Source organism: Schistocerca nitens, chromosome 7 (assembly GCF_023898315.1).
Source record: "Schistocerca nitens isolate TAMUIC-IGC-003100 chromosome 7, iqSchNite1.1, whole genome shotgun sequence".
Taxonomy (NCBI): Eukaryota; Metazoa; Arthropoda; class Insecta; order Orthoptera; family Acrididae; genus Schistocerca; species Schistocerca nitens.
The window spans coordinates 259971429-260259786 of NC_064620.1; the positions used below are offsets into that span (position 1 = coordinate 259971429).

Below are 288358 nucleotides of genomic sequence, written 5' to 3' on the forward strand. Positions count from 1 at the left end.
GGCCGCCACTAACATGGGGGACAGACGCCTTTTTTAGCCGCCCACTGTGGGAACAGACGCTAGAGTCTGTTGCTTTTATGCAAAAGCCTGCCTCTTCCGCCAGTTCCGCCGTTCTGATGATCTTCATCGCCGCCTTCACTGCCGTTGAGGTCTTCACCGTTTCCCTGGCAAGGGACCCTCACAAGGTACTATCACCCAGGCCAGGTGAACCAAGGTTTTTCACGAGGTGTTACTCCTCCCCCTCCTCCTTTTTCAACCGGGCTTGGGACCGGCTTTGGCGTTACCGCGCTGGATATATTTCGTAAACCACATCAAATACTGACGAACCGATTCCACAGACCGAACGTGAGGAGAGGGGCTAGTGTAATTGTTTAATACAAACCATACAAAAATACACGGAAGTATGTTTTTTAACACAAACATACGTTTTTAAAATGGAACCCCGTTAGTTTTGTTAGCACATCTGAACACATAAACAAATATGTAATCAGTGCCGTTTGTTGCATTGTAAAATGTTAATTACATCCGGAGATATTGTAACCTAAAGTTGACACTTGAGTTCCACTCCTCCGCTGTTCGATCGTGTGTATCGGAGAGCACCGAATTACGTAGGGATCCAAAGGGAACGGTGATGGACCTTAGGTACAGAAGAGACTGGAACAGCACATGCTAACACCTTTTTATTGGTCTTTTTCAGTGACGCACATGTACATTACCATGAGGGTGAGGTACACGTACACACGTGGTTTCCGTTTTCAATTACAGAGTGGAATAGAGTGTGTCCCGACATGTCAGGGCAATAGATGTTCAATGTGGTGGCCATCACTTGCTGCACACAATTGCAATCTCTGGCGTAATGAATGTCGTACACTCCGCACTACATCTGGTGTAATGTCGCCGCAGGCTGCCTCAATACGTTGTTTCATATCCTCTGGGGTTGTAGGCACATCGCGATACACATTGTCCTTTAACGTGCACCACAGAAAGAAGTCCAGAGGTGTAAGATCAGGAGAACGAGCTGACCTATTTATGCGTCCTCCACGTCATATGAAACGCCCGTCGAACATCCTGTCAAGGGTCAGCCTAGTGTTAATTGCGGAATGTGCAGCTGCACCATCATGCTGATATCACATACGTCGACGCGTTTCCAGTGGGACATTTTCGAGCAACGTTGGCAGATCATTCTGTAGAAACGCGATGTATGTTGCAGTGCTCTCCGATACACACGATCGAACAGCGGAGGAGTGGTACTCAAGCGTCAATTTTAGGTTACAATATCTCCGGATGTAATTAACATTTTACAATGCAACAAACGGTACTGATTACGTATTTGTTTATATGTTCAGATGTGCTAACAAAACTAACGGGGTTCCATTTAAAAAAAAGTAGGTTTGTGTTAAAAAACATACTTCCGTGCATTTTTGTATTGTTTGTATTAAACAATTACACTAGCCCCTCTCCTCACGTTCGGTCTGTGGAATCGGTTCGTCAGTATTTGATGAGGTTTAAGAAAAATATATCCAGCGGTAACGTTAGGTGACTCGCCCTGTATATATTTCTTTTTAAATTCTTCATTTTCTTTAGCTTTGGTGGTCTACGTCCACTAGATACTGTGTTCGGGTGAGGTGAGTGTATTGTTTTTACTTGGAATATCTATTTAGATGATTTTCTTTGAGCTAACACACTGCCCTCTGTTGATCCTGGAACACATTGCCCTCCACGCTTCCTGTGTAAATTCCCATTTTTGCGGGCAAAAGGCTCCACAAAAGTGTTCCTTTCAGACAAGCTTGGCCACTCGCGAATAACGGTAATGAAAGTAAACTAACAACATACCAGAACCTAGTCTTATTAAATTTGACAAAAGTAAATGAAATAAACTTACAAATAAAATATTTTAAAAATTTAGTGTAGGAGGACATAGCTTGTTAGCGCAGACATTTGGGAGGCCGCAAGGTAACGCTAAGAACAAGAAAGAAAAATAAGGTACGCGAACGATACTGATTCCTCACAGTGTGATACCAATCTATCAGTTACTCATGCAGTACAGTGTACAAATAAAGAGATATGTCCATGATTATAAACGTTACCCTATCTCGTACTAGCATAAAACAGTGTGGGAGCTGCTAGAAGCGATACAAAGTCCGGGTGGGACACGGCAAACAGCGGCGGGAGCGCTTACATGTGAGAAAGCGGAGCTCGCTCTCTCCATCTGCAGTTCCGGGGGTCGCCGTGTTTGAGTCTGGCTAAAAGCCCCGGACTTGTGGGTGGTGAGGGGTTTTTAAGAGCCGCCGCAGCTGCAGCCGCACCGCCACCCTTCTGATGTAGATGGGCTCAGCGAACGCCTAGTCGACACCCTACTCCTACACAGCAGCCGTAGCCCTCTGGTATTTCACACTGAGCGGCGGTTATCTTCTCCCGCTCCAATAAAATATTTCACCAACGTAGTAGGGTAAAAACTATCATCAAGACTGTTGGAATATATCGATTTATCTCTGCCTTGGCTGCTTTGACATCATAAATATCTTACTTGTGACAGCAGGCAGCTGACGACACACGAGTGTATTGATCGGTGTTTGCGACCAAGGAAAGCATGGTATCGTACAGAGATCTTGTTGCCGAACCAAGTTGTCAACGAGAACTGATACGCCGGTCATTAGCGAGGATTCACTGCATTCCCCAACGATATGCGGAAGGCTCTCCTAAAGACAGCCGGCCTGTGTTGCCGAGCGGTCCTAGGCGCTACAGTCTGGAACCGCGTGACCGCTACGGTCGCAGGTTCGAATCCTGTCTCGGGCATGGATGTATGTGATGTCCTTAGGTTGGTTAGGTTTAAGTAGTTCTAAGTTCTAGGGGACTGATGACCTCAGAAGTTAAGTCCCTTAGTGCTCAGAGCCAGAGCCTAAAGACACCATCTGTGATCACAGCGTAGCAGCGCCCTCACACTGAGGTTAATATAGTGCCGAGCTAGCAAGAGCTCTCCCGAATTCGTGACCTCATCTGAAAGAGTCAGCGTCGGAGTATAGGACAAAAGTGACAGTTAAAGTTTCTGATGGACTTGTTCATTTAAGTGCCGTACTTTTTACTACAAAAGAATAGTTTTTAATCTTGCTTTGCTAGTCACGAACAGGCGTAACTTATCACACAATTCTGTGGCAAAAATCAGTGTCGAAGTTAAGTAATATTAATTTACGTAAAAAACGAACTAAAATTTCATGTGTTCCAGTATGGTGAGCTTTCTCCCACAGAAATCAAAGAACCCACAGTTTTGGCTGGATGAAAATAGTTTTGCCTGGTCACGGAAGAAATCTGCCATTGTAGGTTTGTACACCGTACTTAATTCTAACCTTCAGTTGACATGGAAACAGCGCAGCATGTTACGCTCTGATTGGCTTCTGGGCACGGCTTGCCCGCCAAAACCTTTTGACTCAATACTGTTCATTAGTTACACAAGGTGTCAAGTGAGACTTTTTAAATGGATGAAAAGTGTCTATTCATTGAAATCGTTAGGATGTGCTTGTTGAAACAATCTAAGAATAACGTTTGAGAAATGAGAACTATTAATAGGACGAATCACTTCGTCCGTCGTCGGGTTGTCACCAACAATGCCCCAGAATATGGTCTGTGCTGGCGGTGACTAAATAGGGGTGCTGGCCTTTCTAGCAGGCAGTCTGAATGGGTGTTGGAGTGAGTGTACTTACTTGTTAGGAAACTCATGGCAAATATTTTGGTAACACAGATTGATTATACCACATGTGGTTTATTGATCGTCGATCATAGTCAGCACACGACTCTATGATTTCATGTTTTGTAATTTAACCAAAGTCAGTGGCGTAAAAACCTGCCATACTTTGTGATATTCCTATTACTTACAATTAGTATTCTGCCTAAGCGTGAATATACGAGGCACGCATTGCAGCAGTCCATTACAGACAACAACACCTAATCAAGAGCAGATGACTCGCCTATGACTGCACTAGGACGATTTAACTAGAGTGAAGGAGCAATCTTTTCGATCTGGTAAGATTCCACTTTGTCTCGAACATGGACTACAGTTTCATTACAAATAGGATCAGTACCATGGAGCCCGCATCTCGTGGTCGTGCGGTAGCGTTCTCGCTTCTCACGCCCGGGTTCCCGGGTTCGATTCCCGGCGGGGTCAGGGATTTTCTCTGCCTCGTGATGGCTGGGTGTTGTGTGCTGTCCTTAGGTTAGTTAGGTTTAAGTAGTTCTCAGTTCTAGGGGACTGATGACCATAGATGTTAAGTCCCATAGTGCTCAGAGCCATTTGAACATTTTAGCCAGTACCATGGATACGGTGTAACATTTGAAGGGGGTATATGTGACTTGTAGGAGGTAGTTTATTCCTTTTCCTTAACTTGTAGTATTATTTTATCACTACATTTTCATTTTTATTCTTTTCGGTATAGAAATATGAGAAGTGTTACAGTTTATTGCGTAAATGTCAATAATGTTTAGTGAATCAAACCATCAATCAAAATAATGTCCTCTGTGCACAGTACTTACGGTAACGATTAGAAAGCTGCTACTAAGTGTTAGCAGAGGTTGCTTCTAAAATAGGTGGTGCCAGTGACATGACACAGCCTTGGACCTCTGATGTCTTCAAAAAAGGGTATTTTCGCTATGGGCTCAAAAATGTTCAAATGTGTGTGAATTCCTAAGGGATCAAACTACTTAGGTCATCGGTCCCTAGACTTACGCACTACTTAAGCTAACTTATGCTAAGAACAACACACACACCCATGCCCGAGGGAGGACTCGAACCTCCGGCGGGAGGGGCCGCGTAATCCTTGACAAGACGCCTCTAACTGCGCGGCCACTCCGCGTGGCACTATGGGCACAACCAAGAGTCGAGAGATCAAGAAATGTCTGAAGACGCCAGACCATGCCATATGGCGAACGATGATGTCAGTACGCTGCGCACTAATACCACAGCATGGGGTTTGGCGTTCTCGTGTAGTAGAACCCACTTTCAGTCCTGCACTACCCTTTGTGCAGGATTTAGTTCAGCCTCATTCTGTTAGCAACTAAATACAAAAGTCTAGTGGATCACTCTATTGTCTTTTCAACTAAATAAGCCTCGCTGATATGAATGAGTCAGAAGGAAAAATCATGGAGGTGCAATTACATGAATTGAAGTAACCCAAAACCGATCAGAAATTTTGAACCAGCATGATAATGAATACGCCGCGACCAAAGCAGGAAATTCTGAATCGACAGAAGGGCTGGAATAAATTTTCATTCATCGTCAAAAGGTGTTCTTTCTATTGACGAGTTCCTGACACCATTCTTGTCTCCAAGTGATCCTGACTGTTCCATGCCAATTGCTTTGTAGTCTAGTGTCTTCCTCTTTTCACTCCAAGCAATATATACCCCAGTGGGATATAAACGCAGTATAGCAAAGTTTACCCAGTCTGATTACCTCTTCTTAACCAGGTTTTCCCTTTCCAATACCTCACTGTTCTTCACTTTATACGCCCGTTTCATTTTCCCCATTCTCCACTAAACGAACATGTCTAATGCTAAATGCTTCAATTCTCTCTCTCTCTCTCTCTCACCTTCAGCATCAAGTTTTCACATATGTATAGAAATACACTTCATACGAAGCATTTAAACAGCAGTTTTTTTAGTTCCAACGCAAATATTCCAAATCTTCTGCACAAAAAACGTTTCTTTTTCTGTGAAGTTTGATTTGCCCTTGCAATTATTGATCTAATTTCTCCGTTACTCGTCCAATTGCCACCTACCATGACTCGTAAATATCTGTTCTGTGCAACCTGTTCATCAATTTAGTCTCCTTTGGGTTGATTTTCATTCCGTACTCTTCCCATCCTTCAAGTCTGGATAATGTTCTTCGGAGAAGTTTTGTTTTCTCTCCAAGCACTGTCACATCATCAACAACTATGATGCGCCTGATCTTCTGGCATGGTTTGCTTACTCCTTCCTCTACTTCTAGTATCTTGAATATCAAGTTTTTATATAAACGGTAAACACAACATCACCGTCTTACTACTATCGTGATTTTAAACTACTCTATCTTGGCATTTCTTAGGTTTATTGTTGCTTTCATAATTACTTAAAAAGTCTCATAAACCTCCCGTTCTTGGGCTTCTGCTTTAAAATATACTACTCGGAATTAAAACTGCTACATCAAGAAGAAATGCAGATGATAATCGGGTATTCATTGGACAACTATATTATACTAGAACTGAAATGTGATTACATTTTCACGCAATTTGGGCGCATAGATTCTGAGAAATCAGTACCCGGAACAATCACCACTGGCTGTAATAACGGCCTTGATACGACTGGGCATTGAGTCGAACAGAGCTTGGATGGCGTGTACAGGTACAGCTGCCCATGCAGCTTCAACACGATACCACAGTTCATCTAGAGTAGTCACTGGCGTATTGTGATGAGCCAGTTGCTCGGCCACCATTGACCAGACGTTTTCAATTGGTGAGAGATCTGGAGAATGTGATGGCCAGAGCAGCAGTCAAACATTTTCTGTACCCAGAAAGGCCCGTACAAGACCTGCAACATAGGTCGTGCATTATCCTGCTGAAATGTAGGGTTTCGGAGAAATCGAATGAAGGGTAGAGTCACGGGTGCTAACACATCTGAAATGTAACGTCCACTGTTGAAAGTGCCGTCAATGCTAACAAGAGGTGACCGAGACGTGTAGCCAATGGCACCCCACACCATCACGCCGGGCGATACGCCTGTATGGCGATGACGAATACACGCTTCCACTGTGCGTTCACCACGATGTCGCTAAACACTGATGCGACCATCATGATGCTGTAAACAGAACCTAGATTCATCCGAAAAAATGACGGTTTGCCATTCGTGCACCCAGGTTCGTCGTTGAGTACACCATCGCAGGCGCTCCTGTCTGTGATGCAGCGTCAAGGGTAACCGCAGCCATGGTCTCCGAGCTGATAGTCCATGCTGCTGCAGACGTCGTCGAACTGTTGGTGCATACGGTTGTTGTCTTGCAAACGTCTCCATCTGCTGACTCAGGGATAGAGACGTGGCGGCACGATCCGTTACAGCCATGCGGATAAGATGCCTGTCATCTCGACTGCTAGTGATTCGAGGCCGTTGTGATCCAGCACGGCGTTCCGTATTACCGTCCTGAACCCACCATTTCCATATTCTGCTAACCGTTATTGGATCTCGACCAACGCGAGCAGTAATGTCGCGATACGATAAACGGCAATCGCGATAGGCTACAATCCGACCTTCGTCAAAGTCGGAAACGTGATGGTATGCATTTCTCCTCCTTACAGGAGGCATCACAACAACGTTTCACCAGGCAACGCCTGTCAACTGCTGTTTGTGTATGAGAAATCGGGTGGAAACTTTCCTCGTGTTAGCAAGTTGTAGGAGTCGACACCGGCGCCAATCTTGTGTGAATGCTCTTAAAAGCTAATCATCTACACATCACAGCATCTTCTTCCAGTCGGTTAAATTTAGCATCCGGAGCACGTCATCTTCGTGGTGTAGCAATTTTAATGGCCAGTAGTGTATGATATGGTCTCAATATCAGAATTTTTCAGACAACTATTTTTGAGAAGTCTTGGATCCTGGGTAGGTCTTGTATAGTAACCTGGATTATGCAGCAAAGCAGTACCTCCCGCTTGAAAGAAAAATATGTTCTGATCGCATAAGTTAATTAAATTTCCCACAGTTCCCATTCACAATACATATTATAGGCAGCTAATCTCTACAGCACAAATCGGGTATCGTGGAGAGATCTGCCATGTTCTCCAGACTTGTGAGTGATAATGTCATCAGTGCCCATGTTAAACTGCAATTCCGCCGACATCAACCTGAGAAAAAAAATTGCTGATATTGCATCAACGTCTTATACTTTGCTTGTTGGCCATCATCTCCGACTTGCCCCATACGTCTGTAATTTGCTAGAATAGTCGCAGTCACACTTGCTGCTCGTAGTGTGTACTCCGTGCACTTCTAATACCGTCTCTGTGGCCAATTTTAAAAAAGAAACAAAAAAAGAAGCAAAATTGGTTTCTGCAGTACCCCAATGTCCTCTGACACGATTCGTCACAATAACTGTGTTCGACTGTTCGCAGATATTGGCTTCAACTTAGTATGCAAGGAGTGTGCCTCAGCAGCAGAAGCAGCGTTCTCCTGAAGATGGCGAACAGTTGGATCGCCGAAACATTGGATCGAGTTGGTTTTAATATCCGGCAGCAAACCCAAACAGACTTTGAAGACTTATTACGCCGGCAAAGTTTATGCAGTTTATGTGACAGAGCCTTCCTGTAAAATAAATACTTAAATAAATAAATAAAATTAAAAAACCTTCCAAGTATGAGTCACAGAACTGTGCAGCTGAATTTCACAGAAAGTCTCAAACTTTCCCGTTTCGGTCAGTGCCACCCTATTTCCGATAATTTCCCGCAAGTACAGAATAGCCAGGCGTAACTTCACTGTTATATACTCAGTGACAGTGGTCTGACATAATAAAATCAGTGATCGACAGAAGGAAAATAAGATTTCATTTAATTTGTTTTTAGACTCATGGATAACGCCGTGCCGACGAATACATACAGTCTCGATAAATTAATGAAATATGTAGCTACGTTTTAGTAACTTTTCTTGTGCTGAATATAATCCTTCAGGTGATAGCGAATCGCCAACAAACGGGAGGCTAGTAGCCGGCCGGTGCGGCCGTGCGGTTGTAGGCGCTTCAGTCTGGAATTGCGTGACCGCTACGGTCGCAGGTTCGAATCCTGCCTCGGGCATGAATGTGTGTGATGTCCTTAGGTTAGTTAGGTTTAAGTAGTTCTAAGTTCTAGGGGACTGATGACCACAGATGTTAGGTCCCATAGTGCTCAGAGCCAATGGAACCTTTTGAAGGCTAGTAATTAGAGAAAAGAAAACATTAAAACAAAAATCAGTTGTATATAGAAACGTCAATTATACAACTGGTGTAGGTATATGATTTTGTCCATCGGCTTTCAGTAACTCGACGTACCGGTAAGGCTCATTATTCCTTACCGTCGAAACGGAACGCTGTTTCCCGTGACGTCACAACAGGAAGCGGAACGAGTATTCGGCTGGCACCTACTACCGGTGAACTGAGTCATGAAATACAGTCTGCGCAGGCGAAACGAGCCAAAGGATGGACCCCGCTCCTTTCGCCATTTCGATGCAAATCCGGATGAGACAAGCCCAACAACTCGCGCTGCTTCCAGAGTTCAACACTGCGTGAAATAGCGGAAGCTGAAAAGAAACATTCTTAGGGATACCGCTAGTTGCTGGGATTTCAGAGACCATTGCCACCTTGCTGCGGCTCTTCCACCTTCCACTGCCGCAGAGCAATTGAAACGCTGAAAGGCTTTTTTTTTTAGATGCAAATGAGAGGACGGAGGAGGCCTTCCAGTGTAATAGTCAAGCGATGTAGTAGCACTCCTTTACGGTAGACGTACTGCGTATCACGGGCCAAAATAGCTTGAGAAAGACAAGTGGGATGCAATCGGTGTGTGCTGTCTTCCTCATGGGAAGATATGTAGTTGAGCCTGAAGTAAAACATAACACAGCTTTTCTTATTATCAGAGATGTAGTGTTGTAAGTTACTGTCTGGAGTAAAGTTGGAAATCAGGTATAGACATATTTAAGTTCACATTTGAAGAATAATTTCCGCAAAAGTAAAAAGCTTCACAAAAGTCACAATGTTAATTATTGATATTAGCCGCTACCCTTGACTACAAATGTCACCAATGATTTATTATTTAATGCTTTATTTTGAAATACAAACTACATCAAATGCTGTATTGACATTCCTGCCAAACATTGGTGAGAACGGAAAGAGAAGAGCGTGAAAGCGACGTGGTGGTTGGTTGCTGTTGTTGCGCTGGTGCTGTCCGGAGAACAGTGTGGCAACTTTCTTTGGCTGTGGGTTTGTAGTTACAAGCGCAATAAAGCTGCCACGAAACTATGGTATTTTTTTAAGTCATGTGCGTAGTGTAGGACTTCTCGAGACGCCCTATTGTAAGTGTTAAATGAAACGTGTAACAATTTCAGCCTCTTATTATAATTCAACACGCAGACGTAATAGAAATCTAGTAAAAGGAGTGCTCCTTTCCCTATGTCCAGTTGTGTTCGTTTGGGTTCAAGAGAAGTTATTATCAATGACGTAATTTGTAAACTTATGGTATCCATCATAATAAGTACCTGAAGACTTACGCTACAATTAGTACAACTAAAATGTAAGAGATAGTGTTGTGGAAAGTATACGTGTTAAATGTAATTGTTCCTCTATCGACTTAGGAGTTAAATTTAAAAGATTACCGTCCTTGCTTTTTCTTAAGAACTTTCCTTTAACACGTGGACAGGAAACTGAAGTTGTTCCGACAGTTCATTTCAAAGATTCAGTTACAATTTGTGTATAATTTAACGTTAGTCGTTCCATGGAATAATTTTTATTGCTTATCATGTGTGTTATGTTAGCGTGTGTGTAATTATCACTGCGTAGTTCTCTAATTTCCATTTTAATTTATCAATAAATTTATATTTCGTTTTATAGGGTAATTGATTGTGCTCAATGTCTATTTTTCATAGGTACCGAATAGTTGTTTATGTAATCAGTGGATCTAACGCCAACTAATAAACGATAATTTACTTCTACAGTTGAATGACATAGTTAATTTGATGTTAGGGTCATTTTCACATGCAAATCTGCAAGCGCCGATAGTCAGCACCTTGGGCTCAACACAAAACCGACAGCAACGATAACAGCTGAGAAACGATGGACTTCATTTCCTTTCACTCTTGTCTCATTCCATCCTTACCCTTACCAACCTAATTATCATTGTAGCTCAAATCCCACTTACATTTATTTAAATAGCTGCTAATTTGTGATACATGGACACACACATACACGAACTGCACTTGGTCGAATCTAAATTTACAATAAGACTCTGTATCTACAAAACTAACAAGGCAGTACTACAAACTAAACAATTTATACACAAACAATGGTAATCTTGATAGTGCTCGCTTACAGTGATTTACAAAGTCGATATCTCCAACAGCTGTAGGCAGAGAATACTTTTAGCCATGGAATGACAAGCGATCTGTTACACGACTGCCAACACCTGACTCTTGAATACGATTTAAACGCTACATTAAATATTAATAAAATATTAAAATGAAACTAAATATCTCATTATCGTTGGTGCTTTACATTTTTACGAGTCGTAGTGGTAACCATAAGAATTTGAAGATGTAGTCCTCCTCATACGTAGATCGTGAAAATTGAAATCGGTCTTCCAAAAGATCGCTTTGGTCAGTACCGATGCTACACAGGCCACAATGCACATCATAGGTGTTAAGCAACCATTGTTGGAAGAAAAACATACGTCTGCGCGGATGATACCTCACGGTACACGAGTGGTTCTAAAGGTATTCCTACTGTTACACCAACCTATGGTGCCTACAGCTTCTGCGGACTTTACTGTTCAGCTTGGTGGGCTGCTATGCAGTTATCTCAGCGAAACCCTTGTAGTGACTGTGTGATCGTTAATAGTGTTTGTTTATAGTTTCCTCTACGGGGAGGTTACATGTACGCAGCTTGGCTATTCCAATACAACATTCGGTTAATATCTCCTCTTTTTTTTCAGAGTCGCAGTCAGTTTGGTGTACACACTGGATAAAGTGCAAGCCCAGTAAGAAATTACAATGAGCTGCTCGATGGTCTGGGGAGTTTTAAATTTTCTGTATTTTACATTTCCTGAAAGAAACAGATACTGTTCTACTGTTTTTGAGTACACTGTACATTTCTCGGCGCCCTCTTTTCATCTTTACCTCCACAACTTATTTCCAGCAGGAGGACATATACATATAAACACACTGCCTGACAAGAAGATGACAATCGCCAAGAAGGAGAGGAGGTGACGCAATGAAACTTCACGGGTCAAGAGGGCATGTGATGTTATTTAGTGATTACAATATCGAAAGAAATTTACAAACAGCTTGGCAGTATGAGCCCTCTCATTAGTATACTACTGGCCAAGAAGAAATACAGATCATAAGCGGGTATTCATTAGACAAATATATTATACTAGAGCTGACATGTGATTACATTTTCACGCAATTTGGGTGCATAGATCCTGAAAAATGAGTACCCAGAACAGCCACATCTGGCCGTACTAACGGCCTTGATACGCCTGGCCATTGAGTCAAACAGAGCTTGGATGTCATGTACAGGTACAGCTGCCCATGCAGCTTCAACAAGATACCACAGTTCATTAAGAGTAGTGACTGGAGTATTGTGACGATCCAGTTGCTCGGCCACCATTGACCAGACGTTTGTAATTGGTGAGAGATCTGGAGAATGTGCTGGCCAGGGCAGCAGTCGAACATTTTCTGTATCCAGAAAGGCCCGTACAAGACCTGCAACATGCGGTCGTGCATTATCCGGCGGAAATCTATGGTTTCACAGGGATCGAATGAATGGTAGAGCCACGAGTCATAACATCTGAAATAAAACGTCCACTGTTCAAAGTGCCGTCATTGCAGAGAAGAGGTGATCGAGACGTGTAACTAATGGCACCCCATACCATCACGCCGGGTGATACACCAGTAGGGCGACGAAGAATACACGCTTCCAATGTCCGTTCACCGCGCTGTCGCCAAACACGGATGCGACCATCATGATGCTGTAAAGAGAACCTATTGCTATTCGTGCACCGAGGTTCGTCGTTGAGTACATCATCGCAGGCGCTCCTGTCTGTGATGCAGCGTCAAGAGTAACCGCAGCCATGGTCTCCGAGCTGATAGTCCATGCTGCTGCAAACATCGTCGATCTGTTCGTGCAGATGGTTGTTGTCTTGCAAACGTCCCCATCTGTTGACTCAGGAATCGAGACGTGGCGGCACGATCCGTTACAGCCATGCGGATAAGATGCCTGTCATCTCGACTGCTAGTGATACGAGGCCGTTGGGATCCAGCAGGGCGTTCCGTATTACCCTCCTGAACCCACCGATTCCATATTCTGCTAATAGTCATTGGATCTCGACCAACGCGAGCAGCAGTGACGTGATACGATAAACCGCAATCGCGATAGGCTACAATCCGACGTTTATCAAAGTCGTAAACGTAATGGTACGCAATTCTCCTCCTTACACGAAGCATCAAAACAACGTTTCACCAGGCAACGCCGGTCAACTGCTGTTTGTGTATGAGAAATCGGTTGGAAACTTTCTTCATGACAGAACGTTGTAGGTTTCGCCACCAACGCCAACCTTGTGTGAATGCTCTGAATAATAATTTGCATATGACAGCATCTTCTTACTGTCGGTTAAATTTTGCGTCTGTAGCACGTCATCTTCGTGGTGTAGAAATTTTAATGGCCAGTAGTGTATGATGTAGCAACCCCCTTTCGCTTCGTCGGATCCCCTGATGCGGTTGGGTGTCATAAAGGCTTTGTGTCCTATGCTCAGGCAAGGTGGCTTAAGTGTCATAACTGGTCGTTGTTTTCCAGGATGCTCCCACTTGGATAGAATTGACGTCTAAGCTGATACCGCACATGTCGTATCAGGGAAAGATCTTGGGGTCTTGCTGGCCACGGGAGTATAGGAACGTCACACAAACAATTCACAGATGCATGTGGCATGTAGGAGGAAGCATTGTCCTGTTGGAAAATGGCACCATCGTACATTCACATGAGGCGTCACAGGTGAGTACGCCAAATATCCGTAACATACCATGAAAGGGTCCTGTAGCCACCTTTCATTAGTCCGGTAGCCCATTTTCTTTACCATTTGTCTTTCTTTTCCTTGTTTCTCTTTTCTCTTTAATCTCATAGTGGCGTGATTGAATCAATGTGGTTGTGTGTCACGTTGCTAGACGGTGGCGCAGTCTGCTGCAGAAAGTCTGGTACAGATTCAGCAGCAGTTGTACAGAACAGCCAACTTGCGTAGTGGTCAAGTAGGCAAAGAGGTTTTCGCTACTTGTGAGAAATCCATCTGCGTTAGGTTGGTGGCGGAAATAGCTTCTTTGGGTTTTCCGGGCCACGCGGAGCGTGGAAGAGGCTGGAGAAGAAGCGGGAAGGCAGTCTGCCGCCGGTACGGGAAGCGTTCACAGCTGTGCTCCAGTCGAAGAAGAGTGAGTTTGACTGACCGCGTGGCGCGCTGTTATTGGCGAGTGGAGAGCTGTTAGCTTTTGGTCTCACTTTTCAAATCTGGAAGATTGCTTTGCCTTGTCGCAGCAAGGAATGTAAAACTTTGGCAGATTTTTGTTTTAGCAAATTTCTGTAGCAGACTTGGATCCGCCGGAAGAGCGCCACACAAAGGTGTCGATAAGAAGTGAGCACTCTCTTCTGTATGAATGTCTGTTTGCCTTCAGATGTGCCTGCATAAGCTTTCACCTTTCTAAATATTTAGAGCCTTGCCTTCTCGTAAATTTTCCTTGCTTTATGTGTCTTTCGTCCGTGGGGAGCCAACCACGTGGTAGAACATTATAGTTGTTGGGCTACCGGCATCACTAACTGTCCGATCGCATGTTTGTTTTAGATAATGTTAACATGATTGTGTGAGGTTATATTGTTGGAATTTGGCACTATACCTAGAAATTGTGTCTCCACAAACCACGTGTTATCAGGAATCGTGTACATGCCTCACATCCTTATCTTAGGAATAAATAATTTCATCTACAATTTTCTCTTGTGTTCCGAGATTACGTTTTTGCACCTAAGCCACTCACCTCGTAGCTTTCCCGTTAGCACATCCAATGCGTTTCCTTATGCACAGGTCCAGTGATTAGTCTCTCCTTGTATTTTATAACAAATGCTTTAGATTAAGTCTTATTTTCAGGTGTGTTGCTGGGAGCTGAGCTTCTGCACAGTGTTCTTGCATGTGCTATTTTATTTTCAATGTTTGATTGTCGTGAACAGTGCACGGGGAACACTATTAATTACATCGTATCCCCTATGAGCGACATCACAACGTATGCATTTTTGTGAGTTTTTGGTCTGTGAGCAAATTAATTTATTTTCCGACTCGACCAAATCTTTGATTAGTTGTATGGTTAGAGTCGGTGGCGACCCTACTCTTCCCACGTTAATTTCATAAGCAATAAGTATTTCCATTCCCAATAATAAGGAATAACCCCTAGTAACAGGTTAGTTACAACCATTGTGCCGTCAGAGTTCCGTCAGTCGCGTCCAGCCGTAACTTACAGTCATTCCCGTTCGCTTACACACTATGACACCATGAGCAGCTCCTCCGTGCCTCTCCAAAGTGTTGGAAGAATGAATCTTCGCCCCAGATCGCTTCGGCGCTGGTTATAAAGGGTAGTGCAGAAAAGCTATTCACTGCTAAAAACAATACGATGCCAATCATCTGCATTCCCGGTGATCGTGCCACCCTAAATGCAACCAAAATTTGGAAATTTGTGCTAAGGTCTTATGGGACCAAACTGCTGAGGTCATCGATCCCTAATCTTAATGCACTACTTAATCTAACATAAAATAACTTACGCTAAGGATGACACATACATCCATGCCCAAATGCCCAAGGGACCTCCGACGGGGGGAGCCGCACGGACCATGCAAGACGCCGCGTGGCTACCCCGCGCGGGTAAATGCCACGCTTTGTGTTGTGAAGCCTACGCATGAGGCGGTAATTCCCTGCTTTCGGCGGAAAACTACGTCATTCCAGATAATCATTGGCGCCTACAGAATGTCTAAGGAGATCTGGCTGTGAACAAAAGCATGGTGAGTCGCTGGGCGCAGCGTCAGTCATGATCGCGACAAGGCCGCGTAAACTTGCCCGATCTTTCGTGCGCCGGCCGGCTGAACACAGCTGTAACTCCAGAAATGTTGGAACGCGCGAGCACTCTCATTAGAGGTGATCGACGGATCGCAATCAAATACCCCGCAGCACAGCTGGACGTTTCTGTTGGTAGTGATGATACACCCATCCACTATTTTGTTTCTGTAGCTAGAAAAATGCGAAATGATAGAGCGTTTCGCAATTCTTTCAGAAGAACGCCCCTCGTAAAACTCATTAGGGAAGGATAAAACGTCTTCGATTTGTTGGGAGGGTTCAAGGAAAATGCAAAGCGTTTTTGTTGGAAATATACGAGACACTAATGTAAGAAATTCTTGTGTAATGTTTCAGTGTATGGAGCCCTTATGATGTAGCATTCGCAACAGACGCCGAACGAAATTAGAGACATGGCTCCTGGATCGGGGTAAATTTAGAGAATCTGTATGGGAAGATAAAAGGGCGGGACAAAAATTTGAAAAGAAAGTGTCTAATACAGTATAAGAAAACCGTTGGTTCAAAAGAAATTCAGCTCGTCTCGGAGTGCATAAATACAGATCCTATTTGGTTGTAATGGGTATCTTATACGATTCTCACTGCCAAATAGTGGCAACTTCTCATAACGATGATGGAGGTACACAGCGGTCATGAACCCTTCTCTCCAAAGTAAGCCACGAGGGATCAGTAATATTACAATCTAGTTACTTTTGTGGCAGGGTACATGTCACAATTCTATACTGTGCTCATAGAAACAAAAAATGGTTCTGAGCACTATGGGACTTAACATCTGTGGTCATCAGTCCCCTTGAACTTAGAACTACTTAAACATAACTAACCTAATGACACCACACACATCCATGTCCGAGGCAGGATTCGAACCTGCGACCGTAGCGGTCGCGCCGTTCCACACTGTGGCGCCTAGAACCGCTCGGCCACTTCGGCCGGCCGTCACCATTGGGGAACAAACGTTGTACCATGGGATGGACCTAATCAGCCAAATGATCACATAATCTTAGACAGTAGTTCGACCTTGCAGAGTAACCATGGTGCCCACGGAATACCAGCATATGGCTGCCCAAAACATCACCGAAACCCCGCCATATTGCACTCCTGAAACACAAACTAGGGAAGAAGTTGGAAAAAGCGGGCAACAAGATTCATCCGACCGAATGACTCGCTCCGAAGTCCAGTTATATGGCTCCAGCACCCCGTTTACCTGTTGGGAGTATTTGTATCAGTGATGAGTGGTTTTGAGATTCCAGCTCGTCCTTCTATTCCGTGCTCATGGAGCACCCTTCGTGTTGTTCTGCGCGAGTGCGATATTCAGTTCTATACTGACTTGGCAGCTGTTCCTCTCCTGTTTTTTGTCACAATTCTTTTCATTGACTGTCTGTCACGATCTCTCAGCACACACTTTTGTTCACGTTGTGATTTAGTGGATCGTGTTTTTTTTTTTTTATTTTACCTGTATGGTGACTCTTGAAACACAAAAACTTCTGCCACCTTGGCTACGGAAGCGCCCACCATACGAGCACAAACAATTTCGCCACGTTCGAATTCACCTAGCTCTGACGTAATAAACCAACAACTATACTGAACACGCTCAAATCCAACAGCGTGAAGTGCAGGTTTGTCTAGCATATGCACTTGTATTCAAGCATGCGTTTTTGCTGTGTTTTCATATTTCTGTTCAGCCATGTAACAGTACGGCTTCTGCGTTGCCACCATCACATATCTCCCACGGGACTCATGAGAATAACATATAGAGGCACATAGGTACTCATTTTTCCATCACACAATATGCGAACTCAGTAGGAATTAAAACGATACTATTGGTACGAAATACTCTGTCCCATGCACTATACAGTGGCTTACGGATAAGATATGTAGATTTAGAACACTACGGCCATGACGTCACAATTTCTGTCTGATTGGGGACTGTCATGGCCCATTCGGGCTTATGGGTTACCTTACTAAGACAATGAAGCTGACGTTGACGAAATTCCTCATGCGTCAGAGTCTGTAAGAACGGATTGAGTGGATTCGGACAAAATTGACATCAGGACGTAAGTAATACTGTCGTGTCACGGACTCAAGGCGTCTGCTGGCGGAACTGTTACAACGACCATCTTCACGGTTTGTGAAGTGTTTCACAACTATCTGCTATATCAAGTTTGTTGACACTGTCACCAGGAGATACGCGATCTGCTAGGAATTTTTTTTATTTACGTTAGGGACTGAAAACTCAGGAAGTCAAGACAGCATGTGAAATCTTCTTTATTTGAATAGATTACTACTTTTGCTGACAATCTGTCTATCTCCAGGTCTTAAAACATTTTTGATTAGTGTTGCTGCCATCACGGCATCACTCATCGTTTACATCTTTCTTAAAATTACCGCATCCTTACAAGACATATATGAAAACAGCTTTTCATCACTAGTGGCCAGTTTAATTGAACGATGGTCATAAAACGAAGGCACTGTGATTAAAATTGCTGCACCAAGAAGAAATGCAAATGATAAACGAGTATTCATTGGACAAATATTTTATACTAGAACTGACATGTGATTACATTTTCACGCAATTTGAGTGCATAGATCCTGAGAAATCAGTACCCAGAACAACCATCTCTGGCCATAATGACGGCCTTGATACGCCTGGGCATTGAGTCAAACAGAGCTTCGATGGCGTGTACAGGTACTGGTGCCCATGCAGCTTCAACACGATACCACAGTTCATCAAGAGTAGTGACTGGCGTATTGTGACGAGCCAGCTGTTCGGCTACCATTGACCATATGTTTTCAGTTGGTGAGACATCTGGAGAATGTGCTGGCTAGGGCAGCAGTCGAACATTGTCTGTATCCAGAAAGACCCGTACAGGACCTGCAACATGCGGTCGTGCATTATCCTGCTGAAATGTAGGGTTTCGCAGGGATCGAATGAAATGTAGAGCCACGGGTCGTAACACATCTCAAATGTAACGTCCACTGTCCAAAGTGCTGTCAAGAGACGTGTAACCAGTGGCACCCCATACCATCACGCCAGGTGATACGCCAGTATTGCGATGGCGAATACACGCTTCCAAAGTGCGTACACCGCGATGTCGCCAAACACGGATGCGACCATAATGGTGCCGTAAACAGAACCTGGATTCATCCGGAAAAATGACGTTTTGTCATTAGTGCACCCAGGTTCGTCGTTGAGTACACCATCGCAGGCGCTCCTGTCTGTGATGCAGCGTCAAGGGTAACCGCAGCCATGGTCTCCGAGCTGATAGTCCATGCTGCTGCAAACGTCGTCGAACTGTTCGTGCAGATGGTTGTTGTCTTGCAAACGTCCCCATCTGTTGACTCAGGGATCGAGACGTGGATGCACGATCCGTTACCGTCATGCGGATAAGATGCCTGTCATCTCGACTGCTAGCAATACGAGGCTGTTGGGATCCAGCACGGCGTTTCGTATTACCCACCTCAACCCTCTGATACCATATTCTGCTAACAGTCATTGGATCTCGACCAACGCGAACAGCAATGTCGCGATACGATAAACCGCAATCCCGGTAGGCTACAATGGGACCCATATAAAGGTCGGAAACGTGATGGTACACATTTCTCCTCCTTACACGAGGCATCACAACAACGTTTCCACAGGCAACGCCGGTCAACTGCTGTTTGTGTATGAGAAATCGGCTGGAAACTTTCCTCATGTCAGCACGTTGTTGGTGTCGCCACCGGCGCCAACCTGGTGTGAATGCTCTGGAAAGCTAATCATTTGCATATCCCAGCATCTCCTTCCTGTCGGTTAAATGTCGCGTCCGTAGCACGTCATCTTCATGGTGTAGCAATTTTAATGGCCAGTGGTGTATTTGTGATCTGAAGATAGGTAGATAGCCTAAACTAGCTAACTACCAAAATAAAGAACATTTCATGTCCGATTTTGATTTTCCAGACACTAACATAAATAAAAAAGGCGACCACCTTTCCATGTGCCAATTTGTGATGCTGCAGTTGGCAAATAAACGCCGGCGCCCTCATCTGCAGTGACGTCTCGAACATCGCGCCTGTTGTGACGAGGTATTTACTGCTACGTTTGTCAAGGAATCTGCATGCTGCTACAGAGCCGTTATTACAGTAACACCGCCTCGCCGCACCGCAATGCACACATGGCCAAGTCCTGCGTAAAGCGCACTCATTCCGCCGCTGCACCTGCAGCTGTGGAGCGGGGAAGAGCCGGCGGTGGGTTGCAATCGATTGCCGTTGCGCCAGTACCCTGGCCACGTTTTGTGATACGCAGATCGGCAGCCGCTAAATTGCAGAGGGAATGGGATTCTGCTCCGCTCTGCGTCAAGGTTTATCCTGGGGTCGTTACACAAAATGTCTTCCAAAACGACAAAGAGAGACATATGATGCACCCAGCATCTGATACTAAATTAATAACAACTGAGTGCCAGCAAGCAGAAGAATTTATTTGATGACTCTTTTTAAAGATACTCTTTGGTCCGTTCCGGATCTGAAAAATCTATCTCCACTCGTTTTTTCTCATGTATGGTCCGTTAATGTCAGGACGTCATATGTCGCCATCTACTAGTACGAAATCGCAAATGGACACTGGCACGACGATTCAACAGATAATTGTATTAAAACAACCCTGAAAACATTGAAATCGGTCAAGGTGCGTAATCAAATAAAAATTCGAAATAATTTGTGGCTAGTTACCATCTGAAAGATAAATCTTTGTCAGTATACAGCCACGTTCTTGAACATGAATTTTATGACGGATTTTCTATCTATTTCGTCGTCGTGTTTAAAACGTTATTTACAAATTAATATCATTATTTACAAATTAGTGATTTTCTGGAAGGGAATAGGGAACAGGAATGTCATCCGATCATCCTCTACCACTAACATTGCCAACTGCATAAATTAAAAGGCCGAAACACGAATAGGGAATAAGAACAAAGATATAGAAAACAGTTTCTTAGTAACAGAAATAGATTAAATATTGTGTAACGTGAATTTGTTAACTATTTCTTACCGTTATCCATTAACGCTTTTGTTTTTTAAAATAAATTTTTGTTAGAATCGAAGTGCATTCTTTCTTCTGGTGCTCCCACTCGCTTTATTTATTGTGCAGACGCGAAAGTCAAGTGCTAAAATCAAATTAAATATCATGATAAATAAATTTTAACTCAAATAAATGTCACTACCACTACGTCTTGGAGGATGTGTTTTGTGTTTCTCTGGGACAAGCGCATTTACTTCACAGCATTGTGTCAAGTGGTTTTATTTCTGTCACCAGCACACCTTGAAGGAGGTTGTCCTGGATGCATGCCCGCAAGAGATTGGAATATTTCGGATAGTTATGAACGTCCTTCATCAAACAGACCTTAGTCGTTAGCCAGACTGTGTGTCAAGAATTTAACAGTTCAAAAAATAAAAAACAGACGTGGCAGAAGAGGGAGTTGATTAACACATATTCTTATCAAGTATGTGTCAGAGAGTTTACTCCAACAGTGAAAGAACAGCATCAGTAAGTAACTCATACTAGCACAGAGACTGCAAGATGTGATTTAATTAGCTTCATTTCACTGGTGAGCTAGCAATTTCAGATAAAGATGAAAAGTAGTATCGATACGTCGAATACACTCAAGGGAACAACCGCGACGATAAGGCTACAGGTACTCTTTGAGGAAACAGAAGACAAACATCACATTCATGGAAATATCTTACGACCGAATATAGGAAAGTTAACAGAGTGAAGACAATCATCTAAGTGACACGTTGAGGAAGGAGGTTAATCAAACGAGGATCACGAATTAGAAGCCACGCTACAAGTGACTTTAAAAGTGATCTGCTACACAACCTTATTAAAACAGTTATTTGATTCTACTGTTTAGTATTCAAATAAGGGCAGTTATGTAAAGCAAAGTATTGGAATAAGAATCGGAGTACTAAATGAAATAAAGAAGAAAGAAGGGACTGTTTGTGTGAAAACTGTTGGTCCTAGGACATACTAAGATTAAAGTATGTTAAGCCGATAACTAATTTGCAGGCACACAGAAAGAGCTACAGCCTGTCAAGGGAAAGGAATAATACTTTCACAGCCAAAAAATTAATTACACCTAGCTGATATTTTAACTCACGAACAGTACGTTGCTTCACGTCGGATTTGAGCCAAATGAGACGGGGATGTAATGAGAAGGTGTACATTTTAGATACAACTGCAGTAACAGGGACCACATTTTACACTGAAAATTAGTGTCCACTAGTAAAAGCACACTCAAAATTATGTCGTAAATGTCTGGTTTGCGAACGAATGTTTATTACAATGTTTTTATTTCTGTTACCGTAGAGTTGCAAGCTAGTCGGTTTTCGCTATTCATTATGATGCCCTCCAAACTACCCGTCTCTCTCCACATTTTATTCGGGATTCCGATTATGTCTGATACAACCGGCTTTATGTTGTATCGCTTTTTTTCCACGCCAGTTTAACCTGGCTGTTAAAACCACCCAAAATAACCGGTTTCTGAAGTAACAGATTTTAGGGCTTTTTATTTCTATTCCTTCCTATAACAGACGTAGAAATCGATCAAAGACTGAAGAATCTTTATCAGTTTCAAGACACATAGAAAGGTAGTATTATATTAAACAGGTAAATAAAAGAAAACTTAGTCCGTCCAATGTTCGCTGTTGTTCTTGAAAAGTGATAAGCGGTTGAAAACTGCCACCAGTATTCTCCTATTGATCCATATCTTTTGAAACTCTGCTCAAAAATCCTTTCACACTGTTGGGGTATTATGCTAAAGGGTGAAATCTGAAGTTCAAAAACTCTATTTTTCGTGTTAATTTGTCCGTTTCCAGAGGCTAAAAGCAGATAAACGTATATTATGTAGGAACAAGCAGCATATTATATATTATGAATGAACAGTTGTTAAGTTTTTAATTTATAACTGTTACCATAATATCCTTCCTCTCTTATTAATTCTTATAAATGACAAACAGGTATTAATCTTTCAAAGCAAATGAAGCACTGTACTTTCTTGCTACGTCACTTCGTAGTAATGTTTAGACACTAGGGTTGGTGCCTTTCAGCAGTATAATGGATATCAGGCGACGCCAGCAAGAATCTATCTTAGAGAGCAAATGGGGGTAATAAGTCGTATCAGTCGTACACACGTAGCGTAAGACACCAGGCACGACAACAGGGACATCATTGTCTCAGCAGGCCTATATCAATTTTTATGCCTCGTCTTCGTCGCTCGTTTCTGCAGAAATTGTTATTAACACAGCACAGATCGCTTTTCAGATATTCCATGGTAGCGCATTATTCCAAACCAATGCAAATCACGAATAAAAATTACTACCTTTTAAAATAAGATTTGTTTAAAAACGAAAAATTTTGTCAATTCTGCTTTGGATAACGGATATTTCGTTTTTTTTTTCACTCGGTTATCAGTAAAATAAAAAACACTTGTTATAACCGAGACCAAACAAATACCGAAAAAACCCTGTTATTCAGAACTATATTACCGGTATCGGTTTTAACCGATACGTTTTTCCCATCCCGACAGTGTCTATCTATTTTTCTGAGCACTTCAAAATCCTAGAATCACGAAAGCGTGTTTAACACGTTATCTAGGTCGACCAGTCTTAAGTCAGTCTGAAAACGTAAGCAAGTAGCAGGTTTAAAAATGGACCAAAATTCTATCTCTGTGGGATGCAATAGCGATTAATGTTGACTGCCTGCTCTCTCTCTCTCTCTCCCTCTCCCTCCCCCCCCCCCCCCCCCCTCTCTCTCTCTCTCTCTCTCTCTATCTCTCACACACACATTTTCTGCTGTGAGGCGTATAATTGAGGTTGGAACAGCACGCAAAGCTGCACCGGGTGTATTGCTCGTCTGCACATTATCTGGCTGCCGCCCGCGCCGCCGACTTGACACCGGCCTCAGAGCGGCAAAGACGAGGCAACAGGGGCGCCTGTTTGCCGCGTCCTCAATGCCGGCAGCTAATTACGTTACGGAAGCGTGGCAGCTCTGACTGGGGCGTGCGCCCGATGACGCACGCGGCCAATTGTCTCCGCCTGGTGACGCCCTATGCGCCGCCAGCCGCGCTACAATGCCGCTGCGCGCCCGTCCTTCCTCTCCGCAGGCCACGTCTGCTGAAACGGCCCAGCCGACGACAGCGTTTGCCTCGTTGCGAGCTGGAACTCATGCCGGTTTACAGAAACACACTTCCCTTACACACGCACATCTCACTTTTTTTCCTCGTAAACTTAAAAGTTATCGACGTCAAACTGGAAGAGGTCTGAGAATGCCTTGTAAATTTGATAAACAACACACTTCGCACACTCAGTCCCATTTAACAGCTGTGTTTGCTATAGCACGACGCATTTATGCAGCATGTATTAACCTCTCATACGCCGGCTTCATCGGACTTGGAAACATTCGTTAGTTTCAAGAAGGGAACATATCCCAGTTTGGAGACCGTTCACCCTCAGCGTAGGTGGTCGTATCTGCTGTTCAGTTGCTTAAAACCTCGTTTTTGCAGTGTTTCGGAGTGCTGTTTGGTGATCAATGTTGTACGTCTGAGTTTAGATAATCTTCATTAAAGGTAAATAAATAATAGTTATCGATATAGTGTCTATTGTAGATATTTTAAAAGCCTGTTAGTTTGACGTATCTAATGTGATGTCGTGCTTTTTGTTATAGGCTTACGTTTCATCATGAATTATGTTGCATGCTATTGTTGAAAATAAACAATATGGATACTGAGACTAAATTTTGGGACGGCGACAAGGAAAATTAGAGGCCTAGGCAGAATGTAAACACCACAACAATAAACTGATTTGATTCAATTCTCAATGACGACAGGATTCGATGTTACTCAAATCTCTGTTTAAAGTACCCTGGATTACAAGAAGCGGTGGCCTGAATTCCGCAAAAAATTCACAGAGTTCCTAGAAAGCTTCTTATTTCAGATTTCCAAATGCAGGCAGCAAGAATACTTCTTACCTAAAGGTTTCTAACGGTAACTGTGTTGATTGATGGTGTAGTGAAAAACACTTACTTGCTGCAAAAGAACAATTTAGGTGTGCCCCGCATTCCAACAGAAATGACGTACAATAGAAAAATTCCAATACAAGACAAGAAGCTCCAGGACGCACGCGAGAGAGTTACATACATCCCATATGAGTACAGACCATTTTATGAGGAACTTTGATGTGACCAACAACAGGTACTGCAGAGGACGGAGAAAGTGAAGGACGGTAGTGATCTTCAGAGTAAATACCATAGATAATACTTTCAAAACGGGTGAAAAGTATAGCCATTTCCTGTATGAGTCGTATTACGAATATTTGTGAAAAATGTAACTATTTAGGGTGTAATAAAAAGTTTTAATGCCTAATTAATAATAACTTTGAAGAAGGAACATATCCTCGGATTTTAACATCGTGATTCCTCCTTCAGGACAACCGATCTTTTAAAGTTACTGAGATAGCGGGTAGCGTAAAGAATCTCACACAACAGTCTGGTTAAGAAAAACATTAAGAAATGAGAACGGTAAAAAGTTTATGTGTTTCATTACAAAAGAAAGTTTTTGACTCGTTTCATTCTTAAAACTACCGATTCAATTATTATGATGACATTAGTTCCACAAACATGTTCTGTCATTACCTTATTTTTTAGAATATTAGGTTCTGTCGGACCTTATTTACATTATTGCATACCTTATCATCTGCAACTAATTTCTGTCATTATGAATCCGATTGGCGAGTTGAGAAATCATTTTTACCTATAAATGTAATATTGTTATAAAACATAATTTACTTCAGTATTTCGTGACTCCCCACAGCGGTTTTTGTAGGATCTATCTTCATCTTCATACTCATCTGTTGTGGAAACACCACAAACAAGGCAGATTTTTGAAGGAAATATTGTGACGATTTTCACTCTTTTGAACTTCACAAATCTCATTGTTTGTTTCTGTTCAGTGTTCGGTCTTCGTTGAGGTTCTTCTGTTTTTGTACTAGGTCTGGCAACTAATTTGAGCTTTACTTATTTTCTGTCTCTCGCTCCTTTGTGTGTGCGTGCATGTGTTTGTATTTTCATTATTTCGTCTGTTTCTATTGCTTGTATAATTCTTTAAAATTGTTAAATGGTGAACCATTGTAATGTAGGTTATAATGTGTTTTCCAACTGTTATCGCTTTCTGTGCATCAAAGGTTTCTTCTATATCAGCTGTTTGGTATAGCCAGTGGTTGCATTTCAGTGTATTTAAATCAGTGTCTACTTTAGTTATGCGATCAGAAAATGTACTCTGGGGCAATTAATTTTTGGGGCTCTTAGTTCTTTGCGTAATAGGTGTTACTGAAATCCAGTAACTTTGTATGCAGACTCGGATGCTCATGGATTAGAGCTTCAGAACCAAATTAAGATTAATTAATCACTATTATGTATCACTCCGTACACCACAGGTGCAATGTTTGTTGTTGCTGTCGTCGCTGTTGTTGCGTGTGCTAGTGAGAGTAGGTGGTGAAGTTCTGTCGAGCAATTTGCTTCTCAATCTGCAACTGTTGCATTTTGTGTAACATATACTCAATGAAATAGCCTCTCATTTGAATATAGAGCATTAAACAATAAAATTTCTTAGACTTCCGCAGATCAGCGATTATTATAGAGTCAAACATGTTTGTAAAATTATAAGCTATTCAGCTTTAACAAAGATGCTATTATATTCGCGTTACACAGAATGTAATTTAACTTGCAGTACAGATATCACATTAAAGTATTTCATATGTTGATATTCACCTATTTTTTATCAATAAAAAGCTCAAGAAACGCACTGGTATTTATTATGTTACTTAAAAACGAATTCTAATGAGGAAATTCTTTTACTACTGAAGTCGCATAGTTGCCTTCAGTTTTGTTGTTTGGAAACATAATCCAATATTTCCTGGTACGTACGAAAATTTCTAGTTCTTAATACAAATTTAACACCTCACTCGTGTGGATGGTCCAGTAGTTGCTGTAAAATTACGTAATTTACTTCAGTTACGTCTATGCAGCTACGAAATGTGTTTATTTCACTATACGTGTTTCACAGATTACTAAAGGCATTTTAAATCAACGAAACGAAACACGTATGGTAAAATAAATACCAGTACGCATTGTTAGTTGACACAAACATGGATTTGAAGTGTTTGAAGGAAACATAGGACATCCATTGTCCATTTTATGTAATACTAGTGAACTCGGAATCGCTCCGCAATTGCTAAATATATACGGGAAAGCGATATACGTCCTGATCTCCTTCTATCTCCTCTCCCCTCTCTTCATCCTATCGTCCTTCCTCTCTCTGTCCATCTTGTTCTTCCCTCTATCTACGTCCATTTCTTTCCCCTTCCCTCTCTGTCCATCTCATCTTCCCCAGCTCGCTGACCTTGAGCTTTGTTCATTGTCACAACCAATGAAAACTTGATTGGAAGCTGGAGTAGCTTAAAATAAATGGGCAAACTGGTTGGGATTATAGGTATACATGGTATCAGAGATCTCTCCTGCTGCTGCAAACAGGTAGGATTACAAAGTTTCGGACGATATATGTTCCGCAGTAGTTTCTAATGATAAGGAACTTTCATTCGTCAGCGCCATCTACCGTGGCAACGATGGAGTTACGGACCCATGTTCATAGAACCTTTCCTCCTCCATTTCCTGTGAGGAGATCTCATTTACGGCAGCCCTGACCGGACTTAACCGTTAACATTCAGATTTGTTGCGGCGTTCTCCTGATCTCTTACAACACTCGGTTTTACACACCGGAAGTCTCATACCTTACTTTCATGAAACAACGTTCCGAAGACCGACTTTAAGAAGGATATTGCCATCTGACGTACTCCACGCAGTAGTTAAAATTGATTCTCTCCAACTTTAAATGCACTTCGAAGATTTGATGGCCATTTCCATTCTACAACACACAGTTTCTACAGGTAATATTAATCGCAATTATCCCTACATCCACACATTCGTAAAAATATCAGAAACCAGTTTTAGTTCGATGACACAGTATTTGTTGAACTTCACTGTGCAAAAAGTGACACAGTCGTAATAGCTCATAACAGACAGTGTCGTGTAGAAAGTTTACAACATCATTAAAATGTACAATCAGTATGTTTAATGAAACAGTCAAATTTAGATATTACATGTTTACTACCGCTCCTGAAATTTGAAGATGCATAGATGTTACGCAGTTACTTGTGAGTGATACAAATACCTAAAGCGGTAGTTACACGAGTCCAGAATTTCGCGGATATGTTAACATCACGACTGGACCCCATATGCTTAGACGTGAACCCCGATATTGACTTTACACGATTTCTCACCGGTCGCGGACTGGCAGTTGTGGACTGTGGTTGGCTACTTAAAGACTGGCGTATAGGTATTTGATAATTTCGCAAACTAATTATTGTTTTGAAAGTCGCCTATATTAGATTTTGTTGGTTTGAATGCACTGTAGGGCTTACCCTGTTATCTGGTTTATGGAAAATTTTAAAATTATAAATATATAAATATGAGGATGGCATCCATCTTGAAAGTAATTTTACATTGTGGTAAATTATCAAAAATTTTAATTATCGGCTTAGTTGTTTGGTGAGGAATGACATCTGACTAGGAAAAAAATTAGAGGAACAAATGTACAGTATCGAAGTTCGGAATCCAACAAGCTTTAGGCAGAATCTGCCGTGGAAAGTCCAAAAAAATTAATCGTTAATTATTTCACGTAAAATGTAATATGCTGTTGCAAAGTGAGGTTCCCAGTCTTCATAATGGTATATGTAATATTATCAAAATACGCATATTAACTCAAAATGTTTTCCTGTTATGTGCTGTCGTAGAATTTTCAATTAGACACAAATTTTAATTAACGCTGTTCAATGCAAACTATGTATCTCATTGGAATCAGTAAATCGAACTTAATCGCTTGAATAGTAAGTTTAACTTTACCTAAATATTATTTTTACATATCCACCAGCACAGTACATTTCTTGTGGGTTACTATCTTGAAAATATAACGAATAATCAGAAAAAAATGTGAAACTTCCTGTTAGATGAAAACTGTGTGCCGGACCGAGACTCGAATTCGTTACTAGGAAGTTTCATTTTAGTGCACACACCACTGCAGAGTGAAAATATCATTCTAGAAAAAAATGAGTTATTAGTGGCAGGAGAAGACGTATCATATGTAGAGATTTATAGCGTCCATACGTATTTAGCAGACAAAATAATTGATATTATAATTGCCTATCCTATCTGGTGGTACTCGGCAAACAGTTATTGTAGTAGGTAATTTCTGAAATGAATTACAAGGCTGCAGTTTCCCTTCTCTCACTTTATTAGTCTGAACGTATATTGCCTCTAGCCACTGCATTTCCATAAAAACAGAAATACTTAGTGTACTATAAATTGTCGGAAAAAGCTTCCCGTTACTTGGCATTTAAATTATTTCTCTCGTATGATACGCAATTCAAGGACCGAAGGAACGCAATGAAGACGCAGTCTGCCCATATAGTGTTAGCCGGCCGGAGTGGCCGAGCGGTTATAGGCGCTTCAGTCTGGAACCGCGCGACCACTACGGTCGCAGGTTCGAATCCTGCCTCGGGCACGAATGTGTGTGATGTCCTTAGGTTAGTTAGGTTTAAGTAGTTCTAAGTTCTAGGGGGTTGATGACCGCAGATGTTAAGTCCTATAGTGCTCAGAGCCATTTGAACCATATAGTGTTAACTTCCCCATACCTTATTTCTATATAAAAACACGTTCCTTTGAAATAAGTAACTAACGTAAGCTAGCTAGGACACAACTGAGGATTTAAGTTGGCGGCACTGACTTTTATAATATTTTTCAGCAACCAGTGACTCATGTCGCCCTTGTGAGGCCAACTGAGGAGCTACTTGATTGAGAAGCAGCGGCTCCGGCCTCGTAAACTGGCATATGGCCGGAAGAGAGGTGTACTGACCACATGCCTCTCCATATACGCATCCAGTGACGCCTGTGGGCTGAAGATGACATGGCAGCCGGTCGGTACCGAATAGGCTTCGTGTCCTGTTGAGGTGGAGTTTAGTTTTAGTGAGTGAAGCCAGAAGACGACTGTGTTTCATATATAGCGTTTCAGGCGGCTATGCAACGCAAAGTTATCGATGACTAAGGTTAAATGCAACTCGAATTAAAGGCATTTCTCTACAATATATTATAGTTTACATCTTGCTAGCTCTCATTGCCTGTGGGGATGACAACTGAAAAGCAAGACAGACTAAAACATAAGCTCCATTAGCAGTGACTTCAGTATAGTCGTAATTCCTTGTGAGGTAACGGGCGAGTTGTGGCGCCCTGGACATATTATATGTTCGGAATTGGGGCGGCCGCACAAGACGCTCGTCAAAGCCGGGGCCGGCAGCAAACACGTGGTGGCAAACGCTAGCCGGACGAGAGGGGTAGCCCCAGCGCATGGTCCAGCCGTGTGGCTAGGAATTCCGCCGTGACGAGGACGGTTCTTTGTGTCGATGAAGAGACACGCCAGGAGTGCCAAAGATGGCGGACTTTGAGAGCCTTAATGGCGCAACATTTCACAGTTCGTATAGAAATTAATAGTAGCCAGATGAACCATGATACCTCAAAAATAAACATGTACACTACTATTATTTTCACGACGATTCTGACGGTGTAATCAGATTTTCAATATCTTTATTAGTTGAAAGTGTAGTATCGGACGGTAAATTATACAAGTAACACGCAGCAACGAATTTCCAAAATATAAACGCTTCATCCGATTCTGTTGATCGCCGTGTCTTTAGAAAGCTATTAGTGTAAACCTAAATTGGTATTAATTACAGGCATGTAACTTGAATAGTACATGAGTTATTGTAGGTCAAAGTGGCCGATTACTTTCGATCGCGTCAGGCCATAAGTACCCCACAGTTACACGAAAAAACGGTAGCAGCGTGTTTATAAATATATTAATTCATCCATGTCTTAGTTAATATCCGATATATGCCATTGGTGAAGAAATTGGAATAACGTTTACTGTGTGGTAGAAAGCACAGAGACATTAGGCTCCTGGCCCCCCTTTGGCTTCTTTTATTTTGATATATGATTATTTAATTATTTATTTAATAATGTGTGTTAGAGCGTGTTTATGGTCCAACCGTAGGAGTACTTATTTAATTTTAAATAATTTAAATGTAACTCCAGTATTTCGTATGTGTTTAAATATGTTTGTGAGTGGACATTAGATTGAAGACATGGCGCGAGCGCTCTAGCCAATCACAGCGCTCGTGAATGGAGAGACTGGATGGTAGCGAGTTCCGGCACGGAACACGGGAGTGAGTGCTGGGCGTGGACGGTACAGCGCGACATACGGTCGCGACAGACTTGGAGAGTGTGGAGCGGTTTTGCGCGTGGTCCCGGGAGATAGAAATACTTTGGAGTGCCGGCTTGTGCACTTGTCAGATTTCCGTGGCTTCTATGGTGAAGACGTAGTGTGCATTTAGAAGTAAATATCTCGAGAGTTGTGTTGTTATTCATAACTAATTACGTGCGGTAGGAATATATTGTTTCCCTGTTGTTGTTGTTGTTGTTGTGGTCTTCAGTCCTGAGACTGTTTTGATGCAACTCTCCATGCTACTCTATCCTGTGCAAGTTCTTCATCTCCCAGTACCTACTGCAACCTACATCCTTCTGAATCTGCTTGGTGTATTCATCTCTTGGTCTCCCTCTACGATTTTTACCCTCTACGCTGCCCTCCAACACTAAATTGGTGATCCCTTGATGCCTCAGAACATGTCCTACCAACCGATCCCTTCTTCTAGTCAAGTTGTGCCACAAACTCCTCTTCTCCCCAATCCTATTCAACACCTCCTCCCGGCCGTTGGTGACCGAGCGGTTCTAGGCGCTTCAGTCTGGAACCGCGCGACCGCTACGGTCGCAGGTTCGAATCCTGCCTCGGGCATGGATGTTTGTGATGTCCTTAGGTTAGTTACGTTTAAGTAGTTCTAAGTTCTAGGGGACGGATGACCTTAGATGTTAAGTCCCATAGTGCTCAGAGCCATTTGAACCCTTTTGAACACCTCCTCATTAGTTATGAGAGATCTATCCATCTAATCTTCAGCGTTCTTCTGTAGCACCACATTTCGAAAGCTTCTATTCTCTTCTTGTCTAAACTATTTATCGTCCATGTTTCACTTCCATACATGGCTACAATCCATACAAATACTTTCAGAAACGACTTCCAGACACTTAAAATTAATACTCGATGTTAACAAATTTCTCTTCTTCAGAAACGCTTTCCTTGCCATTGCTAGTCTACATTTTATATCCTCTCTACTTCGACCACCGTCAGTTATTTTGCTCCCCAAATAGCAAAACTCCTCTACTACTTTAAGTGTGTCATTTCCTAATCTAATACCCTCAGCATCACCCGACTTAATTCGACTACATTCCATTATCCTCGTTTTGCTTTTGTTGATGTTCATCTTATATCCTCCCTTCAAGACACTATCCATTCCGTTCAATTGTTCTTGCAAGTTGTTTGCTGTCTCTGACAGAATAACAATGTCATCGGCGAACCTCAAAGTTTTTATTTCTTCTCCATGGATTTTAATACCTACTCCGAATTTTTCTTTTGTTTCCTTCACTGCTTGCTCAGTATACCGATTGAATAACATCGGGGAGAGGCTACAACCCTGTCTAGCTCCCTTCCCAATCACTGCTTCCCTTTCATGCCCCTCGACTCTTACAACTGCCTTCTGGTTTCTGTACAAATTGTAAATAGCCTTTTGCTTCCTGTATTTTACCCCTGCCACCTTCAGAATTTGAAAGAGAGTACTCCAGTCAACATTGTCGAAAGCTTTCTCTAAGTCTACAAATGTTAGAAACGTAGGTTTGCCTTTTCTTAATCTAGCTTCCAAGATAAGTCGTAGGGTCAGTATTGCCTCACGTGTTCCAATATTTCTACGGAATCCAAACTGATCTTCCCCTAGGTTGGCTTCGACTAGTCTTTCCATTCGTCTGTAAAGAATTCGTGTTAGTATTTTGCAGCCGTGACTTATTAAACTGATAGTTCGGTAATTTTCACACCTGTCAACACCTGCTTTCTTTGGGATTGGAATTATTATATTCTTCTTGAAGTCTGAGGGTATTTCGCCTGTCTCATACACCTTGCTCACCAGATGGTAGAGTTTTGTCAGGACTGGCTCTCCCAAGGCCGTCAGTAGTTCCAGTGGAATGTTGTCTACTCCCGGGGCCTTGTTTCGACTCCCTGTTATCCAACTTATATTTTATTTAATTGCTGGACCATCGACACCAATAAGTGGTTTACAGAAATATACCACATTCTCAAAAGTACTTCTGTTATCGTACTCATCATTTAAAGTCGTTAAGATAGTACCGGCAGATTTTATTTAATTGCAATCTTTGATTTATAAATTTATGTTACTTTCACAATTCGCAATTTCCGAGTGATAGAAACCTTAGACCATTCGATTCGTGTGTGTATTCTTATCGTATACTGTAGACGCAGCAGTATTCGGCCTGTAATGCGGCAACTACGTATCCCAGCCCCTAGACTACGAAACCAGCCAAAACCATTAATATTTCATCGCTGAGTCGGAGGGTACGTAGTTATTTTGGATGCCCACATCCTTTCACTCGGGAAATCCTATTTCTGACAACCGTGCCAAGATTGGAATATGGAACATATCCTTAGGACCGGCACCTGCAGAGGATGACCCGAGTGGCACTGTGCGATGTTACAGGCGGTGTCGGGGCCGGCAGCGCGGGATGGCGGCCGGCTGTGCGGCAGCGGCCGCGAGATGACGGGGGCGGCGGGCCGCCCGCTGGTGGCGCTGGCGCTGGCGCTGGCGCTGCTGTCCGCCGGCGGCGGGGGCGGCGCGGGGGCGGAGACGCCGCCGCCGCCGCTGTGCCCGCCCGCCGCCGCCACCTCCTCCTGCTCGTGCTACAACTTCGAGGACGGCCTTTACCTGGAGTGCCCGGCCGCCAACGCCACCTCGCTGCGCCACGTGCTCGCGCTCGTCGCCGCCCCCGTGCAGTCGCTCAACGTCTACGACCTCGACCGCTCCGTCTCCTCCGTGAGTGACCTCATTTTCCATTTGATATTAGTACCCCCTTACCATGTGTCAATGATCACTTTACATCTACAATTAAGCAATGCAACACCTTTTTTCTCCACCAATTTTGCTTGAAAATATGCAGAATATATTGTGGGACATCGAGGAATAATACCGCTTAACTCTCTATAGTTTCACGAAGGACCGATAGATTGCGATGCTATACGAAGCCTTCAAAATGGCTTCTGTACTGGAAGTGCGTACCAACCTTCGACCATAGGTACTAGTAGACTGGCCTTGCTGTGCAGAAGCTATAGGGCTGGTGTGGCTTCAACATAAACCACGTGACTGTTGGAGAAACGTGGCGGGATTTAAAATCAGCGGTCTGCCATCCTATGTTTGTATCGTATTTTACCCACATTTCTCAATTGACTGCCAAACGCTTCCAACAAAAATTAATTTTTTACTTGCGAAAAATTATGTCAGAACTACATTTGACGTGGATTTGTTGACAGTACCATTTATAAAATCTAACAAATACATCGAACGCCCCTCTGGTGGTCAGCGGGACGAAATTATTATAAACTATCAATTAAAGTAAAATGTCGATGAAATTCTTTTATACAGTAAGAGTGGGCTCGTGTCAAAACTTTACACATTGGATTCGCCGCGTTTTGAGCTCTAGTCACTTATAAAAGGAAATGGGATATTGGAATTATGTCAACTATAGGTGCCAAATTTCTCGACTTTAGGAGCAGGTCCATTTTAATCAATTTTAGGTGCACTTCAAAGGTTCAGTTCCTACTATTTTTACAAAATTGTAAACTATCAGTTTTAAAAAAATGATATTTTAGATGAAAGGTGAGACTTTGAAGTTTCAGAAAATAATTTTGGAGCCTACATTTATTTAATAGTATTAGAAGGTAGAAAAAAATTCTCTTCATGTGTCGACTACAGGTGCTCTTACGTTATTATAATCTCACTTGTATATACAAAAAGGCGCGTATGTGCAGTTGGCTTAAAGTTTTTCCGTTTCAGGGCCTGTATCCAAAGCTGCCTTCGGTTTTCATCCTTAGGCAACCTATGAGACGAGAAACTGTTATACTTCTGTAACCGAATTATCACAGAAACTTTCCAAAATGTAATATGAGTGTGACTTTAGAGGCATCACTTTCAACACTTTAATTTGCATGATACTTATTTCAAGTGTAAAAACATCTAAAAGTCACTTCAGCAGATTTCAATAAACGCATCTGCACTATCATAGAAACGCTTACACGTGAAATGTAATGCCATTTATCCCGACAAAACGCTGAGTACAGCCATAAGCGAAACACGATACAACCATGTTTTGCCAACATTCACGTGACTTTAGCTCAGAGATGTTGGAGCTACGAAAATGACGTCAGGGCCAGTCTATTATATTTATGGTCGAAGGTACCAACCAGAAAGCTGTCATTGAATTTCTTTTGACGGCAAACAAGAGAATTGCAGATATTTATGGACCCTTGCAGGATTTCTACAGAGTCCTGGCAATGAGCAAAAGGAAGATCAGCCGCAGGGCGTGTTATGATGACGACGAACGAGTCGTCGCCAATGTGAATGACATGTGGCCAATGCTAAATAGTAACATACAAATCTCTTCTTTGCATATACAGCAGGTTTTTCAGTGAAGTCGATAAGGAGCTGGCTGCATGGTCTGGGTCTACAACGACTAAAATAATTAGATGTTTTTGTTAAAAATAATAGGTTGTACTGTAATCAGGAGGAATATAATTTGCAAACGAAGAGCTATAGAAGCATCACATAGGCCATACATTAAATAAGCGCCTTGTTAGAGGTTGCTTCCTATCAGCTGAAGGTTATACTACTTTCCTACTTGTCCCGAGCAAGAGTGGTCGAGCGCTTGCTAGAGACTTGTACAAGCCGCGGAGCGGCGCTAGTCGCGACTTGTGGGTCCAGCGATAATAGTACGGACCGCGGTCGATAACTGCAAAACCTAACAAGTATGGTATCGAACGTTGATACCACAGGGCGAGGCGCCTGTCATAATCGCAGCAATTTGCGAGCAAACCTGTCCGATTTCACGCGTGCCGGCCCACAATTTTGGAACGTGCGGGCACTCTCATTCGAGGTGATCAAGGGAACACTATCGCCACAGTCCAAAAGTTTACTTTTCTGTTGGTGACACACTTCTACACCAGTTGAAATACTCAAAGGTTTGCGCCCTCCGGCTTCTCGTCACCTAACAGAATACCATAAAGAGCAACGGAGGACCATCTGCGAGAAATTTCTTAAGGCTGATCGTGACATTTTTTACCGAACATAATCATTGGCGATGAAACAGGCATTCATGTCTTCAAACCGGAATCAAAACGGCAGTCTGTGCTGTGGAGCAACGGCACACCAGGTCTCCTCCGAAAAAAAAGTTCAAAGCCGCGCCCTCAACCGGTAAAGTCAATGCCATCGTCTCCTCAGCTCTGAAGGGGCTATCCTGTTTGAAGCCCTTCCTCACAGTGTAAGGATCAACTCTGAAGTTTATGGTGTTACCTTCAGAAAAGTGAAGAAACGGCTTCAGCGTGTTCCTCGCCAGAAAACTGCAAACGAATTTCCTACTCCGTGGTAATTCCTGGCCTTACACAAGTCTGCGCAAACGAGAGGAGCTCACAAAACTTCATTGGACTGTTCTTCCTCATTCACGCTACAGTCTGGACTTGGCATGTTCCGACTTCCATCTGTTTGGTGCAATCAAGGATGCACTCCGCGAGAAGCGTATGTGGATGATAGAAAGGTTATTAATGCAGCAGACGTAGGCTACGACGTCGACGTGTAGAGTGCTATGGTGCGGGTATAAGGCGTAAGGCCGTCCCATCGAACAGCGAGAATAGTGTTTTCCAGCCAAGAGATTGGGGAATACACTGTAGAGCCAAATAAAACAAGCACACCTGCCTAATATCTTGTAGGGCTAGAATTTTGATAACTATGTATATGAACTCGACTAATGTCTGAAGTATTACTGGAGGAAATTGACACCATTAATCCTGCAGAGCTGTCCATAAATTCGTAAGAGTATGAGTGGGTGGAGATCTCTTCTGAACAACACATTGCAAGGCGTCCTAGATATAATCAAAAGTGTTCATGTCTTGGCAGTTCGGTGGCCAGCGGAAGTGTTTAAACTAAGAAGAGTGTTCCTGAAGCTACTCTGTAGCAATAATGGACTTGTGAGCTGTCGCATTATCCTGCTGGAATTGCCCAAGTTTGTCGGAATGCACAATAGACATGAATGGATGCAGGTGAACAGACAGGATGCTTACGTACTAGTCACCTGTTATAATCGTATGTATCAGGGGTCCAATATCACTCCAACTGCACACGCCTCACACCATTACAGAACCTCTACAAGCTAGAAGAGTCCTCCTGACGTGCAGGATCCACAGATTCATGAGGTTTCCTCCATACCCGTACTCGTCCATCCACTCGATACAATATGAAAAGGTACTAGTCTGACCAACATGTTTCCAGTAATAAACAGTGCAATGAGGGTGTTTAAGGGCCCAGGTGAGGCAATGAAGCTTTGTGTCGTGCAGTTATCAAGGGTACACGAGTGGCGTTCGGCTCCGAAAGCCCTTATCGATGATGTTTCGTTGAATTATTCGCACACTCACACTTGTTGATGGCCCAGCTATTTGTGGAAGAGTTGCACTTCCGTTATGTTGAATGATTCTCTTCAGTCAACGATGATACCGTTCATTCAGGGCCTTTTACCGGCCGCAGCCGTGTCGGAGATTTGATGTTTTGCCGGATTCCTGATATTCACGGTACAGTCGTGAAATGGTCGTACGGGAAAATCCCGACTCCATCGCTACCTCGGAGATGCTGTCACATCGCTCGTGCGCCGACTGTAACACATTGTTCAAACTCACTAGAATTTTGATAACCCGTCATTGTCGCTGCAGTAAACGATCTAATAACTGTGCCAGATGCTTGTCTTATATAGGCGTTGCTGACCGTAGCACCGTATTCTACCTGTTTACATATCTCTGTATTTGAATACGCATGGCTGTATCAGTTTCTTTGGCGCTTCGTGCAGTATGGTGTACTGAAATACTGAATAAAATCAAACTGCTTTCAGAAAAAAATGTGTTGCACAATTTATTGAATGCGCCTCGTAATCTAATGTATCTTAATGTGTGTGTCCGAGGATACTACGGTTTTCCTCCCTTTCCTCTTCCACTAAAGATGAACTTTCTCACGAGATCTAATTTCTCTTATTGTCTCGTCCTGGTCATTTCGGGAGATGCATTTCGGAAGAAGTGATACGTTGCTCGAGTCTTTTTTGGATCATTGGCTATCGGAATAATTTCTACAATATATGTGCAGGGCTTCTCTTAATGCATCTACTGCAGAAGTGTGTTGAGCATCTCAGTTACATTCTCGTGCATACTGAATTATCCGCTGACAAAGCTCGCCCCTCCTCGCTATATCATCTCCATGTCTTTCATTAATCCGTGATAATGATCCCCGACTTATGGAATACTGAAGAAGTGATCGAAATGCTGTTTTGTAAGCCTTTATCGAACATGCTTTGCAGTTAACTGGCGTCTTTTAAAACCCCGCCTTATGTAGAGTACGATGTATCTATTTATCCAGAAAAGTTTTCACACCTATGTACCATCTCCTGTGGGTCTCGATTTATTTCTGTAAAATATCATGCGAAATTCATGGCTCTTTTTTTTAACCTTAGGCCTAAAAAATTATCACATTTGCATTTTGTTTAATTTCTTTCGATTGCGCTAGTAGAATTGTGCTACTCGGGATAACTGAATTTTACAAGTCGAATTTTTTTGTGCTTTGATACCGTTTTGACAGCATGTCGCCTGCAAAGTAATCGGGAAGAAATCTGCTTACTTTTTAAATAGTTTTTCCAAAACAGTGTTGTCAATGTCGTTCTTCCATCTTCTACCAAATCGAGTAGAAAATCCATTGAGACACAGAACTTGACCGAAAATGTAAGTTCAGTGACGTACACAAACACCACTCAAGAAAAAGTATTTTTTCACGACTACGTAATCCGTGCGAAACCTATTTGATATTTCGTGCACGTAGGAACACTCAAAGTATTTTAACCGCAAAATGAAGAATATCTAGTCCCATTTAGAAAGATTTTCCTAAGTACTGCATCCGTCTTCTACCGATCTTCAACACTTATTTCCTTTATATACAGTGCACCCCATATTGCTGGTGCCACCACATTTCCTTGTCAACTCATTATAAATATCAGATACGTCAAGTTAACTCACGGTTTAGGAAGAAACAGTTAAAAGAAAACTACAGGAAACTGTTGTGTACAGTCGTGGACAAAACGTGCGAGACCCCTCGCCGTTTCGTTATGCTGATCCGCACAGCTTTAAAGTCTCCTACACAGCATAACAGCCAAGGCGACGAAGTGCTACCAACATACTATGCACAGGTGTGAAACTGAAAAACTATCCGAACTTTGTCAGACTGTTTTCAATCATGTCTAAGACTATATTAATGCTGATTAGTGTGTTAAACACAACACGTAAATATAAGATATAAATGAAAGAAGAAACGCTAATTAGTATGAACTGTAGTAATGAAAATGAATTTCAGCTTATCGAGATAACATAACTGTTTTAGTAAGACAAAGTATCCCAGATCGTTACGAATTAGCAAAATATTATGCGCATTCGGCCGCGAAACAGTCTGTGTCAATGATCAGACCAGTCTTACGTTTTGTCCACGACTGTACATCTTCGCACACAATACATATGTTTTAGAATGGGGTCCGCCTTTAGCAAAACACAATTCTGTTTTTCATTGCGAACCTTTGTTTCACTGCATTATCAGTTGGCTTTTATTTTATGGCTATTGAAGGTAAATAATATTCTTCACTGTTTGTTTACATGTAAATATTAGTTTTTAAAATGGTAACTACAGATTCAAAAAGTAAAGAATACTCTTTATCTTCTACAGCCATAAAATAAAAGCCCACTGCTGATGCTGCAACTGCAATGAAACACGTTAGGGATAAAAACAAAATTGTCATCCATAAGCGTACGTATTGTTAAAGCAGACACAGAAAATAGAGCTTCAACCCCAAGATAATTGTTTGTACACAATGGTAAGGATAGGTGGGCTGCACAGTGGTACAGCACTTGTAGCAAAGCTGGACAGAAGCTGAAGTAATTGGCTCACAAGCTGAAACAACAAACAGAGGATTTACTTAACTTGTATTTCTCCAAGTGCACGAACACTCATTACAAATAGTGCTTCAAGAAATAGAGCTGAGCTATCAGTGTCAAAGAGCTAGAGGCTCTTTGTACTAGAGCACGAACGTTGGAGTCGGATCAATGAATAGGCGGCATCTGTGAAGCGTAACGTAGCGAAGTGGCTCCAAGCACAAATGGGCTGAGTGGCTGCAGCTTGACGGCTTATAGTGCGGCGGCTGAGTGCGCTCGTAGTCCAGAGCCGCTGGAGTCATGGCTCAGCATGCATGCAATATTGGGTCCGCTGAGTCCCGCACGAACGCTAGTGGCGTCAGACGGCAACTTGCAAGTCCCACGTGTTGTGCGGTGTCGATACATGTTATCACATCTCCCCCTCCCCACCTCCTCACAGTCGTCGCGTAGTGCAGATGAGCGAACGACGACAGATGGGAGGGCTGGATGCTGGTGGCTATCAAGAGTCGATCGTCGAAACTGTTTCCGAGCTTTCGTCTACAGACTGGCATATACCCTGAGCCCGCAAAGGAAAGCCACCCACAAAACTGGACGAGAGTGCGCAACCGCATTCAGAGACGGAGCAAACGAAGATGGAGGCATCTCGACGGTTGCAGAGGGACACGATGCTGCACTTGGGTCATCCGCTGGGAGGAGGGCTCCATCCACAGACAACGGTAGCTGTCGAGACGACGACGGCGACGACGACCACGTAACGGCGTCGACCTCCATCGGCTCTGGGACCGCCGTTGATGGCATGAGTACCGTGGGAGCCGGTTGCAGCAAAGGCTGATGCGTCCATGATGGTAGTGAATCTCAAAGCATTAACTCTGTGATAGGTGCACGCAATCCACTTGGATGAATTTAATTCTGGTGGCTTTGCATCAATCCTATCGGTCTGTGCAGGATAAACATAGAACATGCAAGAACACGTATAATGGTGCTTCGCTCCCAGTGCCTCTGTCCGCGATACAATCTGCAAAATACCGAATCGTTAATGTCTATCTGGGTCGAGCCATAGCGGGTGCAGCAACTGCAGCAAGGTGTGGTGGCGCCGTCTATGTAATACCTCCGCCGGAGATGGCTGTGAGTTATTGGAAAATAAGTATAATAACAGATCTCGCTTGCTCCTATGTGGGAGAGGCACGTGATTTGTACATCTGTTGCATAAATGTCAGTGCATAAAGTTCTGCTTCGCCACTGGATTGTGGGTGGAACGATGCGCTAGTGATGTGGTTGATCCCAGAGGCGGTGTAAAACTGTTTAGTCTCGATGGCTACAGACTGAGATCCGTTGTCAGTTACAATTACTTCAAGAAATTCCTCGATGCAAAAAATTGACGAAGCCTGGATTGTGGAAAGAGCCGTAGTAGAGTGTATAGGAACTACAAAGGCAAATTTGGTGAAAGCATCAGTGACGATGAGCCAAAGTGTATTCCAGTAAAGACCCACAAAATCCAAGTTCAAACGTTACTAAGATATTAAGGGTAGAACCGCTGAGGCAGAGCTGACGGTCAGCACAGGCTTGGCACTGAGAAGTCAACTGTTCTTTCTGAACACCCAGACTGGCCAGCTGCAGTGAGACATTGCGCCAGCTGCTTGGCACCAACGACGTCCCATTGACCGTCGTGTAGCGAACGAAGCACGTCAGGCTAAAGAGTACAGGGATCCACAACTCGTGACTGGCCATTATACCTGTGTGTGCGAGGCAAAATGATACCTTGATGAACTGCAAGGACGTGCCGTCCGCCAAAATATCGGGGAACCGTAGAAATACGGATCTGCTTGGCTGGACACGGCCCACTAGTGCGGATTGCAACAAAATCTGCAAATCAGGATTCACTGCTGCGGCCTCGTCAATTTTCCTGTTAGCAAGCGGAAAGCTATGCAAAGCATGTGCGTTTTGTTACTCAGTGTAACATCAGGAAGCAGAGGGCTTATCGAATGCGGCGTTTGGGCCAACAAGGAGGCGAGAAAGAGCACCTCCATTGGCATGCTTAGAAGTTGGCTGATATAGAATCTCACAATAGTAATTTTACAAAAGACGAGGGCACCGTTCAGCTTCTAGGTTGTGCGAGTTGGGACTGACTGAGAGGCTAAGCAAAGATTGCACAGATTTATGATCAGTCACCAAGTAAAATTTTCTTCCAAAAAAGTTCTTGTGAAATGTAAAGACACCATGGACAATGGCGGGAGCCTCCTTTTGAATCGGCAAATAATTACACAGAGTTTTGTTCAACAACTTCAAAGCAAACACAGTCGGCATATGAACAGAAAAAAATTTATCTGACAAAACAACACTCGTACCGCAAAAGGGAACACCCACCACCAAGACCCAAGATTTGGCTCGATCAAAAATGAACAAGGCATCGATCACTAGGGAAAAAATTTTTCTCTTTGTAGAAAGCAGACTGGCGTTCTTGCGACCAAACAATAGGAACTTTGTTCCTTCACAAGCGATTCAAGGGTGCTGCTATCTGAGTAGCGTTAATAATACACCGGACGTAATTCGTGAACTACGTTAACACAGACTGCATTCCCTCAGATTGCGTGGGGGTGTAAGGTCACGTATAACAAGCAAATATGATTGGAATGGGTCAACACCTTGTTGGGCGTGGAAGGTTATGGATAGCAAGCAAATTTGATTGCAATGGGTCAACACCTTGGCTATTAAAGGCGTGACCTAAGTACTCAAGCGAAGTCTGAAAAATACGTACTTGTCTCACTTACATTTGAGACCAGCAGCAGAAAACATCTGAAACAGAATGCGAAGCCTGCTGATGTGTTTTTGAGGATTGCGACCTGAGACGACAATGTCATGTAAATAATGCGAGCAAAAAGGAACTTTTTCTGGGAGCTGCTCAACAAAGAGCTGAAATACGGCGGGTGCGGAAGCACTGCCAAAAGACAATTTCAAAAATTCAAAGAGACCTAGATGACTGTTAATGACAAAAATCTCTTGCGACTGCTCATCCAGAGGAATCTGCAAGTAAGCTTCGCGCGAATCGATTTTGGAAAAGTAATGAATGGCACCCAATTTGTCCATCAGTTGTTCAGGGCTTGGCAAGGGATAACTATCAACGACTGTTTGAGGATTCACAGTTTTCTTGAAATTGGCGTGGAACTGGCTTCTTCCAGACACCTTCTTTAAAATAACGAAAGGATACGCCAACTGCCTGGCAGTAATGGGTGTTACGATCTCACTGTCTTGCAAAGCAGTAAGCTCCTGGGCTACCTGCTCTCGAAGAACCTGAGGGAGAGGACGAGCTGAAAAGAAAAGCGGCTGTGCGTTGTCCCTTACTATAAAAAAAAAATTGCTCACTTGGCCTAAGTCCTCAGGAAAAAAAGTTCCGAAATTCAGTACACAACTCAGTGACAATGTCCCAAGAATCAAAAGAAGAAACGGGGAATACATTGTCCTGAACGCTTAATGTAAATAAACCAAAAGAGTTTCGACCGAAATTATTAGCACTGTCTTCGGGAGAAATCTCTGTAAATATCACTGCCTTTGTAAAGTTTCGGGAAGTTGCTGGAAGGCTACCAGTGCTTAAGACAGTAATGTCTCGACTATTTACACTGTCAACGTATTGCGCAATGAGCACAGCTTAGACATGCCAAGCAATTCGTATGTGCTACGGTTGAATAAAGTCACTGAAGCTCGAGTGACAAACTGCAAACTAACTGATTGTTCATCTATAGTAAGAGGTACATGAAGTTCTTTGTCCTCGCGTACGACTGCAGATTAATTGGGAGCCTTTCTTAAGTAGTTGTTACACTGTTGTGCACTAACGACACTGTGATGCTTTGAAAACCCAATGCACAATGTTTGTGACTTACATTAGCAGAAGGAGAAGTATCACTCTTCTGTAAGCACACAGACTGTACATATCCCCTTTTGCCGCAGAAAAAGCAAGTCTATTCACGCAGGGGACAAGATCGGCGATCATGTTTCGTGTTACAGCGAGGGCACGATTTCACACGTAGTGCCGGACGCGAGACGTGTTTACGTGGGCGCTGTGGCTGTGGCCGGCGGGACCGCTGTTTGCCAGACCTGTTTGCCACGACAATTCACAGCAGAGACAGACGCTACCTCAGAACTGTGTCCTGCACTTTCGCACTAATCTTGATAGTCTAGAATCTGCAGGACCTGTTGCAAGGAAGGGTCCGGGTATTTACGAATAGGTTCCCGAGCTCGAGAGTCAGCTACATTGCGTGTGATGGCATCACGAATCATTGCATCACTGTAGTGTTTTCCACAGTCACATTTGAATTTACACTGTCTAATTAGGCCTTTCAATTCAGTCACCCACTGATGGTATGTCTCTTCCTTGTCCTTATGCAACCTAAGGAATTCATAACAACCAGCCACTACTTGTAGCCTGCTATCATAATATCAAAAAGAATCATTCTTTAAACAAATTCTAACTATTATGTTATTTGATAGACGTACGTGAACAACATACTGCTGGAAAGAGCGAACCGTCAAGTTTTGCATGGTTCCCGCTACGTAGCAGCAATGTGGGCCCACTTCAGTTGTAGTAAAAATGGTGTCGTGACAACAGAAAGCCTTTTGAGTTCTACGTTTCGTGCAGTGCGTGTCAGTAATAACTGTTCAGCGTGACTTCCGTACTAGTTATGGTGTTGATCCTCAAGCAGCACAAAACATTAGACGCTGGCATGAACAAATCAGAGCAACAAGTTGTTTGGGTAAAGGCAAATGGCTGGGCCGTCCCCAAGTGTCTGACACAGAATTGGGTTGATTTTAGGGGAGTAGAGCAATCTGCGATGTCATCGGTCTCATCGGATTCGGGAAGGTTGGGGAATTAATTCGGCAGTGCCCTTTTAAAGGACCCATCCCGGCATTTGCCTGAAGTGGTTTATGGAAATCACGGAAAACCTAAATCGGAATGGCCGGACACGGGATTAACCGTCGTCCTGCCGAATGCGAGTCCTGTGTGCTAACCACTGCGCCACCTCGCTCGTTGTTTCTGACATAGACGTCGAATGCATTCGTCATCCGCCATACCTTCAAAAGGAGTCCGCAGAAATCCGTTCACCGTGCAGCTCGACAGCTCAACATGCCCCCGATGTCCGTCTGGCGTGGGTTGCGTCGACGTTTACACATAAAATCATATTCAACTACTGCACTGTCTTCGTGAAGGTGACAAACAACATGTGAAGTTCTGTACTTTCGTTCTTGGCAAGATGGAGCATGACTTTTTCTTCCACTCTTAGTGTTTAGTGACGAGGCAACATTCCATTCAAATGGAAAGGTGAACCGTCATAATCTGAAAATATGGAGAACGGAACAACCACAAGAAGTTGTACAACATAAGAGGGACTCTCCATAATGTAATATCTTTTGTGCACTTTCGCAAAAGCTGTATGGTCGATTTTTCTTTGCCGAGAAAACTGTTACAGGTAGCATATATCTCGATATGCTTGAGAACTTTCTTTTCGCGAAGTTAGAGACTGATTCAGGTGACTTCATTTACCAACAGGATGGGACATCGCCAGACTGACATCTGGAAGTGCGGGAATTTTTAAATCAAAAGTCTACTGATTCTGCCATACATTACTGACCTCCAAGGTAACTGGACCTGACTGTATGTGATTATTACTTGTGGAGGTTTATAAGAGATTCTGTTTATGTGCCTCCGTTACCAATAACAATGAATGAACTGAGACATCACATAACAGCAGCTGTGGAGTCTGTAATTCAAGACATGTTCCCTAGAGTTTGGGAACACTTTGAATACCACTTTGACATATCACGTGCATCTCAAGGGAAAATACTAAACACCTATGAATAGGTATGAAAGAAACATTTTGAATTTTCCGTTCGTCAAAAAACAAAATTCATTGTATATGTTTATTAGTTCAGAAATATAGACGTGCCAAATAGAATGATTCTTTTTTATACATCCTTTACTTTGTAAGCGTCTACAGTAGGTCCTCATATTGTACCTGTTCAGAGCATGATGTGGGAAATAATCACGAACTCGTGGTCAGGAAATAAGATAGTTTGTCACTACCTTGTATGTGATGCTACACGATGTGCGCATCGAACTGTGTAGGTACTGCGTCCAGTCCCACTTTGCCTCGTAACACTCGCAAAATGGTGGCACATATGCAGGCGGTACAGCTGGTGGCGCTGCCATGGAATCCGGCGTCTTGTGCTGAATTCATCTTCTCAGTGATGAAGCGATTCATTACTTCAAGTAGGCCGGCCGCGGTGGCCTAGTGGTTCTAGGCACTTCAGTCCGGAACTGCGCCACTTCTACAGTCGCAGGTTCAAATCCTGCCTCGGGCATGGATGTGTGTGATGTCCTTAGGTTAGTTAGGTTTAAGTAGTTCTATGTTCTAGGGAACTGATGACCTCAGATGTTAAGTCCCATAGTGCTCAGAACCACTTCAAGTAGTAGCACCATTTGTTGACTGAAACAGAATTAATTGGGTTAAATCAGCTGCAGGGGGCGCATCAGACGATTGAGGCGGACTATCCGTATTTTACTAAGGAACGTGCAAAAGAACAACAGAAATAAGCACAAAGAAAGGAAATAGGGCGGGGTGTAAAAGCAGCAACCTGGGAATCTAGATCATAAAGTGTGAAACCAGTGCAAACAAAGGACAAGCAACTGAAGAAACCAAGCAGTAACAGCAAAATCCAATCCAGAAGCCAATAGAACAAGAAGAAGTCTACCTGAAGACTGCCACACGCCAGGCACAACTCTTCGGCAGGTACGTTGTGTACGACTTCGTATACAACAGTAAGGTAAGGTAAGGTGAGGTGAGCTACGGTGTGGTGTGGCAATTGTCACCGATGAAAACATGGGCAGGAGTAGAACTGACTAGCAAACATGTTGACACAGCGAACTGAAGGCTTACTTAACTTCTAGTTCTCCAGTTGTAAGAAGACACATTACAAATAAAAATAGGAAGAGATCTGAGTGTCATCAAGGAAGAGGCCCTCTGCTCTAAAACATGAACGATGGAGTCAGAACGACGGATAGGCGGCGTCTACGTTGTGTGACATAACGAATTGGCTTCAAGTGCGAATGGGTTGAGTGACCGCCACTGACCCGTCTATATTGTGGCGTCAGATGGCGTTCGTAATCCAGAGCCGCTGAAGGTGGGGTCACTGGGTGTAAACCGATGGGTACGCCGCTATTGGCGTCCAACAGAAACTTGCAATTCCGTTGCTTGTTTTGAAACCCATGTGGTTGGTTGGTTTGTGGGATTAAAGGGACCAGACTGCGACGGTCATCGATCCCAAAGCCCATGTGGTGGTATCGATATGCGATACCATAGAAATGTATTCGCAATTAAGAATAATTCCAGGAATTACATTTTTTATGGAGACCCGATTGCCTGGCACTGGGGAATAAATACTGAATAGCATCGCCTGAGTTATTAAGGAGTACAATGCAGTTCTCCCTCGTGTGATATCACATTTCGAAATCACTCTACCGGCATTTATATTGGAGTGATTACAATGATAGTTTATGCCTGACCAATACTCGAACCTAGATTTCCCGCATTACACCAGCGTTTGACTGAACCGCTTCGGCTAGCCATGCACAAATCATGTCCAGACTCAAACTTCCATAGGTCTCCACCAGTGCGTCACAACATTTACTCATATGTTACATATATTCAATTCCAGGAATTACATTTTTTATGGAGACCCGATTGCCTGGCACTGGGGAATAAATACTGAATAGCATCGCCTGAGTTATTAAGGAGTACAATGCAGTTCTCCCTCGTGTGATATCACATTTCGAAATCACTCTACCGGCATTTATATTGGAGTGATTACAATGATAGTTTATGCCTGACCAATACTCGAACCTAGATTTCCCGCATTACACCAGCGTTTGACTGAACCGCTTCGGCTAGCCATGCACAAATCATGTCCAGACTCAAACTTCCATAGGTCTCCACCAGTGCGTCACAACATTTACTCATATGTTACATATATTCAATTCCAGGAAATACATTTTTTATGGAGACCCGATTGCCTGGCACTGGGGAATAAATACTGAATAGCATCGCCTGAGTTATTAAGGAGTACAATGCAGTTCTCCCTCGTGTGATATCACATTTCGAAATCACTCTACCGGCATTTATATTGGAGTGATTACAATGATAGTTTATGCCTGACCAATACTCGAACCTAGATTTCCCGCATTACACCAGCGTTTGACTGAACCGCTTCGGCTAGCCATGCACAAATCATGTCCAGACTCAAACTTCCATAGGTCTCCACCAGTGCGTCACAACATTTACTCATATGTTACATATATTCAATTCCAGGAAATACATTTTTTATGGAGACCCGATTGCCTGGCACTGGGGAATAAATACTGAATAGCATCGCCTGAGTTATTAAGGAGTACAATGCAGTTCTCCCTCGTGTGATATCACATTTCGAAATCACTCTACCGGCATTTATATTGGAGTGATTACAATGATAGTTTATGCCTGACCAATACTCGAACCTAGATTTCCCGCATTACACCAGCGTTTGACTGAACCGCTTCGGCTAGCCATGCACAAATCATGTCCAGACTCAAACTTCCATAGGTCTCCACCAGTGCGTCACAACATTTACTCATATGTTACATATATTCAATTCCAGGAAATACATTTTTTATGGAGACCCGATTGCCTGGCACTGGGGAATAAATACTGAATAGCATCGCCTGAGTTATTAAGGAGTACAATGCAGTTCTCCCTCGTGTGATATCACATTTCGAAATCACTCTACCAGCATTTATATTGGAGTGATTACAATGATAGTTTATGCCTGACCAATACTCGAACCTAGATTTCCCGCATTACACCAGCGTTTGACTGAACCGCTTCGGCTAGCCATGCACAAATCATGTCCAGACTCAAACTTCCATAGGTCTCCACCAGTGCGTCACAACATTTACTCATATGTTACATATATTCAATTCCAGGAATTACATTTTTTATGGAGACCCGATTGCCTGGCACTGGGGAATAAATACTGAATAGCATCGCCTGAGTTATTAAGGAGTACAATGCAGTTCTCCCTTGTGTGATATCACATTTCGAAATCACTCTACCGGCATTTATATTGGAGTGATTACAATGATAGTTTATGCCTGACCAATACTCGAACCTAGATTTCCCGCATTACACCAGCGTTTGACTGAACCGCTTCGGCTAGCCATGCACAAATCATGTCCAGACTCAAACTTCCATAGGTCTCCACCAGTGCGTCACAACATTTACTCATATGTTACATATATTCAATTCCAGGAATTACATTTTTTATGGAGACCCGATTGCCTGGCACTGGGGAATAAATACTGAATAGCATCGCCTGAGTTATTAAGGAGTACAATGCAGTTCTCCCTCGTGTGATATCACATTTCGAAATCACTCTACCGGCATTTATATTGGAGTGATTACAATGATAGTTTATGCCTGACCAATACTCGAACCTAGATTTCCCGCATTACACCAGCGTTTGACTGAACCGCTTCGGCTAGCCATGCACAAATCATGTCCAGACTCAAACTTCCATAGGTCTCCACCAGTGCGTCACAACATTTACTCATATGTTACATATATTCAATTCCATGAATTACACTTTTTATGGAGACCCGATTGCCTGGCACTGGGGAATAAATACTGAATAGCATCGCCTGAGTTATTAAGGAGTACAATGCAGTTCTCCCTCGTGTGATATCACATTTCGAAATCACTCTACCGGCATTTATATTGGAGTGATTACAATGATAGTTTATGCCTGACCAATACTCGAACCTAGATTTCCCGCATTACACCAGCGTTTGACTGAACCGCTTCGGCTAGCCATGCACAAATCATGTCGACTCAAACTTCCATAGGTCTCCACCAGTGCGTCACAACATTTACTCATATGTTACATATATTCAATTCTTGGAATTACATTTCTTATGGAGACCCGATTGCCTGGCACTGGGGAATAAATACTGAATAGCATCGCCTGAGTTATTAAGGAGTACAATGCAGTTTTCCCTCGTGTGATATCACATTTCGAAATCACTCTACCGGCATTTATATTGGAGTGATTACAATGATAGTTTATGCCTGACCAATACTCGAACCTAGATTTCCCGCATTACACCAGCGTTTGACTGAACCGCTTCGGCTAGCCATGCACAAATCATGTCCAGACTCAAACTTCCATAGGTCTCCACCAGTGTGTCACAACATTTACTTATATGTTACATATATCCAATTCCAGGAATTACATTTTTTATGGAGACCCGATTGCCTGGCACTGGGGAATAAATACTGAATAGCATCGCCTGAGTTATTAAGGAGTACAATGCAGTTCTCCCTCGTGTGATATCACATTTCGAAATCACTCTACCGGCATTTATATTGGAGTGATTACAATGATAGTTTATGCCTGACCAATACTCGAACCTAGATTTCCCGCTTTACACCAGCGTTTGACTGAACCGCTTCGGCTAGCCATGCACAAATCATGTCCAGACTCAAACTTCCATAGGTCTCCACCAGTGCGTCACAACATTTACTCATATGTTACATATATTCAATTCCAGGAATTACATTTTTTATGGAGACCCGATTGCCTGGCACTGGGGAATAAATACTGAATAGCATCGCCTGAGTTATTAAGGAGTACAATGCAGTTCTCCCTCGTGTGATATCACATTTCGAAATCACTCTACCGGCATTTATATTGGAGTGATTACAATGATAGTTTATGCCTGACCAATACTCGAACCTAGATTTCCCGCATTACACCAGCGTTTGACTGAACCGCTTCGGCTAGCCATGCACAAATCATGTCCAGACTCAAACTTCCATAGGTCTCCACCAGTGCGTCACAACATTTACTCATATGTTACATATATTCAATTCCAGGAATTACATTTTTTATGGAGACCCGATTGCCTGGCACTGGGGAATAAATACTGAATAGCATCGCCTGAGTTATTAAGGAGTACAATGCAGTTCTCCCTCGTGTGATATCACATTTCGAAATCACTCTACCGGCATTTATATTGGAGTGATTACAATGATAGTTTATGCCTGACCAATACTCGAACCTAGATTTCCCGCATTACACCAGCGTTTGACTGAACCGCTTCGGCTAGCCATGCACAAATCATGTCCAGACTCAATCTTCCATAGGTCTCCACCAGTGCGTCACAACATTTACTCATATGTTACATATATTCAATTCCAGGAATTACATTTTTTATGGAGACCCGATTGCCTGGCACTGGGGAATAAATACTGAATAGCATCGCCTGAGTTATTAAGGAGTACAATGCAGTTCTCCCTCGTGTGATATCACATTTCGAAATCACTCTACCGGCATTTATATTGGAGTGATTACAATGATAGTTTATGCCTGACCAATACTCGAACCTAGATTTCCCGCATTACACCAGCGTTTGACTGAACCGCTTCGGCTAGCCATGCACAAATCATGTCCAGACTCAAACTTCCATAGGTGTCCACCAGTGCGTCACAACATTTACTCACATGTTACATATATTCAATTCCAGGAATTACATTTTTTATGGAGACCCGATTGCCTGGCACTGGGGAATAAATACTGAATAGCATCGCCTGAGTTATTAAGGAGTACAATGCAGTTCTCCCTCGTGTGATATCACATTTCGAAATCACTCTACCGGCATTTATATTGGAGTGATTACAATGATAGTTTATGCCTGACCAATACTCGAACCTAGATTTCCCGCATTACACCAGCGTTTGACTGAACCGCTTCGGCTAGCCATGCACAAATCATGTCCAGACTCAAACTTCCATAGGTCTCCACCAGTGCGTCACAACATTTACTCATATGTTACATATATTCAATTCCAGGAATTACATTTTTTATGGAGACCCGATTGCCTGGCACTGGGGAATAAATACTGAATAGCATCGCCTGAGTTATTAAGGAGTACAATGCAGTTCTCCCTCGTGTGATATCACATTTCGAAATCACTCTACCGGCATTCATATTGGAGTGATTACAATGATAGTTTATGCCTGACCAATACTCGAACCTAGATTTCCCGCATTACACCAGCGTTTGACTGAACCGCTTCGGCTAGCCATGCACAAATCATGTCCAGACTCAAACTTCCATAGGTCTCCACCAGTGCGTCACAACATTTACTCATATGTTACATATATTCAATTCCAGGAATTACATTTTTTATGGAGACCCGATTGCCTGGCACTGGGGAATAAATACTGAATAGCATCGCCTGAGTTATTAAGGAGTACAATGCAGTTCTCCCTCGTGTGATATCACATTTCGAAATCACTCTACCGGCATTTATATTGGAGTGATTACAATGATAGTTTATGCCTGACCAATACTCGAACCTAGATTTCCCGCATTACACCAGCGTTTGACTGAACCGCTTCGGCTAGCCATGCACAAATCATGTCCAGACTCAAACTTCCATAGGTCTCCACCAGTGCGTCACAACATTTACTCATATGTTACATATATTCAATTCCAGGAATTACATTTTTTATGGAGACCCGATTGCCTGGCACTGGGGAATAAATACTGAATAGCATCGCCTGAGTTATTAAGGAGTACAATGCAGTTCTCCCTCGTGTGATATCACATTTCGAAATCACTCTACCGGCATTTATATTGGAGTGATTACAATGATAGTTTATGCCTGACCAATACTCGAACCTAGATTTCCCGCATTACACCAGCGTTTGACTGAACCGCTTCGGCTAGCCATGCACAAATCATGTCCAGACTCAAACTTCCATAGGTCTCCACCAGTGCGTCACAACATTTACTCACATGTTACATATATTCAATTCCAGGAATTACATTTTTTATGGAGACCCGATTGCCTGGCACTGGGGAATAAATACTGAATAGCATCGCCTGAGTTATTAAGGAGTACAATGCAGTTCTCCCTCGTGTGATATCACATTTCGAAATCACTCTACCGGCATTTATATTGGAGTGATTACAATGATAGTTTATGCCTGACCAATACTCGAACCTAGATTTCCCGCATTACACCAGCGTTTGACTGAACCGCTTCGGCTAGCCATGCACAAATCATGTCCAGACTCAAACTTCCATAGGTCTCCACCAGTGCGTCACAACATTTACTCGTATGTTACATATATTCAATTCCAGGAATTACATTTTTTATGGAGACCCGATTGCCTGGCACTGGGGAATAAATACTGAATAGCATCGCCTGAGTTATTAAGGAGTACAATGCAGTTCTCCCTCGTGTGATATCACATTTCGAAATCACTCTACCGGCATTTATATTGGAGTGATTACAATGATAGTTTATGCCTGACCAATACTCGAACCTAGATTTCCCGCATTACACCAGCGTTTGACTGAACCGCTTCGGCTAGCCATGCACAAATCATGTCCAGACTCAAACTTCCATAGGTCTCCACCAGTGCGTCACAACATTTACTCATATGTTACATATATTCAATTCCAGGAATTACATTTTTTATGGAGACCCGATTGCCTGGCACTGGGGAATAAATACTGAATAGCATCGCCTGAGTTATTAAGGAGTACAATGCAGTTCTCCCTCGTGTGATATCACATTTCGAAATCACTCTACCGGCATTTATATTGGAGTGATTACAATGATAGTTTATGCCTGACCAATACTCGAACCTAGATTTCCCGCATTACACCAGCGTTTGACTGAACTGCTTCGGCTAGCCATGCACAAATCATGTCCAGACTCAAACTTCCATAGGTCTCCACCAGTGCGTCACAACATTTACTCATATGTTACATATATTCAATTCCAGGAATTACATTTTTTATGGAGACCCGATTGCCTGGCACTGGGGAATAAATACTGAATAGCATCGCCTGAGTTATTAAGGAGTACAATGCAGTTCTCCCTCGTGTGATATCACATTTCGAAATCACTCTACCGGCATTTATATTGGAGTGATTACAATGATAGTTTATGCCTGACCAATACTCGAACCTAGATTTCCCGCATTACACCAGCGTTTGACTGAACCGCTTCGGCTAGCCATGCACAAATCATGTCCAGACTCAAACTTCCATAGGTCTCCACCAGTGCATCACAACATTTACTCACATGTTACATATATTCAATTCCAGGAATTACATTTTTTATGGAGACCCGATTGCCTGGCACTGGGGAATAAATACTGAATAGCATCGCCTGAGTTATTAAGGAGTACAATGCAGTTCTCCCTCGTGTGATATCACATTTCGAAATCACTCTACCGGCATTTATATTGGAGTGATTACAATGATAGTTTATGCCTGACCAATACTCGAACCTAGATTTCCCGCATTACACCAGCGTTTGACTGAACCGCTTCGGCTAGCCATGCACAAATCATGTCCAGACTCAAACTTCCATAGGTCTCCACCAGTGCGTCACAACATTTACTCATATGTTACATATATTCAATTCCAGGAATTACATTTTTTATGGAGACCCGATTGCCTGGCACTGGGGAATAAATACTGAATAGCATCGCCTGAGTTATTAAGGAGTACAATGCAGTTCTCCCTCGTGTGATATCACATTTCGAAATCACTCTACCGGCATTTATATTGGAGTGATTACAATGATAGTTTATGCCTGACCAATACTCGAACCTAGATTTCCCGCATTACACCAGCGTTTGACTGAACCGCTTCGGCTAGCCATGCACAAATCATGTCCAGACTCAAACTTCCATAGGTCTCCACCAGTGCGTCACAACATTTACTCATATGTTACATATATTCAATTCCAGGAATTACATTTTTTATGGAGACCCGATTGCCTGGCACTGGGGAATAAATACTGAATAGCATCGCCTGAGTTATTAAGGAGTACAATGCAGTTCTCCCTCGTGTGATATCACATTTCGAAATCACTCGACCGGCATTTCACAGTTGCTAACAGAATTTCACGTTTCCGTTAGACGCCGATATCGGTCACGTGGGATCGGATGGAGCCAGTGGTGCCTGCCCGCTGAGCCATGCCGCCAACAGTGCTGGACTGTGAGCGCCCTCTACCGGCGCGATACAGGATGGTCCGTGGCAGCCAGCCACTCAGCCCTCTTGCGCTTCCGGAGCCTCATCGCTACAACCCCTACGTTCATGCTTGATACAGCAAGTCCCTTTCTAGTTGCTATTGCTTGAACTTCATTCTGTTTGTTGCTGGATGTTTGTACGTCCGCAGCTCGTGGTCTTGCGGTAGCGTCCTTCCTTTCCGCGCACGGGGTCCCGTGTTCGATTCCCCGCAGCGTCAGGGATTTTTCCTGCCTCGAGATGACTGGGTGTGGTGGTGTCGTCTTCATCCCCATTACGGTCACAGGAAGTCAATGGCAAACCACCTCCACTAGGACCTTCCCTAGTACAGCGGTGTGGGTCTCCAGCATCGTCCCCTATGCTCTTCGGAGTGTGGGACTTCATCATTTGTAAGAAACATTTTTTCACTTGGATAAATACAACTTCGGCAAATTTTATGTTTATTGTGCCAACTTCTTCGCCAATGGCCTTGCCGTAGTGGTAAAACCGGTTCCCGCCAGATCAAGGAAGTTATACACTATCGGGCTTGGTTAGCACTTGGGTGGGTGACCATCCGGTCTGCTGAGCGTTGTTGGCAAGCCCTTTTGAGGCAAATTAAGGAGCTACTAGATTGAGGAGTAGCAGCTCCGGTCCCGGAAAGTGACATAACGGCCAGGAGACCGGTGTGCTGACCACATGGCCCTCCATACCCGCATCCAGTGACGCCTGTGAGGTGAGGATTACAGGCGGCCGGTCAGTAGCTTTGGGCCTTCATGGCCTGTTAGGGACGAGTGCAGTTTTTCAGTGCTAACTTGTTTGCTAGTCACTTCTGCTCCTGTCCAGCTTTTCTACGACGACAGTTGCCACACCACTCTGTAGGCTACCTCTCCTTACTGTTTTGTATAATGTCGTACACAACATTTCAAACGTGCATGCTTGCCCGAAGGAACATTGAATTGAACATATTAAACACAGTTACTGCTGTTTCATATCATAAAGGAAAACTGATTGTGGAAGGTATAGGCATCGAATATACTCTAGTATTTAACACTTTGCAACATGTTAGGAACTTGAGGTCACCTGTAGTTCTCTTCTGCAGAAATTGCATTATATCTGTATCAGCAAACTCTGGTGTATGTACTGCCTTGCTGTAAAGATTCCTGTAATGATTAATACCACCATATTGCATGGCTGGTATTCTCCAATATATACCCTAATACTTTGTCGGATGGGGAAGTACTCTTAAACACTGCACTGCAGTTTCGTTTAACTGATCGAACAAAGCGTCATATGTACACTTAGTATGAGTGTGGGTGTAGTGGCGTGTTTTTCATGAGCTGTAGCTGCAGTGGTAATGGAAGTTGCTTAACCCGCATACATAGTAATGGTAACTTTTATTAACGGTATACGATTAAACTATCGGATTTCCACTGCCCATTCTGTTATATTCAAGCAATTAACAGCATGTATTGTGTCCCTTCGCGTCTAAAGCAACATGTCTGAAATTAGTGTGACTGTTCTGTTCTGTCGATTGCTTTAGGTGTTACACCCTCTGTCCGGTTCGGTCAATATAAAAAAAAAAAGAATCGGAGTCAAGACAATGCTAAGACGAGTGCAATTTAGGCAACCGTCTAAATCTAAAATTACATTCGTCACTGTGGCAGTAGAGTGGCATAGCCAGCAATTACTCACAGCAACGGACTACGCATCAATCGCCGACAACAGTCGATAAAAATTTACATGAAACAACGGCAAACTAATTAAGCTCGCCACTGCCCTTGATATTGTAGAGAAAAGAATAATTATAAAACAAAATATTAGTTGCAATCCAAAAGCAAAACTAGATATGCCTATACCAAAATTGATTATCGTAAAAAGTCACTAAAAGAGAATAATCGCTTGTAAATAAAGGATTAGAAGAGTGCATCTAGTTTACTCTAAAAGATCAGAAAAATCTCTAAAGGAGAGAAATCTCTTGTAAATAAGAAATTCAAAGATTGCAACTAGCTACAAAATCTGAGCAAGAACGTCAATAAGTAACACATGAAATAGTAACACTGTCATTAGTTCGTATTTTATGTAATATCGTTAAAAACCCAATTTAAACTTCATTTGATCCAAATATTAATTTGAGATGTATAGAAAAGACTATAAAATTAAACTGATAATAGGAGGAAAGAAAGAAGACGTTTAAAAGTCGCGTGAAAAGCCAATTTTCGCTATTTCGTTAGGAGCAGAAACGTAACGGCTGAACCGCGAAAGTAATAGTCCTTTTAGCAGAGTGAAAGTTTATGTTACCACACAAGCTAATCCAAACTTTATTGGGTACTAAACTTGGCAACTAATAATTAGCAACAAAAGTAGAACAAATATATTTGTCATGTTGGCTTCTGTAGCTTTTGTAGATATTTAAAAGAAAATACCTGTCACCGACATTTCTGAATGAGCCCCTCTGCTGCCGTGAGCCAAGTTTCACTCAAATACGGCATTTTAGAAACGTTCGTGCTACCGAGAGATCTCTGTTCCATGTTCTGAGACGATATTGCAAAAGTACGAGATGTGTGCTAATTTGATATACACCGAAGCGCCAAAGAAACTGGTATACGCATACGTACTCAAATACAGAGGTATGTAGACAGGCAGAATACGGCACTGCGGTCGCCAGCCTGTATAAGACTAAAAGTGTCTGGCGCTGTTTCTAGATCGGTTACTGCTCCTATAATGGCAAGTAATAAAAATTTAAGCGAGTTTGAACGTGGCGGTATAGTCGGCACACGAGTGATGCGGCACAGCATCTCCGAGGTAGCGATGAAGTGGGGATTTTCCAGTACGACTATTTCACGAGTGTATCGTGAACATCAGGAATCCGCTAAAACACCAAATCTCCAACATCGCTGCAGCCGGAAAAAGATCCCGTAAGAACGGGACCAACAACGACTGAAGGGGGAATCGTTCAAAGTTACTGAAGTGCAGACCTTTCCCAAATTGCTGCAGATTTCGGTGCTGTGCCATCGACAAGTGTCGGCGTGCGCACCATTCAAGGAAACATCATCGATATGGGCTTTCGGAGCCTAAGGTCCACTCGTCTACCTTTGATGACTGCACGACACAAAGATTTGCGCCTCACCTGGACCCGTCAACACCGACACTGGTATGTTGATGACTGGAAACATGTTTCCTGGTCGGATGACTCTCGTTTGAAATTGTATCCAGCGGATGAACGTGTTCGGGTATGGAGACAACCTCATGAATCCATGGCCCTGCATTCAGCAAGAGACCATTCAGGATGGTGTAGACTCTGTAATGGCGTGGGGTGTGTGCAGTTGGAGTGATATGGGACCTGTGGTATGGCATGTGACACGTACGTAAGAATCCTGTCTGATCGCCTGAATCCATTCATGTCCAATGTGCACTGCGACGGACATGGAAAATTCCAGCAGAACAGTGCGACACCCCACACGTCAAGAATTGCTATATAGTGGATCCAGGAACACATTTCTGAGTTTAAACATTTCCGCTGACCACCAGACTCCCCCAGCATGATCATTATTGAGCATATCTCGGATGCGTCGCAACGTGCTGTTGAGAAGAGGTTTCCGAGCCCTCGTACTCTTACAGATTTATGGACAGCCCTACAGGATTGATGGGTCATTTCTCTCTAGGACTATTTCAGGCATGTCTAGTCCATGCCATGTCGTGTTGTGGCACTTCTGCGTGCTCGCGGGCGCTCTACATGATATTAGGCAGGTGTACCAATTTCTTTGGCTCTTCATTGTATATCACTTGAGAATAGCCTCAAGCCAAACATGATACGATGAAAAATGAAGTTTATCACATAGTGCCAAATACATCGTGATCTGAGTATTAAGAAGCTGGCATATGTGACGGATATATTTAAAGTTATCCTTTAAAACTGTTAACTATGGCTAACGAAGTCTATCTTCTCATTTAAAATAGATTAACGTTTTTTGATTGAGTATAAATATATTTCCAGATGTTGTAAGTGATTCAGGATCTTACCATTGGCTTCATTGTGTAGTACTACCAAACCACCGAGCGAGATGGCGCAGTGGTTAGCACACTGGACTCGCATTCGGGAGGACGACGGTTCAATCCCCTCTCCGGCCATCCTGATCTAGGTTTTCCGTGATTTCCCTAAATCGTTTCAGGCAAATGCCGGGATGGTTCCTTTGAAAGGGCACGGCCGATTCCCTTCCCTAACCCGAGCTTGCGCTCCGTCTCTAATGACCTCGTTGTCGACGGGACGTTAAACACTAACCACCACCACCACCACCACCACCACCACTACCAAACTGTTTTATATCCTTTTGATTACGTTTTTTGTTACTAGCATATTCTGCAATAACTATTTTTTCAATGTGTTTGATACTGAAATATTTGTCAGTTCTTGGAAACAGCTTTTGAAATTTCTTCCTGTTTTCCCTAGACAGTGTTCAGGACAACTTGTGCGCGACACTTCATACACTTCACTGCTGTTGCATTTTTGATTATCTGTTTTTATGTTATCGACTGTCTGGCATCCTAGCTTATTATTAGTGAAGAATGCAACTGGTGAATGTTATTATTTTTGTAATAAATTAGCAATTATTTGTGATCTGGGATCAAAGTATGAGATTACTTTATTCAGATTTCACAGTCGTGGCATTTTTATTATTTACTTTCCTCCCATCATAAACTGCTTTGGGGGTATTATTTATGATTACTTGTGTGTTTCACGTCTATTCTGTTTGCAGGGTTTCTCTCTCCATAAACTGCTTTGAGTTACTCTTCATGATTACTTGTGAGTTTCTGAGATATTTGTCTGCATCTTATATCTAGGCACCATGTCATAAAACATTGTTAACCTATTCGAAGAAATCAATCTGACAGTTGCATTTTAAACTAATAATAAGTTAGAACACTTGCTACTCCACAATATAAAGACAGCATTGCAATGCATAATGTATCACGTCCCAGTGTCCTGCCTATTATGTGGGAAAACAGGCAGAAATTACAAAACTCGTTTCCAAGAACAAGCCGACCGCAGTGGCCGGGCGGTTCTAGGCGCTACAGTCAGGAACCGTGCGACCGCTACAGTTGCAGGTTCGACTCTTGTCTCGGGCATGGATGTGTGTGATGTCCTTAGGTTAGTTAGGTTTAAGTAGTTCTAAGTTCTATGGGACTGATGACCAGCGAAGTTAAGTCCCATAGTACTCAGAGGCATTTGAATTTTCCAAGAACAAGCAAATACTCTCACACTCGGCCACTTTGAAGAATCAGTTGTTGCACAGCGTGTAGTACAAACGAAACACTTAGTAATATGCTAGAAAACAATTTGCTAGCAATAGACAATGAATAAAATGGTAAGACCTTCAATCTGTTGGAATAGTACAAAATACACCCCTCAAAAATCCTAAAACCTGAACCTGTGTTAGATGTGCAGACAGACTTCACCAGTCATAGTTATTTTAGTAACTTCAAAGACTTATTTTAAATTTATTCCTTGCATATGACATCTCATTAAACTCAGATCTACGACCACATCTCTGACACAATGTGGTAAAATTCTTCTTTGATCTCATCATGTTAAACTTTATCTGTGAATTGTTTCAAAACGTATAAACGTATTTTCGCCTTGAGTTAAGCGATGTGCGACGGCAGAACGCATTAACTAGCGTATGCTGTCCTCAGAAGGTTAAAAGTGTTCTTACTTGTTTGTTCGCTAAATTTTTCATTGTTTTCACCTACTTTTTAGCACTTGTTTCGCGAAATGCAAAATTGATACCTAGCTTTCTTATAACGCGCGCTTCACCTCACTCGAGAACAAATATAAGTTATGTTTTACACGATTTGCACCTGAAGATGAAACCACACGGTCCGAAATGCGACGTGTAATTTAATAAAAGACAAAAATTTTTGACTGAATACAGATTTATTCACACTTCCTGTGTATTGTGGAATTAAAATACAAATCAAGTCTCCGTGCTAGTTGACGATGGAACTGACATCACGCCAGCCTCGTTTGAATTTTGACGGGAGAGCATGGCCCAGTCGCTGTCACCCCGTCCAGTCACGTCGCCTTTGCGGACCGCTGACACGCCCACAGCTGCTCGTCCGAGGCGCGCTTGACCAGAATCTGCGTTACTGCGCTCGCAAATGAAATGCCAACCAAAATCTATCGCCCATACTGTGATATGGTACATCATGCATCATGTCATAGTGCCCTCATATTTTATGTTCACTGCTGACCATTAAAATTGCTACACCAAGAAGAAATGCAGATGATAAACCGGTATTCATTAGACAAGTATCTTATACTAGAACTGACATGTGATTATGTTTACACGCAATTTGGATGCATAGATCCTGAGAAATCAGTACCCAGAACAACCACCTCTGGCAGGAATAACGGCCTTGATACGCCTGGGCATTGAGTCAGACAGGGTTTGGATGGCGTGTACAGGTACAGCTGCCAATGCAGCTTCTACACGATACCACAATACCACAGTTAATCAAGAGTAGTGACTGGCGTACTATGACGAGCCAGTTTCTCGGCCACAATTAACCAGACGGTTTAATTGGTGAGAGATCCGGAGAATGTGCTGGCCAGGGCAGCAGTCGAACATTTACTGTATCCCGAAAGCCCCGTACAGGACCTGCAACATGCGGTCGTGCATTATCCTGCTGAAACGTAGGGTTTCGCAGGGATCGAATGAAGGGTAGAGCCGCGGTTCGTAACACATCTGAAATGTAACGTCCACTGTTCAAAGTGTCGACAATGCGAACAAGAGGTGACCGAGACATGTACCTATGGCACCCCATAACATCACGCCGGGTGATACACCAGTATGGCGATGAGGAATACACACTTCCATTGTGTGTTCACCGCGATTTCACCAAACACGGATGCGACCAGCATGATGCTGTAAACAGAACCTAAATGCATCCGAAAAAATGACGTTTTGCCATTCGTGCTCCGAGGTTCGTCGTTGAGTACACCATCGCAGGCGCTCCTGTCTGTGACGCAGCGTCAAGGGTAACCGCAGACATGGTCTCCGAGCTGATAGTCCACGCTGCTCCAAACGTCGTCGATCTGTTCGTCCAGATGGTTGTTATCTTTCAAACGTCCCCATCTGTTGACTCATGGATCGAGACGTGGATGCACGATCAGATACAGCCATGCGGATAAGATGCCTGTCATCTCGACTGCTAGTGATACGAGGCCGTTGGGATCCAGAACGGCGTTCCGTATTACCCTCCTGAACCCACCGATTCCATATTCTGCTAGTAGTCATTGGATCTCGACCAACGCGAGCAGCAATGTCGCGATACGGTAAACCGCAATCGCGATAGGCTACAATCCGACATTTACCAAAGTCAGAAACGTGATTGTACGCATTTCTCCTCCTTACAAGAGGCATCACAACAACGTTTCACCAGGCAAAGCCGGTTAACTGCTGTTTGTGTATGAGAAATCGGTTGGAAACTTTCCTCATGTCAGCACGTTGTAGGTGTCGCCACCGGCGCCAACCATGTGTGGATGCTCTGAAAAGCTAATCATTTGCATATCACAGCATCTTCCTCCTGTCGGCTAAATTTCACGTCTGTAGCACGTCATCTTCGTGGTGTAGCAATTTTAATCGCCAGTAGTGTATATTCCTCGTCCCTTGAAAAATACTTCGGAAGTGATGGGTTTCTGCAGGTTGCTGTGCACAAAGAAAAGATATTCGTGATGGACCATAGATTGCTACATTGATAACTTGTAAACAAAACTTGAGAGACATTTCAACAGTCCCAGTCCATAACCGTCTGAACATGCATCATATGTAAAGAGCGCCACCATGTAGCTGAACATGACAAGTGAGATGCTCAGTAATTGTGTTTCGGCTTATTCGTACACTGCCACAGACGAATAGCAAAGTGTACCACGACTCATCAGTTGCGATATTTGGAACATCCGTTGGTGGTATTTCTTGCCCATGCTATGCGCTGTGGCATGTCACTTGTGAGTTATGTCTGTGTCTTGTCTACCTCATAGTGAGGATGGTATGGCATCTCACCAGTTCCTGTCAGAGGTTCCCAATGCATTGTGGCCCGCGTATTCGTAGTTCCAACCTGCGATATCAACAGTCACCCATGACATCACTATGAAGTGGCCCACGGCAATTACTTCTGGCAGCAAAGGAATCTCGGAGTCGAGGTATTCATGGCACAGCCTTCATATGAAGGCAAATGAGAAGGCCAGTTCTTGTGAGAAACTGAAGACGCATTGGCCTATGATTCGAAGCCACATTCTCACAGCAGTTGAATACGATAGCCCAATCTGGTGCGTCCTGTGGGGATGTTTTTGCTGTCTGTTGCGTCGTGAAATTTCTTCCACTCTGCGAAGCTGATTTTTCTTGCTTTAGCCAGGAAGATATAAAGTTCCTGAATCCACAGTTTCTGGGTACATTTATAAGGTTCCATTTGATATTCGGCGTCCAAGTTAAAAGATTAGATTACGATGGCTAGATCGTCTACATAGCAGAATTTCTGACATACGCTAGATGGTGTATAGCTCCTTTGAGAAATTCATTTTTGATTTCGCGTTGCGTCCTAATATCGGCCCCAAATGTGACTTTCAGAAATGAGTTGTTGATTTGGCATTACGTCTTAGTGTTACTGGCTTATTAATGCGATTGAGTTATTAATATGTTTTTCACCAGATTTACTTCTAGTTATTTATGAGTTGTTTGAGCATTGAGTAAGGCCTTGAGAAATCCGTATTTTGCAATTACACTGAAGCAGCTTCGCAAGAGTGGAAGAAATTTAACGACCACGAAGGTGTTGTAGTGATGGTGAATACAGCAAAACCCAACCCCCAAAAATAAACTCCTAATATATATATTTAAGAAAAAAAGAAAAAACAGATAAAAATTTGCTTGATGCATTCGTAAGATACAATCTCCTTTACTGGCGGATTAAATACGTAGATGTAGACCAAATGTGGCATATATTCAAAGAAGTAGTGTCGACAGCAATTGTGTTACACCAAGCAAATTAATAAGAGGCGGGCGGAAGAAATCCACCATGGGACACAAAACCGCTCAGATCACTGCAGCAGAAACAAACAAAATCGCTAAGATTGGTGAAGTACTACAGAAGCTAGAAATTTAGCGTCGACTTCAATGCAAGATACTTTCAATGCTCTCTACAACGAAACTCTGTCTCGCAGTGTGGCACGAAACCTACAGACCAACTGGTCGTATTTAAAGTACACCAGCGTCCAGATATAATACCTTCACTAGGGATAGCGATGTTAATGCTACAAGTGGAATGCCACTAAAGAGAAGTTACTAAATAAGGTTTTCCGAAACTCCTACAATAAAGCAACTAAATAAATGTTCCAAAATTCGAATGAAGAACTGCTGCGAACATGAATAACTTAGAAGTAGGTACTGTCAGTGTAGCGAAGCTACTCAAATTACTTAACAGAGGCAAATCTTCCGGCCCAGATTGTTTACCACTTAGATTAATTTCAAAGTATGCCGGTAAAAGAACTCCATACTTCGAATATACAACCGCTTGCTGGACAAAAGATCGGTACGTAAGGACTGGAAAGCTGCACATGTTACGATAATACTCAAGAAAAGAAATGGAGTAATCCTCTCAAATACACACCCATATCACTGACGCCGATATGCAGTACGATTTTGGAAATTATACTGCGTTCGAAAATTATGAATTATACAGTTGACTATCGTTCACTAACGTCATTCAGCGGTTCCTGCTCCATGCTCAGCCACTGACCATCGATTTGTTTAAAAGTCTTAAAACTATCATGTAATTAAACGTACTTTGCAATCTACACTGTTTTAAATTACACTGAGGTGACAAAAGTCATGAGATACCCCCTAATATCGTTTTGGCCTCCTTTTGCCCGACGCAGTGCAGCAATTCGACTTAGCATGAACTGAACATGTCGTTGGAAGTCGCCCTTTAAAAATACCGACCCTTGCTGCCTGTATAGCCGTCCACAACTGCGAAAGGGTTGCGTGTACAAGAGTTTGTATACACGAATTGTACTCTCGATTACATCTAAATGATTCAAATGGCTCTGAACACCATGGGACTTATCATCTGAGGTCATCAGTCCCCTAGAACTTAGAACTACTTAAAAATAACTTAAGGACATCACACACATCCATGCTCGAGGCAGGATTCGAACCTGTTACCGTAGCGGACGCTCGATTCCAGACTGAAGCGCCAAGAACCGCTCGGCCACACCAGCCGGCTTGATTACCTCTCATCAGTGGTCGATGGGATCCATGTCGGGCGATCTGGGTGGCCAAATCTTTCGCTGCAATTGTCCAGAATGTTCCTCAAACGAACTGCCAACTGTTATCGCCAGGTGAAGTGACATATTGTCATCCATAAAAATCCCATGATTGTTTGGCAACATGAGGTCCACGAATGGCTGAAAATGGTTTCCAAGTAGACAAACATAACCAAGTCATTGATCGGTTGAGTTGGACCAGAGGACTCAGTCCTTTTCATGTAAACTTAGCCCACACTATTACGGACTCACCACCAGCTTGCACAGTGCTTTGCTGACAACGTGGGTCAGCGCCACACTCTAACCCTACTATCACTTCTTACCTAATGAAATCGGGCTTCATCTGGTCAGGCCACGGTTATCCAGTCGTCTAGAATCCAACCTATATGGTCACGAGCCCAGGAGAGGCGCTGCCATAGCGCATTAATCGCAAATTTCGCCGCAGTTTCTAACGGATAAATTCTTCGTACGTCCCACAATGATTTCTGCCGCTATCTCACGCACTGTTGTTTGTCTAATACCACTGAAAACTGTAGGGAAACGTCGCTGCTCTCGGTTGTTAAGTGAAGTCTGTTACCACTGTCAGCTCTACGTAAACGCCGCTGCTCTCGGTCGTTAAGAAGAGACGCATGCTGAGAGGTGAAACCTGACATGTGGTATTCTCGGCACATTCTTGACATTGTGGATGTCGGAATATCGAATTCCATAACTATTTCCGAAATTGAATGTCCCATGTGTCTAGCTCCACCGACCATTCAGGGTTCGACGTTCGTCAATTCCCTTCGTACTGCCATAATACTTGGAAAACCTTTTCGCATGAATCCTCTGAGTAAAATGACTACTCCGCCAATGCACTGACCTTCCATACATCATGTACGTGATACTACCGCCGTCTGTATACACGCATTTAGGTACCCGTGACTTTTATCATATCAGCATGTCGGAAAATGACAGAACTCTCAGTTGAACGTACAGTGTTTAGTACACAGGGTGAAGCGAAATTCCCGCACTCGGGCTTCGCAGCGTGACTCCTCACATGCCAGCGATAAAAAACTGTCTGTCACAAAATTTTGTCCTGCGAGGACATCCGGCAGAAAAAGAACGTTAAATAGTGGCAGTCTGGCAACACTGTAAACACATATTGGGTAACTACGTCTGTCAACATATATTAGATGTGGTGTGCAGTTGATGCAGTCGATAGTGTTCTGGGTTAGCAAGCAGGAGGTTGAGGGTTTGATTCTGGATTGAAACATATGTCTTTTATTTGGTAAATGTAGTCCAGGTGGTACGGTATGGAGCATCGCTTACCTACTACAATCGTACAAGTGGAAGATTGGTCAGCTTTGAAAGAAGCCCTTTCCACAGCGTGGGCTCGAATTTATTCGCACTTCATCTACTAATGCGAAACGTGATTTCATTGTACCCTCCTCTAAAGGTCACATAGATTGGTACCAACTATTATTGATGCCTCGTTCAGGTCCATTACATTTCGTTAGGGCCTTATGTTGCCAGTAGGACTAGCAACTTGTTTTGTGAATAATGTCCAAACTCTGTTACTATTTGTATGTGTTATCACCATGGTCCCGTTAATTGTTTCTAGTGTCTATTTCTTATCAGCCTAACCACGTATTTGTTGTGTTCAGCGTTACACAATGATGTAAATTTAGGGTACATGTGACATACGAAATGGTGTATATTGCAGTATAAAATGTCAGAATGAAATTAGCAAATAACAAAAATGCTGCCCAACCCAGGATTGAACCCTCGACCTCCTGCATGCTAACACAAAACTCTGTCCACTGCACCAAGTGTACAGCACATCTAATATATGTTGACAGACGTAGTTACCCAATATGTGTCAGAGGTAGTTACCATACATTTCGTTGTTGCCAATTGGCACTCGTTAACGTCCTTTTTCTGCCGGAAGTACTCGCCGGACTCAATTTTGTGAGAGACACTTTTTTGTCGCTGGCATGTGAGGAGTCGCGCTGTGACGACCGAGTACCCGAATTTCGCTTCACCCCCGTATAAAACACACACTGATGATGCGTTTCAGAAAATAAATACAAAGCACGTGTGGCATTATGAAATCTATATGGCTAAAAACGTGAATGTTCGTTTGATACAAAACCTTAAATCTCCGAAAGTTCTTCACCGATAACTTAGAATTGAACGAAAGAAATAATACATAAATATATGTGTAATATGTAATATTTACACGACACTCTAATGAACATTCGTACAGACATACAAGGTTTATTTTTTAATGTAAATAATATATAAAGACATATTTAGTATGGAAATAGTGAACACGCTGCTACCAAAAATCTCGAAAAGGCACTGGGTGATGTACTTCATACTTTAATGAATATTCCGAAAGGCAGAGGGTATTTTTGAATTATATAGTATATAAAAAATACGTAATATATAAAGATGAAAAGTTATTACAAAAAATCGTAAGAAACCGTTCAGTAATTTACTTTATATTTTTGTGCTTTACTCTACTAGAACTTTAATTAGCATGGACTATAATTTTTTAAATATGTATAACAATTAATTATACACTCCTGGAAATGGAAAAAAGAACACATTGACACCGGTGTGTCAGACCCACCATACTTGCTCCGGACACTGCGAGAGGGCTGTACAAGCAATGATCACACGCACGGCACAGCGGACACACCAGGAACCGCGGTGTTGGCCGTCGAATGGCGCTAGCTGCGCAGCATTTGTGCACCGCCGCCGTCAGTGTCAGCCAGTTTGCCGTGGCATACGGAGCTCCATCGCAGTCTTTAACACTGGTAGCATGCCGCGACAGCGTGGACGTGAACCGTATGTGCAGATGACGGACTTTGAGCGAGGGCGTATAGTGGGCATGCGGGAGGCCGGGTGGACGTACCGCCGAATTGCTCAACACGTGGGGCGTGAGGTCTCCACAGTACATCGATGTTGTCGCCAGTGGTCGGCGGAAGGTGCACGTGCCCGTCGACCTGGGACCGGACCGCAGCGACGCACGGATGCACGCCAAGACCGTAGGATCCTACGCAGTGCCGTAGGGGACCGCACCGCCACTTCCCAGCAAATTAGGGACACTGTTGCTCCTGGGGTATCGGCGAGGACCATTCGCAACCGTCTCCATGAAGCTGGGCTACGGTCCCGCACACCGTTAGGCCGTCTTCCGCTCACGCCCCAACATCGTGCAGCCCGCCTCCAGTGGTGTCGCGACAGGCGTGAATGGAGGGACGAATGGAGACGTGTCGTCTTCAGCGATGAGAGTCGCTTCTGCCTTGGTGCCAATGATGGTCGTTTGCGTGTTTGGCGCCGTGCAGGTGAGCGCCACAATCAGGACTGCATACGAACGAGGCACACAGGGCCAACACCCGGCATCATGGTGTGGGGAGCGATCTCCTACACTGGCCGTACACCACTGGTGATCGTCGAGGGGACACTGAATAGTGCACGGTACATCCAAACCGTCATCGAACCCATCGTTCTACCATTCCTAGACCGGCAAGGGAACTTGCTGTTCCAACAGGACAATGCACGTCCGCATGTATCCCGTGCCACCCAACGTGCTCTAGAAGGTGTAAGTCAACTACCCTGGCCAGCAAGATCTCCGGATCTGTCCCCCATTGAGCATGTTTGGGACTGGATGAAGCGTCGTCTCACGCGGTCTGCACGTCCAGCACGAACGCTGGTCCAACTGAGGCGCCAGGTGGAAATGGCATGGCAAGCCGTTCCACAGGACTACATCCAGCATCTCTACGATCGTCTCCATGGGAGAATAGCAGCCTGCATTGCTGCGAAAGGTGGATATACACTGTACTAGTGCCGACATTGTGCATGCTCTGTTGCCTGTGTCTATGTGCCTGTGGTTCTGTCAGTGTGATCATGTGATGTATCTGACCCCAGGAATGTGTCAATAAAGTTTCCCCTTCCTGGGACAATGAATTCACGGTGTTCTTATTTCAATTTCCAGGAGTGTATGTATAATACGTAATAGGGAAACGTTATTACGAAAAATCTCGAGAACTTCTCGACCGATTTACTTCAAATTTCTACTTCTTACTCTAGCAAACGTTCGGATGGACATTGGCTACATACAGGGTGAAAATTATTGAACTAAATGAAGAATCCATAAATTAGTTACAAACCACGGGGTGCACACACTTCATGCAACATGTAAACGTCACCACAGGTATTCGGATTTAGGTTGTGACATCTTCGATATGCCTGCCATCATAAATCATGATGGGGTGGAGACGAATACCGAAATTGTGCATGATTCGCTGTAGTGTCAGAACATCGATGCTGTCGATAACCTCCTAAACGACTGTTTTCAGCTCAGCGATGGTTTTGAGTTTATTGCTGTACATCTTGTCTTTAATATAGTCCCACAAAAAGGAGTCGCATGTGTTCAGATCCGGAGAATATGGGGGCCAATCGAGGACCATGACAGTGGTCTCTGGGTACCCCAGAGTCATGATGCATTCCACAAAGTGTTCCTCCAGGACATCAAACATCTTCCTCCTTCGATTGGGTCGAACTCGGACTTGCATGAACCACATCTTGTCTAAATCAGGGTCACTTTGGATTATGGGGATGAAATCGTTTTCCAAAATTTTCACGTCCCACTCGGTAGTCATCGTGCCATCAAGGAATACGGCACCAATTATTCCGGGACTGGACACTGCACATCACATAGTTACCCGTTGAATGTGAAGATACTTCTCGATCACGAAATGCGGATTCTCAGTCCTCCAAATGCGCCAATTTTGCTTATTGACGGACCAATGCTGGTGAACGTGGGCTTCGTTGCTAATCCAAATCTTACAGCGCATAATAATTTCCATCGTGCTTCGCTGCCTATCGTGCAGTTTGAACGTCCGAACGGAAACCGTTAAGTAATTGTCGAGTTACTCAGGAAACAGAGATGTTATGATTAGATTTAGTCTATGGAATCTGATTTGCAAAAACGTTGAAAAAAGTCGCGAGGTCATAGAAAGGGGAAAGAGGTGTCAAATAGGGTGGTGGTGGTGAGGAGGGTGTGAGAGGAAATTTACATAGAGATGGAATAGAAAGAGATTAGGGTATACTCATTTCTCATACACATTTAAGAATAGCGAAACTATGCCGGGTTCGCTAGTTATTAGCTTAATAGCGTCTGTAGTTATTATGCAGTTAATCGTGAGCCGGTGGTGTGGCTGATGTAGTGAGAACACAGCGCGCTGTGCGTCTGCCTTGCAGCTGACGGCGGAGCTGTTCCCGGCGGGCACGTCGGTGCGGCACCTGCAGATCTCGCAGTCGGCGCTGCGCGACATCGGCGAGGACGCGCTGGCGGCGGTGCGCGCCTCTCTGGAGTCGCTGAGCGTCATCTCCGGCCGGCTGGCGCAGGTGCCGCAGAAGGCGCTGTCCGGGCTGACGCGCCTGCGCGCGCTCGACCTCGAGGCCAACGAGGTGGCCGACCTCACCAGCTACTCCTTCTACGGCCTGTCGCTCGTCAAGCTCAACCTCAAGGGCAACGTCGTCGAGAAGATCTCCGAATACGCTTTCGCCGGACTCGAAGCCACGCTCACCGAGCTCGACCTCGCCGAGAACAAGCTCAAGGTTACTAATTACTGCACATTAAAACTGTGTTTAAGAAATAACCAGCTGTGTATTAAACAAACAGTAAACCACAGAAATTTTTCATTTCCATATATCTGGAAGGGTGTGCAACTGATACAATACGGGTAAATATTCTTCTAGAACCACATTAAGTAGATTTCATCTAATTGCACACCTAGTTTTACAAAGCTCCATTTATTACTCAAATTCACAGTTTTATACTTCCCATCTGCTGGCTGTATGGTGCATTCTTATTGTTACTTACGGGAAAATGCTAACTACACACCAGTTGTTAAGTTTTTAGCTGCACAATCACCGATAGAGGTGGCGCAGTGGTTAGCAAACTGGACTGGATGACTGTTCCAACCCACGTCCGGACATCGTGATGTAGGTTTTCGACGATTTCCCCAAATCGCTTCAGGCAGATGCTGGGATGGTTCCTCCTTTGAAAGGGCATGGCCGACTTCCTTCCCTAATCCAATGGGACCGACGTGCTTGCTATTTGTTACCAGCAACCTCCCCCCCCCCCTCCCCGCCATCAAAATCAACCAACCAACCTGCCGCACCTTTATGAATTAAGTTGATTTAAGTGATGCACACCGCTGGTACTGGACCACGTTGCTACACGCATAAAAAATGTTTTTCACTACCCCGGTTCCGAGAACTCCTCAAGGTAGACGGTGACTGTGGATATTGTACCACACATACAGTCCCTTTGACTCTTCAGAGATGCCTCTAAATCCGCCCAAAAATGTAAACAAACATGCATGGTTCAAATGGCTCTGACCACTATGCGACTTAACTTCTGAGGTCATCAGTCCCCTATAACTTACAACTACGTAAAGCTAACTTACCTAAGGACATCACACACATCCAAGCCCGAGGCAGGATTCGAACCTGCGACCGTAGCGGTCGCTCGGCTCCAGACTGCAGCGCCTAGAACTGCACGGCCACTCCGGCCGGCAACCATGCATGAGCAGCGCCTATTAGGCGAATGAAGGTCCGACAGCCGATCAGTTACAGTCATTCCACCAGGAAGGAGGTACATGGCCCGTGTTGTCTATAGTTCAACCCTGCCTAGACGGTCAATACCGCAGTTCGATCGTTTCCGCATGGTTATATTGTACCAGGAAGGGCTCTCCACAAGGGAAGTGTCCAGGCGTCTCGGAGTGATCAAAAGCGGTGTTGTTCGAACATGGAGGAGATAGAGAGAGACAGGAACTGTCGATGACACGCATCGCTCAGGTCGCTAAAGGGCTACTACTGCTACGGATTGTGGCTCGGAGGAACCCTGACAGCAACGCCACCATGTTGAATAATGCTTTTCCTGCAGCCATAGGACGTCGTGTTACTACTCAAACTGTGCGCAACTGCATGATGCGCAACTTCGCTCCCGACGTTCTTGGCGATGTCCATCTTTGCAACCACAACACCATGCAGCACCGTACAGGTGGGCCCAACAACATGCTGAATGGACCGCTCAGGAGTGGCATCACGTTCTCGTCGCCGAGGAATGTCGCATATGACTTCAACCAGACAATCGTCGGAGACGTGCTTGGAGGCAACCCGGTCAGGCTGAAAGCCTTAGACACACTGTTCAGCGAGTGCAGCAAGGTGGAGGTTCCCTGTCGTTTTGGGGTGGCATTATGTGGGGCCGACTTACGCCGCTGGTGGTCATGGAAGGCGCTTTAACGGCTGGGCGATTCGTGAATGCCATCTTACGACCGATAGTGCAACCATATCGGCAGCATATTGGTGAGGCATTCATCTTAATGGACGACAATTCGCGCCCTCATCGTGCACATTTTCTGAATGATGAAAATACCTGAAAGAGATTGAAAAGGGTTGTTTATGGACGACGTGACCCACCAAACACCCTGAGGGGTCTACGCCGAATCGCAGTTCAGGAGTGGGCTAATATGGACCAATAGGGCCTAGATGAAGTTGTGGATACTATGACACGACGTATACAGACATGCATCAATGCAAGAGGGTGCGCTACTGTGTACAGAATATGGACCGCCACCTCTGAAGGTCTCGCTGTATGGTGGTACAACATGCAATGTGTGGTTTCATGAGCAATAAAGAGAGCGGAAATGATGTTTAAGTTGATCTCTATTCCGGAACTGTCGGAACCGAGGTGATCCAAAACTTGTTTTGATGTGTGTATATTACTCGTAAAACGATGATCTAGAATGGGACTTGACTTCCGTGGATAATGCTGTCATGACAAAGCTATTCATGTACTCCTGCTAATACTGGAAAATGTACTGACAGAAACGGATCTGTACTTGCAAGTCTTGAGGTGTAAAGACTCGGAGGAAGTGAAATTACAGATTCATGTATAACTACAGCTTCAGCTCAGCTTATACTCTGCAAGCCACCATTAAGTGCGCACGTGTGAGTACTTACCAATATTAGCAGTTTGCTTTCGTATTGCCTTCGCAAATGCTGCGAGAAAAATCGCTTCATGCGTCTTCTGTTCTCATAATCACAATAGAAAGTATAGGGTGCTGACAGCACACCCTTAACACATGATTCTTCGAATACAGGTTCTCTACATTTACCCAACAAAGTTTCACGACCACAACGCCCTATTCCTTATGAAAACACCCGTTAAAGTCTGTCAGAATCTCTTGTACACTGTCTTAGCGACTGTACTGGCCGTATTAGATCTCCGCTCTGCTTCTCAGATTGTTTTCGATGTCATGGATACTTGATAAGAATACTACTTTAAAACTGTACGCACTAAGACTTGGCGAGCGTTATCTTTACAAAATGTTCAAATGTTGGTGAATTCGTAAGCGACCAAACTGCTGAGGTCATCGCTCCCTAGACTTACACACTACTTAAACTAACTTATGCCGAGAACAACACACACAGCCATGCCCAAGGGAGGACTCGAACCTTCGGCGGGAGGGACCACGTAATCCGTGCATGGCTCCACAAACTGCGCGTCTACTCCGCACGGCATTCCTTACAGATAATTTATTCTTTCCCAGGGCTCTCCCAAAAAGTCCAAAGTGTCCAGCATTCCCTGATCTAATTTTATGTGTTTGTCCTATTTACAAGGCCCAGATCTTCTTCAAAGATTAAGATTTAGGTGAAATTATCGAATAGCTCATTGCAAAACAATCGTATTCCACGGAATACAGAAAGTGTCTTTTGTATGTATGGGTCAAAGTGCTGTGAATTTCTTTGTGTAAGTGATTAAAACATGCGCAGCAAAATGTCCTTCTTTAAGGAACACAGGAAGATTACAGTTTGACTTGTGATCATCTTTCCTCAATCACTAACTTTGTTTATAAATCACCATGTTTGCTACCACTGTCATACATGTACTGGTATGCTTTGTTGCTGCAAGAACACATGAGAATTTTCTAAACACTGCGATCTTGCTTAACAGAGATTTCCGTAATCATTTCTTTCGTATTTTCAGTATTTGTGTTAACTATCAATTACACGATACCGAAATTTATTAAGACCAGATTCGTGTAGCCACAGCCATCTACTGAGCTGCTTCTGTGTTTAACTTTTGACAATGCCACTACGGCTCTGTTGTACTCGTATTACGACATGTTTTTAAAACATATCTGAAGGTGACTGAAACGGGTAGTCTGAAGACCTAATAGGTGCGTGATCATAGTCGGAAAAAAAAGAAACTTATTCTACACTTTCTCGATCACTGTTCGAACTGCGACCATGTAGCAGCTTGTAAAATTATGATTTTTTAGGTAACTCGCGGTTGTGAGAAAAACATAAAACAATAAAATCACACATTATTGATCGGATTTGTAATAAGTACATGTTAAGGACTTGGCGAAGCATATGCAGTGTTGACAGTCCCAATTATACAGGGTGATTCCTCGAAGTGTACGGAAAGGGAAACGACCTGCGGATAATGCCGAAATGCTATGTGCGATGTTCCAAGCAAACTAATATTTCCAGACCTATTGCTTTTGTCTGCAGCTCACAAACATAAGTTCAGAAGAAAATAATACTAATTCATAAGTAAAATGATCACATTAGAACGACTTGATGATGCTGATTTGTGTAAACGACGCACATTGTTTGGGAAATAAACGAAACATTTGAGCATTAAACTAATTAATGAAACACTTCAGGATGGAAAGACTATACTTCTCTGGCCCTGCCACAGAGAACTACTTGACAAAACAAATGTGGTATACTTTCTCTTGTATGTTTCCGGTGAGTATTATCAACACGAATGACGAAGAAACTTAATGATTACGGCTCGTATAAACAAAGGCATTGACACTAGCTTTTCTTTTAGCTACTGTCCGAACAAAACAAAAGGTAAAGTTATTTTTGTTTGAAGATCTTCTGTAGTATCTGCTGACGATATGTTCATGTCTTTGCGTTTATGAGTCTTCTAAATGGTTTGACGTAGTACGTCACGTATTGCTCTCCTGCGCCACTACCTTCATCTCAGCGTAGAGCTTGCATCCAACGTCCTTATTTGTGTACACATCCAAAAGCGTACTCTGTGTATGAAACTTGTGCAAAAGAGAGTCTCAAGATGGATTTGTCCAAACGTGTTTGATTTCCTATGGTTACTACACCTACTGAAAGAATTGTGTTTTAGAGGCTACAGCGTTTGTATGTTTCCCACTTTGTACTACCTCTAGAACGCAAAGTACCAGGTCTAGATGATGAGGGTTACTATACGTCTGGCGAGCCTTACATCCAGTTTCCTCCCTGTGTACGACAGATGTTCCCGATGCCGGCGCTGAGGCGACTGGAGAACCTGCGCTCGCTGCGGATGGCGTGGAACGAGATCGGCGCCATCCCGGACGACGGCTACTCGCGACTCGGCGCGCTGCTCTTCCTCGACCTGAGCTCCAACAACTTCGAGCTCATCCCCGCCGACTGTTTCCGACCGTTGCCCTCCGTGCGGACGCTCTCCCTCTACTACAACGCCATCGAGTCGGTGCACGCCGAGGCGTTCATATCGCTCGTCGACCTTGAGTCCATTGACCTCAGCCACAACAACATCGTCTTTCTGGACGCCGTAACGTTCCAGGCGAACAAGAAACTGCGAACTATAGACCTCAGCCACAACCACATACACTACATCAGTGGGGTGTTCGCCAACCTGCCGGAACTCAGGGAACTGTTTCTGTCCGAGAACAACATACTAGAAATTCCCAGCGACGCATTCACCGCTTCTTCACAACTGACGGTTATCTACCTGCAGCAGAATGCCATTAGGCGAGTTGACCCGTCAGCGCTCAATACGCTAGTCAATCTGGTGCAGCTCCACCTAAGTGCCAACTTCATTCGAGTATTTCCAAAGGATCTGCTGCGGAATGTGACGAGTCTTCAGTCCCTCAGTCTCGACAGTAATAACATAGCAGGGCTGGAAGTGGGTACTTTCGAGACAGTGAAAAGCTTGAAGGAGCTCAGGTTGCACAGCAACCGCATCGTCGACATTACGAGAGGAGTGTTCGACCCGCTTCCGTCCCTGTTGGAGCTCCACCTGCAAAACAACCTAATCACAAATATCGAGTCAGGAGCATTTCGCAGTCTACAGAGCCTCCAGCATGTCAACCTACAAGGCAACCTGTTGGCCCAGCTCGGCGACGTCTTTTTACACGAGTCACCGTCCCTCGTATCCATACAGCTCGATTCCAATACGTTGGTTGACCTGCACAACGACTCTCTCCGCGGACAGTCCAGTGTTCAGATCATGTGGCTAGGGCACAATCGTCTCACCAGGGTGGATCGCGCCATATTCCGGGATCTGATGCTAATACAGCGGGTCTATCTCACTAATAACAGTATATCGCACATCGAGGACAAAGCCTTCGAGCCGATGCAGGCACTAAAGTTCCTGGATTTGAGCCTCAACAGCTTGAGGCACATCACCATCAACACATTCGCCGAACTTCATGAACTGGAAGAGCTGTACCTGTCTGGTAACGGCATTCTCCAAATCGATCCCAGGGCGTTGACATCGCTGAAGAAACTTAGGGTTCTCGACTTATCCACCAACAGTATCGCCGTGCTCCATGACGATATTTTTCAAGAGGGACTTCCTATCAGAATACTTAATCTCAAGAACTGCACGGTAACAAAAATTGAGAAAGGTGCTTTCAGAGGCCTCAATAACTTGAACGAACTGAACCTGCAAAACAACCGACTGAAAGCGAGTTCTCTCCGCCAGATAGATATTCCCGGGCTGCGAATACTGTACGTGTCTGGTAATAATTTTAGTGATATACAGAGTAACGCTCTGGAAGGACTGCCATCTCTACAGACTCTCGCGATAGATAATGCTCAAATAGTCAGACTACCAAAGAATATTCTAAGTAAAAATAAAGACATTATTAGAATAGATATGAGTGGTAACCGACTGAAACAACTTAGCCGCGAAACATTCTCCGGTTTGAAAACGTTGAGAGAAGTCAGGTTACACAGAAATTCATTCCCAGACGTTCCATACGCAGCCATATCGAACATCTCTACAATAGAAGTACTCGTGCTTTCAGGGAACTCCCTTACGAGTATCGATATGAGCAAACTGAGTGCTCTTAACAGATTACGGGAGATCGACCTCAGAGATAATGCTGTATCATCCCTTTCCGGATTTGCTTCAGTGAACTTCACGCACCTTCTCAAGGTGGATATGAGTTTCAATTCCTTATCGGCGCTGCCGGCTAACTTCTTCCACTTGTCGACCTCGCTGCGCCGGCTCGACCTGTCGTATAATCGCTTCAGGCAGATACCTACGGTGGCGCTGTCCGACCAGAACCTGCCCAGTCTGGGCTGGCTCAACCTGACAGGTAATCCTCTGACCCTCATCCACGACCTGTCCTCGGTGCAGCGTTTCAACAGCCTGCAGGAGGTGCACATCAGCGGCACCAATCTGACCATCGTGACCAGCAAGGACTTTGAGGCGTTCCCCACGCTGCTGCACCTGTTCCTCGACCAGAACCGGCTGTCGCGCATCTCGCCAGGTGCCTTCCGCAGCCTGTCCAACCTGCTGTCGCTGGACCTCGGCGTCAACGAGTTGGAACTACTGCCACAGGAGAGGCTCACCGGCCTCCACCATCTGCGACTCCTCAACGTCACCCACAACAGGTTGAAGGAGCTCGAGGAATTTCCGCAGGACCTCAAGTCACTCCAGATTCTCGATCTCTCCTTCAATCAGGTACGCATGTTCTTAATTATTAAACAATTCCAATAAATCACGGGATATTGTAGTTTTCTACAGTAATTTATTTGAATTTGTTACCTCAGTTTTTGGCAACATAATTTTCGTTTTTGCTCATTAAACGAAACACGGTTCGACTAGATCTGGTTGAATACTCTTGTCTTTTTAACCCAAAACACTTCACTTTTGCACGTAAGAAGAGAGAGATTGTATATGGGCTACTCTTAAAGAGACTGGGCTCGATCCACGATGATACGCTGCGTTATGGAAAGCTAAACTGTCGTAGGACTACCCAGTAACACGTGACAAGTAACAAATTCACGGAGGAAAAGAAATACTTTCTATTTTATTACTAGATGGCGAACTCGGTATTGCTCGTGTACACATTTTGTCAGTTTGACAAACAAAGACAAAAAATTAACTGAGTTTTTAGTGTAATTCCCAGGACAGTTTCTGTATGCTGGGCACAGCTGCTTCGCGTGTCTACAATGCGATTTTGTAAACGTCTCTACGGTAACGACTCTCTATAGCTCTGTATATTGCAACACTTTCAGTCTATTTACATGGATATGGCGTCTGTTCTTTCAGACATGTCCGAAAGAACAGTCACTATATACATATGACTTTCTGGCAATACCGGCCATGACCTTCTTCTGTGCGGATGCACACATATTCCCCGAACTCTTACGGGACTTGTTAAGAATGTCTTCCACGAGTAATAAGTGTGTTGGGTAGGGACACTCGGAATGTAGTGTGTGGACATATATGGTGAGAATGTGGGTCTCGCGGGAGGCGTGAGCGAGATAGTCCCTGCAGTCGCACTCTCCTCTGTTCCGTCGGTGGCTCACATGGATTGAGCGTCTGTCATGTAAGCAGGAGATCCCGGCTTCGAGTCCCGGTCGGGGCACAAATTTTCACCTGTCCCCGTTGATACACATCAACGCCCGTCAGAAGCTGAAGGTATTAATGTATAATTCTAATTTCTTTGTCTATAGCCGTCTGCACTTTGCAGTTGAAAGCTGTCAAATGCGCTGCCAGCTGTCAGGTATTTCCTTAATTTGATTCGACCGTAGAAGCGTCTTATTAGCCGGCCGTTGTTAATTTTCGTGACCGGTGTTGCTACTTTTCAATCAAGTAGCTCCTACACTGGCCTCACAAGGGCTGAGTGCACTCTTCTTACCAACAGCACTCGGCAGACACGAACGGTGACCCATCCGAGTGCTAGCCGAGCCCAACAACGCTTAACTTCGGTGATCAGACGAGAATGCGTGTTGCCACTGCGCCAAGGCCATTAGCAGTAGTAAAGGACAACTGTATTAGAACTTCATTAACGATGCATAATTTTTTCACGGATCAGCGTGTTTATAACCCCATATCTCTTGAACTATGTCTTGCACAATGATATATTCATGTACACTGCTGGCCATCGTAAATGCAACACCAAGAAAGACAAGAGATAGCACAACAAAATTTATTTTGTAGATAACATGTTGACCAAGTATCAAATGATTACGTTTACAGACGTCTGTGACATGTGGTTCCTGCCAGAATCAGTAGCCAGAGTAGCCGCCATTGTTGGAGATCACCGCTGCCACACGTCTCGGCATTGAGTCAAAGAGACGTTGGATGTGTTCCTGAGGTACAGGAGCCCAAGTAGCTTCCACACGTTGCCAAAGATCATCTGGTGTGGCAGCTGGGGATGTAATCTGGGTCACTCGTTGAGCAACCATGGACCACATGTTTTCTATCGGCGAAAGATCCGGAGAGCGAGCCGGCCTGGGAAACAATTCAATCTGGTTATTGACGAACAACCTTTGGACAATGCGTGCCACGTGTGGTCGCGCATTATCCTGTTGAAATATGGCTGTGGCCGAGCCCTGAAGGTAAGGAAGGACAACTGGTTCCAGCACCTCGGATATGTTGCGCCGGCTATTTAAAGTACCGGCAATGCGTACTAGAGGCGTGCGAGAGTAATATCCAATACCGCCCCATACCATAATACCCGGTGCAAGACCAGTGTGGCGGTGTATAATGCAGCTGTCCAGCATCCTCTCTCCACGGTGTCTGCACACTCGAATCCGACCATCGTGGTGCTGCAGACAGAAGCGTGCCTCGTCAGTAAAGACAACGTCATTCCATTCTGCCGTCCACATCCGTCTGTCATCACACCATTGGCGACGGAGACGTCTGTGGTTCTGCGTCAATGGTAGACCGAGCAATGGACGTCTTGCGGACAGACCACTCTGCTGTAAACGGCGTCGAATGGTACGCACAGACACTGGATGATGCGTTACAGACGCAATGTGCTGTGCTATGGTTCGGGATGTCACTGAGCGATCCGTCACTGCCAAGCGCACAATTTGCCTATCAGCACGTGCAGTGGTGCACCGAGGTGAATGCGATCGACCACGTCGGTCCGTCGTACCCTCCTGCATCCAACGGTCACATATCCGCATTACAGTTGTTTGGTTTCGTCCAACACGGCTAGCGATTTCTCTGTATGATAATCCACAATCTCGGTAAGCCACTATCCTTCCTCTGTCGAACTCGGATACTTGATCAAAGTATGTTCGCTGTTGTCTACGAGGCATAACTGATCGTCTTGTGAAACAACCACAAGGTAAACACACGTGCCGAACGTACACTCGTCGAAATCGCCAAGCCTTAAATGGCGCTATGAGGTGGCGCCACAGGCGCGCGTGATGTGCGTCTGCGCTGAATTTCTAATCAGTTGCATATCTCATCGCTGCAAACCCATGGTGTAAATTTCACTTGATTCGGATGCTTCCTTCAGGGTGTTGCATTTACGGTGGCCAGCAGTGTAGATACATTCAGCAGCTTATGTGGATACTCTGTGTAAAGTGTGTTACGAATAGATTTAGCAGAAAATATTTTTAAGCGTCATACACAACACGGCAGTTCTTCACGCATGTCAGTGTATACGACGTACTATCTCCTGCACTATGTGTGGACCACGATATAATTTTGTAGCTACATTTAGCAGTATTTGAGGATAACGTATGCAAAATGTATTCCGAATAGAGTCAGTAGCGCGGATGTAATTAATTTAAACGTTATACATGATGCGGCAGGTTTTAACCTGTCTCATTGTTTATGACGTCATATCTCCTGAACAGACAAAAAAATGTTCAAATGTGTGTGAAATCTTATGGGACTTAACTGCTAAGGTCATCAGTCCCTAAACTTACACACTACGTAACCTAGATTATCCTAAGGACAAACACACACACCCATGCACGAGGGAGGTCTCGAACCTACGCCGGGACCACCGTAGTGGCAGCGCGGTTCCGGACTGAAGCGCCTAGAACCGCTAGGCCACAACGATCCAAATTATACTAAGGACTAACACACACACACACACAAACACACACACACACACACACATGCCCGAGGGAGGACTCGAACCTCCGCCAGGACGTGCCGCACAGTCCATGACTCTGAACAGATAGGTAGATGGTTCTTATCCCGATAGTGGTTGTTACTAGACAGGATAGGATGTGTGTACTGAGGTTGGCTGATATCGATTGAGTGGTTTAGGAGGAAATGTGGAATAGACACGCACACACAGATACATACATATGTATTATTATTATTGTTACTTATTACGCACGTTACAGGCCTTTATCAGACCACGTGAAGCATTTACGACTACTTGTTCTTACTGTTCTTCCAGTACTCTTTCATTCGTTCGCTAAAGGCCATCTTCCTTTCTTAGGTCGACTTAGTCTATGGGCTTTAGGTGCTGTCTTCTCTGACAATGCTTCCCACTAGAGTGTTTTGTGGCTATAGACACTTTTGTCTGTGATGTTCGCTGAATCTACCTGTGTTTTTTCTAGATCAAATTTGATTTGTGCCATCCAAGGTGTAGTGGTTTTGAGCCTCTGTATGTATCTGAGAATTCTGTTGGTGAGTCTGGTCTGTGGGAGTCTGCAGATGTGGCCGTAAAATTTTAGTCCCCTTTTTCTGATGTCCGCAGCGACGTTCGACAACTTCTCTGTGTCATCTGTGGACGGAATCCCGTCCTTCGTCTGTGAGATTTGGTCCAATAAATTTCCTGATAATTTTTCTTTCCTCTGTGAGGATTTTCTCTAGGTCGCCGTTGGTGTGTAGCGTCTGTGTCTCGCAGGCGTATAGCACCACAGGTTTGATTACAGTATTCTATTGACGAATTTTGATGAAGGTGGACAATTTTTTGTTGTAGATACCCTGTGGTTTGTATAAGGCTCTCTACATCTTCAGCAACTTGGTGTTCTGGGTGAATTTCTCCCTTCCAGTCGGTTCGAACACTTTCCCTTGATACTTAAAATGTGTTAGTCTGTTGATCTTGCCGTATTTTGTGTTTAAATTCAGTATGTTTTATTTCGTGCAGAAGAACTCTGTTTTGGAAGATCTGTAGCCCTACTTTTTCTGCGCACTCCTTGAGCACTTCGACCTGCCTGATTGTTGTGGTTTCGTTGTCTGCAAGTAGTGCCACGTCATCCACGAAGGCTCAACAGGCAACTTCCAGTTCATCCTCGGGTTGTTCTAGTCTCACTGGCTTCCAGTATCTTTGCAGTTTCAGCTGTTTCTACCTTTCCTTACTGACTCTGTTCAACACTAGGTTGAAGAGGAGTGGTGAGAGACCATCACCTCGACGCATGCCTGTCCTGACCTCAAAGGGTTCAGAGATTTCCCCCATAAATTTCACTTTTGATGTGGTGTTTGTCAGTGTCTGTTTCATCAGTCTCAGTGTCTTGTCGTCCAAACCTTATTCGTATAGGATGTTGAACAATGACTGACGGCCAACGGAGTCATACACTTTCTTACAGCCAACGATAGTGCATATGACTATCGTACATCTGAGGGTTTTGATTTTCAGCGTGGTCTTCAAATTCAAGATTCCTTCTGCGCAGGAGCGACCAGGACGGAAGTACGCCTGATACTCGCCGATCTTGTGTTCCACCTAGTCCTCTGTTCTTTTGAGCAGGCATGCTGATGCTGTCGCCTTTTTTATGAAATGGATGAATCAGTGCGCATTTCCAGTCACCTGGCAGCTTTTCTGATGTCCAGATGTCTGTGATAACTAGTGTCAGTTCTCTAAGTTAGTTTGGTCCGATGTTTTTATTAGTTCGGTCGTTATACCGTCTCCAGCAGATGTTCTGTTCTTTTCGAGTTAAAGGATGTGTCTGTGGACCTCCTCTTGTGTCGGGGGTAGTGAGTCTGTGTGCTTCTGTGTCGGTTCTTTCTCCAGGCACCTCTCTGTCGGTTCTGGGCAGTTCAGCTGTACTGAGAAATACTGTGCCAGCACCTTGCAGTTATCCACTTTTTCAATATGTGTGGATTCTTAATCCCTTACTCACACAGTACTGCGAACTGCTCAGAATTGCTATCTACAAATATAAAAAAAGTTTTGCATAACCCCAGTTCCCAGAACTCCAAGATAGACGTTGACTGTGGATATTGTATCACAGACTCAGTCCCTTTGACTGTTCAGAGATAAGCCACCCAACAATGTAAACAACCATGCATGAGCAGTGGCTACTAGACGGAGGGGGTCCCACAGCCGATTACTTCCAGTCATTCCACCAGGAAGGAGGTACACGGCTCGCGTTGTCTGTAGTTCAGCGATGCCTAGAAGGCCAATGCCGCGGTTCTATCGCGTCCGCATTGTTACTTTGTGCCAGGAAGGGTTCTCATCAAGGGAAGTGCCCAGGCGTCTCGGATTGATTCAAAGCGATGTAGTCTGGACATGGAGGAGATACAGAGAGACAGGAACTGTCGTAGACATGCCTCGCTCAGGCCGCCCAAGAGCTTCTACTGCAGTGGATGACCGCTACCTACGGATTATAGCTCTGACGAATCCTGGCAGTAACGTCAAAATGTTGAATAATGCTTTTCGTGCAGCCACAGGACGTCGCAAACTGAGCGCATTAGGCTGCCTGACGCCAACCTTACTCCCGACGTCCATGGCGAGGTCCATCTTTGCAACCACGACACCATGCAGCCCGGTACAGATGGGTCCAACAATATGGCGAATGGACTGCTCAGGATTGGCATCACGTAATCTTCACCGATGGCTTTCGAATGTGCCTTCAACCAGACAATCGTCGGTGACTAGTTTGGAGGCAACCCGGTCAGGATGAACGCCTTAGACTCATTGTCCAGGGAGTGCAGCAAAGTGGAGGTTCCCTGCTGTTTTGGGGTGGCATTATGTGGTGCCGTCGTACGCCGCTGGTGGTCATGGAATGCTCCGTAACGGCTGTACGATACGTGAATGTCATCCTCCGACAGATAGTGCAACCGTATAGGAACCTTATTGGCGAGGCATTCGCCTTCATTGATGACAATTCGAGACCCCATCGTGCACGTCTTGTGAATGACCTATTTCAGGATAACGATATCGCTCGACTAGAGTGGCCATAATGTTGTCCAGACATGAATCCTATCGAACATGTATGGGATACATTGGAAAGGGCTGTTAATGGACGACGTGACCCAACAACCATCCTGAGGGATCTACGCCGAATCGCCGTTGAGGAGTGGGACAATCTTGACTAACAGTGCCTTGATGAACTTGCGGATAGTATGCCACGACGAATACAGGCATGCATCAATGCAAGAGGACGTGTTACTGGATAATAGAGGTACCGATGTTTACAGCAATCGGGACCACCACCTCTGAAGGTCTGGCTGTATGGTGGTATAACATGCAATGTGTGGTTTTCATGAGCAATAAAAAGGGCGGAAATGATGTTTATGTTGATCTCAATTCAATTTTCATTACAGGTTCAGGAAGTCTCGGAAGCGAGGTGATGCAAAACTTTTTTGATGTGTGTATTTCCAATCCACGTGGTTCCAGCTGCAGGCCCGGGTAGGCGGATATCCGCAACGAATGATTTGGCATTTGCCTTGTTGTTGGAGTTGAGTACCAGTGAGAACACTAAATTGACTATAAGGAATATCAGTAATTCTTGATTAGCTAAATTGGTTTCAACAATTGTGTCACTCTCCATAGTCGTATAAAACAAGAAGCAATACACAAAAATATTTCAGTATTACGTAAACAATTAACCCGACTACATAAATCAAAACTGGTTGTACGTTCAACCGACGGCCTTGCCAGTGTGTAATAGGACGCTAGCTGCGTTTCTCTGAATATATCGCTGATTTTTCATGCACGCTGGCCATCCTTGAAATTACGTCACTTGTTTACACGCCATTGACGGCGTGCTGCCTCGCATGTGGCGAGGCTGCGTAGTTAATTAATAATTTTTAAAAGAGTTTTAGTAATTATTGGCAGAGGTTTAGTAATGTAAAACACTCTTCTGTATTATTTCACGTCTGATTAATTTTAATCAAGCATCCAAATTGAATTGCATTACGTTTAACTGTTTAAGTAGTTCCACTGCCTAGACCCACTCAAAGCTCTGGTGGAAGACGTGGGGAGACGCACGTTCCTACTACACACTGACGAGTACATCGGCTAAGGAGTTATATGTTGTCACTTTTAATTTATATTTTGTAGTTAAGTGTTTATGCAAGGCTCACAAATGTGTTTTTCTGTATGGTTTCTTGTTCCATAAGGCTACTGAGAATAACATAGCTGTCGACGCAACTAATAAAATATGCATGTGATCATTGACAGACCCTCTGTAGACCACAACAAATATTTTCCTTGTGTCTGATGATCCAGCCTTGCGATTTTAAAATTGAAAGCATTTAAACTCGTCAACAACACGAATAGCAAATGGACAAAGCATTAATTGGATAGAAAATACTTATTTTTCCCATGCAGTCCTGAGCAGCTAAAGTTACCACCATCTCTCAGCACTATCGAAGCTACAAACATAAAATTCTTGGTATCTCAACAAGTCGTGTGATATTTAAATCGTGATTTGAGACTATCTCGGCGTATTCCATTCGTGAAATATTCTCGGGTGATCAGCCGAGTAAAGGCGTCGTCTTCTCGCAACGTTTCGAAGGGTTTCGTACCCATCATCTTCAAGCGAAGATGATGGGTACGAAACCCTTCGAAACGTTGCGAGAAGACGACGCCTTTACTCGGCTGATCACCCGAGAATATTTCACGAATATTTAAATCGTCCTAAATTTGCTGCCTTCTGACTGATTAAGCACAACGATTTTTTCCGAATAGCTTAAGATAGGTAGTAAAGGATACAGCAATCTGTTTACTGAAAATCCTGATTTTTGTCATTGAGTGGCCATCTTCAGCCCTATGAGACATACGAATAACGAGTTATAATAATGTAACATGCATGAGTGCTGCGCTGTACTGATTCACGTTTTAAACTTGTACAGCTGTAGATACAATAAGCCATGCATGTTAACTTACAGTAATTGTTTAGTTATATGCGTTTTTGGCTGACTATGGCCACACAGCGGCCGAAATCTGGATTTCAAATATTTACAACTAACTGATATACAGTTTTCTACTTGAAGTAAATACAGTCGCTGGTACATTTGGTTCTACATGGAATCAAAACTGACAGGTGATCTTGTAACTATAGTCGAGTGTTGTTACAGCTCTTTAGACGGCTACTATATGCGCCTGCAGCCGTTAACGCTTCGTAGGTGAAATCTGATAACAGCGCTGCGAGCTGTCAGGGATCAACTTACACCCTGCTTGACGTGCTCTACGATAATTAACACGTATGAGCTATATAAATATCCTTCGTACGCGGCACATCTTAACTCTGATAGGTGGAGTACACTATACTGTCGTAAATATGTAATGATTGCATATACAACATGGACACAACAATAGTTTATTGACTAAATATAACTTAAGATGCCTCACCCCTTTTATAAGATTTAACTTAAGGCAGAAAGCTTCCAATCTGTACCAATTTATTTTTGGTAATACTTGGGAGCCAACTTTTGTCCTTCCATCCCACGGAAATGATTAGTAAGACACAGAGAGACAGCCACAGTCACATTTAAAAAAGTAATGAACAAAGTGAAACGCATAAACAGACAAAAACGACAAACTATTATAGGTACTGCTGTAGTATCAACTTCTCTCAATTAAGGGTACTTTACTAAAAGTAGATGTGTGAACAAGTTTCTCAAGTTCGTTTTCCTGAATAATCACGCACAGGGTAAGTGAAGAGAATAACTTTGCTGACTTCTGTGAACAGATCAGTGCAGTAAAAGTTGACATCTGTCGTATTGACCAGATGTTAATTATTGTATGGGCGAGTAACGCAGAGCGTTGTGAACCATTACTGGAGTTAAATGATTTATAGAACTAATAAGTACTTGAATGCAAAGAATTGTAATAACACTTCGGTATGGAATCTCAGTTTGAAGTCACTATTGGTTAGATGCAATCTACCGTTATGCTTCACTACAGTCTCTGTGTTGAAAGTTTAAGTAAATAAATAACGCCTTCAGTCTTGTATATAAGACTTCGAAAAACACTTTGGTGAATTATAGTGAGGAGTTGTCAAGCAAAGTGATAGTATGACTTTCGTAAACTACGATGTTATCACATTACTACTACTTTATATCTTCTGCGAAGCTCTCTGGGACCGACATAAATTTGATATAATGTTCGTAATCATCTTAAGGACTATTGGTACTGTTCTTTATATGTAGCGCACTATAATATGATGTTCAGTTGGAGGTTTGTTTTGTACGACACAGTAACACAAATGACGGAGGATTGTTGAACACTGAATCACATGTGTAGCCAACCTCGTGATGATTGTAACGTGATTCTATGGAGACGACACTCTGCTCTTCTTAAATATCGCCGAGGTGGAGCAATTAAATTTTGAGGCTGTCTCGGTGCATCGTTTGGTGGCAAAACACACTACAAATAAATGCTTTGATCTGCTACTAAATGTTGCAGCATAGGATAAGTCTGGTTAATGTTACGAACACAGATGTTCACCTCTAATGACGAGAGTTAATTACAACCTCAAAATTAATCGACGAGATGACTTGTCTCACACATAGTTTAAAGCTCAGTTCTGAAAAAAGCAAAGCACAGATCGGTGTACGGAACTCGATCATTCGAAGCAATGAAGTTCACAGTCTCTAGTTCGTCTTAAAAACCACGGAAATTAGTTTGGCTGAAAGCTTGAAATATTTAACGAAATAACAGCGCCATCATAATCTGATTGCTGTTGATTGTAGAAGTTCTACCTACATATTTTGTGTCTTTTCTCCCTTTCATCGTCTTCAGCGATGATCTTCCAAGCTATGCCTGGTTGAATCTCTTCTTTTTTCTGTCGATGTCTTGTAAACTTGCGCTTTTTCGTCTGGGTCGATCCAAAACAAATTCTTCCTTTGAAGTCCTAGCAGTAGTGCAACAGCCTTCTTGAATATTCGAAGTTCGATTCACGTTTTCTCACAACAATGGCATTGCCCGTCTCAAAATTTCTACCTCGGATTTCTCTCAAATCTTTTCTTCTTTCAACACTATTCAGCAACAGTTTCCTACTGCGCTCGCAACAGATCGACGTAACATTTCCACTGACCCGCTTTCAACTGTTATTCCTCACATCTATATATTATCATCTTCCAAACTTCACCTTCCGAGTCGTCCATTGTGGCGGAGCGATTCTAGGCGCTTCAGTCCGGAACCTCGCTGTCGCTACGGTCGTAGGTTCGAATCCTGCCTCAGGCATGGATGTGTGTGATGTCGTTACGTTTAAGTAGTTCGATGTCTATGGGACTGATGACCTCAGATGTTATGTCCCATAGTGTTTAGAGCCATTTGAACCATTTTTGAATCACCTTCCGACCAATACTGTTCAGAAACACCCATATTTACTAAATATAAATGCCTTCTCTATCAATAATTCAACTTATCACGACATCTTAACGCTGTTGGGTCACTTATTAATTACCTCAGTTGTATCTTATCTATTGTTTCTTTCGCCATCGTTAAATTTTTACATACACTACTGGCCATTAAAATTGCTACACCACGAAGAACACGTGCTACAGACACGAAATTTAACCGACAGGAATAAGATGCTGTCATATGCAAATTATAAGCTTTTCAAAGCATTCACAGAGTGTTGGCGCCGGTGGCGACACCTACCACGTGCTGACAGGAAGCTTTCCAGCCGATTTCTCATACACAAACAGCAGTTGACCGGCGTTGCCTGGTGAAACGTCGTTGGGATGCCTCGTGTAAGGAGGAGAAATGCGTACCATCACGTTTCCGATTTTGATAAAGGTCGGATTGTAGCCTATCGCGATTGCGGTTTATCGTATTGCGACATTGCTGCTCGTGTTGGTCGAGATCCAATGACTATTAGCAGAATATGGAATCGGTGGGTTCAGGAGGGTAATACGGAACGCCCTGCTGGATCCCAACGGCCTCGTATCACTAGCAGTCGAGATGTCAGGCTTCCTATCCGCATGGCTGTAACGGATCGTGCAGCCACGTCTCGATCCCTGAATTAACAGATGGGGACGTTTGCAAGACAACAACCATCTGCACGAACAGATCGACGACGTTTGCAGCAGCATGGACTATCAGCGCGGAGACCATGACTGCGGTTACCCTTGACGCAGCATCTGAGACAGGAGCTCCTGCGATGGTGTACTCAACGACGAACCTGGGTGCACGAATTGCAAAATGTCATTTTTTCGGATGGATATAGGTTGTGTGTACAGCATCATGATGGTCGCATCCGTGTTTGGCGACATCGCTGTGAATCCACATTGGAAGCGTGTATTCGTCATCGCCACTCTGGCGTATGACGCGGCGTGATGGTATGGGGTGCCATTGGTTACACGTCTCGGTCACCTCCTGTCCGCATTGACGGCACTTTCAACAGTGGACGTTACATGTCAGATGTGTTACGACCCGTGGCTCTACCCTTCATTCGATTCCTGCGAAACCCTACGATTCAGCAGGATAATCCACGACCGCATGTTGCATATCCTTTTCGGGCTGTTCTGGATACATAAAATGTTCGACTGCTGCCCTGGCCAGCACATTCTCCAGATCTCTCACTAACTGTAAACGTCTGCTCAATGGTGGCCGAGCAACTGGCTCGTCACAATACGCCAGTCACTTCTCTTGATGAACTGTGGTATCGTGTTGAAGCTGCATGGGCAGGAAGCTGCATGGGCAGCTGTACCTGTACACGCCATCGAAGCTCTGTTTCACTCAATGCCCAGGCGCATCAAGGCCGTCATTACGGCCACAGGTGTTTGTTTTGGGTACTGATTTCTCAGGATCTATGCACCCAAATTGCGTGAAAATGTAATCACATGTCAGTTCTAGTATAATATATTTGTCCAATGAATACCCGTTTATCATCTGCATTTCTCCTTGGTGTAGTACTTTTAATGGCTAGTAGATATCATTTTCCCTACTGAGCTGAAACATCCATTCTCACAAGACTATATACACAAGTAAATCGAGGATGCTAATAAAATTCAAGGCAACAGTATTAATTTACATAACGATTTCAATCCAAGTATGCAAAACATAACATCACTAAAAGGCTGAAAAATTTGAATGAAATAAAATGAAAAATGCACATACGGTTTTATAATTATTCCCACGGGATATCAAATTAGCGGGGAGGCTGTTATATAAACATCAAAGCGGACTAAAACACGGTTGTCCTAATAACTTGTGGAGTGATCATATGTGTTGTGTGTATAACGTATACACTGACTTACCTGAGTCATAGAGGAACATAATGGTACTGAATACACATCTGATTGGCATTAGACATGACTGGACCAATGGAAAAATAGATTCGGATCATAGTTGATATTTCGTCGTACGTAAAATTTTGTTAACAGATCATCTGCAACAGAGCATCCTGGAGTTACATAATAAACCATAACAAATCGCTTGAGGTTTAAATAGCTTTCTTGGTTGAATCACGGCGATCATAAGCCCATCTTCAGATGAACATGAACAATGAGGGGCGTGGCCGTCGAACACTGGACACGAGGCTGCGGGCAGGTGACAGCTGCAGCTGTAGCCGAGATATGCATGCGTCCGGAATTGAATTTCGATCACAGTGTCATTTTGGGGCTATGGAGAAGAGAGAAGCTTTGCGTACAACATTGTGGACGATGTCGACCATGTGCTACATCCTAGCGCCAGCGTAATTAACTTGCCTTAAATACTCGAAGCTGTCCAGTCTTTGCATCTCCGCAGTGGTTTCGATGGGGAACTTACAGCAGCATTAGGTCACAGATTTTAGTCAGATTGGTTACCATAGACTTCGACAGCTTTCTCTGCATGCCTCAGGTGCTTTTCTCTCACACAGAGACAGAATCGTTGAAATGATCTATGGAACATGTAACCAACCAACTACCCTAAAGGCATGAAACGTGAAAGCTACCGAAATTAATTGACATCTTAGTGAAACATATGGAATGGCTATAAAACCGTGTAGAGCACTGAAAGATGCCCACACAAACATGCTACATTACTAGCGATCTGGAGCGGAAAGTCATTAAAAAAAATGTGAAGACATACACTACACGATTTTGTCATTATTTTCTGCTTTCCCTCAGGTTTCAAGATGTGTTTGAAATAGTGTCAGAACTGTTACGCTATCGGAAACTGTGCACACATTGGGTTTCAAATATGCTGATTGAGTTGAAGAATGCCAACCGTTTAGCCAACCCAATGACTATCCTCTAGAGTTTTTGTGTCGAATGAAATGGAATACGTTTATAAGCCAAATTGCCACTGGGAAAGCAACATGGATTGTTCGCACTGCAGCGGAATCAAAATAACAGTCGTAGGAATGGAGGAACTGAGCGCATCAAAGAAACTAAAGTTCCATCTAACAGATTCAGTCCGAAAAATCATGTGTGCTTTGTTTTGTACATTTTGTATGCCGATTTTTTTGCCTCGGGAAAGCACAGTCAATGCAGACAGTTGTGTTAATGAAACTGTGCGGTGAAAATCAAAACAGGACGTAATGCTTGCTCTGTAGAGGAATCGTATCTCTGCACAATTCCTGTGCACATGTCGTTCATCGTACTCGGGATCTCATCGTGTCGTATGGTGGGGAACCGTTCTATCATTCCCCGTACAACCCTGAATAAGGTGGGGAACCATTTCATCATTCTCCGTATAACCCTGACCTAACATTTGTTGTCGAGAAAGAAACACCTTTCCGGACAGTTCTACTAGGAAGATGGTAGAACCAAAACATCAATACAGTACTGCTAAAAATTAGGATTTCTGTGAGGATGGATTTCAGAAGCCAGTCTTACGATACAGTAAGTACTTTAACGTATGTAGAAATTACGTTGTAAAGTACATTGAAATTCAGGCTTTCGTAAAAACATAAATCTGTCGTGATATTGAAGCGATGAATTAAGATTTGTACCAAAGGCAAGATTCGAATCCAGATCTCCTGCTCACTCGGCAGATGCGCTAACCATTACACCACCCTGGTACAGTGGCTTTGCACAACTGCAAGGGCTATTCTAGCACACCTCCCTCCTCAACCATATCCCCTTTCACGCCTCAGCCCCTTTAGTTTCCACCGTAAACAAGAACAGTGTTGTAGAGGCAGTCCAGCTCTATTAGAACAGCATACAGCACCCTCAGTGGCATTGTAGCGAGAGGGAAGTACTTCTCTGGGTGGTATCACTAACATGGTGTCGTGCTGTAAGTCCCTCGTCGCACAGTAGTGGCGCTCAGTCGCCAGATTCCATGTAAGTGGTGATCCTGCTGAAGTGGAATGTTTAGGGATGGCAGTTGTTAATTGTCAACAAAGTTTGTACAATACTTGTTTTAATACTGAAATTGCTTTGTCACACCCGTCATAGAATCAGCATTTGCAATATGGCGGCTCTGGACTACGCCGTTCTATTCGACCCTTTACACACATTAACACCGTTTTCTGACTTTACGTAATCATAGACACTGCCCACTACACGTGGCGTTCTGATAACTAATAACTTCACTTTGTAGCTTGTTTAACTGCTGAAATATGTACTCGCAACCATTCTTTTAGAGCCGGCCCGGTCACTCGACCTTGCGTTTTGAGTGGCTCCTCGCGACTAACTCGCCCTGCCTTCCCGAATGACAAGAGAGGCCACCCCAACGTTCTCCCTCTGCCAATAAGGACACTTCTCTCGTTTCCTACACATATATATATGCAATCTTTCAGCCAATGGCCGTTCAGATCGCTGTTGCTAGGTGGATCTGACGTCACGTTTGCAGACATTGTGACGGAGGTTTGTCTCGGAACACTCTCCCAGATAGTAAGATCCTACTCCCGAATAGTCGGATCTTGTCCCTACTAAGGTTGCACAACATTGCCTCCTATGATTTCATCACGAATACTCCTTGCTGACGCTTAATTGTCAAACGTACATGTAGCATAGATGTTTGAGACTTGGAAAGGTCTTTGGAACCATGTAGTTTCATATGATTACAGCACCTGTGCCTGGTATTCAGGGAGGATCCCCCAGTACGTTCGATACTGAGGTGCCATTCCAGTGCAGTTGGAGATCTTTTGCAATGCCGTTCAAGCTGAGAGGAAATACCAAGTGGACTGAGGCCTGACTGAGAAATTGGATTGAGGAGGGAGGCGTGTTCGGATTGTCTGTGCAGTTGTGCAAAAGCCACTTCGCCATGCTGTCGTAGTGGTTTGCACATCGGCCTAGTGAGCAGGAGATCTGGGTTCGAATCCTGGCCTTGATAGAAATTTTCATTCGTCGCTTTAGTCTACATATCATACATGTTTGAGACTTGAAAATGTCTATAGAAACATATAGTTTCATTTGCTGTAATATTGTTTTTGCATCTTATTTTATTTTAAACGGTACTTACTTGAAGAGAAAGCCCCTGATAATTCGTTTAATAAACGCCTGTATTGATCACGGTACCATGGCAACTTACTTTCTTCTTTGTGATGAAGGTAATTCCTCTACGCACCAACACGGCCTCAGCATTACGAGTGACACACACCACGATGCTTCTGTGGCAGGTGACGCGCGTGGGCAAGCACACGTTCCGGCACCTGGCCAACCTGGCGGAGCTGCACCTGTACGGCAACTGGATCTCGGCCGTGGCCAGCGACGCCTTCCGGCCGCTCAAGAAGCTGCGCCTGCTCGACCTGAGCCGCAACTACCTGGAGAACCTGCCGCTCAGCGCCTTCCGCCCGCTCGAGACGCAGATACGCAGCCTCAGGACCGAGGGTACGCACTTCTCCTGCTCTTGTTGCATTGCTCGATAACATTCTGGCTCTTCAAGGAACTTAGTCTTTCTTTCTCATTATTTATTTGGTTATCCTGTCAACATTGTGGCTATTAAGAATTCTTTTTCATCCAACCAGAAGTCCTTATGTTTTACAATACATCCATTATACAGGGTGCATCAAAAACGACTTTACAGTTATGGAATGATGTAGAACTTTATTGAGATAACACACAGAATCTGTAGACATGTCATTTGTAGCAAACAAATTCAAGTTTCACATAAAATTGTGACTACCGTTTGTGGTGCGGCAAACATCCCACCGGTAATCAATTTCTTCCCACATTCGTTGCAGCAAACCTGGCGTAATTTTGCGTGATGGCACCGTAGATTCGATTTTGCTGGTCGGCTAAATTGTTTGCTAGAAGAAGAACATACACACGGTCTTTAATGAAAGCCCAAAGAAATTAATCCACTGGTGTCAAGTTCGGGGAGCGAAGCGATCCTGCGAGCAAGCTGTGCACCAGTGAAAGCAGTCATTTCAACTGTGCACTACGCTGGCACTCCTGGCGGGTGAGTGGAGTACTGATGTGAATCAAACTTGACGTTGTTGCTACAAAATGACACACCTACCGATTCTGTAAGTTACCTCAATGAATTTCTATATATTTCCAAAGTTGTAAAGTCCTTTTTGACTCATTCTCTATATGGCCCATGAAGATGACCGCTATAAGTTTTTTACGAAATTTTTCGTTGGTTCTTTGCTGCGTAAGGTCACAGTGTAAGCCGACGTTTTGGATTGGCTACTGTCCCTTACAGATGGCGGTTATCGCTGAAACAATTGGTTTTCGGTTAAAAGGGTTCCTTTGGTCTCCAGTTTGACCAGACAGTTAAAACTGCTCAGAAATAACCATTTCTAAAGCAACCAAATTTCGGTTTCTTTGTTTCTATTGTTTCCAGTAGTAAACGTTGACTTCGAACAATGACGGAAAAATTGTAATGGATGTGATCAATATGGGGTTAAGTTTACTACTGAAATTAGTCTCAATTTCTCCAGGAAGAACTGCGAAGATGAAGGAGACGGACGCGGCGACATCGACAGCGAAAGATGGCGAGTTGATCACTTTCCTTTATTGTCACCTTTGGATGGTATCAGTTTTTCACAATGAAGCTAACACAAATAAGGGTTCAGTTATTATCCTAAGTTTATAGCACGACATTAAAGTTGTAGGTAGGCCTATATTCATTAAATTTACCCTGTCTTCCAAGGAACATTGTAGATGATTTCTCCTTATATGGTGTTGCAAATTTCTTGTGGCTTCTGCCCTTTTAATCTTTTAAAGCAATTGGAGCGCAATACATCATAGTCGCTGTTCTTTGTAAAATAACTCCAACTAGGCATGGTTCCATTGTGCAATACATCTTATGTTCGAAGACTACACCGAACAACCACCATATAGACCGGGGGTGGGGGGAGACAAGTCTTGCACTATGCACTTGCACAAGTACAGGGTGCGGCAAAACCACCTAAGCAGTTTTAAGGAGCAATAAAACGTAAACCTGAATGTATAAACAAAAATGTTTTTATTTTGGAAATTAGTACAATATGCGATTTCGCATTCATTTAGTTTTGAAAATAATGTCCTCAAGATGGCGGCCGTTTGCATTAATACATTGTTGTAGGCGATTCCTGAAGTTTCGAGCAGCTTTAGCACTTATACCGCGGGATATGGCATTCACTTCGTCAATAATCAGCTCTTTTAACTCTGGTAGGGTGTGAGAATAGAGATGGGGCCCCTCCACGCCCGCACCAACGTGGTGACCAAACCAAAAGTTCTACTGTCACCTCCGTAAGCATGTTAGTTATCTAGTAAGTGGATCACAGGGTGCTGGGCTGTGATGTTGTCCGTGCGTCTGGGTAAGGCTACGCCTTAACACGGTCCATCAGGTGATAGATAGTGGACGAAACGCGAGTGAGGGTAGCGATTTGAAGAGCAGAGGGAAAAAAGTGCCATGGCTCGTGCCGTGGGAAAGAAACCTCTGCGACAGTGGGATGGGTAGTAAGAGCAGTAGTGGCTTACTAGCTGCGATAGCTCATGCAAGGTTGGATTTGTTAGTATGGGTATCATGCATCATTACCGTGACAAGCGATGGCGATGTGTCCCAGTTGCTGCAGCTGCTACATTCCTGGAACAATCAAGATCGTTATACAGTAGTGGGAGATCGGCCATAGATCATCTCACTGTGTGGGGGATGTGTGGAGCTTGTTTTCATGCAGTGTACGGTACGGCTTCCCTGTGTGGTGCCAGTTATTCGGCAGTGTATTTCAGCTGGATATCCAGTAAATGCGTCTGATTAACAGGGGCTCGCCTGTGCCGTTATGTTTGCGTATGCTTGGCCATAGATGAGAGTGGCTTTTGAAAACTTTTTCCTCCAGATATCCCCAAATAAAGTAGTCACAAATTCTGAAATCTGGTGACCGCACAGGCAACCCTACATCACCCCTTAAAGAGATTAGGTGTCCAGGAAACATTTCTCTCAAAACATCAAGTGAAATTCGAGCCGTGTGAGCAGTAACTCCATCTTGTTGGAACCACAAGTCCCCAATACATCTTCTTCAACAATATCATCCAATCAGGGTTGCAGAAATGTGATTTTGAACAGTCACCGAAAAGCTCGTTGTGTAGCAATCACATATATGTTGTTTTCATAATAGGCGCGAGCGGCAAAACCATGATGTGCGCCGGTCCAGACCTTGTTGGCTACTGAAATGGAGTCAACGACTGAACAAATTCAGGCCACGTGCCTACCCCCACCACAGCCCCAGTAATCGATATAAACTGCTTAGTCGGTTCTGCTGCACCTTATACGTCCATGCCACACGGCAACAGGTATATCATTGTTCCTGCAATACTGTAGCGGTTCTTATATCATGTGTTTTTTGCTAGTTTCTAACTGTTGCTGTTGTTATAAAAGTAGTGCTGATTCGTTTTCCCAGTTTCTACCATAACCAATATTTCAAATCAGTGGACATTTTAAAAATGAACATTACTCGATGAAAACGATTTTTGTTTAAAAAACAAAAATATCTGCACTGTTACTAGGGCAAGTCGGTTATTAGTAAAAAATCTGTTATTAGTAAAAAACGAATAAAATCTGTCATAACAAAGACCGAACCAATATCGAGAAACACCGGTTAATCGGAACTAAAATACCGGTATTGGTTTTTCCGGTCGGTTTTTTTCCAGCCTTACTCTATCTTTCCATCTTCTGGCTAACCAAGATTCGTAGAAACAGTAAAGTTTGTCAATAAGCGGTCTGAGTTGCTACCGACTGAAGGAAGGGCGCTACAACAAGTGGACCGCGTATTTTCGCGTTTATTTGCTGCTTAGTTTTTCCAAACTAAAATCTGTGTTTTTTATTGCAAATGTAAACAAATAGCATATTAAATACACGATATTATTTAATTTATTTTTCAAACGTTAAAAACATTTAAAGCACAAACGAAAATTTATGAAAACTAGGAATAAAAATGTAATTTGCCAAAGAGTCAGAATCGATAATTAAATACGTTGTCAAGAGCATAAAGTAAATTAGTCTCACGAAATTCATCATATAGTGATCCAAATACATTTCTTGCACTGTCAAAACTGGAATACATATTGTATTAAAAAATTTCTTACCATCGTTCAATTGCCTTTACAAAAAAGGCAGTATTGATGAATTGCCTTGAACTCATTCATTAAAATTGGAATATTATCTCTTTATTGAATAATACAAGTATTTGATTTGCTGGCACGTTAGTAAATCCGGTAAAGCACTTAATATTGTTGTACAATAACTTTCAGCATGTGCAATTACTTAAGATTGGATATATTCATTCAACGGTGTCTTCTTTCGCATATAATACTAAAAAAAGTGAAATTGTTTTTCAAAAATATCGTGCTGGGAGGGAGGGGGTGGGGGACGGGGAAGGACATGTACTCTTCCATTCATTCTTCTGTTGTATGCGCTGTGGTATCACTCACGCTACTTAAGGCAAATTGCACGATAGAAAAGCATCAGTTTTAAGCACTCAAAAAATGGCTCACAACACTATGGGACTTAACTGCTGAGGTCATCAGTCCCCTAGAACTTAGAACTACTTAAACCTAACTAACCTAAGGACGTCACACACATCCATGCCCGAAGCAGGACTCGAACCTGCGACCGTAGCGGTCGCGCAGTTCCAGACTGAAGCGCCTAGAACCGCTCGGCCACTCCGGCCGGCAGTTTTAAGCATTCCTTCGGTTTTAAATTTAGGAAGTTTAGCAAATTACAAGGAAAATCAGTTTCTTAGAAATGACGAGAGCGTATTACAGCATTTACAACACTAACGGCATCTTGTGTACTTAATTTCGACAGCCCGAACCTTAGCAAATTTGCATTGCGAGAGAAGGCTTCTGCAGTGCGTTTTGTCTCAACTTTGTTAGCATTATAGCAACAGCAGCACAACCTGGCATTGCTTACACATCTTCGAAACTATTTTATTTCCAAACACTCACTGAACAAATGTAAGTAAGAGTAAACAATAACACTCACTGTAGTGTTGGCTGAAGTGCCAACACCGTGTTACTAGTGGAGGCCGAAATGCACGCGTTTTAGCTCACGCAGGCTGGCGTGAGGAGGGAAGAACTATACTGACGTGAGGTCTGGAACATGACAAGGAATGAGAATTCAGAAAGCACACGTAATTAGTTTGATACTTAACTTTAATCCATTAATGATGAACGTCACTCTTGACGGTACATGATTCACAATATCAATAGTAACTGAATATGGCGCCTTGCTAGGTCGTAGCAAATGACGTAGCTGAAGGCTATGCTAAACTGTCGTCTCTGCAAATGAGAGCGTATGTAGACAGTGAACCATCGCTAGCAAAGTCGGCTGTACAACTGGGGCGAGTGCCAGGCAGTCTCTCTAGACTAGACCTGCCGTGTGGCGGCGCTCGGTCTGCAATCACTGATAGTGGCGACACTGGGGTCCGACGTATACTAACGGACCGCGGCCGATTTAAAGGCTACCACCTAGCAAGTGTGGTGGCTGGCGGTGACGCCACACTCACAAAGTCACATAGCCTACAAAAATGGGCATGAAGAGGTCCTCAGTAACGTCATGCACAAAACAGCAAAAATCGTTTCTTATGCACAACACGTGTTGCTCATCCCTGTAGCTAACTGCCGTTGTACCACAATCACTCTTCTTATACGAGGTGCGTAACGGAGGCGAGAGTTTGAATCTCACAATGGCCACCCCACCTCAGTTTAATACCTGTCCATCTAATTGTTGACGTACCTTGCAACTCGCGTCCTTCTTCCAGCGCTGCTCTACTTGCTGCAGAATGCTGCCCTTCCCGTCCTATGGCTTCGAAGGCTAGCTGCCAAGCTGCGCTGAGAGCAAAACCCTTATCTTGCTTAACAAGATTCGTCGACATTCGTATCACCACTGTCTCCTTAATAATACAGTCCCAGGAAAGTGGGAGGCTTGTCGACAAATCTTGTTAATCGAGTTAAGGGTTTTACTCTCAGCGCTGTTTGGCAACTAGCCCTACAAGCAGTAACACGGAAGAGCGCCATCTTGCGTCACGTGGAGTCGTGGTGAACAACGGACGCGAGTTTCTAGCGACGTAAACCATCGGCTTGGCTGCTGTTAAACTGTTGCGGGTCGGCCGTTTCAAGACTGAAATGCCCGCTGCCGGTATCCACCGCATGCAAGGAGACGGACTTGATACGATGGCCGCTCGACGGTTGCGTCTTCCAAATTTCCATCTTTCCAACTACAACTAACTCATCCATCCGACTCACAAAGTAATTTAGGACTAACTTTCGATAAAAAAACTAACATGCACCTCGTTATCATAGTATTCACAGTTCGAAACTGTCTAAAGCAACCAACAGGCTTCTCCTATCATTAACTCCATCTGTAAGTTCCTCTTCTGTCCCATCCTCACCGACGCCGGAACGACATGCACTCCGCCTCGCCTTCCGAAATCGTGTGCCTTCTCCTACTCACCCACTTTCCTCACAATCCTCTCTTACTAAACTTTCTTCGGAAGCAATACATCAATCGCAAAACCCAATGCCAGTACCCAACATCGCAACTACTAATGAGTAATACTGGTACCCCGCTGCGCTGCTATATTCTTCCATGCACCTTCAAAGCTTTACCCATCTCCTCCTGCCAGAATTTCAACCCACATTTCCACTCCCCACCAATAAAATCCGTCCTAAGAAATACTCTTCTTCACAACACTAATCACAGGCGCCACCTTGCATTATCCATTTCTCTTCCTTTCCCTTTCTCTACCCTGCTGAACTTAGTCGCCACCCGCGGATCCGAAGCGTTTCATAGTCATAATCATCAGTACACCTCCGTTATGGGCGTGAATATTTTCATATATCATCAGCATCACCATTACGTCAGTCAAATTATTATTAGTGATTATATTTTAGCTGTAATATAAAATTGTATATAAAGTTCAAATAACCCACCCATATATTAAAAAAAAATCCAGTGTCATTTGCTTTACGTACAGTCATAAATATTGCCCAACAGTATTCTTTTGTTAATAATTTATTGTCATTTTTTCTTATGTATTTTAAAACATCTTCCAAGTTGCTTCACTTTTTTACAATGACCTGTTTCTCAGTTATTAACAGCTATTTTATGACGTTGATAAAGAAAGTGTTTGAGCTTTTCTTCAGTGTTAGAGGACTGTGAATTGTGGACTGAGTGCAGAATGGCTCAAGATCAGCTTTATCTGTTATCAGCCCTCTTTTCCGAAGGTAACTGAAATAATAGTGAAAAAAAAGCACTCCGTCACTTCGTCAGAAGATGGAAAGTGAGAACAGTCGTTCCGAAAAATCGCGCTCGCACTGCGTCGTTATACAGCATGAAACCCGTAAAGACTTAACTACTTTGATTGTATCAGAGGTTACACAATGAAGGCTTTCACGATCGGATGACATAGCTGCTGTTAAACCTGTCGGGATGTGAGGTCGTGGTCCAAGAAACTCTTCTGTTCCCGACGTTTCGTCCATGACTGCGCTGGACATCTTCAGAGGCGTTCCTCCGCTGAGTCTTGCCCACTGACTGGTCGGACGTCCGAGAGCGACATACATACTGTAGGAAAGGGGGCGTGGTCGAAGTAACACATGATGAGCAGAGATAATCCTTCTCAAAGATAAAACACTTAACTAACGATTGTCGTATTGTCAAAGATAAAATTTCTAGCGATTCTGCAGAGCTACTGTCCATATGTCGCTAAGTTTCATTGGCTCTTCTTTTTTATTAAAATTATCCTGATGCTTTTAAAAATTTCATTGGCTTCTCTGCATAGTCGTGGATAATAATTTGACGTTGAAGATAAAATTTCTGTTTCCTAAAATCGAAAGTTAACTTTTATCTTTGAAAAGCATTATCTCTGCTCATCACGTGTTACTTCGACCACGCCCCCTTTCCTACAGTATATATGTCGCTCTGGGACGTCTGACCAGTCAGTCAGCAAGACTCAGCGGAGGAGCGCCTCTGACGATGTCCAGCGCAGTCCTGGACGAAACGTCGGGAACAGAAGAATTTCTTGGTTTACCAGCAGTTATGTCATCCGGTCGTGAAAGCCTTCATTCTATGATCAGAAGAGTCTATGTCGAGGATTTCTCAAAATCAGTCAGATGTCTGGAATTTTTACATAAGAAGAGATCACATTTAATTTGTACTTCAACCTTCTTGTCACATTGTAGACACTCGTCTTCTATACCGAACTTTTTAAAGCTGAAGAGCATGTTTCGGATAGCTCGGGAGCATCGGATTTATGATTGTACAGAAAGAGCACTGCTCCGAGAAAGGATACATTACACAAGACGAGAGATCGATTCTGTTGACCGTAAATTACTGAAACGGCATTTATTCCTTGCTAGTAAGGTGCAGATAGATATGTGGAATAAATAGATTAGGGTACGTTTACATCTATGGAAGCTGTGCTGGAAACGAATACTAGTAGACATAAGAAAATGTTCAGAAAGTTACAAACCAATGTAGCAGCTGCAAGCAATACGCTGATGTCTGATACTGTTGTTAACAAGTCGGAGACAGTGTTATCTCAAGACGAGATTTCCGTCCTTGCAAAAGGAGGACACTACTCTGTAACACCTAACAGAGCACTAGTTGAAGATATTATTGCGAATGTAGAAGCAGGTATACGAAATGTCCCCAAGGAAACTGCAAAAGCAATTCGAATCGAAACCACCAGGGTCTTACGCCACAGTAAACCTTTGGAAAGTAATTTAACAAAAGACGAGAGGAAGGCTCTCAGAGATTTAAGTGCAGATTAAAAGATACTGGTTCTTCCTGCTGATAAAAGAAATACAACTGTTTTTATGAATACAAAGGACTATCGAAGCAAAATTTTGAACCTTTTAACCTTATGACGGTACAAAAAACTTAAAAAGGACCCTACAGCCAGCCTACTGAGGAAAACAAGTAATGTGATTAAGCCATCTACCTCTATTCAAAATGAAGATAAAAGAGTTTTGTTGAAGAGTGAAGCTATGTGTTCTAGACTGTATGGTGTAGCCGAAATTCACGTGATGGCTGGGTGTTGTGTGCTGTCCTTAGGTTAGTTAGGTTTAAGTAGTTCTAAGTTCTAGGGGACTGATGACCATAGATGTTAAGTCCCATAGTGCTCAGAGCCATTTTTGAGCCGAAATTCATAAAACAGATTTTCCTTTGAGATCCATAGTTAATGCCATCAGTTCTCCCACGTACAAAATAACGATATATCTAGCAACTCGTTTATAACCATATATCGGGAAACTGACGTATATATAAAAGACTCGCGTTATTTTATTGAGAAACTTTAAGGACTAATTCTGGCTCCTAAAGATATTCTTGTAAGTTTTGACACGGTGTCCTTATTAACTATGATTCCAGTTAACGAACTTATGATTTCAATAACGGATATTTTTCCAGGAGATTTGACTGCTCTTTTTAGACATAACCTTACATCGAGTCAGTTCCAGTGGGACAATGAATTTTATGAGCAACTTGACGGTGTAGCAGTGGGTAATCCATTACGTCCTGTCATCGCTAATTTGAATATGGAGAAGTTCGAACAATTGGCCTGGACAAAGCAAATAAGAAACCATCTCACTGGTATCGGTTTTTAGATGACACATTTGTGGTTTGGTCCCACGCTAGAAAGGCTTTGGACGAATTCTGTGATCATCTAAATAGAATTATTAAAAAAATCCAGTTTATCATGGAAATGGAAAATGATAATAGAATATCTTTCTTGGATGTTTTAGTTATGAGACGGTCCGATGGAAGTTTGGAACATTTTTAGGAAAGTATGACATACCGACTGGTAATTGCATAAAAACTCCAATCACCATCCAAAACAAAAGAGTGTTGTCATTAAAAATCATGTAGATAGAGCTGAGCGGATATGCACTTTGGGACACCTGGACGCTGAAATAAAACATTTGAAGCTGGCCTTCGAAAAAATGGTTACTCAGGGAAAGAGATAAAGAGAAGTTTGTGATCAAGGAACAGAAGACCGAAGGACAAGGATGAACCACAAGGACGGAAAAATACACTTTCTCTCGCTTTTCTAAAAAACGTAACGGATCAGATAGGTAAGATTTTACAGAAACATGGCATCAGACCGGTCTTTAGACCAACAAAGAAACTCAGTCAAGTACTCCAATCTTTGAAGGACAGGCTGTTTATGAACGACGTGACCCACCAACCACTCTGAGGGATCTACGCCTAATCGCCGTTGAGGAGTGGGATAATCTGGACCAATAGTGCCTTGATGAATTTGTGGTTAACATGCCACGACGAATACAGGCATGCATCAATGCAAAAGGATGTGCTACTGGGTATTAGAGGTACCGGTGTGTACAGCATTCGGGACCACCACCTGTCAAGGTTTCGCTGTATGGTGGTAAAATATGCAATGTGTGGTTTTCATGAGCAATAAAAAGGGCGGAAATGATGTTTATGTTGATCTCTATTCCAATTTTTTGTACTGGTTCCAGAACTCTAGGTATCGAGGTGATGCAAAACCTTTTTTGATGTGTGTATGTAATTATAAAGTTTACTTTAGTGAATGCTCTTAAGAATTTAAGGTTGTGTAGTGTGTCTACTTTATCGAAAGGAATTGTTGACGAGCCCTCATAGAAACGCTGGGGCCTAATGTGATCTGACGTAGCCATAGACCAAGAAGTTCGTATGATATCACTTTAAAATTTTATGTAGCGTTGTTAGATGTTTCTTTGTTTTATTAATATCGATATTCACTTCCTGACCAAAAAAAAAACTAAAGCAACAAGGACATATGGTCGGATGTCACTGTAACTTGGTACGCGCACGCACCTTCGGCAGATACGTAAATGATTCGAGTTGCAGTTGTACGCGACAGGCAGAACTATTGCCAGAGCGCGTTAGTGTTGTTTGCGTTTGGCATTGTTAGCAGGCTTGGTAGGATATGTAAGGGGCCTGAACAGCTATAGATTATGTGTAGCACTGTGGAGGACACGTAGACGCCGCATACTCGTATGAGACAGCGTTGTCAGCACGGGACATAATTTGAAAGGGTCTTCACTGTGAACCTCCATATTTCCGGATGATCGAAACGTGAGATATGCATTGGGATGTGAGAGTGGCCCGATGTTCGACTGCTCGGGAATGTGAGGGCGTACGTACATAGAATCGCCGCACTGTGCAACTCGCATATCGTAACCCCTTGACATCTGCACCTGCCATTCGGGAACAAGTTACGGACTCCATGCTACATTCTGTGCTGCAGCCGGGAAACGGAATTGCTGCTTCACCTGCAGGCTGCGGTAAACACAGTGATACAAACGGCTGCGTTTTTAGTGGTTCCGTCACCGAAAAGCGTTAACTGCTGATGAATGCTGACACGCTGCGTTCCGCGATTAATCGCGATTCTACGCGGCCTTGGATGACCGTCATCGGCAAGGATGAGGACAGGTCCCAATATTTCAGTGTTTTGGAGCGGAGCGGCATAGCGGCGTTAATCCTGACATCATGTTTTGGGCAACTATACGGTAGGATATAAACTCAGGGCATGTAGTGACGGAATGGTCTTTGACGCCACACCGGTACATCGCGGACATCCAGCGTCCTGAGCACCCTCAGACGTCAGTACCATGGCGCCCTTTTTCAACAGGAAAATGACCATCCACGTATTCCATGTGTCTCCACGAATTTTCTGCGTGATGCTGAGGTTCGTCTACATCTACATATACATCTACATTTATACTCCGCAAGCCACCCAACGGTGTGTGGCGGACGCACTTTACGTGCCACTGTCATTACCTCCCTTTCCTGTTCCAGTCGCGTATGGTTCGCGGGAAGAACGACTGCCGGAAAGCCTCCGTGCGCGCTCGAATCTCTCTAATTTTGCATTCGTTATCTCCAAGGGAGGTATAAGTAGGGGGAAGCAATGTATTCGATACCTCATCCAGAAACGCACCCTCTCGAAACCTGGACAGCAAGCTACACCGCGATGCAGAGCGCCTCTCTGGCAGAGTCTGCCACTTGAGTTTGCTAAACATCTCCGTAACGCTATCATGCTTACCAAATAACCCTGTGACGAAACGCGCCGCTCTTCTAACTACTCTTGCGGCCAGCAAGATCTACAGCTCAGTACCTGGTAGAATATTTGTGTGACCAGCTCGGACGTCAATTCCGGCCCAGTCCCAGTATCGAGGATACCAAAGACCAATTGCAATACTTTCTTGATGCAATAATTTACAATAGTTGTGGATCAGCTTGCGTCATCAGAGAATACAAACGAATCTCTGCATGCGTCGTGGCCAGATGGGTGCTATATCGTAATGATAAGTGGGTTCGGATTGGTAAATTGACTGTAAATTTGATTCGATAATGTAATCACTGAAACATCATCATATATCATCTTTTTAATCAATATTAGATCAAACAGGACCTGTCGGAATCATACCGTGTAGTTTTTCACGGCCAGAGTCTTCATTAGTTAAAACTTCCGGGCTGAGAGGCAGTGGTCGTCGATCTGTAAAACTACTTCTTCCTGACGTTTCGTTGCCAACTGCGGGTAACATCTTCCGAGGTGAGTCGACGACTGGCTACCAGGCCGTGGAGGTCCCGTTTATGTAGTGCGCATACAGGGCACCGCCATACGTCACATGGCGCCGACTGTAAGTCTATCTCTGACTAAAGTCATTATTCTCGATTGAAGGTAATCGATTGTCACAACGTTGGTGCAGAATCGGCCGCCATATTTGGCTAGCTTCAAGCCTTCCTCTTTTCGGTTAAAATTACTGTGGTGTTCCTGAATCTCTATAGTTTCCCTATAAATAAACCTCTATAGCTTCCCTATACATAACGGCTTCAAAAGTATCTTGCAACGAATGTGTTACGATCAACCAATGGATTAATAAAAAAGTGTTCCATTCCTACAGAGGATAAAAATTATCTATGTAAAACGGAAGCTTATCCTTCTAGAATATATGGGATTCCGAAGATATACCTTCTGTGGTGGGTAACTCATCAAAGTATTCAACTCACAATATACCAAGAGATAATTCGATGTTTCCTGGACTATGGTTGTATGGTGTATCGCAACGCGTCTAAGATTTACCTCTCCAAATTACTCATTAGTTCAGAGCCATTCGTACCTGCCTTGGATCCATTGTTCCATGCCTACAAACGTTCTTTTAGTGGAGACAGAAAAGATGCCCTAAACATTAGACGCCATATGCGGTCAGTCATTCAAGAAATAGCCCCCGTAGAAAGTCGAGTGTATAAGAGTAGAGACTGCATTCATTAACTACGGAAGAAGAACTAAAAGTTCGTCCATGTGCACAATCGTTAACTCTTGGCATCCTATCATATGTTATATGTGATGTTCTTCATATTTGCCTTTATTTGAATATGATCTTGATGGACTCAGCTGCCAAGTTCCTAACTGTAATTATAATATGACAAGCTCGCTGAATGTTAACGTAAATTCGAGATTCAACTGTCTCACTGAACGTCTGTGGCCTGGTTATATTTGTATATGTACTAATGGATCGAAAATTCTTCAGGAGGAGTATACCGAATGTGCTTTTCTATGCCCTCAGATCCAAATCAGTAAAGCCTACAAACTGCCCAAAAATGCTTCGGGTTTTACCGCGGACACTGGCAATTTTCGAATCAATTAAGTTTGTATCTTCAACTTTTCTCTTAAAGATATTAATCATTCCCAAATCTCATTTTGTTCTTAAAAGTATTCAACACCAGAGTTGGAATATAACAATCAACTGTTATATTTTGGATGTGATACTTGAATATATTCGCTGTAAACAGAGGGGGTAGACAATAATTTTGAAGTGTGTGCATTTTCAAGCTGGCGTACGGTGTATCAGGGAGTTGATGTCCTAGCGAAGCAAGCTCTATCTACAGCAACTGTTCTCGATGCAGGCTACTTACGTGAAGTCAAGAACTACAGAAAACAGCAATTGCAAGACGCGTCGAATATCTCGCAACAAACAAAAGGTGAATATAATGTTGCATTACAGCTAGAAATTCCTACAAGGTCGATATCCACCGTCATTCGACTCCGCTTTAAACATGCCTCTTTTTACTGCCGGCCGAGGTGGCCGAGCGGTTCTAGGCGCTTCAGTCCGGAACCACGCGGCTGCTATAATCGCAGGTTTGAATCCTGCCTCGGGCATGGATGTTTGTGATGTCCTTAAGTTAGTTAGATTTAAGTAGTTCTAGGGGACTGATGACCTCAGATGTTAAGTCCCATAGTGCTCAGAGCCATTTGAACCTTTTTTTTTTCTTTTTTGCCGCACGGACTGGGGCGCCTTGCCACGGTTCACGCGGCTCACTCCTTCAGTGTTTCGAGTCCTCCCTTGGGCATGGATGCGGGTGTTGTCCTTAGCGTAAGTTACTTTGAGTTATATTAAGTAGTGTGTACACATAGGGAACGATTATCTCAGCAGTTTGCTCGCATGGGAACATCATCACCGCCATGCCTCTTTTCCTATACTTATGTATTAGAAACAGTATTTACAATTTCCCTATATGTGGGTGTGGGTCGAGTCAGAAGCTGTGTAAGCCACATCTTGTTTTCATGTTCCAAATTTGTCAATGAACGATCTGAATTTCAGAAGACTTTGATGAATACGGGTTACCTCCTGCCTCTAACACCTTCTGTTCTTTTGATTTATAAAAACATTCGCATGTATAAAGCGATTGTCAGTTTTCTTAAGCGCGTAGGAAAAATCTGTAGGACCCATAGTTTCATTCATCTGTATCACTTACCATTAAATTTAAGAAGTAGTGTGAATTGATAACATCAATATCTCGAGTTAACTTATCATTCTGTTTGTTAAACATTTCTTGTGGAAGCTTGAGCTCTGAATTCTGCAAACATGCATTTACGTATTTATATGTTCTATGTAGAGAGACAGGGTGGCAATTACTGAACTATATGAATAAGAAACGTAAATTATTAAGAAACAACGGCGTACGCACACTTTATTCAACATGTAAACGTCACTACAGGTATTCGGATTTAGGATATGACATGTACGATATACCTGCCATCATTGGGGATGATGTGGCGCAGACGAGTAGCGATATTCTGCGTGACCCACTGAAGAGTCAGAACATTGATGCTGTCGATGACCTCCTGAATGGCTGTTTTCAGGTCAGCAATGGTTTCGGTGTTATTGCTGTACACCTCGTCTTTAATATAGCCCAACAAAAAGGAGTCGCGTGTGTTCAGATCAGGAGAATATGGCGGCCAATCGAGGGCCCTGCCAGTGGAGCCAGAATGTGGTCCCAAGGTACTAATCCCGGACATCAAACACTCTCCCGCTTCGATGCGATCGAGCTCCGTGTTGCACGAACCACATCTTGTCGAAATCAAGGTCACTTTGGAAAATAAGGATGAAACTATCTTCCAAAACTTCAGGTACCGTTCGGTAGTCACAGTGCCATCAAGGAATATCGCACCAATTATTCCGTGACGACACTACACACCACACCTGTTGGGGGTGAACAGACTTCTCGATCGCGAAATGTGGACTTTTAGTCCCCCAAATGCGCCAGTTTTGCTTATTGACGAACCCATCCAAATGAAAGTGGGTTTCGTCGCTAAGCTAAACGGTACATGCGTATACTAATTCCCGTGATGCCCCGCGGCCAAGAGTGCAGTTTGAACGTCCTAATGCAAACCGTTCAGAAGTTATGACGATTTTATTTCATATAGTTCAATAAGTGTCACGTTGTATGTTGTCCATAGTTAAATAGAGTACAAGCTGTGAAGGCCAAACGAAACAAACAAACTTCGTAAAGACTGAAATGCTTCAAACAGTCTGCTGCACGCTCCTGCACCGCGTCTGCCCGCAGAGAACCCGCTGCACTGCGGCTGCGAGTCGCAGGAGATGTGGCAGTGGCTGCGCGACCACCAGAAGCTGGTGGGCGTGACGACGCGCTCGCTGCGTTGCGAGCAGCCGCCCGAGCTGCGCGGGCTCGTCTTCATGGAGCTGGAGCCGCCGCGCTTCTGCTCGACGCCGCTGGTGCTGAAGCTGGCCATCCAGGACATCCAGCCGTTCAGCGTGCTCGTCTCGTGGCAGAGCCGCGAGCACTCGGGCCTGCTCGGCTACCGCGTCGCCTACCACGCGCTCGACCGCGACGACGCCGTGAGTTCCCTGGCGCCGGCCGCGCGCCTCGCACCGGCTCCCACCTGTTGTGACGTATCTTATAAAAGATTTCGCCGTAGCCTCCTTGAGTTTGAAATTTCCCCAATTCCTTGCGACCCGATTGCACCTGCTGCGTATTCTTTTTTAGGCTTCTCCTTCACAGTCGCAGTTTTACTGCAAACATGGGAATTATTCTATCTTTTGCACTGTGTAGAGTCTCATCTGGAGCAATTTCCATATTCAAAAGACAATCGTACAAATGAGACACATATCACATAAGGAAACAAGTACTAACAACCAAAGGTTATTTTATCTAGTGATATGCCCTGCTTACCCGCACGACAGGACAGATAGAGTAAATTGTGGAAAGGGGCCAAAATAAGGCGCTGTCAGTTACATTCGAACATTCAACTTTATTGTGTGACCAAACGTTACAAGAGCCCAAAAAAGTTTTTAAACACACAAAACACCCATCTATAAAATTTGGGACTTAATTACCCACTGAAAGCCACTGTAATTTAAAACGACTGAAGCCCAATAACTTAAAACGCAAGCCAAACCAGAAATGTAAAGGCAAGCCTTATCTTATAACAGTTGTTTAGTTAGTCCGAAGTAAACAAGTTAAATTCAAATCGGCTGAAGGCCGAACACTTAAAACTCCAAAACATATATATATATACATATTAAACACCAAGGTCCTTACATGAAACAGTTCTTTAATTTAGGTTGAAGGCCTTAAGAACAAACACCTGAAACTCAAACCGGCTCAAGGCCGAAGACTTAAGTAATCAGTTGGTTGAACAAGTTAAATTCAAATCGGCTGAAGGCCAAATACTTAAAAATTTAAAAAAAAAAATTCTTTTAATACCAAAGGGCTTACGTGAACCAATACTTTAAACTAGGCTAAAGGCCTCAAGAGTAAAACACCTCTAATTTAAAACACGAAACCGTGTAGAAGCCCCATAAGTACCAACAACAAGTACAAATTTAAAAAATTAGGCTGTACACACAAGGACGCCGAGATGTTCGAGGGTCGGCCTGTAATTCAAACACAAACGCTCGCTTAGGTGAGACAGAAAGCCGGGCCAACCAATCATGATCCGACGACAACTCAAGTGACCGACAGTCAGCAGACCCACCGAGAAGATGACTTCCACTTCACCTGACCAGGGCACAACAGGGAGTTCAAAGGCACAACGTAGAAGATGCTAGCGCCACCAACCAATCGTACACGGAGTTGTCAAACTAAACACCGTCCTGGACAGCAACTACACAATGAGGAACCTACACTGCCCGAAATTTACGTCAACGCCCAGGGCACGTAACAGGAACGTTAACGGCCACAAGGCAGAAGATTCCGCTGGCATACTTCAATTCAAATAACCAAATATAGTGAAACTCCACCTGAGGATGGCTAGAATTTTCCAACTTTGAAACCAAGTTGTTGCTCGCTGGAATATCCCAACAGCCGACAACGAACTCCAAACGACACAATGTGAACAGTCTTGACTTGTTGGTAGGTTAAATCCAAACTCAACTTTGGTGTCCAGTGTCGGTGAGCCACGGTCCGCGTAGAAATGGGAACAGCGCCACACTCTCAGACACCGCGTAGAGACCGCTATCGGGCTCCGGCATAACTACGCCCCGCCGAGAATTCCTCACTGCTCCACGCCAACCAACCCTCCGAGCCAGTACGCCGACAACATTTAAAATAACTTTCCAGCCAAAATCACACCAACAACACAAAACTCACGAACACTTGCACGAAGAACTAGACAATGCTAACGGGAGTGGCTGTACAATAACAGGGACGAGCACGCGTCGGCACACACAGCCAAACCATAAGCGATCGCCAGCCAAATACACGTCGTCCGGCAAGACGACCTACCGATGACCAACCAAAGTCGTTCCCGCTCCTATCATGTGTGTCGGACACCGTCGGGCGAGTCATGCGTGTCCAGACCTCACTCCTGCCGTGCCTGGACTGAAGTTGTGCTGTGTGCCAACTGAAACATTGCCAGGTCCGAACTAACTCACAACACACGACGACCGGGAAGTAATAGCAGTCCAGCAAAGATAATACGGGAGTGCTGATATCGATAAGCGCTGCTGCTGTCGCTCAAGGGCAGGCACAGCAGCAACTCAGTGACACCAGTAAATGAAAATTAAGAAAACGAGGCGGCAGTACGGTAAAAAAACAAGGTGTAAAATAAGAAATGGCACGAACATGAGCTACGCACAGCTCAGCTAGTAAAACATTTAGTAGGTAAATAATAACCCTCCACCTGTAGCCACCACTAAAACGGTATCACATAAACCAGCAAACAAACTCAGGTATGAACACCCACCCCTGGACCATTATAAAGGATTTAACTAACAATAAGTATATACAGATACTGTATATTGTTACTAAAGCTAGAAAACCCCGAAGGGATATAGATGACACTGAGACAAGTACTTTAATATGAGACACCAGCGGTTGCAAATATCGGGAAATAATCCGAACATGGACTACAAATTATGAACATGAGACGTCACCAGATAACGTACCTTGCCGCACGCTCAGCGGTGGAGCCTGTCGGTCTGTCGCACTTGATCACCTCAATCTGTCAAGTACTTATGCCGGTGTGGCTTCGAACTTACGTGCGTGACTTAAGGGAGTGGTTTTTTTTTTTTTTGACTGCCTTACACAGATACGTGTTTCCATTAAGGTAATATTAGTTATTTTATTTACAGATGTCGTGCTCTCCACTGGTCAGCTGCAAAGTACGTTGTTGCAAAAATCTACCATATTAGGTCACAAGTGAATAAGTATAAACTTCAGAATTACACCGCTGCCAGTAGACGACCTACATGTTCCTTACTGAACAAAGTCTGTAAACAAGAAAAGATGGAACAAAAGGAAAGAAACACAAAATAAGAATACCTTCTGTTTGGTTATAGTAAGAACAATAATATTGTAACGTCTACGTTTGCAGTATATCATACGAGGGGTATTCAAAAAGTAAGTTGACTTTGCCCGCCCGGTTAGCCGTGCAGTCGGCACGAATCCGCCCGGCAGACTTGTGTCGAGGTCCGGTGAACAAGCCAGTCTGTGGATGGTTTTTAGGCAGGTTTTTATCTGCCTCGGCGAATGCGTGATGGTTCACCTTATTACGCCTCAGCTACACTAAGACGGCGATTGCTGCGGGGGTCCACAGGGGCCGAACCGCACAATAACCCTGAAAGAGTAGTTCGGTGGGGGGCGGTGGAGAGGTGGACTGCAGTAGTCGTCGTGGGATTGTGGACCACTGTGGCTGCGTCGGGGACGGAGCTTCTCCGTCGTTTCTAGGCCCCTGGTTAACATACATCACAATACAAGGTGACTTTTCAAATTGCGCGGGTAACGTACATTCGATTATCGATCTTTTTCTTTGTCATGTTGGTACACATGTTCCGAACATATGTTCACAGTTTCAAGTGCACAGCATACTTCGTTTGTTTTTGACAGATTGAAAGGTTAGACATGTTTTAGTCTGCTCGGCGATTTTCGATTATTATAAAAATTAGAGTAAAGAATTTGCATCAAATTTTGTGTGAAAAAAGGATTAAAGAGCACTAAAACCCTTGAAATGTAGGCAGTGACACACGATGAGTCTGCTCTAAGTGAACAGAATGTTTACAAGTGGAACAAGCTCTTCCAACGTGGCCAGGAAGATGCCAATGGCGAGCCTTGCTCTGGGCGCCCCAGCATACCAACAACAGATGATAATGTCGAAGCTGTGAAGAAAATTGTTTTGGAAAATTGTCGAATTACCGTAAGAGAAATCGCTGAGGATGTTGGCACGTCGGTCGGCTCGTATCATGCAGCTTTTTCTCATGCTTTGGGTGTGAGACGTGTGTCAGCGAAAATTGTTCCAAAACCTCTCAATTTTGATTAGAAGAACCGTCGCATGAGCATCGCTCAGAAGCTCTTGAATGACGTCATTGATGATCCTGATTTGTTCAAAAGGGCCATAACTGGTGACGAAACATGGGTTTACGGCTGTGACGTCGAAACCAAAGCCCAATCGTGACAATGGAAGCATCCCAGAGAGGCAAGACCGAAAAAGGCACGCCAAGTTCGATCAAAGATTTGCTTACTGTTTTTTCAATTACCATGGCGTAGTACATCATGAATTTTCTCCTCAAGGTCGTACGATCAGTAAGCAGTATTATCTTGACGTTATGCGCCGTTCGCGAGAAGGAATACGCAAATGACGTCCGGAATAGTGGAAAAACAGTTCATGGCTATTGCATCACGACAATGCACCTGCTCATTCATTATTGCTTGTAATACAAAAACAACACGACAATCGTGTCTCAACCACCATATTCACCCTACTTGACCCCCTGTGATTTTTTTCTGTTCCCAGATCTGAAGAGATCTATGAAAGGATGAGGATTTTCAACGATTGAGGAAATAAAAACTGCATCGCTGGAAGTACTCAAGGCTGTACCAGAAAGTACTTAGGAGAAGTGCTTCGAGGATTGGAAGAAGCGTTGGCACAAGTGTATTGTATCGGATTACTTTGAAGCGGACAACATGAATATTGATGAATAAATAGATATTTTTTCATAAAAATATAATGCTCTCTTGCTTTTTGAACACATCTCGTATTTGCAAAACATATTCGAAAGCAGATTAGTCTAGCGCAACGATATGCACCACTCTATTGGCGACGGTACGATCGAGAAGCCCACTCGTTGCACAGCGGTAAGGTACGTCGCCTGGTGACGTCACGTTTTCAACGTTTGTCCTCTACTTCTGGGGTACTTCCCGACATTTTCAACCCCATGATCTTATATTAAATTACATCTAACGGTGTCATGTACGTCACTTCACGACTTTTAAACGTTAAAAAAAATTATCCTTTATACAACAGTAGAGAGTGCAGGTATTGCCTGCTGGGGAATAGCGACCGTTACAAATGAAGATTGCAGAATCCACGGCTACATAGCTTCTGAAGACACTTGCATTGGTCAAGTGAAACATGTCAAAATAAAGAAGTCTCATCCGATTTGTGCCTGCTCTGCAGTTTTAATATGCATGTAAGTTAGGACATATCAACCTGCTACCCCCTCTGCCCCCCCCCCCCCTCTTCCAAACCCTACCTCAACATACATACACATTTCGAAATACAGTATATGTGCAAAGATGACAACCTGGTCCTTTCAGTTACTTTCCACTAATCAATATACGCAATACACTCAGTAACGCTATCTGGAGGCGCCCAGAGCTATGAATCTCACAAGCAGTACATCGGAAATGCGACTCTAATGTCGGTAATTAAACATTAATTTATTCAAATTAAAAATAACAATCATATAATACATACGTAAGTAAAATGCAGTACATAATGAACAAACAGTGTTGAAAAACAAAGTGACCTTGTTCACTGGCTTGCACAGTTATAGACTGCTGAATAATTAAGCCTTTGCAACGAAGTCCTGACTTTCAGCACCGTTAACTTCAGTTCAGCTGCACGAAATATAATGTCAAATTACAGTGACTGGACACTGTGATGATATCCGCAAACCACGTGCATTCAGCAGAGCTACTGTGGATTCGAGGCAGAAGCCAGTCTATGACATAAAATGTTTGGACGACTGAGTTTCCCAAAGCGCCGGTTGTGCGAATTACGCTCAGTGTGTGCTGAAATGACGCCACTGACGTGCTACTGGCTCTGCCGCAGAAGACGATGCCGCCATCGCAGCTTGAACACTGCACATCTGTGCAGGAGCCGACTTTCTCGTCTCAAACCGAGCTTCAAAACGTGAGTCTGTGACAAGACACAGCTACAAGCACAGTCCAGAATGTCTAACCTTGCCCCATACGGCCAAGCTCAACCTGTCTTCATAAATCGCCGTGGCGAAATCTTCACCTTCCCGCGCATATTCGCGGCCTCTTACAGATTCCCGCCAATGCACATTAGTCCACCAATGGTTAAAAGTACGGAGAGCACAGCTCCCACTGCGTAGAGACCCATGTCACCAAAAATGCCGCCAAGACAAAGCATCTCTAAACGTATCCAATGTACACTCGGAATTCAGCCCCACTTCTAAATAACAGGAGTCACAGTACCGTCACTTTGACGTCATTGGCTCCTCTACCAATGCGACCTTCTTGTGTTCTCCTTTAGCTTCGCTACAGAAGTGCTGAAAGCGTGCGCCAACAGAGTTACGAAACTAATCTAATCACATTATTTCATCCCACTGTGTTCTTTTCGAAAGTGGCCAACAGCTGTCAGCAAAGGCGCTTCCAAAAAAACATCTGAAGCGGCTCTTCCCCGCCATTAGAAACCTGAGCTGGTCAGTTTCGGCGTTCGACCGGTCGCTATTATACTGTGCACAATGCCCTTCATTGCTCTTCATCACCTCCGAGCCACACTTTCGTTACAAAGAGACGCTCGCTGGCCGGATCGAGCTCTCCACGAAGACTATCCCCTTATTTTTTTAATTTTTTTTAGCTGCCTGCCCAGTTTCCCTCACACACAAACGCACCATGCTCAGTGTTTCCCATGATCACACAGACTTACGAAAATAATCGTAACGTCATCAGTTTATAGACAAAAAGTAATCATGCCTTCTAAAGTAGTACGTCCAGTCTATGTAATTATAAATATTGACAAGGTGAATTGTTTTAATGTAGATCTCCATTAATACTGTAATTAAAAATATAATAGAAAAAAGGCTTGCCCCCTATCATTATATGTATTCAGATACGTGGAAACACATTTGTCCTCTCGCCTCCCCCCCCCCCCCCCCGTTCCAATCTCGTCGCAATATGCAAGGTGTTACAGAACGACTTTTTAAACATTTGAGAGATTGTAGAGAAAATTATGGATGTTTTAAAATGAACCTGTGGTCGGAAATGTGAAACAAAGATTCTACAGTAGTATGTACAGACCCAGTCGGTAGGCTAAATGAAATACGAGAGTATTGTAATTTAAAAACCATTTATCGACAGAAGAGTACAATCAAATACCGTAAACCGGATCCGTGGCTTCATACTGTAGAGTAAATGTTCCATCTGACCACCATTATCTTAATTACATAACATGCAACGACAGACTATGTTTTATCTGATTCGCCGTAAAATTCCGCGCTCCCCTCTAATGGTACAAAACGCTATAAATATTCAATGAATAAACTCAGGTACTGTTCTGTTCCTACTGGTGGTGTGTATACGGGAGGCTTTATATAACCTTAGAGGAAAAAGTCAAGTGGTGATGTCAGTTGAGCACATAGGTCAAGCGACTGGGCATTCCCTTCCAGTTACTTTCGTCATGAACTTTTCTGTGAGATATGCGCTGGCCTAACGATAAAAGTGTGCCAGATCACCATCCTTCGGAAAACCCAAATTAGTGCACACGTAGATAGGTATATCCTTCAAAAGTTCAGTACGGCATTTTCCGGGAGCTTCAACGATCATAAACAATTCAAACGATCTGATAAGACATGTGGTTCAAGAAGGTGATCTCCAAGAATTCCAGTCCAAATGTTCACAGCGAATCCTCCTGGTAAATGTGTGTACGTATGTGTGTATTTGACCACATCTCCTCCTAGACCACTTAACAAATTTCAGCCAAATTTGATACAGGTATCGCCTACTATCTGGAGAGAATACCAGGCAAAGGGTAGGGGTGGGACTGAAAAAGCAGTGTAGCCTAAGATGCATGAATACCCATACCTACGTCATGCAGTATTTGAGAGTGAGAGCACTCGGAGTCTTTAAGCAAACGCTACAAATAATTTTAAACATTTACGAAATTTTTCTCCCTGACGATCGCAAGAAATGATGAAAGGAAAACAGTTTAACGCCTAGTACGATTTCGTAATAAAATTGCCACATGATGCTCGATGTTTTAAACTACTACTAGTGGGAGAAGTTGTTTACTACTAACTGAATTGACGACACAGTTCGCTGATAGTTATTTTGCGTGTGGTGTTATCGAAAAAAAGTTTAGTAAAGGTTTGAAATTATGTGGAAAGTTTGTTGCAAGTCTATAAGTGCTGGTATTTTCAAATACTGGATGAATATAATATGGGTATTTTCCTCAAGACACGCGTGCAGTCCTGAACTGTCATACTTTTCTTTCTGTATCGAACCTTTCGCATAAAATTACACCTCTTGCTGAGAAGATTGCATCAGCATTAAAATTTTTAAATCCGGTCACTATTTACATAAAGTACTGAAAATAATGTTTTTTTTTTTTAATTCCGGGAATTCGCTAGATTGGCATCCTGCGACTGCGTCTGGGTTCCGTGTCCTGGGATAGCCGCTCACTTATACAGATAGAAATACATAATCGGAGACAAAAGCTGCTGTGCGTAATGCGAGACACATTTTCATAATGAAAGAAAGGCTGCATTGTTTTCTTGGTAATGTTTTAATATAGCATGTAGAAATTTTGTTTAATGCGTAGCTGTATTGCTCTTGAAAGCCTATAAATTGTGTCTGGTGGTGATCAAGTGGGAGGAGCGGTTGACGTCATTACGGTTGATATAATTCGACTTCTTGGGGAGAACAACAGCATTGGACCATACAGTGCTGTGCCGATGGCTTTCCTTTATACACTGCTCCGTTTTACCTGGCTGTGGTTATTTATTTTTTAAACTTGGCGACTGATTGGCCACGTGTACGTGGAGACACAGTTTTCGCAGCAATCGCTGACATAGTGTAACTGAGGCGTAATAAGAGGGACCAGCCCGCATTCGCCGAAGCAGATGGAAAACCACCTTAAAAACCATCCACGGGCTGTCCGGCACACCGTACCCACAGAGCATGGAAGGATACAAAGCGGCCTTCCCCACGGCAGAGGCGCGGCCGGCATGTGCTCGCCTGCCTCGCCCCCCTGGGAACCTACCTGGCCGGCTGGGCACAGGCCGCGCTCCTGTTTCCTTCCAAATTTTTTGCTTACTACCTTATCTCACCTGATTTTCTCATCTCTAGTTGGTAGTTATTAACGTATTCATGGAGATGAACAAATAAACTAAATAATATAGGCGGCGAGATAAAAAAAACTTAAAAACAAATCAAATTGCATGGCATTACTTTCACTGCAAAACTTACTTTTTTTAACACATACTATAATTGCTTGCTAATTTAATTACTTTCGCACGGCAATAAGCATCAAAAATTACCCGTAGATTATGGTTATGTTTAATATACTCACAAAAGAAATAACGGAAAAAGCAAATAGTTTATGCACAATTCTTTTTAATTGTCTCTCTGCACCATTCTCTTCCTAGAAATCATAACGGGAAAGCTGTTTTTTTTTAATCCTAGCATAATTCAGCATTAATGTCTTATTAATTTGAACATTAGCATAAATTAAAATGAGTAAATAAATAAAGGTTCATATGGTTCAAATGGCTCTGAGCACTATGGGACTTAACATCTATGGTCATCAGTCCCCTAGAACTTAGAACTACTTAAACCTAACTAACCTAAGGACATCACACAACACCCAGTCATCACGAGGCAGAGAAAATCCCTGACCCCGCCAGGAATCGAACCCGGGAACCCGGGCGTGGGAAGCGAGAACGCTACCGCACGACCACGAGCTGCGGACAATAAATAAAGGAGTAAGCTTAATTATTTCTAACAAATTTGTATTATTGGCCTTTGAAATTAACCTTTTTTTAAGTTTTTGTGTAATTGTTTGTTCCTCAATATTCTGGTTTTTAACACATATATATTTCTTAATTCTAATACTAAAATAAATTTTCCCAATGCTGTCAATTATCCAGTTTCTGTGATCGTCTTCCCCACCATTTGAGAAGTGTGGCGAGTCGACAAATAAATTGAGATTTGAGCACTGGTTGAGTAAACTGTTGCAATAAAAGGTAAGATTGCTCTTTGGTCTCCCTTTCAATGTGCTTGTCTTAAAAATGTTTTCACAAATCCTACATGAGCGATTCACATCAGACGAAGGCTGCACCTACCCTCCACGGTTTTTAATTGAAACCAAATTGATAGCTAAGTTCAAAGGCATATTTTCGTCATGTCATATTTTCGTCATGTCCACTGATTGCCGCCAAACATTCTTCACCTTTTATTTTCCGCCCTAGGCTCCGCACAACGTATCCTCCAATGTATTCCACAACACCCATACTTAACGTGGAAAAAACTGGCTCCATTGGTACGAAGGGTTCATCTTCTTACTTCCCCTTGAAACTTCTGCGTCCAACAAGCTTGATTTAGGCGTAGACACATTTTTTTTATCTCCACTGCTTAATTTAATTCCAAGTCCCAAAAGGTCAATTTTATCAAGTGGTATTACATTTCCACTGCTAACATCACTTTCATGCAACTGCTTATGCACAATAATTATCCTGAACAAGTGGCAAAACTCGTAAGCACTTGGGTTGTCATTGTTTCCGCCTCTCCTTCTGATATAGCAGAACAATCTCTCCAAATGGTCTTGACTTATTTTATACATGGGTATATATTTCAGCAACTTCTCCTCCTTTATAAGTCTGACATACATTCTGCACATGCTGTTGACGCATATCAGAAAAGCCATAAAACCAGTTTTAGTGGACCATTGAGTACTAATCTGCCGTTTTTTTTTCTTTTAGTTGCAGAATGTAAGTTTCTGCTCTCTAAAGTTAGACAAACATCAAGTTCATTATTTTCATTTATTGCTTGTTTTAAATATTTTCCTCTAATAGATCTGGAACTTAGTACATCAAATAAATCATTAAAAATATTTACGAATTTGATAGTTCCATCACAGCCTTCGAATCCTGGAATGCCTTTCATTTAACAATATTTCAGTGCATCTGCCACACTCCTACTAAGCAACTGAGCTGCTACGGTTGTTACAACTGTACGCCACACACATACCCATTCGAAAGCAGGAAAATTTTCGCGCACAACAGCAAAATATCACACAATAACAACTCGTCTCCGAATCTACACCCAACCAACACTGGACTGAACAACGAAAAGCTCTAGACTGCATACCTGTTCGCATAAAGGAAGGAATTAACGGTACCCAGGCGGGAACGGCAGCGCAGAGTTCCAGCGCGGTAGGTGCCCAGGGAGGCGGGGTTACCTGGCACATCCCGCGCCGGCCGAAGGCCGCTCTATATCCTTCAATGCTCTGTGACCGTACCTCGACACTAATCCGCCAGGCGGGCTCATGCCCTGGACCGGCATGCCTTTACGCTCAGGAAGCAGCGCGTTAGATCGCGCGACTATCCGGGCGTGCTGACTGCTGTATTGTTGGTTTCTTTTAATACGTGTAAGGGCGCTGGTAAACTCGCCATTGAGCGCCCTTGAACTCCAACGACACACACACACACACACACACACACACACACACACTGGGTATAGCTTAGTTTCTCCGCTCCTCGCCCCCTGTGCTGTTAGCTACAAAAAAATCTGTAATTATACGATCGGTTGACTCGAAGGTAGTACAGAAAGTTAAGAATGTTACAGCTAGCAAGATGAAACACTAACGTAGAAGCACAGAAAGACTTTTGAACTTTATTCTTAATGATGAATAGTTTTATTGAACCGTAACATATTTAACTGAAAAGAATTTTTTGAAATGGTACACTATTTAGTAGCGTAGTACAGTTTAGAGAACGGCTTCGTAACAATAGTGCAGTGTCACAGCTACTATTTACAAGAGCTGCAACCAAGGCAGTGGCTACATTCTTCCTGCGTTCAAGTTATTAGTACTCACACATGTTTTTACTAATAGTAAAATATATCGACTACCTCCGAACACCCGTTGTTTCAAGCAGCATCAAAATAGGAAGTCAATGAGTTTAAAATCGCGATACTTATAGAAAATCTCTAACGAAGCGAATAATCGCTCTTAACTGGAAAAGAACGCGGACGAATTTTGTTGAAAATAGGGCGAAAAAAGGTAAATGTGTCTGTTAGTTGGAGAATCCTAGCGCCTTTTTAAGTCTTTATAAAGAAGCTTACCTCAAAGACGTACCACGAGTTAAGGAAGAATCACTTCTGTAAAACAAATCTCGTTCTGAAAGCCTGTCATTTCTCCAAGAGATGAAAATACCGAGAAAATTCGTGAACTTCTGTTTCGACGACGGACTCAATTATATTGAAACACGGTTCGGTGAAATCTAACCGGTGACTTGGAAAGAGGACGTATCACTGCGAAATTTTAGCCTTGGATTCTGAATGACCAGTGAGTAGAGCATCGAATGGACGCATGCAGTGACCTGGGGACACGGCTCTATACGTACCCAGGCGCGGCATAACATTCGGAAATCAGAGAAAATCTAGCGAATGGAAGACGTCATTGTCGACTCGCTCAAAACATCTTGCCAAGAGAAATCAAAAACCTCCCCTTTCTCTAATTTTTACGGGGATACTGCTTTCAGAATTCCTTTTCCTATGACCGACACCTCTTTTTCCCCTTGGAGTCATCCCATGATCCGACGGAACCATGTTAATCTGTATTTGGCAATGTTGGTATTGGAGGGTGTCTGGATGCCCAACCCGTCGCCAACTCTTCTGCCCCGCCCCCACCCCCTCCCCTTCCTGCCCCCTCGGACGGTAATTGCATCTAGTGTTTCCCTACGTCAAAGTGTGAGAACGATTTCGAGATGCTTGCAATGGGGGATGTGGGTACCAGCCCGGTATCCACGTAGTGAGACGTGGGAAACCATCATGTAACCACATCCAGGCTCGCCGGCACGCCTAGTCATTCGATCCGGGACCGATATGCCACCCTGATTTCCGGAAGCGACGTGCTGACGTGCGCGGCTATCCAGGCGGGTTCACTAGGTCAGACTGTTACTACAATTTTCTGTTTATTTCGGACAAGATTACACCGTGATATACACAGAAAACGCTCTGCCTGTAGCAGATAGGGGACTGAATTTTCTATCATGACAATGCTCCTGCTCTCACAGTTGTCTAAATTTTCTAAGTTTTCGTAAATATTGCATGACTCTCTCACCACATGCACCTTACTCACATAACCGATCCCTGTGCAATTTCTTCTTGTTTTTGTCCATGAAGGGGAGTATAAGTGGATTTGATGACCTGTAAGTGACCATGGAAAAGGAATGAGGGGTTAGCTGCTAGCCATCGCTGCTAATATCCTATGTTGTATTCAACGATTGGACAACTGTATTATGTGCTATAGAGAACGATTAGAAGTAATAAGATTTATTTTGAAATGAAGAGAATATAATAAATAAATGAAGAAAGAAGATCGTCTGGGCTACAATTTCTTTTATTTACGACCACCGGTGTCGATCCGCACTGCAGATCATCGTCAGCTATGGACCCACAAGGTGTAGTTGGCGCCGCAAAACCAACTACATTCGCACCGTAAAATCCAACTCCGACATTATCATGCTCAACGGTGATACGAATGCCGACTAACGTCACTCGTAACACTGTCGGCAAACAGTACCTGACGGCAGACTTGAAGAAGATGTGCAGGGCAGATCCAAACTGGTAGTCATCAACAAAACAAATTGTGATCCAGTCGGACATTTTACCATTTATTAAGTTAACGGAGATCGCGGAACCTTTGACATGGAGTCAATGAAGAAATACATACCAGGTGGCTATAATTAAAGCGTAGCTACTCACGGAATTCCAGTGAGAGCTCCAATAATCGTATGGCAGTCAAATTAGGTAGATACGCTAATACGTTAATGCGCAATCACTTTACGACGGAAAAGATTTATTCTAGTTGTGGCCACTAGGTGCAAATCTTAAACTGTGAGTGCAAGAAGGACGTACAGCAATGTTTCCGTGTGTAATGGATTAGGAATAGAATGTGGAAAGAAAATTTCAAACAGGTGAGAAAAGCATAGTTTTGATTTTATTATTAATAGTGGCTTACAAAATTTTATTCAATATGAACAGCAGAGATGTCGACAAGATGCTGCATCCTTAAAACGACATGATTGACAGTTATTTGCACCAGCTCCAGTGGAATCTGAGCAATGTGGCCTTCAAATCAGGTATAAACCGAAGACGTCCCTGGTAGACGCATTCTTTTAGATATCCCCAGAGCCAAAAGTCACGTGGATTCAGATCAGAAGACCTTGCATGACATGAATCTTGGAAACCTCCGGAGATTACATATTTGAGTAAAGTTTCATTGAGAGAAGGAAAACGACAAGTGTTGCCCCATCTTGTATGAAAACAGTGGTTTTCACACAGCTGCGCTCTTTCAAAGCAGGAATCACGTGCTGTACAAGGAGGTCTCGGTAACGTGCAGATGTCACAGTACGTCTGACCAGTCCTCTGAGTATCTTCCTCTCAAAGAAGAACGGGCCGAGAATAAAGGAGCTTGTGAATCTACACCACACCGTCACGTACGGCGAGTGCAAAAGCTCTTCGCGTACACCACGTGGTTGAACAGTACCCCACATTTGGCAGTTCCGTGTATTCACTGCATGCTGTAGTGTAAAATGTGCCTCATCACTCCATAGTACATTCCCGGGCACATGTCGTCAACTTCGATCCGTGCCAGAAACCGAAGGGCAAATTCAGAACATTGCTGCAACACCGTCTGTAACTTGTATGGATACTAGTGTAAAACAGACCGCAAAATCTTCCGGAACGTTGACATTGAGACAAACCATTCTTGTGACACACAACGGGTATTAGCACTGCCCAGGGCAAGTGCTGCATTCTTAGTTATAACAAGAGCAACCTCGTCAGTAACTTCCACTTGGATAGGACGCCTTCCTCTTTAAGGTGCCACACAAGTTTCACCATTGTTTTAGAATTTCATTACCATCTACTTTAAACCATGAAATGACATCAAACCTTTCCTCATACCCTTTAGTCGGCGATACTCTCTCGATGCTGCACTGTAACTGCTGTCATTTACATAAAACAGTTTCACTAACAGCGCATGGTCTCTCTTCTCGACTGCCATACAGTTCAGGCAAGTCATGGCTTGGAAAAAGACAGCGTGGATGTCATACCGTCATACAAACAGTGTACGAATACAGCGCCAGATTTGCACCTGTTGGCCAAAACTGGAAGTATATTTTTAAGCTGCAAATCGGTTACACGTTACCGCATTAACATATCTACCTAGTTTCGCACCCATACGCTAATTACAGCCCACAGTGGACGTCCGTGAGTAGGTGCACTTTTATTATAAGTATTTTCTAAAAAAAATCTTTTTCTTTTGTTTTCACCAACTCGTGCCCTGACTTCTATAGATCTGCCCACATCAGAGCACGGCCTCCAACTCGAGGCAACCCCTCTACGCTAAAGTATTCCGCAGACTTCGCATCAGAGAACTCCATCAAGAGGTCAGCAAGTTTAGACGTGGCCATAAACAAGCGCGTGTCAGAGCGGCTCCGAGAACACGAGAGGACGAACTACACAAACTCGTGGGTTCGGCGACTCTAAGTTAAGCGGCGAAACTCTAAGCGCAGTATGACGCAACATTACCGCGTGCTCCATGGTCCACTGGATTAGTTTATCACGTTTAGCAAACAATTCACCGAACCACTGCAGTGAAGTTTGTTAAACTCAGGAAGAGCGAAATGGTTAAAAAATGTAACTGGGGAGATGACGAGTTACTATTTCAGTGCGCTTTACTGGAACAGGCATCTCTCGGATATCCAGTGTACAAGAAAATACGATGTACACGCATACTTACACCTGCAAGCCGGTTGCTTACATCATGCTGCTCAAAAACAAACCATTCTCAAAATACTAACGTTAATATAAGGATGGTTTGGATCTTGCAGCGAATCCAGAATCGAGAAGCTCGAGAGTCTTTTAAACGTTTGTCGCCTCAAAACCATGCATTAATATGTCAATACAGACTGTAAACACTATTTTTAAGCACAGCCATAGACGATTTTCGCAGCAGACGTAAACATTTTCCTGTTCTCACTACAGACAAGGAGTAACCAATCACATCCTTTTTATTCTGAGGGGAAATTCAAGCAAGTTAGATAGAGTAATAGAGAGAATTAGTGTTTGTACCACGTCATAAAATTAAGGTTGAGGTAGGACTAGTCAGTCTGTGAGTTTCTAATACACCCCGAGAGTGTTGTGTTGATCACATGGTGTTGAGTGCTTTCATTTCACTCACAGCACATAAATTACAGAAATCGGGAAACAGTTTGTGACTGCCGAAATGTCACAGTGTAAAATGAAAATATTATGCTCAGAGAGTGCACTCGACTATTAGGCGGAATAAGAGACGTCGTAGAAAAGTATGAAAACACCTGTGATGTAAATCAGTATTTAGGGACTTCATTGAAATAGATATTCCAGTTGGACCGTGAGTACCATGAAGGAGAGAAATTTTACAGTACGAAATTAAGGAAAGTATCAGAGTGAGTTTCGAGTCTCCCATCGTCACTTCATAATAACATCGAGTGGTTGGAGTAATACGGTGAGGCCGTGCTACTTCTGTCAATGTTCGGCGCTATGCTCATGACAGTCGAGCCAACTTCTCCGCAACATGAAGACGCGACCAGGCAATATACATGATTATGAACTGAAAGAGACATGCGGATCAACAGAAATTTTACTTCTGTGGAAGAGGATGGAGGTAGTACTTGATCCGTCTAGTATTTTCTCTATCTCATTTCGTGGAAAATGTCAAGGATAAAAAAATCTCAGCTACTGAAAATTAAGTACTTTTACCTACGACAGTTCAAAAAACAAATAAATGAATTCACCAGTAAAAGACGACTCTGCCGAAAGGACTATTTGATCGTATTGTCACTTGCTTCAATAAACGCTTCAATATTTGCAGTATCGAATCAGACCCAAAGTGTTCCTGAAAAACGTGCAGTGAAACACGGTTGATAAACACGTCCAATCACACTAATGTGACCACCACCTATGATCGACTTCAAAGTGCAATAACCACTTACAGACGCTAGGTGGTAGCATTGGGAATGAAGGGTATATGAAGTGTGCTTAGGGGGACTTGAAAAACAAAGTATTTGTTGTGGTAAAGCGGAAACGGGCGTGATCATCGGCTTTCGGGACAAGGATGGAGGCATTTCCAAAACAGCCAAGTTCGTTAGCGGTTCACGCGCCGCCGTCATTAAAGAATACCATGCGTGGCAAAATAAGGCTATCCAGATCCGACACAGAGGCAACTGTGGAGCACCACAGCCAAGGATGACAGGGGTAAACGACGGCTGCGGAGATGTGCACGGGCGAATAGACGTGCGACTGTTGAATAATTGACCAGCCAGACGAACTAAAGAGCTACCGACAGTGTCTTCTGAATGACCGTTCAGCGAATGTTGCTGCGTATGGCTTCCGCAGCAATCGCCTGGTTCATGCATGCATGCTGACTGCTGTTCTCGGCGACGAAGGTTGAAATTAGTACGCCTATACCGCAACTTGAGTTTCACTGAGTGGCACCAGGTGGCCTTTTCAGATGAATCGCGTTTTGTGCCCCATCAGATACATGGCCGTTGGCGTGTAGGGCGTGAAATGTCTGACAGCAAATACCCGGCTGCCAACCACCAGAAGAGTTCACCGGAGGCCATTCCGTGGACAGTTTCGTCATTTTGGAAGACACAATGGATCAACACAATGCGTCTACCATTGGGAACCATGGATATGGCAATTTCATGTTTCCTCGACGCAATTATGTCTACCAGCAGGTCAATGTAACGCGTCAAACAGCTCGCAATGTACCTCGTAGTGCGAAGAGCTCCGGGATAAGTTTAACGTTTTCCCCTGCTCTCCCAACTCCGCGGATTATACCAGATCGAGAATGTATGAGACCACCTCATCATGGATCCTGCAAACCTAGCGCAGCTGACCACGGCAGTGGTGTCAGCATGGCTTCACACCCCCGTCGGTACCTTGCAGAACCTCATTCACTCTTTCTGCACGTCCGTGCTGTAATAGGTGGTTTGAGTGGACTGTGTGTAATAGATCATAGTTCTACATCTACATGGATACCCTGCAAATCACATTTAAGTGCCTGGCAGAGGGTTCATCGAATCACCTTCTCAATTCTCTATTATGCCAATATCGTATAGCGCGCGGAAAGAACGAACACCTATATCTTACCGTACGGGCTCTGATTTCCCTTATTTTATCGTGGTGATAGTTTCTCCCTTTATAGGTCGGTGTCAACCAAGTATTTTCGCATTCGGAGGAGAAAATTGGTGACTGGAATTTCGAGAGAACATTCCGTCGCAACAAAAAACGCCTTTCTTTTAATGATGTCAAACATAAATGCTGTATCATTTCTGTGACACTCCCTCCCATTTTTTGCGATAATACAAAACGTGCTGCTCTTCTTTGAGCTTTTTCGATGTATTCCGTCGGTCCAATCTGGTGAGGATCCCACACACCGCAGCAGTACTCTAAAAAGAGGACGGACAAGCGTCGTGTAGGCTGTCTCCTTAGTAGGTCTGTTACATTTACTAAGTGTCCTGCCAATAAAACGCAGTCATTGGTTACTCTCCCCACAACGTTTTCTATGTGTTCATTCCAGTTTACGTTGTTCATAATTGTTAAACCCAAGTATTTAGTTGAACTTACGGCTTTTAGATTAGACTGATTTATCGTGTAATCAAAGTTCAGCGAGTTCCTTTTAGCACTCATGTAGATGACCTCACACTTTTCGTTATTTAGGGTCAACTGCCACTATTCGCACCATTCAGAAATTCTTTAAAAATGGTTTGGCATTTTTGTTTTGATCTTCTGACGACTTCATTAGTCGATAAATGACAGCGCCATCTGCATACAGTCAAAGACGGCTGTTCAGTTTGTCTCCCAAATCGTCTGTATAGATAAGGAACAGCAAAGGGCCTATAACAGTACCTTGGGGAACGCCAGAAATCATTTGTGTTTTACTCGATGACTTTCCGTCAATTACTGCGAACTGTGACCTCACTCACAGGAAATCGCAAATCCAGTCACATAACTGAGACGATATTCCATAAGAACGCAATTTCACTACGAGCTTCTGTGGTACAGTGTCAAAAGCATTCCGGAAGCCGAGAAACACGGAATAGATCTGAAATTCCTTGTCAATAGCACTCTACACTTCATGCGAATAATGAGCTAGTTGTGTTCCACAAGAACGTTATTTCCTAAACCCATGTTGACTGTGTGTCAATACACCGTTTTCTTCGAGGTAATTCATAATTTCCGAATAGAACATATTTTTCAGAATCCTGCTGCATATAGACGTTAACTATGTAATGTTGTTGCTTTAATTTGTTCTGATTACGGTGCTGATATTCAATAAAAGCGGTTTAAAAGCTGTGAGCTGTCTGGGGAAGTTAACCTTGCATTACTGCGCAACTGTTTCACCTGTGTATCCAGTCTAGCTTACCAAATTCCCAACCAGACTAACATTAATTATAATCTTTTAATAGTCATACGACAACCGGTGATATATATATATATATATATATATATATATATATATATATATATATATATATATATATATAAAAGACAATTTAATAAAACGAAATAAATCAATTTATATTTGGAAATTTATTTTAACATTGGTCATTGAAATTTCAGCATATTAAACTTGATTCATAACTAAACTGGAGCCTTATTTAGGATTGTGAAAATGTGAGTTTGTAATCTTACAGAACACATCAAATATGGAGCCAGGATTGGGAGACTGCATACAATACTGCATTCATAAAATAACACACAAAGAACGTTGAAACATACGCAAGAGGAAATTAACCACAACCAACCGATTCAATTTTCACCCAAAGAAGTTACGTTCGTAGCGCAATCCTGTCCGTCATGAAATTACCACACACTGGTATACTAAATTCATACTAACTCTCTGTGAAATCTTCCCGAAAAGAATAGCTGAGGGCTACATTGATGCTTACGCCACATGTTTCACGTGGTCAACTTGGATTACACAAAGAGTGTAACTCCACAATAATTTTGATAATTAAAATAAATTACATCGAAACGCAATTTACTAAAGAAAAACCTCGAACTGGTTACTATATTCTTACTATTAACCTGATGAGTCAAACAGTTGTATAAGCAAGTGGTACTCGTCTCACAAAGTACACCCCACGTGGGTTGAACATAAAAAAAAGTTGCTAAATTGAAAAATATTGTCAAGACGAGACGTTATAATCTCACGCACATTCGCATTTAAGATTGATGATCTTAGAGTTACTGACCAACACGTGGTTCCACTTTACTCACAAAGTAGTGACAAAGCAACTACCGGAAGATATTCTGAACTTCACACGCGAATTACACTGTGTTGCAATTTAAGATAACATTAGATATTTTAGAGCTAAACCTGAAATAAAGGTGATTAAATTTTCAATTAGGCTGAACTTAAGAAATCCATTGTCCTACGGACTTAGCAGACACGCGCTTAGCCGGAGATCTTACCACTTCAGACGCTCGCCGTGGACAGACTGCCCTGGGCTCCTGCCAAGGGTGCTTCCGTATACAAAACGGAAGTGACCAGAGAGGCAGCTTCCTATACCAACATGACAAGGGACGGACAGGACCATACTAAGGATAGAAACCTCTCTGCCTTTAGAAAGCGTAGCTACCTTTTCCGACGTTGGTCCTACTGTTCTCTAGCAGACAGGCTTGTCTGCCACCATCCAGCATGCAACTAGAATTACATTTGCTCATTCATCCTCTCACACAGAAGGGAAGGGGGATGACAATATCTTATCATATACAGCATACAAAAGAAAGCGGATGTAGGTTCCGTATGAGACTGTGTGACATGAGTTACACATAAACTGTGTTTTAAAGTGTAGAAGTGTGACAGATCGTTCTTGTTTATGTGTAAAAGTAACACGTTCCACTACTCAGTCTCCTCCCAGATAGAAACGCCACAGTAAATTTAGAAGAGGAATTTATGCCGTAAATGACAACAGATTTAAGAAATTAACATGAAAGGAATCCAACAGAGACCTTTCATAACCCCAACGCTCCGGGAAAAAGACTGTGCAGGGAATTTTCTGGCCATGCTAGGATATTCCCAAGCAGGCTTCTCGCACCCAACTTAAACCAAAAATGTAAAGAAAAGCAAAAGGTCACCAGCTACTTGCTAAAACACAATAATTTCAACACATCTTTAGAATCTACCAATTTCAAAGAGAAAAAAATAATCTGTGACACCTATTTAAAATATTGTGTAGACCTAATTCGGTCAGCAAGTAAAACAATGGTTCCTGTGTCATTAATATGAAAACAGTTTCTGGTTGTTACCCCCATGAAGTTCACCAGTATTTGTTCATTACTAGAGCCAACTGATCACAGGAAAATTTATGACTGTTTATTAACAAGTAAAATTTATGAAAATAGCATTAGTATTATAAAGAAGAACATTACAATGCACAACCCGCAAAAGCAAAAAAAAAAGATAAGAGAAAAAACATGTTTTAAAAAGTGGTTATTGCAAAAAAATTCTATATCTTATAAAACTAATAATTTGTAGAATTAAAATAACTTTGTGGCACTAATTTAATCACTCTACTATATTTCAGTTAGTTATCAAACAATGATCACTGTGTCATTATACTGAAACTACAATGAATTGTGTGATTGTTACCCTTAAGGGGTTCCTCACTATAAATATGCCCCATGCAAAGGCTAATCGATCACAGTCCAATGAGAATGAATAGCTATCTGACTGATAAACGAAGCAATGCCACAGGAATGAATTTACGAAACAAAATATCACAAATCTAATACATTACACAAGAACAAACATTGATCAATAAAACAGCTCTGAAAGAACAATAGTCAATGTCTAAAAAAAAAACCAATAAATAAATCACCTGCAAAATACAAGAGTCAAAGTCTAAAAAAAAAACAATAAATAGAACACCTGCCAAATACAAGAGTCAGTCTAATAAACACCAGTAAATCGAACCCCTGCAAAACACACGAGTCAAAGTTTCTCTGTACAGGAACACACGTACATGCATTGAACTAAGAACCGTATAATCACTATTCACTGACACACTCAGTAGTTCCACTGTTCCGTGGCACAATATAAGGGGAGGGGGGGTTCGTCGCCGCAGCTGTCAGTAGGGATTTTTGTCCATCTGTTGCGTGCAATCCCGTCGTCTCTGCCCTCTCATGAAGTTTCTCTTGGTGGCCCATGTCACGTACATCTCGATTTGGTTCCATGTTTGTGTTGTCAAATTAGTGCGGTATCCTCGTTTGACACGCCAGGTTGATATTCCTGGGCAAGGATGACACTTAATGGCTCTTCTTTGTGCCACCCTTAGCCACCAGAGAACATCGAACCATGATTTACTGTCGCTTGACAGTGGGCATCCGTCAGGAAATGTTGATAGGCGTCGTTGAAGTCTGCCAATTTCTCTGGGCAGTACGTTTCAAAAGGCTCCACGCCCCTTGTTAAATTCTTGAGTTATCCTCAATTGGCTTGCCGGTTTGATATTCCTGGGCAAGGATGACATTTAGTGGCTCTTCTTTGTGCCACCCTTAGCAACCAGAGAACACCGAACCATGATTTACTGTCGCTTGACAATGGGCTTCCCCCAAGAAATGTTGATAGTCGTCGTTGACGTCTGCAAGTTTCTCTGGACAGTACCTGTCAAAGGGCTCCACGCCCCTTTATCCCCTGTCATCTGTCGTTTCAGCGCGGCCGTCTCGTCACGGTCGCGTGGATGTGGTGCGTTGCCAGATGATGGATTTCCACGCAGTGGACCGCTCGGCCATCTCAGGTCATCGTCTCCACGTAGGGTCGCACTGGTGCGGCCGGCCTTTAGCCCCGGGTGTAAGGGGATGTGTTTGCCGCGTATCCTTCTTTTGTGGTCGACCGCGCTCCCGAAGTGGCCCGGTTGACAGTGTGTCCTGCTGGGAAACCCGCCAGTTTACTACTAGTCCACCTCCTCGCTGATCCCGCTGCCTCGTAATAGTTCAACCGGTTCGTTTTCACGTTCAAATGGTTCAAATGTCTCTGAGCACTATGGGACTCAACTGCTGTGGTCATCAGTCCCCTAGAACTTAGAACTACTTAAACCTAACTAACCTAAGGACATCACATACATCCATGCCCGAGGCAGGATTCGAACCTGCGACCGTAGCAGTCGCACGGTTCCGGACTGCGCGCCTAGAACCGCGAGACCACCGCGGCCAGCTTGTTTTCACGTTCTCAACTGCATTCACAGAAATTGTTCATCATAGTTATGTGATTACAAAATGTCATACATAATACCACTTAGTATTGTATTTCACAATTTTTAAGAACAAAAGTAAGACTTAATTTTTTTTAAAATAAAAGAGTTACATGAATCGACAATATAAAAATAAAAGTTAAATGACTTGAAAATATAAAAAGAACAAAAGTGAAATGACTTAACAGTATAAAAATAAAAATTAAATGAACTGACAATATAATATCTAAATCCACATCACTAATGTGGTTCACTTGCGTTTTAAGAAATCAAATGCTACTTATTAATTCACTAAAATGAATAGGATTATGCCATGTGGAAGTATAGGCCAGGACAGCATAGGGTTCACATGTTATTTACACACACACACACACACACATGCACACCTGTTGTCTATACTACAAACTAACTACCCATAAACATGTATTACTCAAAATTCTACTTCAATCCACTACTAGTTAATCCAACAAGCTACTTCAATGCTACTTCAACACATTGTTTATACCACTACAACATTGTTCTAATTCGTCCCCTTCCTGACGCTCGCGGCATACGTCTTGTCACATGATAAATATGGAGAAACCTTCCTTAAACATACACAGTAAAAAGAACAATGGTTATTTACACGCCAAAACATTTATACCAGTTGACACACCTGATAAGAGACTCGCAATTATACATTTATCATACTCATATATTCACACATAAAACAGTAAGAAAATTTCATCTCAAATTACGTTATCACAAGAATTAATCACACAGATGACTCTGAGAAGGGTAAAAATATTTTCATTATACAGGTTATACTACATTTTCTTACCCATTTCGTTCCTTCTTTAAGTTACCTTTCGCTTCGAAATCAGTTATTTCGCTTGTGGTGGTTATTCTGGATTCATTTCTCATAAATGGCAAAATTGTCGTCTCCTCTATTCTGTAAAACAGTTTCATCTTAACATGTTGAACTTACAACAGGCACAAAAGATCCGAATCCTCCTGTAGTTTAAATGACAATTGTTTTGCTTCATCCTTATTACCTTAAACCAAGGTTTCCTTCGGTCCCATAATCAAAATTATTTAATCTTCCTCTACCTTCAAGAGGGAAATTTCCTCAGTACAAATCATATAGGCTGCAGTGCATCCCGCACCAGCGAAAACAGTAAGCTGTAATGCTCACAGCATCAGCAAAACACATAAACGTCGCTTTTCTAGGACAAGTATTAACGCAGAATAAATTTTCAGGCTCTGGCTCAACATCAATCAAGACTACAGAGAGGATCCATATTTCGGTTCCATTCTCCATTTGCTGAGAAACTGCTCGTATTTGACTACCACAATAATATTTCAGGGCCACGTAAATTACACAAACCACAATTCTTCTTTCACCTTGAAGGGAATCAATATACTGTCAAAATCCACAGACAGCACTTTACATACTTAGCTATAAAGAACAAAAAGGACATATATCATCAATATTAACATATGATCGCTTATTGGGAAACCAATGGTTAAACAATCGTATTATCGCATCCTGTTTTCAAGATTCCAAACTTACTCATTCCTTTCTCAGAGTTCTCCTATCTTAAAATATTCATACAGCACGCATACTACAGTAAGAGATCCTCATTTATACTGACAGATATAGAATAGTAATAGATAGATAGTAGCACTGAAAGCAGAAAATCGGAAACAAGGCTACTAACAGCTGGGGACCTGGGTTTGCCAGACCCATGATACCCACAGATCGGATATTCCCCTGAGTTTTGCATTAATTCAACACAGATCTTGCTTCTCTCAGGAGCGACTCTCTTCAATTTACACACAAAAAAAAAAAAAAACATAACAGCATTTCAATCGTTCACAAAGAAACCTTTTATCTTCACATTTGAACCAACCTAAATCCTAATTGCACAAGGAAAGAAAAAAAAATTAAAAACATCACTTCAATCAATCACATAGAAACATCTTTATCATTATTTTTACCAACATATTATTCAAAATGCATTTATCACAAATGTAAACTAATCAATTGTTTCTCTTCACCGTCCTCTCTACTCCTCACTGTCCTTTCTACTCAATGTATGGTTTTACGTTTGACACATGGTGTAGCCCTTTTGATTTCTTCGATCGAAGAGTTTCAACTTCTATGGCGTTTTCGTGGGGAATCTTCCTTATCCGATACGGGCCGTTAAAGAGATTAAAAAATTTGTTGCAGACACCTGACCGTTTGAAACTTCCTGGCAGATTAAAACTGTGTGCCCGACCGAGACTCGAACTCGGGACCTTTGCCTTTCGCGGGCAAGTGCTCTACCAACTGAGCTACCGAAGCACGACTCACGCCCGGTACTCACAGCTTTACTTCTGCCAGTACCTCGTCTCCTACCTTCCAAACTTTACAGAAGCTCTCCTGCGAACCTTGCAGAACTAGCACTCCTGAAAGAAAGGACATTGCGGAGACATGGCTTAGCCACAGCCTGGGGGATATCCTGGGGGATATCAGCGCACACTCCGCTGCAGAGTGGAAATCTCATTCTGGAAACCTGACCGTTTGTTAGACAGCTTGTGTGACCTGATAAGAACTTTTTGTCCTACATGAAACACTGTTTTTCTCACGTTTTTCTTATACGCCTTGACTCTGGCTTCTGCTGCACGCTTGATGTTGCGTAAAGCTAAGTCAACAATTGCGTTCCGGCGTAGTCTCGGCTCTAGTGGCCAAGGCACCACCTCTTTGATTTTGCTCGGGAGCTGCTTGTTTTTTAGCACAGTGATTGGCGGAAGCTTTGTTGACGTATTAGGCAACTCTTTAATTATGTTCTGAAATCCTTTTAGGTGTATGTCCCATGATCGGTGATCATGACCGCAATATAACCTACATAATTTTCGTAATTCATGCATAATGCGCTCAATGTGGTTCGAGCTGGGGTGATTTAATTCTTCGCCCTCGAAGCATCCTCTGCCAGTATTGCGATCTAAATTGTGGTCCATTATCCCAGATAACCCTTTTCCCACCCCCAACTTCATGCACAAACTGCTTTGTAAGTGCAGTTGACACTGCCCTTCCTGTGGCTCGCCTCAACGGAGTCAGACACACAAACTTGGAGGTTAGCTCCACCGCTACGAAAACATATGCAAAACCTGCTTTAGATCGTATTAGTGGCCCAAATAGATCCACGGTCGCGAGGTCACAATGTTTGCTTGGTATTATCGGGTGCAATGATGCAGCATACGTTACTGTGGCCGCCTTTGCTCGCTGACAAGGTCCGCACACTCTAAGTACACAACGAATACGCCGTAGCATGTTATTAAAATAGCATGTCTCCTTCAGTTTTTCACAACATTTCTGTGCTCCTAAGTGACCATAACTCAAATGTATGTACCATATAATTTTGTTTACGAGTTCCTCCGGAATCACCAACACCCATTTGGAGTCGTCCGGGGCTCGTTTCTTGAATAGTATTTTATTGCGCACTAAGTAGTACTGGCGTATTCCTACATTCTCCTTGTCCTCCCACTTCTTCTTTATATCTTTCAATACTGCGTCCTTATCCTGTTCGTCCGCTATACTCCCTAAAGAGGTGGTAACAAAGTTCTCGAACGCTACATTCTGTAAGTATAGGATGCTAAAATTGTTTTCACCGAGTTCCCCTTCTTCTGTGTGAACCAAACCTATACGAATGCGCGATAAAGCGTCAGCAATTACATTTTTCTGTCCCGGAATGTATTCTACAGTGAAATTATATTCCTGTAGGTATAGTGCCCAGCGTCCTAGTCTCCCATGCTTGATTTTTGTGCTCATAAGAAATAGGAGTGCACGATGGTCGGTGTACACCCTGGTGGTCCTCCCAAATAAGAAATACCTAAATTTTGATAATGCCCAAACTATCGCGAGTGCTTCGAGTTCTGTCACGGAATAATTTTTTTCACGTCGAGAGAGCAACCTGCTGCCAAACGAGATTGTTTTCCAAGTTGTAATATCATCATTTCCTTCCGTTTGAAACAGTACCGCACCTGTCCGTCATTAAACAGAATTCTTGTGTCAGGTCGGGATGCACGAGCATTGGAGCCTCTACCAATGCCTTTTTCAATTTACAAAATTCATCCTGTGCCTCTTGATCCCAGACCCACAAAGCGTTCTTCCCTGTTAGTCCACATAGACGGGGTGTACCAAGTACACTAAAATTTATAAATCGCTTATAAAAATTACACAGGCCTAAGAATGCTCGCAACTGTTTTTTATTTGTAGGCATTGCACACTCCGCTATCGCCGCAATTTTCTCCGGGTCAGGTTGTATTCCATTTGCTGAGACAATATGGCCTAAGAATTTTATGTTCTCTCGTCCGAACTGTGACTTATCTAAGTTGACTGTTACATCTGCCTTCTCAAAAACATCCAGTAGTCTATTCAGAACGTCATTATGATCCTCCCAAGACTTTTCCGCAATTAATATGTCATCCACTTAAATTGTCACTCGCTGTTTCAAATCATCAGGCAAAATGCTATTTAATGTCCTTATAAAAGCAGCTGATGAGACGTTTAGTCCGAACGGGAGACGCCGGAATTGGAGGAAGAGGAGGAGATTAGTGTTTAACGTCCCGTCGACAACGAGGTCATTAGAGACGGAGCGCAAGCTCGGGTGAGGGAAGGATGGGGAAGGAAATCGGCCGTGCCCTTTCAAAGGAACCATCCCGGCATTTGCCTATAGCGATTTAGGGAAATCACGGAAAACCTAAATCAGGATGGCCGGAGACGGGATTGAACCGTCGTCCTTCCGAATGCGAGTCCAGTGTGCTAACCACTGCGCCACCTCGCTCGGTCCGGAATTGGAAACAATTTCCATAACACAGGAACGCTGTATATAATCTGCAAGATGGGTGTAGCACGATTTGCCAAAAACTCGAACGGAGGTCGACAGATGATAGTACCTTTACCCCGTGGAAACGATGTAAGAGTTCCTCAAAGCTCTCAGGCCTGTCCGTTTCCGACATAATAATTGTGTTTCTCTGTCTCGAGTCTAGTACCAAACGAACCGAGTTATCGCGTTTTGGTACGACAAGCAAGGGTGAGTTGTACGAGTTTACTGCCCGCTCAATTATTCCTTGTTCTAACATCTTGTTTATTTCCTTCTCCACCTGGGCTTTATACGCCACGGGAATAGGGTTTGGTCTAACAGAAAACTTCTGATGGTCACGTACTCTGAATTGGTAAGTAAAACCCTTAATCGCCCCCGGAGTCTCAGAAAATACGCGTTCATGATTCCTAAGTAGGCAATACAATTTCTCCTTTTCCCTGTCCGTGGTTCTAACGCCCGTATGGGTCGTATAGAAATTGATTTGCCTGCAGCATGTGGTCGAATAGGCGTGCTGGGCTGCCGAAACCAGACTGGTTCAAATTTGGCAGCATAATTATGCCATGCTTGACCCTATCTCGTGCCGCTTCCGACCAATAGGCGGACAGAAACGATTGTCGAAACTTCCGAGTGGAGTTGCAGTGACGCGCTGCCGACCTCATGCGAATCGCCGGTTCGCCTTCCAAATAGCCACACATATATTCTATCTTATGTGAACTTGCCCAGTCGTGGGGAAGACACAACTCAAATTGCTCGAGCCATGTTCGTGGATGTATTCCTTTTTGCGAATTTCGAAATATCTCAAACTTTCTCACCGTAAGGAAATGTTTGAAATCAAATCCCCGCATTTACTCCCGGCGAGGCCCTTGAATGTTTCTATTTTTCTCATGTCTGCCCCTTAAAATACATTCTTCCCTGTCGTCAAAATCTCCCTCATGGCCGGAGTCCCTCTCTGCACTGTTCGTACGGCTATTTTTAGTGCTATTGGCGAGTCCAGAATCACACCCAATGTGGCTTTCCAGATGCGCCACGTGTTCTTGTAATTCGCCTGTTACAGCTTTGTGCCGCCTGTTCACTTCGAACTGTACCTTCTGAAATCTAAGAAGCGAACGCACTTCATCGGTCTCTGCAACTGCTACCTGTGTAGTATTGTTATCGCTCTCCATCACCTTCATTGTGCCTACGATGTCCGGTAATGCCGCAATCTTATCATGTATTTGTCTGTTGTCCTCCGCCCCAGTCTGCTTCAATTGTTCTACTTGCTGTTCGAGTGCGTGAATCGCTTGACTGTTGTCCGCTACCGTGTTGCTAACGGACGCGGGACAATGCGTTTCTGCCTCCTGGACCCTCGAGAGTACCTGCTGGCGTTCCCTTTGACATTCTTCTCTCAGCGCTTGGAAATTCGCTCTCTTTCGATTCCGCATCGCGACTCCGCTTGCCCTGTTCTAAGGCTTGCAGACGATCATCGATTTGTTCAAATGTACGACCTAATTCTTTCATAATATCACTTTTTATTTAACTTGCCACATTGTTTATTCTTTGTGAGATATCATCGGACACTCTCTGCATCGACTTGTCGACTTTATTTGTCTGCTGAATTAGTTTTTCGTCTATTTGTTCGCCTAGTTCGCGAATCGATTCTTTAGATTTCTGCGTCATTTGTTCGCCTAGCTCACGGATCGATTTTTCAGATTTCTGCGTCATTTGTTCGCCTAGCTCGCGGATCGATTTTTCAGATTTTAGCGTCATTTGATCGCCTAGCTCTTGGATCGATTTTTCAGATTTCTGCGTCATATGATCGCCTAGCTCTCGGATCGATTTTTCAGATTTCTCTGCGTTTTCTTTATTTTGTTGCAATAAGGCTTTCATGAGTTCTGCCAAATCAATTTTATTAGTTGGAGGCAAATTAATTTCTGGCTCTGATGTGAGCCCATTCGTCCTGTTTTGCGTTACCTCTGAAGTATTCCCCAATGCATTTTCGGAACCGTCCGACGCGTTAATATTCGAAATCAAATTATCCCCTTGGTCCATGTTGCTTAAGTTGTTGGACCGCCTACTTTTAGCTTGGTTATGTGTCTGCATTAGTTCAAATTATACCCGGTACGCGACACACTAATCAAAATAAATGTATCCCCCCAAATTTACGACAGTCACACGAAAGGTACCCAACCTAGTACGCACTTTTTCACACGCAAAACAAATTTATATCTTTGATCGAAGTCAGTGCAATTTACAAGCGAGAAAAAAAACACATACATATAAAACACACAAATATAGAAAACAAAACAGGACAAACAACACAACGCCGCTCAACAACGCGGTGAATCTTTTGAAAGTCTCCTCAGAAACAACGCAGAAGTTGTTTGAGCGCTGCAGGGAAAAAATTTATATTATACAATGCTCACAATCTAACGTTTCAGAGATTCCAGAGTCTAACAGAATCACAGAACAGGGTCGCCATGTGTAATGTTGTTGCTTTAATTTGTTCTGATTACGGTGCTGATATTCAATAAAAGCGGTTTAAAAGCTGTGAGCTGTCTGGGGAAGTTAACCTTGCATTACTGCGCAACTGTTGCACCTGCGTATCCAGTCTAGCTTACCAAATTCCCAACCAGACTAACATTAATTATAATCTTTTAATAGTCATACGACAACCGGTGATATACATATATATAAAAGACTATTTAAATACAACAAAATAAATCAATTTATATTTTGAAATTTATTTTAACATTGATCATTGAAATTTCAGCATATTAAACTTGATTCATAACTAAACTGGCGCCTTATTTGGATTGTGAAAATGTGAGTTTGTAATCTTACAGAACACGTTAAATATGGAGCCAGGATTGGGAGACTGCATACAATACTGCATTCATAAAATAACACACAAAGAACGTTGAAACATATGCAAGAGGAAATTAACCACAACCAACCGATTCAATTTTCACCCAAAGAAGTTACGTTCGTAGCGCAATCCCGTCCGTCATGAAATTACCACACACTGGTATACTAAATTCATACTAACTCTTTGTGAAATCTTCCCGAAAAGAATAGCTGAGGGTTACTTTGATGCTTACACCACATGCTTCACGTGGTCAACTTGGATTACACAAAGAGTGTAACTCCACAATAATTTTGATAATTAAAATAAATTACATCGAAACGCAATTTACTAAAGAAAAACCTTGAACTGGTTACTATCTTCTTACTATTAACCTGATGAGTCAAACAGTTGTATAAGCACGTGGTACTGGTCTCACAAAGTACACCCCACGTGGGTTGAACATAAAGAAAAGTTGCTATATTGAAAAATATTGTCAAGACGAGACGTTATAATCTCACGCACATTCGCATTTAAGATTGATGATCTTAGAGTTACTGATCAACACGTGGTTCCACTTTACTCACAAAGTAGTGACAAAGCAACTACCGGAAGATATTCTGAACTACACACGCGAATTACACTGTGTTGCAATTTAAGATAACATTAGATATTTTAGAGCTAAACCTGAAATAAAGGTGATTAAATTTTCAATTAGGCTGAACTTAAGAAATCCATTGTCCTACGGACTTAGCAGACACGCGCTTAGCCGGAGATCTTACCACTTCAGACGCTCGCCGTGGACAGACTGCCCTGGGCTCCTACCAAGGGTGCTTCCGTATACAAAACGGAAGTGACCAGAGAGGCAGCTTCCTATACCAACATGACAAGGGACGGACAGGACCATACTAAGGATAGAAACCTCTTCGCCTTTAGAAATCGTAGCTACCTTTTCCGACGTTGGTCCTACTGTTCTCTAGCAGACAGGCTTGTCTGCCACCATCCAGCATGCAACTAGAATTACATTTGCTCATTCATCCTCTCACACAGAAGGGAAGGGGGATGACAATATCTTATCATATACAGCATACAAAAGAAAGCGGATGTAGGTTCCGTATGAGACTGTGTGACATGAGTTACACATAAACTGTGTTTTAAAGTGTAGTAGTGTGACAGATCGTTCTTGTTTATGTGTAAAAGTAACACGTTCCACTACTCAGTCTCCTCCCAGATAGAAACGCCACAGTAAATTTAGAAGAGGAATTTATGCCGTAAATGACAACAGATTTAAGATTTTAACATGAAAGGAATCCAACAGAGACCTTTCAACTATATGGGACTGTAATGTAGTGGATTACTCCTACTACCTTTCTTGAAACTTGGTGTGACCTGCGCTACTTTCCAGTCTTTGGATACGGATCTTTCGTCGAGCCAACGGTTGTACATGATTATTAAGTATGGAGCTAATGCATCAGCATAGACCTACTCCGAAAGGAACCTAATTCGTATACAGTCTGGACCAGAAGACTTGCTTTTATTAAGTGATTTAAGTTGCTTCACTACTCCGAGGACATTTACTTCTACGTTACTCATGTTGGCAGCTGTTCTCGATTCGAATTCTGGAATATTTTCTTCGTCTCCTTTTGTAAAGGCATTTCGGAATGCTCTGTTTAGTAACTCTGCATGGTCAGCACTGTCTTCGACAGTATCTCCATTGCTATCGTGCGGAGAAGGCATTGATGGTTTCTTTCCGCTAACATACTTCACATAAGACCAGAATCTCCTGGATTTTCTGCGAGGTTTTTAGACAAAGTTTCGTTGTGGAAACTGTTATGAGTATCTCGCATGAAGTCCGGGCTAAATTTCAAGCTTCTGTAAAAGGTCGCCAATCTTGGGGATTTTGCGTCTGTTTAAATGTGGCATTTTTGTTTCGTTGTTCCTGCAACAGTTGGTCGTAGACTGTACGACGAAGGTGACATTATTTGGACAGGGGACGCGTTAAGAAAATTGTAGGTCGTAGTGTAACTGAGGTCATTAGATATCACATTATTAATGTTCATTTGTACAGGTGATGTAGAAAGATGTCTGAGAAAATCCTTCCAGTGGAACATGTAATTTGTTCTATACACAGATCTGTCTGACATCATTTCATAAGTCGTTACAACTGGAAGCAGGTTGTGGCCATAATCAACATATATCATTACGACGATTCCTTTGGCACGCTCAGAAATCTGGGATATACCGAAACACAATCTGGACCGTATTGTACATTATGATACCCACACCAGATTTTGTGTTGTATGTCTTTATTTTTGTTTACGGACTACTTGATTTTGTTCGTGTAATTCATGGAAAGTAGGGACGCATTAGATAAATAGGTAGATGTATTATTTCCAGCGATACTGCATCTCACCTCCGTACGTTCGAGTTATTTTCTGGCCTTCTTCAGGGAGCAGTGAAAGTCCGTTGGAGTAAATTTAGACGGCGTCGGCTCTGTGCGCGCAGAATTTCCGTGTCTCGCATTGCTCCACGAACTGAGCTAGCTTTCGTTATGCAAACAGAAGTCAGTTTTAATCCTCTCGGAGTCGTAATCTGAAAAACTAACACGCAGTTACCAGGGGAAAATAAACAGAGGATGTTATTTAAGTCCACCGCCGTGTTTTCGGATTATAGATGAGTTAAAAATCGTCGCAAATGTAGTTTGCGTTTCATTTCATTGGACTTAACTGTTCTAAATTTCGTTAACGTCGGAGTAAATTTCCGTATTTTTATGTCAGTCACATAAAGCGCTACGTTGAGTAACCTTTTTGTAATTAAACTCTGATAAAGTCTTTTTGGGTGTACTGACGCATATAGTTTCATTAGTAGAAAAGGCCTGAAATAATACTGAATTTTTCATTTTAGAGTCGTATCAGTAATAACATCTACAGCTAACGGAAGTATTACTTTGAAAAACATTGAAGGATCAGACAGTACAAGTAACAAAGTACCTTAGATGAGAACATAGAAATAACTGGAAGTCGAAAACATTTTCCCGAAGGACCTTCGGTCAGATGAAACAAGAAAATGAAATAACACCTGTCGTTATTAATGTCTCTTCATTGCTTACGTATTGTTTCAACAGTAGCTGTTCTACCGCCCTACCATCGCCAGGCAAACAGAAAATATGTCTTCTGAGAAGGCACTATAGTGTTCGATTTAAGCTTCCTGGAATGTCGCCGACAATTATAACGCTCGCTGTAATGTCATACACTCGATCTTCTACGGAGCCTTGGTTTATGTCCACCAAGCTCTTCACGTCTGCACGCACAGTAAAGTACACTACTTGCGAATCTCGAGACCACGGCAGTACAACTCACAACTACTGCGGTCTGCGGACAGTTAACGTGTGTGACCAAAGCAAACATTTCTAAGTTGACAGTCGTGCGGTGGGTACTCTGTCGTTGCTGGAAATCTGTAAATGGGGTAGTCCCCCACGTAAACCACACGTACTCTGCTGTAATTTCCAGTGACATAACACGTTCATAGTTACTTAAAGAAGTCTCATAGCGAGCCCCATTTTCTTCTTAACTGTAACGGTACTTAAAGCTAACTAACTGTATCAATTGAATGGAGAATTCGAGTAATTCCCTTTAGTTAAAATACGGTGAAGCTGTGGTACGCACCTCAGTACCCGTTATCCTTGTCTTAATTCACTCCTTGTCACTTATTGCTAATATAAGAAAGTTTGTACAGGAATTAACTTCTTGATAATTGTTAAATTACCTATCCGTCTTATACGAATTTAAACCATTAGGAAATGCGTTTCTAGCAGTTAATTCTGATTTAGTAACAATACGTTAGGATTCTATAATGGTGCATGAACACCCACGCCCGGGTTCCCGGGTTCGATTCCCGGCGGGGTCAGGGATTTTCTCTGCCTCGTGATGGCTGGGTGTTGTGTGCTGTCCTTAGGTTAGTTAGGTTTCAGTAGTTCTAAGTTCTAGGGGACTGATGACCATAGCTGTTAAGTCCCATAGTGCTCAGAGCCATTTTTTGCATGAACAAATCCTTTGTGTACTAGCATTTAAAATAAATTTATTAGTCACACATTGAAGTTAATTCCTTAGCTCTGTCACAACACATTTGACAACCAAGATGTTTAATGGGTTACGTTTGTATGTATCAGAATTGTAACATTTATGTGTTGTAGAGTGTAAAACTTTGAAAAAATGAGACCGTAGACGTCATAGAGAATTTCGGAATACATCACAATGAATTCACAGTTGACTTTTGAGACGCTTTTTAATTACTGAAAATCGAATTGATCACAATTACCATTTATTATGTATCATATATTTATCAATACACCATTTATATAAACCTAATTTCATCTGGAAAATTTTAGCAACTGCTATCTAACGGAAAACACATAACTATAAAATGTTAGTTTTGCAATAAACAGGCAGATTTACGCGCCTTTTCCTGTGGTGAACTTTGCAGACTGATAGAACATTGCTCCAGAAACATGCTCTTGACGGTAACCACTTACTAAATACCCTTGGTCAATAAAGCTTGTATTCTCCCTAAGCCCCGATTTTTATTGTTTTCGTAATCTGGTAAATATTCCACATTATATTTCGAATGTCTTAAAAGTAAGTAACGTTTGCAGCGAAATTCAAACTATTTGAGAAGAGAAAAAAATAAAAAAATCTACTTTATAGGTCTAAGTAACACTTTATGGAGAGATTGGATAGACATATTCATGTCAAACCGTAAATTCTGTACATTATTTGTAGCAAACGCCTGTATTATACTTCGAAGGCTAGGGCTATTACAGCAAGATAAAGGAAAAATATAGAACACAGATATATGAAATGCCAAAATATGAAAAGAGACTCAGAAATTTAGATGCAAAACGATCATCATCGTTTGCCATCAGGAATTCGCCAGGACCGACGGCATGTGATCCTTTCGGGATAACTCCCAGCACTACGTTTAATTTCTGCTGCTCCGGGCAATAAAGGTTAGTTTCACCATATACACAGTATATTGACAGTTCCCCTTTTCATACTTTACTGTGTTCAGCAGATACCATATGTTGCTTGATAAGTTGTTGGGAGTCGTAGTAGAACATTGCAGTTCGCTGAACTTGAAGGGGAGAGCGGAGAGCCGGCCAGGGTGCCCGAGCGGTTCTAGGCGCTACAGTCTGGAACCGCGTGACCGCTACGGTCGCAGGTTCGAATCCTGGGTCGGGCTTGGCTGTGTGTGATGTCCTCAGGTTAGTTAGATTGAAGTAGTTCTAAGTTCTAGGGGACTGATGACCTCACAAGTTAAGTCCCCTAGTGCTGAGTGCCATTTTTTTGGAGAGCGGAGAATGTCCAGAATGTTCCAAAGACAATTATCTGGAAGAGTTTTCACGTATTGCTGACGTCGAGGGGCTCCATTGTAGAAGACATTTTGTATTGGTTCACAATCACATTCTTAGTGCGTGTTTCTTGTCAGGCACCGAATTTAGGAGAAGGACAAACTGCGTTGCACTTGACCTAACATTACGTGCAATATTCTGTCTTGATTTATTGAATTACTTGTTGACTAGCTTTGAGTGAGGGCTTTCAAGAGTACTGTAAATCAGTAAGAGAGAATGCAGTTTACCGACGCTTCCCGATTATGATCGCAAAGTGCAGTCAGAAGAGGACCATAGTAGATCCGGATACCATTGTCTGTTACAGTGATAACAGAAAACGAATATCAGAAGAGAGAAATACTTGACATCCTAAACCTTAAATAAACAGGAAACACATCGTCGAAGTGGAGGGCAGCACTTCTCTCATGGTATACAGACAGTATGAGAAAGCCACACCACTCCTTTTGCGTAATTGCTGCAAAGCAGACATTATATCCGCAGAGAGGCAGATGTTTACTGAAACATGATGCCTTGAAGATCATACCTCAAGCCGTCAGTCCCAAAACCTCGAGAACTATTGGTGGTGGTGGTGGTGGTTAGTGTTTAACGTCCCGTCGACAACGAGGTCATTAGAGACGGAGCTCATGCTCGGGTTAGGGAAGGATTGGGAAGGAAATCGGCCGTGCCCTTTCAAAGGAACCATCCCGGCATTTGCCTGAAGCGATTTAGGGAAATCACGGAAAACCTAAATCAGGATGGCTGGAGACGGGATTGAACCGTCGTCCTCCCGAATGCGAGTCCAGTGTGCTAACTACTGCGCCACGTCGCTCGGTAAGAACTATTGGTAGCATGTTAAGTCTATCTATAAAAGTAAATGTCTTGTCAAAACGAAACAGAAAACCGCAAGTCAAAGATCGAGAAGCTCAATTCTATCTTCAAATGCTCCCTCACACTTGAAATCAAGATCCCTTCATTGTATATCGTACCTCTGCAGCAATCAAAATTACTGGTTAAATGTTGAAATGTTGGTAAGGCTCCAGGCATAAAGAACCAAATTCAGTACATAACTGACGAGTAAATTAACTCTACTTCTGATATTATGACCTCTTGATAAGTGAAATTCTCCCACCTGTCAGCAGAAGAGTCAGCTCGCACCTGTCAAAAACCATGCTAACTAATCCACAAAACTACCGTCTTAAATACTCAAGTCTCTCTCTACCTGAATGTTACAACATAATACTATTACTAGCATAATGACTAGTCAGGAACGAGAACAAACTTTTCCAGTATTGATTCCGGAAACGTTGATCATTAGAAATCCATTTCAGGTTCTTGATACTAGACAGCATAAATGCGAGAGATAGAGGTGCCCAGGTATAATGGAGCTTCTATACAACGTCGACACCTGAGGAACTTAAATGCCTTTGAGGTTCTATGTCGCATTCGCGTCAGGATAACAATTTCTTGACATGTAAGATACCACACATTAGCGTGGATGACGTCATCTACAGACACCGAAGTAATATATGTGGTGCCCTACAATGGAGCAATTACTGTACACGTTAGAGGTTAATCAGTCATCGTACACCATAATTTCTATCGCAATTATTTCGCAGTTGATGCAGTTATCATAGAAAAATTTTAATAAAATCCAGTTACATATCAACAAAATATCAGTTTCGATAAAAGAGTGGAAACTACTCAGTTTAATACAGATACGGAAATGAATTATTATACTCTTCGACTAGGGTGTAAACATGTTGAGGGATACGAAGTAGAACGCCTACGTACCTTAGGCTGTAACTGTAACAGATGGTAGGTTTCGAGTGACTGGCAGGTTTTAGTTAAGCAAGGAACTGCTTGTTTTATAAGGATACAAAATTCACACAAAACTCGTCATGTAGTTCGTACACCGACACGTACTCGAACCTACGGCTCTCAACTCACAGTGATGCTGCTGAAAGACTAGAGTAAATGTCCTCGTTATGTCACGGAAATCATAGCAGTACTGGAATTATACAACTGAGTGTCCACTTAACGTGAGCGTGTAAAACATCACACTGCTCACGAACCCAGGTAAATATTCAAAAAGAGCATTCGAAAGCAGGAGACGCCAGCGTGCGATGCGTCCTCTTGGCACTGTAGCCGCTACGACGTCTCGCTCCTCACTACGCTACTCACTCAGGCCACTCTCTGCAGTCCGAAGGGCAACCGCTGGTGCAGTCCACCGACTAGAGGAAGCCGAAGCACATGATGGCAGCCTGCTCAGATGTGACGTCGACGTATTCACGAATCTCATTTGTAAGAGGGCAGTAGTTTAGAATCGATGGATCCAACATAGATCTAGAATGTCCAAATGTGCAGACGTAAGAAAACTGATATGTTTCATAACGAAAAAAAGATTTTTCACAGCTGAAAGCAGGTAAGTTTTGTAACGGAAGATACAATACGTTAAAAAATGAAACATAATTACTTTTACCGGCTTATCCTATTGTATCTAAAGTGATTTGTAAATTTTTAATGTGACTGTCAGAAAGCGGAAGCCAGATTCTTAGGATACGTGGCGCGAGTTCAGTTAAAAAATTTTTGCCGTTCTGGAAAATTTGGAAAGATTTCCAGAATTATTTTTCCTCTCCTCAGTAGGCTGGGAATCGTTCGGAAACATCGCAGTAGATATAAACTTTGCGTCTGATCGGGACTTGAACCCGAAAACTTTCCTTCAACTGGCAGTGACTTCACTGGCTATCCAGGCACTGTTCACGACCCGCCTCTATATCTACATACACACACTGCTAGAACGTGTATGAAGAAGGTGCCTCTCATTTTACCTCATATTAATATTTTTTATTGCTCCAATCATATCAACAGCGTGGAGAATGCCTCATTAAGCACCTCTGTTCTCACTTCAATCTTTTCCACAGTCCCTACGGGTACTAAATCTAGACTAACTAAAAACCCAATCTTAGCAACGTAAACTAAAGAAGGGCTTTTCTCAACCGTTGCTTTTTAAGGTTTCGTACCCCAATCGATGGAAACGAAACCTTTATACAATTACTGGGCCAATAAATTTGCTTTTGCAATCCGAGAAGTCAAATACAAATAACCACTATCGGAAGAGGCAAGGCAAATCTGATAACTTTTGAATACACAAAGCGCAGTCAGTAAATCCGTATATCCGTGAATTCAGTGTTAGCTTGTATTCGTAAAAATAAGACTGCTGCGCTTAATTCTGTACTGAGGTAAGCTTCCGAACATTCTTCTGCCACAGAGGCGAAAAACTAAACGCGTCACCTGTTCGTTCTTTTGGTGTACTACGTCGACACTAAGATAAACAACCGAAAAAGCTTAGCAGACTCCTAAAATTTTAAGTTCCGACATCTTTCTTTCCGTCAGCCGATTTGGATGAAATATAATCTAGATATTGTTCCAAGCTATGCCCAAGTTACCTGTGAAAATTTGTGAAGTAGTTTTGGAGATCAGCGTGTGCAAACAGACAGACATGGCGGTCTTACAGTTTTATTATTAGTACAGGCATACATTCCTCACTTAATACTGGTTCATATGAACTTTTGTGTCGTTGCTTAGGTCACTTCCTCACGCCTCATTGCGACATTGCTAAGACGAAAAAAAAGTTATATCAGTGCGCTGTAAGACTTATGAAGTATTGTTTCTCTGTTTAGTAACTTGTCTTGGAAGGAAGATCTCAGGGCGTATGATCTGAATTTTCGAGCATCATTCCCTATGGCGAATGCGTAATGCGTGCACGTATTTCTTCCTAATGAATAGTTACCATGTATAAAACAACATAAAACTAACCAACCAGTTTTTCAAAAGCTATGAAAGTAATCGGCTCACAGAAGATAATTTCAAACTGTGGCTTCATTTCCTGATACTAGTCTTCTCACCATATCAGTGTTGTATAGTTACTTACCTTCTCCAGTTGATGGATCTCCTAGAACCAGACAATTTTTTTTTGCGCACTTTGTAAAGTAAATCATTAATGAACACTTTTAGGAAGCGACCTACCGCTATGGTATTGTCTAAACACTTCGACATTGTTAGGTGCCATTCTATATACTTGTTACAATTACCCCAAGTACTGTCCCAACAACGAGGATCTAATAATTAGAGAGCTAATCTCTCCATGTGAAGTGACATATATTTCTTTTCAAACTTTTCTTGAAAGTCGTTCCACAAATCGATTCATTCGAATGTGGATTTCTCCACTCGGCAACATCTCCTTCCAAATAACAGAGAGGAAAGTCAGCTTTTTAAAATGTCATCTCAACGCCTTGGCAATGACTTTGAAAATGCCGCTATAATATAGCTTGAGTGTATATTCCCTTCTGTTTTAAATTTTGGGAATTGTTTATTTATGCTTGTTCCAGGTTTTAAACAAATTACTTCCAAAAGTTCTATTTGAATCTTGAAACTCTCACTACAATTTTTTCTTGTCACATATTTTTGTCTTTTTCTAATCCCCTGAAAATTTTTTGAATTTCTGCTTGTTTTCTTTCTGACGTCTGACGAATGAGGAGTAGTAATGAATGATTCTATCTTTCACCAAATTTTTTGTTCAGTTCAATTATTCATACGTCCCTTCGACGCTGTGAAAGTGTAAACTGAGGCAGCTGTTTCATTTGGATATTAACATTGTTCTAAAGCATTTAATTTTATGTAAGTGTCCGAAATCTGTGATTTTGTTTATATAAATACCTGTTTAGCTGATACTTTGTCTTATTTTTGTATTTACTTCGTTAACTCTTCACCTTCCTCATTTATAAGTAAATCACACTGTTTAAGGATGTCAGAATGTATTTCGCCTTTTAAACCCAACACAGTTTGCTGTAGCTCTTATAGGCCTTAATTTTTCTGAGCGGCTTATTGGCGTGACACTGCATTGACTGTCTTGGAATTGCTTGTTTCCTCTAAGGCCTTGACCTCTTTGTTATGATGTTGTGGTCCCAATAAATCGCCAATTTCTACCTTTAATCATGTAAATCTAGTACCTTGGTCGGCTTTAAACTGTTTTCTTAAGTTTTTCAAAAGTTCCTTGCAACGCGCTACCATTATACGTGCACAGTGCAAATAACATTGCGTAAACAACACTTCCCCAAATGACGACAGTTTAGCGATGCATGTCTACAGAGTCACTATTTAAAACAAAATTCGTTCCTCCAATGTATCAAACGAAATAGAAAAATAAAAGGAAAAGATTCTGTTGTTCATGCTGCACTACAAGCCGCGTTGTACTGATCGCTGCAGTTCGCCCCCGGTAGCTTCGGTAAAACAGCAAAATAGAGGCTCTGCTATCTATCATGAAATTCCTGATTAGTCGCCGGCCGTCCATTACTTTTAGTCGCCCACCGTCAAGGAAATCGGCCGTCTTTCTTCCGTTTCTATATATTTTGAAAAATCTTCTTGCTTTTCTATAATAAAATGGTCTCAAATTATAGGTCATTGACACGAAATTCATTGCTATAATTGGCTTCAGGCCTTAGTTTAATATTCGCTCTATTTTTGTACGATGTGCTATTTTTTTACGATTTGATATTTCTTTGGTTACTAAACATAACCAATATATTCATCATAGCTCTGGTGAAAACAAGTTTTTCTTTCCATATGGTCACTTCCGGCACTCTTCCTTGTTCATCTTCTTTTAACATTCTTCGCTTTTAATCACTCTTTGTGGTCTACATCGAAATATCTTGCAAAGTTTAAATTTTCAAAAAAACAAAGCAATGAACAGTTATCTCTTCAATCACTCATTCTTGTCCATCCGAAATATATTCATAAACTATGACTATTTCCTCTTGTTTACTGGCCCATTACAGTCCGTCTAACACCTTCCGTTCACAACGTCGTTTGACGGTGCACTTCCCTTTGTGATCTTACTGACTTCGTCGCCAAACCTGTAATGACTCCTTTAAAACTCAAAAAAGTTATCTCATTTATACCACATTTTTGTAATAAACTTGCCGCTTCACTTGCAACTTAGCATGCGATGTATTTTCTTATACTTTAGATACAAAGTTAACCCATATTAAATGGATATGTTGATGCTTCCACAGACAATATCAAAAGTTTTGGTCAGCTTCCAATTTAACACGTAATATTAATATAACAGTTCTTGGGAAATCTGCGTATCTTCTGGGCAGGATTTCAGTTCTTGTGATACTTTTTGTCGCGTCTGAGAAGATACAGGGTGTTTCAAAAATGACCGGTATATTTGAAACGGCAATAAAAACTAAACGAGCAGCGATAGAAATACACCGTTTGTTGCAATATGCTTGGGACAACAGTACATTTTCAGGCAGACAAACTTTCGAAATTACAGTAGTTACAATTTTCAACAACAGATGGCGCTGCGGTCTGGGAAACTCTATAGTACGATATTTTCCACATATCCACCATGCGTAGCAATAATATGGCGTAGTCTCTGAATGAAATTACCCGAAACCTTTGACAACGTGTCTGGCGGAATGGCTTCACATGCAGATGAGATGTACTGCTTCAGCTGTTCAATTGTTTCTGGATTCTGGCGGTACACCTGGTCTTTCAAGTGTCCCCACAGAAAGAAGTCACAGGGGTTCATCTCTGGCGAATAGGGAGGCCAATCCACGCCGCCTCCTGTATGTTTCGGATAGCCCAAAGCAATCACACGATCATCGAAATATTCATTCAGGAAATTAAAGACGTCGGCCGTGCGATGTGGCCGGGCACCATCTTGCATAAACCACGAGGTGTTCGCAGTGTTGTCTAAGGCAGTTTGTACCGCCACAAATTCACGAAGAATGTCCAGATAGCGTGATGCAGTAATCGTTTCGGATCTGAAAAATGGGCCAATGATTCCTTTGGAAGAAATGGCGGCCCAGACCAGTACTTTTTGAGGATGCAGGGACGATGGGACTGCAACATGGGGCTTTTCGGTTCCCCATATGCGCCAGTTCTGTTTATTGACGAAGCCGTCCAGGTAAAAATAAGCTTCGTGAGTAAACCAAATGCTGCCCACATGCATATCGCCGTCATCAATCCTGTGCACTATATCGTTAGCGAATGTCTCTCGTGCAGCAATGGTAGCGGCGCTGAGGGGTTGCCGCCCGCATCTCGTGGTCGTGCGGTAGCGTTCTCGCTTCCCACGCCCGGGTTCCCGGGTTCGATTCCCGGCGGGGTCAGGGATTTTCTCTGCCTCGTGATGGCTGGGTGTTGTGTGCTGTCCTTCGGTTAGTTAGGTTTAAGTAGTTCTAAGTTCTAGGGGACTTATGACCACAGCAGTTGAGTCCCATAGTGCTCAGAGCCATTTGAACCATTTTTTTTAGGGGTTGCCGCGTTTGAATTTTGTATGGATAGAGGTGTAAACTCTGGCGCATGAGACGATACGTGGACGTTGGCGTCATTCGGACCGCAGTTGCAACACGGCGAACGGAAACCGAGGCCGCTGTTGGATCACCTGCTGCACTAGCTGCGCGTTGCCCTCTGTGGTTGCCGTACGCGGTCGCCCTACCTTTCCAGCACGTTCATCCGTCACGTTCCCAGTCCGTTGAAATTTTTCAAACAGATCCTTTATTGTATCGCTTTTCGGTCCTTTGGTTACATTAAACCTCCGTTGAAAACTTCGTCTTGTTGCAACAACACTGTGTTCTAGGCGGTGGAATTCCAACACCAGAAAAATCCTCTGTTCTAAGGAATAAACCATGTTGTCTACAGCACACTTGCACGTTGTGAACAGCACACGCTTACAGCAGAAAGACGACGTACAGAATGGCGCACCCACAGACTGCGTTGTCTTCTATATCTTTCACATCACTTGCAGCGCCATCTGTTGTTGAAAATTGTAACTACTGTAATTTCGAAAGTTTGTCCGCCTGAAAATGTACTGTTGTCCCAAGCATATTGCAACAAACGGTGTATTTCTATCGCTGCTCGTTTAGTTTTTATTGCCGTTTCAAATATACCGGTCATTTTTGAAACACCCTGTAAATGGTGTCCGGGAAGAAAGGACAAATTAGAATTTCGCGCCATTTTCTCATATGGCGGTTGGTAGCCATGGTATTTTTCGTGTTCGTTATCTGCGATCCTTCATTTTAGTAACCTGATTAGTATTTGTTTGGTGAGCATTGTTGTTTGATGTTTATTTTCGTGATGGAGCAGGTGACAACTGAGCAACGAGTGATGAAAGTTATTACAAGAACAGTGAAAGTCCCACAGCAACCGTTCGTGAATTGCATGTGACTCTCTGACGTATAGCTTCGGAGTTTGAACCGGAAGTTGGCGGCCACGGGCTCTGTTTCAAACGTTACGGAGACGGGACGACGGCGCTGTGTCAGAACACAAGAAAACATTGCTGTCGTGCGTGACAATGTCACCGTAAGCCTCATAAAATCGGTTCGCCGATGAGCTGAACAATTGAATTTATCACTAAATCCACTGCATGAAATACTTTATAAAGATCTCAAAATGTATGCGTACAATATTCAATTTACGTAAGGGTTTAAACCTGCTGATCTTGGGGGTCTTGTCTCGGCAAGCGGTGAACGAGAACTTCATAAAAAATTAATTTTCTCAGATGAGGCACACTTACACATCAGTGGGTACGTCAATAAGCAGAACTGCAGAAATTTGGGAAACGAAAATCAGCGAGTGACCCTGGAAGATGACGTGCAAGAGGGCCAGAGCAGTGATTGACCCGTTTCCTTTTTTTTTTTTTTTTTTTTTTTTTTTAAATGATGAGGGAGCTGCCCTCATGTGAACGGCAACCGTTACCGAGACATGCTGTTTGATTGGTTTTTCCTTCCTGTTTGATTTCAACAAGACGGTGTGAAACGTCACACATCCCGTGAAACGATAGCTCTGCTGAAGGAAAAGTTTCCTCAAAAAATTATCTCCTTGCATGGCAATCAGGAATGGCCTGATGGGCTGTTAGATCATGCGATCTTACGCGTTGGGACTTTTTTTGTGGCGATTTGTTAAATGTGAAGTGTACGCGAACGAACCACAAACAGTACATCAACTGAAGGTTGAAATTAAAAGGGTTATTAAAGGTATCCTACCAGATGTTTGTGAACACGTCATCGAGAACTTCCATGAACGCACTGTTCGTGGTCTCAGCTTTGGGTGGTCGTATGGAAGATATAATTTTTCATACATCAATGAGAAAAAGTTGCTTAAATTGTATATAGAGGAAAAAAAAACATTTCAATAAAGTTCGTATATCCCATAGCAATCTAATATTCATCCCTACTTCCCGGACTCCCGCTACTTCTTCTCAGTAACTCACCGCGAACGCAGTCCCATTCTGGAGACACGTCGTTCGTCGCTATAGCCGATCACATTCTCAATACAATAAAACCAACGCACAATGGCTGCACATTTATATTAGACGTGTTGTCTTACGCTGTTATTTTAGTTTTATACAAATTAATTTTTTCTTTGTGAGTACCATTCATCGGTAAGAAGACATAGGAACACTCTACACTCCCGTGGATATGTATCCGACCAAGACATACATATCTCGAAATATGATAGATAGAGAGCGGCTCAGTGGTAAGACAGTGCACTCGTATTCGTTTGGATAAGCTTAAAATCTAGGTCCGGCTGTCAAGATTTAATTTTCCTTGATTCGCCAACATCGCTTAAGGTGAATGCTGAAATCATAATTTTCAAGGGAATGGTAGAATTCTCTTCCTATCCTAATCCCCAATCCGACCTTGTGCTCCGTCTCTGATGACTTCGCCGAAGGAACGTTAAATCCTAATAAGACATCCTTCAAAATGTGTAATACAAATTAGAAATACCCTGAATATATAGAGATTTACGAAACATTAGAGCTGAATGCGTTACTTGGAACACTATTTATGAAAAGCCGTGTTCTCGCTAAAGAATTGGCGGAGCTGGGTCACCAGCTTAGTAAGAAACGAAATGGGGACCCTAATACGCATGTCATCTGACACTCGAGTGGGGCAGCAATGTTATGTGCGATCGTACCTATCCATTTTCTTCCCTACAACCAACAGGCGAGCTGCAGCTTCAGTAAGATCACGGACCATCCTGTCATTCCTGAACTGTGCCATAATGGTTTCATGAAACCAAACGGAGATAATAGTACTGTTGTATCACTCATGTCACATGCTGTCAGTGGTACTGAGCACAAATGACCGCCGGGCAGTGATATGTGTCAACCTTGGTACTGGATTAGACCATTCCTCCTGTGTTGTGAGTATCTGTTTAGCTGTCGTAAGTCAGGGCTCTAAAGACTTACAAAGGGGCAACGCCATCTCATCAACACAGATGACGTCCAAATTCATAGTATAAGTAGGGCTTGGCCAGTGGAAGTGGGAGCTCCAGATGGGAAGGCGTGTAGAAAAAGGTAGCATTTTTGGCACAGATAGGGTGGGAAATGAGTTTTCAGACAGCAGTCGGCTCAGCGAAAAAAGTATAGAATGGTAGTCGGGGGGTCGTAGGGTCCAGTCCCTTTAAGGAAATTTTTTAATTTTCAATTGATATGTTCCTTACAAAGCAAATAAACCAAAATCATGCTCAGTATATTGCATTTACTAATATCGTCATAAAAAAGCGTGAAAAGGAAAGGCGAAAGAAAATTTAGGATTGTTTATAATTTCAAAAAAAAAAAAGACTTTACTTACAGCGTCCACGGGGACTCTGTAAATAACTTTCCGAGAAGGGATTGTAATTAATGTGTATAGATCGTCGTATTCCGTTAGTTTCATTTTGACCTTCGAACAACTCTCGGCTGGTTCATGCGAACAATAGGTTTCCCTGCTTTTAAGATGAATGTAACTCAGCACGTGTAAATCATCAAATGTAAAATAATAGAAGAATCTGTTTTACGAACGCAGTTCTCTTGTATGCCTTACCATCAGTTCCTGGAAATTTTTTTGCAAATCCAAATTTGTCACTGCATTCTTTTTGCATGTTTTTACTGAATATACCAATAAATGCCATATTACGAGTACCTAACTATATGATTAAATGATGATGGCGTCCTCTTGGGTAAAATATTCCGGAGGTAAAATAGTCCCCCATTCGGATCTCCGGGCGGGGACTACTCTAGAGGACGTCGTTATCAGGAGAAAGAAAACTGGCATTCTACGGATCGGAGCGTGGAATGTCAGATCCCTTAATCGGGCAGGTAGGTTAGAAAATTTAAAAAGGGAAATGGATAGGTTAAAGTTAGATATAGTGGGAATTAGTGAAGTTCGGTGGCAGGAGGAACAATACTTTTGGTCAGGTGATTACAGGGTTATAAATACAAAATCAAATAGGGGTAATGCAGGAGTAGGTTTAATAATGAATAAAAAATAGGAGTGCGGGTTAGCTACTACAAACAGCATAGTGAACGCATTATTGTGGCCAAGATAGACAGAAAGCCCATGCCAACTACAGTAGTACAAGTTTATATGCCGACTAGTTCCGCAGATGACGAAGAGATTGATGAAATGTATGATGAGATAAAAGAAATTATTCAGGTAGTGAAGGGAGACGAAAATTTAATAGTCATGGGTGACTGGAATTCGTCAGTAGGAAAAGGGAGAGAAGGAAACATAGTAGGAGAATATGGATTGGGGGGAAGAAATGAAAGAGGAAGCCGCCTTGTAGAATTTTGCACAGAGCATAACTTAATCATAGCTAACACTTGCTTCAATAATCATAAAAGAAGGTTGTATACCTGGAAGAATCCTGGAGATACTAAAAGGTATCAGATAGATTATATAATGGTAAGACAGAGATTTAGGAACCAGGTTTTAAATTGTAAAAAAATCCTGGGGCAGATGTGGATTCTGACCACAATCTATTGGTTATGAACTGCAGATTGAAACTGAAGAAACTGCAAAAAGGAGGGAATTTAAGGAGATGGGACCTGGATAAACTGAAAGAACCAGAGGTTGTAGAGAGTTTCAGGGAGAGCATAAGGGAACAATTGACAGGAATGGGGGAAAGAAATATAGTAGAAGAAGAATGGGTAGCTCTGAGGGATGAAGTAGTGAAGGCAGCAGAGGATCAAGTAGTTAAAAAGATGAGGGCTAATAGAAATCCTTGGGTAACAGAAGAAATATTGAATTTAATTGATGAAAGGAGAAAATATAAAAATGCAGTAAATGAAGCAGGCAAAAAGGAATACAAACGTCTCAAAAATGAGATTGACAGGAAGTGCAAAATGGCTAAGCAGGGATGGCTAGAGTACAAATGTAAGGATGTAGAGGCTTGTCTCACTAGGGGTAAGATAGATACTGCCTACAGGAAAATTAAAGAGACCTTTGGAGAGAAGAGAACCACTTGTATGTATATCAAGAGCTCAGATGGCAACCCAGTTCTAAGCAAAGAAAGGAAGGCAGAAAGGTGGAAGGAGTATATAGAGGGTTTATACAAGGGCGATGTACTTGAGGACAATATTATGGAAATGGAAAAGGATGTAGATGAAGATGAAATGGGAGCACTGAAAGACCTGAGTCGAAACAAGGCCCCGGGAGTAGACAACATTCCATAAGAACTACTGATGGCCTTGGGAGAGCCAGTCACGACAAAACTCTACCATCTGGTGAGCAAGATGTATGAGAGACAGGCGAAATACCCACTGACTTCAAGAAGAATATAATAATTCCAATCCCAAAGAAAGCAGGTGTTAACAGATGTGAAAATTACCGAACTATCAGTTTAATAAGTCACAGCTGCAAAATACTAACTATTAAAATACAGTGAGAAGAAGTAAAAACTTTGAGGTTCGCCGATGTCATTGTAATTCTGTCAGAGACAGCAAAGGACTTGGAAGAGCAGTTGAACGGAATGGACAGTGTCTTGAAAGGAGGATATAAGATGAACATCAACAAAAGCAAAACGAGGATAATGGAATGTAGTCAAATTAAATCGGGTGATGCTGAGGGAATTAGATTAGGAAATGAGACACTTAAAGTAGTAAAGGAGTTTTGCTATTTAGGGAATAAAATAACTGATGATGGTCGAAGTAGAGAGGATATAAAATGTAGACTGGCAATGGCAAGGAAATCGTTTCTGAAGAAGAGAAATTTGTTAACATCTAGTATAGATTTAAGTGTCAGGAAGTCGTTTCTGAAAGTATTTGTATGGAGTGTAGCCATGTATGGAAGTGAAACATGGACGATAACCAGTTCACAACTTGACTAGAAGAAGGGATCGGTTGGTAGGACATGTTTTGAGGCATCAAGGGATCACAAATTTAGCATTGGAGGGCAGCGTGGAGGGTAAAAATCGTAGAGGGAGACCAAGAGATCAATACACTAAGCAGATTCAGAAGGATGTAGGTTGCAGTAGGTACTGGGAGATGAAGAAGCTTGCACAGGATAGAGTAGTATGGAGAGCTGCATCAAACCAGTCTCAGGACTGAAGACCACAACAACAACAACAACTACCCATGAATCGTGTAGCTTCATCTGTGTGTTTTGGCAGTTTAGTTTCTTGAGCTTCGGGGCGTTAATTTAATATTTAATGGACATAGCTCTCGCATTTTCGTTTGCGTCGGAAAGTAAACCGATTTTGTGGCATATTACAAGTTCCTAATCAGGAGCAAATTATTCGGTCTTACCTGAGTACTTTGTCACTTCGGCTTTTGATCCTCTGCGCGTTAATCTAATTTATTAGACATAGTTCTTACGTTTTCATCCGTGTCTACAATAGAACTCCGTAGCGCGTGTCGATAGTCATTTGTTAGTTTGTTTTGAAAACTAGCGACCTTTTGTTGGAGTTAGTCAGCTAATCAGGCAGTCACAGCCGGCCGAGACACAAGTGAGAACAGGGAAGTAACCGATTTTGTGACATTTTACGAGTTCCAAACTAGGAGCGAATTGTATAGTTTCAGCTGTGTGCTTTGGTAGTTCTGTTTCTTGAGCTTCTGCGTGTTAATTTAAGATTTAATAGATACAGCTCCACGTTTTCAAAAATAGCTCTGAGCCCTATGGGGCTTAACTTCTGAGGTCATCAGTCCCCTAGAACTTTGAACTACTTAAATCTAACTAACCTAAGGACATCACAAACATCCATGCCCTAGGCAGGATTCGAACCTGCGACCGTAGCGGTCACGCGGTTCCAGACTGTAGCGCCTAGAACCGTTCGGCCACTCTGGCCGGCTCCCACGTTTTCGTTTGCATCGTAAAGTAAACCGATTTCACGGTATATTAAAAGCTCCTACTCAGACGATCGAGTAATTGTTAGCCGTGCTATTGGAGGACTGGAACTCCGTACAAAAAGGACCCCTTAACCAACCTCGTGGCCAGCATGGTAGAACATTGCGGAAGATGCATTACCATCTTTGGTAATCACACACCCCTTCAAAAAACGTAAAGCGCTTTTTGGGATGTCCAGGGGACTATCATGAATCGCATTGAGTTCTGTGTAGTTACTGTCTTTGTAGGCGAGTCTCATTTCCATTCGTCTCGTTGTGAATGGCTTTCAGTTACCTTCTGCAAAATACTGTGTCAGTTCTATGTATGGTGCAGGTTGCATAGAACTTTGCCTCTTGGCAGCGGCACATCATGAGAAAGTTTCTTTCGTAGTTAAGTTTTGCACACCAATTATAACAAATCACATCAGCATAATAAAGCAGATTTGGTAACCTAGTTTTTGTTAATAGTCTTCAGTAATGTCCATTTATGTCCATAAAGGTTCATAACAAGCTCCCGCTTGTTAAATTCCAGTAGGATCTCCATGTATAATGAAGCAAGGTTAATTTTTCATTGAGATAAAGCGAGTTCCTTGAACGGCATAGCTTTTGTCTCAGACACACAGTTTCACCAGCGGTCTTGTTAGCGCCAGCTGTTGGCACTGTACACAGAGGTCTGAGTTAAACCCTGCGCTGAGCGCCTAGTTTCCGAGGTGAGACCAGGATTGCGCGGCAACTGCTTCGCATCCACCGCACATCGGTTTCCACTTAGCGGAAGATAAATGGACGCCGCATTTATCACCGGGGACGGCCGCGACAACCCCGCAACAGCCGTGCGCCTCCTCTGCTATGCATTTCCAGCTCTGCCCTCTACTGGAGTTGGGAATCAAATTTGTAGGACGCGTACAGATTTCATTATGTTCATGCGACGCCCCGGGTCAGTACAGAAATACTAATGAGGAGAGAATGATAAATTTGGTAAATTTCTATAAAACAGCGAGAAACTCTGGTCAGTAACATCACTGCTGGCAAATGTGATTTTGGTTCTGTTAAATCCTTTAAACGCTGATGAGTAGACATCACCGATGTAGGAGTCCACCGGGGGCAATGGAAAGAAGTGTGGGATATGCCAAACAGTTTTCGTATGGTTCAAATGGCTCTGAGCACTATGCGACTTAACTTCTGAGGTCATCAGTCGCCTAGAACTTAGAACTAATTAAACCTAACTAACCTAAGGACAGCACACACATCCATGCCCGAGGCAGGATTCGAACCTGCGACCGTAGCGGTCGCTCGGTTCCAGACTGTAGCGCCTAGAACCGCATGGCCACTCCGGCCGGCCAGTTTTCGTAGCCACCACGTTTACAACGCTCCTCTAAAAAATGGTTCAACTAGCTCTAAGCACTATTGGACATAACATCTGAGGTCATCAGTCCCTTATAGAACTACTTAAACCTAACTAACCTAAGGACACCACAGACATCCATGCCCGAGGCAGGATTCGAACCTGCGACCGTAGCAGCCGGGGGTTCTGGACTGAAGAGCCTAGAGCCGCTCGGCCGAAGGGGCCGGCAAACGCGCCTCTACAACGTCTGGTCCACCCAGTCCTGTGTAAGTTTCCGTGACACGGTTAATCGATGATTTGGGACAATTTGCGTTACAAGATACATCCAATTTCTGTGTTCTCTATATGGTATGCTGCAGTTAGGGGAACAGAAATGAGATAAGACAGAGGATCAGTCTCACGCCAAGCCAACTCTGTGATGCCTGTGAAGTTACTGACTCAATAACACACGGGTTCCTGTGCAAACGCAAAGTCATCATGGAACTGGCCACGGAAGAAATTAGCACTCATGAACGGCACCGCACCACATGTAACTCAAATGATGCACATTTTAAAGCCGAAATGATGTCATTTCCAGAAGGCCAAACTCTGACTCTACTTATGTTATGTATTCACCACTTCAGACATCGAAGATTGTTTCATCTCTCAACCCAGCGTTGACAGTTCCTGAGTGGATTGCATCACAAGTACCGAGATACTGTCGAGAAGTGTTATTACTGTTTTCTGTCAGGCCGCCGGCCACTGTGGCCGAGCGGCTCTAGGCGCTTCAGCCCAGAACCACGCTGTTGCTACGGTCGCAGGTTCGAATCCTGCCTCGGGCTCTTGGTTCAAATGGCTCTGAGCGCTATGGGACGTAACATCTATGGTCATCAGTCACCTAGAACTTAGAACTACTTAAACCTAACTAACCTAAGAGCAGCACACAACACCCAGTCATCACGAGGCAGAGAAAATCCCTGACCCCGCCGGGAATCGAACCCGGGAACCCGGGCGTGGGAAGCGAGAACGCTACCGCACGACCACGAGCTGCGGACCCTGCCTCGGGCATGAATGCGTGTGATGTCCTTAGGTTAGTTAGGTGTTAGTAGCTCTAGTGGACTGAAGACCTCAGATGTTAAGTCCCAAAGTGCTTAGAGCTATTTGAACCATTTTTTTCTCAAGCTGAAGTTTGAGAGTTTACATACCAGGGACTCAGAAGTCTAATGAAAATGGAAAAGGAATAAACCAAAAATATCTTATCACCATTTTGTAAATCGACATTTACGATGTTTCACTCTTAGAAAAACAATAATTAAATTTATATGTTTCAACTTTTCTTTGTATTTTGTAGTATAATGAACCTGGAGAAAATGAGGAGAAGTAATCTTTCAATTTCATATCTTTCTTCTGTTGTGTCGTCTTTCAAATCCATCAGAAAGGAAAGAGATGGTTAAGCAAACAGTACTGGTTTTTAAGTCTCCAATCTGCTCACTGGTTTGATGCGGCCCGCCACAGATTCCTTTTCTGGTCAGCCTCTTCATCTCAGACAAGCACTCGCAACCTACGTCCTCAATTATTTCTGGTATATATTCTATTCTCTGTTTTCTTCTACGGTTTCCAGCTTCTGATTCTCTCTAGTAACATGAAAGTCATTCCCTTATGTCTTAACATATGTCCTATCACCCTATCCCTTCTCCTCATTTTCCACATATTCCTTTCCTCTCTGATTCTGCACAGAACCTCCTCATTCCTTACCATATCAGCCCACCTAATTTCCATCATTCTACTGTAGCACCACATTTCCACTGCTTCGATTCTCTTCTGTTACGGTTTTCCCACAGACCACGCTTCACTACCGTACAATGCTGTACTCCAAACGTATCCTCTAATTAGGACCGATGTTTGGTACAGTAATTTCTCTTGGACAGGAATAACGTTTTTGGCAATGCTAATCTGCTTTTTGTATCCTCCTCGCTTCGTCATCGATTACTTTGCTTCCAGGGTAGCAGAATTCCTCAACATCGTCCTTCATCACCAGATTTGATGTTAAGCTTCTCGCTATTCTCATTTCTCCTGTTTCGTATTACTTTCGGCTTTCTTCGGTTTACTCTTCTTTCATATTTTGTACTGATTAGACTGTTCCTTACATTCAACTAATCCTATAATTCTCCTTCACCTTCACTAAAGATAGCAACGTCTTCAGCGAATGTTATTAATATACTTTCATTCCGAATTTGAATCCCACTCTTGGATCCTTCTCTTGTTTCCCTCACTGCTTCTTCATTGTAGAGACCGAACAATAGAGTGACGGACTACATCCCTGTCTTACTCCATTTTTATCCTAAGTACTTCGTTCGTGGTCTTCCATTCTTAACGTTCCCTCTAGGTTCTTGTACATATTACATATTCCCGTCCTTGTCCTATAGTTTACTCCTGTTTTTCCCATAGCGTGCCACATTTTGTATCATTTTACACTGTCGAACGCTTTTTCCGTGTCGACAAATCGTATAGAATTGTTATGATTTTTCTTCAGTAAGATATCTTTAGTGTCAGTTCAGAATGGATAGTTTACTTCGCTTTTCGAAGAAAACGTAGCTGAGGTGGCTGGCACATGGTTTTGCAGTGGGGCTCTGTACAGAGTTAGCAGGCACTTATACTATGGGGGGAAGAAGTATTTGTCTTTACTCAAGAGTAAACGCTGAGATGTGTGAAAACTTGCCACATTAGGCATGAAGTTTCAATAAATTTATTCTTTATACTAAGACACTCGTAGAATTACGGAAATCCCTGATACAGCGGTTCTGACATCTTTCAGCGGCGAAGCTCAAACGGCTGTAGGCGAGAACGGTAGCCGTCCACAGAGCTATGAAGATGCGTTGCTACAGCGACATTCACAAAATCGCGTAGCTGCACCCGGGGTACAGAAACTGTCCGTGCGACTGGTATTATACATTTCTACATTAAGAATATATCTTTGCTTCACTTTTTCCTAATTTCAAAGGGGTTTTGACAAATACATGGAAATGAAATTTTTCGGTCCTTGAGTGCAAACATACTTCAGTTTTTGTTTTCATTTCTAATACGAAACTGCCAAATGAATATCTGGGCTCCAGATGTCATTAGACATAAGAGTTTTTCTCTAGCCCTACAGATAATTACGCCCTGGGCTTGTTAATTTCAATGTGGGCATTGCAGTTCTGCCCTGATATCCAAGCTTTTTTCGTCGATATAGTGATTGATGAAATTCATGGCAGCATGATAAAAGACCGCCTTCTTAACAGACTGTTAAGTTGGGAGGATTGTTACATGAAGGGAGTCTAACAACTTAAATGAAGCGAATTACCATATCGTGGAAAGTGACAGTGAGATTAGTATTTAAGGTCTTGCCGATTGCCCACTACATGCAAGTTATAGAGCACAAGCAATTAGCATAGGACAGGGACGGAAATAATGTGTCTTTTTGAAGGAATGAACCCGCCATTCGACGTAAGAGATTTAGAGGAACCACAGAAAACCGAAATCTTGATGAGAAGATGGAGATTTCAACCAGGGTGCTACTGAATACGATTTCAGTGTATTATGAATTCGTCACCCTGTTGGGTATGTGGAAAGAGAATCGAGCAGTTTGTAATTTGATATAAGACCAGGACGCTAAAAATTTAATTCACTGGTTAGAGAATGAACAACGTCAGTAGGAAAGTCAGGGTTCCGTAATGAGTTTCCTGATGGCGTGGTGTAAGTAAGTGATTGTCTACTGGAGGTGATGTCGATGCAGCTGACGAAGGCAGCTCGTGTATACAAATGCCCTCAATCATTTGCCATTTACGTCCAGTCAGTCCTAGATCCCACTAGTGTTGATCCTAGGCGAGTGTGGCAAATGCACCGACACTGTCGACGTTACAGCACTGGCTTCGTCATAGGTAGCGACTACCCATCACCAGCGCTGCAGCGTCAGGCCATTGGTGATGTCTCCAGTAACCGACCCATAAGCCAACAGACCGTGGTGTCTGCAGCTGCTACTGAAAACACGTTTCGGCAGGCTGCGTCAGGCTCCAGCGGCACAGGCCTGGGGAGCGGGGTGCTAAGTATGAGCCCTGGAACATGCAAAGGTGGCTGGATCCTGGTGATGCAGACTTGCGGTGGCGGCGGAGCGTAAGGTTGTGAAGTGCCTGGGAGGTCAGGCAGAGATCGAGGGTTCAGGGCCCAGCAATGGGGCGACAGCTGCCCATGGGGACGGCACTGACTGGCATAAAGTGGCCGTCATAGCGTACATAGTTTATTGATTCGATCTCGACTGGCTGGTCTTGAGGAGTATAAATGCGACAGTCTGGTGGCTGACTATAAGGAAGAAATACCACTGGTACAGTACTCCACGTCGCCGAACTACATCTACATAATGCTCCACAAGCTACCTCATGGTATGTGGCGGAGTGTATTTTCGATACCACTATCTGATCCCTCCAATCCTGTTCCACTCGCGAATAGTGCGTGGGAAGCATGATTGTCGGTAAGCCTCTGTATTGGCTTTAATTTCTCGAATTTTCTCCTTGTGGTCAATAAGCGAGATGTATGTGGGTGGAAGTAATATGTTTTCTGACTACTTCTGAAATGTGCTCTCCCGAAATTTCAATAGTAAATCTCTCTCTTAACGTCTGCCAGTGGAGTTTGTTTAGCATCTGCGTAATGCTTTCTCGCCAGCTAAACGATCCAAAAAAAAAAAAAAAAAACAAATGGTTCAAATGGCTCTGAGCACTATGGGACTTAACATCTCTGGTAATCAGTCCCCTAGAACTTAGAGCTACTTAAACCTAACTAACCTAAGAACATCACACACATCCATGCCCGAGGCAGGATTCGAACCTGCGACCGTAGCAGTCGCGCGGTTCCGGACTGCGCGCCTAGAACCGCTAGACCACCGCGGCCGGCGCTAAACGATCCCGTGATGAAATGCGCCACTCTTCATTGGATCTTCTATATCTTCTCTATCAGTCCTACCTGGTGGGATCCCAGATAGATGAACAATAGTCAATAATCGGGCGAACAAACGCCTTATAAGCCACTTCCTTCGTGGATGAGTTACATTTCCTTAAGATTCCGCCTATGAATCTGAGTCTGGTGTCTGCTTTTCCCACTGTCTGTTTTATATGGCCATTCCATTTAAGGTCGCTCTGGATAATTACGCCTAGATATTTTACGGCAGACGCTGTCTCCAGCTGTTTGTCATCAATAGTGTAGCTGTACAGTAGTGGATTTCTTTTCCTAAGTACGGAATACTAAACATATTTTAACAATAGCAGTGTTTCCTTTCTGGTTACAATAAGCGACCGATTAGCGAGGAATTGGGAGTATTCGTAACACTCGGATTTCTTCGCATCATACACCGTTTCCTTCGGTAGGCACATCGCTGGCTTTTTCACAGCCCAAAGCGGTAAACAGTGGCTTTCACAGGGATCCGCCAAGTGGCTGGAACACAACTGCAGGGAAATTGTAAAACCTACGAAATGTATATACAAAAGTCAATGTAGGTAAGTGGCTAAAATTAATGTGACGAATGATACAGCACATGAAAGACAGACTCTCAAAGCATCTTTTTTTTTTAAGTTGATGTTAGCATGTTAGTTTGGAAAACCAACGACAGTCTCTGAAAACTGCGGCCGCTAACTCGTCGTTACTCGATTAGCCACCGCAGCCGCCGGACTTGACACTTTGCGAGTTTTACATCGAGGACAGCGTTACGTTTCACCTTTGCCACAGAACGTTGAATACATGCGACACCGCACCGCAGCAGTTGTCCTTACCGTCGCTCCTGTATGCTAGAGTGTGTGTGGGCAGAATATGGCTATGGATCAGATGTGGGCCGTGTGACGAAAGGTGGACACATAGAATAGACAAACTGTAAAATAACTTTAAGAGTTTATCTTTCACAACCATTCGTTACGTTGTTCCTGGCCAATTACCTGTACAGACTTTTTGAAGTATTTCATGGACTTTATAATTACCGTGTTCTACGCTGGTATTCCCCTTGCCTCGCTCTCTCTGCAGAGGCCGGCCGTCGTAGGGCAGAATTACCGTGTCTCTCTGTTGTGGCCTACGTGGGGCAGTGACGTGGCGATACAATTTCGGATTATTTTATACGACAAAGAGTTCAACTCGTGCGACAACAGCTGTTACCGTTTATGGTAGTACAGCTTAGGGACTTTACGTCTGTAGTATGTAGAAGTGAATAATCTTTTCAGGAAAACGAAGCCAAACAAGTGGCGCATTCACGAGCACGTTTATGCTGACTACTTAGGTTACCAAAGTAGTAGTTGTGTTTCACGGCGACATCAGTAATGACAGTCAGTAACGAAACTAGCGTGTAACGAATGCTTTGTAACAAGTATTGGTTCCGAGAGTATCGAATATACACGGTAAAAAATTTTGGCGGTACTTTCATAGCCTTAGACGACACACCTACTGTGAGACCAATGATCGTCAGATGGTTGAAATCACAGTGGCTTTTTTTTCTCCTTGGATTAAAATGTGGAACGTCGTCTGGAAATATATCTTCTCAAGATTCAAATGGCTCTGAGCACTATGGGACTCAACTGCTGAGGTCATTAGTCCCCTAGAACTTAGAACTAGTTAAACCTAACTAACCTAAGGACATCACAAACATCCATGCCCGAGGCAGGATTCGAACCTGCGACCGTAGCGGTCTTGCGGTTCCAGACTGCAGCGCCTTTAACCGCACGGCCACTTCGGCCGGCTATCTTCTCAAGATCTTCAATGCGAAGGAAAACTGATAAACGTTTAGCGTTTTAGCTTTGCACGTACTAAGAAGTTAGTAACACCAATTCCTTCCGAATAAAAGCCCAGTGTCTTAACCACTACACCATGTCGCCGAAGAAACGGTGCTTGTGATGCGAGAAGAAAGCCGAAAGATCTATAAATCTATGCGGTTGTAGTATTACACCTCGCCTGCCCAATTCTTCCGCTGACAAATAGCACCAAATGAATGGAATGCCACAACGTGCGGCCGTGGTAGCGTCTGACCCGATTCTGCTTGCAGACCTGGATCAAGCAGTCACTTTGGATATGGGTTAACCGAAGCTTGTCACGGGGCTGTAGGGGGACAAGAAGGGTAGTGCCACAATCGTAAGGATGGGAAAAGCCTAAATTCGACTCCATAATTGAGATATGTTTTGCATCCCACATTTACAAGGCAACATTAAACGAATATTAATCACTGAAATAGGGAGGAAGTAGTCTTCTGTATCAGGAAGAAGTATTTGATACCAAGTTCACAGGTCATCGAGACTAAGATAGAATAATAGTTACAGAAGTGGAATTAATGATGCCCCTGCCTGACGAGCGAGAGAAAGAAACGCTAGGAATGAGGAGCAAAAGTGAGAATGATGACGTGTTACCGAGCCTGTGGTCCGTATCGTTTCGCCGCATTGAGCTTACGACGTCTGTCAGTCGTCAGCGGTGTCGTCTCTGCTCGTTACGGACACTGCGTGTTGATATCTCCAGAAAAGCGACAACCCTGGTGCGTCTTCTTTAAAAACCAAGTCCCTGCTAAAATCAGCAGATTGTCAACCAAGGCACTATTTTCTACTGCCACCTAAACCGCTGTTCGTACAGAAAGCTGTGGGTCTTAACAGCGAGTACATAACATCTACATCTACATCTACTTTCATACTCCGCAAGCCACCCAACGGTGTGTGGCGGAGGGCTTCTTACGTGCCACTGTCATTTCCTCCCTTTCCTGTTCCTGTCGCGTATGATTCGCGGGAAGAACGACTGCCGCAAATCCTCCGTGCGCGCTCGAATCTCTCTAAATTTACATTCGTGATCTCCTCGGGAGGTATAAATAGGGGGAAGCAATATATTCGATACTTCATCCAGAAACGCACCCTCTCGAAACCTCGACAGCAAGCTACACCGCGATGCAGAGCGCCTCTCTTGCACAGTCTGCCACTTGAGTTTGCTAAACATCTCCGTAACGCTATCACGCTTACCAAATAACCCTGTGACGAAACGCGCCGCTTTTCTTTGCATCTTTTCTATCTCCTCTGTCAAACCGACCTGGTACGGATCACACACTGATGAGCAATACTCAAGTATAGGTCGAACGAGTGTTTTGTAAGCCACCTCCTTTGTTGACGGACTACATTTTCTAAGGACTCTCCCAATGAATCTCAACCTGGCACCCGCCCTACCAAAAATTAATTTTATATTATCATTCCACTTCAAAATGTTCCGTACGCATACTCCCAGATATTTTACAGAAGTAACTGCTACCAGTGTTTGTTCTGCTATCATAAAATCATACAATGAAGGATTCTTCTTTCTATGTATTCGCAATACATTACATTTGCCTATGTTAAGGGTCAGTTGCCACTCCCTGCACGAAGTGCCTATCCGCTGGATATCTTCCTGCATTTAGCTGCAATTTTCTAATGCTGGAACTTGTCTGTATACTACAGCATCATCCGCGACAAGCTGCATGGAACTTCCGACACTATCTACTAGGTCATATATATATATATATATATATATATATATATATATATATATATATATATATATATATATATATATATATATACATTGTGAAAAGCAATGGTCTCATAACACTCCCCTGTGGCACGCCAGAGGCTACTTTAACGTCTGTAGACATCTCTCCATTGAGAACAACATGCTGTGTTCTGTTTGCTAAAAACTCTAATCCAGCCACACAGCTGGTCTGATATACTGTAGGCTCTTACTTTGTTTATCAGGCGACAGTGTGGAACTGTATCGAACGCCGGCCGGTGTGGCCGGGCGGTTCTAGGCGCTTCAGTCTGGAACCGCGTGACCGCTACGGTCGCAGGTTCGAATCCTGCCTCGGGCATGGGTGTGTGTGATGTCCTTAGGTTAGTTAGGTTTAAGTAGTTCTAAGTTCTAGGGGACTTATGACCTAAGATGTTGAGTCCCATAGTGCTCAGAGCCATTTGAACCATTGAATCCTGCCTCGGGCATGGATGTGTGTGATGTCCTTAGGTTAGTTAGGTTTAAGTAGTTCTAAGCTCTAGGGGACTGATGACCACAGATGTTAAGTCCCACAGGCCTCAGAGCCATTTGAACCATGTGTATCGAACGCCTTCCGGAAGTCAAGGAAAATGACATTCAACTGGGAGCCTGAATGTAATATTTCCTGGGTCTCATAAACAAATAAAGTGAGTTGGGTCTCACACGATCTCTGTTTCCGGAATCCATGTTGATTCCCACAGAGTAGATTCTGGGTTTCCAGAAATGACATGATACGCGAACAAAAAACGTGTTATAAAATTCTAGAACAGATCGATGTCAGAGATATAGGCCTATAGTGCTGCGCATCTGCTCGACGACCCTTCTTGAAAACTGGAACTACCTGTGCTCTTTTCCAATCATTTGGAACTTTCCGTTCCTGTAGAATCTTGCGGTACACGGCTGGTAGAAGGAGGGCAAGTTCTTTCGCTTTGTGTAGAATCGAATTGGTATCTCATCAGGTCCAGTGGAATTTCCTCTGTTGAGTGATTTCAGTTGCTTTTGTATGCCTTGGACACTTATTTAGATGTCAGCCATTTTTTCGTTAGTGCGAGAATTTAGAGAAGGAACTGCAGTGCGGTCTTCCTCTGAAAAAAGGTGTTTAGTATTTCAGCTTTACGCGTGTCATCCTCTGTTTCAATGCCATTATTATCCCATGGATATGCTGTTTCGATCCACTTACTGATTTAACGTAAGACCAGAACTTGCTAGGATTTTATGTCTAGTCGGTACATAGAATTTTACTTTCGAATTCACTGAACGCTTCACGCATAGCATAGTACTGAGGGAGTCTCCAGATCTGTTAGTCTGCCATTACCTAGCTGGTCCTAACCGGCAACAACATCCTATGAATGTATCCCTACACTGGTGCTGTTCTTCTCTAAACCGAGAGCTCTTCTACTGGTGACAGCCATCTCAATGGCCACCACAAATTACTGTTTGAAGGGACTGCTTTAAAATTAAATTGAACCGCAACTACTCATGTGCAGAGGGAATAATGTTACGTACTGTCCATCTCTTTGTCATAGTGGGGGCTCACAGAAAACTGGGAGGCATGGTATCCACTAATTTTAATTTGCTGATACAATAAATGCAATACCATCTCTTTCTCATCTCAGAGTCACACAGAAAACTGGGAGGCATGGTATATACTGTACTTTGCTAATAAAATAACTGTAAATTCACAGGTAGATGACAGGTAATGAAAAAGGAAGCCTTAAAAGTATGCTGTGGGACGCGAAATGTTGTAAATAAGCCGGTTTGCTTTTTTTTTTCCCGAATATCTGACTGATGCCGACTACTTTGTCTCACCTTTCTTCGTCACACCGAGCGACGGTGCGCCACAGACATCGGAGCCGCAACCCTCCCTCCTGTACGCAAGTGGCAGCCGGCAGCCCGCAGCCCCTGCCGCCGCCGGCTCTCGGCGCCGGCACCACAAAAGGCTGCAGTCGACGCGCGCACCCACGCCGCCGTCCTTTGTTTCGCGCCGAGGTGCCCGCAGCAACAGCGGCCGCACGGAGCCACGTGCCGCGCGCGTGCTCCGGCGCAGTGCAACCGAGCGGCCGACCCTGCCCTTTCAGACGCGAACTGATCCGAGCAAGAACTCTTTGTGCTCTGTCATCCATTACCTGGGGTAGTCTCCGCGTTCCCACATTAAAGGCAAAATAACAATATAGAACGGTTATTCATTTTCCTGAACTGTCGTGTCTTATGATTTTTCACGTTATTTCAACAAAGACTCGCTCCTTTCACAATGGATCGTCCCCTTTAAAGCTTTAAAGTGAAGTGAAGTGGCGTAAAGGCACCCCGCCCACCTTCCCCCACCCCTCCCCAACACACACATACTCATACATACACAACCACACACACACACACACACACACACACACACACACACACATGCACACATACTTGCCTACTTCACCCCTTTCTCGTTTAATATTCGTCGTCACTTTGTTTATTTGTTTCTTCAGATCAATATAATGGTTCAAATAGCTCTGATCACTACGGGATTTAACATCTGAGGTCATCAGTCCGCTAAAACTTAGAACTACTTAAACCTAACTAATCTAAGGACATCACACACATCCATGCTCGAGGCAGGATTCGAAACTGCGACTGTAGCAGCAGCGCGGTCCCGGACTGAAGCGCCTAGATCCGCTCTGCCACAACGGCCGGCTCAATATAGAAAACACACAGTTCAAACCACCAATACTTGCTTCAATAACGTCTTTTTTTTCGTTGTTTTGAGACAGAAAAAGAAGATTACTTGCAAGGAGGAAGGGAATGGTTGGCTGGGGTAAACAAATGAACTGGAGAGCCACTGTTAATAGTTTATTAATCCTACAAATATCGAAGTTGACACAAGCTATGGTGTAACTCTACTCTCGCTTTTATAACATTTTTTACAGGAAAAAAAATTGTGAAGCCACAAAATTTATAAAATTATAATGAAAGTTTCCAACCAAATAAGTGTCATGATTCCACGTAAATGCTTTCCACAGTTACTTTCGCCAAATAAGCAAAACATTACCTAGGAGCCTAGGTTTGTCGGCACTGTAGCATATTATTATAAAATACACATTATTTGTTTCGAGCTCAGAGTTGATGATTACTGTGGCCGAGCGGTTCTAGGCGTTTCAGTCCAGAACCCCGCTGCTGCTACGGTCGCAGATTCGAATCCTGACTCGGGCATGGATGTGTGTGATGTCCTTAGGTTAGTTAGGTTTAAGTAGTTCTAAGCCTAGGGGACTGATGACCTCAGACGTTAAGTAGCATAGTGCTTAGAGCCATTTGAAAAACCTAGAAGCCTAGGTTTTTCAAGTGAACAAATAACATTGCAGCGAAAAGCACCCAGACCAAAATTCCTGTACAAACGGCGATTACATAATTAAACACAAAGGGGAGCCACTTTTCAAAAAGCAGTTTGTCCACTGGTGGACAAACTTGAGTTTCATATGAAATCATGTATTAATATTCAGAGAAATTTTTCGAATGGCGACCGCATTAGAGCAGAGAAATTAATGAAGTGAGATGAAAATTTGTGCCGCACTAGGTCTCCAATCCGGATGCTCTGCTCCTCATGAACGGTTCACAGCCTCGGCCATCCGGACGCAGTTTTCGGCCGACCCAAATTCCTACTCGTCATACGCCGACGCGACATCTCATGTCTATATAACCCTCGCACGCAGCGTGATATTTGTTCCTGCGAGCGGAAACGAAACCTGACGCATCTGCACTGAAGGAATCGTGTTTGGCCTCAGGCTTCTAGAAATGTTACATACATATATATGTATGAGCGACAGAACAGATATCACCCCCCTTCTCCCCCGCCCCCCCCACCCTCACACACACACACATTTATATGTAAGATTAATATCATGTATTTTCTGACTTGGTCTACACACTTCTACATTCAGGTCCGTCGAAACCTATTTTATACCTGCAAAAAGAACTTTCAGAAGTAGCAAATGCTACACATAGCATTTTGTGCTCTAGCATGAATGAAGCGTCTCCTTTCGCCTGCTGCCACTCTTCTCGCTGCCGGTGGACTTTCACTGCGCTCCCACCAAATACACTCCTGCTGCACCGATCGGTGCCGTACGTTAGCCTCAGTAGTGACGTCATTTTGGGTTCTTTAGCGTAAGTTGCTATATTGTAAGCTTCTAAGACGTGTTACCGATCGGTCCATCCGCCGATTTTCCAACAACTGCACCGAAAAATGGTTCAAATGGCTCTGAGCACTATGGGACTTAACTTCTAAGGTCGTCAGTACCCTAGAACTTACAACTAATTAAACCTAACTAATCTAAGGTCATCATACACATCCATGACCGAGGCAGGATTCTAACCTGCGACCGTAGCGGTCACGCGGTTCCAGACTGTTGCGCCTAGAACCGCTCGGCCACCTCGGCCGGCGACTGCACCGAGAGGGGGTTAGGTTTCAGTATTGCCACTTGTTCGATTTGATGTGATTTGTTTACAGCTAGAATTTTTTATTTTAGAAGTATTGCTTAGGTTTAGTTTCGGATTTACCTTCTACATTTTGCTGGAGAATCATCAGGATGCATTTGAGTGGACATTGAGCTCATAATAGACTGTTTTCCTTTGTTAGAATTATGATTTTGTATTGTCGTTACTATGACTGCCTGTAACATCAAAAAAACATTTTCGGCCAATATTCTCACAAAATAGCTGTTATTTTTATGTAATTACGAGCTTAAAAATCATTAAAATTCAAGATGTCAGCTCTCTTCCGTATATTACGTGAGTGTCAGCTGAAATTACTAATGTTTTCGCGTCCGTTTTCCCGCAGATGGCTTAGTTATTAACTATCGAAGATTTTTGCAACTTTTAATTTATGATGGAACGGAAATTTGTGAAGCCCAATTGTAGAATCGTTCCAAAATTTCACGCATTTATGGCTCACAACTGCATCGTAGGGCAATGAAGTCAGCCTATGTCCCTCTTCCTTTAAACGAACAAGAATAGAGTAGCTGCTGATTAGTGGCCAAAAAGGACATAAAATTATAAAAAAGTAAACGAAAAATAAAAAATAACAATAAGAAATAAAAAGTAACAAAAAATATAAAATACGGTTAAGGCAATAGACCGTACTGAATGAGGAGGCTCTCCGAAAACAAGGCTGCTTGGTGTGATCCGGCTACCTACCCGATTGGAAGAGTGGCTGAAAGATACATAATAGGGTCCCTGATGGCAGTGTTGTCTCACAAGGGAACCTCCCCATCGCACCCCCCTCAGGTTTAGTTATAAGTTGGCACAGTGGATAGGCCTTGAAAAACTGAACACAGATCAATCGAGAAAACAGGAAGAAGTTGTGTGGAAACATGAAATAAATAAGCAAAATATACAAACTGAGTAGTCAGTGGTCAAGATATGCAACATTATGGAGAGCATTGGCTCAGTAGCGCCGTGCTCTTGTGGTTGGCGTGAGCAGCTGTGGTGCTAGAGGTGCTTGGTTCGAATCTTCCCTCGAGTGAAAATTTTAATTTTTTGTTTTCAGACAATTATCGAAGTTCACGCACACACACACAATCAACTTCGCTCTCCAAAATTCCAGGACATATTCAGATTTGCTTGGACATATGCAGGATTTGACGGTCTACACACGGAAAAATTTGAAAACGTTAAAAAGGTATGTTTTGACAGAGCACAGGGAAAACTGAGCGACTGTGAAACTGTCGCATTAATTTGTTGCAGTTCATGTGACAAACTCTTATGTTTTCATCACTTTTTTGGGAGTGATTATCACATCCACAAGAAAACCTAAATCGGGCAAGGTAGAAGAATCTTTTTACCCATTCGCCAAGTACAAGTTAGATGGGTCGACAACATATTCCTGTCATGTAACGCACATGCCGTCACCAGTGTCGTATAGAATATATTAGACGTGTTTTCCTGTGGAGGAATCGGTTGACCTATGACCTTGCGATCAAATGTTTGCGGTTCGCATTGGAGAGGCACGTCCTTTCGTCTACTAATCGCTCTGTTTTGCGGTGCGGTCGCAAAACACAGATACTAAACTTATTACAGTGAACAGAGACGTCAATGACCGAACGGACAGATCATAACTGCGAAAATAAAGAAATTTTACTTTTCACTCGAGGGAGGAGTTGAACCAAGGACCTCTCTTTCCACAGCTGCTCACGCTAACCACGAGACCACGGCGCTCCTGATCTCACACTCTCCTTGATGTTGCCTGTCTTGCACATAGACTACTCAGTTTGTATATTTTGCTTACTTTTTCATAATTCCACACAACGTCTTCCTTTTTTCTTGATTGATCTGTGTTCAGTTTTTCAAGGCCTATCCACTGTGCCAGCTTATAACTAAATCTGAGGGGGGTGCGATGGGGAGGTTCCCTTGTCAGACACACCTGGCAGCACTGTAACACGGCGATGGCAGTGCAGTGGGTACGCGCCAAGCGGGATTTTGAAACATGTCGGGAAATCAGGCACAGTTTCTTTGTCTACGTATAGAACCACAAACGAAATCTATGTAGCTCATCAAAAGCATCAAGACCCTCTTACGCAATGCAGAATTTGTCGCTAGATGTCACGAGAGATGGGCCCTCCTCTATAAAAGGAGGCGGGGAGTATTGAGTGTTCAGTAGAGGAGAAGTAACAGCAGAATGGTTCGATGAGGAGAGCTCATCGATTTGTAAAGTGGAACAGTCACTGGATGTCACCTGAGTAACAAATCCATCAGAGACATGTCAACACTGCTTAAGCTGTCCAAGTCGTCTATTGGTGATGTGATTGTGAAGTGGATAAGCGAAGGAACAACCGCACTAAAACCCAGACCAGACAAGTCTCATACGCACAAAGAAGTGGCTTGCCGAACACTGCGAATGTTGGCTGTACGACATCATATGAAATCAGAAGAAGGGATCGCTCTTGAGTTAGCATCAGGCCAGCTAGCACTCAACTATGCGAACGCAGTTAACAAGAATCGTGTACAAACGTAGTGCACCTCCTCACATTTCTGTAGCGACGATACTGGACAGTGGATGCTGAAAACGAATAATCTGTAGTAATGTATCACGCTATGCACCGTGGAAATCTGATGAGAAGGCTTGCGATTGAAAATGCCTGGAACACGTTACCTTCTGTCACGAGTAGTGCCAACAGTAAGTTACAGAGGAAGTGTGTTACGGTATGGGAATGTTTGTCGTCATTAAAGTGTGGTACCCTTGTTGATCTCAAGAAAACGCTAGAATGAGGTAGGAGATCGACTTCGCTCCACACGCCAGTGTTGAATATCCACTGGTTTGGTCTCTTGAGGGAGAATGTTCTGCCATTCTTCCACAGATATTCGGACAGCTCTTGAAAATGGCGCAAAAGAGTTCAGACCGTCATAAAGGCCATGGGTGAACACAGCCTATATTAATGTCCACTAATAGGTGTCAGAATATTTTTGAGCAGCTAGTGTGTAATCTTTATACTTGGCGTAAAGAGTGTGATACTTTTGTGGTCTGATTTAAATTAGGTGGCGTCTCATCTTTAAGGTCACTTTCGACCTTGTGCAGCGGGGCGGGTAGTAAAAGTTTGCTTGCTCGTTCGTCGTACCGTTCACTGCAAAAGTTCCACCTTCCACGGTGGCAGATCGGCACTCCGTTTCTGTGCATACGTATGTACGGCGCTGACGACGTAAATGCAGCGTTGAAGAAAACGCCGTTAATATTTACGTTGTAAAGTCCGCGTAGACTCTGGCAGCAAATTCTTATAATACTTGTGGGCGAAAAGTGATTGCTTCGTTCTCTCAGTGAAATGTCAAAATTCTGAAATGGATCTTTTATTCCATTTCAGTTACAAAAAGAAAAAAAACCTGCTATCAGCCCACATGTATTTAGCGAACAACATCACTGTCCTCATTTCACAGTTCATGCAACCCAGTACACATGCAAGGCAGCCGGAAATGTACGTAAGTCCAACCCGAAGAACTACGCGATTTCGGTCAATACTCCGCTACTATATCTGAGTTTCACATTCAGTCCTTTTCAATGGATTTATGTTAAAGAAATTGCTCACCAAATATTCCATAGCCGGATACCAAACAATCCACACGGAATTTGACAAAGGCAGAAAGTTCACACGCGCTTATATTTCCAACAAAACAATTCTAGAACTTCTTAACTTCACAAAACTGTCCGTAAATGCAACTGCGTCTACGGCAACACAATATGGACGCGAAACTCCAATAACTTTTTTCATTTTACACATTATGCAGATGGACACGTTCAACATGACCTGCTCGTTCAATAGCTACCGAGCGACTCCCCTGGATGCTACTTCTACCACAGCATATATATCGAGCAGTGTGTGGGAACTGCTTAACTCTGATTGGTTGATCAAAATGACCAGCCAATCGTTCGAGATCATTGTAGCGCCAAAACTGTCCTACGCCAATCACTATTCCCAGTTGCATTCACGTCATTTCAATATGCAGATATTAATATAATGTTTAACAAAACCAAACGAAAAGAAAACTATTCTGGGAATTTATTTAGAAAACTGTTACTCTGCAAACGGCTTTCTGGTTGCCTTGTTACGAAAGCAAGCATTCTTAGACATACGTCATCAGCAATGAGGGGAAAACACAACTTCCCCACTACACCGTTGCGTAATGTCGTACAATATACGATATTGAATTTCTTCGTGTGTCCCACTCACACACTCTCACTCATTCTTATTCATTCCACAGCAATAAAACAAATAGATATTAATTAAACAATAATCTTCTCTGTATTTTATATTAAGAAAATGAAAAGTAATTAACGTTTTTGATATGAAAATCCAAATAAATTGACCTGATTTTTGTGAACTCCAGTAATGATTTCAAATGATACTGTAGACAAACTGACATTATTCCTAACTGAGTTTTTTAGTCTAAGGGTCGGTTTGGGGTGTTTTAGGTAATTTCCTCTAACTCTGAAACTATAGCATATAGAAGGCTGAAATTTTTGTACCATTTTCTCTTGAATAACAAAAGGCAATGTATCGACTTTAAACAATATTAAATAATATTTAATGTAGTTTATTTAGATTCTTAAGGGATTGATATATTCAGTCGCTCTAAGTGACACAGATACCGCTTCCCACGGCTAGCATAACGACAGGTGCGAATGAGTCATTGCGAAGACGCAACTGGCTGTCTACTTCACAGCCAACGGCTCCAATGCTACGGGCTGTTCTGCAAAGTAGCTTACTGCAATAAAGTTATCGCGTCAATTGACTCACGACGTTACACTTGTGGTAACAAGTGTTGTCTGCAGACAGTCGTCAATAGCGTCCTAGCGTCCTGCTCTTTGCAGCGATATAAAATCGCTTTAAGGTCTGCATTTCCTATAAACTCACATAAAAAGCCTGTAATTTTCGTATAGTATGGATCTCTTCTACTTCTTGACTTCTTATTCTTTTCTTCTTCTTCTTCTCCCCTTCCTACTTCGTTCTCCCCTTTTTTGTCCACCTCATTTTGTCGCGTGTCACAAAACAGCTGGTCCGATGGAAATAGCGCCTCTTGTGTGGTACCCAGCTGCCATGCCATAGTTATAGAGATAGTAGAGTGCACACTGCTATGAAATAATAAGTTGAGAATACGGCAGCTGGAAACCTCATCACCAGATGGTGCTCTTTCCGAATACATTAGGTACGCCTTGTGATACTCCTCAACGCTACGATCTGATTGTACCCAACAAGTGCACAGTTTGTAGCATTCCTGGCATATGCTTCAGTTCCATAGTGGGCACTAAACAACACTGTCTTACGGAGACTCTCGGTGAAGTTATGGAAAGTATTAGGGAGAAAATGGCTGACGGAAACTTCGAGATAAGTAGGGGGGCGGGGAGGGTGGAAAGTATTCTCAGTCCGTTAGAGCACTGTTCCGCTGAAGAAAAGGTCCAGATTCTTATCCCAGACTGGCATACAGAGGTAATTCTGGACAATGTTCCCAAACCTAATTCAAGAGGTGTTTCCGTTGATTGGAACTGTTCTACTAATATCGTCATACAGATACTGGGGGGTGTCACGTTCGGACAATGTCTTATTTATGAAATAACGTACGTCTTTGCGATTCTTCTTAGTTCCTTGGAAAGATGTCGCAGTATGTTGTTCACATAACCACCAAAATTTATGGTTCGTTAGAAAAATATAAGTCCAGTAGTTGGTCCTGCACTAACTGAACCCCACCCTTTACACTGTCACATCATTCAGAACCCCTTGATGTAACTGATGAGGTATTTCTGAATTACAGCGTCGAACTGTTCTACAACTTCATGTATTCCGATAAAAGCAAACATGCTGTTTCAGAGGAAATAGCAATGCAGAAGCAAAATCTCCATCATCAACAGACTGCACTACCAGATTCAGTAGTGACATCGAGCACGTCCATTGTGCCTTTCCCTGGCCCTAACGCTTCCCCCTCCGGCCGGGACCCTTCCGACGGCTGTTTCAGAGTGTCTGATTTTATACGTCCCCCCCCCCCCCCCCCGGCCAACGACACGCTTTATATACCTTTCACTGCTAGTGTTGCCACCTGCCGTCTCCGAGTGGTAATTGCACGTTCACGTATAAAAAAGTTTGTGGTCACTACGAAGATACAATACTGGCCATTAAAATGGCTACACCAAGAAGAAATGCAGATGATGAATGGGTATTCATTGGACAAATATATTATACTAGAACTGACATGTGATTACATTTCCCGGCCTGAGTGGCCGAGCGGTTCTAGGCGCTACAGTCTGGAACAGCGCGACCGCTTCGGTCGCAGGTTCGAATCCTGCCTCGGGCATAGATGTGTGTGACGTCCTTAGGTTAGTTAGGTTTAAGTAGTTCTAAGTTATAGGGGACTGATGACCTCAGAAGTTAAGTCCCATAGTGCTCAGAGCCATTTGAACCGTTTGATTACATTTTCACGCAAATTGGGTGCATAGATCCTGAGAAATCAGTACCCAGAACAACCCCCTCCGGCCGTAATAACGGCCTTGATACGCCTGGGCATTGAACCAAACAGAGCTTGGATGGCTTGTACAGGTAAAGCTGCCCATGCAGCTTCAACACGATACCACAGTTGATCAAGAGTAGTGACTGGCGTTTGGTGACGAGCCAGTTGCTCGGCCACCATTGAGTACATGTTTTCAGTTGGTGAGAGATCTGGAGATTGTGCTGGCCAGGGCAGCAGTCGAACATTTTCTGTATCCAGAACAGCCCGTACAGGACATGCAACATGCGGTCGTGCATATCCTGCTGAAATGTAGGTTTTCGCAGGGATCGAATGAAGGGTAGAGCCACGGGTCGTAACACTTCTGAAATGTAACGTCTACCGTTCAAAGTGCGAAGAAGAGGTGACCGAAACGTGCAACCAATGGCACCCCATACCATCACGTCGGGTGATACGCCAGTATGCCATTGACGAATACACGCTTCCAGTGTGCGTTCATCGCGATGTCGCCAAACACGGATGCGACCATGATGCTGTAAACAGAACCTGTATTCATCTGAAAAAAATGACGTTTTACCATTCGTGCACCCAGGTTCGTCGTTGAGTACGCCATCGCAGGCGTTCCTGTCTGTGATGCAGTGTCAAGGGTAACCGCAGCCATGGTCTCCGAGATGATAGTCCATGCTGCTGCAAACGTCGTCGAACTGATCGTGCAAATGGTTGTTGTCTTGCAAACGTCCCCATCTGTTGACTCAGGGATTGAGACGTGGCTGCACGATCTGTTACCGCCATGCGGATAAGATGCCTGTCATCTCGACTGATAGTGATACGAGGCCGTTGGGATCCAGCACGGCGTTCTGTATTACCCTCATGAACCCACCGATTCCATATTCTGCTAACAGTCATTGGATCTCGACCAACGCGAGCAGCAATGTCGAGATACGATAAACGGCAATCGCGATAGGCTACAATCCGACCTTTATCAAAGTCGGAAACGTGATGGCACGCATTTCTTCTTCTTACACGCGGCATCACAACAACGTTTCACCAGGCAACGCCCCTCAACTGCTGTTTGTGTATGAGAAATCGGTTGGAAACTTTCCTCATGTCAGCACGTTGTAGGTGTAGCCACTGGCGCCAACCTTGTGTGAATGCTCTGAAAAGCTAATGATTTGCATATCACAGCATCTTCTTCCTGTCGGTTAAATTTCGCGTATGTAGCACGTCATCGTCGTGGTGAAGCAATTTTAACGGCCAGTAGTGTAGTAAAAAGCCACCGTTTTCCTAGTTTCTCGACAAACGGAGTCCAAACATCCCACTTGATTCTTGGTATCATGTAGAGTTAGTCTCCCATTCGCCCGTCCACAGTTTAACTGACTATGGTCTCTTTTTTTCCCTTTATTTTTCTGTATTAATTATTATCATTTTTGGGGCCTCATTTCTCTCCTCATAGCCCTCCTTGCGCTCTACAAAGGTTCCTTTTAGGGTTCCCGTGATTTCCCTAAATCGCTTCAGGCAAATTCCGCATCGTTCCTTTGAAAGGGCACGGCCGATTTGCTTGCCCTTCCTTTCTTGACGGGACCTTGTGCTCGTTATCGACTGGACGTTAAACACTAATCTCCTCGTCCTCTTCTAAAGATTCCTTTGTCGGCGAGCTATTATGCTTTAGTTAAAAGTAAACGTAAATGTGTTCCGACTAAAGGTGATTCATAATCTTCTCATTTTTATAGCAATAAAGAAAGCATTCAAGAAATAAATGGTATTAAATAAAGTTGTACATGTTCCTCAGAGTCCATGTTATGGCGTGAATTCCTTTTTTAAAACTGATACCTGCGTGATGTGTAGCAAGAACTGAAAATGTATTTCTTGATAATGCAAATCTATATGCGAATATCTTGACGTGCTGTTGTTCTCAATTCAAAGTAATAGAACCTTGGACAAAACACAACTGTCGGAAGATGGTCGGAGTGACAGTCGGTCATAAGAATTTAAAGCCTGTGTTGTTACTTTGTCATCAGATGGAAAAATAAGAGATTCACTGGACGGTGCACGAAAATAATAATCGTTATCGAAGCACTTCGTCGAAAACTTTTCTCTGTGGATAACAAAATAATCGTCTTCTAAATCAAAAGAATCATGAAAGTATGTAATAAGAAAGAATATAAACTGGCAGCAGACATTCTCGCAGACACTCGAAGTAAATGTTCCCTCCAGAGTTCATACCCTGCTTGGAAATAAAACGTACCTATAATGATGGAAATAGAAGTGCCTTCTATCTGTTTTACAGGTCCATTCTTAGGCAGTTTCATTCAGTAGACCAACACACAAAGAGAGGTGTACCGGAATGTGCACCTCACCAATCAAGTCCCAAACACTCTTGAGACAAGTAGCGTATGTCTGTTTTTCTGTCAATGATCTTCTAATGAAGTTTTAGATAACCACAATCCCGGTAAATGAAGCATAGAAAAGTAAATAAAGACTTTAGACGTCACATTAGACCATGAAGTGACATTAAGTGAAAAGATTACACAAAAGAAAAAGTGGATAAAATAATTTAGTATCCCATATCACTATACAATTTCTGCAGTGGTATTTTCAGTAATTTTTTTAGGTCGCTGTATGTCTTCCGTGTTTGTTCCCTATCATATTCACTCCTCAAATATTCCATGAAATACAGTTTACCACATTTTTTTAGGGAGAATATTGCGTGAATAGTATGTCCCATAAGCCAGGTCGTAGCATTTTTCTTTGTTTCGGGATGGCTACTGACACTGTGATGTGATGCAAAGCGACTCTGTGTATAAAACTCAGCATAACTCATTTGGATGTTTTGTGTCGTAATACGCGCATGGACTTCAATAACAAATGTTTGAGCCCTTTGAATTATCTCTTCTTCGTCGTCCACAGCGTTCCGTTCTTGGAGCAAAGTTCATATACTAACGTTAAATCTAAAACTGCTGCAGATGAGTTCAGGTGCCTTTGAAATCCACCTTCAATGCTAATATTTTAAGAGAGAACCTGGTCTGAGCAGCTTCTCTTTGTTCGGAATACGGCTTGTTCCAATGGAACTGATTCCAATGTTCTGTGGGTAAGCGTGTTGATGGTAATCCTTTCTGATAGTTTGTAGATCATGCTATGTAGCTTTGACGTCCATTGCTTTCTTTCCCTGGTTTTGATGTGAGTACAATATTTTACTTTTTCATTTGATGCGGTATGTTTGACGTTAGCAACATACGAGTAAGTCCCCGATTCTAAACAGAATCCAACACCCTGTACAAAACAAACGTCTGATTACTTTAAAAACGATTTAATGTGTTAAATATTTTACGTTGAGCATTTAAGAGATAAAATTTTTAGAAAAGGTTTGAAACTGTGCTCAAAGTCTGTTGGTAGTCTCTGAGTGGATGAATATACAATGGATGAATATAATGTTGGTAACTTGCGCTCCAGTTAAAGTAAAAGCTAATTTTTCACGCATGTTAACGTTTACCATGCCCTATCTTCTGAACTATGCATCGCACAGTGATGTAAGTTAGCAGACACATTCAGTGGTATACAGGGTGAGTCATCGAACATTATCGCTGGATATATTTCGTAAACCACATCAAATACTGACGAATCGATTCCACAGACCGAACGTGAGGAGAGGGGCTAGTGTAATTGGTTAATACAAACCATAAAAAAATGCACGGAAGTATGTTTTTTAACACAAACCTACCTTTTTTTAAATGGAACCACGTTAGTTTTGTTAGCACATCTGAACATATAAACAAATACGTAATCAGTGCCGTTTGTTGCATTGTAAAATGTTAGTTACATCCGGAGATATTGTAACCTAAAGTTGACGCTTGAGTACCACTCCTCCGCTGTTCGATCGTGTGTATCGGAGAGCACCGAATTACGTAGGGATCCAAAGGGAACGGTGATGAACCTTAGGTACAGAAGAGATTGGAACAGCACATTACGTCCACATGCTAACACGTTTTTATTGGTCTTTTCACTGACGCACATGTACATTACCATGAGGGGTGAGGTACACGTACACACGTGGTTTCCGTTTTCAATTACGGAGAGGAATAGAGTGTGTCCCGACATGTCAGGCCAATAGATGTTCAATGTGGTGGCCATCATTTGCTGCACACAATTGCAATCTCTGGCGTAATGAATGTCGTAAACGCCCCAGTACTTCTGGTGTAATGTCGCCGCAGACTGCCACAATACGTTGTTTCATATCCTCTGAGGTTGTAGGCACATCACGGTACACATTCTCCTTTAACGTACCCCACAGAAAGAAGGCCAGAGGTGTAATATCAGGAGAACGGGCTGGCCAATTTATGCGTCCTCCACGTCCTATGAAACGCCCGTCGAACATCCTGTCAAGGGTCAGCCTAGTGTTAATTGCGGAATGTGCAGGTGCACCATCATGCTGATACCACATTCGTCGACGCGTTTCCAGTGGGACATTTTCGAGCAACGTTGGCAGATCATTCTGCAGAAACGCGATGTATGTTGCAGCTGTGTGGGCCCCTGCAATGGAGTGAGGACCAATGAGGCGGTCGCCAATGATTCCGCACCATACATTTACAGTCCACGGTCGCTGTCGCTCTACCTGTCTGAGCCAGCGAGGATTGTCCACGGACCAGTAATGCATGTACCTGCAGATGCTGCTTGCCGATCGTGGCCCGTGTTCGTTACAACACGCAACTGCACGTCGGAGGTTTCAAGCGTCAACTTTAGGTTACAATATCTCCGGATGTAATTAACATTTTACAATGCAACAAACGGCTCTGATTACGTATTTGTTTATATGTTCAGATGTGCTAACAAAACTAATGTGGTTCCATTTAAAAAACCGTAGGTTTGTGTTAAAAACATACTTCCGTGCATTTTTTTATGGTTTGTATTAAACAATTACACTAGCCCCTCTCCTCACGTTCGGTCTGTGGAATCGGTTCGTCAGTATTTGATGTGGTTTACGAAATATATCCAGCGGTAACGTTAGGTGACTCACCCTGTACACACTCCTGGAAATGGAAAAAAGAACACATTGACACCGGTGTGTCAGACCCACCATACTTGCTCCGGACACTGCGAGAGGGCTGTACAAGCAATGATCACACGCACGGCACAGCGGACACACCAGGAACCGCGGTGTTGGCCGTCGAATGGCGCTAGCTGCGCAGCATTTGTGCACCGCCGCCGTCAGTGTCAGCCAGTTTGCCGTGGCATACGGAGCTCCATCGCAGTCTTTAACACTGGTAGCATGCCGCGACAGCGTGGACGTGAACCGTATGTGCAGTTGACGGACTTTGAGCGAGGGCGTATAGTGGGCATGCGGGAGGCCGGGTGGACGTACCGCCGAATTGCTCAACACGTGGGGCGTGAGGTCTCCACAGTACATCGATGTTGTCGCCAGTGGTCGGCGGAAGGTGCACGTGCCCGTCGACCTGGGACCGGACCGCAGCGACGCACGGATGCACGCCAAGACCGTAGGATCCAACGCAGTGCCGTAGGGGACCGCACCGCCACTTCCCAGCAAATTAGGGACACTGTTGCTCCTGGGGTATCGGCGAGGACCATTCGCAACCGTCTCCATGAAGCTGGGCTACGGTCCCGCACACCGTTAGGCCGTCTTCCGCTCACGCCCCAACATCGTGCAGCCCGCCTCCAGTGGTGTCGCGACAGGCGTGAATGGAGGGACGAATGGAGACGTGTCGTCTTCAGCGATGAGAGTCGCTTCTGCCTTGGTGCGTGTTTGGCGCCGTGCAGGTGAGCGCCACAATCAGGACTGCATACGACCGAGGCACACAGGGCCAACACCCAGCATCATGGTGTGGGGAGCGATCTCCTACACTGGCCGTACACCACTGGTGATCGTCGAGGGGACACTGAATAGTGCACGGTACATCCAAACCGTCATCGAACCCATCGTTCTACCATTCCTAGACCGGCAAGGGAACTTGCTGTTCCAACAGGACAATGCACGTCCGCATGTATCCCGTGCCACCCAACGTGCTCTAGAAGGTGTAAGTCAACTACCCCGGTCAGCAAGATCTCCGGATCTGTCCCCCATTGAGCATGTTTGGGACTGGATGAAGCGTCGTCTCACGCGGTCTGCACGTCCAGCACGAACGCTGGTCCAACTGAGGCGCCAGGTGGAAATGGCATGGCAAGCCGTTCCACAGGACTACATCCAGCATCTCTACGATCGTCCCCATGGGAGAATAGCAGCCTGCATTGCTGCGAAAGGTGGATATACACTGTACTAGTGCCGACATTGTGCATGCTCTGTTGCCTGTGTCTATGTGCCTGTGGTTCTGTCAGTGTGATCATGTGATGTATCTGACCCCAGGAATGTGTCAATAAAGTTTCCCCTTCCTGGGACAATGAATTCACGGTGTTCTTATTTCAATTTCCAGGAGTGTATATCGCGTTAAACGTTTTTGCTTTCTCCATATTGCTTAATACATTTTCGCTATTTCGTGCAGCAAAACTGCAGTATCAGGAATGACGTTTCAGTTTATTGCTTCCTTACAACTAACTCTATTTGCAACACATTTTGCAACACATTTTGCAACGCAGTATCCACACATTCTACTAAATGTACCGGCAAAATTATGTCATTGGTGACCCCTTAGTTCGACAGATATGACCCTCTATAGATGGGACTTCTATTCTTTAAAGAAACGGTGTCGCTGCTTTACTGGTATCCACTGACTGACAAATAAGTTAGCGCAAATGTCTTACGACAAAGTTCAGGGAGTAGAGTTATACTCACTACGAATATGGAAATATCGATTCGTGTGCCTGATAGGAATTCATGTGTACTTTTAGCAGCGCTAAGAAACCGTATTTTGTCACAACATCAAAACAATCACTAAAAACTTGCACCTGTTAGATACATGCGAGTGCAAATATTTTCAGTAGCCGTATTGTGTAATACCCCTCAAAGACGATACGCGAAAAGAAGCCTGTGAAATTTCACAAAAATTAGGAATCTAGAAGTATTACCATGGGTTCCATGGACACCTAGCGCACTCATATGGTATTTTGTGGGGTTACGAGTACACCTAGGGGTATGGAGTATTTTTCATTTTAGGAAGGGATGACGACATGCAGGTAGCCGTAAAGAAGTTGCAGTTCCGACATTGTTAAAAACCTACGTTATACCGTCTTTTAAATCATTTTCTTGGAAGAAAAAATCTGGGCTAAGCTTTCCCCTTTCCCTGACAGGTAGAGGGTGGAGGGTGCGGTCAACCCCTGCCGCCCGGGTATGGGTGCCCTTGATGGACACTACCAGAAAACATGGAGTAATCATGACTCGATAGTGGTTAGATCCGCCCGGCTATTTAGCAAGTTAACGGTCGCCTTATAGATGCACTGTCAGCACCGTCTCCTTGAATTACCCATGGTCACTGGTCGACAGTTTTATTAATGTCGGTAGGTGGCAAATGACACCCCTCTCCTGAAGATCGGACAATTTAATAGGTTGTTTGCCCGTTCTACCATACTGACCAATGTGGGTAGCTTTTAGTTGTTAGCTCCAGCTTTCATTACTGTGGAAAAATAAAAGAGGCTTATTTGACTAGTTCTTGTAGCTCAAGATGAACGAAGGTCCATGAAAAACAAATAAAATAAACTTACCGAAGGGCACCATGCCGTCTCACGAAACAGCAGTGACCATGATTTCGTACTCTGTCTGTCCCCGCAGCTGACTCGTCAGCGAGGCGGACGGCTATGCGGGGACCTGGGTTCGACCCACGTATAATACGAGGGATTTTTCCTTGGTGGGAGGGCTGCATCAGGGTGCACTCTGTTTCGTGATGCGAACTGAGGTGCTACCTGACCGAACAGTAGCGGCTCCAGATTACGAAAACTGACTACGGCCGGAGGAGCGGTATGTTGACACCACGTACCTCCATACCTCATCCAATGATGCCCCTGGCACAGGATGACACGGCGGTTGGTGAGGACGAACAAAACAGTCTAGGTAACGTTATTATTCAACTGTTACTATAGATTTCGGCCGAATTTGTCCATATTCAGTTCTAAAACTAAAAAGACAGCAGGACGGTGCAATCAATGGCGTCGCAAACATCCAACATCAAACGAGCATATGTACGAGGGGTAGTCAAAAACTGAAGGTACTTTCGAGAAAGGGAATATTTATTCTAATGATAGAAAACTGAAACACGCATTATTTTTCTACATAACCTCCACGCAGTTCGACGCACTTCCTTAAACGTTTCTCAAGTTTTTGGATTCCGTCAGAAAAAAAGTTCTTTGGTTGCACTTGTAACCAGCTTTGCACCGCACCAATGATTTCTGCGTCGGTTGCAAATCATCTTCCCGTAAGAGCTTCCTTCAATGGTCCAAACATAGGGAAACCGATTGATGCCGGGTCTGGACTGTATGGCGGGTGTTCCAGCGGTTCAAATCCTAACTCCTTTAATGTTATGGACATTCGTTTTGCACAATGTGGCCGAGCGTTATGCAGGTTCCGCAGTTCTTCGCGTCCTTTGGACCTGATTGCAAAAATGGTTCAAATGGCTGTAAGCAGTATGGGACTTAACATCTGAGGTCATCATTCCTCTAGACTTAGAACTAATTATAACCTAATTAACGTAGGGTCATCGCAGACATCCATGCCCGAGGCAGAATTCGAACCTGCGACCGTAGCAGCAGCGCGTTTCCGGACTGAAGCGCCTAGAACCGCTCAGTTACAAGGGCCGGCTCTGATTGCATGTTTCAGTTTAGTTCACAACACATGACAATAGTTTTCACTGTTCGTAGTTTCGTCTCTTGGGGTGAAATGTACAGCTGCCACACCTCCCATGTTCCAGAGTACGATAATCTTACCAGATAATAATTGGAGTTTAAATTTCTTAACTTCTGGTGATGATTGTTATTTCCAAACCATACTCGCAGCCTTACTTTCTAGTTCGTGATAATGCACCTACATTTCGTCTACAGTAACGATTTGCTGTAAAAATCCCTCTCTCTCTCGATAATAACGGGCCAAATGTTTACGAGAGAGGTCCATCCTCTGCGCCTTATACTCACGTTGTACATGCACCGATTTCGTCCACGGTGTTTCGTCCGTTTTCCATCAACGACTCCCCAACTGTCCTCAGTTGTTGACGTCGATTGCCTGCCCGATCCTTCCTCATCACGCTGAGAAACTCTCCCCTGTTTTAAGCCCTCTATTCAATCGTAGATCTTGCTTCGCAATTAACAAGTGCGCTTGCATTCGACGAATAATTTCCGCAGGTTTGACATCTTCACCTAAGGAAAAGGGAATAACTGCCTTCATTTCCTCCTTTGTGCAGTTTTACAAGGCAGCTGTTATGTTTCACAGTCTGCTATAATACAACGACTAACGCGGGAATAAGAGTCACACGTTGTATAGAATTGTTGCAGACGACAGTACTTCATTAATGGACACTAGCAGTATTATCAAGCCTTACAGTGAGACATTGCAAAGTTCACTTTACTTTTTGACTTCCTCTGGTAATACTGTCTCGGGGTGCACGTAGATGACAAATTAAATTTGCACGAACACATAAGGCTAACAACAGGCAAAGCAGAAAAAATGCTAGAAACATAAACTGGTGACGCTAAATTTAAAGCAGTACTAAATTTAAAGCATCAGTCAGGCGAGGGCAGCGTGTTTCCCACTGGACTATCCTTCGGCGCCACCTCGGTTGATGCACTGTCTCTCGTGCTCAGAATACGCCTGATACGTATAGCGATCAAATAAAGAGATGCAAAGTTCTGATAAGATGACAAGATTAGACAAGATTCACACAGTAATTGGTGTACCGATACAGACGACTCGTCACCTTAAACACTGGACTTTGGATACATAGCAAGATGAGGGAGATGTAAATGAAAAGGGCCGTAGACTGTTCGACTTCCTTCCTGATATATGAGGGCGGTTGAGATTGAAACATATCGATCCCTGCCGCGGAATGATACAGTTCTTAATTGGACTCTTAATTGGACGGACGCCCCCATGAACCATGGACCTTGCCGTTGGTGGGGAGGCTTGCGTGCCTCAGCGATACAGATAGCCGTACCGTAGGTACAACCACAACGGAGGGGTATATGTTGAGAGGCCAGACAAACGTGTGGTTCCTGAAGAGGGGCAGCAGCCTTTTCAGTAGTTGCAAGGGCAACAGTCTGGATGATTGACTGATCTGGCCTTGTAACAATAACCAAAACGGCCTTGCTGTGCTGGTACTGCGAACGGCTGAAAGCAAGGGGAAACTACGGCCGTAATTTTTCCCGAGGGCATGCAGCTTTACTGTATGATTAAATGATGATGGCGTCCTCTTGGGTAAAATATTCCGGAGGTAAAATAGTCCCCCATTCGGATCTCCGGGCGGGGACTACTCAAGAGGATGTCGTTATCAGGAGAAAGAAAACTGGCGTTCTACGGATCGGAGCGTGGAATGTCAGGTCCCTTAATCGGGCAGGTAGGTTAGAAAATTTGAAAAGGGAAATGGATAGGTTAAAGTTAGATATAGTGGGAATTAGTGAAGTTCGGTGGCAGGAGGAACAAGACTTCTGGTCAGGTGACTACAGGGTTATAAACACAAAGTCAAATAGGGGTAATGCAGGAGTAGGTTTAATAATGAATAGGAAAATAGGAACGCGGGTAAGCTACTACAAACAGCTTAGTGAACGCATTATTGTGGCCAAGATAGATACGAAGCCCACACCTACTACAGTAGTACAAGTTTATATGCCAACCAGCTCTGCAGATGACGAAGAAATTGAAGAAATGTATGATGAAATAAAAGAAATTATTCAGATTGTGAAGGGAGACGAAAATTTAATAGTTATGGGTGACTGGATTTCGAGTGTAGGAAAAGGGAGAGAAGGAAACGTAGTAGGTGAATATGGATTGGGGCTAAGAAATGAAAGAGGAAGCCGCCTGGTAGAATTTTGCACAGAGCACAATGTAATCATAGCTAACACTTGGTTTAAGAATCATGATAGAAGGTTGTATACATGGAAGAACCCTGGAGATACTAAAAGGTATCAGATTGATTATATAATGGTAAGACAGAGATTTAGGAACCAGGTTTTAAATTGTAAGACATTTCCAGGGGCAGATGTGGACTCTGACCACAATCTATTGGTTATGAGCTGTAGATTAAAACTGAAGAAACTGCAAAAAGGTGGGAATTTAAGGAGATGGGACCTGGATAAACTGAAAGAACCAGAGGTTGTACAGAGTTTCAGGGAGAGCATAAGGGAACAATTGATAGGAATGGGGGAAAGAAATACAGTAGGAGAAGAATGGGTAGCTTTGAGGGATGAAGTAGTGAAGGCAGCAGAGGATGAAGTAGGTAAAAAGACGAGGGCTAGTAGAAATCCTTGGGTAACAGAAGAAATATTGAATTTAATTGATGAAAGGAGAAAATATAAAAATGCAGTAAATGAAGCAGGCAAAAAGGAATACAAACGTCTCAAAAATGAGATCGACAGGAAGTGCAAAATGGCTAAGCAGGGATGGCTAGAGGACAAATGTAAGGATGTAGAGGCTTATCTTACTAGGGGTAAGATAGATACTGCCTACAGGAAAATTAAAGAGACCTTTGGAGATAAGAGAACCACTTGTATGAACATCAAGAGCTCAGATGGAAACCCAGTTCTAAGCAAAGAAGGGAAAGCAGAAAGGTGGAAGGAGTATATAGAGGGTCTATACAAGGGCGATGTACTTGAGGACAATATTATGGAAATGGAAGAGGATGTAGATGAAGATGAAATGGGAGATGCGATACTGCGTGAAGAGTTTGACAGAGCACTGAAAGACCTGAGTCGAAACAAGGCCCCCGGAGTAGACAACATTCCATTGGAACTACTGACGGCCTTGGGAGAGCCAGTCCTGACAAAACTCTACCATCTGGTGAGCAAGATGTATGAAGCAGGCGAAATACCCTCAGACTTCAAGAAGAATATAATAATTCCAATCCCAAAGAAAGCAGGTGTCGACAGATGTGAGAATTACCGAACAATCAGTTTAATAAGCCACAGCTGCAAAATAATAACACGAATTCTTTACAGACGAATGGAAAAACTAGTAGAAGTCGACCTCGGGGAAGATCAGTTTGGATTCCGTAGAAATACTGGGACACGTGAGGCAATACTCACCTTACGACTTATCTTAGAAGAAAGATTAAGGAAAGGCAAACCTACGTTTCTAGCATTTGTAGACTTAGAGAAAGCTTTTGACAATGTTGACTGGAATACTCTCTTTCAAATTCTAAAGGTGGCAGGGGTAAAATACAGGGAGCGAAAGGCTATTTACAATTTGTACAGAAACCAGATGGCAGTTATAAGAGTTGAGGGACAGGAAAGGGAAGCAGTGGTTGGGAAGGGAGTAAGACAGGGTTGTAGCCTCTCCCCGATGTTATTCAATCTGTATATTGAGCAAGCAGTAAAGGAAACAAAAGAAAAATTCGGAGTAGGTATTAAAATCCATGGAGAAGAAATAAAAACTTTGAGGTTCGCCGATGACATTGTAATTCTGTCAGAGACAGCAAAGGACTTGGAAGAGCAGTTGAATGGAATGGATGGTGTCTTGAAGGGAGGATATAAGATGAACATCAACAAAAGCAAAACGAGGATAATGGAATGTAGTCGAATTAAGTCGGGTGATGTTGAGGGTATTAGATTAGGAAATGAGACACTTAAAGTAGTAAAGGAGTTTTGCTATTTGGGGAGCAAAATAACTGATGATGGTCGAAGTAGAGAGGATATAAAATGTAGACTGGCAATGGCAAGGAAAGCGTTTCTGAAGAAGAGAAATTTGTTAACATCGAGTATAGATTTAAGTGTCAGGAAGTCTTTTCTGAAAGTATTTGTATGGAGTGTAGCCATGTATGGAAGTGAAACATGGACGATAAATAGTTTGGACAAGAAGAGAATAGAAGCTTTCGAAATGTGGTGCTACAGAAGAATGCTGAAGATTAGATGGGTAGATCACATAACTAATGAGGAGGTACTGAACAGGATTGGGGAGAAGAGGAGTTTGTGGCACAACTTGACCAGAAGAAGGGATCGGTTGGTAGGACATGTTCTGAGGCATCAAGGGATCACCAATTTAGTATTGGAGGGCAGCGTGGAGGGTAAAAATCGTAGGGGGAGACCAAGAGATGCATACACTAAGCAAATTCAGAAGGATGTAGGTTGCAGTAGGTACTGGGAGATGAAGAAGCTTGCACAGGATAGAGTAGCATGGAGAGCTGCATCAAACCAGTCTCAGGACTGAAGACCACAACAACAACAACAACAACAACAACAATTGGACGGACCTTATTCCACGCACTGAGACCTCATGAGTCTGAGATAGACACCTACATGCACATGCGGTAACAAGGTTCTCCAGAACACACGGTCTTCTACAGGAAATAAGCGAGCAATAGATATGCACTACATTTAAACTACACAGAAACAGAAATACATATATACACAGCAATAAGAGACCAATAGCAATGGAGAAAATCGAATTCATTAACAGACAGTATTTCATAAACAATACATGGAGAGTACCTGCAGACACTCCAACATGCAACGAAATAGCAATCTGTAGAAGATGAACGGCGACACCCACAGTGACAGGCAACAGTGACGCTGAAGAGGATGAGGAGGAGGAAGAAAATGAGATGTAGCCATAAATAACACACCTATAATTATGAATCAGACATAACTTGCGAAAATGCACTCACAAATCGCAAAATTTAAGTAAAATAATAGTTAAGAATAGCGAGTACTACGTCTCGCGCATGCGCGCCGCCCTCTGTGAGGCAAACCGCGAAGCCCTCGCGGTCCGCAGTCTCTAGTCACACGACGTGGCCCATACAACGGGCTTAAAGTGAATTTGCTACAGCTTGTTTAATAGAAGTGACAAAACCTTATGGTTATGCATCAAGTTTTATAAAGTTGACTTAGGACATGGCCTGTTTTAGGCAAACATTTAAATAATATTTTATGTAAGTACTACATGTTGCATCCTGTAGGATGACCATATCTAATATAATTTACTAGCGCAATATAATATTAACTTGTAGCAGGTTCTGAAGAAGACGTTATTACTAACGTTGAAACCTAGATAAACGATAAAGTTAACCTGCAACTGTAGGCTGTATAGTCTTATATAAACAATATCAGTTGCTGTCGCTGCATAAAAATGTTAAAAATTATTCAGTATACAGGTATAAAATATTACATATCGAATGAAAATGGATCTTACATCACCTTTCATGAGTGCCAAAAATAAGCTGGAAAACTTACAACTTTCTTTGTTTAACTTCTGCAGCGTCTTAGTAAGCGACTTAGCCTACTATGCTACATTTTTACCTCTTTCCTGTTTTCTTTGGAAGTTCATTTGGGTAGCGCGTGGGCGCAGCTGTTATGCTTTGGTTGAGCCTCTGTTTATATGACTATATCTTTTTCTGATTCTCTTAGAAACTATTGATTAGCCACTACATTTGTCGAATTATTCGTCACGGTGACTTAAATTGTCAATACCGTCATTTTTACACTCACTAGCCACAGTTTACGATGCAAAGCTATGTGTTTTTGCTTAGGTGTCAATTGTTGAAAGGCACCTCACTCGGTGCTCCGCGGTAGCCTCCCCTACTGCCCTGTTCTCCGTTACGGGTCACGTCGTTTTCAGCACACTGGACTGTCGCCTTCGCGTTTGTGGTTCATTGTGTATATTTCGTCTCTCTCACTTCTACCATTCCGCCCCCTCCCCGCTCCCCTCCCCCAGCGATGGCTCTTTTTCACTACCACCGACCCCCCTCCACATCTCTGTCCAATTCTTTCTTTCTGTTCAAATGGTTCAAATGGCTCTGAGCACTATGGGACTTAACATCTATGGTCATCAGTCCCCTAGAACTTAGAACTAGTTAAACCTAACTAACCTAAGGACAGCACACAACACCCCTTTCTTTCTCTCTCTCTCTCTCTCTCTCTCTCTCTATATATATATATATATATATATATATATATATATAGGGTGTTTCAAAAATGACCGGTATATTTGAAACGGCAATAAAAACTAAACGAGCAGCGATAGAAATACACCGTTTGTTGCAATATGCTTGGGACAACAGTACATTTTCAGGTGGACAAACTTTCGAAATTACAGTAGTTACAATTTTCAACAACAGATGGCGCTGCAAGTGATGTGAAAGATATAGAAGACAACGCAGTCTGTGGGTGCGCCATTCTGTACGTCGTCTTTCTGCTGTAAGCGTGTGCTGTTCACAACGTGCAAGTGTGCTGTGGACAACATGGTTTATTCCTTAGAACAGAGGATTTTTCTGGTGTTGGAATTCCACCGCCTAGAACACAGTGTTGTTGCAACAAGACGAAGTTTTCAAGGGAGGTTTAATGTAACCAAAGGACCGAAAAGCGATACAATAAAGGATCTGTTTGCAAAATTTCAACGGACTGGGAACGTGACGGATGAACGTGCTGGAAAGGTAGGGCGACCGCGTACGGCAACCACAGAGGACAACGCGCAGCTAGTGCAGCAGGTGATCCAACAGCGGCCTCGGGTTTCCGTTCGCCGTGTTGCAGCTGCGGTCCAAATGACGCCAACGTCCACGTATCGTCTCATGCGCCAGAGTTTACACCTCTATCCATACAAAATTCAAACGCGGCAACCCCTCAGCGCCACTACCATTGCTGCATGAGAGACATTCGCTAACGATGTAGTGCACAGGATTGATGACGGCGATATGCATGTGGGCAGCATTTGGTTTACTGACGAAGCTTATTTTTACCTGGACGGCTTCGTCAATAAACAGAACTGGCGCATATGGGGAACCGAAAAGCCCCATGTTGCAGTCCCATCGTCCCTGCATCCTCAAAATGTACTGGTCTGGGCCGCCATTTCTTCCAAAGGAATCATTGGCCCATTTTTCAGATCCGAAACGATTACTGCATCACGCTATGTAGACATTCTTCGTGAATTTGTTGCGGTACAAACTGCCTTAGACGACACTGCGAACACCTCGTGGTTTATGCAAGATGGTGCCCGGCCACATCGCACGGCCGACGTCTTTAATTTCCTGAATGAATATTTCGATGATCGTGTGATTGCTTTGGGCTATTCGAAACATACAGGAGGCGGCGTGGATTGGCCTCCCTATTCGCCAGACATTGACCCCTGTGACTTCTTTCTATGGGGACACTTGAAAGACCAGGTGTACCGCCAGAATCCAGAAACAATTGAACAGCTGAAGCAGTACATCTCATCTGCATGTGAAGCCATTCCGCAGACACGTTGTCAAAGGTTTCGGGTAATTTCATTCAGAGACTACGCCATATTATTGCTACGCATGGTGGATATGTGGAAAATATCGTACTATAGAGTTTCCCAGACCGCAGCGCCATCTGTTGTTGACAATTGTAACTACTGTAATTTCGAAAGTTTGTCTGCCTGAAAATGTACTGTTGTCCCAAGCATATTGCAACAAACGGTGTATTTCTATCGCTGCTCGTTTAGTTTGTATTGCCGTTTCAAATATACCGGTCATTTTTGAAACACCCTGTATATATATATATATATATATATATATATATATATATATATATATATTTTTATTGTGTTTGTGTATGATATGAATAAGCAGTTGTATAAGAGGTGCACTATGGATGTATAGTGACTCACTTCTGAGGATGAGTCTGGATACTATTTTTTGAATCTGCAGCACGCTTAGGCGCTTAGGAAGGGAAAAGCAAAACAGTTTCTGTCCTCTTTCCTATTACGACTATTTTGTCGTTAACTACCCCGATCATCAAACAATTCTGAGAACAAATGTTGCGCTTCACACCACTGAACACACACACTCGTCTAACCGACAGTGACGAGATGAGCTACGGGGCAAATGCTCCGGCGGCACACTGGAATGTCCACGCAAACGTACTCACAAATATGGCATACAAAGAAGATACTTGTGGAAGTTATGACGGATTACTTTCATCGAGTATTAAGTTAGAGGCAAGTAGAAAAAGGAAAGTGCAGCAGTGACTGATTAACTAAACTGTATTGAAAATGACTGCAACAAACCAGTCTCTGGTCTGAAGACCACAACAACAACTTTGAAAATGAAAAAACAAAAGCAGTAGATTTTATATGAAACACTTAATATTATCTTTTTTATTTTATTTTTTTACACACAGTCGATACATGGGAGTGACATTTCGAATGAATATTGGTCGAATGACTGATTTACATGTTGCAGAACTACTATATACATTGGATCGGCTGAAATTGTGCACGATACAGAAATGCATAGTTTTTCGTTATTGTTAATATTACGTTTTTCAGGACTGTATTTGTCAGGTTGTTCAAATAAATTGTGGAACTATTTTAGCAATATTTCATCTGATAATTGCGTTTGGTGAATTACAACCTCATTTGGAGATGCACATCTGTGAGAATAAATTTCAGTTTCTTCGAGTAAGTTCATTCTTTTTCCTTAATTGGCCAGACAAAGTATTTCTAGATTGTGTGCTAGGACTGTCACTTCGTCCTTATCTTCAGCTACATGTAAGTCAAATGTGGATTCATTTAGACTTTTAAGTGAAGAGAGTCCATATTAAAAGTTCTACCTGGTTGGCCAACATACGTCTTTGTACATGAACTCCAGTTGGGTCTGTATATTCCTAGTCGACCGCTAGGCTTGCTGTTTCTTTTTAACAATATGTATTGCTTTGTCGTTTAGTTTGTTATTTCTGAAGAAGGTTATTGTGATAATTGTTCCTGGGAAAAGTTTTGTTACTTTGTATGACAGTGTTTCTAAAAGTGTCATGATCACAAAATTTGCTTTGAATTGTGATATGGTGTTATTTAGTGTTGGTTTGTCTTTGAAATTGGTGATTTTCGAGTTTATTGTAATATTTAGCTCACATATTAATTTTGGACTGTAGCGTTTATCGTAAGCATTTACTTTAATGGCGATTAGTTCATCAGTTTCGTCAGCTTTTCCTAGTGGGATATTGTGGATTCTATCGATCATTACACTGTAGGAAACAATATTGTGCTTCTTTGGGTGCCATGAGACTTTGTTGATTGTGACAGAGTTGGTTTCCTGAATACTTGAAATCTGTGTGTGTTTTGGAGCTACTTATAAAGAGATACAGGTAATTTAAACCGTTGACTGTGTGTTGTTCGAAAGTGAAGATGATATTCTGGGGCGTTTTGTTAATTTCTTTTGCGGGATCCTCATTTAGCTGTGCTGTACCATCAACTTATTATGTATAATACATTCATTTGTTATTTATATGGGATTATCTTTATAGAATTTACATTCTAAGTTGTTAATGATATCATCAGCAACTTAACTGGGGAGACAGCTGCCCATAGCTAAGCAATCTTTGTTATTTAAAGAGTAGTCGTTATGTGATAGTTATTGTAACATGCCTTATGGTTGAGTTAACCAATCACTACTGAACTTAATAAATAACCATCCATCACACTTAGTACGTTGCATACTAAGAAGTTCCAAGTTTTACTCATTCGTAAGCTTAAATTAAAAAGTTTTAATGTATACATCGAGCTGATTTCAGCAGTGCTCCCAATACCTATATGTAAAATGTATTTTGAACTGTAGAGATAATTTCCCCATGTAAACAAACTGTAAGTCGGTGTCATGGCCGACACTGCGTCGTTTTTGTGCATGATACTGCTAAAAAGATTTTATGCGACGCTTATAAAATCAGGAGCAATTGAAAGAATGGAAGAATAGAAAGTGGATCTAAAGAGAAATCTATGGTAAATATACAACTTGCAAATTGTAGTAGATAAATAGCACCTTCGTTCTGCACGCGGCAGATGCGGTGTCCAACATGCCCGTCGATGTTTTTAACGATGTGTTATTGAAGATCTAAAAATGTATAACGCCAACTGTTGATTGGCGAAAGGACGAAACGAGTACGAAAAGACTCTGAGCACTATGGGACAACTTCTGAGGTCATCAGTCCACTAGAACTTAGAACTACTTAAACCTAACTAACCTAAGGACATCACACACATCCATGCCCCAGGCAGGATTCGAACCTGCGAAACGAGTATGGATATAAGTAAAGTAAAAAATACATATAAATTGGCTATATACTCTATTTCCTTAAATTTATATAACCCACAGCCACCGATCTCAACGAGCAGTAAAATCGATAAACTTCACTATTTATGCATGTTTATCAGATTACTTAAAATTTTGGTTTAGTTTCCTTAATGCTCCTAGCTTTTTTTTACTCTCAGTATGACCTACAAGTAAACTTTAGTACGTGGTGTGCACGAAAGTTAACTAGCAGGGATTGCAACAGAATCTTTTTTATAGACACAAATAAAAGAACAGTGACAATGAACGTTTTAGCAGACATACGTAACGGAAATGCTGTGCCAAGCTTTGTTAAGAAGAAAAGCTTGTCACACACCTTTCACCAATGGCATTGTTTCCAAACACCAAGGCCATGGGGAAGTACAAAGCGTTTGCGTGCAGCTACAGAGCTGTGTTGAGAATCTTTTCCTCCCCACGACTCTAAACAATGAAGACGCTTCATAACATACTTGCTACGTCCTCTGTAAGAGCTTTATGTCGTCCACAAACTGCGCAGTTGACGTTACAAGGGAGAGGTTGTATCGAGTTATTTCTTCGGTACGAAAATAGGTCACTGCATTTGAAACGTGTACCTCATCGTACATCTTTTCTTTCATAGACGGAGTTCTTTCATATGCAACGTTTCCGTGCTACATTCACAGGATTTGGTACTGTTCCAGTTTGTGTCTGCCTTTGACAGAGAGAAAGGAGAGAACGACGGTTATTTAATGTTGCGCAATACATTCATGCAGAACTAGACCTCCCTTTATTACTGCAGGCACTGAATTCAGTAGTGCTCTCTTTGTATTATTGCAGACAAATACACAGATCTGTAGTGCAACATCTTTTTATTGTCAAGCATCAAAAACTCATGGTTTCACTGTACAAACAGTAATTCTTGAAATGGCATTGGATGCTCGATGTATGAGCGACCATCGTCGGAATACGTCACTACATTTATACTCTGCTAACCACTTTTCTGTGTGTGACGGAGGTTACTTTTGGTATCCCAATCATTTGCCCCCAATCATGCTCCATTCAAGAGAGGAGTGTGGGAAGATAGACTATCGGTGAGACTCAGTGGGAGTGATTTTCGCGAGACGTATAAGCCCAACTTTTCTTACGATGAGGACTCTCGGAGTTTTAAGACTTTTCTCCCTCCCCCGATGAAGTGCGCTGGTCAAGCGCACCAGTTTCTCAGTCCACATCTCCTGAACTGTACCAGAATTTGTTTGGAGAATACTTCAAGGCAATAAAATTGTTGCAATACCACTCAGGTTATGGAACCTCGGGTCTTCCGACTTTTTTTATGGTGACTAACCAGAAACGTCCTCCATGTTCCACTTCCGACGCCAAAGGCGTCTAGGGCACTGTGCACGAATCAATACGTTCGTAAGCGGGCACCGACCACCACACAACGCTGCAGGCTGTTGCGCAGACGTACGGCATTGGTGGAACAGTTAAAAGTCTGCGTGGTCTCTTCTCTCTCTCTCTCTCTCTCTCTCTCTGTGTGTGTGTGTGTGTGTGTGTGTGTGTGTGTGTGCCTGTGTGTGTGTGTGTGTGTTCCTTGGCTACTTTTCGTGTTGTGTCGATTCCCTAAGGTCTCGACACAATGAGTGGCTAGGTGCCCGCGAAACTAACGCAGACGGGCGTAAATTCTGAAACAGGAGACTGGATGAAAACTATAAAGAAAAGAAGAGAGATTTTAATATACTTAACTTTAATGTAGTCTTGTTCTTGTTGAAATACATCTCTTGCATAGTAGTAAGCAATTAGCAATGATACACATGGCGCCTTGCTAGGTAGTAGCGATGGACTAGCTGAAGGCTATTTAATCTGTCTCTCGGCAAATGAGAGGAAGACGTGATACGTCTTGTCGCAAGCTATGTCGTCCGTACAACTGGGGCGAGGTCATGTCCGTGTCTTGTGACCTGCCATGTGGTGGCGCTAGGTTTGCGATTACACAGTGGCGACACGCGGGTCCGACATGTACTACAGGACCGCGGCCGATTTAAGTTACCACCTAGCAAGTGTGGTGTCTAGCGGTGACACCACATTCCTCCCCCGCAAATCGGCGAACGGTCGTGAGATAAGGCTTCCGCCCGCCGTGGGGAGGACCCCATGTTGACGTATGCGATGAGGTGGGGAGCCTAACAACAGGCGAGGCTGTGCCACCCGCACCCGGCCATTCGGTCCGAGGGGAGCTAGGAAACGCCTGCAAACCTAGTCCAGGGTGCACGTCAACATGAGGTGTATGCGCACGTAATGAGACAGAAGGGTCGACCTCCATGTGGTCGGAGCACCCGACGGGCGAAGACGACATCTGGTCCGGAGCGGGCAAGAAGTCCATGGCGGAGGACGGCTGGTCACGGGAAGCGAGCGGCGGCGCGTGACCCAGGGAGGCGCCATGCGGTTGCAGCGAAGCGTCCGCTGCGGGCGGCGCCGGCGGCGGCTGCGGCGGCGCGACGCCATGAGGCAAAATGGAAGGCATCGTCGGTAACACCTGGGGATGAGGCGAGCCAGTAGATGGGTCCCCAGGGCGCTGACCTGACGGCTCCGTCGCTGAAAGCAGACGGGGAGCGGCAGAACCCAGGCGACGACAGAGGCGCAGCTGATTGAGATGCCGACGCACCTCACCAGAGGCCCCCAAAACCAAATACATCGCGCGGCCGAGGCAGCGAAGAATGCGCCCTGCGAGCCAACGCTGTGAACCGCGATAGTTGCGATAATAGACAACGTCGCCAGGAGCAAAAGCAGGAGTCTGCCGCTGCACAGGAACCTGATGTGGCGGATGCAGCAAAGACATCAGAGTTCGATGAGGACGACCATGGAGCAACTCAGCCGGCGAGCGACCATCGCGGGGCTGAGAGCGATATGATGACAAGAAGAGTAACAAAGCGTCCTCCCGAGAATGCGATTCTTTCAATTTCAACATCTGTGACTTGAAAGTCCGGACCAATCGTTCAGCGGCACCGTTTGACTGAGGCGAAAACGGCGCGGACGTCAGATGTTGAATACCATTGGCCTGGCAGAATGACTGAAATTCTGCGGACATGAATTGTGGGCCATTGTCGGAAACAATAGTCTGCGGAAGACCTTCAATGCAAAAGATAGCAGACAAGGCTTGGATTGTGGCAGAAGACGTCGTGGAAGACATCCGGACAACAAAAGGAAAATTACTGAAAGCATCGACCACAACCAACCATCGAGCATTCCAGAACGGACCAGCAAAATCTATGTGCAAGCGTTGCCAAGGGGAAGTGGCTTTCGGCCATGCAAAGAATTTCCGCGGCGGTGCGGATTGTTGTTCGGCACACGCCACGCAAGAGGAGCACATATTCGTAATCGCAGCAGCGATTCCGAACCAAGTACAGTGCTGTCGAGCAAGTTGTTTCGTTCGCACTATACCCCAATGTCCTTGGTGAAGAAGCTTTAAGACAGAGGACTGTAACGAACGTGGGACTACGACTCGGGATTGATCATTATCGGAACGCAACAACAAAACACCACGTCGGACAAAAAGTCTCTCCTTGTGGGCAAAAAATCGGCGAACCAAAGGATCCTCGATCCGTGACTTTGACAAGGGCCATTGCGTAGCAACAAAACGCAAAACGGGAGCAAGGACAGGGTCAGCAGCTGTGGCTGTAGCTACACGACGAAAATCAATCGGAAACGAGGCGACCACGTCATCGGCTTCCGAATCAATGAACATGCAAGCAAGTTCGGAAGAATCGAATGCTTTATCCTCAGCAACAGGCAAACGGGACAACGCATCAGCGTTGCCGTGCTTAGCAGTGGACCGATACAAGATATCGTAGCGGTACTGCGAGAGAAAAAGTGACCAGCGAATGAATTTCTGCGCTGTACGTGGAGGTACAGGCTTGTTCGGATGAAAAAGCGATGTCAAAGGCTTGTGGTCCGTGATGATGGTAAAGTGACGACCATACAAGAAATCGTGAAACTTTGTGACACCAAACACAAGAGCCAAAGCTTCCTTCTCTATTTGTGAATAATTTCTTTGCGCAGATGAGAGCAATTTGGACGCAAAGGCAATAGGGCGATCATGCGAGCCATCTTTGTGCGCAAGCACAGCACCGATCCCGAAATCCGATGCATCTACCATCAACAAAAGGGGCTTTCGGGGATCGAATGGCGTAAGGCAAGTATTGGAAAGTAACGCCGATTTCAACTGGCGAAAGGCGCGTTCGCATTCCGTCGTCCATACGAACGGAACACCTTTACGGCGTAAGCGATGAAGCGGAGCTGAAATGGAAGACGCATTGCGCACAAACCTATGATAATAATTTACCTTACCCAGCACACTCTGTAGCTGTTGTAAGTTCTGCGGTGACGGCAAGTCCTGAATGGCACGAAGGTGCTCTGGACTCGGATGTATACCTTGGGCGTTAAGGACATGGCCCAGGTACGGTAAGTCACGAGCAAAAAACACACATTTGTCCTTCCTCAAGCGAAGACCATTCTGACGCAATACCTGAAATAATGTTCGGAGATTTTGCAAATGTTCTGCTTCTGTCTTTCCTGAGATTACAATATCGTCCAGATAGTTCGCAGCCGTAGGGACCGACGCACAAATAGTTTGTAAATATTGCTGAAATAAAGCAGGGGCGGATGCACACCCGAATGGCAGTCTTTTGAAGCGATACAAGCCAAGATGCGTGTTTACCACTAAGACGCGCTGGGATTCTTCGTCCACCGGTATTTGCAAGTACGCATCTGCTAGGTCCAATTTTGAAAAATATTTTCCCGGGCACAGTTTGTCAAAAAGATCTTCCGGGCGGGGCAAAGGAAAAGTAGCAGTCACCAGTTGTGGATTCACAGTTGCCTTGAAGTCCACGCAAAGTCTCAGTTTTCCGGAAGGTTTTGACAAAATGACTAAGGGTGAGGCCCAGAGAGAAGCCTGCACACGTTCAATGACACCTTGAGATTCTAATTCGGCTAACGTTCTTGCGACCTCATCACGCAATGCGTGGGGAACATTGCGCGCTCTGAAAAATTTCGGTTGCGCGTTGTCTTTCAGTTCCAAATGCGCTTCATAGTTCTTAGCGCAACCAAGGCCCGGTGCAAAAATGTCTGCAAATTCGTCACAAAGACTAGAAACACTGGCGGAAGGCACAGTCTGATTCACTGATAGGACCTGATTTACAATAGACAAATTAAACAATTGAAACAAATCTAAGCCAAACAAGTTCACTGCACTAGAGGAACGAAGAACATAAAATGACACAAGTTTTGTCTGTCCCTTGTATGTTGCAATAAGGCTGCACTGTCCTAACACAGGTATATGCTGTCCTGAGTAACTAGTTAACGTAACATTTGCGGCACGCAATGGCGGGGCGCCCAGTTGTTTGTACGTGTCGTGATTGAGCAATGAAACTGCAGCTCCGGTATCGAGCTGGAATGGTATCACTTTTCCTGCAAAGTCTAAGTCCACAAAAAGTTTATTGTCTTGTTGACGACAAGAGCGACTGTCTCGTGCAATTTGAACTGATACAGGTCCAGAAGCACTTGCAACTTTACTGGATTTCCGGCGACGTCGACGCACACTTTGGGTGGGACGAACACAGTCACTGTTAGCTAAAGTGTCACTGGACGGGTGGGCATGAACGACATGAATGTCCATGGGCGAAGGTCCACGAGCCTGATTGTCCTGGAGTCGATTCCGGCGCGAATCAAAAGGCCTGGAATTATTGCGATTGTCTGATCTACGCTTTTTCTGGCAAACACTTTGTACATGTCCTTTCTTTTGACAGTAAAAGCAAATAGCTTGGCGTGACGGGCAATTTTCACGCGAATGTCTAATTGCACACCGCGGGCAAGATTTCACTGCATTTGCTTGCTTACGCGGCGCACGTGGTTGCAAGCTAGGCGGCCGCTGCGAAGTCGGGCGCGAGGGCCGCTCAGCGTCCCGTGCAGCGGGCCGGGCGGGCCGATTAACGTAACACACTGCTGGCGAAGTTTCAAATGATTCCTGAGCAAAGTCAAGCGTGTCTTGCCTGTCCAATATGTCTATCACTTGTTGCAGGGAGGGATTAACTAGTTTCAAAATCTGTTCCCTTATGCGAACATCAGAAACGTTCTGTGCAATTGCATCACGCACCATAGTATCTGAATATGGGAGGCCACATTCACAGGCAAACGCGCAGTCTCTAGTAAGGCCTTGCAAAGTTGCTACCCACTCCCTGTTAGTCTGACCGGCCGTACGTTTTGTACGAAAAAACGTATACCGTTTGGCAACTACATTTACTGTTTCTTTGAAATAGGCATCTAAAGCCGACAAAATTTCCTCGTAGGTCAGAGTTGCTACGTCGCGTCGGGGAAACAATTTCACTATCACACGGTAGGTAGACACACCGACACAAGAAAGCAAAAACGGCTGCCGCTCTTTACCTTGAATTCCATAAGCAGTGAGGTGGAAGTTGAACTGATCGGCCCACTCAGTCCAGCTTTCGGTTGTGGCCTCAAAGGGCCTAAATGGCGGTGCGACAGCGTTGTGTGGCTGCGGTAGCGAAGAAGCGGCGGGTGCCGCATCGGTTTGCAGCGCACGTTGACCCTGGACGAGCTGTCCAAGGGCTTCCAATAACGCCTGCGTCTGCTGATTCTGCAAGCGAAAAAATTCGGACAGTACATCTGGAGAATGCGGCGAAGCCATGACACAAGCAAATTAGAGCAAGTATAACACAAAGACTGCAACGTGGGCGCGGCACCACTCCTCGGCGCCAAAATATTGTTGTGTCGATTCCCTAAGGTCTCGACACAATGAGTGGCTAGGTGCCCGCGAAACTAACGCAGACGGGCGTAAATTCTGAAACAGGAGACTGGATGAAAACTATAAAGAAAAGAAGAGAGATTTTAATATACTTAACTTTAATGTAGTCTTGTTCTTGTTGAAATACATCTCTTGCATAGTAGTAAGCAATTAGCAATGATACACATGGCGCCTTGCTAGGTAGTAGCGATGGACTAGCTGAAGGCTATTTAATCTGTCTCTCGGCAAATGAGAGGAAGACGTGATACGTCTTGTCGCAAGCTATGTCGTCCGTACAACTGGGGCGAGGTCATGTCCGTGTCTTGTGACCTGCCATGTGGTGGCGCTAGGTTTGCGATTACACAGTGGCGACACGCGGGTCCGACATGTACTACAGGACCGCGGCCGATTTAAGTTACCACCTAGCAAGTGTGGTGTCTAGCGGTGACACCACATTTCGATTCAGCGTACGTGGCTTTTCCTGTTCTATTGTGTATGTACCTTCTGTTCACTTTGATTTCAACAAAGGATCAATGAATACCTCATGTGTTGCACTATGAATGAATAGAGTCGTATCTCGTATGCTGGTCTGGTTTCATATTAAATTTTATTATGAACACTTTCCGAGTGATCCTATGATATATCGACTGTCTGACTAGAAAGCACTCTGGAGAGAAGGAGGAAACAAAATGAAACTTCACAGATTGACAGGGTTTATGATGTTGTTTCAGTGATTACAAATTTAGCCAAATTAACAAAGGACTCAGCTACTAAATGAGCACATTTATCAGTATGAAGCTACACCTCTCCTGGGCTGAACGCAACCACTGAGTCCGTTGGCAACAGTGTCATAAAGCTGTTGTACCCTTTACAGATGCAACGTGGCCCACAACTGTTGTAACTGGCTTTTGATATCCTGGATATTTTCCATCGGACGGAGTTGCTATCCGAACTGGTCTCACACATGTTGTGCTGGGGACAGATCTTGGGAGCTTACTGGCCATGTACAACTCATAGATACAAGCACAGTGTGTGGAAGATCACTGTCCACTTGTCAAATGGCGCCACGATACTGTCGCATCACCGGTAACATATACGGGCGCAGAATGTCCATGATATACCAGTGCTCCATCAGAGTTCTATCAGTTATCACCATCCGTGAAGTGATGTCATACCCTATGGCGCCCCACACAATGGCGTCAGAGGGACTACTATTGCACCTCTCCAGAACATTGGAAGATTTTGACCTCTACCCACATTGCCACCATACACACCTAAGATTGTCATCTAGGCTTATGCACAATTGGAATTCATCGCTTAACGCATTCTGAAGCCTTTCATCAACAGTCCATGCTTCCCATCACCGCACCACTCCAAAAGCAGTCGCTTGTCTAGTGTTAACGCCATCCTAAGGATAAATCTTTAATTTCCTAGTCTAGTTTCTGTTAGTCTCCTACTGCTGTGCGTGTGGTATGACACTGTATGTTTCGGGTAGTCTGTTACTTATTGTCGGCTGGTAGGCGCAGATATGAACTGGTTGTAAAATGCTTGGTACACAATATGACGATGCCCCTTTGTGATGGCAGGACGTAGCTGTTGGAAACCTTGACGACGAATTCGCTTCTCCTAACGATCCCGTACAGTCGAATATCGGGCCATTGTCGCATCCGTATGCACCATAACTCTGGATATTGCACGATTCGACCAGCCTGCCACATGGAAACACACACTGAGGCCTCTTTCGTCCTATCGATAATGCTGTCTTATACGAGGTTACAGCATCTTTTTGTCCTTAGTCAGTATTTGACTCTGTTCTCTGCTCTTATATTTTCTACCAGCCGTCGTAACAACGCTAAACACGAACAATACAACTGCGCTCTGGTGGCCGTTCCACCTGTCAAAGAATTGCAATTAATCATTTTCATATGTGCCAATTGCGTGTACGTGCACGATGTTACATGCAAATCTAAGCATGTCTTGTCAGTGGTTCACTTTTTTTTCAAGCAGTGCTTCGAGAGGCTATTTACTTATTACAAAAAAAGCAACTGGAGTGTTTTAATCGAGATTGAGGAAGACCAATTAAGAGCGACTGTGGGATGAAATCTGAGTTAAACAGTGAGCCATTTAGCACTCAAGTCTGCTGTATCACAGAACAAAGGATAAATTCAAACTGAAACTATGCAAAGTAATGGTTGTGCACTCGGTGACCAATTTAAATACCGGTGCTCGACGTTAATACTGAAACTGGCTCATACCGTCTGTGTGTGATGGGGAAGTTGACCCTGAAATTCCCTTTATCATTTGTCGGGGTCGTGAACTCGCACAGTTGTCGACTCTGTAGGCTTGAAGATTATCATCAATAACGTCAAGGGTCTCTGAGCAGGTGGTAACAGGAGTATGGTGTGCAAGCAGTGCAAAACGTTTTATTTTGTCTAGCCTCTGTCACGTAATCGTAAGTTTTTATAGGTATGTGAAAATATAATGCATACTTTTGACCATGCAGAACCTATTCCAAGGGTGCAGACAGTATATACTGGGTATTTGTTTTAACTTGAGGCAACTACATATCTCGAAAACGACTCATCGTACGAAGAAAAGTGTTCTAGATGAAATTTAGAAAGGGCACCTCCTCTGGCCTGGACGTAGTGTGGCAAGAGTGTCATAAAGCTGTTGCACCCTCTATTGATCTGTCGATGATACAACTGGACACCTCCTAGCCGCAACTCATGCGTGGGCGGGGTCAGTTTTGTATTTTATATTTTTAGAAACTACGTTTAGCGTGAGCCAGGTGCAACGACGTTTTTGTAATAGTTTCTTGTTCCCACTGAGATGCTTAATTTTCGTGAGCCCCCTTGCCTCTCACAATTGGGGTTCCTCATTTCCTTGAGTCCCTTTGCCTCTCACTATTGGGGTGGCTGATTTCGGAGAGTCCTCTTGTCTCTCACCATAGCAGTGCTTGATTTCGGTGACTCCATGGCACGAACCCAAGTCACTATGACCTAATGAACATTTTACCTGATTACAGTCGTTGTGGTCTGTATTCCGCATATGTCAACTTAGCCGTCAGTGCCAGAGCTACAATGGTTGTATAGAGACACACATCGAAATCAATTACTTGATGGTGGGGTTCGATGCAGCTACCGAAAGCAAGCATTCCGATGGTTTGAGGACTCACCACAATTGACCCTATAGGAAACAGAAAACTACGTTGCCATACAAGTATCTTATTTGCCAGAAATGTCCAGCCGTATCATGCGTACCGCACAATCACATTCGTAACACTCAAGTAACGTTTCAAGACCAGTATCAATCTTTAGAACACAAAGGTTTAAATCTGAATCGTAAATGAAAGGTAGAATAAATTATTAACTGCAAAATCAGATACACGTGTTATTTGTTGATTACAGCTCCGTCTGCCATGAATGGAGACAATAGTTTGAATAACCCCGTATGTATTCTCTGGCGCAGAATCCGAATATGTTCTCACTTGAAACTTCCTGGCAGATTAAGACTGTGTGCCCGACTGAGACTCGAACTCGAGTTCGAGTCTCGGTCCGGCACACAGTTTCAATCTGCCAGGAAGTTTCATATCAGCTCACACTCCGCTGCAGAGTGAAAATCTCATTCATGTTCTCACTTGAAAATACAAAGCTGACATAGCTCAAGCAGGAGGAGTGCTTAGGAGTTGTCCAGTTGTAGCAAAGACGCATATCCCCTTTACTAATATTAACTTTCCACCTAGAGCATTTTTTTTCGTACGATGCATCGCTTTCGAGTTATTTAGTTGCTTCAAGTTGAAACAAATACCCAGTACGTATACAGGGTATTCCTTTCAACTTGTGCGAAACCTCATATATATATATATATATATATATATATATATATATATATATATATATATGTGTGTGTGTGGGTGTGTGTGTGTGTGTGTGTGTGTGTGTCTCACAGTGTGTGTCTGTGCTACAATCGGACTCGGACACCTGCTAACCACCCCTCCTGTGTGAACCCCATTTTTTTAACTAAATATTCGGATTTTGTACAAAAATACCTACAGTTTACTCAAAATATTGTATACATTCGTGACACAGGATCCTGTAATCTATAAATGTCAAGTGTGGCTGCTTTTGGAATTATGAACCGACACACTTTATTCTACATTTCATCTTATATGACTCCATTTCAGGACGCTCTGAATAGCATTAAAATCGCTGAGGGAATTGCTAACAATCCGAGACGAGGACATAGTTCTATAGTTCAGATACACAGAGAGCAGTAGTTGTTTCTTCATTGATCATTAAAGGACTTAAAATGAACCCCCATTTGATGGTGACCAAAATGAAGCTGTCATCTTGGTTAAAATTTTCTCGGCACATATTCAACACAGCAGGGTTTTAGAGTCTTAAAAAGCAGTAGATTCCTCGGTTGTCGTGACGCAGCCGCGTGGCTGACCAACGCTTTCGTTGCGAGAGGGTCGTTAGCGGAAGGCCTGTCAGCAAGAAACTGCCTTCTCCGGTTCACCTCGGACGTCACATCGGGCACAGATATCGGTTCTCGGCGCTGCTGCCGACGGATCGCAGAAATATGATTTACGACTTCTGGCTCAGGTTCGCTCTCTCTGGAGGCCTACGGAGCTTTAAAAATTCAGGGCCCCCTGTAAAAGTGATACGGAGTTCCGCGGGAAGATCGGAGCTCTGGATCTGATGTAAAATGTGTTCCGGGAGGCGTGAATGTCAGACCGACGCCTCAGGTCACGGAAGCCTTGCCACCAGGCGCTACTACTGTTCAGTGTAGTAGCAACTAAAAGAAAACCCAAGCTGGTGATAGCAAGCCTTGCAATACTTAATTTTCCATTATAATCACTTCAAAAAGTAAGATGCTGCTCCCTGATAAAGCTGCACCTCTATATGATTACCCTAACCAAGAAAGACTTAAATAGGGACCTGTTTTATTACTGACATCTCTTTCCAAAATATTCGAAAAGCTAATGTACTCAAGAGTGAAACTTCCTGGCAGATTAAAACTGTGCGCCGGACCGAGACTCGAACTCGGGACCTTTGCCTTTCGCGGACAAGTGCTCTGCCAACTGAGCTACCCAAGCACGACTCACGCCCCGTCCTCAGAGCTTTACTTCCGCCAGTACCTCGTCTCCTACCTTCCAAACTTTACAGAAGCTCTCCTGCGAACCTTGCAGAACTAGCACTCCTGAAAGAAAGGATATTGCGGATACATGGCGTAGCCACAGCCTGAGGGATGTTTCCAGAATGAGATTTTCACTCTGCAGCGGAGTGTGCGCTGATAGGAAACCTCCTGGCAGATTAAAACTGTGTGCCGGACCGAGACTCGAACTCGGGACTTTTGCCTTTCGCGGGCAAGTGCTCTACCAACTGAGCTACCGAAGCACGACTCACGCACGGTCCTCACAGCTTTACTTCGGCCAGTACCTCGCTTCCTACCTTCCTTTCTTTCAGGTGTGCTAGTTGTGCAAGGTTCGCAGGAGAGCTTCTGTAAAGTTTGGAAGGTAGGATGCGAGGTACTGGCGGAAGTAAAGCTGTGAAAACGGGCCGAGAGTCGTGCTTGGGTAGCTCAGTTGGTAGAGCACTTGCCCGCGAAAGGAAAAGGTCCCGAGTTCGAGTCTCGGTCCGACACACAGTTTTTATCTGCCAGGAAGTTTCATATTAGCGCACACTCCGCTGCAGAGTGAAAATCTCATTCTACTCAAAAGTACATTGAAATGCGAAACAAATTTATTTAGCCTATCGCAGTTTGGATTCCGGAAGGATTGCTCGACTGATGATGCCATGTGTACATTCACCCAAGAATTATTACAAGAATTATGTAACAAAATATTGCCAGTTGGTATTTATACGATCTTTTGAAGGCGTCTAATTCTGTATATCATATTAAACTCTCACAATAACTTAAGTTTTATGGAACTGATGAAAAAATTTTGTGAAGGTAGCAAATTTTAGTAACTGGTGAGAAATCATAGGAGATTCAATTTTGGGTCCGCTCCTGTTCCTTATACAGGATGTAAGTACAGATATTTCTGTTGGTGACTGAATACAGTGTAGTGAACAGCTTTAAACGAGTATGTACTTCATTTGCAGACTAATAATTGCAGCTGTTAAGAGTAATATGCTTTTAGGTTGGTTAATACCTTCCAACTGCATCTGGTAAGAGCAAGCCATCGATGCTCTTTATACTGGGAGAGCAGGTCGGGTGTGGATGTGTGGACGCAAAAAGTTTAGTCTATGCTGACAGGCATAGTCCAGTTAGTGGTGTAGATACAGCTGTGCAAAAAACATCAGGTCGTTAGGCTTTGATGTGTCTGTACGAAAACTCTTCAACACAGAGAAAAACAACCAGAACACTGATGTGTGTATACATCAGGACACCATATACAAAAACACTTACACTTATACCCGTTACACACTGTATATGTGATGACTTTCCACTTCACATTCAAGGAGCAGAATTTGTACTTTTTATAGATGATACTAGTCTTACAAAAAATGTCGTTCTAGAGAAAGCGATAGAAGGGATTGTTAACGATGTTTCTCAAAGAAATATTAAATGGTTCTCTGAAAATGCGTTTATTTCTGTACAACAAATAGTCACACTAACAATTGATGTACCACATGACCAGGAGTCTATGTATATAGGACAGAATATTCCAAATTTTTGAGTTCACATATTGATAAAAACGTGAACTGGTGCAGTCATATTACTGAGCTTCTCAAACAATTAACATCGGCGATTTTGCTCTTTGTTTAATCTACATCCAGAAATATTTTGCAGATTTCTACTCAGTAATGTCTCACGGAATAATTTTCTTGAGTAAATCGATACTTAGAAATAAAGTATTGATTGTACAAAATTGAGGATTAAGAATAATATGTAGTGTTCACCTGCAGTCGCTGTATAGTTACCTCTTCAAGGAGGCAGTTTAATTGCTCCATCATAACATATGTACAGGCGCTAATGATATTCGCCAGGGTTTTTAAGTGTGTAGTTGGTTCAAATGGTTCAAATGGCTCTGAGCACTACGCGACTTAACTTCTGAGGTCATCAGTCGCCTAGAACTTAGAACTAATTAAACCTAACTAACCTAAGGACATCACACACATCCATGCCCGAGGCAGGATTCGAACCCGCTACCGTAGCGGTCGCTCGGCTCCAGACTGCAGCGCCCAGAACCGCTCGGCCACTCCGGCCGGCTGTGTAGTTGCATGAGTAGGAGTAAAAAGTAATTTCTTCATTCATTTTAACACTAAACGTGTATACATATACTATAAACTAACTCCCTCTATATAATTTTAATAAAAGAATTGTTCAAATGTTCTATGAAACATGTAACTCACCAACTAACTTTCATGAAGACACTGATTTAAGTGCGTCTTGTTTTTCAGTGATGAGCCAATTTGGATTTGGTTGTCGGGTATAAACGACGCAGTCATCACTCGTAGAGACCCGTTTATGTGTCTCCAAAGGCTGCTAAGAAAACGAAGAATTATTTATTATCAGTTCGTACCAAATGATCAACATGTGGCAAAAAAAAAAAAAAAAACCTCACAACAGCTTATATGGCGTCACTCCTACTGTGGCATTAATAAAAAATACACAGTTATAAAATATCATACTAAAAAAAATGGTTCAAATGGCTCTGAGCACTATGGGACTTAACATCTATGGTCATCAGTCCCCTAGAACTTAGAACTACTTAAATCTAACTAACCTAAGGACATCACACAACACCCAGTCATCACGAGGCAGAGAAAATCGGGAATCGAGCCCGGGAACCCGGGCGCGGGAAGCGTGAACGCTACCGCACGACCACGAGCTGCGGACAAAATATCATTCTGTTATGCAGTATTTTTATACGTAGTGCAATTATTATTGTCACGTCGTCGTGATTAATTGACGTATTTCGACTTTTCTTCGTCCTTTTACCAAAGGAATTTCTCATGTTATTCACTACTTTCATTTTAAACACTTCTTTCAGTGCAAGTCAACAACTGATTTAAACCTCAATGAAGGACGCAAATGAGGATAAATTTCCTAATAAGTATTTCAGGAAATGAGTGAAACTCAGTTATAACTTTTTATCTTAAAAATCATTTCCACTTTTTTATTGAACGCCAAATAATACAATCCAGAGCCACATACTTAAGTAAAAACATACCTCCACGTGTATACTACAACTTCTATAGATTCAGGTTCGGCTGGTTTTAGGCGCGATAAGGCGCAGGAAGGTGAATATTTTAGATTAAAATTTTGTCTGAAGTCGTTATAATTTTAGTTGTAGTCTCTGTCGTGGACAGAACAACAACTGATTGTATTAACGATATTCACTAATAACCTTCGCCGGAGATTTTGCGGAGCCTCAGGCTTATATCTGAAGTGGATGGCTGTCGATCAGATGAAGTTCGAATCCAGTGTCTTGAATTTCTCATGGCGCCTGAACAATAGCTGTCAGCGCACACTCGATCTCCGCAGGGTTCTAGCGACAAAGGGAAACGTTTAAAAACACTTAATACTTCCACATTAAATAATTTTTGGTATGAAAAATCATTAATATTAAAGTACAATATACAAAATGTCATATTTCGCTGTGTCACGTAGGCATACAGTTCTTCAACGGTACGGTACAAAAAAGTGCATCACCACAGTTACTGGCGTCAATAGTAAAATGCAAGTATACAATTGAGTAAATTCTTGTATAATAAACATTTCCTTTAATTTCTACTGTTACTTGGAGAGGACAATGCATGATTCGCAGCTGCAGCTCTTGATGGTATACAAAAACGCCTTTCTTTAGATATTTACGAGCTGTGAGGCACCTTATGAAGAAAAACATACTACATAAACGTATGTCGCTGGTTGTACACGGAGGCAGGTACGGTTTGTTAACCTAGCATTGATGTGATTATAACAATTTGTGGAAGCGAGTGCAGAGTGACCCAGAATTCCGTTAGCATTCGAAAATACACTGATTCACGAAATAATGTAGGTATAGAGGTAAAAATTGACAGACATGATGAGGGTTTTTTAGAAATGAAAAACGAGATCAAAGATAGTCCCGCAGGTGGCCCTGAACAGCAACACGTGAGTGAGGCTGTATGAGAATCGCGTATAAAGTGAGCTGCAGTGAGTGAGAGAGTCAGATGCGCCACCAATGAAACCCCACTGCATGAAGAAAGTCACGGTGTGGTGTACATTTTATCACATGAAACGTGTTCGGACCCTTTCCCTTGGAGGAACTGAGGAGTCCTACTTTTCAAATTGTCAGCGTGAAGGGAGCCAGTTACGCCTGTATGTTACAGAATCGGTTCATCCCTAGCCAGGCTGACAAACACGCACTGGGAAGTACGAATTTTATGCAGGCTAGCGTTCCGCCCGAAGATCTCTTGCGCAAATCATTTGGTGAGGATCGCTGACTGAGCTGACACTTCACCTCGGGCAGTGAGATTATTTGTTGTGGGGTAACTGTCTGCCACGATCGTCCAACCTCATGAGACAGCATCAGACGGCAAATTTCTCACCGTATCTACTGATAAAGAAAACTGATGCACAGTGTTATTCACAACATTGTCCTCAAACTACAGGTATTGTTGATGAATGACGGCCGACATGTTGAGTATCTATTACAAAGAACATTATCTTTTCTGAAAATCAATTATTATTTGCTTTTGTATCGTATAAAATGCCTTCTGTTGATCATTTTGTATACTTTTTCGATAAAAACCCATGCTATTCCAAGCGTGTGTGTCAACTTTTAAGTAGGACTGATGACCAAGCAGTTTGGTCCCCCCTCACACCGTCCGCAGCTCGTGGTCGTGCGATAGCGTTCTCGCTTCCCACGCCCGGGTTCCCGGCTTCGATTCCCGGCGGGGTCAGGGATTTTCTCTGCCTCGTGATGACTGGGTGTTGTGTGATGTCCTTAGGTTATTTAGGTTTAAGTAGTTCTAAGTTCTAGGGGACTGATGACCATAGATGTTAAGTCCCATAGTGCTCAGAGCCATTTGAACCATTTTGAACCCCGCTCACACCCCCCGCCCCCCCTCCATTTAAATCAACCAACCAACAGGGAAGTATTGAATGTTGAAATGTCAACGGACTTTCGGGTCACCCAGGGTATCATCAGATAACGGATCCAACAACCAGCGGATCTACTGTAGTCTTATAAGCAATTTTATGCCGATGAAAGTTGTGTGTTTTACTCCTTCGAGTCGCATTCTGGAGGAATTGGTTTACAAACTCCGGGCAGCCGTTCAGTGATTCAATATTTCCACAAATCAAGTATGAGACATCAGTCATGACAGACTGATACTTATAATGTGTGTGAGGCGCAAGGCGGTGAATGGGGCGAGTAGGATTTGGATCCTGCTCAGAGCATATTATTTTGTACTCAGCTTCTTTTCTCTAAGAGAGAACTGCGCACAAGTTGCCAGAATTCTATTCTTAATGCAAATACTTTATATTAATAACTAACGTTAATAATGATGATGTTTATAAAGGGAGGAAGGAAAGGAGGAGGAAGGAGATGTTTAGCGGCCAGGTCGACGACGATGTCTTTACTGGCGAAGGACTAGCTCTTAATGGGATGGGATTGTGAAAGAAATCGGCCATGTTCTTCTTAGATAAAGTAAAGCCAAATATACCATAAGCGATTCAGAGAAACCACGGGAGACCTACGGTATGTCTAGTATCGTTAGAAAGCTTAAGTTACTCCTGGATAAAAGATGTGCACGTTTCAGTTTATCTATCTGGAGACATTGGTGCCATTGGAATCATGCCAGTAGCGCATGTGGATACGTTATATGAAAGAAGTCACTAATGATTGACGACTAAATTTCCTCTTAGTGATTTACGGATATCTACAGATACAATAAATCAGAATCCTCGAATAATAATCTGGATCATTCCTTTCTCGTAGTTTCCTAATTTTGCTCTTGAAACAATTTTAAGGTAATAGTTTCGGCAACTTCTGTAATAGCGTTCTGAAAGATATTGTTATCAATTTGCCTTGTGACTCGAATTATCTTCAGCAAGCTGTTCTAATAGATTATGAATAAAAGACAATTGTCTCATTAAACACGTAGCAAATAAAATTCTTTGGCATAATCCATGCCTTTCGCAACAGTTAAATACAACGTATCATAGAATATTTTTGAAAATTACTTCCGTGAAAACTGAGACACCAGTGTAGAGGTAACCTCATCTAGCACGAAGATTTTCGATCAGTATCCTAGTATAACTGAATTCTATTCCTTAGCCACAAGTTTTATCTTGATTTGCCGAATTTTACTTCGGTATGGACTGAAAACTTGAATACATATTTCAAACTATGTATTCCAAATATTTTGTGAAAGAAAAGAAATAATGAAGAGAAATCGGAAACAATGATGTGTATTTGTTGGCTGAGCGATCGGGAAAAGTGTTATAGTCTTACTGATTGCAAGACGTCTGAATTGTAGTACTATATCGTATATTTCATGAAATAACGGTCACAATTTACATTGTGGAAAACTCTGTAAAGGGCGGGATTATCCCTCCTGGCATAAACTCATAGGAAGGTTGTAGGTGATGCGGTCGGTGGTAGGGCGAGGCACCGTATCAAAGGGCACAGTACAGCGTGACGCAACAGGAAATAGCGTCATTTTGCCGCATCTGTCTTCAGTGTGTTTTACGGCCATGCGTTCAATGTTTAGAGCTAAGTTTTATATTATTGGAAGAGTGGTGATTGCTGTTTTGCCGTTGCAGATTATGGCTGACATAACGGGAACATAACAAATATTACCGAACGAGAGTGGTAGAGCTCCGTGCACAAAATTTTTTCCGACAGAGAATTTGTAGCAGAAAATGTGTCCACGCGTACAGCATTACTCAGTGTTGCCATTTGCACCGAGAGAGAACAAGAGGACAACTGGTGCATATGGCGCGGGCAAAAATAGCGAGCGCAATGTAGCGACGGCAAAAGCAACTCTGTGTCTGCGCAGAACACATGACGGACGGATCTTAAGTGTTGCCGTTCAGTTTCATAATCATCCATAGCAACATAATGTCGACATAGCGTATAACCAGCTTTACTCTCAGTAGTCCACATCGTACCATTACAGGTCCGATACATTTAAGGATGCAGGAAGGCAAATTATCTCTTCTAGGACCATGTCAAGAGGATAGCTTGTGAAATCTCTTGTTATCTCCAAGCTTAATAAGAGAGTAAGAATTCCCTCAAACAATGGTTGGTAGCACTAAAGCCGTTATTTATCTACTTTTGCTTCGCTGTCCTTCACATTGAGGTCATCAGGGTCCGGTCATTAGTTATGCAGACAAAAAAGCTTGTCGCGTTCTCAAGTCGCAGCACATTTATTGTAACCCTGAACACGCTAGAAACATCGATATCTACCTTATATCCTCAGTCGAATCCACAACTGCAGAAATACAGTGAGGTGACAAAAGTCATGGAGTAACTCCTAGGCCGTGCGGGTTACCCGTGCGGTCTGGGGCGTCTTGCACGGTTCGCGCGGCTCCCCCCCTCGGAGATTCGAGTCCTCCCTCGGACATTGGTATAGGTGTTGTTCTTAGCGTAAGTCAGTTTAAGTTACTTTAAATAGTGTGTAAGCCTAGCGACCGATGACCTCAGCTGCTTGGTCCCATAGTCCTTACCACAAATTTCCATTTGAATAACTCCTAATATCGTGTCGGACATCCTTTTCCGGCGTAGTGCAGCAAGGACTCAACAAACCGCTGTAAGTTCCGTGGAGAACTATTGAGTCAGGCTGCCTCTTTAGCCGTCCATAATTGCGGTAGTGTTGTCAGCGCAGGAATTTTGCACGAGCTGAACTCTCGGTTATGTCCTATAAACGTTGGATGGGATTCATGTCGGGTGATCTGGGCGGCCGAATCATTCGTTCGAACAGTCGAAACTTTTATACAGACCAATTGCGAACAATGGCAACCATAAAAATTCCATCGTTGTTTGGGAACATAAGTTCACGGATGGCTGTAAATGATTTCCAAGTAGCCGTACATAAACATTCCAAGTCAATGATCGGTTCGGTTGGACCAGAGAACCCTGTCCATTCAGTGTAAACACAGCCCACACCAATTGCACTGTGCCGTATTGACAACTTTGGCCAATGGCTTCTTGGGGCCTGCACCATTTCGGGCCCCGCCATCAGCTCTTACCAACTGGAATCGGCCTTATATGACCAGGACCCGCTTTCCCAGTCGTGCAAGGTCCAACAGATATGGTCACGAGCGCAGAAGAGGGGCTACAGACAATGTCTTGGCGCTAGCAAAGGGACTCGCGTCGTTCGTCTGCCCATTAACGCCATATTTCACCGCACTGTTGTGACGGATACGTTTGTAGTACGTCCTAAATCGATTTCTGCGTTTATGTCACGCGGTGCTGCTTGTCTTTTAGCACTGACAATTCTATGCGAACGCCGCTGCTCTCAGCGTTACTGGATGGCTGTCGGCCACTTAGTTGTCCGTGGTGAGAGTTAATGCTTGAAACTTAGCATTACCGTCCCATTCTTGACACTGCGGATTTCAGAATACCGAAATCCCTAACGACTTACGAAATGGAATCTTCCAAGCGTCTAGCTCCAACCACCATTCCATGTTCATAATATGTTAATTCCCGTCGGCGGCCATAATCAAGTCGGAAACCTTTCCACAGGAATCACGTGAGTACAAATGACAGTTCCGCCGATACACTGCCTTTTACACCCCGTGTACACGATACTGCTGCCATCTTTACATGTGCATGTCGCTATCTCACGACTTTTTTCTCCTCACTATAAGGTGTAGTCAAGAAAGGTGTTGGATGTCACACGTTCAAGTAATGCGCATTTGAGTGCAAGTAGTGAAAATTAAGGAATGTTGGCCGAGTTTCACCTACTCAATTTTCATTTTATGTTACTTCTACTTTAACATAATATTTGCAGTTTCACTTGCGCTTAAAAGCCTTAAATGGCATATTCATTAGAGAACAATCGTTGTCGCAAGTTCGATCAAAAAAGTGAAAAAGTATTTCATTAATTACATACAAATGCGTTACGACCTCTCTCTCTCTCTCTCTCTCTCTCTCTCTCTCTCTCACACACACACACACACACACACACACACACACACACACACGTTGAAGTTCCATCGATGCCATTCTTACTATGCCTGACTCAAAACAATTACTCCACATTTAATCACATAGTAATATCATTCTCCCCTGTTATTGCATTTTTATGTTTCAAGTGTGAACAATATTATTAATTTATAGAACAAGTGACACGTATGCTGGAGCAACCATTACAAAAGGTTGTTTAGGATATTAGTTTAGAAATTCATTGATAAGCACCTGCTTTTCTTTTAGACCCAAACATCTACTGGTTTCAGACATAGGCCATCTTCACGCATAATTGTTAAAATGGTTTAAGCCACAACATTGCATTTCTCATTACCTAAACAGTGTGTAAATTATGTGGTGAATATCAATATATGACACAGGACTTTTAGAAGCAAACATTCCAATACCAGGTGTACACAGAGCAGTACTTGAGTGTTGTGTGGATTTACAACAGAAGTCGTGATCCGACCCTTTTTCTTCGAGGAAATGGGGGGTGCTACTTGTCAAACTGTTAGTATCACGGGTGAGAAATATGTTACAGTATCGCATCATCTCAAGCCTGGCTGATAAACATCTACTGGGTAGCAACCCGTATTGCATCACGCGTCAAAGATCTCTCGCGCACATCATGTGGTGAGGATCGCTTGCTGAGCCTCCACTTTTGTCATGGTTGGCCTCCCACTGGGATTACCTGAACTGGCAAATCTACCGAGATCGCACGACTTCATAAGCGATGCTACAAAATCCGACGGCAATTCTCATCATGCCTACTGATATGCTGCACAGTACTGTTCGCAACATTGTCACTCGGTTGCTGGTCCTGATGATGAATAAAGGCAGACATGTTTAGCAGTTTTTATAAGGAACATCATGTAAAGATCGGTTATTATGTTATTGCTTTTGTGTCATATGATGCACCATGTGTTGCTCGCTTTATGTGCTTTTCTTGGTTTCTATAGAACGCAGTGCTATTTCAAGCATTTGCAACAAGTATTACTTCTCTCTCTACATTATTCCGTTACATTAAAGTACTTTCGAGTCACCCTGTACACTAGAGACCTGCATTCATCTATTGTCTTAATTTCCCTGTCTGTGACCCATTGAAGACGTGCAGCTATATTTTGGCGATGGGATGATCTTCGATGCGAAAAAAATCTGAATATTTTCAAATAAAGTATGTGACCGTTGAGTTATTGAGATATTTGGTGATGCATTGTTTGTGACCACCAGACTCAACAGCAGTATGTCACAGTAACTTATAGACACAGCTTTAGAGTCATAGTATACAGAAACAGTTGGCGTCAATGGCCGCAAGGAGACATTGACGCTCCCGTTGGAATCTTTCTGACGCCGTGGCTGTGATATAGATCACCAAGTTACTTTTTCCTTTCCTTTCCTTCAGCCACAGTTACCCGTACTTGCATAAAAGTAACCAGACAAAAATTTAGTGAATACGTCTGGACGAACGTGATGAATATGACTTGAACAAATTTCAAATTTGGAACAACATACACTACGTGACCAAAAGTATCCATACACCTGGCTAAAAATCACTTGTAAATTCGTGGAATCTTCCATCGGTAATGCTGGAATTTGGAATTCAATATGGTGTTGGCCTACCATTAGCCTTGATGACAGCTTCCACTCTCGCAGGCAAAGATTCATTCAAGTGCTGGAAGGTTTCTTGGGGAAAGGCAGCCCATTCTTCACGGAGTGCTCCACTGACAAGAGGAATCGATGTCGGTCGGTGCGACCTGGCACGAAGTCGGCGTTCCAAAACATCCCAAAGGTGTTCAATACGATTCAGGTCAGCACTCTGTGCAGGTCAGTTATGTCGTACAACCACTCCACCACAGGCCGCACATTATGAACAGGTGCTCATCACCATCTCCGAATTGCTCTTCAGGGACGACGTTCACCGGCCGTTCGTCATACACAAACCCTGACATCGGATTGCCACATTGTGCACCGAGATTCGTCACTCCATATAACGTTTTTCCACTGTTCAATCGTCCAATGTTTACGATCCTTACACCAAGTCAGGCGTCGTTTGGCATTTATCAGCGTGATGTGTGGCTTATGAGCATCTGCTCGACCATGAGATCCAATTTTTGTCACCTCCCTCCTAACTGTCATAGTACTTGCAGTAGTTCCTGATGCAATTTGGACTTCCTGTGTGATGGTCTGGATAGATGTGTGCCTGTTACACATTAAGACCCTCTTCAAATGTCGGCGGTCTCTATCAGTCAACAGACGTCGGCCTGTACGCTTTCCTACTGTACGTGTCCCTTCACGTGTCCACTTCACTATCACATTGGAAACACTGGACCTAGGGATGTTTAGGAGTGTGGAAGTCTCGCATACAGTCGTATGACACAAGTGACACCCAGTCATCTGATTACGTTCGAAGTCCGTGAGTTCCGCGGAGCGCCCCATTCTGCTCTCTCAATGACTACTAGGGTCACTGATACGGAGTACCTGGCGGTAGGCTCTAAGCACTACGGGACTTAACATCGCAGGTCATCAGTCCCCTAGTCTTAGAACTACTTCAACCTAACTAACCTAAGGACATCACACACATCCATGCCCGAGGCAGGATTCGAACCTGCGATCGTAGCAGCAGCGCATTTCGGGACTGAAGCGCCTAGAACAGCTCGGCCACAGCGGCCGACCCTCGCGGTAGGTTGCAGCACAATGCACCTTATATGAAAAACCTATATTTTTTGTAAGTGTCCGGATAATTTTGATCACATAGTGTAGCTCGTTATGAGTTCGACGAAATGTTGCGGATGCAGAAATTTGATGACTCTCATTTTAGAAGTGAATATTTGGGCTGATACCGATTTTCCTTGGACATTGCACTTATTCGTGACAGCTGTTAGGTCTCCTGGATTTTCATAGCAAGAAAGTTAATTTTAAACATGCTATGTTGTCGATGTACAGGACAACTTTTCTATTTGTAAATAGTACCTAATTTGTGAAAGAGGTAGAATATACAGTATGTGGACTAGCAGTAATCGGGCTGGGCGCTTATGAGTAGTGGATGACATGAATTTTAAATTCCATTGGCAGATGATAAGCGGAGAGAAATACTTCCGACACTCCCGATGAACCCCCCCCCCCCCCCCCCAGATTCCTTAAGTATTAAGATTTGAGTCCGCAGGTCGTGGTCTTGCGGAAGCGTTCTCTCTTTTCGAGCACAGGGTCCCGGGTTCGACTCTCCGTGGGGTCAGGGATTTTCACTTGCCTCGAGATGACTGGGTGTTGTTGTGTCGTCTTCATCATCATCGTCATTCATCGACATAACGGTCGGAGGAAGGCAACGGCAAACCCACTTCATTGGTACCTTACCTAGTGCGTCTATGCGGGTCTCCCGCATCGTTCCCCTACGCTCTGTCAATAAGCATGGGATTTCATTTCCATTTTCCATTACGATTTGAAGGTTTTACGTAAAAAAAAAAAAAACATTAAGTTTCGTAACTCTGTTAGGAACCTGAGCGCTCGTAATCCTGTGTATCAGTATCCCCGCTATGAGCAAGTTACAACGCACTCCTCTTAATCTGTCACACTGCTGTTTGTTGCACAATTTTGTGAAACTAGTAGTACCAAAGTACTGCCACGATTGACACAACCTACAGCAAAATTTTCATACCAAGAAATCAGTGGATACGCCCTGGGGTGTCTAATTCAGATATTTTATTTATTAAACCAGCATGTAGAACTTCATACATTTAACCGTGAAAGATCGAAGCGATTTCACCGATTAACTGTAACTATATTATTACACATATTGCCACAGAGTTTTCCACACAGAGAGAAACTATTACGAGTACTCCATATGTGCTACCTGTTGTTTCTGCTTTTCTAGGGTTTTACGCATTTATTTATTTATTTTTAGTTACCTGTCTTCTGACTAGTTTGCTGCGGCTCACCACGAATCCTCTTCTGTGCTCGGGTCATCAGTCTTCTGATTGGGCTGATGCAGTCCGGCACTAATTCCTCTCATGCGCTATCAATCTCAGATTAGCATTTGCAGCGTACGTCCTCAATTATTTGCTGCATCATCCCAAACTCTGTCTTCCTCTTCTCTTGCGCTCTTAATCTCAGATTAGCACTTGCAGCGTACGTCCTCAATAATTTGCTGGACGTATCCCAAACTCTGTCTTCCTCTACTGTTTTTACCCTCTGTAGCTCCCTCTAGTACCACGGGAGATATTCGCTGATGTCTTAAGAGATATCCTATCAGTCTGTCTCTCCTTCTTATCAGTGTTTTCTATATGTTCCTTTCCTCGGAGATTCTGCGGAGAATCTCCTCATTTCTTATCTTATCAGTCAATCGAATTTTCACCATTCTTTTGTAGCGCCACAAAAATGGTACAATTGGCTCTGAGCACTATGCGACTTAACTACTGAGGTCATCAGTCCCCTAGAAGTTAGAACTACTTAAACCTAACTAACCTAAGGCCATCACACACATCCATGCCCGAGGCAGGATTCGAACCTGCGACCGTAGCGGTTCCAGACTGTAGCGCCTAGAACCGCTCGGCCACTCCGGCCGGGTGTAGCACCACCCCTGAAAGTTTTAGATTCTCGTCTGTTCCGGTTTTCCATAGTCCATGCTTCACTACCGTACAGTACATGCTCCAAAAGTATATTCTGAGAAATTTATTTCCCAAATTATGGCCAATGTTTGATACTAGCAGACTTCTCTTGGCCAGAATATCAACTCGATATTCCATTTATTCACACATGCCGCGCAGCATGTCCCTACTAAGCTCCTCAAAAGTACTGTACATGCGACGTCACCGTTCTAGTAGGTTTGTTGGCAGAGGAGGAGAAAACACTGCGTATTTCACAAATTCCACGCACAAAATCGCATGGGGTTAGATAGGGTGGTCATAACCCCGCCGCGATCGGTCCATCAGTTTCTCAATTTCTTGTTTACGGATTCACGATCATTATGATGGAAGGGGGGGGGGGAGGTAGAACACTATACTGTTGGCACCGAACGAGGTGATGCAGCTGTTAGCATACTGGACTCGCATTCGGGAGAAGAACGACTCCAACCCCCGTCCGACCATCCTGATTTAGGTTTTCCGTGATTTCCCTGAATCGCTCAAGATTCCTTTACAAGGGAACGGCCGATATCTTCCTTGACACAATCCGAGCTCGTGCTCCGTCTTTAATGACCTCGATGTCGACGGAACGTTAAACCCAATCTTCCGTCCTTCCTTCCTGACGGCAGATGAAATCCGCATTTTCGGTTTCCAGTTGTGCCATGAGCCAGATACAAGTGTCCTCTAATGGTCTTTTCGCAGAAACAAAGGGACCATAAACTTTAAACCGTGAGGCTGCACAGAATACATTAATTTTTGGTGAATTTCGAATGTGCTGCACGATAGCGTGGCGATTCTTTGTCCCCCAGCTTTGGAAATTGTGCCTGTTCACCGTGCCATTCACAAGAAAAAAACGCAGTCTCATCACTGCAGATGAGTTTCACACAAAGCTCATCCTCTTCCACATTCTGTTGCAACTGTATCCAAAATTCAAGGTTTCTGAATCTGTCATTGGGAGTCAGGGCTTTTAGCAATTGCAATCTGTCCGTCGACTTCTGATGGCTATGTGTGAAAGTTCCCTACACGCGGACAACCATTTCTTCAAACACTATCGGTCGACACGTCGATCTGCCCTTGCAGAGGCATTGTCAAGCTTTAAACTGCGCATACCATCGTCAAATGGAATTGACAGTTGGCGGATCTTTGTTTATGACCGTTCTGAATTGTCGTTGCGCTGTTACGGGAGACTGACGTGAATGCATTTCAATCACAACGTGCGCTATTTTGGCCCCTGTCGCCATCTTGCATAAGTAACTCGTCGCTGCTGCTCTCTTGTGGAAAAAATCTGAAGTGCGGCTGCTACAGTAGAGAACTTATTGATATTTTTGCAATAACTTTTTGAATTGGTGACAACAATTACCCAAAGTGAATTTATGAAACGGTTTTAAGCACAGTTAATGATCTTGCTAAGCTTGGAAACCTAAATACACTCTGTGCAACCAACGCACCAAAGGAAAAGTTATCTGGCTAAAGCAATAAGGGTGGCTGAAAACAGAAATAAATGTTAAGTTCCCGGCCTGCCGGACATGGTTATTAGTAGGAAAATGGTTCAAAAACGAAAACACGAGCACAAAGTAAACGGTTGAAGGGGAGAAATGCAACGACTAATTGCAGCAGAGTGCGGATGAATACCTTTAGTTATCAGGAAACCTCACATTTCAATTCTGTAAGACTCAGATCTTGTCTTCACCCATCAGGCACTATCATATGATGAACAGATAGACAACCGTGATTGTCAAGCGCGACAGTAATTTGAAGTCGAAAGAGAAAGATTTTAAGCTGTGTGGTATCGTTCTCGTAAAGAAAAGGGAATGCCCAAGTCCGTCACTGTGGAACAAAGGGGCGAGTACACAGTAGCCGATCAGTCTATGAAATTTCACTTAGGTAAGCAAAGGACCACTGTGCGTTCTGAAGTGATGCCACTGCGCACTCCTAAAAATGTTGTTCGCAGGCAGTTACTTGTGACAAGACAAACATTGGCCGGTGGAAATCGCAGCCAGAGTTGAAATGCGGTACACTACTGACATTTCCGTCAACATGCTGTGTTTTTCTATTTGCCGTGGGAACATGCAGACTGTAAACATTACAGGAAACTGTGGTTCTCAGTATTCCAGATGTGTTCCAAGAGGCCAAAAAATCTGTTCCTGCAAATAGAAATGTTGATATTATCTATAGACATAGTGCATGTTTTCCGAGTAGATTTAAGCTCGTAAATGGATCCTGCAGGTGAATAAACAAAGTGCCGGTTTCGTGTGTAATGTGTGTCACGTTTGAACCCACGTAAATTTCTTTTCTTTTCTTTTTTTGCCATAAGAGATGCATTTTATGTCTATGAAGACCTCCATCGTATTATATGAATCACATTTCGAAAATGTGCAGCTAATTCCCCACAGACGACGCAACGGAGTTTCGGCTATACGAGGTGTGGCTAGAAAAAAACCGGACTAGTACTGGTGAAACAATAAAACGAATGCAATAAGGCTGAAAGTCGCGTGACCTGTCACGTGACTCTCGCTCCGCCTACTGCTCGAGTTTCATCTGCCTCCTGCACTCAGTCTGCCCGTGGCGTCTGTTTTAAGTAGTTGACGTTTTGTCTGTGCGTCGGAAAATGTTGATTGTACAGAAAGAACAGCGTGTTAACATCAAATTTTGTTTCAAACTAGGAAAATCTGCAAGTGAAACGTTTGTAATGTTACAACAAGTGTACGGCGATGATTGTTTATCGCGAACACAACGATTTAAAGATGGCCGCGAAGACACCAGTGATGACACTCGCACTGGCAGACCATTGTCAGCAAAAACTGATGCAAACATTAAAAAATCGGTAAACTTGTTCGACACTTTCCTTGTCAACTCCTGTTCACTCAGACACTGCTCTGATTGTTAAACGGCGATCTTGTCGAACAAGTTTACCGATTTTTTCAATGTTTGCATCAGTTTTTGCTGACAATGGTCTGCCAGTGCGAGTGTCATCACTGGTGTCTTCGCGGCCATCTTTAAATCGTTTAAACCACTCAAACACTTGTGTTCGCGATAAACAATCATCGCCGTACACTTGTTGTAACATTACAAACGTTTCACTTGCAGATTTTCCTAGTTTGAAACAAAATTTGATGTTAACACGCTGTTCTTTCTGTACACTCAACATTTTCCGACGCACAGACAAAACGTCAACTACTTAAAACAGACGCCACGGGCAGATTGAGTGCAGGAGGCAGATGAAAGTCGAGCAGTAGGCGGAGCGAGAGTCACGTGACAGGCCACGCGACTTAATGCCTTATTGCATTCGTTTTATTGTTTCACCAGAACTAGTCCGGTTTTTTCTAGCCACACCTCGTAAATCATTCAGAGTCACTTCTGGTGGAAAATGACATCCTTGGAGTAGAAAACTTAACTTTTTTGTCTCTGTTTGATGTAATACGTGAGAAATATTCATACTGTTTCATTGACAGTATACGGTAACAGATTGAAAGTCTGTCGCAGCGAGTTAGTTTTGCAAAGGACCATTCCTTCTAAAACACCCAAGCTCAAATATCGGCGCCACATCCATTTCAGTCGAGTCACGTGATTCATGCTCCTTCAATAGTCTTTCGTGAGCTCGTCATTGCTTTGCTCTTGTGGAAAGAGAGAACTTGACGGCGTCGGAGGCAGGGACACGGTATGCCGTTCCTGAGGGCATTGCGCGACAGTGGATAAAACGTTATCGCGATATTGTAGATTCCAGTAGGAATGTGGGATCTGAACTTCAGAGTGTAAGGACAACTGTCTAGGTTAATGAACTTCTCAATACATCACGGGAAAATCCTATTCTGACTGCAGTGCAGTTCAAATATACTACTCCGTCTCTTGGTTCGGAGGATAACGTTTCGTGTTTTCTATACTGTAAGCTAATTAACGGAGTAACGCAAAAGAAACTGCACTAAGGCATACACAATCGAGTTCTTGTTTCCAGGCAGTTGCCTGCTAGACCACCAATTATACCAGTGAGTTAGGAATGTATTATATTACACACTCTTACTTCCTTTCGCCGCTCACTCCACATCACGAATTAAGGTCTTTTCACTGGGTCTGCACTGCTAAGAGTGACGCGGCGCATATTTCCTGAGTGTTTTTAGAGGGAGCGTCCTACTGCTAAGCGTAAAAAATGTGTTACTCCTTCTACTATGTTACTCCTTCTATTACACTAATAATTACAACTGTTCTTTACGTTTATGTCCGCCCGATAGCTTAGTGGTCAGCGGTCTGTCACGCCAAGCGGCCGGATTCGACTCCCAGCTGAGTCGCAGATTTTCTCCGCTCGGTGACTGGGTATTGTGTTGTCCTTATTATCATTTCATCATCATCATCACTGGAAGGCAATGGGAAACTACCACTGGAATCACTTACCTAGACGCTCATGCAGTGGACCTCTGTGACGAGGCTTTCCCCATGACAAGACCTGCCGTAAGGCAGAACACAAAGTTTCTTAAGTTTTACTTTTATGAACGGGTCCGGACACCAAGTAGTGTGACTGGCTCCCGAGTGTCATGGAAGTAGTTCAAATGTCAGCCATGACCATTTCTTATGCTGTCAGGTCTGCTATGAACTTCAGTTGGACAATGGCTTAATAGCCTACAAAACGTTTAACATTTCATCATTAACAAAATGTCCTGCATCCATGCTGTACAACCCGATTGACCTATGTATGTTAGTAGTGAATCGTTCTTGTCCAATAGGTGGAGGAGATCGCTTAGCGAAGAGTGTGCTTCCTGTATTTAAGCTACCCATCTATATCCTAGTGGTAGCGAAACGAATGCTAACACACCTTTTTGTTGTGCTGTATTAAATAATAGTTAGCATCACTAAAAAGAGCAATATTTGCAATATCCTACTAAATCGAGGAATCTATTGAAGGCCTTTATCGGTATACATAATGATAATTAATGTAATGGAGTCTAATGCGCTTTTGAGTGCTCATTTCTGCTCAGAATGACTAGAGTATCTATTCACACAAGGAATTTACCTGAGAAATGGTCACCGAAAGCGGACATCAGGTTCCCGCCTCACAGACAAAGCAACGGAAGTCCTGTGTTTCAACTCAGATGTCTAAAACATACCAGCTCTACAGAAATCGTCATTAACTGAAAGAAAGATGTGTTTCACTTCCTTGCATCTATAAATTAATGTTAAATGTTGTGAGTGATGATAATTTTTGAACACGTGTTATGTACATAGTTCCGCGTAGTCAGCGCGTACACAACTTTCCCAATAGAGCGCGCCCCGCTAAGCACAACAGCGCAGGCGCAGCGCTCGTCCGTCTCCGCACTACGAGATGGCGCTGTCTTAGAGACGGACCAAATTCTGCTTCCGCTGATCCGCGTATTAATATGTAACGCAGTCAATGAGATTGCTGCTAACGTAGAATCTTTTCTCCCCGCGGATCACACTCGCACAGTGATACCTGAACGCGCGAGGTATTATAACGAGTGTACAGACCTCCGATTAGTCAGTCTGCATTAGTCTGTAGTCAAGTTTCAGTCTGCGCCTAATAAGATTATCATATTCCTGTACATAGCCATGAAGAGAAATGTATGGACAGTTTGTCAAGTATCAGAGATATGTGAGAATAAGATTAACGTACCAAGACCAAAGGAACTTCAGATTGTCAATTGTAAACAGCATCCAGAATCAAGTTACGTAATGTCTATCCATTTTATTATTTTAATAAATGTGTGTGAAAATTAATCAAGTTCTGTTTTAAGTTGGTCACCGTCAATCTGCTATTCTAAGCGTGCAAGTGGCATTTCTATCGTCTGACCTAACGGCAGAAGATAAACACGCCACGATAAGACCACGAGACATATTGCTGACACTCGCCTACTTCGTTAGAGCGACAAGTCAAATAATCTGATGGTGTGTGTACCGAAGGTCTTACAGTACGCACACCACAACATGTCGCCCGCTTTCCGATTTATGCATGTAATATTAGTTGGTGATCATATACTACACAGCTGTTCTGCGTGCTTCTTAACCAGAGCACTTCCGCCTTTGCCTTTCTTTCTCGTTATTCCCGCTTGGTTCTTGTACATATTATATTATATTCTTATATAGTTTATACCTATTTTTCTGAGAATTCCAAACGTCCTGCACTATTTTACGTTATGGAACGTTGTGTCCAGGACGAGAAATTCTAAGAATATGTCTCGATTTTTTTAAATCCCGCCTTCTTAATCAACTGCTACCTCACTACTACTTCTGTGATTCCTTTACCTATCCTAAATCCAAACTGATCATCTAACATATCCTAAATTTTCTTTTCCTCTCTTCTGTACGTAATTATTATCAACAACTTTGATGAATAAGCTGTTAAACTATTTGTGCAGTGGTTCTTGCGCTTATGTACCCTTGATATCTTCACACTCTCGCAACTCATTAAGCCAAGAGTGCACACGGGAACTGCTCACCTGCTTGGTTACTGGCATTGCGGACAGCACAGCCACGATGAGGGCGCTGGAGAACCTTTCTCGCTGGTCGCATGTTGTGAAATCATAGCTATTTCAGACCATAGATTGAAGCCGTCGTCTCACGGGACATAAGCGCTGACGTGGACTTGGAGCTGCACGAGAATCGTAGCTCACTTCCAATTGCCTAACAGGTAATAATTTTTGGGATATTTCGGCATCGTGCAAAGAAACACTTAACCCATAAGAGGCAAGAACTTTCTCTATATCATATACACACACTGAGAGACGCCATATGGGATTCCACTGTTTTCAGTTGAAGCCCATATATGGTGGCGTTCATATTACAACTTAACTCCTATTAATATCTGCCTTTTCAGAGCACCACCACAATGAGAATAACACGAAAACGTATCGTTATTGGTAGGATTTGTTGTAATAAGGGGCGGGAAGTGATATATCGGTGGTTAAATATTTTTCGTATTATAAGTTATATGTTAAGGAAGTATACCAGTTCAAGGCCATGACACACTGAAGCTTCGTCGGAAACGCATTACTCTTGGCACAATTTGTTGTAACGAAATGTCATTTAAGAGCATATTGGCGATTAAAGCATTAGGAACATGTTCATATGAGATAAGAGTTCAGCGAAGCGTAGTGGACAGAGGTGCAGACGTACTATGTAACGTGTACTTGGTTCGTATGTTGCTGTAACTATAATATTTTTATTCATATTCATGTTTTCTAAAAGGTTCTGGAAATGCTTTAATAATTTAATGGAAGTGTGTCCAGTAATACTGGAGCTTTGTAAATGTAAGTGCTCTCTCTCAGGAGTAAGTTTGTTTATTTCGTGAACAAATCAGGGAACATGGACAAACGAATAGCAAGATTTCTTTCTATATCACTGCCTGATTACATTGCAATTCACTAGTTATTTGGTCATCCAAAGATCGTTCTAGATTTTGGAATACGTAATACTTTTACATTTGTTGTTTACGATTTCACACACACACACACACACACACACACACACACACACACACACACACACACTCACGCGCACTCACACACACACACACACACACACACACACACACACACACACACACACGCAGTAATAGGCAAAGAACAGATGGTTTATATGCGAAAATCTTAGTTTACGTTTTACAGTGACTGCTATTAATATCGTCTGATACAACAAGTTCACTGTTACTAGTCAGTATTTTTCAGTCATTATTTATATCCACAACGCGTTTTGAAGGCTTAAACCTCCATCACTAGGTGGATTTACATGTGTTAGCTTGACATATGTGTGTGTTGTGTAACGATGTTGGGGTAAATCGTGGCACTGTGTAGTAGTGAAGCAAAAATACTCTCTCAGAACGTGGTTTTGTGGAGGATATTGGCTAAAAACTATATGTACATATAAAGGTGAAAATAAACAAGTAAAATATAATGTCTACAGTGGTCACAGGCTCCTTTCACTATCGCCACATATCACACGTAAACTGCAATATTTTGTAAACAAAGATGGTGTCTGGAAACTATTAGACACAAAGAATATCTAGCCAAACAGAAACATTACCTCGAAGCAGAAAGACATAAAAACATCATTGAATTGGAATAAGGTTTAATGGATTGTGGAGATTTTTGTTTTGGTAAAAATGTATGAAATTCAGACTATGTAAACTTGACAGAAACGGTTCTGTAAACCCCTCGAAATATTCGTTCCAACTAATGTATTCTGCACCACAAACATACATCTCTAAAATTCTTTAAAACATATTCCAAAGTCAATGTGTTATGATGTCTTTGTACTGTGAGGTAATATTTCTGTTTCGCTACATGTCCTTTGCTCCTATTACATTCCGAATACCGTCTTTGTTTACAAAATGTGACAATTTAAATGTAATGTTTTACGCTAGTGAAAGCGGCATTTGACCACTAAAGATAATCTATCTTACTTGTATACTGTCACCTTTAGATAAAAGTTTAGTTTTCAGTCAAAAACCTCAACAAAACCATGTTCTGGAACAGTGCTTTTGTTTCTCTACTAGACAGTGCCACAAGTCACACCAAAACCGTCACACCACACAAACATGTATGTCATACTAACACATGTACATCCACCTGATGATGGAGGCTTAAACATTCGACACGCGTTTTGGAAATAACTAACAGTGACTGGTAGCAGTAAACGTCTTATTTCATTCGGATATATACTTGTTATTAAACAAGTTACATCAGTGCTTTCGTCCACATTCAAGAGAGGGTGGATTAAAAATCCTTGTTCTTTTTTTTTAACTGCACTTCCAAGTCGTTCGCCGTACTTCAACAAAACAAAAAAGAAAAGGTTGAAATGGCTCTGAGCACTATGGGACTTAAAATCTGAGGTCATCAGTCCCCTAGAACTTAGAACTATATAAACCTAACTAAACTAAGGACATCACACACATCCATTCCCGAGGCAGGATTCGAACCTGCGACCGTAGCTGTCGCGCGGTTCTAGACTGAAGCGCCTAGCACCGCTCGGCTACAAAGCCGGCGTACTTCAACACATCTGCAAACACTTCTCCTTAAAAGACTCAGTGTTTCGAGACCACGAACTTCCGCTGGACATAAAATTGCTGCGGCAGACATAAGCGATTCTTTCACAAATTTTCCATAGCTGAAAGGTCGGGCTGCCTCCATTATTCAAGATCTATGAAATACTTCAGTTTCGTAACATAGCTTCAGCTGACTCACGATCTTGTGTACATCTTGAGGATCAAAGGACTTGCTTACCTTTCTTCAGCAATGCGCTATCGACGAAGCAATGTTTGACAAAGGTTCTCCATGTCTATAGACATGTAACACACTAAAAAGAAAAGAAATCATAGAAATCCCCTCCCCTCCCAAATTGGCACTTCTGACACCGAAAAGCCATCGTTCTTCGGGTGTATCCTGATAAAGGATAAAGATTTTCGAAAACTAGAAAATGGCTTTTCTAGATAAATGCCTAAAGAATTTGCTGTTGAAAGTTTCTGTCGTTGATTATTTATATAATTGAGGCCCATGGTTCAAAAACGGCTAGAAACTACGTTCTTGCCGTTTTCTGCATAAGTATGGTAAGTTTGAATCTCTGAGTTCGGTAACTTATAGTGACATCGAAAATAGTGTCTAAGTTCCTTGAGAATACCATCTTAAGAACAAACGGTAAAAATAACGACGATGGCACGAACAGAAATTGCGGAAGTGCCCATCACCAACTTCTTCCCCGAGAATATCATATTAACTGCATACGGTAAAAATTGAGATTTGCCATGAATAGAAGTTGCAAAAGTGGATATCACGTTTATGTCCCGGCAACCAGATTCGCGTGATGTAGATTCTATGGAACCCATGAGGGTCGCTATCGGGTGCCATCACTGCGTACGCAAATCAGTGGCGCGTTATTTAAGAGAATTACGTGACCTTCCATAAAATTACCAACGAACAGTCGGATCCCTGATACTCTGAATAAGTGATGTATTTCGTTCCAAAGACTGACAAACATGCGATTAAGCAGGTTAGTCGTAACGTTTTGGGTCATCAATGTGTATCCACTCACTCCAGACAATTTAAGATATAACGAATTACAGACATCAACCAAACATGGACACTATCATTCAGGTATATAAAATACCGCCATTTTCATTAATAATTAAAGCCACGGTGGAAGCCAGACGGGCATAACCCTGTTGTGCTTCCATGAGACGGAACACAGACTCTGGGACATTACATTGGCACTAGAGTAGCAGTAGAAGCGGATGGGCCGATGAGGATTGCTCAGTGATATCGGGAGTGGCCTACTCATTGCATGTAATCTGAGTGACTAATCCAGCAGGGCCTTGTGAACCATTGTAAAGCTGCCACTGGTGGTGATGTGGCTATAAAGTGGAAACGTGAATGAACAACTATACCAGCTAAACCGAGAGCGGGCTGACTCATGTGCTCACAAACAGGAACCGTCGGTCATTGTGATGTGTGGTTGTAAAAATGGCAAGAAATCAGGGGAAGAAATCACTCGTGGGTTGTCAAGTGTTAGCAGCACTCCATCTAGCACTATGATTATGTATGTGTAGTTAAAAGGAATGCTTTAAAATGGTCTATCAGCTCCTCATGAGCCACATATTTCTGTAGTTAGTGTTAAGCAGTGCCACTGGACAGTGGACGACTGGAAAAGAGTAATTTGGAATCATGAATTAAGATATATCTGATGGCAGTCCAATGGAGGGGTTTGGGTTTGACAAATTTCTGGACCACGTTGCCTATCATCACGTCTAATGTCAAAAAGTATAGAGGAGGTGTTGCTACGTTATGTTTTTGAATGTGAGATTTCAGCAGTCCTAGTCGTACTGTTGTTGTTGTTGTTGTTGTGGTCTTCAGTCCTGAGACTGGTTTGATGCAGCTCTCCATGCTACTCTATCCTGTGCAAGCTTCTTCATCTCCCAGTACCTACTGCAACCTACATCCTTCTGAATCTGCGTAGTGTATTCATCTCTTGGTCTCCCCCTACGATTTTTACCCTCCACGCTGCCCTCCAATACTACATTGGTGATCCCTTGATGCCTCAGAACATGTCCTACCAACCGATCCCTTCTTCTGGTCAAGTTGTGCCACAAACTCCTCTTCTCCCCAATCCTATTCAGTACCTCCTCATTAGTTATGTGATCTACCCATCTAATCTTCAGCATTCTTCTGTAGCACCACATTTCGAAAGCTTCTATTCTCTTCTTGTCCAAACTATTAACCGTCCATGTTTCACTTCCATACATGGCTACACTCCATACAAATACTTTCAGAAATGACTTCCTGACACTTAAATCTATATTCGATGTTAACAAATTTCTCTTCGTCAGAAACGCTTTCCTTGCCATTGCCAGTCTACATTTTATATCCTCTCTACTTCTACCATCATCAGTTATTTTGCTCCTCAAATAGCAAAACTCCTTTACTACTTAAAGTGTCTCATTTCCTAATCTAATACCCTCAACATCAACCGACTTAATTCGACTACATTCCATTATCCTCGTTTTGCTTTTGTTGATGTTCATCTTATATCCTCCCTTCAAGACACTGTCCATTCCGTTCAACTGCTCTTCCAAGTCCTTTGCTGTCTCTGACAGAATTACAATGTCATCGGCGAACCTCAAGGTTTTTATTTCTTCTCCAAGGATTTTAATACCTATTCCGAATTTTTCTTTTGTTTCCTTTACTGCTTGCTCAATATACAGATTGAATAGCATCGGGGAGAGGCTACAACCCTGTCTTACTCCCTTCCCAACCACTGCTTCCCTTTCATGTCCCTCGACTCTTATAACTGCCGTCTGGTTTCTGTACAAATTGTAAATAGCCTTTCGCTCCCTGTATTTTACCCCTGCCACCTTTAGAATTTGAAAGAGAGTATTCCAGTCAACATTGTCAAAAGCTTTCTCTAAATCTAATAATGCTAGAAACGTAGGTTTGCCTTTCCTTAATCTTTCTTCTAAGAAAAGTCGTAAGGTCAGTATTGCCTCACGTGTTCCAGTATTTCTACGGAATCCAAACAGATCTTCCCCGAGGTCGGCTTCTACTAGTTTTTCCATTCGTCTGTAAAGAATTCGTGTTAGTATTTTGCAGCTGTGGCTTATTAAACTGATTGTTCGGTAATTTTCACGTCTGTCAACACCTGCTTTCTTTGGGATTGGAATTATTATATTCTTCTTGAAGTCTGAGGGTATTTCGACTGTTTCATACATCTTGCTCACCAGATGGTAGAGTTTTGGCAGGACTGGCTCTCCCAAGGCCGTCAGTAGTTCCAATGGAATGTTGTCTACTCCGGGGGCCTTGTTTCGACTCAGGTCTTTCAGTGCTCTGTCAAACTCTTCACGCAGTATCGTATCTCCCATTTCATCTTCATCTACATCCTCTTCCATTTCCATAATATTGTCCTCAAGTACATCGCCCTTGTATAGACCCTCTGTATACTCCTTCCACCTTTCTGCTTTCCCTTCTTTGCTTAGAACTGGGTTTCCATCTGAGCTCTTGATGTTCATACAAGTGGTTCTCTTATCTCCAAAGGTCTCTTTAATTTTCCTGTAGGCAGTATCTATCTTACCCCTAGTGAGATAAGCCTCTACATCCTTACATTTGTCCTCTAGCCATCCCTGCTTAGCCATTTTGCACTTCCTGTCGATCTCATTTTTGAGACGTTTGTATTCCTTTTTGCCTGCTTCATTTACTGCATTTTTATATTTTCTCCTTTCATCAATTAAATTCAATATTTCTTCTGTTACCGAAGGATTTCTACTAGGCCTCGTCTTTTTATCTACTTGATCCTCTGCTGCCTTTACTACTTCATCCCTCAAAGCTACCCATTCTTCTTCTACTGTATTTCTTTCCTCCATTCCTGTCAATTGTTCCCTTATGCTCTCCCTGAAACTCTGTACAACCTCTGTTTCTTTCAGTTTATCCAGGTCCCAACTCCTTAAATTCCCACCCTTTGCAGTTTCTTCAGTTTCAATCTGCAGTTCATAACCAATAGATTGTGGTCAGAATCCACATCTGCCCCTGGAAATGTCTTACAGTTTAAAACCTGCTTCCTAAATCTCTGTCTTACCATTATATAATCTATCTGATACCTTTTAGTATCTCTAGGATTCTTCCAGGTATACAACCTTCTTTTATGATTCTTGAACCAAGTGTTAGCTATGATTATGCTCTGTGCAAAATTCTACAAGGCGGCCCCCTCTTTCATTTCTTCCCCTCAATCCATATTCTCCTACTATGTTTCCTTCTCTCCCTTTTCCTACTGACGAATTCCAGTCACCCATGACTATTAAATTTTCGTCTCCCTTCACTACCTGAATAATTTCTTTTATCTCGTCATACATTTCATCTATTTCTTCATCATCTGCAGAGCTAGTTGGCATATAAACTTTTACTACTGTAGTAGGCATGGGCTTTGTGTCTATCTTGGCCACAATAATGCGTTCACTATGCTGTTTGTAGTAGCTAACCCGCACTCCTATTCTTTTATTCATTATTAAACCTACTAATGCATTACCCCTATTTGATTTTGTATTTATAACCCTGTATTCACCTGACCAAAAGTCTTGTTCCTCCTGCCACCGAACTTCACTAATTACCACTATATCTAACTTTAACCTATCCATTTCCCTTTTTAAATTTTCTAACCTACCTGCCCGATTAAGGGATCCGACATTCCACGCTCCGATCCGTAGAACGCCAGTTTTCTTTCTCCTGATAACGACGTCCTCTTGAGTAGTCCCAGCCCGGAGATCCGAATGGGGGACTATTTTACTCCGGAATATTTTACCCAAGAGGACGCCATCATCATTTAATCATACAGTAAAGCTGCATGCCCTCGGGAAAAATTACGGTCGTAGTTTCCCCTTGCTTTCAGCCGTTCGCAGTACCTGCACAGCAAGGTCCTTTTGGTTATTGTTACAAGGCCAGAGCAGTCAATCATTTAGACTGTTGCCCTTGCAACTACTGAAAAGGTTGCTGCCCCTCTTCGGGAACCACACGTTTGTCTGGCCTCTCAACAGATACCCCTCCGTTGTGGTTGTACCTACGGTACGGCTATCTGTATCGCTGAGGCATGCAAGCCTTCCCACCAACGGCAAGGTCCATGGTTCATAGGGGGGCTAGTCGTACTACTAACACAAAAACGTAAGTACGCTGAGTTCTGTAGTGATAGAACCGTAGACACAAACCCAGAGTAACACACATAAATTATATACATTAATTCAACAATAAATTACCAACAAATAACAGGCTGAATAGTTCACAAAATTTTGAAATGACAGTGACGTTGTCACAAAACGGACGGCATAGCCTCCAAAAAAACAACACTCCACGGCATTGCTGACGCTGCCTTCAAAGACTATTAACGCTGTCATAAAGGGGAAGCGTGGAGACAAGCAAAATTAACGTCCACTAAAAGATATCCAGATCCTTTTGGTTGGATAGTGAGCGTTTTCGCTTAGCGCGCGCATCATCACATTTGCTTTGCAATGTTTTAATCTATGTGAAATACATTGACTAGAGTGTACTTAACGAGGGTAGGACGTCAAGCGGGCCTACTTGGAGCAGGAGAGCTACCACAGGATATTTTAATTTCCAGTGTCTATACTGTTACAAATAAATTCATAAAACTATGTCAACATGAACAGGAAGGATTCAGGCTTCACACTCATAGCAGTGGAAGTTGAAAAAGATAAGAAAATAAAATGTTTTACATGTGAAGTTTCATCGTTTTTTCACTTACTATTGGCTGCATTTGTTGCTATAGGTAAACTTCCCTTCATAAGTAAGAGAGATCAAATTCAAATGGCTCCGAGCACTATGTGACTCAACTGCTGTGGTCATAAGTCCCCTAGAACTTAGAAATACTTAAACCTAACTAACGTAAGGACATCACACACATCCATGCCCGAGGCAGGATTCGAACCTGCGACCGTAGCAGTCGCACTAAGAGAGATCATTTTATGAGTTTTGCACAGCATATAAACCATACTCACAGGTGTGTAACATTCCAGAATTTGTTTACATTATGAAAAAAACGAATGAGCTGTTTCATTTTATACTTAATGTTCAAAAAGAACTCAAATTTTATAGTTAATTGTCTCAATTTTTACCACAGATCTTAATAGAGTTGGATAATTCTAGATTTTCATACAGCTGTGAGTATGGTTCGTATGCTGTGCAAAATTCATCGAAGAATCTCTCTTTAATTATAAAGGAATGTGTACCTATAGCAACAAATGCAGCCAATAGTACGTAAAAAGAATGATGAAATTTCATATGTAAAAGAATTTCATATTGTTATGTTTTTCAAATTTCACTGCTATGAGTATAAATTCTGAATCCTTCCCGGTCATGCTGACAAGGGCTTATGAATTTCAGAATGAGGTTTTTACTCTGCAGCGGGTTGTGCGGTGTTATGAAACTTCCCTGGCAGATTAAAACTGTGTACCTGGCGAGACGTGAACTCGGGACCTTTGCCTTTCGCGGGCAAGTGTTCTACCATCTGAGCTAGCCAACAACGAGTCACGCCCTCTCCTCACACCTATACTTCCGCCAGGACCTCGTCTCCTGCTTTCCAAACTTCACAGAAGCTCTTCTGCGAACGTAGCAGAACTAGCACTCCTGGAAGAAAGGATACTGTGGAGACATGGCTTGTCCACAGCCTGGGGGATGTTTTCAGAATGAGATATTCACTCTGCAGCGGAGCCTGCGCTGTTACGAAACTTACCTGGCAGATTAAAATCTGTTCCAGGAGTGCTAGTTCTGCTAGGTTCGCAGAAGAGCTTCTGTGAAGTTTGGAGGTACTGGCGAAAGTAAACTTGTGTGGACGGGGCGTGAGTCATGCTTGGGTGATGATGGTAGAGCACTTGCCCGCGAAAAGCAAAGGTCCCGAGTTAAAGTCTCGGTCCGGCACACAGTTTTAATCTGCCAGGAAAGCTTATGAATTTATTTGTAAAAGTATGTTGTTGTTGTTGTTGTTGTTGTTGTGGTCTTCAGTCCTGAGACTGGTTTGATGCAGCTCTCCATGCTACTCTATCCTGTGCAAGCTTCTTCATCTCCCAGTACCTACTGCAAACTACATCCTTCTGAATCTGCTTAGTGTATTCATCTCTTGGTCTCCCTCTACGATTTTTACTCTCCAAACTGCCCTCCAATGCTAAATTTGTGATCCCTTGATGCCTCAGAACATGTCCTACCAACCGGTCCCTTCTTCTTGTCAAGTTGTGCCACAAACTCCTCTTCTCCCCAACTCTATTCAATACCTCCTCATTAGTTGTGTGATCTACCCATCTAATCTTTAGGATTCTTTTGTAGCACCACATTTCGAAAGCTTGTAAAGGTATAGACAATGAAAATTAAAATATCCTGTTCTGCTTCTCCTGCTCAAAGTCGGCCCCTTTGACCTCCTACCCCCACGTAAGTACAGGCTACCTCGTATGTTCGTAGTAATTTTATATGTTTGCACCGTTGAGAGTGGTTAGTTTTCAGCTGGGCACTCTTCTGGGCCGGCAGGTTCGCGGCACGATGCTGGACCGCGGTGCCAGGTCTGCGCGGCTAGTGCGGCTCACGGCGGACACCCGCTACCTCATCTGCGTGGCGGCGCTCGGCGATTGGCAGTCGTCGGCGGAAGACCTCTGGGGCGCTGCCGGCGCGCCGGGCGCTGACGGCGAGGTGTCGGCGGCGGGCACGCTGGCAGAGGGCGACGCCGCCGCCGGCAACGGCAACGGCAACGGCTCGTCCAACGCGGCGGCGCTGCCGGTGCTGCGCGAGTCGACCAGCACGCGCTGCACCGAGGTGCGCACGCTGGCCGAGCCGGAGGGCGGCGCCGGGCTGCCGGGCGTCGGCGTCGGCGTCGGGGGCGGTGCTGTGGGCGCGGGCGGCGTCGGCGCCGGCTCCGTGCTGACGCGCCGCCTCGGCCTCATCGTCGGCTCCTGCATGGGCTGCGTCGTCTTCGTGGCGCTCGTCTCGGTGCTGGGCTACCTCAAGATCAAGAAGCAGCGCCAGCAGGCGAAGCGCGAGCCGCAGCTGCCGCAGGAGTACATCAGCTACCGCCACTTCTCCATACAGAGCGGCGAGCTGCCCGGCAGCGCCGTCGGCATAGGCAACACTTCGCTCAACTCCTAACCCCGCTGCGCTGTGCTCCACAGTGCTTGCTGATTTGCTCAACACTTTCGGGAAGGTACAAGGAAGTGCGCAATATTTTTAAATCTCGGTGCACTCTTCAGGCAAATACGTTTAGGCTACTGGTGTCGAATAAAGCGTGTTTCACTGCCGAAACGTCGCACGTCAGCTCCGTGACTTCTGTTAATCGGCTCGCTGCCCTGCAATTCACATTTGATGTACATAACACATCCGAGGACGAGTGTTGCTCGATTTCTTACTAACGATTTCACTCCTGGACACGAGCACCCTTCGATATGCACTGCCCTTTTGACAGCACGTTATACCTGAAAAGTAAAATGTGGTACTGACGATGATATTGAGCTCTACTTTTAATTTGTAACGTATTGCTGGAGTGTTCTCGCGTCTGATGAGCGAAACTGCTAAACATGTATGGAACAAAAAGCGACCTGCATCTGCGTTGTGCACATTAATTACAATGGTTCAATGTCCCCAGCAGACTGTGCCCGCGTTTTCAAAATTTGTGTTTGGTTTTTAGTTTACCACTCGTCCGTGGAGACCGTGGGGAATAACATTTTGTTGATTGCTGTGGTGTAACCGATAGCTGATGGGGTTGTTCACTTCACATAAAAGAACTGTTATGACACTCTACCAAAGGCGAGGGCTCAGAGAAAGTGCGGTTCACGTTTTATTTCGTGTTTTGTTTAATTTATTAAGAGCAGCCGAACTAGTGTGCAGGCACTTCCTGGTGGGTTGAAATTAATCGCTGAATGGGTACTCGAGCCTGGAACCTTTGCCCTTCCCGAGTAAATGTTCTACAAACCTACGTGTCACATCCTGGATACCTCAGTCCCCGAAAGACGAACGTTCCGGATTCGAGTGCCGATCCGGCGGACAGTTTTAATTTGCCACCGTCGAAACAGTTTACATTCGTAGTGTGTTGAAGCCATGTGTTTATGAACCAGTTCCTGTCACAGACCATTGAACTTTTCAAAGTGAGTTGCTTTCCAACCGATGTCATCAACGTCACTATAAGAAACCTGGTACTTTTTTACTGTAAGCTTCTTTGCTGTAATTTTTTAACGTGTGACAAACACTTTTTGGTGGTCTGTCCATCCCTAGATGCCCAAATGAAACACTCAAAGCGAATTTTTACATATGTTAGAGATCATTCGTAATGACAATTCATATAATGCCAAAATGTTGCTAATCTCGCACCTAACATCTGCAGAATAAATGCTGAGGGCCTGGAAGTGTCCTTTCCAATGCGGTCGACCTCCTGATTTCCACTCGTTTACAGGTAAAGTCCCTAGATGTTCATGTATCAGAAAACTTAATAGAAGCAGAAAATGACGATACTCTGACGCGACACTAAACAGCACCGCATTATTTAACAGCTGGAAACTCTTGCAAGATAACAGCCAATAGTTTCGTCGGTAAAATCGTGGTAAACCTTCTAATCGTATGTAACTACTTTTTATAAAATACGGCAATATTTTTTAGTTTAATTAAAAGTGAGGGATTTTACTGTTTCCTTCACTCTACAGCAAGGTAGTCAAATAGGTTCGCTGGATTACAAGTATTTTGCTGTCAGCTAATTTTAGTAGCATAGATCAGTAACATCAGTGACATCAGTCAGACACATCTATAGGAATGGGGTTTCCCGTCGATTTTTTTTTACCAAGTTAATTCCCTCTTTGTTATCATAAGTTGGCACGACTCTTTTCACTTTTTTTGCGATGCATGTAACTAATCTTGAATTCCAGTCAACCGTATTATTCAATTTTCACGTCTTACTAAACGCTTGAGCGGGTGAAAATTAACTGAACACTTACTATTATTATGTTAAATTATTGAAACACTTTGTTTTCTTTAACAGCATTGTTAATTGTAACCAATAAAATGCCGCATTTGTTCTGCTCGGTGCAAGAAATGAAACAGATTAATTTCCGCCGCCCTTTAATAAAAGCTTTCCCCGCTTCGGACACACGTATTCTTGGATCTGCTGCAGATTCAGTCTTACGTTTCGAGAGCATCTTCTAGTATCACTCATCTGGTTCGCTCAGTGCGGGGACAACTTTTCATCATTGCACTGTCTATAGTACGCAGCACTTTCTGCTTAAAGAATGTACCAAATGCGGAATTGCAAACTCAGGGCTTAGACATTAGAGAGTGACAATTACATCTCTCTGCCAAAGGCTGCTGGATGTGTTAGGCGTTGTTAACTTAGCAGTTTCTCCACACATTTGATGTAAAAATCTTGCGTGACAGTTGACTTGACAATGGAATCACGGGATAATATTATCACAGATGCATACGACTTTGTATACCAGTTACTTGCGAGTAATTCTGTGTGTGACTTTTGATCAGAGGCTGATATGAAAGAAAACAATATAAACTTGATGCCGATAATAAATCTGTATGCGTGCTATCATTCTTTCAAATAGAATCGAGACACGTTTGTGGTGCTTCACTTTTGAAAACCTATGGTTTAGCCAATGATGTGACAAAACTGATACACGAAGACAGAAACTGATCCTACAGTTAATGGTGTTCCTGTTTTGCTTACACAGAAGAAGAATAAAGTATCAGGAATATTGCTATGTAAGTGGTATTTCTACAACATTTTTGTGGGAAATGAACGTGTATGATGCATAGTAATATCATAGTGTTTTTGTGTGTCGGTGTAGAAGCGGTTTTCCGTCCGCATATTAATTAAAGGATATGTAGTTACGATGCTGTTTCATTTATTATGTTCATTAATTTCTGCATCATCCTGCAGATAAGTACAGCTACTGTAAGAATTACAATGTTAATACATGCTGGAATTTTATTTCTCGTAGCAGATTCCACTGTTTGGCTAGTAAGTGAGAAGTGGTTGCCATTGTCTTTCGACACACTTATTTTATTTACAATGTAAATGCCACTGCGTTAAAATGTTGTCATTGAATGTCGTCATGGTACTCACATAATTAGTAATTTTACATCTTTGGAGAGAACCGGATATGGTCAATGCATCATTATGGTTCGTTATAAATGATACAATTAAGTTACTCGTTCATTGCGCTAAAATGTCCAAATGTGCTGTAGCAATACCCTGAACTTCACACATTTCTATAAATTATTACATTTCCAGTTTATTGTATCCATATATCTTATTTTGTCTTTTCTCACGTTCAGTGATTCTTGGTTGGTTTCTAAAGTTGCGCATTCATTTTCTAATCATGTAGTTTTAACTGTTATAAAAAGTTGTCTGAAATATTTAGTTGCATTAAGGAATTGTACCCGATCACACAGACAGTAAATAATGGTTTCCGATAGTATCTGACATGATGTCCTATACACGCTCATCTTTTCCATTTCTTCAATGTGCTCATCTTTTGCCATAATTGGAGGAAACTACGTATTAATTTCGTATGGTCCCTGCTACATTATCACAGTAACTTGATCAGGAAGACAGTTTGCTTGTGATTTTTTATTGTTGTCATTTTAATGACGACTTAACGACAAGAAAAACCACAATGTGTTGCTTTATTTGGAACTCATGGTGGATGCAAGCTAGCAAATCATGCCGAATGAAATTTCCCGAACATTTCCATATTGCAGGCAAAATGACCTGCAACTGAAATTGTGGGTGAAGTCCATATCCAGCTTAGGTTTCATGAACTTTCTCGGCAAATGTTTACAAACCTCAGGGAGTAATAAATGTTTCGCAGTACCCAGCACTGTCGATTGTTTATGCATAGCTGTAGTACATGGAATCGTTTGTTTTTCTAAGAATGTAAGTGATGTTAATGGTAATGATGGTCGTGTTTTGTTACAATACCTGTCTGTTGGCACAGAATGACGTAGAAAAGTTCTAGATACAAAGAGAAAAGCATACGTCTCTGATTACCACCTTTTATTTGTGTAGTAATTCATTTTCATATCGGAAGATACGTCATTTGACCACTATACATGAAGAGTCATGTGCCATGTTCACAGAAACATTAGTAGCATGTGTTATGTTGTGCATTTGTGTAGAAAATGTTAAGAGTAGTCAGAACTTTTATACTGTTGATATTGTGAAGTGATGTTAGTTATTGAATAGAAGCAATAATGAAAGAAAGTAACATGAAATTCGTTACTTAATTTATGAAACAATTAATAAACTGTGCAGTGTATGAAGTTTGTCGATAACTTAAATAAATGCGATATTTTTCACTTATTCCTGTCTCATTTCCTTTAATTTCCTTTAAACTAGTACTTCAGCGACCACAGACGGAAAACCATGGAGTAGAACTAAAGTGATCTCTCGCATTCCCCAAGGAAGTATTGTAGGCCCTCTGCTGTTACTAATCTATATCAATAACTCAGGAGATAATCTGAGTATGCCTATAATATTGTCTGCAGGTGATGCTGTCATTTAGGATCTAGTAAAGTCTTTAGATGATCATAATCAGTTGAAAAATGACTTAGGAGGATATCTCTACGAAGCAGAAATTAGCAATTAACTCTTAAAAAAGAAAAATGTGTGACCATCCACATGAGTACTAAAAGGAATCCGTTAAATTTGGCTAACACTATAAGCCACCCAAATCTAAAGTCTTGAATTCAAATAAATGCTTAGGAATTAAAGTTAAGAACAATTTAAATAGGAAGGATCACATACATAATATTGTAGGGAAGTCTCTTTCCTACACAGTAAAGAGAGTGCCATACTATACTTGACCGTCCTCTGCTACAGTATTGCTGTGAGGTAGGGGATCATTGCCATATAGGATAGACGATCGATACTGGAAAAATCCAAAGAATAGCAGCTTTCTGTATTACGTGAAATAGAGGAGAGAGTGTCAGGTATGTGATAACCGAGTTCTAGTGGAAATCATTAAAGTAAAGCGTTTTTCGCTGCAGCGAGATTTTTCATGGAAAATAAATGTGCCATCTTCGTTATGTTATGACAGTGTTTTATTGGCTCCATGTTTCAAAGGAAGAAATGATCATCACAATTCAGAACTTGTACAGAAACAATTAACTTTCCTTTTCCAGCACGGTGTTCGAGAGTGGAATGGTATAGAAGCAGTCTGAAAGTGGTTCGATGAACTGCACGGTAATTGTGTAGATATGGATGAACTGTAAAAATGTTTCCGCTCCCATATGCCCTTATATGATCCGCTAGGAACCAAAGGACACTGCTGTTGTTTACTTATTCACGAAGCTCCTGTTCTTTTCTAGAGCAATTTGAGCAAAACAGAGATAAATTATTTTTCTTTTCTTAACTGTAAGAACTGGCGGCTCAGTAAGCACAGTGAGACAAAGAAGGAAATTGTTATATTTATCTAAGCTATTGGTCGAGGAAGCGGAGGCGTGGTGGGGATGTTCTCAATTCCCACAATAAAGGTTATGTTAATTTATGTATTCCCAGTCATATTGTATTGTCATGTATCTATAGTGTAGCTTATAGTTCATTTCAGTTTCATATATTCTTATTAGCGCTACATTTTTAAAAATCCTTAGTCATCTGCAATAGTTCTTTGGAGCCAACTGTTACATTTCATTGCTTACCAGATGTTTCTTCGCTCGCAATTACTGTGTCAAAGCAAAACCAGTGCGTTAGATTCGCAAATACATTTCACCAAATGTAATAAAGCATTGTGTCTGATTGCACTGCAGGAGGTTTCCTGTGTGGAGATCCATTTACTATCTGTCTGAAAATAACAAAATAACATTCGCGTCGACTCTACGATCATACCGTCGAACTGAAAACTTACGCTTAACTTTCCTTTTCAGTAAATTTCATGTTCACCATTGCATGCCGGCAAAACAGACATCCCAAAAACGTATTTCCCAGACTTTCTATTTCTGCGTTTAAAGCTTCCAACCTCTGCTTGCAGAGTCGTCTTACTTTTCAATTCCAAATTCATAAGTGAATTCTTCAGTGCTATTCCTTTCAGTCCACTATTATTTGAGTCACTGCTATGGCTTGCTTCCAAATACAGTTATTGACTCTTAAGCACAAACGCAACACCATTAAGTACGTATCTACATAATAGTTTCTATATTAATTCTGTACATGGCGGCTAAGCTACTAATCATACAGTATTCTTTTTAACATCAATAAGTTCTGCTGAAAGTTCTCTTAGTCAATTCCGCCGGCATTTTCTTTACTGAGCGTTGTGTTCTGCACATCTTGTGTCTTAAAATCTAATTCCAATTCTAATTTAGGAACTCGGTCTTAAATGAGCTTACTTATATCTTAATGTATATTAGTGGACACATTCTCTCCGATAATCCCCCGCCTTTCCATGTCTTCCTTCGTAATATACTTGATCAACGTGGGTAGAGGCTCCACTGCTATCTGAAGGTTGATCCACAGCTAATGAAGCATCTCGTTACGCACACATTTTGTGAGAATGAAACAAACGTCTGGCTTGTGCGCTATTGTATCAGTCTTATGTACCTCTAACGAAGGCCTCCCTTTTTAATACAAATTCCTGTCACATGAAATGCATTAAAATTTTTCTCACTTCAAGAGGTGCTATTTTAAATCCAAAACAGAAAGTAGTTGGAGGATTACATTATGTTGTCAGCCCCAATACGAGAAGGTATTGTAGTAATGATACGTTTATTACAGAATCCATGTTGACAGTTTTTATACGACCCGCCACGACTACTTTGTAACCTCCCCACACGAATCAATTAAATGAATTTTGAATATGAATAATGAATGTGATTCTAATTTAGTGTAACCTCAGAACAAAACTGGTTCCCATTTATAATCTCCGAGAAGAAATGCATTTACCATTTAATGTACCCACAAAATTCTTTTCTCATTTAATGTAAGCTCGAAACAGAAAAATTCCTAAACCTCGTAATAATAAAGAAAATAAATTCAGTAACCTGGTAAATTTTGGACGACAGCAGTGCTGCGTCGTGGCCCTGTAAGATCATTCTGAATAAAAAGCAAAAATTCTTACCTCATTAAAAACGGCGAATATATCTGCTCTTACTTAACATTTTTCCGGCACAGCTCCGTGCAATGCTGGCCTATACATTTGTGATTTGTGAAAGGAAGCAACAGATTTTTTTTTTGAAATGAATGCTTTTTTTAAAAAAATTACTTTATATTACAAAAATTATTATTAGGACATTTTTTTTAAAACATTTGGATGACAGTTCAGATACATTACTAGATATGCGCGAGGCTGCTTTTTACCTTATACAATAATACTCAGGCTCCGGACTCCCGACCAGAGGAGACTCCAGACAAGCGCAGACAACCTCAGACTAGCGACTAGCAACAACTTACTGCTACAGCTACACAGTTCCTACTCAGTCAACACTGCTCTCTGGTCAGCGATTCTCTTATACCTTGCATATCGCAGGCAGCGCATACCTCTTACATAACCCTTCACTGGGGGAGGGGGGGGGGGGGCAAAAATTTGGCAGCGATGGTGAGTCAATTGGACTTGCCATGAGCAACTAATTTTTCTTAATTAAGTTTACAGTCAGATAATATAAAATATATAAGGGCAGAACATGAAAGGAAATATAGTGCACATGCACTGCGTACAGAACATATATCAAGAAATCACAAAATGTATACGCAATGAGTATAAATCATATTAACAAATGACATAAAGTGCACACGCACTGTAGTACAGAACATATCAAGCAATGACAAAATGTATACGCAATAAGTACAAATCATATTAACAAATTACAAAGTGCACACGCACTGTATACAGAACATATCAAGCAATGACAGAATGTATACCCAATGAGTACAAAACATATTAACAAATGACATAAAGTGCACACGCACTGTATTACAGAACATATCAAGCAATGACAAAATGTATACGCAATGAGTACAAAACATATTAACAAATGACATAAAGTGCACACACACTGTGTGTATATATATATATATATATATATATATATATATATATATATATATATATATATATATATATATATATATATATATATAACAAGAACTAGGATAGGAAAGGGAAGGATTGCATCATTGTTGTAGCTCAGTAGGTTGCACGTAGCTGCACTGAAAGTCCATATCTTTTTATAGAAGCACAACACCAAGTGAGACAATCTGAAGTTCTCTTCCTGAAGTATTTATCAGTGTAGCCAAGACACTGAAATGTCATATTAATATTCAGTGTTATCATGTTGGTAGTAAATTAGGTACACCAAACAGTGGGACCATAATAACATCTCCATCGTTCAAGGTGATGGACAGCATGTCGTGTCATCACCACGTTCTTGTTAGGTACACCAACGTAGAATTAGTGCAAAATCCAAATATAGTGCTCCATGATCATGAGGATAGACAGGACAAACGCATATTGCAGTAATTTCTGGTAATTAGGTCAGAAGGTGAAGGACATTATGTCTTATGCCAGTCATCATTGAGAATTAGACTAGTCTATCAACTGATTTGAGTAATTGGTGGCACTCATCGCCTAGTTACTGAACATTTCTGTACTATGTATGAAGTATTACAGAATAATGTTCATACATCATCTGATTATAGTGAACATTGGCACTCATTGGCCAGTTACAAACCATTATTATGCATTATTCAAAAGTGATCATTCAAAACAAGAGTTAATTAATGGCATACTATTTACATAATTCAGCTAGTTATAGTAATCATTGGCACTCATTGGCGAGTTACAAACCATCAGAAGTCATCCTTGAAAACAGGAGCTAATGAGTGTAGCATCAAGCTACTAGTATTCATATATAATAGCATGTAAATGACATAATACAAATTTAAAATATAAGAAACAGTGGAATTCATTGGCCAGTTACCAAACATATAGGAAGTATTGAATATTACAAAACATTTTTCATCATTCAAGTGACATACGACATATTTAAAATAATTATTGGCACTCATTGGCCAGTTACAAATCATCAGAAGTCATCATTCAAAATGAGAGTTAATTATTTGCATAGCATTTATAGAGTATAACAAAAATATTATTTACAGAAATTATTGGCATAGCATGTATGCTTTATTACAAGATATCATTCACTATTACTCAGAACCCATCATTCAAGTGACATATGACATATTTAAAATGTAACACACTGTAACTATTACTCAAGGTCTGTGATTAGAAAACATCATTCAGTATTACTCAGAACTCTCTTAAACTGGTAGCATTATTTGGGACTGGTAATACATTTTTTTTGTGCTAGCAATGCATTGCGTTGGGATCGATAATTAATTGCTGGGGATAACAATATTTGCTTTTGACTTATTGCTGCAAACAAGGATAGGTAACGTCATTCGTCATGAGTCAGCTGTAGCAAAGTTATGAAACAAGTAGAGTATATGTGATCACATTCATGAATGACACACACAAATGGGTAAAAAAATGCAAGTACTAGAACAGGTTTAATGACCAACTGCTTATAGCACATTAATTTCATGAATAGCTTCTCCTAGAAAAAATACAAAATGGATTATTAAGCTGAAAGAAGAAACGCATATTATGCTGAAAAGTAGTGAACTTCGAATTAACAGGTAATGAAACGTATACTCAACATGTATGTACTCTAGCTGTCCTTTCCAAAACATTCAGTCATTATACCATGCGACATAAGACATACTGTCAAAACGAACTGCAACAAATACTTAAATAACTACATAACATTTAGCATAACTTCATTACTATCATCACCTGCAAAGAAAAACTTCATTATTCATAGCATCATATTCTTCATCACTATTCATCATCATTCATTATCATCCGAAAAAAAGACACTTCATCATACAACTATTCATAGTATAGAGTTTCTTATTTCTGGCATATTTCATCACTAAAACTAACATGTGTAGTTCTGTCTGACAGCCTGCATCAATCGCCTCGTATTCTGAAAGAAAAATAAATAGTTAAGACTGCTATCATACGATGTGTATAGTATATTCTTGTTAATGTTTGTTAATTCTGATCCATTTACTCTTCGTCACGAGGTAATGCATCTTCTTTCGTTCATTCCGAAGGTGAAATTCCCATTTCATAGTAATCCACTGTGGTTTGTTTCATTTATTTCATTTACACGTTATTGCTTTCTGAAAATGATGAACAATGATTAATGTCTTGCATTTAAATCATATACCCATTAAATAAAAACTCGTTTCTAGTGATATAATTGAGCATACAGCATAGCATGACAGAAAACGTACACTCCTGGAAATTGAAATAAGAACACCGTGAATTCATTGTCCCAGGAAGGGGAAACTTTATTGACACATTCCTGGGGTCAGATACATCACATGATCACACTGACAGAACCACAGGCACATAGACACAGGCAACAGAGCATGCACAATGTCGGCACTAGTACAGTGTATATCCACCTTTCGCAGCAATGCAGGCTGCTATTCTCCCATGGAGACGATCGTAGAGATGCTGGATGTAGTCCTGTGGAACGGCTTGCCATGCCATTTCCACCTGGCGCCTCAGTTGGACCAGCGTTCGTGCTGGACGTGCAGACCGCGTGAGACGACGCTTCATCCAGTCCCAAACATGCTCAATGGGGGACAGATCCGGAGATCTTGCTGGCCAGGGTAGTTGACTTACACCTTCTAGAGCACGTTGGGTGGCACGGGATACATGCGGACGTGCATTGTCCTGTTGGAACAGCAAGTTCCCTTGCCGGTCTAGGAATGGTAGAACGATGGGTTCGATGACGGTTTGGATGTACCGTACACTATTCAGTGTCCCCTCGACGATCACCAGTGGTGTACGGCCAGTGTAGGAGATCGCTCCCCACACCATGATGCCGGGTGTTGGCCCTGTGTGCCTCGGTCGTATGCAGTCCTGATTGTGGCGCTTACCTGCACGGCGCCAAACACGCATACGACCATCATTGGCACCAAGGCAGAAGCGACTCTCATCGCTGAAGACGACACGTCTCCATTCGTCCCTCCATTCACGCCTGTCGCGACACCACTGGAGGCGGGCTGCACGATGTTGGGGCGTGAGCAGAAGACGGCCTAACGGTGTGCGGGACCGTAGCCCAGCTTCATGGAGACGGTTGCGAATGGTCCTCGCCGATACCCCAGGAGCAACAGTGTCCCTAATTTGCTGGGAAGTGGCGGTGCGGTCCCCTACGGCACTGCGTAGGATCCTACGGTCTTGGCGTGCATCCGTGCGTCGCTGCGGTCCGGTCCCAGGTCGACGGGCACGTGCACCTTCCGCCGACCACTGGCGACAACATCGATGTACTGTGGAGACCTCACGCCCCACGTGTTGAGCAATTCGGCGGTACGTCCACCCGGCCTCCCGCATGCCCACTATACGCCCTCGCTCAAAGTCCGTCAACTGCACATACGGTTCACGTCCACGCTGTCGCGGCATGCTACCAGTGTTAAAGACTGCGATGGAGCTCCGTATGCCACGGCAAACTGGCTGACACTGACGGCGGCGGTGCACAAATGCTGCGCAGCTAGCGCCATTCGACGGCCAACACCGCGGTTCCTGGTATGTCCGCTGTGCCGTGAGTGTGATCATTGCTTGTACAGCCCTCTCGCAGTGTCCGGAGCAAGTATGGTGGGTCTGACACACCGGTGTCAATGTGTTCTTTTTTCCATTTCCAGGAGTGTATTATGTCACAAACATAGACAGTGTTCAGGTGCAAAAATGTACATAGAGTATCATAATGTAGTAGCAAAAAATTGTAAAATAGTCAATATGTTGAGATATCATAGGGCAATATGTCAAAGTCAACTGGTGTTTGTTACATCTTAAACATTGCATAGTGCATACAAACAAAACAGGAAAACAATCATATATACATGAAGAATGGAAAATGTGCACGGTCTGGTGTGTAACGACAAGAAAAGCGACCTGCTAACCTTACCTTGCCGGGCACTTGCCAAGAAAAAATACGATAATCATCAGTAAGTGTTCATATAAATATAATTGCGTAAGTAGTCATAAAATATGTAAGGTTATCTGGAAAAATGTGCACGATCTGATGTGCACGACAAGAAAGCGACCTGCTAACCTTACCTTGCCGGGCACTTGCCAATAAAAAATATGATAATCATCAGTAAGTAGTCACATAAATATAATTGCATCATTGGTCACATAAAAATCAGAAAATAGCATTAGAGTGTGATAAATCATAAAGTATGTTTTTTCAATAAAGGGTTTAATATTGGAGACATGGTGATTGCCCTTACTTTTTCTGGTTGTCAGAGTTTCGACGTGTACTACATTGGAGTGAGGAATGCTGCGAATTCGATATGGACCTGCGTATAGAAGCTAAAATTTACTACATCTACTCTTTCTTCTGTTAGATAAATAATGTGTGCGTACTAATATCTTCTGTCCAATGTGAAAGTCACGGCGTGTACAAACCTGTTTTTGCTGTCTTCTCCGGCGCTCTGCGGCACGTTTGATGTTGTTCAGCGCAATGTCAATTATTTCATGGTGTCGTAGTCGACGAGATGTAGGAAAGGTTACTAATTCTTTAATTTTGTTAGGTGGTTCAACATTTTTCAGTCGGAGATAGCATAGTAGATTCATTTGCTATGGAATTAATTACATCCTGGAATGAGAGTATGTGTGTGTCCCAATCAATATGTTTTTTATGGCAGTATATTCTACATAGTTTACCAATTTCTTTCATTAGTCGTTCAAAAGGATTCAAAGAAGCATGATACTTGGATATATAGATCGGAGAAATGTTTCTTGTTCGTAACACACGAGTCCATATAGCAGATCGAAATTGTGGTCCATTGTCGGAAATTACTTTCAATATATGCCCTACATGAAATAAAAAATGTTTTACAAATGCTTTCGAAACAGTTTTAGCAGTAGCTCTGCGTAACGGAGTGAAGGTAATAAATTTTGAAGTGAGTTCAACAGCGAAAAAAATGTAGCAAAAACATCTATTAGTTCTGGGAATCGGACCAAAAATGTCTACAGCGGCTATGTGTCTCAGTTTAACAGGTACAATGGGATGTAATGGAGGAATATGTGAAGTCGTGTCTGGCTTAGCTTTCTGGCAGATTTTACACGACGCTACAACTCATCGAATACGTTTCTCCATGTTGGTAAAATAACAGTTCTGTCTCAGTATTAGAAAACATTTTCTGGCTCCATAATGGGCGTAACTTAAATGAGTATACCAAATGAATTTGTTAACAAGCTCGTCAGGAATACATAGTAACCAATTGTTGCTGTCAGGGTGAGAGCGGCGAAATAGAATATTATAATTATTTATTAATGGTAACATTATTCCTATCTTGCCAAAGGTGTTTAATTTCTTTCCATACGTTGTATTTACTTTGCTCTTGTGCTATGTCTCGTAATGACAACGAAATGAAATTTTCAAATGCAACTTGTTGAATATACATGACGCTGAAATTTGCTTTGCAGAAGTTGGTTGCGATGTCTTGCTGATTGTTGCTGAGAGAACGGGATAGTGCGTCTGCTACAATGTTTTGTGTATCGGGAATGTGAACAACTGTAAAATTAAATTCCTGTAAATAAAGTTTCCATCTGCTTAACCTGTCGTGTCTAAATTTAGCGGAGAGTAAAAACTGTATAGCTCTATGATCTGTATAAACGGTAGTGTGTCTTCCATAAAGAAAATGCCTAAATCTCGTAAATGCCCATACAACACATAATGTTTCAAGTTCTGTTACAGAATAATTGCGTTCAGCAGGTGACAGAATGCGACTCGCAAAGGCGATGTTTTTAATTTCTGTGGAACCATCTTCTTCAATTTCCTGAAAAATGTGTACGCCTAAAGCGGTGTTAGAACTGTCGGTAGCAATGGAAAAATTTCTAGTAAGATCTGGATGTGATAAAAGTGGTGCGTTCAACAAAGCTTCTTTCAGATTCACAAATTCAGAATGTGCTTGGCTATCCCAGGACCAAATAGAGTTCTTACCCGTCAATTGAAATAATCTAGGGGTGTCTAAAGCAGAGTAATGAACAAATTTACGAAAAAAGTTAATTAAACCCAAAAAGCTTCGTAGTTGTTTCTTCGTCGTAGGAACAGTAATGTCTCGTAAAGCTTGAAGCTTTTCCGGGTCAGGCACAATGCCTTCTGCTGAAATTACATGTCCAAGAAATTTCATAGAAGTTTTGCCAAAGTGCGATTTGGTAAGATTAACTGTGAGTCTTTGTGCACGAAAAGTTTGCAACAGTTGTTCAAGAATCAGATTGTGTTCAGACCCGTTAGCTTCTGCAATAAGAATGTCGTCTACATACGTTGTGATTCTGTCTGTAAGTTCTGTCGGAAGTATACTATTCAAACCGCGAATAAATGCTGCTGAAGAAATAGTTAAACCGAAAACGGTAATTTACAAAATTGATAACAGTCACCAAAACAGAGAAAAGCTGTGTACTTTCTGCAGTTCGGATGGAGTTGAATTTGCCAAAATCCCGATTTCAAATCTAATGTAGAATACATAGCAGTACCATAAAATTTCTGTAGAAGTTCTTCTAGTGTCAGTGGGCGATCTGTTTCATTAATAATAATGTCGTTGATGTGACGCGAATTACGAGGCGAAGTGAACCATCCTTTTTCTTAACAATATGGAGCGGGTTTATGTGCGGACTAACTGCCGGTTCAATATTTCCTTGGTAAAGTATAGCTTGCAATTCTTTCTTAACTTGTTCTCTGTGAATATACGGAATGGGATAATATTTGGCTTTAAATGTATCGTGCTGTTTAACTTGAAATTCATACATAAAACCGGACATAATACCAGGGGCCGGCCGTGGTGGCCAAGCGGTTAAAGGCGCTACAGTCTGGAACCGCGCGGCCGCTACGGTCGCAGGTTCGAATCCTGCCTCGGGCATGGATGTGTGTGATGTCCTTAGGTTAGTTAGGTTTAATTAGTTCTAAGTTCTAGGCGACTCATGACCGCAGAAGTTAAGTCGCATAGTGCTCAGAGCCATTTGAACCATTTGAATACCAGGGACGTTGTCAAAAACTGGAGCTTCCTGTAAAAGAATTTTGCGTAGTTGCGTGCGTTCGTCGTCTGTATTTGCACTGCTCTGTTTAACTTTATCAGAAATCATCTGTATAACGTCATAGTCGGCTTCGTCTGGAGTATTATAGTTGTGTACGTACGTATCTGTGAACAATGTGGAATGACAGTCTATGTTACGTGATGCGGAAGTGACCTCTGTACGATTAATTGTTTGTTCATCTGCAGATAAAGAGTGCTGAAATTCTAAAGTCAGTTGTACATTTTCATCCTTTAAAATTAAATAGGAATTTAGAAAGTCAATAATTGCGTCGTGTTGTACCAGGAAATTCGTACCTAAAATAACGTCTGTTGTCAATAAGGGAACAATCCAAAATTTTGAGTGAAATGTATGACCTGCAATACAAAATGATAAACGTGTCTGTAATTTTACATCTACTCCTTTACCAGATACTGCTCCTTTTACTTTAGTTTTGCCTAATGGTAACGTAGGATAGGTATTCTCTTTACATTCGTTGAAAGTTTCCTCATTTATAACTGACATAGGTGATCCAGAATCGATTACTGCTGAAAATTTGGATGATCCAATCTTTACTTCAATGACAGGGTGTGAAATGGTTTTTTGAATAACTGGTCTTTCCTGCAAAAGAGTGTCTCGGATGTCGTCAAAAGTAATAACATTTTCGTGAACAAGATTCTGTGAGTCCAAAGCATTGCTTGCGTTACTGGAAGATGCAACCTGTACTGTATCTAGTCAAATTCTATCTGACGTGCTATTATTTTCGGGAGGATGCTGTGGCATTTCCACTACTTGTACTGTTCTGTTATTTCTTCCTGACGTATTACGTTCGGGATGATATCTACTGTCCGATTCATTCATGATAATATATTGTTGCGGATGATTTTGCTGCTGATAAGACCGACTGTTATTAAACGTACGCTGAAAATTGTGCTCATTATTTTTACGTCTGTCATGATAGTCATTTCTATACGGTGCATTGCGATATGAGCTGAAATAGTGTGTTTTCTGTACGTACTGATTTCCTTGTTGCTGTCCGTTACTATTTGTTGGAGCTGACGCTATACGTGTAGGCGGCGAAACATTAAAGCTTGGTTGACCTTGCAGACTGCATTGTTGGTTAGGTATGCTAACCGGGTGGCTTTCATGCTGTTGCGGTGAAAAACGTCTATTGTTACCAAAATGTGGTTCCTGTTGCTAATAATTTCGACGATACTGATAATTAAAATTTTGTCTGTTATTAAAGTTATGCTGGTATTTCTTCTCATTTCGCTAGTGTCTAACATAAACTGTCACTTTCAGGTAAAACTCGTCATATCTAGTTTTCTTTACTCATTTCTAATCCTAGATTGATCGATAGTTGAAGAGTTGTTTTGATAGATATAAAGGATAGTAAAAGAGAAGGCAGCAGTGCAGAAAACTTAAGATGAAATAGCACTACTACGGCTTGGAGCCCTGTGCACGCTATGGCACATATTCAGCGAAGTGTAATGAATCCCCTGAGGTCTATTACGCGCTGCAAATACATTTCAGTTTCTGCGTTACAGGCAATGCCGGTGAAAATTCAAAAGCAAATTGTTGTATCCATGCCAATTCTGGTTTCTGCACTACAGGCCAAGCTGATTAAAATACAAAAACAAATTGTTGTATCCAGTCCAAAGGATGTATTTGTGTTCTGTCATTTTTAAATACTTTAAATTTTCTCACGGATAGAAAGTGCTTGTAATCAAAATTATCGTCTCTGTACGTCTGAACAGGTTCAGGATTGTATGAGAATCTATTTGTCTGTGACTGTTCGGAATCTAACTCACGTACTCTTTGTAAATTACCTAAATTATACTGGCTGTGTAAGTCTGACAAATGTTCGCAAACTGGCGTATGCTGTGATGTGTTAAAGGCTGCAACATTTTTCATCTCTGTTACTTCTTGTTGTAAAGTTGACAATTTTCTACGTAATGTATTATGGGACGAACCTATCTCACTGATTGTCTGCTGTAAATTTTGGAATTCGGGTGTTTGATTAAACGAAACTGGTGACGTATCGTCTGATTTGGTGTCATTATTGCTTTCGATAACGTCAACACGACTGGCCAATTCATCATATTTTTCAGTCAGTGCTTTTACCTGATCATCGTTTTTAGTATCACAAGCATTAATTTGTTCTTGTATTTAACGTGTGGTTTTGTTCAACTTTTTAACGTCTGCTTTGATGGCATCGGGATCCTGAATTAGTTCTAATTGTTCAAGTCTGTCGGTCACTGTCTGAAAGTCTACTGTGTGTGTGTCTGTTTTTGTTTTAAGATCAGAGATTTCATCATGTAATTCGGTGTTCAACTGTTTGATAGTATTAATTTCGACTGATACTGTAGCAATATTGTTGTCTACGTATGTTTTTGCTTTCGTAAACAATTTACGCTTATCTTCCTGTCTCTGTGCAGTAATTGTTTCCATGACTTGCCGCTTTACTTTATTCTGTTCCTGTATAACTTTACGGTAACGCGTTTCACTCTTTTGTAGGTGGTGATTAAAACGTTCGTCAATTTGGCTGTTCTGTTGGTCAAATTTCGCGCCTACTTTCGCATCCAGTGTTCGTGAAAGTTCTGCTGACATTAATTTAAACTCGTCGCGTAACTGTGTTGCGTTTTCAGAGCATTGTTTAACGACTGCATTAATTTCATCTCTAAGTGATTCTGTTGTGACAGCATGTGTATTATTTAATTCTTGTGCAACAGATCTAATTTCTTCACTACTGTTCCTAGCACAAGCCTCAATTTCGTCAGGTAATTGTTATTTAGTGTCATAACGTTGCACGGAAACGGATGTAATCTGTTCACTAAGTTGTTTGTTCTGCTCATTAAGGTTGTCGTGTTTTTCGTTCGACTGTTTGAAACTTTCATTAAATTGTTTGCACGATTCATTGTCTAGTTTTTCATTCCACTGTTCGAGATTTTCTTTGATTTGTAGTAATAATGCCATAACTTGATCCCAGTCAATATTACCTGCTCTATTCTCTGTGCTGTTTGATGGCTTACCTGCAATTGTCACGTTTTGTGTAACCATTTGGTCATTCTGTGATTCTCGAAAAGGTTTGCCAATCGGATGTGCACTGTGGGTCACTACCTCGGAATCAAATAAACTTGACGTGTTTTACGTATATTGTTCACTTTCGTTAGAAACAATTATCTGTTCGCTACGTAAATTTTGCAAATTAGGCATGTCATACTGGACAGCGTTCATTGTAACGGAACGTGCCGCGTCATCAATTGTCGTTAAATTAACAGAGGACACAATTGAATTTGTTTGGTCATCATTAGAATTAAAATCATTACTAGTGGTCGGCAGGCACTGATTATCTGTAATTAGGGGATCATCATTATTACACTGAATGTCGCAATTACTATCGGTCAAATTATTCGAGCCGACTATTTCACTCATTGCACATCGCAATGTACTGTTAACATTTTTTCGCGGCATTTTTCACAAATCAAAATTAAGCACAAAAATGAAACAACGACAAAGCAAAAAAATGGAACAAACAATTACAACAAAGAGCAATAAATTGACGATGATCTGCGAAAGAAAGAGTGACAAATTAGTGAATGCGTTGCGCCAGATGCAAACTACATTTAAGTAAATAAGAGCAGATGTATGACTACTTCTCAGAGATTCACAAAGAAATACGATCCTGGCCGGTTGTCGCCAAGTGTAACCTCCCCACACGAAATAATTAAATGAATTTTGAATATGAATAATGAATGTGATTCTAATTTAGTGTACCCTCAGAACAAAACTGTTTCCCATTTATAATCTCCGTGCAGAAATGCATTTACCGTTTAATGTACCCACAAAATTCTTTTCTCATTTAATGTAAGCTCGAAACAGAAAAATTCCTAAACCTCGTATTAATAAAGAAAATAAATTCAGTAACCTGGTAAATTTTGGACGACAGCAGTGCTGCGTCGTGGTCCTGTACGATCATTCTGAATAAAAAGCAAAAATTCTTACCTCATTAAAAACGATTAATATATCTGCTCTTACTTAACATTTTTCCGGCACAGCTCCGTGCAATGCTGGCCTATACATTTGTGATTTGTGAAAGGAAGCAACAGATTTTTTTTAAATGAATGATTTTTTAAAAAATTACTATATATTACAAAAATTATTATTAGGACATTTTTTTAAAACATTTGGATGACAGTTCAGATACATTACTAGATATGTGCGAGGCTGCTTTTTACCTTATACAATAATACTCAGGCTCCGGACTCCCGACCAGAGCAGACTCCAGACAAGCGCAGACAACCTCAGACTAGCGACTAGCAACAACTTAACTGCTACAGCTACACAGTTCCTACTCAGTCAACACTGCTCTCTGGACAGCGATTCTCTTATACCTTGCATATCGCAGGCAGCGCATACCTCTTACAACTTCTCCTGCGCCTAACATCGTTTCAGAATAGCACACCCGCCCAGTGTTCTCAATTACGTGCTGTATTTTTCATCTTGGGTTTTAATAAACCGCTTCAATTCAAATTACTCCTTTATTATTGGATCACTAGCAGCAGTTTCTTGGCAATTAAAGCCATATCTTCAGGTAACCTTTAGTTATACACAGCGGAAAATCTCGGAACCCTTTTCTCCAAAATTCGTTCTCCGTCAGAAAAAAAAACACGGCTAAAAATCGTATGTCATAGAATGAAACAGCCGAATTCCAATATTTCCGATCTATACGGAATCGCGAACTTGGAACGTGGCCGCGTGCTCTGTTATACTGACGGCTTTGAAGTAAACAGTTTGTTTGTGGACGGCTCGCGCATGCGCTGAAGATGCGCGGGCATGACCGTATAGATTGTAGAAGGGGAATTATCCACTATGTTGTAATCCGACTTTTTTATTCTATGGCATACCCCATTTATCAGTGTTTTGTGCAAGACGACGAATGCTGGGAAAAACGTTTTCGAGCATTTCCACTCTGTTTTAATTCACCTGAAGATGTGACTTCTAACGCTACAAAACCGGTAGTGATCCAGACTACTCATGGCTGTGGTTGTCCTATCTAAAGAAATGAATCCACCGATCACTGTTTTCCTCCGTAGTTTTTTACCCTCTACAGCCACGTCTTGTGCTGCGGAAATTATTCCTTGTTGGCTTAACAGATGTCCTATCGTACTATCCTTGCTTTTTGTCAATGTTTTCCGCATATTCCTCTCCTCTCTAATTCTGTGGAGAACCTCATTATTTCTTATCAGTCCTCCTGATTTTCAAAATCATTCTACAGCACCATATTTTAATTGCTTCCATTTCCTTCCTTTTTCGGTTTTATAACAATCCATTACTATTATACGATCCTCTACTTCAAACGTACATTCTCAGAAACCTGTTTCTCAGACTAAGGCTTATGTCTGATAACAGAAATGCCCTCTTCGCCTGCGCTAGTCTGCTTTTATGTCATCCTCGTTCCGTCCGTCACGAGTTATTTTGCTTCGAAGCCAGCGAAATTCCTTCTCTTCGTCTACCTCCGGTTCTCAGTTTTGATGCGAAGTTTATTGCTAATGCCATTTCTGCTAGTTCTCATACTTTCCTCGCCCTCCGGGGTACTCAAAATCTGGAGTTTATGCTAATGAGACCACTCATTCCACTCAGTATCTCCTGCAATTCTTCCTCACATTCACTACGGTTAGAATTGTCATCGGCTTTTTTTTATCGTTTATATTCCATTACACGTTCTATGAGTCAGGGCGTGGAATGTTAAAAGTTTGAAGGTGGTAGGGAAGAAACAGAGTCTGACTAGGAAAGTGCTAAAGCACAATCCTGATGTAGTGAGGGAAAGAAGACGAGGATCTCAGGTCAGATGAGTATAAGGCTGTACCAACAGTGGCTTAAAATGATGTAAAAGGAGTAGGGTTCAGTAGTAAGGAGATGGGGTTATCGCCTCAATTTTGATTTCAAATTGATATGCAAATTAATTAAATTGATCATTTAATCACCCCTCCTACCCCGACCACGCCCATCCAAGCCCCCAAACATGCCCACCACAACAGTGGCTGAAGTATCGTGTTTTTATTAGCCGGCACGTGGGTCCCAGCCCCCTTCCCGCACCCCACCCCCAACCTACCCTATTGGCGGGAATTTCGAATTTTGGCGGGAATTGTTTTGTCCCAGGGCTGTAATGACGTCCCATCCCACCTTCCACCTGGGAATTGGTAGGAAATTAAAAATGTCGGTTGCCTTTGCGGTACTTCAATCCAGGTCCTTCTTGAAAGAAAGCAAATTGGCACTCCCCTGACAATTATACCACCAGAGAGGCATTGGAAATTGGCAGTAGCCAATAGGATCGCAGCATCCAATCACAACGGGAACATAAAATATAAAAATGCAGTAAATGAAGCAGGCAAAAAGGAATACAAACGTCTCAAAAATGAGATCGACAGGAAGTGCAAAATGGCTAAGCAGGGATGGCTAGAGGACAAATGCCGGCACCGTACTGAAACACACTTCGAAGTCGTCTACTTGCACACTGTTCATATTTATATAATCTGCAATGTCTCTATACACAGCTTTAATACAAGGCAGCCATCTGTCTCTTTCCAACACAATGGGTACTGAACTCTACAGAGTACATCAGCGAAGATTTCAGAGTATCAGCGGATGATGGCAAAGTACAGGAAACGCTAACTACTATTCTTGTGCTGCCTTCATTTTCTGCGGACTAGCACACTATAATATAAGAACGTAGGCTTCCGCGGCCGGTGTCATAGTGATAAAAATTCTTCTGCGTATTATGCCGCGTCATTGCTAAAAACTAACAACAATAATAAACTAAAACCGACGTTTCGGCCGAATTGCAACGGCCTTCCTCAGGGCACGACTAATTATTATTGTTGTTAGTTTTCAGCAATGACGCAGCATAATAACCAGAAGAATTTTAATCACTATCACACTATAATTTTCTCAGTGTATCATTTTCATTATGCCAGAATTTTTTATGTCAGGTAAGCCACTTCTCTAGTGGGGTACTAAGTCGGTGAGTCAACACAGTCAAATCTATGCAAAAAGTAAGCATCAAAGTGTTTCAAAGAGTTAGACGATTCCAAATCTGCGTCTCTATTAATAGTATGTTCCTCGACTTCCCCCCCCCCCTTCCCCCCGCATCCTCCCCTCCCTCCCCCCCCCCCCTCCCCCGCACCGAATGTACGGCCACGGAATTTTAGCTGTTAAAGCAGTCCATTATGCACAGCGTCCCTCTTGTAGCATCTGCTGCTATATCTGCGAATCGCCGGATGCCGATGCACACATCAGAGAACAGGAGAAAAACGATGAAACTGCGGTCGGGACTCAAACTCCCATCGGAGTTGAGCAACAGGGCAGACGAATGGCGGACCCGACAGAACAAGAGCGAGGGTGACAGCCTTTTGACACAACGCTGTCAACAGATCACGTACGAGCCACAATCCAAATCGAGACCAGAGGAGAAAGCCAACATCCAAGTAGTACGGTGGAGATACACTAATTGATCAAAAGTATCCGGACACGTGGCTGAAAATTACTTACAAGTTCGAGGCGTACGCCATCGGTAATGCTAGAATTCAATACGGTGTTGGCCCACTCTTAACCCTGATGACAGCTTCCACTCTCACAGGCATACGTTCAATCAGGTGCCGAAAGATTTCTTGGGGATGGCAGCTCATTCTTCACGGAGTACAGCACTGATGAGAGGTATCGATGTCGGTCGGTGAGGCCTGGCACGAAGTCGGTGTTCCAAAACATCTCAAAGGTGTTCCGTAGGATTCACGTCAGGACTCTGTGCAGGAAAGTCCATTACAGGGATGTTATTGCTGTGTAATAACTCACCACAAAAATGGTACAAATGGCTCTAAGAACTATGGGACTTAACAGCTGAGGTAATCAGTCCCCTATACTTAGAACTCCTTAAACCTAACGACATCACACACATCCATGCCCGAGGCAGGATTCGAACCTGCGACCGTAGCAGCAGCGCGGTTCCGGACTGAAGTGCCTAGAACCGCTCGGCCACCACGGCCGGCACCACTCCGCCACAGGCCGTGCATTATGAACAGGTGCTCGATCGTGTTGACAGATGCAACCGCCATTCCCGAACTGCAAGAAGGCGCTTAAAACATCAATGCAGGCCTGTGCTGTGATGGTGCCGCGCAAAACAACAATGGGTGCAAGCCCCCTCCATGAAAAACACGACCATCCCATAATAACACCACTACCTCTGAATTTTACTGTTGGCACTACACACGCTGGAGATGACGTCCACCGGGCATTCGCCATTCCCACACCCTGCCATCGGATCGCCATATTGAGTACCGTGATTCGCCACTCCACACAAAGTTTTTCTACGGTTCAGTCGTCCAATGTCTACGATCCTTACACCAAGTGAGGTGTCGTTTGGCATTTACCGGCGTGATGTGTGGATTACGAGCAACCGCTCGACATGAAATCAAAGTTTTCTCACCTCCCACCTAACTGTCATAGTACTTGCAGTGGATCCAGATGCAGTTTCGATTTCCTGTGTGATGGTCTGGATAGACGTATACCTATTACACATTACGACCCTCTTCAACTGTCGGCGGTCTCTGTCTGTCAACACACGAGGTCGGCCTGTACGCTTTTGTACTGTACATCTCCCTTCACATTTCAACTTCACTATCACATCGGAAACAGTGGACCTAGGGGTGTTTAGGAGAAATTCCGCGTGCAGAGGTATGACAAGTGACATGCAATCACCTGACCACTACGATGTCCGTGAGTTCCGCGGAGCGCCCCATTCAGCGCCCTCACGGTGTCTAATATCTAGTGAGGTCGCTGATATGCAGTAGCTGGCAGTAGGTGACAGCAAAACACACATAATATGAAATACGTATGTTTTTGTTGGTGTCCTAATACTTTTGATCACAGAGCATAGTAACAAACACTATAAGATGAAGTACACGACTGACTGAGCTGGTGATGAGCGGCGATCCATGTGTTCCGCCGGCCATCCAACTTCCGCGCGGTCCGATACGAGATCTGCCATTGGAGTTTCTGAACGTTTCCTATCACATTCGTGGGGCTATACAATCTCGTGACGAATCGGGCCCCCCACCGGTGGAACTTCTATTAATGCTTCGTTGTAAGGGTCCCAGATGGGTCAGCAGTACTGAAGAATCGGTTGAACAAGTATCTTGTGTAGTGGACTGACAAGGCAGCCAGTCCACAGTGACGGGTAGCCGAAAGGCACACGTACACACACGCCGACTGGCGTGAAGTCTGAAACAGGATACGTGATGAAAGCTATAAAGAAAAGAACGGAGCTTCTCGTATACTTAACTTTTATTCACTTCTGCGGTACATCGCTCTTGATAATACAAGTGAGACTCTCTCCAGATATGGTTAATGCGCCTTGCTAGGTCGTAGCCATGGACTTAGCTGAAGGCTATTCTAACTGTCTCTCGGCAATTGAGAGAAAGGCTTCGTACGTGTAGTCGCTAGCAATGTCGTCCGTACAACTGGGGCGAGTGCTAGTCCGTCTCTCTAGTCCTGCCGTGTGGTGGCGCTCGGTCTGCGATCACACAGTGGCGACACACGGGTCCGACATGTACTAATGGACCGCGGCCGATTTAAAGCTACCACCTAGCAAGTGTGGTGTCTAGCGGTGACACCACATCTTGTAAGCCAATTATTTCGTGGATTAGTTACATTCGCTTTCGATTCCTCCAGAGGATATTGGTCGACCTGACTCTTCTTTTCCTACAATTTGTTCTACGTGGTATTCTCACTTTAGGTCGCTCCTAATATTTACACATAGGTATCTTATTGTACATAATGTTTCCGGTGGTTTGTCAGTAACTGAGCAGTTTTTGTGCAGTATGTTACGCTTACTGACGTCCAGCTTCAACTGTCAGTTCCTGCAACACTCAGCAATCGTTTTCAGATCTTTCAGTTATTCATTTCGTTCTTAGTGACTAAGTTTGCTTTGAGTTAATTAGAGGCGTCTTTGTGGTACATGGATAGTGTCTTTGTACAGAAAAGTAAAGCCCGGAGTCTCACATTCCATCCCCATCAATGCACAGATATTAAGAAAAGAAACCTTTATCTGTGAATTTAAAAGGTGTCCCGTACAGGGCGTCATCTACATTCCGCAAATTTCCGTATAAAAAGGGAGTGAATGTTGTACGGAAGGTAGCGTATCTGAAAAGGTAGATGCCAAGGCTGAGGTTAGATGTAGAATGGATTAATGAATTGAAATCCAACAAACGAATTTACATAGCCAGACGAATAGAGACTAATACTGACAGCACAGTAACTGATATAACTTGAGTAGGATTCGTTTTGAACATAGAAGTAGTGCAGAGAGTGAGTTAACGTGGATTGTTCAGCGATGACAATACTCTCATAAGAATCCGTATCAAACCAACGGCAGCGAGAATGTAGAAGTGTGCAAGCGAACGTCACAATCAGAACTCAATGCGATACAGAGTGCAGCCGAAATCAGGCGCTGTCGTGAGTTGGAACACAGTGCACTGCGCAATGCACCCAAAGGCGGTGCTTAGCGCACTGGAGGCATGCACCTGAGTCGGAGTTTTGATATTTATGTACCAGGTTGGGCCTTCCTGGGAGAAAAATGAAGAGCTCTGTACGGAAGTTCCTTGGAAAACCCTCGGGCAACTTCGACCATTGGAGGTTACAGCTTTTAAAAGGCCTGACAACTGAACGCAGCATATCAACCATTAATGCTACGAAAAATTAAACATACATATTATTTGGGTCTGAAACGAGCTCGTTGACACTTGTCAATAGTCTGTACAATGGAGAACGACAAAGTAACAGCGTAAACATTAAAGACGTCATTACACTAATGTAAAACAGTTTAACTTCAATTACATCCCTTTAGATACAGAGACGTACATAGGTAACAGCCACTGTTAACTGCTTCATGTGACCCATATAGCTCGGTGAGTCATTAAGCGGCTCATATTCTACAACTAAAATTAGTTGCAAGCAATATGCAAATTTTGACAAACGGCGGAATTCAGACATGTACACAAAGCAAGACGACAGTACAAAATAGACAAACACATTACCTATCTTTCTACACAGATATATTATATACGTAAGACTGATATCTTGATAAAATTAACAGTCACTTGAAACAGAGCTTAATAAAACTGACTGCAATTTTAAAGTGTTATGAAATACATAAAATTTAATATCTCCCACTTAGAAGTACGTAAAAATCTGCTGCGAAGTGACGTGTCTTACTTACCCTCGTATTATTGGAATAACGTTTAGATATGTATCTTTGCAAGATGCAATTTTGAAGGGTTTATATATTGACCATTAATGTTTACCTTCCTGTACATCATCATAGAACAGACTGTAAAGTAACAAAATGGTTAGCCTGAAAAAACAAACAAAAGCTATTATGATGAGCATAACGTAATTCCTGTCCAAATTTGAGTTAGTAGGCGTTTTCTAAATTTTACACTGGTCGAATAAAGCAATTTGGCGCAATGCAGGAGATGGCAGTGAGCATATCTGAGGCATTGCGTGCCACGTCGCATGGTATAACAGTTTTCACGTTTGGAGGAGAACTCACTGCGTCGATACTAGCAGACGTTCGACCTCGGAATTTGGTTATGCGTTGGAGAGACAGAATCTCTGTTTTTGAGCGGATAGCTACGTAGCTCAACTTAGAGATTTTCGGATTCAGAGCAACGCGCATGCTCAAGACATTTTTGCGAGGGCTTGACACCATAAAAGCCACACGTTAATGTTGTGTAGGACATTTTTTGTGGTGGGCTGACTGGGATTTAATAAAAGTTGCACAATTGGAGCGGCAGTTGAACGTCACATTCTCACGATACTGTTTACTAAGCTCTGCTCAATGGGTAATCAGAAACTTTATGTAATGTGGCAAAGCTTGTGCTCGTTAGATGTTCCAAAATCAGTTTCTGTATTCGAAACATGTCATAATACTACAAAACGTCTACTTGAAGTCTTGCAACAAGGGTGTAATTTTTATAATTTATAAGGCTAGCATTATATGCAAACGTACAGTTCGCATTCGCTGAAGCTAATCATGCTGTGGCGCCCGCGCTTACACCTTGTGAGATACTGTTTGTAGGATAGATCCCATCAGCATTAATTTCCAAACAACATAGATAAAATGGTAAGAAGAGAGACACATAAAGTCCGTGTGACCTGCCTCTATGACATGAGTGACGAGCGATCGCTATTCAGTGAAGTATCACACATGTTAGTCCAGCAGCATATAAAGGGTGCGAGCAGAATGAATAATTCAAAATGTAAATGAGACATAAAATAAAATAATCGTGGGGCACTGGAACGCTAGAGTAGGCATACAAGCAGAAAGTAGCCATAGGTGAAAATGAGGGCTGGACCACTAGAATGGTAGAGGAGAAAATGTGCAAGCTGAAGCTAAATGGTTATTCATCAATTGCGAGGAAAGCGAAAAGAAAGTCGTCGTACATATCACGCAGATACGCCCCTAAGAAGTTTTCGGAGAATGAAAACAAAACTGTCAAATTTAACATTGTACAAGGGACATCTGCCGTGAAGTACAGAAGAGAGAGACAGAAAGAGGAGAAAGTGTACATTGAGGACTTCTATGAGGAAAAGGATCTATGAGATGTGATAGAAGATAAAGTGTGTGTTGATTTGGAAGACATAGGAAATCCATTATTAGAGTCAGGGATTCACGGAGCTTTGGACGACTTGCAGTCATAGAAGACAGAATCGATTGATAATATTACTATCAAATTTCGAAACTCTGTGGAGGGAGTGACAGCAAAACGATTTTTCAGGGTTGTGTGTAGAATCTACGGGAATGAAAATAAACAACAGGACTTTCGGAAGAATAAGTTGCGCTCAATACAGAAGACTTCGAAGATAGATAAATACGAGATCGTATGAAAAACAACGAAGCGCTTTTATCAGAGTTCCTAATTAAAACATATGCAGAATACAGGGAAAAAATGAGGAAATGTAGATAAAGATCAGTTCGGCATTCTTAAAGAATAAACCAGCAGAGAGAAAATGTTAGAATCACACATGACATTGAAACAACACATTGATAGAATTTTTCAGACTAGAAGAAGTGTACGACTGAGTAAAGTTTTTAATAAAATTTTCGGGAAGGAGCGATCTTGTAATCTGCATAAAATCAGTGAAATAAGAATGTAGATCGCGATGGCCGGCTTCAGCCTATGCTTCCGCCATCTTCAGACAGCACCATCAGATGAAGTTGATGCGTAACACAGTCAGTTAACCTCAGTCGCTGCAACTGCAGTCTGAAGATGGCCTAAGCCTAGGCCGAAACGGTAGTTTTAATAAAGTACCATAGAGATCTAGACTGTTTTCTCACTGATTCTACACTTTGTAAAGTGCTGCAGGAGGTTTTATATTTTCATAAAAGCAGTTGCACACTATGGGGAAAGACGGGCAAAACAAAATATTTACAATAATCAAGAGTGAATAATAGGAATGGAACACCCTACAGAAGTAGTGTGACTAAAAAGACTCAGCGAGGTGGCGCAATGATTGGCTCACTGGACTCGCATTCGGGAGTGCGACAGTTGAAATCCGTGTATGGCCATCCTGATTTAGCTATTTCGTGATTTCCCTAAATCGTTCCACGAAAATGCAGAGGTGGTTCCTTTGAAAAGTGCCCTGCCTATTTCCTTCGACATCCTCTCACAGTTTAATCTTTTGCTCCGTCTCTAATGACCTCGCTGTCGACCGGAAGTTAAACTCCAGTCTTCCTTCTTTTTACTGATTAAAAGCGTCTCGCCGCGCGAGGTAGCCGCGCTATCTGTGGCGTCTTCTCACGGTCCGTGCGTCTCCCCCCATTGGAGGTTCGAGTCCTCCCTCGGGCATGGGTGCGTGTGTTGTCCTTAGCGTAAGTTAGTTTAAGTTAGATTACTTAGTGTGTAAGCTTTGGGGCCGATGACCTCAGCAGTTTGCTCCCATAGGGTCTTACCACAAATTTCCAATAAAAGCGTCTCAGGTACAGGTAATGTCCAATCTATACATCTAAAAAACAAGAAAGGGAGAAATAGGATGATTCAGAAGTGGCACTTCAATGATTGGGTTCGATGTAGATAAAATTCTGTTGTCTATGAAAGTAAAGAAGTATTTCAGGTATTGTTGAGCGTGGGTTGAGAGTAAACAAAACAAAGAAGACATTGAGAAGGAGTGGAAATCATGTTAGTGCTAATCTTAGCATCGAAGTTTGGGACTGATATACTGAAGTGGAAGCAAACTAATGGGCCGAACAGACGATGTAAGAAGGATAAAAGAAGAAGACTAGCGCAGGCAAAGAGGGAATCCTACCCCAAAAGAAATCTCTTGGTATCAGACGATAGGAAGACGCTTCTCTGAATCTACTATACGTCTGGAAAAATCTGAAAGGAAAGAATCGAAGCATTTGAAATGAGGTCTTAGAAAGGGCCGCTGAGGACTGACAAGAAATGAGTTTTCTGCGGGACCGACAGGGAATGGAATATGTTCAAAACCTCAGTAGGAAGAAAGGATACGACGACAGAACGTCTGTTAAGACTTCATGAAATATTCCATCGCACAGATGGTGACAGTTATGACAGATATTGTAGAAGTACAAGGATTGCAATAATAGCAACAAATAATTGGGGGCATTGATTGTAGGCGCTACTCTGACAGGAAGAGAGTGGTATAAGACAGCAAAGTGTTGCGGGCGGCAGCAGACCCGTAACAAGATGGCTAGGAAGTTTATTTAAGTAGCATTTCTCCTTAAGTCGTGTGTTGTTTCATAGGGAATCTCTGGCTACACACGGACCATCACATTAATGTGACCATCGCCTGTGCACGACGTCAACGAGCAATAACCACTCACAGGCGGCACTTGGCAGGACTAGCAGTGGAAGGCATATAAATCGTGTCGGGGAACGCGGAAACAGTGCAGTAGTTGTCGTAATGCACAAAAGGAGCGATTTATACGACGTCCAGAAGGGTGTGATCATTGGTTTTCGGGCCAATTTTTTAAACTGTTCGCAATCCGCCATGGTTAAAGTGCACAGAGCATGGCAAAATGGTGCTATCCAAGGGATGACATGGGTGAACGACTGCTGCAGAGGTGTGTACCGGAGAACAGATGTGCTAATGTTGAATAATTGGCCACCAAAATGAGCCAAGAGGCTACCAGCAGTGTCTCCTCAACAAATGTTCAGTGAATGGCCCTGCACAGCTCGCGCGTTGCCCACACGCGCTGACTGCTGTTCATCGGCGACGAAGGCTGGAATTAACAGCCAACACCGCAACTGCAAGCCCACAGAGAGGCGACAGGTGTCATTTTCAGATGAATCACGTTTTGCGCTCCATCGGACAGTTAGGAATTGGCGTCTACTGCGTAAAGGTCTAAAAGCAAACACCCGGGAGAGAGAGTTGTGGTGTAAGGAATGTTTTCGTGGCATTCCCTGGGGTGATCTCTTCATTTGGGAAGGCACAATAGATCAACACAAATGTATATCAATCCTTCAAATCGTGCCCACTCTTACAGGTAATTTGCTTTTCCTGGGGACGGTGGCATCTACCAACAGGACAATGGAACGTGTCACACCGCTCTCAGTGTACACAGAGCACCAGGATGAGTTTAATATCCTCTCTTGGCTAACAAATCCGCGGATTTAAACCCAATGGAAATCCAGTAGAATACCTCTATCGTGCTGTTCGCGCCATGAACCCAGAACCGAGAAACCTAGCGCACCTGGCACTGGAGTCTCCATGGTCCATATTAGCCGGCCGTTGTGGCCGAGCTGTTCTAGGCGATTCAGTCTGGAACCGCGTGACCGCTACGGTCCCAGGTTCGAATCCTACCTCGGGAATGGATGTGTGTGATGTCCTTAGGCTAGTTAGGTTTAAGTAGTTCTATGTTCGAGGGGGTGCTCAGAGCCGTTTGAACCATTTTTTGGCTCCATATTCTTGTCGGTATCTCCCATAATTCACCATTTTCGAAAGCATTCTGTAATTGGAGCAGAGCGGTTGGTATAAAATGCTAATAGTAAGAGAAAGTCTTGATCGCGTTTCCAGATTTTTTTATTTGTTTGCAACCGGTTTCGGCCCTTACCTCAGACCAGTATTTTCACCGACCTTATGGCTGCAGGTTGCGGCAGGATGAGCGAGATCCGGAAAAGTAAGGTTGTCACTGCACAACCTTGCTTTTACGGATCTCTCTCCGTCTGCCGCCACCTGCCACCACCTGAAAAGCCTGAAGATGGTTTGAGAAAAGGACCTGACAAATAAAATATCAGAAAACGCGAACTGAAGAGTTCAATTTGAGTTTTAGAATATTCCAGAATGTCATTGACTATCTTCCTGTACGTCTCACGCTGCAAAAATTGGTTATTCCGGCCATTGACTTGGGCCACATTAGTGTGACTCGACGGTGTACAGTTATTAATGAGAGCCGTCCATAATTTCCTTTATTTGATGAATGTAAATAAAGCAGAGAACGCGTATTCTGAATGAACTGCGTGTAATCTGGCGATAGCATCATATTTAATAAGTGACCACATTGGTGAAAAAGCTTTAAATTACCTTCAATCGGCACATGATTTCATTGACGATATCAAAGTTGAAATTCGTATATGACGGACTGCGTCGGCAGCATATGTTCTTCAGACGTAAAAAAAAAACAAAAAAAAACATAATTACAGTGTTCGTCAAGTATTCTCTCAGGTGCTCGTAACACTAAAAGTGACTGCTCTATCTTGGTGACATCCTATATAGTCGGCTACCATGTTGCTCAGCCGTCGACAACGTCCCCTGCTGAGAGGTCAATTACCCCCAGCAGAGACCTATCGTACTAGTGCTCCGCAGGACACAGTGGGGAGTTGTAGAATTCAATCAAGGATATTGGCGCCCAGCGTATCTATCAGACCGTGAGGATAAACAATTGTCCTTTTTTACAAGTGTTGGACCATTTCGTTGCTATAGTATAGCAATGTAGAACTGCCACCGAATTTGGTACAGGTACGAAAAATGTTTTCCTACGTCATTAATCTGAAAGACAGTAATAAAAATTATTGCACCCGACATTTTGATAGTCTGGTGAACTGTACACATTCCCCAGAACGTGAAACAGAATCTGGAGAATGTGGATAGCAGGGTAATACTCAATGATATGTCAACAAACATAAAAAGCCTGTCATCAGCTGCACAAGGAAACCATTATTTGGTTCACTCTACCGGATTTTACTGTATAAACTCTCATCTTCAGATCTGAAATAGGCTCATATCATAGGAACGCCAACGCCTAAGTAAGAATCGGACAGTAGTGTCCTTAACTACAGAGTCAATAAAACCTGATGACATCTAGAACATGCGCAGAGTGGCAAGCAACTGAAACTTCCCGGCAGATTAAAACTGTGAACCGGACCGAGACTCGAACTCGGGACCCTTGCGTTTCGTGGACAGGTGCTCTACAAACTGAGCTACCCAAGCAGGACTAACGCCCCGTCCTCACAGCTTCAATTCTGCCAGTATCTCGTTTCCTACCATCCAAACTTCACAGAAGCTCTCCTGCGAACCTTGCAGAACTAGCACTCCTGGAATAAAGTATTTTGTGAAGTTTGGAAGATAGGAGGCAAGATAGTGGCAGAATTGAAGCTGTGAGGAACGGGTGTGAGTCGTGCATGGGTATCTGAGTTGGTAGAGCACTTGCCCGCGAAAGGTGAATGTCCCGCATTCGAGTCTCGGTGTGGCACAGAGTTTTAATCTGTCAGGAATTTTCTTATCGGCGCACACTCCGCTCCAGAGTGAAAGTTCCATTCTGGAAGTAATTAACTGTCAAATTTCACATCTTACATAGTACGTGCCAGAAAGGTCAGCTACCAAAGTGATCATTGGTATTTCGGCCACGGGTACAAGCATTCCCGAAAAGACTAAGTTTGTAAATTGTTCGCGCGCCGCCAAAGCAAAAGTATACCGTCCATGGCAAAATGGTGCTATGCAAGGGATTGTAGGTATGAAATACGGCTGCAGAGATGTGTAGGGCGAATAGACATGCTACTATTGAACAACTGACTGCCCATATGAACCAAAGGGATCAGTTTGGTGGTTTCCCTCTCTCACTAGTACTTGCGATGTGAAATAAGACTCTTAAGTGTTTGCTACTCATCAGACGTACCACATTCTTTTAAAAGTTACTTTGTTTTATTAATTCTGTACCGTAGGACACTGTAGTTGTGGTCTTCAGTCCAGAGATTGGTTTGATTCAGTTCTCCATGCTACACCAACCTGTGCAAGCTTCTTCATCTCCCAGTACCTACTGCAAACTACATGTTCTGAATCTGCTTAGTGTATTCATATCTTGGTCTTCCTCTATGATTTTTACCCTCCACGCTGCCTTCCAATACTAAATTGGTGATTCCTTGATACCTCAACCATGTCCTACCAACCGATCTCTTCTTCTAGTGAAGTTGTACCACAAACTCCGAAACTCCTCCTCTCCCCAATTCTATTCAGTACCTCCTCATTAGTTATGTGATATACCCATCTAATCTTCAGCATTCTTCTGTAGCATCACATTTCGAAAACATCTATTCTCTTCTTGTCTAAACTATTCTGTTTCACTTCCATACATGGCTACACTCCATACAAATACTTTCAGGAATGACTTTCTGACACTTAAATCTATACTCCATGTTAACAAATTTGTCTTCCTCAGAAACGCTTTCCTTGCCATTGGCAGTCTACATTTTATATCCTCTCTACTTCGACCATCGTCAGTTATTTTGCTGTCCAAATAGAGAAACTGATTTACTACTTTAAGTGTCTCATTTCCTAATCTAATTTCCTCAGCATCACCCCATAAATTTCGAGAACATTTCATTATCTTCGGCCGGCTGCGGTGGTCTAGCGGTTCTAGGCGCTCAGTCCGGAACCGCGCGACTGCTACGGTCGCAGGTTCGAATCCTGCCTCGGGCATGGATGTGTGTGATGTCCTTAGGTTAGTTAGGTTTAAGTAGTTCTAAGTTCTAGGGGACTGATGACCACAGATGTTAAGTCCCATATTGCTCAGAGCCATTTGAACCATTTTTCATTATCTTCGTTTTGCTTTTGTTGATGTTCATCTTATATCCTCCTTTCAAGACACTGTCCATTCTGTGCAACTGCGCTTCCAGGTCCTTTGCTGTCTCTGACAGAATTACAATGTCATCGGCAAACATCAAATTTTTTATTACTTCCACATGCATTAGAAATCCTACTACAAATTTTTCTTTTGTTGCATTTAGTGCTTGCTCAGTATACAGATTGAATAGCATCGGAGATAAGCTACAATCCTGTCTCACTCCCTTCCCAAGCACTGCCTCCCTTTAATGCTCCTTGACTCTTATAACTGCATCTACATTCTGCAGAAATTGTAAATAGCATTTCGGTCCCTGTATTTTACCCCTGCCACCTTCAAAATTAGAAAGATAGTATTCCAGTGAATATTGTCAAAAGCTTTCCCTAATCTACAAATGCTAGAAACCTAGGTTTCCCTTTCCTTAATCTATCGTCTTAGATAAGTCGTAGGGTCAGTATTACCTCACGTCCTCCAACACCTCTACGGAATTCAAACTGATCTTTACCGAGGTCGGCTTCTACCAGTTTTTCCATTCGTCTGTAAAGAATTCGAGGTAGTATTTTGCAGCCGTAACTTATTACACTGGTAGTTTGGTAATTTTCCCATTTTTCAGCACTTGCTTTCTTTGGGATTGGAATTATTTTATTCTTCTTGAAATATAAGGGTATTTCGCATGTCTCATACATCTTGCTCACCAGATGGTAGAGTTTTGTCATGGTTGGTTCTCCCAATGTTATCAGTAGTTCTAATGGAATGTTGTTTACTCCTGGGGCCTTGTTACGACTTAGGTCTTTCAGTGCTCTGTCAGACTCTTCACCCAGTATCATATCTCCCATGTCATCTTTCTCTACGTCCTCTTCCATTTCTATAATATTGTTCTCATGTGCATTGTCCTTGCATAGACCCTCTGTATACTCCTTCCACCTTTCTGCTTTCCCTTCTTTGCTTGGAATTGGGTTTCCATCTGAGCTCTTGATATTGATACAAGTGGTTCTCTTTTCTCCAAAGGCCTCCTTAATTTTCCTGTAAGCAGTATCTACCTTACCCCTAGTGATATATGCCTCTACATCCTTACACTTGTTCTAGCCGTCCCTGCTTAGCCATTTTGCACTTCCACTCGATCTCATTTTTGAGACTTTTGTATTTCATCAATTAAATTCAATATTTCTTCTGTTACCCCACGGATTTCTACTAGCCCTCGGCTTTTCAACTACTTGATCCTCTGCTGCGTTCACTATTTCATCTGTCAAAGCTACCCATTCGTCTTCTACAGTATTTTCTTTCCCCTTTCTTGTCAATCGTTCCATAATGCTCTCCCTGAAAGTCTCTACAACCTCTCGTTCTTTCAGTTTATCCAGGTCCCATATCCTTAAATTCCCACGTTTAGCAATCTCTTCAGTTCTAATCTACCATTCATAACCAATAGTTTGAGGTCAGAGTCTACATCTGCCCCTGAACATTCAAAACCTGGTTCCTAAATCTGTCTTACCATTATATAATCTATTTGAAACCTTCCAGTGCCTCCAAGCCTCTTCCATGTATACAACCTTCTTTCATGATTCTTGAACCAAGTGTTAGCTATGATTAAGTTATGCCCTGATCAAAATTCTACCAGGCGTCTTCCTCTTTCATTCCTTACCCCCATTCCATATTCACCTACTGCTTTTCCTTCTCTTCCTATTATCGAATTACAGTCACCCATGACTATTAAATTTTCATCTCCTTTCACAATCGGAATCATTTCTTTTATCTCATCATACATTTCATCAATTTCTCGGTCATCTACAGAGCTAGTTGGCATATAAACTTTTACTGCTGTGGTGGGCGAGGGCTTCGTATCTGTCTTGGCTACAATAATGCGTTCCCTACGGTGTTCGTAGTAGCTTACCCGCACTCCTATTTTTTTTTATTTATTGTTAAACCTACCCACTATATCTAACTTTACCCTATCCATTTTCCTCTTAAATTTCCTAACCTACCTGCTCCGATACGTAGAATGCCAGTTTTCTTTCTTCTGATAACGACGTCCTCCTGAGAAGTCCCCGCCCGTAGATCTGAATGGGGGACTGTTTTACTTCCGGAATATTTTACCCAAGAGGACGCCATCATCATTTAACCATACAGTAAAGCTGCATGCCCTCGGAAAAAATTACGGCCATAGCTTCTCTTTGCTTTCAGCCGTTCGCAGTACCAGAACAGCGAGGCCACTTTGGTTAATGTTACAAGGCCAGATCCGTCAATCATCCAGACTCTTGCCCCTACAACTACTCAAAAGACTGCTGCCCCTCTTCAGGAACCACACATTTATCTGGCCTCTCAACTGATACCCCTCCGTTGTGGTTGCACCTACGGTACTGCTATCTGTATGGCTGAGGCACGCAAGCCTCTCCACCAATGGAAAGGTCTATGGTTCATGGGGTGCATAGGACACTACGTAGACTTAAAAACGATTTGAGCTATTTCATTTCTGAAGATGGGAGATTGTGCTGTCGAAACCGGTAAAGTGAACCAATTAAGGTTTTATTGGGAGCTGACTACTGATTTTTTTATCTTCATTGAAATATTCTGCAGTTGCTGAACTACAGCTATGAACATGGTATGTTAGTCCTTTAAGTGACATATTATGGTAATATTCAATCGGCCCGATATACAGTATGAAATGTAGACATCTAAGATTGACAGCATACAAGAAGAGTAAGACGGCTGTAGCAGAGATATGTTGATTATGGTGGCTATGCACGTCTAATTAGCATTTACTTCAAGCTACGTCATAACACTATAAATAAAATTAGGAGACACGAGATCCACTTGGGCTCCTGGCCATCAGACTTCGTGTACCCTGTGTAATGAAGAATTTGGTGCTAGTTCAACCTAATGTCTAATGTCGGAATGGGTGAGCGAGATAAGTCATGATTTTTGTCACTGGAATAATATATTTACTAGACAGTTACTTCCATTTACAACAGTACTCTTTGTTGTTTCCATTTAGTCATTTACTGGGCATGTGGCTGTATTGTAGACAACGGGATATAAGATAGGGGACCCAAATTTGGTCGCCTTTAGTACGTTAGTTTAGCGAAAAAGCTACAAATTTTTATATGCCCTACCGGCCATTAAAATTGCTACATTAAGAAGAAATGTAGATGATAAACGGGTATTCATTGGACAAATATATAATACTAGAACTGACATGTGATTACATTTTCACGTAATTTGGGTACATAGATCCTGAGGAATCAGTACCCAGAACAACCACCTCTGGCCGTAATAACGGCCTTGATACGCCTTGGCATTGAGTCAAACAGAACTTGGATGGCGCGTACAGGTACAGTTGCCCATGCAGCTTCAACTCGATACCACAGTTCATCAAGAGTAGTGACTGGCGTATTGTGACGCGCCAGTTGCTCGGCCACCATTGACCAGACGTTTTCAATTGGTGAGAGATCTGCAGAATGTGCTGGCCAGGGCAGCAGTCGAACATTTTCTGTATCCAGAAAGGCCCGTACAGGACCTGCAACATGCGGTCATGCATTATCCTGCTGAAATGTAGGGTTTCGCAGGGATCGACTGAAGGTTAGAGCCACGGGTCGTAACACATCTGAAATGTAACGTCCACTATTCAAAGTGCCGTCAATGCGAACAAGAGGTGGCCGAGACATGTAACCAATGGCACTCCATACCATCACGCCGGGTGATACGACAGTATGGCGTTGACGAATACACGCTTCCAATGTGCGTTCACCGCGATGTCGCCAAACACGGATGCGTCCGTCATGATGCTGTAAACAGAACCAGGATTCATTCGAAAAAACGTCGTTTTGCGATTCGTGCACCCAGGTTCGTCGTTGAGTACACCATCGCAGTGGCTCCTGTCTGTGATGCAGCGTCAAGGGTAACCGGAGCCATGGTGTCCGAGCTGATAGTCCATGCTGCTGCAAACGTCGTCGAACTGTTCGTGCAGATGGTTATTGTCTTGCAAACGTCCCCATCACTTGACTCAGGGATCGAGACGTGACTGCATGATCCGTTACAGACATGCGGATAAGATGCCTGTCATCTCGACTGCTAGTGATACGAGGCCGTTGGGTCCCAGCACGGCGTTTCATATTACCATCCTCAACCCACCGTTTCCATATTCTGCTAACAGTCATTGGATCTCGACCAACGCGAGCAGCAATGTCGCGATACGAGAAACCGCAATGGCGATAGGCTACAAGCCTACCTTTATCAATTTCGGAAACGTGATGGTACGCATTTCTCCTCCTTACACGAGGCACTACAACAACGTTTCACCAGGCAACGCCGGTCAAACGCTGTTTGTGTATGAGAAATCGGTTGGAAACGTTCCTCATGTCAGCACGTTGTAGGTGTCGCAACCGGCGCCAACCTTGTATGTATGCTCTGAAAAGCATATCGCAGCATCTTCTTTATGTCGGTTAAATTTCGCGTCTGTAGTACGTCATCTTCGTGGCGTAGCCATTTTAATGGCCAGTAGTGTATATATTCCTGAATTTATGCTCCACATGAAGGCAGTTTACAATTAAACTGCTGTAACACACTAAAGGCTGTATTTGACATAAATTTTAACACTGTAAAAAGAGAAATACAAAAAGAGTGTTTAATTTAAATGTGTATACAGACACGACATACACACACAGTTAAGCGAGATGGCCAATGGTCTCTGCAGTGTAGACGCACGCTTGGCTCGAACTCTTACGGGAATCGGCGAAATACCGCGAGTAATGACGATAATGGGCAATGGGCACTACATTAGTAAGTTGGGCATTTTGGTCTGACGGGAGTCGTGCAAGTATAGTCTGTGTAATTGCAATGGCCACTGTCTCCCATGGCTCAGTGGTCATTCCTGCTTAGCACGCCGGGCGAGTAGATTCTGCCTGTTCCGCTCCTCTAGCGCTGCGAGAGCTTTCTTGTTTGTCCTCAGCGTCGAGTGAGTCGTTGTGTACGTTACGTAGTCCCTTGTCTCTCGGCGTCTCGTGTTTGTCATTCAGTTCTGACGCAGCGTTGTCTTGCGCCATGATGTCGTCCACGGCTCCCAGGAACATCAAAGACACAGGTACTGTCAATTTCTATTTTGAAAAATCCACGCGGCGCCCAGATGAGTTCATTAGAAACTCATGACTGACCAGAAAAAAAAGCAGAAAGAGGGTGGCAGAGGGGGATCCACTTAATTACATTCGGATTCATCTGTTGGCTCTGCCATGGACCGTGATACACTACTTTAAGAGTCACTTACATCTATTTATTACGAAAACTATACAGCTTACTACGTGCAAGTGACTTATCTATTTTATTTAATGTGGCTCCTGCCTATCTACTAGTACTGCGTTATTTTACAGAGAGTGAATACCACTGACAGGTTTCGAAGTTCCTGATAACGGACGAGGAACATGTTGCACTTTTTGTAACCTTACTTTAATTCTTCTTTAAGCTTCTTCAGGATCTGGCCCTCGTTCGCCTTTTTGTAAAGAGAATGGAATTAATTTATTAGGCAAGCTCCACAGAAGCTTCTGTTAGGTGTAGATTTTAATAGTGTTCTGCTTCCTATGGATCAGGCAGCTAATTTTAATTCCAGTAAGAAACTGAGTGATCTGGTGCGCTACTCGCAAATACGCAATACGTGGATCTGTCACTGTCCCACTTTCGTCAATTATACGTCTTTTACGGGTACTCCCAGCAGCAGACTCAATCGCTTTTATCGTTCTGACTCTTTATGTGAACAGCTATTACGGTAGACGTAGCACCCACTTCTTTCACTAGTCACTGTACAGTAGCTGTAACTTCAAATCATCTGCCGCTACCAGTAAAAATGTATCGATTCTCCTGAATGTTGAACACATCCTACTTAAAGGATCATTCCCTCGAAATTATCGTTCGAAAGGTTTGCACCCCTAGCTTACGTTCCCAGGACCGTTATACTTCTCTTATGGAATGGTGGTCAGGGCATGCCTGACCTTTCCGCGGAATGCGTTATTGCGTTACTGCGCCGAGAGGGCGAGTTACCTCCGTCAGTCCAGGAATTTTATTATTTCGCCTTGCGACAACTTTGTAACCGGACCAACACACTCCCTTACGGATTATAGACGTCCGCCAAGTTAAGGCGAAGCTTTTTCATTTAAAGAGATAACAAATAGAAGGACTCAGCATACGATCATGATGCCGTTCGATCCTATCGGATGAACGACGTCTTTATATCACCTCATCCGGTTGCGGACGCGTTAAAAAAGAGCACGTATCACGTCCCAGAATCACCTACTGACATCCCAACGTGACATTTCGAAATCGGTCTATAATTACTTTACTGATATTTGTGATGCCCTGCTACTGATAAGATTGTCCCCGACGAGTTTATTCCTCTCCTGGGTTGTGTGGTTACTAATGCATTAAATTGTGAATTTCTAAGTGACTTTCCTCGCGATTATATATATAGCCTTATTGCTGGTTCACCAGTGCAAAAATCGCCAGGACTAGACTGTATTCCCAAGGAATTTTGTGTACTTTTTGTTCCTTTATAGGTGATACTATTACTTCCTTGGTAAATGAGGTGGTTCGGGGGGAGGGGGAGGGGTGGGGTGGGGCTTATTTCTGACTCATTCAAGATTGATCGCTCTAATTCCAAAGATAACCGGATGTCCAGACACTGATAATTCCAGCCGTTCACACTACTTAATTTCGAATACAAAACTATCGCCTGGGCAGTTAATAGCCGTTTGTCGATACCGTTACAGAAAATTCTGCCCTTGGCGCCCAATTCTGACTTCTGTAGTCGAGTGCCGGAACGTTGTCTCCGTGGCTACAGAGACTTCTGTCTTGTTTTTTATTGATTTTAGGAAGGCATTTGGCCGGGTCAGTCACGGTTTCTTGATGCACGTGCTCAAGGTGATCGGTCTCATTCATAGGGTGTGTCAGCTACTATACAATCTTGTTACTAGTATTCACGCACCTGTCGTAGGAATGGACAACTTACTCCACAGGTTACCATCCGACGGTGCTTACCGCAGGGGAACCCAGTCCAAGTGGTGCTTTTTGTCCTTAGAATCCCTGCTGCGCCATATCAATTATGTGGCTGGAAGATATCAGGAAAACAGTTTCGGTACGATCGTATGCGGATGATGTTATGGTATTGCTACGTCATATCGATGTCGTATCTTTGCTAAAGCACATACTGTATTCCTTCCGTTCTCTTTCTGAGCCCGCATTAATGAACGGAAATGTACACCATTACATGGTTTTCAACACGTTATCATTCCACTGGCAACGGTGATTGCTAGCCACAAATCGTTGCCCCATGAAAATGGCTGCACTCAGTTGGCTGTAGGTGACGAATTGAATCCAAGGGGAAATTCGTGAATAACAACGCCGTTCCCTAAGTCTTCTTCACAAAGTGTGTATTTTAGATTCCCTCATTTTCAACAAAGTGTGTATGTTGTACAAATATTCCCACTCCTCTCGATTATGGCGCGCAAATTGATACAATTGTTCGGTCTTTTCCTTTGGAAAAGTCATATTTTTCGACTTCGGGATGAAGTAGTGGTGAGGCGCCGTTGGAGGGTTGGGACATCCCAATACCAAAGTGAAGGCTTCATTACTGTTTATACAGCGTAACGTTTTAACATGTTCTCGAGGTACACACTTTATAACGTCTTGCTTATTTACGTGTCTTCGTCCGACCACTCTGACTGCTGCTCCTGTCGCTGTTGGCCGGATCAACTTAATCCGCGAAACGTATGTGAATTCCATATTATAGTATGTTTTCTAAGAGCCGAAATTTTATCGATGACACACCTTACCACCAGATTTGCTTTCTCGGCGGGGAGTAGAATCATTCCCCCCCACAGCTGACATGGCCGCGCCATTGATATCCTGGAAACAGTGTGGTTTCACTCTAGTTTTCTATCCTCCAGACGGAAGTTGCCTCATTATAGTATAGGGTCGTCGACAGTCTTATCATGACCAACGGACGCCTCCACTGAATTGTTCTTAATCTGATAGGTCTTTGCGACACATGTCATCAACCTGATGCATTACAACACAAGCTTATCTCTTGCGGACGAAAACACAGGCACTGGATTCGCCGACAACTGGGTTTCCTTACCAGATCAGCTGAAGTTGCTTTCTCGGTTGTACTACTTCTGTGTCCGGATTTTTCCGTCTTCCCTCGGATGAAGGCTAATGCGATCGTACGGTTCCTCGGACACTACAACCATTATCTAATTGAGTCTGACGACAGTCCCGACCCCCTTGTTTTTCGAAGGTATATGGTGACCGCTTATTGGAAGTGCCAGAGGCTTCCAAGTTATCGTGCTTTATTTGCAAATATTTTGCACCTTGTCTTTAATCGTCAAGGAACTGAATAGCTTTGCTCTATTCGCCTATTGGCTTCTGTCTCGGGTTCTTCGGCCGACGTTCATCTAATGATTTTTCTGACGTTTCGCCAGCACGAGTGGCTGGCATTGTCAAAGCTTCACCCTCCATTGCCGGTGGTGAACTGGAGGCGAGCTCGCGGCCGCAGACTATATGTACCTGGCGCGCCAACGTCCGAGGGCTTCTCCGCGGTCATTTCCGGTGCGGTTCTCCTCTTGCTACCTGCGACGGTCGTTCGCTGCAGTACGGGAAGCCAGGATCCGTTTACCTTAAGGCTTTCCTCTTTCTTGTTGATACTGTTCACGTGTTTTTGGATTTCTACAGCTTCTCTGAACAAGCGCGTGTGATAGTGCTTCTCTACAGCCAGAACTTCCGTGTCGGCGAATTTTATTACGTGGTCGGTCTCATTCAGTGCGTGCTCTGCCACGGCCGATTTCTCCACCTGCCCCAACCTGCAATGTCGCTTATGCTCTTTGATCCTGGTGTTAATGGATCGTCCAGTCATTCCGACATAAACTTTTCCGCATGTGCAAGGTATACGGTATATTCCCGACTTTGCAAGTGGGTCTCTTTTCTCCTTCGCCGATCTAAGACACTCTTTGATCTTTCTTGTCGGTTTGAAAATCGTCTTTACGCCGTGTTTACGCAATATACGGCCGATTCTGTCCGTCACTCTGGGAATGTATGGCAGAAAGGCCGTACCAGACATTTCTTTTTCTGGTTCCTTACTTCGCCGAGTGTTTGGCTCTGTTACACTTCTAATGTAATTTGTGGAGTACCCATTGCTCCTCAGAACAGTTTCCAGGTGTTGCATTTCTCGTTTGAGGTGTTGAGGCTCACATATTCGTCCTGCTCTCGTTACGAGCGTACTAATCATGCCTCTTTTCTGGCTCGGGTGGTGGTTTGACAGTTTGTGCAGGTATCGGTCCGTGTGTGTCGGTTTTCGATACACGCTGTGTCCCAGGTTTTCGCCGTCCCTTGTGACCAACACATCTAGAAATGGCAGTTTCTTGTCCTTTTCTACTTCCATGGTAAATGTTATGTTGGCATGGAGGCTGTTCAAGTGTCTCAGGAATTCACCGAGCTGTTCTTCACCTTGGCTCCACACCACGAAAGTATCATCGACGTACCTGTACCACACCTTAGGTTTGCAAGTCGCCGAGCCCAGTGCCTGTGCTTCGAATTGTTCCATGAAGAAGTTGGCCACCACTGGACTGAGAGGACTACCCATGGCGACGCCTTCCAGCTGTTCGTAGAAATCGCCATTCCACGTGAAATAGCTCGTGGTGAGACATGCATGGAAGAGATTTTTGATGTCTTGCGGGAACATGGAACCGATGTGCTCCAGAGCGTCGCTGAGTGGCGTTGGGGCAGGTGGAGAAATCGGCCGTGGCAGAGCACGCACTGAATGAGACCGACCACGTAATAAAATTCGCCGACACGGAAGTTCTGGCTGTAGAGAAGCACTATCACACGCGCTTGTTCAGAGAAGCTGTAGAAATCCAAAAACACGTGAACAGTTTCAACAAGAAAGAGGAAAGCCTTAAGGTGAACGGATCCTGGCTTCCCGTACTGCAGCGAACGACCGTCGCAGGTAGCAAGAGGAGAACCGCACCGGAAATGACCGCGGAGAAGCCCTCGGACGTTGGCGCGCCAGGTACATATAGTCTGCGGCCGCGAGCTCGCCTCCAGTTCACCACCGGCAATGGAGGGTGAAGCTTTGACAATGCCAGCCACTCGTGCTGGCGAAACGTCAGAAAAATCATTAGACGAACGTCGGCCGAAGAACCCCAGACAGAAGCCAATAGGCAGTTTGTCAACAAGTGGCCACGAAAGCCTTAACAATTTTGTATTTGCTCTATTCCCTTGTCATGGAGCCTTCGCTCATTGTGTTCTTCCTAGAGAAAAAATTTGTTTTCTTTTCAATCTAGGAATTACGGAATTAATGTCTATCATGTTTTTTTATGTGCCTAGTCAGCAGGAGGCCCGCTTTCGACCTCCGGTCCGGCAAAAATTTTGAACTTCCCTTACTGATTTCAATCAGAGCTCGCTCGCAGCCAAGTCTGTAATTCCCTTGTGTCGCAAGTGTAATTTATTTCTCCTTTTAACATTTCCAGGAAGTTTCACTACTATCAATCACTTGAATGTCATGAATGAATAGCCTTTTAAACTTTTTCTCAGCCTTCTGTAGATGTGTTTGTCTGTATGGAGAAACAGCATGTTTCGTGATAATAAACGAAGCATTTCGTGCAACGAATCCTTTTCCATCCCTTTGCGTTTTCTTTTCCATATCAAGAAGGTAAAGTAATTTTATACATAGTGAAGAACGTCTGTATTAAATAACAGTGCCAAATTTAGTCCCTGGGACGAAAATAGGAACGGCATGGTGGACGTAATTACGAACATCCCCAGATTTATTACATTGGCCGCTACAGCAACATAGGTCAAACCCTTGACAATAACTATTACACACCAGAAACAACAATACACGATTGAAATGCAGCCTATTATTTGAATGAAATCGGTGATCACGCTAGGAAATACACGCTCTTAATTTGACTGTAACAATAACTCACATCAGCATAAAAACATGAATTCCTTCGTACACGCAAGCCGCAGTTGCACCACACAACAAACTCCCTCAACAATGC

The 288358-nt window shown here is 43.0% G+C and overlaps 1 protein-coding gene across 1 annotated transcript; it reads left to right on the forward strand.

Annotated features, from left to right (window-relative positions):
• The first annotated feature begins 33608 nt into the window (after window positions 1-33608).
• LOC126195565 (protein artichoke) lies at window positions 33609-243209 on the forward strand. Its single transcript, XM_049934189.1, has 7 exons — window positions 33609-33752; window positions 33786-33950; window positions 70806-71165; window positions 75898-78339; window positions 94308-94518; window positions 109964-110256; window positions 242598-243209. Exons 1-7 carry the CDS (start codon window positions 33609-33611, stop codon window positions 243207-243209), a joined length of 4227 nt encoding a protein of 1408 aa, XP_049790146.1.
• The last annotated feature ends 45149 nt before the right edge of the window (window positions 243210-288358 follow it).

Bases quoted from the DNA above. Each gene is read 5' to 3' on its own strand.
- LOC126195565 (XM_049934189.1), top strand. From the start codon at position 33,609: ATGTTACAGGCGGTGTCGGGGCCGGCAGCGCGGGATGGCGGCCGGCTG. The intron at 78,340-94,307 runs GTACGCATGTTC...CTTCTGTGGCAG, and splicing joins TCGATCTCTCCTTCAATCAG to GTGACGCGCGTGGGCAAGCA. The intron at 110,257-242,597 runs GTGAGTTCCCTG...CTGGGCCGGCAG, and splicing joins CGCTCGACCGCGACGACGCC to GTTCGCGGCACGATGCTGGA.